The 243,438-nt window shown below is 44.6% G+C and overlaps 4 protein-coding genes and 2 long non-coding RNA genes across 18 annotated transcripts; 3 read left to right on the forward strand and 3 right to left on the reverse strand.

Moving 5' to 3' along the window:
* The first annotated feature begins 16,311 nt into the window (after positions 1-16,311).
* LOC307199369 lies at positions 16,312-25,746 on the forward strand. The gene is made up of 3 exons (XR_013831935.1): positions 16,312-16,376; positions 23,897-24,066; positions 25,589-25,746. It is a non-coding gene; the product is annotated as an uncharacterized lncRNA (long non-coding RNA).
* A 9,938-nt stretch (positions 25,747-35,684) lies between these two features.
* On the reverse strand, positions 35,685-150,430 carry XYLB (xylulokinase). Of its 9 annotated transcripts, none has more exons than XM_079946879.1 (20): positions 150,300-150,430; positions 146,561-146,643; positions 145,973-146,042; positions 140,713-140,793; positions 139,753-139,839; positions 139,241-139,369; positions 136,982-137,047; positions 131,792-131,864; positions 118,640-118,758; positions 118,004-118,085; positions 117,269-117,309; positions 115,577-115,692; positions 114,652-114,767; positions 114,038-114,111; positions 112,135-112,231; positions 59,339-59,397; positions 58,224-58,311; positions 55,723-55,817; positions 49,131-49,253; positions 36,187-36,285 (listed from the first exon to the last, which is right to left on the reverse strand). In XM_079946879.1, exons 1-19 carry the CDS (start codon positions 150,351-150,353, stop codon positions 49,140-49,142), a joined length of 1,644 nt encoding a protein of 547 aa, XP_079803005.1. In that variant the 5' UTR covers positions 150,354-150,430; the 3' UTR covers positions 36,187-36,285; positions 49,131-49,139. The 9 variants fall into 9 exon arrangements, with proteins under 9 accessions (XP_079803007.1, XP_079803004.1, XP_079803010.1 ...); XM_079946882.1 differs by lacking the exon at positions 150,300-150,430 and adding an exon at positions 146,868-146,961 and having other exon boundaries at positions 49,131-49,211; XM_079946880.1 differs by lacking the exon at positions 150,300-150,430 and adding an exon at positions 146,868-146,961 and having other exon boundaries at positions 49,131-49,221.
* Positions 150,431-153,072: 2,642 nt separating this feature from the next.
* On the forward strand, positions 153,073-162,702 carry LOC307199266 (uncharacterized protein C9orf152). Of its 4 annotated transcripts, none has more exons than XM_079947062.1 (3): positions 153,073-153,705; positions 155,820-155,988; positions 160,508-162,702. In XM_079947062.1, exons 2-3 carry the CDS (start codon positions 155,832-155,834, stop codon positions 161,050-161,052), a joined length of 702 nt encoding a protein of 233 aa, XP_079803188.1. In that variant the 5' UTR covers positions 153,073-153,705; positions 155,820-155,831; the 3' UTR covers positions 161,053-162,702. The 4 variants fall into 4 exon arrangements, with proteins under 4 accessions (XP_079803188.1, XP_079803186.1, XP_079803187.1 ...); XM_079947060.1 differs by lacking the exon at positions 153,073-153,705 and adding an exon at positions 154,706-155,707 and having other exon boundaries at positions 155,811-155,988; XM_079947061.1 differs by lacking the exon at positions 153,073-153,705 and adding an exon at positions 154,706-155,707 and having other exon boundaries at positions 155,851-155,988.
* Positions 162,703-168,097: 5,395 nt separating this feature from the next.
* Positions 168,098-188,622, forward strand: NUB1 (negative regulator of ubiquitin like proteins 1). Of its 2 annotated transcripts, XM_079946790.1 has the most exons (16): positions 168,098-168,418; positions 173,353-173,475; positions 173,570-173,737; positions 174,330-174,388; positions 175,254-175,324; positions 175,650-175,844; positions 176,881-176,969; positions 177,101-177,207; positions 178,099-178,285; positions 180,739-180,846; positions 181,061-181,213; positions 181,873-182,019; positions 182,619-182,711; positions 183,598-183,790; positions 186,434-186,475; positions 188,025-188,622. In XM_079946790.1, the coding sequence occupies exons 2-16, from the start codon at positions 173,359-173,361 to the stop codon at positions 188,195-188,197; spliced, it is 1,902 nt and encodes a 633-aa protein (XP_079802916.1). In that variant the 5' UTR covers positions 168,098-168,418; positions 173,353-173,358; the 3' UTR covers positions 188,198-188,622. The 2 variants fall into 2 exon arrangements, with proteins under 2 accessions (XP_079802916.1, XP_079802917.1); XM_079946791.1 differs by lacking the exon at positions 186,434-186,475.
* LOC307199380 lies at positions 178,292-180,732 on the reverse strand. The gene is made up of 3 exons (XR_013831949.1): positions 180,455-180,732; positions 178,867-180,087; positions 178,292-178,621 (listed from the first exon to the last, which is right to left on the reverse strand). It is a non-coding gene; the product is annotated as an uncharacterized lncRNA (long non-coding RNA).
* Positions 188,623-189,121: 499 nt separating the features above from the next.
* WDR86 (WD repeat domain 86) lies at positions 189,122-235,571 on the reverse strand. Its single transcript, XM_079946990.1, has 11 exons — positions 235,529-235,571; positions 234,971-235,041; positions 231,051-231,195; positions 226,313-226,636; positions 221,601-221,742; positions 219,444-219,876; positions 214,622-214,757; positions 199,281-199,384; positions 195,017-197,594; positions 190,118-194,937; positions 189,122-190,010 (listed from the first exon to the last, which is right to left on the reverse strand). Exons 4-9 carry the CDS (start codon positions 226,473-226,475, stop codon positions 197,376-197,378), a joined length of 1,197 nt encoding a protein of 398 aa, XP_079803116.1. The 5' UTR covers positions 226,476-226,636; positions 231,051-231,195; positions 234,971-235,041; positions 235,529-235,571; the 3' UTR covers positions 189,122-190,010; positions 190,118-194,937; positions 195,017-197,375.
* Positions 235,572-243,438: the final 7,867 nt, after the last annotated feature.

The following is a 243,438-nucleotide window of genomic DNA, read 5'->3' on the forward strand; positions in this document are numbered from 1 at the left end:
AGTGGTCAGGGATGATGGGAACTGTAGTCTCAAACATCTGGAGGGCCGAGTTTGAGGACGCCTGCTCTAACCACTACACCACGTAAGTAAGCCTGCCGGATTATGCCAAAGGCCTATCTCCTCCTGCATCCGGTTCTCAGAGAAGCAAACCAGATGCCAGTGAGAATCTGGACACGAGAGCAAGAGTTTCCAGCAACTGGAATTCTGAGGCATGATGACTTTGACAATGGAGATAGCCCTTGATAGCCTTGGAATTATCTAATACTCGCTAGGCCTTGCCTTGTGTTCCGGGCAAGGTCTCCAAGTGCAGAAAGGACCCAGAGGTCTCTGGCCTCCAGAGATTCCCAGAAAACAGCAAGGTCTCAGAAGCTTAACGCTTGACCTCGCTTTCCTTGCCAGGAAAACACCCCACAGTACCTCTCCCTGAAAAGATGGCCCAGCTGCTATTTATTTCCTTTGTTCCTTTGAAATGAATGGGAACCACGGAAAATGGAGAAGCCTGCTCACAGTCTGCAAACAATCCTGTTAGCTGCTTCCCCCTACGTCCTGTCTCTTGGTCACTCTAGAGTGGAATAAAGAGATGGGTAAGGTAGATAGGACGCGGGTGGTGCTGTGGGTTAAACCACAGAGCCTAGGGCTTGCCGATCAGAAGGTTGTGGTTCGAATCCCCGCGACGGGGTGAGCTCCTGTTGCTCGGTTCCAGCTCCTGCCAACCTAGCAGTTCGAAAGCACGTCAAAGTGCAAGTAGATAAATAGGTACCGCTCCGGCAGGAAGGTAAACGGCGTTTCCATGCGCTGCTCTGGTTCGCCAGAAGCAGCTTAGTCATGCTGGCCACATGACCCGGAAGCTGTACACCGGCTCCCTCAGCCAATAAAGCAAGATGAGTGCCACAACCCCAGAGTCGGCCATGACTGGACCTAATGGTCAGGGGTCCCTTTACCTTTACCTTAAGGTAGATAGATAAATTGACAGAAAGCAAGAATAAAATGCATACCCTCCAACGTTTCTCCAGTGAAAATAGGAACGTCCTAAATAATAATAATAATAATAATAATAATAATAATAATAATAATAATTGTATTATTTGTACCCCCACCCATCTGACAGGGTTGCCCCGGCCACTCTGGCTGGCTTCCAATTCAATAAAACTCAATAAAACATTAAGCATTTAAAAAACTTCCCCACAGGGCTGCCTTCAGATGTCTTCTAAAGGTTGTATGGTTATTCATCTCCTTGGCTCAGGGGTCACATAACTCCATCCCCTCCAACATTTCTCCAATGAAACTAGGGAGGTCCTAAGGAAAAGTAGGACGTTCAGGGATCAAATCAGAAACCTTCTGTGAATCCAGGACTGTCCCTGGAAAATAGCGGCACTTGGAGGGTCTGAAAATTCCAATGTTTGTGGTGGGTTTGCTGCGTGTTGCAAGGACCCATGAGGAGGGTGGTGTACTTGTGGGGTCTGTGACGATGGATACATTCGGCACTAGCATATCCTCAATGAAATCTGGAGCACTCAGTGTCAGGAGGAAGGAGATAAATGTTGCCCTCATGGCCACATTACTGTTCCCTGCAGGGCTGAGAGGCAACTGTTCACTTATATGAGACCGAGGCAAGAGATGCACCCTGGGAGACCATTGGCGTTTTGGCTAAACTTGTCCCATACCTTGAGGTGCCACTGAGAATCAAGCTTGTTCCTGTCCGCATAGCTTGTTTCTGGGTCCTCTCCCCACTTACTAAGGAGCATGCCCCACTGAACTTAATGGTACTTACATTGTTGTTGACATGTATAGAGTTGTGCTGTTGGTCACAAAGGTGTGTGATGGAATGCAGAAAGGAAAGGAAAGGAAGGAAGGAAGGAAGGAAGGAAGGAAGGAAGGAAGGAAGGAAGGAAGAGGGAGGACCATAACCCAGTGCTTTGCATTCAGAAGTTCCAGGTTCAATCCCTGGTGTCTCCAGGCAGGGCTGGGAAAAGACCGTGTCTGAAGACGAATGCTGCCAGTCAGTGTTTTCAAAAGGGAGCTAGATAAACTCATACTCTGACTTGGTATATGGCAGCTTCCCATTTTCCCAGATGTACAAATGCTGAAAAAAGGCAGAAGAACTGCAACGTTTAACTTGGTTAATCAGTTTCAAGATTTTCAATCAGCTGAAAAGGTGCTGCAATTAATCAAAAAGCAGATTATTATTATTATTTTTAAAAAGGGATTATTCTTTTTAATACAAATGCTGATGGCAAGCACCAGTCATAGGGTGAAGACCAGGTAATAAATTAAAATACAACAACAACAACAACAACAACAACAACAACAACAACGCCCACTTTCTCTCTCACATATGATGCCTATGACACACGTGCCAACTAAATCCCCACCTTCTTGCAGTGTACCGATCAGACTACTGTAACATGTTATATGTGGGGCTGCTTTTGGAAACTGCAGTCAGATTGCTAACTGGACCCGATATTGCATTTGGGAATTTCATTTGAAGAGTAGGGGTATAAACCAAGCAATGAAATAAATAAGACAAAGGGAGCGAGATTCTTGCTTTTAGAAATATTGTTTTTGCGTGCATATGCAAATTCAATCAATAGCTTAATCGACTAAAACTCATAGGGTTAATCAATCAAAATATTTTTAATCAAGTTGCAGCCGTGATAGATATTAATGCGGCACCCTGACTGCTGTCTCCTTTTCCCATCATCCATTCCTTGCACAGAAGCCATCCATGGCGGCAGACTGGCTCCCCCCTCATATAATTTGCATTGGCACCATCGGGACAGGATTTGGGGAATGGCCCGGGGGCCCCACTCAGCAGAGAAAGCAGGAGGGCTCCCAGAACACATGACCACGTGCCAATCAGCTGAGGGCAGGTCCAGGGGCAATAGTGGGTAGGGCAGATTTGTGATTCTGAACCTTTGCAGAGCAGGCTAAATTCCAGCAAACTAAAATTGGAAATTTTCACACTCTCACACCACATCCCCACATCCAGACAACAAAACAACAACAACAACAACAACAAATTTATACCCCGCCCATCTGGCTGGGCTTCCTCAGCCACTCTGGGAGGCTTCCAAAAAATATTAAAATACTGCAATACAGTGGTACCTCGGGTTACATACGCTTCAGGTTACATACGCTTCAGCTTACAGACTCCGCTAATCCAGAAATAGTACCTCGGGTTAAGAACTTTGCTTCAGGATGAGAACAGAAATTGTGCTCCGGCGGCGCGGCGGCAGCAGGAGGCCCCATTAGCTAAAGTGGTGCTTCAGGTTAAGAACAGTTTCAGCTTAAGAACGGACCTCCATAACGAATTAAGTACTTAACCTGAGGTACCACTGTACATCAAACATTAAATGCTTCCCTAAACAGGGCTGCCTTCAGATCTCTTCTAAAAGTCTAATGGTTGTTTATTTCTTTGGCATCTGATGGAAGGGCGTTCCACAGGGCGAGTGCCACTACCAAGAAGGCCCTCTGCCTGGTTCCCTGTAACTTGGCCTCTCGCAGTGAGGGAACCGCCAGAAGGCCCTCGGCGCTGGACCTCAGCGTCCGGGCAGAATGATGGGGGTGGAGACGCTCCTTCAGGTATACTGGACCAAGGCCGTTTAGGGCTTTAAAGGTCAGCACCAACACTTTGAATTGTGCTCGGAAACGTACTGGGAGCCAATGTAGGTCTTTCAAGACCCGTGTTTTGGGGTCTTGGCGGCCACTCCCAGTCACCAATCTAGCTGCTGCATTCTGGATTAGTTGTAGTTTCCGGGTCATCTTCAAAGGTAGCCCCACGTAGAGCGCATTGCAGTAGTCCAAGCGGGAGATAACCAGACAAAGAGACATTGCCACAGTTCAGAGACACAGACTGTGTATACACCACACATGTAAAGCACATGACTTCCCCCAAAGAATCCTGGGAGCTGTAGTTTGTTAAGGGTGCTGGGAATTGTAGCTCTGCTGGGGGGGGAGGTAAGCTACAGGATTCTTGGAGGGGGGGAAGTCATGTGATTTACATGTTTGCTGTGTATGCAGCCACATCCTAGCTAGCCAAAAGAACTCAAGGAGCAGGCAAGTGTGAAGTGTGGGTTGTAGAGAAGGGGTGTGACTTGTGGAGATTCTTCAGGGCTGCGTAGGCATGGCTGGGACACCAGGCCAGAGGTTCCCCATGCCTGACCTAGAGAGAGGAGCCACAGGAGCCCACTTTAAGTCAATGAAACACATTTCCATCTACAAAAGCCAAGGGGGCTTGCAAGCTAATACAGTCCAGATTAACCAAAAATTACCTAACGGCATCACTGCCAATTTGACAGGATCTCCAGCCTGCCTTGATCCCATCTGCCTAGATCAAGGGTCAGCAAAGTTTTTGTGGCTTGGGCCGGTTCACGGCCCCACAGACGCCGCAGTGGGCCGGAGTGCGCACGCACACACATGCACAAACACTATTTCCGGCACTCCTTCTGACACGGAGGAGGTGTGCACTGCTTCTCATTGGCTGCTGGAGCTTCCAGTTTAGTGTGGCACACGGGAGCTGACTGAGCGGGCAGCGTGGGTCCCCGAGCAGGTGGCGGGGGTCCATGGGCCGGTTAAATGACCCCCATGGGCTGCTTGTGGCCCATGGGCCTTAGGTTGCCGACCCCTGGCCTAGATCCATTTTTCCAGCTTCTCTGTTGACTTTGCTCTGAAATACAGTGGTACCTCGGGTTAAGTACTTAATTTGTTCCGGAGGTCCGTTCTTAACCTGAAACTGTTCTTAACCTGAAGCACCACTTTAGCTAATGGGGCTTCCTGCTGCTGCTGCACCACCGGAGCACGATTTCTGTTCTCATCCTGAAGCAAAGTTCTTAACCTGAGGTAATATTTCTGGGTTAGCGGAGTCTGTAACATGAAGGGTATGTAACCTGAAGCGTATGTAACCCGAGGTGCCACTGTACTAGATTCCTCCATCACCAGCTTCCTGTAGAAAATATAATCCAGTAGCAAACAAGCTCTATCTAACTTGATGAACCAGTCTTGTTGCTTTAAAGGTTACAGATTCCTTTATGGGTGTTTCACATGCTGGAGTCTTATGGAGAAGGGTTAGAATCATAGAATAGAATCATAGAATCATAGAGTTGGAAGAGACCACAAGGGCCATCGAGTCCAACCCCCTGCCAAGCAGGAAACACCATCAGAGCACTCCTGACATCTGGTTGTCAAGCCTCTGCTTAAAGACCTCCAAAGAAGGAGACTCCACCACACTCCTTGGCAGCAAATTCCACTGTCAAACAGCTCTTACTGTCAGGAAGTTCTTCCTAATGTTTAGGTGGAATCTTCTTTCTTGTAGTTTGGATCCATTGCTCCGTGTCCGCTTCTCTGGAGCAGTAGAAAACAACCTTTCTCCCTCCTCTATGTGACATCCTTTTATATATTTGAACATGGCTATCATATCACCCTTTAACCTCCTCTTCTCCAGGCTAAACATGCCCAGCTCCCTTAGCCGTTCCTCATAAGGCATCGTTTCCAGGCCTTTGACCATTTTGGGTCCGGTCAGTCAGCCAGTTACAAATCCACTGAGTGGTAGCATAGTCAAGTCCGCATTTTACCAGCTTCTTTACAAGAATATCATGGGGCACCTTGTCAAATGCCTTGCTGAAATCAAGGTAGGCTACATCCACTGCGTTCCCTTCATCTACCAGACTTGTAATTCTGCCAAAAAACGAGATCAGGTTAGTCTGACATTGTGGTCAGCATCCATCTGTCTCAAGAGACAATGGAGTGCGCCTTTGGGGGTCAAGTCAAACCACTGCATAAGCAACAGCAAAGTGACTTTCCTGGGGCGCAATCCTGGGCAGTGCGTATGGAGGTGCTGGGATGCTCAGATGACAAGACCTCCTGGCCTTGCTGACGTGGTCCAAAGGAAAGGAAAGCAATACATTTGGCACCAGCATGTCTATGGGAATTGCCAGAAGGAGGCGTGCAAGGCGTCATCCAACCACCTTAGGGACTCCACTCTGGATTTGTGTAGGATTTACTCCTTAGGCTTTTGTTCTCCCAAAGATATCCCACAAGGCAGTGGAGGTTTTGGCGAAGGGTGGGATGTAAGTTTTAAAATAATAAGGTAAAGGTAAAGGTACCCCTGACCATTAGGTCCAGTCGCAGACGACTCTGGGGTAGTGCGCTCATCTCACTCTATAGGCCGAGGGAGCTGGCGTTTGTCCGCAGACAGCTTCTGGGTCATGTGGCAAGCATGACAAAGCTGCTTCTGGCGAACCAGAGCAGCACACTATTATGTACTGAGTTGAATAGGATCCAAACTGCAGCAGTCTGATTGGTCCTAGAACAATAGGATCCAAAATGCAGCAGTCCGATTGGTCCTAGAACAATAGGATTCAGAATGCAGCAGTCTGATTGGTCCTAGAACAATGCAGCAGTATGATTGTTTGGCAGGAACCACCCAATCATGCTCAAGATACAAGTGAATCCACAACCTGATTGGCTTACAGTACAACCTGATTGGCTTACAGTACTTCCGGAATTAGCCAGTCATGTGCAGCCCATTGTGTAAATAATGTATATAAAGCAGATGCTTTGAGGGGACTTTCATTCATTCCTCCTCACCACTATGAGCTGAATAAAGAGCATGAAATCACTTTGCGACTCTGAGTATATTTCCACACAGAAACGCCATTTACCTTCCCGCCGGAGTGGTACCTATTTATCTACTTGCACTTTGACGTGCTTTCGAACTGCTAGGTTGGCAGGAGCAGGGACCAAGCAAAGGGAGCTCACCCCGTTGTGGGGATTCAAACCGCCGACCTTCCGATCAGCAAGTCCAAGCGGCACAGTGGTTTAAACCACAGCAACACCCACATCCCTTTTAAATATTTTAAATATTTTAAAATAATACATTCTAGAAAATTGGGCATGGTGACCTCATCCTGCTCCTTGCTCAGCCTACCTTGCAAATGCAGTAAGATATTCCAAGCTCTGGAGATGACTGCAGAGGGATTTGGGTGAGGGTGGGGTTTTTTTGTGCGTTTCCCCCCTTCTGCCTGTTTCATTTGTGTATTTAATTGTTTTCCTTTCTTCTTCCTGTCTTGACTTGTTTGATCTTGTGGTAACAGCTGTTGGAGGCTCCAAAGATACCTGTCAGAGCGTAATTGCTAGTGTATGGTTAATTAGTTGAGCTAATCAGCGATGTTTAATCGGTGTGGGAAAATAAACACACAGTAACCCCGGCCTCTGAGTGGCTGAGCTGAAGCATAGCTGCCAGCAAGCAGGTCAGCCAAAGATTATTCCCAGGACCTGGGAGTCCCTGCGACAGCAGAGAGGGAAAGGAGAGAATTGGTAGACTGTATAGTGCAGACCCTCCAACATGGCACAGGTGTGAACAGGTGAGGTGGCTGTGTTGCACCATCTATGTGCATGGCTTATGCACATAGATCCACATGCAAGTAAGTGTGCGCTGGAATCAAGTTGCATGCCATGACACACAGGGTTGTATTCTCCTAAGACCTACCCAGAGCAGAACCATTGAAATAATAATAAAAAATCTATGTTGTTGTTTTTTAGGATTTTTTAAGATTTTTTATTATTATTTCAGTGGTTCTGCATATGCAAAGGGACTGGACAGGAAGTCAAAGTTGAAGAAAAGCTTTTGGAAGATAAAAGTGGAAAAATATTTACTTTCATTATTATCATTTTGTGTGTCAGTGTGGGTGTGTGGGTGTCTGCACATATGTGTGTTGTTGTATGCAATGTTTGGGAGGAAATAAGACGGTAAATAACAAATAACAAACTACATATCAATGTATGTAATTTTTATTTCTTAATTATATTTAGTGATAGTATGGCTGTATTGTTTTTTGTAACATAAAATCATTCAATAAAAATTATTTTTTTAAAAAAGAAAAGAAATAATAATAAAAAATCTAAGTTATGTCCATTAACTTCAATGGTCAGTCTGTCAGTCAAGTTTATCGTATATAGCCATATTATTATTATTATTATTATTATTATTATTATTATATAATAATATTATGTCGCCTTCTTCTTTAGCAGGGACATAAGGCAGCTTACAGATATCCAAAGGCTGTTACAATACATAAAACATAAAATTTCCAAAATAATGCATGAAATAAAGGAGAAACTTGTTAAGGAAGTCACAGGGCGAACATTAACAGCATATATGCTACCCTCGCAGGGCAACAAAGCATTGGATTGGAAATTATAATACATTATAATTCTTGATATGGCTAGAAAGCAGCTTCTTAGCTGCCGGTGCAAATTTAGCTACCAAATGTGTAATGTACAATTCTTTGCCAGCTGGAAGTTCAATTACCACTTTCTGAGGTGATTGATCTGAATACAGCTGAAGAACAGGTGACAAAAATTTCCCTCTGGGCTTTGAATACATAGGACAGAGCAGCAAATTGTGCGTAATGCCTTCAATGTGATTACTTCAATGGGTTTACTCCGAGTAGGACTAGCATTGAATAACACCCACATGGCAACACACTTTACATGAAACATCTCAAAGCAATTAATAAAGGTGGCTTGCACAAATGAAAACAACACAGTTTGAATACAAAAGGCTAAAAACATGTTAAAGTCAATAGTTTAAAAGTGTTAATAAAACCACAATCGAATCATAGAATTGTAGAGTTGGAAGGGCTCACGAGGGTCATCTAGTCTAACCCCCTGCAATGCAGGAATCTTTTGCCCAATGTGGGTCTCGAACCCACAACCCTGAGATTAAGCGTCTCATGCTCTACCTATGCAGCTATCCCAACTCACCTTAGAATTAAAACAATATAAAAACAGATCTATTAAAATACAGATGGTAAAATGGCTCAGGACCGCCACACCTCAAGGGCCACTTCTATCTATAAGAACCACCTGGACCCTGAGATCATCCTCTGAGGCCTTTCTTTGTGTGCTCCAGAAGGTGGCAACGCAAGAACGGGGCCTTTTCTGTGGTGGCTCCCCTTTTGTGAATGCTCTCCCCTTCATTGTACATCTTTAGTCACCAGGCAAAAACATTCCTTTTCAACCAGGCCTTGGGCTGTTTAACATCCTATACCCTTTAAAATGTGTTTGTGGGAAGGGCTAGCAGGGAGAGGGAGTTATTGTTTTGTTCCTATTTTTATTATGTGTTTTGTTTTGTTTTAATTTGCTTTTTATTAGTTTTCTTACTTGATGTACAAACACAGACAATAAAATAACCAAAATAGTAAAATGACAACAACAAACAAAAGGGGAGGGGGGAGAGAGAGAGAGAGAGAGAGAGAGAGAGAGAGAGAGAGAAAGAAAGAAAGAAAGAAGGAAGGAAGGAAGGACAAAAAACATACATACAACCATAAATGCATAAATTCTTACATACGGACTTATGTCATCCTATTCTTTAATCCCAATTCCTTTTCTTCTCTAATAGGCTTCCGTCCTCCTCAACATGGGTCTATTTTGTCTATTTTTTAAACTGCTCTTTTTATCCTTTCTTCATTTCTACTGTTTTCTGCTTACAATGCTTGCAATCCATGTTGTGTTTTGCGAAAATTAATCAAAGGAAATCCAGGGCAGTATACAAATTTAATTTAATAATAATAATAATAATAATTTGTATACTGCACTTCATCCATAGATCTCAGGGCAGTTCACGGCAGAAAAATACAACATATAAACACAAAATACATAATAAAATCCAGGTTTTAATTTTGCAGCATACAAATTTAAAATAATAATAATAGTAGTAGTAATAATAATAATAATAATAATAATAATAGCACAGCACTATTTAGAAGTCCTTTGCTTAATAGAACAGTCAGTCTCCAAAAGCCTGTGGGAATAAAACAGTCTCCACTTGCCATGGAACAAGGTACAAGTGACCAGATCCCACCGGACACCACCACAGTCTCTGGACAGGCAAAAACGCATCTCCTTCTCAAAGAGAAAAGCAATCCACCCATGTTCCCAGACGTAGGCCAGGGTGGGTATCCTTATTCCATCTCAAGGTCTGCATTCCCCCCTGGGCAGTCCTCTGAGGGCCACATGCCGGTGGTGAGAGGAGCCAAAGTCAAAAGTGGGTGGGGCAACCAAAGTTAACATTGTCTTTGTGTAGCAAGCCAGTTTCTGCACATGCCAACTCCCTGCTCTCTGTCCTCCACCCAGGGGAGCAAGAGGCGTCATCAGAGGTCAAAACACATTATCCAGGTAAAAACATTTGGAGTGCAAAGGAGGACCAGTGAGGGGCATGGAGTGAGGAAAGTGGGGGGGGGGGTTGGAGAGCATTCTGAGGGCCTGGAGGTCTGTATTTGGCCCCTGCGCCAGAGGCTCCTCACCTGTGGCGAAGAAGAAGAAGAAGAAGAAGAAGAAGAAGAAGAAGAAGAAGAAGAAGAGTAGGAGTAGTAGTTTGGACTAAATATCCTGCTTTTCACTCCCCTTAAGGAGTCTCAAAGCAGCTAACATTCTCCTTTCCCTTCCTTCCCCACAACAAACACTCTGTGAGGCGAAGAGCGGGGAAGCAAACCCGGTTCACCAGATTACGAGTCCACCGCTCCTAACCACTATACCATGCTGGCTCTCTGCACTTCACCAACCAACAGACTCTTTCTAGTAATAATAATAATAATAATAATAATAATAATAATAATTTATTTATTTATACCCCGCCCATCTGGTTGGGTTTCCCCAGCCACTCTGTGCAGCTTCCAACAGAATATTAAAATACAATAATCTATTAAACATTAAAAGCTCCCCTAAACAGGGCTGCCTTCAGATGTCTGGTAGCTGTTTTCCTCTTTGACATCTGGTGGGAGGGTGTTCCACAGGGTGGGTGCCACTACCGAGAAGGCCCTCTGCCTGGTTCCCTGTAACTTGGCTACTCGCAACGAGGGAATGGCCAGAAGGCCCTCGGCACTGGACCTAAGTGTCCGGGCAGAACGATGGGGAAGTCTTTGCTTGGTGGAAAGGAACTCTGCACATGCTCAGAGGCAGGAAGATCTAGGGCCAGGTTCCCCACACACTCACACGCACATATGAAACCAAAAGTGGCAGGCCTGGAAAGAACCCTGACGGTAGCAGGAGGAGAAATGAGTTTGTGACAGCTCCCCACCCCCTTTCCCTTCCGCACCACTAGCAAGTCACCAGCAACATGAGATTAATTGCCGTGACAAAACTAACCACGCTGGCATAGACATCTGTCATCCTGGCTGGGGCTGCGGGTCTGAAGCCAGATTGAACGTGACTGAGGGTGTCGTAGGAGGTAAGATTCCTCTGGAGCAGCAGAAGGAAGTGCTATCGTTCCATGCACCTTGCTAAGGGAAGGGAGATCAGGAGGAAAACAAACCTTAGTCAGCTGAGAAATTTTATAAAGCTTCCCTGTTTGGTCTGTCTTGCCACAGACAAGGCAGGAGGTGTTCACACACACATGCGCGTGCATAGGGATGTATATTATTGGGGGGGGTGGAATCTGAACAAAATACACTACCATCTGTCCAATAAATCTGACATAATAAATATGTCATTTTACTTAACTAGTGTTCAAGAGAAATAGACAGAGCTAAAGGAATCAGGAGAGTGTTTGGTTTAAAGTGTGTGTGCACGCGCGCGCACACACACGAACGCACCCTCTCAAGACGGCAAAATTAAAGCAATCAATCAGGGCCTCTCAAAACGTTGACATCACTAGGAATAATATTTTATTGTCAGCTATTGATTGGATCCCGCAGCACCAAATTGCAAACAATGAATTCTGGCATTCTCTAAACAAGAAGCGCCGCCGGAATAACTTATGCTGAAACCTCGCGTGTGCTCTCTGCGCATTTGGCAAGACCGGGGTGGGGAGTTAAACAAAAAACAGTTCTGAAAGTGTTCTGCTTCTCGCTTGCTTTTATGTGGAGCTCCTTGTCAGGAGGTTAGACAAGAGAAACCTTTGCTCTCGATTTCTCCCCATCTTTCTGTTCTTGAGATTGGGCTTTTTTTGTTCAATGGGTTCATTAGGCCACATCCAAAGTATGCATGAGTGGAAAGCCAGTTGGGCAACCAACCTTTCTTCCCTCCCCAAGCAGACCCCTTCGCCACCCAAATCTATGGTCAGAGTGTGTGATGTTCATTCTAAAAGCACAGGCTGTGTTGGACCTGCTCACAGGTCCTTGTATGATTAGTGGAAACAGTTGGTCCTGACAAGTATTAACCACGCTCAACTCCACCCTGATAATTGCCACCTGCCCAGATTTTAACTTGTCTGAATTAATTTTGAGATGTATTGTGCTAGGCAAGGAATGTTGGGAAGGAAAGATTCCATTAACGGTGTCTCCAAAAAAATGTACACATCACTTGGGAAGATAGGCAAACTAATGTCAGTGTACTGGAAGAAGCAAAGATCACTAGTGTTGAAGCAATATTCTTCAACATCAACTTTGTTGGACTGGTCATGTTGTGTGGATGCCTGATGATAATCTTCCAAGGCAACTACTCTATTCTGAATTTAAAAATGAAAAGCGTAATGCTGATGGTCAACAGAAGAGGTTCAAAGACTCTCAAGGCAAATCTTTAAAAATGTAGTATAAACACCAACAACTGGGAAACACTGGCCTGCGAGTGCTCCAACTGGAGAACAGCCTTTACCAAAAGTGTCATGGGCTTTGAAGACACACAAACTCAGGACGAAAGGGAGAAACGTGCTAAGAGGAAGGTATGTTTGGCAAACCCTCACCATGATCAACTCCCACCTGGAAACCTATGTCCCCACCGTGGAAGGACGTGTGGATCCAGAATTGGCCTACACTGTCATTTATGGACTCACTGTTAAAACTGTGTTTATGGAAGACAAGTTTATTTGGCTATGAGGGATTGCCAAAGAAGAAGTAGTAGTAGTTGGGAAGGAAAGTTGTTTTCATTTGATTGGCAAAAGTTGCTTCTCAAGGAAGCTGCTAAGGGTGGCAGTCGTGGAATGTGTGCATTTGGACATGACATCTCTTAAAATTCAGCTCCGAGATGCTGCTGGCGACGAGCATTCCCAGGATAACTGAAAATCAATGGCAGCCCCCAAGAAAAGGGCTCCGAGATGTAATTAGCCAACACACACATTCCTAACCCAAACATCGCTGCGGATGAATGGGAAGCAGCTCCCGGTATCCCTTAGCTACATCTGAACCCCTTTGACCCTAATTCTCCCCTCCTGCCTGTGAATCGATGATCCCAGCCTTGCGAAGGCGACCTTCGCACGTTAATTCTCCAGCTATGAAAGGGTCCCTCTCTGGGCAGCTGATTCTAGGGAGAGAAATTAGTAATTCAAATGGGAACAAAGACTAATCCACCAATTCGAAAGCTCCGGACTGAATTTTCTAACATTTATTTTAACTGAGGAGAGGACGGCACTTGCAGTTGACCATCTTAACAGGTCGATTCGTTATGCAAGACCTCCCCCAAGAAAGGGCCCTGGGGATCATTCAGCGCAGCAGCAGGAAAGGAAGACTCTGGGAAGGCAGAGTGCAAAGGAGAATAGGGCTGGAGAAGAAGAGAAATCTGTCTCTTTTTCCAGCGTGGTACCCAAACTTGATGAAACGCTGCTGGATGGAACAGATGGCTGTGTGGGCAGAGTATATGGCAGGATGTTGTGTGCACATTCTGACTCCAAAGGTTACAGAAGTGCTGCAGGGGGAGGGAAGAAGGAGAGAGATTCACTTCAGCAAATGGACACACAAATAGCAGACACACTTAATACACCAACCAATCTCACAAGACACACTGGAGGCTTTTTAAACAGAGGTTGGGTGGCCATCTGTCAGGGATTTTTTCGTTGTGCTTCCTTGCACTGCAGGGGGTTGGGCTAGATGAACTATTGGGTCCCTTCCAACTTTGCGGTTTGTGATTCAACATTAAATTTAATTTGTATCTTCTTCGCAGGATAACCACAGGAATAGGGGCCATTGTAAAAAATGTTATTCAATTCATATCGCCTTACAATGTATTGTATTGTGGGTTTCCATTCTTTTACTTTTCTCCCCCCCCAAAAAAAAAAATAAAAAAAAAAATATTTGCATAACACTCACAAAAAGTATAAAAATGGGTTTCAGGATATAAAAGTACATCCTGAATAAAAAAGAAAGATAGCAATAAAACCAAATAAAATAAAAGAATCTATTATAACTATTACTAGACACTGTGCTTCTGTTGATGCAGCCTAGAATAGCGTTAGTCTTTTTTGCTGCTGCATCACACTGCTGACTCACGTTAAGTTTGTAGTCCACTAAGCCCCCTACATGTATTTCATCCAAGGAACCTTCACATGTATTGCTGGCAAGCCAGGTGTCCTCAATCTTCAAAGATTCAGCTTCAATGGATGACCCTGAGGTCTAGTGTCATGCGGGGGGGGGGGGGGGACTTTTTCTCTATCTATTCTCTCCATGCCATTCATAATGTGTGAAGCACACATTACTCAATCCTCATTTGTAGTTCTGGTGAACACAAAGGGCCATAAAACATATCATGTTATCAGTACCTAAAACCTTCTCACTGCCTCCTTGTCTTTTTGCCCTCATTTTAACTAGATCTCTGCCTTGTTCCTGCCCTGAAGACCGGATTTTCTGGATGGTCCTGAATTAGCAGTCAGTAATTAAATGGCAACACAACCCAGATAATAGAGAATTTGTAGGCCGGTGGAATGGGCAGTCAAGATGCACAGAACTTAGAAATTTCAGCCCAAGCGGAAATGTATCAGCCATGCTAGGGCAATCTGAAGAGAAGGTTCCTTGGATGAAAGCAAACTCTGGTGGATTGAAGTGCCCTCTGGTGGGGATGGTTTGGAACCTGCCGCATTCAAGCCTTTCCTCGCCCTTGCTTCTCACTGGGTTATGTTTTATTTTAGGGATTCCCCTGCCTTCCATCATCTGTCATGCACAATGTGAGAGAACGGCGGCTCGCAATGCAGGAAAGAGAAGGCAGAGGCGGCGTGAACAAGCTGCTGCCATAACAGTACGTCCTCACCATTGACACTCTTCCAAAATGCGGAGCCCCCTGCGGCGGGGTGCGCTCCCGCTGCTCGGTCCCAGCGCCTGCCAACCTAGCAGTTCGAAAGCACCTCCGGGTGCAAGTAGAAAAATAGGGACCGCTTACCAGCGGGAAGGTAAACGGTGTTTCCGTGTGCGGCTCTGGCTCTGGCTCTGGCTCTGGCCAGAGCAGCGATGTCACGCTGGCCACGTGACCCGGAAGTGTCTCCGGACAGCGCTGGCCCCTGGCCTCTTAAGTGAGATGGGCGCACAACCCCAGAGTCTGTCAAGACTGGCCCGTACGGGCAGGGGTACCTTTACGTTTAATACGACACTAAAAGCTACCCCATAGCACACGGCACAAGTTCACATGAAACTGCTCAGTGAAATCTTGAAGGCCTCAAACTTGCAAATTTGTTTTTATATAATGATAATGATTTATACCCTGTCCATCTGGCTGGGTTTCCCTAGCCACTCTGGGTGGCTCCCAATAGAATATTAAAAAACAGAATAAAACATCAAACATTAAAAACTTCCCTAAACAGGGCTGCCTTCAGATGTCTTCTAAAAGTCAGGTAGTTGTTTATTTCCTTGACATCTGAAGGGAGGGTGTTCCACAGGGCGGGGGCCACTACTGAGAAGGCCCTCTGCCTGGTTCCCTGTAACCTCACTTCTCGCAGGGAGGGAACCGCCAGAAGGCCCTCGGAGCTGGACCTCAGTGTCCGGGCTGAATGATGGGGGTGGAGACGCTCCTTCAGGTATATAGAACCAAGAGGCCATTTAGGGCTTTAAAGGTCAGCAGCAACACCGAGAGGTGCCACACACGCAATGCAAGGAATATGCAGAAATCACACTCTCATCTAAAATATCTCAGGAATATCTGGCCGCACGTCAGATTAAGCCAAACAGCCTTAGAGGTATTGCACATGGGCCAAGCTGAGGCCCACACAGGTCCTAATTTAGCCCACAAGGCTGTTTCCCTCAAGCCACCCCACACCTGATGCCCTATGGCACAATGTGGGGGGGGGTTTGGAGTTCGTACGGAGCCCCCAATTGTCTCACGAACTATTGACCCGTACACCACTAATCCGCTGCCACCAACCAGGTCCTCCCCGGTAAATCACTTAGTCTCAGTCAGGTTCTTAAGTTAACAAAGAAGAGTGTAGTTTATTGCAGACACAAATAAACTTCAACTGCATTCAAAACGTTGTTACTCTTTACCTTCTTAGTCTTATTTTTATCCTGTCTCTAACTCTTCTACCTCCCCTCACACAAGAACCAACTGCACCAACTGTCTCTCTGTTTCCAACTGCCTGCCAACTGCTTTTCCAACTGCCGTTCCAAACCAACCAGCCCACTAAAACCAACCAACTAACCACCAACAACTAACTCAAACCTCGGGCTAAGCCCTTTTATAAACAGGTAGGCTCCGCCTCTGGCTTTTCTATTGGTCCACCTATTAACTCTTTCTCTCCCCCTGTACAGACATTTTCAAACAAACGGGCAAACGCAAGTAAAGACATGGCTGCAAATGAAACACTGGGAGACTCAATGTGTGCTTCGGATGGTTCCTTGGCAAGTGGGGCAGACTGCAAATCCCCACTGGGACCAGCTACGCTCAGGGGATCCTAGCCAGGAACTCCCAGCCTAAGCTGATCCCTGCCAAATGTCTAATAAGCAGCCTTTTGGGGGATAATAAGCCCTAGATAAAGAAGGTTGGTTGCCGAAGAATTGATGCTTTTGAATTATGGTGCTGAAGGAGACTCTTGAGAGTCCCATGGAGTGCAAGAAGATCAAACCTCTCCATTCTTAAGGAAATCAGCCCTGAGTGCTCACTGGAAGGACAGATCCTGAAGCTGAGGCTCCAATACTTTGGCCACCTCATGAGAAGAGAAGACTCCCTGGAAAAGACCCTGATGTTGAGAAAGATGGAGGGCACAAGGAGAAGGAGACGACAGAGGACGAGATGGTTGGACGGTGTTCTCGAAGCTACCAGCATGAGTTTGACCAAACTGCAGGAGGCAGTGGAAGACAGGAGTGCCTGGCGTGCTCTGGTCCATGGGGCCACGAAGAGTCGGACACGACTAAATGACTAAACAACAACAACAGCAACAAGCCCTACAGGAATGGGGCAGCAAGAGCATCTGGAACTTAGGAAACTGCCATAATGCACTAATATTTGTGGCTTGTATAACGTAGGTGTGCAGAAACTTTGGCACTCCCAACATTTTATAAAGGTAATGTGACAGCCACTTGCTTCCTGCACCCAAAGTTTTTTATGGGTCAGCTCTCAAAGATGAAGCACACCCAACAAGGGCCAAAGAGAGCAGCTTCAGGGCACTGTATGTTGTTGTTGTTGTTGTTGTTGTTGTTGTCGTTTAGTCGTTTAGTCGTGTCCAATTCTTCATGGCACGCTTGTCTTCCACTGCCTCCCGCAGTTTGGTCAAGTTCATGCTGGTAGCTTCGAGAACACTATCCAACCATCTCGTCCTCTGTCGTCCCCTTCTCCTTGTGCCCTCCATCTTTCCTAACATCAGGGTCTTCTCCAGGGAGTCTTCTCATGAGGTGGCCAAAGTATTGGAGCCTCAGCTTCACGATCTGTCCTTCCAGTGAGCACTCAGGGCTGATTTCCTTCAGAATGGAGAGGTTTGATCTTCTTGCAGTCCATGGGACTCTCAAGAGTCTCCTCCAGCACCATAATTCAAAAGCATCCATTCTTCGGCGATCAGCCTTCTTTATGGTCCAGCTCTCACTTCCATACATCACTACTGGGAAAACCATAGCTTTAACTATACGGACCTTTGTTGGCAAGGTGATGTCTCTGCTTTGGAAAACTAACTCTCCTTCTCTAAATGCTGCAGTTTCTTCCTGCCATACCCGTTGCCCCATCAGTCACCTAACCTAAGCATTGGCAATTGTATTTTATGATACCGAACACTGCCATGAATTGCAGATTCTGTATGTCTGGAACTAATTGTTAGGAGAGAGGAAGGTTCAGCCAGTGGCATTTAAGTGCAGGACTGAACAGAACGTCCATTGTTCAACCGATGAAGGGCTATGGCTGTGGCGTGAATTTTAAAGGGACTTTGCGATAACTTTTACTCGCTGCGATAAATACATGCACTTGTGATGCAGCCAGACATGGGCGTAGCCAGGATTTTTCTTGGGGAGGGCAGAACTGACATGTCAGTATTTCTATTGTTTTACTTGATCTGGGGGGAGGGCCGCTCCCCGCCCCCGCTGTGCCCATGCAGTCGGATGTTTTCCACCGAACCCACCCCCAAATCATACAGTTAGGACTATCAAAAAGAAATAAGATTGCAAAAGAAAGGGGAAACAACATTATATTATCGCTTCTTGTAATTTTTGTTTTTATTATTATTTAGATTGCTTAGTTGCCCTTCACCGTAAGCTCCCAGGGTGGGTTGCAACAATGGAAAGATGAAATAGTAAAATTACCGTATTTTTCGCTCTATAAGACGCACCAGACCACAAGACGCACCTAGTTTTTGGAGGAGGAAAACAAGAAAAAAAATATTCTGAATCTCAGAAGCCAGAACAGGAAGAAGGATCGCTGTGCGGTGAAAGCAGCAATCCCTCTTGCTGTTCTGGCTTCTGGGATAGCTGCGCAGCCTGCATTCACTCCATAAGACGCGCACACATTTCCCCTTACTTTTTAGGAGGGAAAAAGTGAGTTTATAGAGCAAAAAATACGGTAGTTAAAAGGACACATTAGGAGTGCATCTCGTGCAATTTTAAAATCAGTTAAATAAAATAAGATACCCCAAGAAAGAGAAGGGAAATATCAAATGATCACAACAGCAAGCCCCAGGAAAAGGAAAACCCTCAGGGAGGATGCAGTGGGTAAAGCATGAGACTCAATCTCGGCGTTGTGGATTTGTTCCTGATGTTGGGCGAAAGATTTCTGCACTACAGGGGGTTTGGACTTGATGACCCTCGTGGTCCCTTCCAATTCTACAATTCTATGCTTCTATGAAGACCCCTATATAACAGCAGCAAGGAATCCCTTTCCCCCTAGCGCCCAGCTCCCCAGGGAAAGTGGCTGGGGTCACATGGCCAAAGTGGGTGGAGCCAAAGTCCAAAGTATGTAGGCTTATGACGCCCACCACTAACTCCATTTTTTTTAAGCTGCTAACTACCCATAATGCTTCTCCCTCTAATGGTTCCGCGTTAGAGAAGGCAAAGGGGTCAATTTTAAGCTGTTCAAGAAAGCCACATGAAATCTACTCAGAGTCGAGAGTGGATTTCATGCTCTTTATTCAGCTCATAGTGGTGAGGAGGAATGGAAGTTCCCCCAGAATGTCTGCTTTATATACATTATTTACACAATGGGCCCAACGTGATTGGCTAATTCCGGGATTCTCTTGTAGGCCAATCAGTATGAGGATTCACTTCCACCTGGAGCTGGATTGGGTGGCTCCTGTGGACCAATCAGACTGCTGCATTCCGAATCCTATTGTTCTAGGACCAATCAAACTGCTGCATTTTGGATCCTATTCAACTCAGTACATAACACCACAGCAGGTTCCTTCAAACTTCGAAGACTTTAATTTCCCCATAGTTTTGCTCAGCGGGCAGGACTCTGGCAGCGATTATTAGGCCGAGGGATGTAAAGAGCTGGTCAAACTCTGGGGACTCTGTTAGATGAACATCTGCCCTTCCTGGGAGTTCTCCCAGATCCAGCAGAGCCAAACTCCGCTTCTGTCGGCCAGAGTTTGCATTCTGCCCTATTATTTGGAGCCTGAACCATCTCGCTGGCCAGATTCCAGCTGAAGGTCAGTGAATACTTGCCAGTTCCAGCTTAACATGCTGCAGGCCCATAGCCTGGTTGGAACAGGACAGTATCCTGGCAACTGAGAGCGACAGCAGTTTGCAGAGTTACGTTTGCCAGCCCTGTGTGTCAAGATGGGCACCTCCATACATCTGACCAATCGGATCTTATGAATGTAGGTATTTTAAGGATGCAATGATAAATAGTAAAATATAACATCAGTCGTATACCCAGGACTGGAAACCAGAGCCCCCATTTCCCAAAAGTCACTTTGGAGGGACTCTTTGCCTGAGAGCCCGTGTGGTGTAGTGGTTAGGAGCGGTGGACTCGTAATCTGGTGAACTGGGTTCAATTTCCTGCTCCTCCACATGCAGCTGCTGGGTGACCTTGGGCTAGTCACACTCAGTCTCTCAGCCCCACTCACCTCACAAAGTGTTTGTTGTGGGGGAGGAAGGGAAAGGAGATTGTTAGCCGCTTTGAGACTCCTTCAGGTAGTGATAAAGCGGGATATCAAATCCAAACTCCTCTTCTTCTTCTTCTTCTTCTTCTTCTTCTTCTTCTTCTTCATTGCGAACAGGTATAGTAGATGCAAGGGGACGCGGGTGGCGCTGTGGGTTAAACCACAGAGCCTAGGACTTGCCGATCAGAAGGTCGGCGGTTCGAATCCCCGCGACGGAGTGAGCTCCCGTTGCTCGGTCCCTGCTCCTGCCAACCTAGCAGTTTGAAAGCACGTCAAAGTGCAAGTAGATAAATAGGTACCACTCCGGCGGGAAGGTAAACGGCGTTTCCATGCGCTGCTCTGGTTCGGCAGAAGTGGCTTATTCATGCTGGCCACAGTACCCATAAGCTGTACGCCAGCTCCCTCGCCAGTAAAGCAAGATGAGCGCTGCAACCCCAGAGTTGGTCACAACTGGACCTAATGGTCAGGGGTCCCTTTACCTTTACCTTATAGGTAACCTAACCTAAGTCTAAATTTGTTATTGACCTAACCAGACACACGGTTTGTAAATAACTTTTTATTTTATTTTACAAGCATTTTACAATACCAAATAAATATCCAGATTTAGAGATTTCTCTGCATCTCCAGACTTCCCCCATCTTCCTCCATGGATTTTATTGTCAGCATTTTCAACTGCATATTGTTTCATAATTCCATGTTTTGTATCTATCCATATTGTCCATAGTGATTGTTACAAGTGTTATTAAATACTGCTAATGTTTTCATCTGCTTACAGTGGTCTCCTAAATAAATTATATTCCCCCCCCATTCTTTCTTAAAGTTTTTGTCTTCTTGGTTCCTGAGCTTTCTGGTTTTGCCATTTCGGCACAGTCTTATCAGCTTGGTTTGCCATTCTTCTCTGGTGGGGACCAGATACACGGTTTGTATTGTCAAACTGAATTCTTCAGGTGTGGCTGGATGCGTTTTCTCCAGTCTGTAATTCTTGCAGTTGTTTGTTTGTTTTGTAGAAATAATAATAATAATAATAATAATAATAATAATAATGGCTGTTTTCAGCAGTTCTGGCACTTCTCAGGTGGGTACCATTGCCATTTTAAGAGAATGAGGGAGGTGTTCATGGTGAGTTCAGCCACCTGCTTTTCTAGAAAAATAGCACTAATAATAATAGTAATAATAATAATAATATTTTTTATAGTTTGAACTCACTGTGTGCCCCACCACACCGATTCCTGTTTACCTCCCTCATTATTTACTCCAAACTTCAAATTATCACAGTGCTTTCTGGACATTCTCTGAAGGTGTCACAATAAATTAGGTTGCCTTCTGCTATTGCTGTCCCCAAGCTCTGCACCTGATCAGTCCATGTCAACATATTGGCCTGCTATCTATGAATACCGTGAAGTAAACTGAATAGAGCAAGGAGGGAGGAAAATCCTTTTTAATAGATCTGTATCCCTTGCCAATGGTGATGTCAATATCCTTTTATGTTAACCATTTTGGCAAAAACTCCCATCCGAGAATCCAGGGGAAATGGAAATAAACCAAGCCGGTGCCTTGAAGCATAATTTCTCCACCCCACCTTCCGTTAGAGTTGGGGGAGAAATTCAATTCAGTTTGCATTTAAAGCTGAACCTACCTAATTCACACTTTCCAAAACAATACAAAAACTGAAATGCAACCATCCTTCAAAATTCACAATGCAGTTCTCTAGCCAAGCAATGCGTACATAAACCTATACACCTGGGTTGGGTCCAAGTGTGCATGGAAATGCATTTAATTGTGAAAGTAACATATAGAAATTCATTATTTGCTTTGTGCCAATATGTATACAGTGGTACCTTGGGTTAAGAACTTAATTCGTTCTGGAGGTCCGTTCTTAACCTGAAACTGTTCTTAACCTGAGGTGCCACTTTAGCTAATGGGGCCTACCATTGCTGCCGTGCTGTTGTCGTGCGATTTCTGTTCTCATCCTGAAGCAAAGTTCTTAACCTGAGGCACTATTTCTGGGTTAGCAGAGTCTGTAACGTGAAGCGTCTGTAACCCAAGGTACCACTGTATTCGGCAAAACTGCATTCAGAAGTATGTCTGTTAGGAGAAATTCACACTAAAATGCTGATGAGTTTTAATGAGGCCTCTTTAAAAACAACAACACTCAAACCAATGAAGAAATGCGGAGAACTATGATTGGAAAAATGAGAAACTGCAAGATTCCAAAATTGTTAAGATTTACTAATCCTTACCTCTAGTGCATGCATATTATAGTATGTTGAGTCAAGACTACTGTTTTGTTGAGCCTTTGGTCTGGATTGCATAGACATTGTTTGTGTTTGTGTTTTGTTTTTAAATCTATCCCACCTTTCCAAAAAAAGCCCAGAGTTTCCTTCTCTTTGGTGCTTTGATCATTCTGCTTGTGCTGCTGACTGCACTTAATCCGCTGCTCCAATTTCTGTTGCTTATTTAGTTGTCCCGCTGTTGTGTTCTCCTGTGTATATAATTTTCTCCTTCAGCTGCATTATTTGGGTGTGTTTCACCCAAATCCCCCAGGGCTGCAATAGGAAGGAAAGCCCTTGACTGTGTTCGCAAATGCACCTCTTCTTGTTCTGGCACGGTGCCACTGCGCTGAGGTTCTTAGTGGTCAGGAAACAGGAAAAAGGAGCACTTATTCCTGCTTCCTAAGCACTAAGACCTCGGGTGCAATAGCAGTGCACCTGAAGGAGAAGAGGCAAGTCAAAGGCAAGAGAAAGAGGTGCCTAATATTAGGAGGGCTGGCAGGTCACCTGAAGTGGTTTTTCAGGCCAAACGATTCCATGGGATCGCTAGCCCTGAAGTGAGTCGTGGGCAACTCACCACTGTCAGGAGCAAGGCCCCAATGCCTTCTACATGACCTGCTTCAGGAAGATTTGGGGTATCACAAGGCAGTGTGTTCTACCAAGCCCACATTCCCAGCATGTTTGCACTCCTGCCTCAGCAACGTCTACACTTACTTGGTCCTGTCCACAGAATGGAAGACCCCAAGGATGTGCTCTTCGGAGAGCTGGCTTCAGGCACCAGGCCCATTGGCAGACCAGCTCTGCATTACAAAGATGTCTGTGAGCATGACAAGAAGGCTGGCAACACCGACCCCGCCATGTGGGAATCTCTTGCAGGTGACAGCAGTGCCTGGAGGCAGACAGTCAAACTCTGTATCCACAGCAATGACCAGAAGAGACATGACCACTGGGAGGAGCGGAGAGAGACGAAACCCATCTGCAGCAGCACAACCGGACAGATTGTGGAAGAGACCTACACTATGGAGGATGGCCAAGGCACAGTCTGACCCACTCCTTCGGTAATTCTCACAGAACTCTAGCCCAGTGGCTGCCATTAATTTGATTTTGAATTGATTTTAGAATGAATTGATTTTAGAATGCATTTCAATTAATTGCTTGTGATTTTATGTAAATTGTGTTACTTTTATTGTTGTTAGTCGCTCTGAGCCCGGCTGGGGAGGGCGGGATATAAATAAAAAATTATTATTATTATTATTATTATTATTGTTGTTGTTGTTGTTGTTGTTGTTGTTGTTGTTGTCAAAAGAAGCAGACAATGCAAAGGAGCTCTGCCAGAGATCCTGGGGAGCTGTGGCCAGTCAGAATAAACAATCCTGGACTAGCCTTTTACTTTCTCAACCATGCCCGCCTTCCTCTCTAGGAGACCGAGACGCAAGTGAAAACCTGACTCCTGGGCTTTACCAGTTCTGTTGAAGGGGCAACTGTACCCCGGCCACAATCAAAACTACTCCAGGACTTCAAAGATGGGTGTGACACTGCTCTGGTCTTCAGCTGGTGGGTTGCTGTTCTATAGAAATTGTTGTTCCCAAGGTAAGAAACCTGTGGCTCTGTTTTTAATCCTATTCCTTGTAGTTTTACCATGTCATGGGAAATCCATCTCCATGCCCAGGCTAAATACATACAGATGGCTCAGTTGCTGTGTAGGCATGGATAGGATTACGATGCACTGCAAAATCAGGAAACCAATGAGAAGACTGTATTGAGAGTAATTAGAAACATGTTGTTGTTGTTTAGTCGTTTAGTCGTGTCCGACTCTTCGTGACCCCATGGACCAGAGCACGCCAGGCACTCCTGTCTTCCACTGCTTCCCGCAGTTTGGTCAAGTTCATGCTGGTAGCTTCGAGAACACTGTCCAACCATCTTGTCCTCTGTCGTCCCCTTCTCCTTGTGCCCTCCATCTTTCCCAACAACAGGGTCTTTTCCAGGGAGTCTTCTCTTCTCCTGTGGTGGCCAAAGTACTGGAGCCTCAGCTTCAGGGTCTGTCCTTCTAGTGAGCACTCAGGGCTGATTTCCTTAAGAATGGATAGGTTTGATCTTCTTGCAGTCCATGGGACTCTCAAGAGTCTCCTCCAGCATCAAAAGCATCAATTCTTTGGCAATCAGCCTTCTTTATGGTCCAGCTCTCACTTCCATACATCACTACTGGGAAAACCATAGCTTTAACTATACAGACCTTTGTTGCCAAGGAGATGTCTCTGCTTTTTAAGATAAGAAACATAGTTCATCATTATTAGAAGCAGTGTGAATGTTAGAGTAACGTGTTCCCCTCTCATTTTTGCTTCTTCCTTCATGGGAAGAGAGTAGCCCAGGTTGAGAGAGCTCCTACTTCATGGAAAACCAGTTTCTCATTTGCAACAAATGAGGGTTTGTGCAATCCATAGTTTGCTCTCAAACCTGGATCCCAAACCATATATGAAGGAAGTGGGGTGGGGGAGCCCAGACCTCACCGCTGTTTATTCTTGCAATGATAAACGATGGTTTGCCAAAACATCTGATTGCATTGAATGCCAAAATGTTCTGAAGTCCATGATATAATGGAACCACAGATATTAAAACACATTCATAAAAAACACCAATGGTGCTTATCACACTGACCAACTGAGAGAGCAGTGCACTACAGGAGTGCGTGCCAATTTTGGTTCAGCAAACAGATTTTCGAAGAAAACCCACTCCTTGGGGGCTAATATAATGGAACTGATTCCGTCCTGTGGGCTTTTGCACATGGCTAATAGTAACACGTAGCTTAATCTGCTTGTGTTTGCTGTAGGAAACTCAGTCTAACAAGCTCTGTTTTGTCATATTAAAAATAAACCGATGAAACAATTTGTCAAACCCCTAAGGCAAAATGTTCATGAAGCCACTAAGGATTTCGGAGAACTTCTTTTGATCAAATGACCTTTTACTGGCAATTAATCCTAAAGTAAATAAAATGGTGGTAGAGTTAGAGAGCCCAAGTGATCAGCCAGTGCACAGAGCTTCTTTTTAATTATTATTTTTTGCACAGATCAGGGAACATAACCCATCTGTGACCTTTAAAATGACTCTTAAGCAGATCTTGCCTGTCGTTCCAAATTGTGCGGTCAGCTGGTGATGTGGATGTGATGTTCACAAGGGACCAGGAGCAGACCATCAAAATTGACATCAACCCTCTTAACAGGAATAGCTCCATCTTCATCTTCCAGGAACCTGAGAGGACTAAGTTACGTGCAATGCAAGTTATATTACCAGTTTATGATTCAGCACGCACACACACACACCCCCAAGTTCTCATGAAGCTTCCTCAATATTTGTGCGAATTTATCCCTCTATCACTGGTGGCGCTGTAGGTTAAACCACAGAGCCTAGGACTTGCCGATCAGAAGGTTGGTGGTTCGAATCCCTGCGACGGGGTGAGCTCCCGTTGCTCGGTCCCTGCTCCTGCCAACCTAGCAGTTTGAAAGCACGTCAAAGTGCAAGTAGATAAATAGGTACCGCTCTGGCAGGAAGGTAAATGGCGTTTACGTGCGCTGCTCCAGTTCGCCAGAAGCGGCTTAGTCATGCTGGCCATATGACCCAGAAGCTGTACACAGGCTCCCTTGGCCAGTAAAGGGAGTTGAGCGCCGCAACCCCAGAGTCGGCCACGACTGGACCTAATGGTCAGGGGTCCCTTTACCTTTACCTTATCCCTCTATAGACATTTTGTATGAAACTTTTGCCTAGCATACTCATCTCTGCAAAGCATGCTCCCTAATAGCATGTATTTCTGAATGTTATTTTCAGTAATAAATGCATTTTAATATGCTGTATGAAATGTCAAAGTTTTACATGAATCCCACCCTTATGGTACAATGTATTTCTGTACACGCTTCTTCCTTTTTAATGTAAGTCATTAGTCTCTTAGATCTACGATGCATAAACTGAATTAATACTGATTCATTTATTTATTACATTTGTATATAGCCCTTCATCCACAGGTCTCAGGGCGGTTCACGACATAAAAGTACAAGAACACAAAGTACATAATGAGGTTAATAAATAAAACTAATAATATCCAGTGCTTCTTTTTTTAAAAAAAAAAGAAAAGAAAAATATGAAGTTGTTACAATAAGTACCCACTGCATAACCTTGAGTACCCCTAGAGAAAAGCACTGATCATTTCCCCCATATTGGGAGAAGACAAGAGAAGAGCAGTAATATTTAGCAAAACAGTCTTAATTTGTGCATACGGAATGGGTCTGATGTCAGCTGAGGTTACCTGCTCATTCTCAGTCTTTGAAGTCCTTTGGAGTCACCATTCTCATGGGCCGTCAGGTAGAGATGGAAATATAACTTCTCTTAACATGGATAACCTCTAGTAAATGAGCGAACTCTGTCACGACAAGCCGATTATGGAAACTCGAAAAGAATGGGGCGTGGAGCTATATTTCGCTTGGCTTTTTCAGAATAAAACTGTAATCCAGAGCAGATTTACTTTTTTTTGGGGGGGGGGAGTAAGTTCCAATGAACTCCATGGTGTGATTTGTAAACTTTTTAAAGGATTCAGCTGTCAAAGGGGGAGGCAATGGGGCAGGGAATGAGGGTTGCAAGAAGAAGAATAAAGACCAGAATTTGCTCTACCATGGGGCTGGATTAACAACTGGGTTAAGTATGCTACTGAATAGGGTTAATAGGTTTTTCTATGGCTACTGGGCTTCTGCTGAATGCTTAAAAATAGAGCAATAAGAATCAAGCTACATGTTGCATCATGTACCTGCTTTAAAACACACTGCCCCTTCTCTCTTTTTCCTTTTCTTATTCTGCAAAAAAAATATATAGAAGCAAAAAGATGGTTCTGCACCATCAAGTACAAACTGATCTTCCATCTTCTCCTAACCCTGTAGCCTCAACGTGGCCTCAGTCTGGGTTTAAGGATTGAATGGGAAGTAGGTACCAAGGTGATTGATACAGCTAAAATTAAATATGGCAATAGTTCTACTGATTTCGGAGAGAGAGCGAGAGAGAGAGAGAGAGAGAGACTGAGACTAAACCCTTAGTTCTCCCAGGGGGATCTGTGGCCTTGATCCAGCTGTGCACCTTTTTTGAGCAAAAAGCAGCAATTATGCAAAACTTCTGTTCAGCAGCGAAGGGTCAGCAAAGGAAACTGAATGCAACCTGCAGCCCCATTCCTTTTTCCAGAACAGCTTTTTGATGCTACTAGAGCAAAGTTCTCTTGGTAGCTGGCTCTGGGTACAGTTTCTCACCAAGTTAGGAATATGCATGTGAAGTGGCTCTCACAAGTGTATGGAGCATCAAAATGCTGACCTTTGTCCGTTTACTTGCTTCTGTACTACATTGTATGCAAGGGGGAAGGGGAGGTTCCTGAAATATGCACTGGTTCTCTGTTTGATTAAACCAAATGCTAAACAAGATAAGCTGCTTGAGATCTGTGGTTGAATCTTCCGTCTCTGTAATTTTCTCTTGAGAGGCAGTCACTGTGGGGAGGGAGTTGGGGGTGTATGTGTATGAGAAAAAGAAGAGGGGGAGAATCGGTTTTGGGTGGCAGGGCTTGGGAGGGGAGGTTAACTTCTTACAAAACAGAGATGCCCAAGCTGCCCATTTTCCCCACTGAATAAGGCACACCCACCTACAGTTTAAAAAGAAAATCCTAAAATGCGGCAAATCCAGTTGATGATCTCTAGTGCCTCATGGGGTTTGGTCCCGATGCACACAACTGGGCTGCATTGTGTAATAATGACCCTACCTAAAGCCTACAGAAAATGACGGCGTTGTTCAGAAGTGTGATGGTTAGAAAATGGTTATTAAGTCCTTCCCTTCTGTTGCATTTGCCAGAAGTCTAAAGGGGGCGAATAATACCAACTGCTCATTTAATGTCGTGTGTATCCATGTTTCCTCTTCCCACCCACCCACCCAGCCCTTCTGCCTATCTAGACAAGAGTTCCTTTGACAATCTGAGAGAGTGCTACTCCCTACAGAACTCGCTTAAATTTTTAACAGATGGCCTGTAATAAGTAAATTGAAAAGTGCAAATAAGGTTAAAACAATTTTTCGTTATTGAATATCATTAACTTCAAGGCTGCCCACTTTAAAATGCTAATTAAGCCTCACTTTCCCTTTCGCGGGGTCCTGGTGAAGACAAATGGCTGTGGAGTAAATTAATCTTGTTTGCAAAGGACCGGCCCAGGAGAAAAATCTGATGAATAGATCTTCATCCCCACCCCCCAAGGTTATGCAAAGCATTTTTGAAATTTTCCACAGCGTGCAGCAGCTCCTGCTAATTAATTTCTTTCCCAAAACTATAAAGAGGGTCAACAAGAGCGTTGCAGACTGAGGCACACGGGTTAAACAGCAAAATGAACCCCTCGCCCGCCCCTTGCTCTTGAACGACGTCAGGACCAGGAATTACGTTGCCAGCTAGCGCAATCTAAAGGCACAGTCTCTCTTGGATGGCCTTCAGGAGATTCGCTGTCCAAGGACCAGGCTACGACTTCATTTCAAGAAACCTGGCTCCAGTTCAGGGCTGGTCTCTCTATGGTCACAAAGGAGGGGAAACACTTTGATAAAGGCACCTGGCTGAACTGAAGAAGATCCCCATGTTCATCTAAGGGAGGGGATTTGGGGAACGCCTTTTGGGCTGAGGGCCACATTTCCCTGGTGGAAAGCTCTTGACACCTGCATTTCAATAACGGGCAGGGACAGACACACACATAGTCACAAACCCTCAGGAGAGGGAGATGGGCACCCACAATCATTCATGTGCATTGGAAACAGAGGTGCATTTAATCCTGAGTGACTCCGATCATGTTTAACCTTCCGCATTCTGCATGGACGCTTTTCTTATGAAGTTGGATACGCAACACCTTTGCTGTGTCCCCAGAAGAATGTAAATGATGTTAATACACAGCTGAAGTGGAACCTCTGCATTGCAGCCGTTTAAAACCTTCAAAATGCTGTTGTATTCTGCTAACTTGGTGTGCACACGTGCATGGTTCGCTTTTTGCATATTTGCAAGGTACACCAGTCTGCCTCTCTGCTGAGACATTCCCCGCTCTGCTTGTATTTTCGGGCAGCAGATCCTCTTGGGCTTGCATGCTTTGAACAGCATCAAAGCCTTCCCCCCTCTCAACTGATATCCACTGGGACAGAAGTCCAGGGGTGTTGTGGCCCTTGGTCTGCAAAAGGTTCCCCAGGTCTACTTTATGGTCTGTTGGGAAACTTGCAGCCTCATGTGTCCATGGAGTCCATTTCAAAGCAAGTCACCCCTGGTTGGGTCTGAAAAAAATCTAAGCCAGTAAGAATGTTCACTGGGTCTATAGTGAAAGAGGCACTTTCTGCAAGGATGCTGTATTGATCTGTGTAAACTCAATTATGTTTCTAAAGGAAAGAACTGTAAGCAAAAGGAATGAAGCATCCAGATCTCCTAAGCCAATAGACATTCTCTGGGCCAAACTAGGCAGAAGGTGTGGGAAATCTGTTAATAGGATCCCAATGGTTTGTGTTTGTTTTGTCTTAGCTCAAAGAAGCACCAGGAGGTGGGAGTGTGACTTAGATTGGAGACATGGTTTGGGCAGCAAGAGATTGAATACCTTTGCCATAGGTCATCCCCCCAAGCCAAATCGAATTCCCCACCACTGAATGGTACCTCTATGTTGTGGGATGTAACATCACTGAAGCAGTCAAATACAACATTTCCTGTTTGCCCAGAGTGGATACAAAGGGGAATGTTGCTCCAGCCAGGAGGACTTTCTGTCACACCTGGTCTGGAGCATCCTCCCCCCACATGTGACCAGGTAGATGGGCGTGACCCTGGCAGACCCTATAAAAGACCTGGTCATTGAGCCATCTTCCCTTTTTTCACCTTATCCCATCTTGATGCCTTTTGCTGTGTGCTGGCTCTCAGCCAGCAGCACATGGGATCATCCCTCACAAAGGATGAACTCACACTTTTCTCTGTGACTGCAACTACAAGTTAAAACCTGCCTTCAGGACCATACAGTGAACTGAATGTAAGTAAACCTTATCATTACTTTTAAAAGAAGACCGTTGTGTCATTATTGTTTTTAAGAGGGAACTAAAGGGGATTTAGGGACGCGGGTGGCGCTGTGGGTTAAACCACAGAGCCTAGGACTTGCCAATTAGAAGGTCAGCGGTTCGAATCCCCGCGACGGGGTGAGCTCCCGTTGCTCGGTCCCTGCGCCTGCCAACCTAGCAGTTCGAAAGCACATCAAGTGCAAGTAGATAAATAGGTACTGCTCTGGCAGGAAGGTAAACGGCATTTCCGTGCACTGCTCTGGTTCGCTAGATGACCCGGAAGCTGTACGCCGGCTCCCTCGGCCAATAAAACGAGATGAGCGCTGCAACCCCAGAGTCGGTCACGACTGGATCTAATGGTCAGGGGTCCCTTTACCTTTAAAGGGGATTTACCATGAACAATCTAATCTGGACAAGCCAGACTGGACTGCTTAACTCAAATGGTTCTAACGGATCTATCCACTAGCTTCCTGCTATGTACAAGGGCATGTGCTTTGCTACTAGCTCACTAGCGTGAGTGAGGTAGGATAATATTTAATCAATATGTCCTCTTCTACTATCCACAACATTCCCACAAATGTTAATCAGGAAAAACTCAACGGAGGGAAGGATTACTGCCCCCTCCCTCTTTACCAGGGGCAGCCAGATGTTGGACTCGGTGTACGGCAGCAGTGAAAAAGGTGAATCATTAGGAAAGGGATTGAAAATAAAATTCCCAGCATTATGATCTATGGTGTCAATTGTGCTCGCCTCACCTCAAAAAGGATTCAGAAGAGCTCAAAAAGGTTCAGAAGAGGGCTACCAAATTGATAAAGCAGCTGGAGCAATTCTCCCATGAGGAAAGGTTGCAATTTTCAGGGCTCTTTGGAGGGAAAGTGAGTAAGAGGAGACATGAAAGAGCTGTATAAAATTATGCATGGAGTGAAGAGAGTGGAAAGAAGAAGAGCTTTGTTCCGTCTCTCATAAGACTAGCCAGGTTGATGGGAGTTGCAGTCCAACAGTTCTCAGGTGGTGACAGGCTCCCAACTCATGGACGAGAAACAACTGAAGCACAAAACCACAGCAATATTAATGCCCGAATGCCTGGGAGAATAATGATGGCATCAAAAAGATGACCCTGCTGGTACCCTGGCAACAGCACTCCACAAATCGGGGGCTTGCTTTGAAAAAGCCTGCTCTAGATTTAAGTATAGCGCAGGTGCAGCAAGCAAGAGCCCTCAAGATATTATTGGCTATAATTCCAATTAGTCCCAGCCAGCATATTCAATGGTCAGGGATGCACAACATTGGCTACCTCTGGGTCAGAGGAATCGAACATCGCCTTAGGTTGTCAGTTGCTTAGGTGGAAAGGCAATTGCATAATGCTTATACAGAAAAGAATAGTGCAATGGTACAGGCAATGACGCAGGTGGCGCTGTGGGTTAAAGCCTCAGCGCCTAGGACTTGCCGATCGAAAGGTCAGCGGTTTGAATCCCTGCGGCGGGGTGCGCTCCCGCTGCTCGGTCCCAGCGCCTGCCAACCTAGCAGTTCGAAAGCACCTCCGGGTGCAAGTAGATAAATAGGGACCGCTTACCAGCGGGAAGGTAAACGGCGTTTCCGTGTGCGGCTCTGGCTCGCCAGATGCAGCTTTGTCACGCTGGCCACGTGACCCGGAAGTGTCTTCGGACAGCGCTGGCCCCTGGCCTCTTAAGTGAGATGGGCGCACAACCCCAGAGTCTGTCAAGACTGGCCCGTACGGGCAGGGGTACCTTTACCTTTACAGGCAATGATCCTTATTGTGAGATGTCACAATTGTCCCCAATAGCAGGCTGAATTTCAGATCGCACAGATGAAGCATACAAGAATACATGTTGCTCCTCCACATGATCATACACCAGCCTTTCTCAGCCTGTGGGTCCCCAGATGTTGTTGGACTACAACTCCCATCACTCCTAGCTAGCAAGGCCAGAACTCAGGGATGATGGGAGTTGTAGTCCAACAACATCTGGGGACCCACAGGTTGAGAACCGCTGTAATACACGGAATCTGTAGCAAAGAGGCATAGGCTTTTGAGCCACGGAAGCACAGCTACCTTCTTGAAGGAATCCCACCTGGCCAAGCTGCAGAATGGGGGCTTGCGGGCACAATCTGGGTGTCTAGAAGAGTCCCAACTAAATCAAGGAGCAAAGCATGATTGATGGAACGCCGTGCAGAGACAGAGATCAAAGGGAGTGGGGGTGAAATGCATGCAACCCTCAACGGATGCCCATTGTAAACTGCAGTCATCCTGTGCTACATACAGGCTTAGTAGGGTACCACCTGGCCAGTGAAAAATATACTGTACCCAGATTATGATCAGATGCTTTTTGACATCCTATGCTTATTCCTCCTGTCCACTGCTGGCCTTGAGCCTAACCCTTAAGAGTAATGGCTTGCAGTGGCGTTGCTTTTTAAGCACCTCCTATATTCGCCACACACATCCACAGACATAAGCACACACCAAAAATAGTTAAACTGAAGAGGATTCAGCAGAGATCAAATTAGGTGTTGTTGGATCAATGGTGTCTTTTAAAGCACGAACACTGGGGTCGGTAGCTTCAGTTTGTCAGCACTTTGAAAGCAAATCCCTTCAGAAAGCGCCAACTGGTTTGTTTCCATTTCCATGATAAAAGGGCTTTAGGCAGCAAAGAAAATAATTTTTCATTGTGTCAAGCTTATTGGAGAATCAATAAACGTTTTGCAGATGGATTAGAGGTAGGTCCCAGGGACCATCGTGATGTTAAAGGGAACGGCTGCAGCTGTAGGCTGTCTAAGTCAACGCTTTGTATTCAAGATCCAGAAAACTAGAACTAGGAGAAAGGAGAGGCAAAGCGTGCGACTGAAAGGATGCTAACAGGCAGAAAACGTATTCAAGAACCGCCACGTGAGTTGAAAGCTTTTTCAGAGATCCAAGGGAGAGTCTATTTTCACGAATCCCACCTCCACACAATACTCCAGATACACTTATGTTTTTGTCCAAATTCTCAGAGAGTGGAAGTTTCACATTTTCATAGCAAGGTTGAGAAAAGACTAGGCAGAGGTATAGGAAGGGTGCTGCCAGATGGAGCAGTAGGCAATTCCAGGCTAGAAATATCTCTGGTTTGACTCTTAATAGAAAGAAGCTCCTAATAGGTTAGTAAATGACTCACAGCTCAGTGGCGGAGTACATGCATTGCATGCATAAGTTCCAGGGTCAATTTCTAGGTAATGGGACCCCTGACCATTAGGTCCAGTCGTGACCAACTCTGGGGTTGCGGCACTCATCTCGTTTTATTGGCCGAGGGAGCCGGCGTACAGCTTCCGGGTCCTGTGGCCAGCATGACTAAGCTGCTTCTGGCGAACCAGAGCAGCGCACGGAAACACTGTTTACCTTTCCACTGGAGCAGTACCTATTTATCTACTTGCTTTCGAACTGCTAGGTTGGCAGGAGCTGGGACCAAACAACAGGCGCTCACCCCGTTGCAGGGATTCGAACCGCTGACCTTCTGATCAGCAAGTCCTAGGCTCTGTGGTTTAACCCACAGCACCACCCGCGTCCCATCATCTCTCCCAATATTAGGGGAAATTGCTTGCAAGAATATGTACGTTAGTGGGGAAATTGCATAAAAATATGTGCATATTAGAAGTATGCACAAAAACGCTGGAAAATATCCGTGAGGATTTTTTAAAAATATTCCAAATCTTTAAAAAACAAAACATTTATTCGAAAGTTACAATACATTTTCAATCAATATATCCCCTCCACAGACACCTCTGTGATGATGGTGGTATGGAAATATCCTGTTCTTCTTCCATAAAAGAGAAAAAGGGTGACCAGATCGTGTCAAAGGTAAAGGTACTGATGCAAAAATGTGACAAGCTAGACTTAAGGTTGGAAAAAAACTGGGAGAAACCTGAATTGATATCCCTAGTTAGCTTAGGGCTGTCACATGTCTGAATTTTCCTGGTTTAGGGCAACGCTAAGTTAGCAGGCCATATGAACTGGACACCATGAACTGCCCTGTGCCTCATAGCCCAACACTAATTACCTGCCTCTTCGCATAAGGTTTGTTTGCTTGCTTGTTTCTTTAGGGGATGGAAGATGCCTCACCTGGGTTTCGAGATGATTTCTAAATATTAAAACACGCACACACACATATGCCTCACTTTCCTTTCCTTTTTTTAAGTATTCACAAAGAACGATGAGAAAACCTAGATGCTATGTAAGTCAAAGAGGGGGAAGTCTGTCCATTCCTAGTGCTGGGTTAGATGAACCAATCATTTGGCGGAGTTAAACGTTGCCTTGCCTGATACGGATCTCTTGAAGTAACCCCGCACTCACCCTACCCCAAAACTGTAAGGCGATACATTTGAAAAAATGCTGCATAAGAAAAGTCTGAAGGATCCTTCCTCACTGAAGCATCATATATAAGTTTATGATAGGAAGGCAGAAACCTCTACCATAAAAGCTGTGCAACTATTGCAGTTTATTAGCTTTCCAATGAAACAAGTAAAGCTAAAGGTGTTCTTCCTTGAAAGGAAAGAGAAAGGCCATTTAGCATCAGTCTTTAGGAGAGGGGCAGAATTGGCTCTTAAGTTTTTGTGGGGCAAGTTCATGCCTCACCTCTCTACATTCCTTTGAAGCAGAGACGTCTCAGCTGGGAAACACATGCCAGCGAGGGAATGGTGGAGTGTCCTTTAATCCAGAATGTCCTCTTTCTCCAGAAATAAGCATCCCTTCTGTTATGTACTGAAGTTCTCACCCTGGGCCAGCAGGGGGATACTGTAGATAGTTATGCAAATGAAGGATCGAAAGTGACGTTCAGTGATTGGATAGTTTGTATGCAAATGAAGGATCGAAAGTGACGTTCAGTGATTGGGTAGTTTTAGAAAATGGCAACAGTTACATTGTTCTGGAGCTCTATATAAGCAGGCTGACTGAGCTCCTCAGCTAGTTCTGTTCCAGCTTACAAATAAAGAGCTGCTTTGGAAGAATCACTGTGTCGTCTGCTATGTCTACCCACAACTTAACATCTTCTCCATTCCTGAGCTGGCCTCTAACCTTGGCCCAGCTCCCAAGACTCATATTCTGGTTCCTGCTATGAATTCTGCATCAGAAATAACCAAATATTGCACATGGAACAAATGGTGCAAATAAAATTTATTGTTTGCATTTATTTTGCATATGCAATTCAAATTTTCAAAGAATTTAAGTCATTTCTCCTTTTTTATTTGTGTTGGAAAAGGGGATATAGAATGGAAAGACTACATGAAACTGCGCAGGACTTTACAACCCAGCATTGTAACCCGGGAAACGTCTACCCAGCTTCAAGCTGGTTAATGAGGGTATAGCTAAAATACAGGGTTACTTTAGCCCACAGAATTGAATTCTTTGAAAAGGACATGTGAATACAAAAATCTCCAGTGATCTCTTACAGAAATTACATCAGATTTCCATGTTCTTTTTGGGTAAAAACATGGTAACTAACTGGTAGAGTAAGCCATCAGTTTTCATTTAGCACTGCCCAAATGTTTGTCCGAAGCTACAAACTTTGAAAAAAGTGCAGGTATTCTCAGAGTTCCGGACTTCAGGCTTTCAAGGTGAAGCAGCAGGCTGGCTTTTGTTTTTCCTGTTTAAAGAAGGTTTTAGACTGATTTTTTTGGCTCTCTCATATGATGATCCTTTGGCCTATTCAGTAACTGCAGCTCAAGTTCCTTATATCGTTTAAGCAAAGGCTGGTAAACCTAAAACAAAAGAGAAAGATTACATTTTAAAGGGAGCCATTAAAAATATTTTAGTCTTTTAGCCTCATAACCAAAGAAATCAATCTAGTACAAAAGTCCAGGGCTGTTTATGTGCAACTACTATTCTTTGAGTGACCTGTGCATTCACACATCCAGGCTCTGTGGTAAACGGTAGTGAAACTGAGGTAAACAGTAGCAATGAGAGATTAAATTCTAGGCCTTACTGGCAAATTTAATACGAGCAAATGACCAGGTCCAGATGATATCCACATGAGACTTTCTTAAGCAACTCAAATGCGAAATTGATGAGCTTCTAACAAAAATATGTAACTTGACAGCTGCCATACCTGAGGACTGGAAAGTGGCTAATACAACATCAGTTTTTAGAAGGGGATCCAGGAAATTACAGGCCATTTAGTTTAAAATCTTTTCAAAGGAAAACTGGTAGAAATCATGGTTAAAGAGGAAAAAAAATTGCCAAGCATGTAGAAGAAGTAGTCTTGCAAGGGTTAAGTCTTCTCTACCTTCCCCACCAAAGACTCTTGAGTAAGCTTAGAAATCATGAGAAGGATTTCTTAGCTGCCCCTTTACCATGAGGTCCCTGGGTGGGTTATGGCTGGCAGCTGAGGAAGGAGGCAGAATGTCCTCCATCATCATCTTCAAACAGAAATTCAACAGTGAGAGAAATTTATGTTTTTGCCAGATGATGTTGGAGGACACACCTAACATGTGGGATAAATCAGAGCAGGGAGTCCCTAGGCTCCACTTTACTGCTGCAGAATCTTTTGCAGAACCATCCTAGCAGACGCTGTGTCACAGGAAGAAAACACACAGAGTTCGAACTGCTTTGTGGATGCTCAAAGGAGCTGCTTCACATATGTCCACGACTGAAGCAGTGCCTCTCATTAGCTGCAAAGTCCCCAAGGTGGCCGGTTGCTCAGTGCCTCCGAGTCAATGATACACACAGGAAATGGAAACTAAAACAATAAATAGAGAGCTCCTCCAAAGGAGAGCCAAAAAAATAAAATAAAATATGAGATTTTTAAAACTCCAAAACCCAGTGTAGCTAATATTGCAGGTCTCTTCTCACATCTAGCCTATGTCATTTTTATTCCTGAGAAGATAAAGGGCCGGATTGGGGGGGGGGGGAGAGGACAAAACTACTGCCTGTGAACAATGGGAGGAAAAACAGGAGTTTATCTCTGGATAAACAAAGGGTTTCTCCCAAGCACCACTTTACATGAATGAAACCCACATCACGAGGTCTGAAAACCCTCCTTTCTAATGTTATCACAAGTAGTAAAACAATTCAGTAAGTTGGCAGCTTCAGGGAACAGGCTCTTAAACTGGTGTTTAAGAAGGTAAACCGACGACGAGAAGGGCTTGGAGGCTTCTCCTCCTCTTAATAAGCCAATATAGAAAGAAGCATCTTCTTGTCCTTGATTCTATTAAAAAAAAACAGGCTCAGAACTCTCCAGAGGGAATATATGTCAAAGAAAGGAATAAAGAACATTTATCTAGTATTTAAAGCATACACTTCATTTAATATCGAACTGCCAAGTTCCAGACAGGAAAAAAACCCCCATTGAATAGCACCTGAGCTTTTATCTACTACCATGTGCAGGCCTTAGTCAAGTTACACATATTGTACAGAAAAACTAAGGTCCACTGAAGGTGTGTATACCAGGAGTTCCTTAAGCCAATGAACTGAAAAACTTTATAAAAGACAAGGAATTGTGCATTTTTGGAGGCTCGTGAAACTCGAATAAAAGACAAGTCCATCTTTCAGTTTCATCCACCAGGCTAACTCAGACTCCTTTTCTAGGGGAACCCTTAAAATTCCTCACGGGCTCCTGAGGCGATTATTTTATTTATCTGTTTTAAAGTGTAGCTATTTAGGAGAGCAAGCTGCCCTTTTAAGTGCTTCCACATATATGTATTACAAGGTCTTCTGGGTGAGTAGAGGGGACCTTTTGCAAACACATGAAAAAAGTCCTGAGGGAATTTATCTACTAATTTATTTGACTGTGTCCCTCTGGAAAAGCCAATGAACTTTTTTGTCCCTGCCCTTGGAAATGCTCCCCTGACCTTTCAGACCTTGGAGGGGAGAGTCAGCTTTCTAAACAATCTGATCCTCAAATTCCAGCACTTTCTGGGAAAAGAGGGGGAAACTCCTCAACTAGAGGACTGCTCTCACGTATCTGCCCAGATTGCCTAATTTTGCTGTCTGTTCTGAGGAGAAAAGTGTCTCATTTTCCACAGAAACAAACCTGGAACAACAACTTATTATTATTATTATTATTATTATTATTATTATTATTCATTTCATTTCATTTCTAGACCGCTATATATTTTTTAAGGGGGGGAAACTGACAGCAGTTTACAGCCTACGCTAAAACATCAAACAAAACAATCCAGAATCAAACATTACCGATGAAAGTCAATACAAAGTATATCTTTGCATCATAATTAACAGGGAACAAAAAAAGTTATCTTAAAAAATTTCAAAACAGAACATGACGAAGAAGGTCAAGTACAGAATGCACATTTAAAACAGCATTTTAAGATTCCTCACCAAACATCTCACCCTTTATGTTTCTGAGGGGGGCGAGAACTGACATAGGTAGCCTTGAGATTGACAAGGTTTGAGGAAATCTCCTTGAAGATCAACAACCTGACGTATGTCTATCTGCAATGATAACATATCCATAGCTCCACTCCTTGACCTTAAACCCCTGGAATTTCAGGGCTGGGAAACATGGAGAAAAGATGCACTTTGCAACCTGCAAAAACTTTTGCATCACGGTCCAAGGTAACACAATCTCCCAAAAAACTGATTAGCAAGCAACCTTTTTCTCCAGCTGACAACTTTGTGGGCAAAGCGACCTAACATCAGCCATCACAGCAGAAACACAGGAAACTAGAGACTGATTTAAACTTATTTGGGAAAAGCCTACTGAGCCCTCCAAGCGTTATTATTGAAATGAGAGCTCAGGCTGCAAAATCTGCCTGGCCTTTGCCAAGCAGGCAGAGAAAACTTCAGGTGTGAAAAGGCTGCCTTGAGAAACTGCAGATTCCAACTCTGAAAACTCACAGCGGAAGCAGCCTAAGGTTTCTGCATAAGCCAGAGGATCAAGCACTGGGCTTCCCTTGTAATCTCAGTTCTGAAGGAGGAAAAATATACGATCCCTGTGACCCATGTGTTTGGGGTGAATAATAAAAGTATCAGCTGGGTGTCTGGATTCAAAATGTGGGCTTTAACAGTCTCTCCAGCAGGAGAGAGCCCCCAGTAGCAGAGTCACAAAGTCAAGCAGCACAGGGAAGCGTTAGGAATGCAGGCTGTTAAGCCTTTTACCCCATTTAGTCCGCTTGCAAACAGCATTCCTCTGTTTCTGTTTACCCCTCTTGCAATGAACAGACCACATGTTGGAAACTATATTGTGTATTTTGCACCCAGGAGTAATCTAGCTGTGTTCTCCTTGCTGCTGTATGGGACAATGAATCAGACCCTTGGATTTAGTAAGTAAAGCATTTTAAACAGACCACATACTGTTAAGTACGTTTAAAATGCTTTACTTACTAAATCCAAGGGTCTGATTCATTGTCCCATACAGCAGCAAGGAGAACACAGCTAATTACTCCTGGGTGCAAAATACACAATATAGTTTCCAACATGTGGTCTTAACCTGCAGCAAGTTCAGACGCATCCATCCTGGGTGATCACATGGCGAGAAGAGGGAAGGAACAGGAAGAGAAGGTTTTAAGTGATTTCTCATAAAAGAAGAGGGGGTGTGACCCAGTTGAGTCTAGGAATCAAGCTCTATTGTCTTAACCCCTTCATGCACCAACTAGGACTCATGTTTGACTGCAAGTTCAACTACAAGTTTGCATGGGTAGCCTCCGTCTACCAAGCTGTAATGTCTCAGCTGCAGGCCCTTTGCTATAAAATGGAGACTAACTGGCTGGGCTTTTGTAGGGACAGATGAGATGGATTGTAACGTATTCCATGCATTTAAAAAGGCTATAAAATGGCTCTTTAACAGCTACATTTTAATGATATACTCAGCCGGTTTCTATGGAGATTGTGGTGGTGGCCAGAAAAGGGTGCTTCACTTTAATATCATTCTAGTGTGCATCAGCCACTTACTTCAGGGATAAATCTTAAAATCACAGAAGGATTTCTTGCTAACCACATGACCAGGGCTGAGCACAAGCAATTGGGGAACGTTTGGTGAAAATGTATGTCTGTCATGTCAAAAGTAAGAGTTTCTGAAGCACATAGGCCTGGAGCTCCTTTCTCACCCACCTGGTCCTGCCATTTGTAAAACTGTTGTGGCCAGTTTGAGGCACACTGTGGTTTTAAAAAACAAACAACCCATAACCCAGGTAGCCTGAATTCAACAGCAAGAAAAGCTGCAACCTGTGTAAATTATGCAAATAAAGTATATCCTCATAATTTCACACTGGTGGGGGTGGGCTTTGCTAGTTATGGGGAAAGGAGAGATGTCCATAGTCACTCTGCATAGTTACATTAGAGAGCAGGCAAGAAAGAGATACTCTTCCACCAATTGGGTCAGGGATAGGGGAAACCTTTCATTAGCATGGCATTCCCTTCTGGGGAACCTGCCAAGGGTTGCAGGCCAGTAGAGGGTGGAGTCAGGGGCAAAAGTGAGTGGAGGAACAAATTTTAGCTTTGCACAATAGTAAAGGACCCCTGACCCTTAGGTCTAGTCGTGGACGGGGTTGCGGCGCTCATCTCGCTTTATTGGCCGAGGAAGCCGGCGTTTAGCTTCCGGGTCATGTGGCCAGCATGACTAAGCTGCTTCTGGAGAACCAGAGTTTATATTCTCATTGCTGCCTGGGTGCCCATCAGAGTGAGAACAGTGACTCCAAAGGACTTCAAAGAAACTCCGGCAGCACTGAGGATGAGCTGACATCAGAGTCATCAGGGGTTCACAAATTAGAGCTGCTTTGCTGAATATTACTGCTTTACTCTTGTCTTCTCCCCATATGAGGGATATTATCAGTGCTTTTTTCTGAGGGTACTCAGGGGTACGCAGTACCAGCACATTTTTTCAAGAAGAAAAGCACCGGTTAAAAGTATAGCACTTGCTGTAACAACTTTATGGTGAGTACAGCACCTCTTTTTTCTAGAAGAAAAGCATTGCTGACATCCATCTCTCTTCTCCATTGCAAGGGGCAGTGTCAGAGCTCAGGGACACATTCCCTGTTATCCACAATTAGCAATAGTCCAAAGTTGGAAACAATCCCATTGAAATCTGGTTAAATAAGATTTGGAATGTGGCTCTATCTCACCACAGAAGGGTAATTAAAGGCAGTTCAAGGATAGACACTTTTGGTGAGACTTGGCTTCCTTTCTTTGCCTTTATAAATAGAGACAGAAGGTACTTTTATTCCACCCATAACACAATAATCTCTGTGGAGAGGCTACTTGAACTGATAATACATAAATAAACATAGTGCTTCTGTGCTATGTACTGTGGATGGAACTTAATAAGAATGTACCACTGGACAAGTTGCTGTAGTTATATGCTGCTCTTATTGTTGTTTAGTCATTTAGTCGTGTCCAACTCTTCGTAACCCCATGGACCAGAGCACGCCAGGCACTCCTGTCTTCCACTGCCTCCCGCAGTTTGGTCAAACTCATGCTGGTAGCTTTGAGAACACTGTCCAACAATCTGGTCCTCTGTCGTCCCCTTCTCCTTGTGCCCTCCATCTTTCCCAGCATCAGGGTCTTTTCCAGGGAGTCTTATCTTCTCATGAGGTGGCCAAAGTATTGGAGCCTCAGCTTCAGGATCTGTCCTTCCAGTGAGCACTCAGGGCTGATTTCCTTCAGAATTGATAGGTTTGATCTTCTTGCAGTCCATGGGACTCTCAAGAGTCTCCTCCAGCACCATAATTCAAAAGCATCAATTCTTCGGCGATCAGCCTTCTTTATGGTCCAGCTCTCACTTCCATACATCACTACTGGGAAAACCATAGCTTGAACTATATGGACCTTTGTTGGCAAGGTGATGTCTCTGCTTTTTAAGATGCTGTCTAGGCTGCTCTTATATTTAAATGGAAAACAAGAAAAATGACTGGGTTGTCTCCACCAGTGCCCATTTCTCCACCTGGCTATTATGTGAGTTTCATATGAATTATGGAACAAATAGACATGATAGAAAAGGAATAAGGGATGAGGAGGGAAGAGAACAACCAACAGATTTGTTGGTTGTCCTCTTCCCTCCTCATCACTCTTTCCTTTCCTTTCATGTCTATTTGTTTCGAAGCCATTATGGCAAGAACCCATCCAGTCTAGTTTCTGTACAGCGCTAATGAGCATCTTGGTGTAACTAAACATGCACACCCAAGCAAGGTGGTGGGTTTATTTCCTGTCCTCAAGGATAGAGAAAAGTTTAGAGGTAGACTCATGTGGAACTTGAGCCTCAGAGGATTGAGGGTGCTTGGCAAAAAAGGGGGGGAGGAGGTAAGGGTTGCAAACCTCTGGCCTGAACCAGGAATTACTGCTGCATCCTCATAGCACATCAGCAGCATCTTGTTTTCCTTGAATATATATGTTGGAGCAAGCAAACTACCAAACAAGCACTTATGGCTGTATTAGGGGCATCAATATGTCAGGCAAAAATAGCTCTTTTATTTACTGAAATATCTATAGTCAAGCCTCACTAATTCTCACTTTGATTATCTGCAACCCTGATAAAGCCTGCTTGCTTTGTGCCAACTGAGATTTAATAGCACGGCCCTGTATTGGCTGAAAGCGGCTGTGCTACTGAGATAGCAAGCGCCGTATTCCTTTCCCAGCGTGAAGAATATTATTATTGTTTTTACAAATTAAAAGAGAGAGGGAAAAGAAACCATACTACCTTTATATACAGGCGTGCTCCACAGCATAGTGGTGAAAACATTGCTCTAAATTAAAAGTGTCAAAAGAAACGAACGGCTACATTTAAGGCTACAGTGCTTTTGACTGTTTTATTGGACTTGAATGCTTAACTTGCTAATTTGCAAAATTCCAGCATCTGCTGCAATGGGTCTCCCAGCCATTAGCATGAATAACTGATGTTTGGCTGTTGTTTTATACCCATGTGAACGTGGAGGGAAAATTAAACCGATCCTTCTTTCTTTGTTTCTATTAATTTTCTGTGAAATTCACCTCCTTGGGCCTCTCTGTTACTGTAAAAATGGGATATAAAATAAAGAAACTTTTGCAACCCATCTTGGACTCTTAAAATGCAGCACACTGTCTGAAGAAGAGGCTGTGTAATTTGAAAGCTGGCTTTCCTCCTCCTGGAATCATTCCCATTAAACAATCAAGGCTGGTTAGGGTTGCCAGAATTGCTGCAGCCTGATCTGAAGAAATCTTGGTTGATTAATTTCATGGGTTTTTAACCAATTGACTCCTTATCAATTAAATCTGCATATAAGCTCATGTGGATGAAAGAAATGGCATACTTTGTGTCTACATGAAATCCGCACTTGTTGCAGGGGCACCATCTGAGAAAAGGTATCCCCTCTCATGTGTGGAGAGAAGAAAGAATGCCTCTTTCAAAATGGCGTCAGCTATTGTGATGGCTCCAAAGACAGGAGTGCCTGGCGTGCTCTGGTCCACGGGGTCACAAAGAGTCGGACACGACTAAACGACTAAACAACAACAACAAAATTGTCATGGCTCCAGCCTTGAGCTCAGATGAGGAGGAGTCAGTCAAGGCTGGGGCTGCTGTAGCATCAGGTGAAGAACTGAGCCAGGCTCCTAGGCCTCACAGATGCTGCCCTCAATACAGACTCATCTGCCCAGTGGCACCAGCAGGGTACAAGGCAGGAGCCACAGAAAGGCAAAGATGTGCTCATCTTCATGTTGGGAATCTGACGTGAGATACCCAAACAGCAGAGGTTGCCCCCAGTTCTAGCCACCACATAGGGTCCAAAATAGTTTATCGCCTTAGAAGATTAGGTTTCAGAAATTGTTCCTGATGTTGATCTGTGCATACAGCTTGTAAAGGTAAAGGATCCCTGGACGGTTAAGTCCAGTCAAAGGTGACTATGGGGTATGGGGCTCATCTCGCTTCAGGCCGAGGGAGCCAGTGCTTGTCCACACACAGCTTTCCAGGTCATGTGGCCAGCATGACTAAACTACTTCTGACACAACACAACACTGTGATGGAAAACAGGGCTCACGGAAACACCATTTACTTTCCCGCCACAGCGGTACCTGTTTATCTACTTGCACTGGCTTGCTTTTGAATGGCTAGGTTGGCAGGAGCTGAGACAGAGCAACGGGAGCTCACCCCATTGCGTGGATTCGAACCACCGACCTTCTGATCAGCAAGCCCAAGAGGCTCAGTGATTTAAACCATAGCGCCACCCGCGTCTCTGTACAGCTTGTAGGATTTTGCAGATACAGATATATCCACACACTGAGTATCTCTGTTGCTCCGTTTTCAAGATGTAACACAGACTTTGACTCCCTTCTCAAGATTCACTGACTGACTACTGAGCTGACATGCCTTAATCACTTATATAGTCAGCACTGGGCTGTTACCATAGCAACTGGCTTGGCTGACCTTGCACCTGTGGCTTATCTCATCCATGGGACGATTTGTGCCCATGAAGGAAATTAACCCTTTGCTCCATGTCCAGTTCCTCCAGCACTTCACACCAGTGAATAGGCCCTTTAAGAGCCACAACCTTCAGGCCCAAGGAGGCTCGGGAGCCTGGGAAGAATGGACTGGGGGAAGAGACTCCTAAGTCTCAATTCTTCGCCAGCCCGGTTAGAGCAAATTGCTCTAATCACTTGGAGCTCTCCGTGGTGCTGCAGCCACTGGTCCACTTTAACTCTGTGGGTACCTGATACAGACAGCCACCTGCAGTTTGCAGCAAGTGGAGGAATTCTTGCAGGTCTCGCTAAGGAACACAATGTGTTCTCAGAAAATTGTTCGCATGACGAGTCAGTCATTTCCAATGATTTCTATGGTTGAAATTTCTAATGCGTTCCTGACCATGTAATTTTGACAGGGGGAAACTCTCTGAAATCTTGCAAAAGACAAACAAGGTAGGAAATAAAGAGCCAGTGTGGTGTAGTGGTTAAGAGCGGTAGTCTCGTAATCTGGGGAACCGGATTCGCGTCTCCGCTCCTCCACATGCAGCTGCTGGGTGACCTTGGGCCAGTCACACTTCTGTGAAGTCTCTCAGCCCCACTCACCTCACAGAGTGTTTGTTGTGGGGGAGGAAGGGAAAGGAGAATGTTAGCCGCTTTGAGACTCCTTAAAGGGAGTGAAAGGCGGGATATCAAATCCAAACTCTTCTTCTCTCCACTAGAGGTTCCTCATCATCTTGGGAAAAAGTGACAAGTGGGGAGCCACAGGGTTCTGTCCTGTTCAACATCTTTATAAAAGACTTGGATGAAGAAATTGAGGGGAAGCTCCTTCCTTAGAGGTTTATAAGTAGAGGTTAGATGGTCATTTCTCATGTAGGATTTAGTTGAGATTCCTGCACCACAGGGGGTTACCCTCGGGATCCCTTCCAACTCTACAATTCTATGATTCTATCCCCCCCCCCATTATTTTTGGTAAAATGGCTGCCGTGGACCAGCAAAACACAAAGAAGTAAGGTTTGTTTAAGACTGCTTATTTGTTTACTACACACAGGTCTGGCTCTTTGGATATCTGAATCTGCAGTGCGTATAGCAAGGCTTGGGTACTAATCTCTTGTGTTTTGATAACTGACTTTTCAAACAGCAAGTGTTTGGATAGTGGGACTTGCATGTAAGTACAATAATTAAACTTATTATACTTTACCTTACCTTACTGTTTTATCTTTTTTTGTAAACGGCTTTGAGGTTGTTGTTTTTTACAATCAAGCGATGCATAAATTTTATGAAATAATAAATAAAATTAAGTGGATTATATACAATGTTGCATACCAATTATTTCTTTTTAAGACTCTTGCATGGTTAATTGGAGTTGCTCTGTCAATCGGTCAAAATGTTTTTAATCCAATTAATCTAACCAATCAAACAAACAACGAGATGTTATACCCTAGTTGCCAAGTTTCAACTCACAGAGCCCACTTGTACCTTGACCAGTATCTTGGGTGGTGAGAGAAGTTGCCTGGACAGTTTAATCCCAAATCATTACATCAATTGCAGGAAGCCCAAATCTCATGGTACCTTTAAAGACTTAACAAATGTATCATGGCATAAGCTTTCATGCCCACGAAAGACAAGCAGGGTCTTCTCTGTGTTGGCACCTCTTGTATGGAATGCCTTTCCTTCTGAAGTATGAATGGTCCTGACTTTCTTTCAGCACCAGTTGCTAACTTCTCTTTGCCCTGGGTTTTGCAAGAGTTTAATGTGACGAGACTGTGTGCCTTCTTAAATGGTATGTTTCTCTTAATCTTTATATTTTATCTGATTCTGTTGTGTTATGAACTGGACTTTTATGTTTTTGAGGATTTTAAATGCAATCCACCTTGGGGTTGTTAATCAATGAAAGGTGTGGCTAGAAATACACGAATAAAAATTAATGACAATAAAATCAAAGGTTAATAATCCAAACCCTTACCTACCCGCAGCAGCTGAAAATGTGACGTCTAATTCCTTCACATTTCAGGTAGCTGCATTCTATTGACCTTATTTTGGAAATCTCCTTCTAAGAGATTTCTGGAGTATATAGCCTTAGGCAATTAAATGGATTTATTTTTTGTAATTGATGTCCAAAGGAAATAAAGAACACTCAACGATGCGTTAAAAAGGACCCTTAGGAACATAAATTCCCTCATCGTTACAGCAACAAAATCTAATGCATCACAAGGAGTGATATTTTACAAAAAGTAATTATACAGGCCACCCTGAGAAGCCTGATCTTGCTGCGTGTAGCGATGCACTCAGCAGACTTCTGCATACGTGGCAGCTACCAGTGGGTAAATTAGTTTCACTTGCTACCTGTCCTTAACTGCATCTGAAGCAAGTGGGAGATACATTACAAGTCTCCACTGTGGCTCCCCAGTGCATAGAGGGTGCAGGCAGTTTTCTTCATCAAGCGGTTGGGATCTGAAGGAGGAATAGGAATGGATAGATCTGTGAATTTCAGTTTTTCTCCACTTTCCATTCATGGGGATTTATTAATTTATTGGTTCAGGAAGACAAATTAGGTAGATCTGCACACCAAACGAATATCCCCACCCCCGCACCCCATAATGTGGAAGTAAGCTGTCACTTCATGGAGCAAGATATTAGGAATGGGAGGTTAAGTTGAATGCACATCTGAGTGAAGATGCTGCCTCTACTTTGCTTTCAGTGGGATACACATCCAGGCTCATCTCATAGGGGAAATGTTAGGGTTCAATACCCAATATATCCTGTGGGTTCTTCCTGGATGGCCAATAAGATCCAGACTCCAACTGTACATTAAACAGGATGTTTATTTTGGCATTGCAAGGCCAAGGCAACACAACCTCCAACAGCATGCAGCTGAGGGGTGACACACCAAATATGAAAAAAAGCACATGGAAGCAAAGGGGCAGTTATGCCCATACAGTGGTACCTCAGGTTACATATGTTTCAGGTTACAGACTCCGCTAACCCAGAAATAGTGCTTCAGGTTAAGAACTTTGCTTCAGGGTAAGAACAGAAATCGTGCTCCGGCAGCGTGGTGGCAGCAGGTGGCCCCATTAGCTAAAGTGGTGCTTCAGGTTAAGAACAGTTTCAGGTTAAGTATGGACCTCCGGAACGAATTAAGTACTTAACCCGAGGTACCACTGTATATGCCAGTACTTCCTTCTACTAGCTTCCACTGGTTTAATCACAAGGAACTGTCCTTAACAGTTTTAGCAAAAACTCCTGTACGCATGTCCTTCTGTCCTTCTTTCATGGTTCTCTTAAAAAGCACGACCTTCACATTCCAACCTTCGCTTGCTCAGCCTTGCTATCACACATTTCAGTTTTCAGTTTTATTACTTCTGTGACAATCCAAATGCACATCCCGTCGAAAACAAAGCAGCATGGACAAACCATGATGTCACTTCACAGACATTTGGGTTACGTATGCAGCCCCTGATCCAGCAACTGATGATACCCATGGAAGTTTGGTTCCACGTAAGGGGCTGGATCAGGGCATGGATTTGTGGAGGATGAAAGAGAAGAGCAAACAAAGACACTTTTCCTCTTTTTGCCCTGACCCTCAATGAGATTTCAGCTCCTTGCATTCACTGCAAAAAATAAATAAAGGCCTGCAAAGCAGCAACCAAAAGCAATAAAATCCACAAACCACCATAAGACAAAATAATAATCCATAAGAAATCAATACCAACAGACAGTGATTGTTTTAAAACAGCCAGTCCACCTAGAGCAAAGGTTCTCTCAAGCTATTTGCCCAGTTCTGCGAGTGACCTCAGCAAGGGAATTGACATAGGACTCAGTTATATTACTAAAGAAAAATAATTTTAAATGTGTTATAACACTATGACACCAGATGACGCTGTAGAGTTCCGTTTTTCACCAACGCGATTTCCCATTATGAGGTTTACAACACATTTTCCTGAAACATTTTTTTGATGTGTCTAGAACCTTGGTTCCCAAACAGCTCCGTTGTCGTACATTTCAGTTCCCAAACGCTGAAAACCCAGAAGTAAATGCTTCCGTTTTTCAATGTTTTTCGGAACCCAAACATGCAGCACAGCTTCTGCTGAGTGCAAGAAGCTCTTGCAACCAATGGGAAGCCGCGCCTCGGTTTTTGGACGTTTCAGATTTCAGATTTTGTTCGAGAACTGAGGTACCACTGTATTCACGTGACATTTCACCCAACAAATGGAACCACCCCACATACTGTGAAACCTCATTCAGCTGGTAATAAGCTCATTAGATGGAAGCCTTTCTCCCTCTGATGGCTCCTCCTCCTTGGACATGGCTGAAAGTCCCTCAAGGAAGCAAAACCAACATTTGAAGGAAGCTTCAAATAAAGGTAAATTCACTCAACACGGTTGTGTGCCATACGGTTCTCTTTCCTTAAGTTAAACAAAGGGACAAAGGGGTGTCCCAAATGCACACTGCACAGCTGGGTGGATTGCTTCAGGGATGTATAATCTAGGGCAACCTTTTCCAAACCTGGTATCCCACGTGGTTTAGACTACAATTCCCATCAGTCCCAGCCAGCACAGGGTGATGGGAGTTGTAGTTCAAAACATGCGGAGGAAACTAGCTTGGCCAAGGCTGGTCTAGGGGCTGAAGCGCTGCCAGTCACAGGAGTCAGCGTTACAGCCCTCTGTTCCGTTCTGCACATTTAAAAGGCTGCAAGCACATGCATGTAATTTGGGTACCACATGGTCTCAGCATCAGGCTAGGAGTATACAGTATATAAGAGAGGTGTGCAGCAAGTTGGAGGCTTTGGAAGGTAATCACAAACATTTTGTATTAACAACTTCCATGCATATGCACAAAAACAGCGAGAGGCCTTGAAGCAAGTGTCATGTGCCTTAACATTGTTAGGCCATTTTGCAGGGCATGTGGCTTGTAAAAACACCAGCGCTGTGATTATCTTTCGAGATAATCGTACTCCATTCTTGTGCCTTTTGGCTTAATTAACCAACAAGCCAAGCATCTCCGGTTTTAATAGATTGCTAAACTAGTGCTGCATTTTAATGCCGTAATAATGGATTCTTACTGTCTGTTAGCATATACTTAGTGTTATAAAATCTTCCCAGTTATTTCAGTCATGCCTACTGCTTCGGATTAATCTTCCTTTTCTAAAAGAAATGTTTTCAAATCTTCTCTTCTACCTCTTCTCCTTTTTATTATCAAATGAGGGTTGGGGGAGAAGCCTCAATAGGTTTACTGAAACAAGACACAAAGAACTTGATGGGCTCAGCTGGTCATTCAAATCCACCCTGGATGGATAATGAGCAAAAATTAATTACCATTAGATGGCTCTTTTAACAGCCTATTCATTTGTCCACTGATTTGAAGACAGAATCAGTTGCTCCAGGCCAGCTTTCCAACACCGCAACATCATCATGATAAATGAGAGCATTTGCCAAGCGTCCAGACCGCAAAGACAGACACCTCCATGTTATTAGATGAATCTCCTGTTTTGTTAAAGTCTACATGGCTGGCTTTGTTCGATGTCTAGATTGCCCAATATGGCACCCAGGGGAACCACAGCACCCTCAGCCAAAACCCTTGGCACCCACCAAGGCCCCTGCTCTCTCTCTCTCTCTTTTGGGTTGGTTGGGAGGGGGGTGCCTGTCTTTTTGCAGGGGGTGTACGCTTTTTTGTTGGTTTTTCTTTGCTTTTAGAGGTTAGCTGTTTTGTTTGGAATGGTTGTCTGAGCATTGCTAGTTTTTACTCTGTGAAATGGGTACTTTGTGGTATCCAAAACAGTTTCTTACATTTCCAAATATGCCCACAGGCCCCAAAAGGCTGAAAGCCTCTGTTCCTATGCCAACAATGGTTCCTCAACCTGGCTCCCAGTTTGCTTGGAGCCACAATTCAGTGTACTGGTTTAACCTACTAAGCTCTGAGTCAGCCTTCCCCCACCAGAGGTTGCTAGACTGCAACTCCCATTATCCCTGACTATTGGCCATGCTGCCAAGGCTCATGGGAGTTGAAGTCCAACAATATTTGATGGCCACCAGATTGAGGAATGCTGTTCCAAACTGTATGCAAACCAAGTATTTACCACTTTCTCCTGTGTGAACCTGTTCAACTTCTGCTATCATTTTCTAAGGTATTCCTTTGTTTGGCAATTAAACAGGTGAATACCAGAAAAGAAGACTTTGGGGGGCGGCACCCTGATTTTTCACCACCCAAGAACCAGAAGCCAACTCCAAGGCTAATATTGAGTGAATTGTAGCATAAACACTAAAGCGAAATCTGAGCAACAGGCCTCAAGCCTCAGTTACAAAACAAGAACTGCAGCATAAGCTAGCACTGTAATAAAATAAGTTTAATGAAAAAAGAACTCTCACTTCTCTCTCTCTCTCTACTCTCCCTTGCCTTCTACCATATAATTTTAAATAGAATCTAGATGCTGTAAAAATAATCATAAAATGAAAACACTTGCCCTCTTTACAATCTAAATTATTATTATTATTATTATTATTATTATTATTATTAGCATTCACATTTTTATCCTTCTCTTCAGCCTCTGATTGGGTAGGAAGAGTAGGAAGGAAGCAAGCTCATGCATTAATTCTTAGTTACAGAGATCTAGTAGTGAACAGCAGGGATGGAAAAATTTGGAGAGAAGCCAAAAGTTACTGGTATTTCAACAGAGGCAATGGGAGACCCTGCAGACCATTCTGTCTCTCTCAGACACACACACACACACACACACACACACACACTTAGATGGCTCACTAGATGGACTTGAAACCAGAATCAACTCGAAAACTTCACACATGAGAGCACACTGACACTACCCAAGAATTATTAATCCATTTCCCTTTTGAAAACCCAGAACATAACCAGCCCACACAACCCCACTTGCATTGTTTCCTATTAAGTGGCTCAGTGGAACATGACTTGCAAATGTGTCAGGAGGTACAAGAAGCAAGGTTTTCCGTGCAATGAGGCATGTCGTCGCCGTCTCCAAGAAGGGATACAGGGCAGCGTGCTTCAGTTTCGTTGCACTCACTCCTATTATTAAAATGTAAGTGGGGGGCAACGCAACGGAGCATTCATAAAATTAGTCTTGATATCTACTCATGGGTGTAATTGTTTTCTCTTTCTCTTTTGCTTCAGGATTGTCTAATACCTGTGTTGTCATTTATTTGTTTTTGCTAACGCTGGGGATTTTAAAAAGCAGTCTGTGAGCTGGTTTGGCAAGTGAAAAGAGGCAAGGCAGCTTCACTGGGCGAACAGCACAATGCTAGCCTGCATTTCTTGGAGCAACTTCAGTGCTGAAATAAACCTTGGGTGTATATTTACATTTGATGTATGCAAACGTATGGGTCCACAATGTCTTCAAGACATCACCCATCTATATATTGGCTTTATGTGAAACAACCTGGTGTGAAGAGAGCTTGTCTGTAGTATCGGGTGGTGACTTACCGTACTTTTTGCTCTATAAGACTCAATTTTTCGATCCTAAAAAGTAAGGGGAAATGTGTGTGCGTCTTATGGAGTGAATGCAGGCTGCGCAGCTATCCCAGAAGCCAGAACAGCAAGAGGGATTGCTGCTTTCACTGTGCAGCAATCCCTCTTGCTGTTCTGGCTTCTGAGATTCAGAATTTTTTTTTTCTTGTTTTCCTCCTCCAAAAACTGGTTGCGTCTTGTGGTCTGGTGCATCTTATAGAGCGAAAAATACGGTATACAGTGGTACCTCGGGTTACATACGCTTCAGGTTACATACACTTCAGGTTACAGACTCCGCTAACCCAGAAATAGTGCTTCAGGTTAAGAACTTTGCTTCAGGATGAGAACAGAAATTGTGCTCCGGCAGCGTAGCAGCAGCAGGAGGCCCCATTAGCTAAAGTGGTGCCTCAGGTTAAGAACGGTTTCAGGTTAAGAATGGACCTCCGGAATGAATTAAGTACTTAACCTGAGGTACCACTGTATGTGTGATTGAGGTACCAGACTGGTGTGTGCCAACAGCTGCTAGACAGACACCAAGTACCTAGAGCAGACAACGCAGGCTGCATGCAGGCATGCATCCTGAAAGTGAAGAGTGGGTTCTTTCTAGTTGCTAAGACTATAGGAGTCCAGCAGACCTTGGATAGCAGGCCATGTGATAGGACTGGCAATTTGGGGTTCTGATGCACGGGACAAAGAAGATTGAGCTCTCTGGTGCTGGCACCCCAATGTGAATGGCTTGTCCTCCTCTATAATCATTTGATTTATATGCATCTGTGAATGTGCGTAGGGAGCCACATACTTAATCCCCTGCGAAGGGTTTTGTTTGTGCGCATGCCCATCCATGTGTGTGTGGCTTTTTTAAAACTGTTGCTTGCATTTCTTCACATGGCAAAGATACAAATTTCATACCCTCCAAAAAAAGAAAACGTAGGGTTGTGATCAAGACAACTTCACATGAGGTTAGGCAGGTTGCTTTGCAGCGAATTCCCCAGGAAGACAGCGCTTAACCTCAGGTTGACTTTGAAGTTTATAAAAAGAACCATCACTTAAGTGAAAGCTGCTAAACTCGACAGAATGAAATCAGATGGACAGAGAGAAGCAGCCCTGTTAAAAACAGAACCAAACTGACTCATCAGATTATGAACTTCTCCTGCACTTTTCATGCTAGCGCACTAGATTACTGACAGGCCCTCTGGCTTTTGTGGTTTTGCAGCCATGAAGCTCACACAGGAAGCCATGCTGTCAACAAGCAGAATTGTATAGATTTCTCAAATGGGAAGGGAAGTGTTGGGGGGCCAGGGAGAATGCATTTTTAGTAAGATCTGGTCTGAGGACATCAAGGTCCCCCAAACCCACAGAAAAAAAACAGGAAAAGGAGAAAACTACATGCTATGAGAAAGCATGGGTCTGTACCAAGAATGGCAATTCTGCACCTCTCTGTAATGTATAGTACAGCTTACCCTGTGTCCTGTGCATTTATCTGCCCCCTAAATCCACATTATTGGCTACTTCTGGCAGGGAAGAGCTCAGCATAATGAGCTTAGGACATAGGGAAAGTTGCTCTCTACATTATACAGGGGTGAATCTGCCAGCAGCAAACCCATGTTGGTTTGTTTTCAACGCTTAGTTTCTTACTTAAATTAAGATCTGCCTCTGGGATGGTAAGGCCATGATGTATGTAGGGCAAATTGCTCCATCCCCGCTTCTCTATGGCACAAGTTGTCAATGCCTGGCATTGGTTGCTGCTCAAAAAATGGACATGCTCCGTTTGATACCAGAAATACCTATCTGACTGCAAGGGGATTGGAGGATTGGGCTGTGTTGGAAAACAGAGAGATCACATCAGTTCCAGTGCCTTTCCTCATTCCTTTTAAAGCAAACAATCCCACAAAGAGTCTTTTGGCACTTTAGGATTAACAGATTCAGATTCTGCATGGCAAATGCATGACTCTGTTATTGTGTGTGTTTTACTCACACCCATGTAGTTTATTTGTGACCTGAAAGAGAAAGTGGACTATCTCCTGCAAAACTCACTTACCACACAGGCCACCATGCCAGTGTCTCTTTAAAAGTGTCAAAATGTCTCTTTCTGTGCCGTAAACACATGTTGTGTTTACGGCACAGAAAGGCAGGTCAAGAGGAATGGCTCCAAAGCGTAGGGGCTGCAATCGTGGGAATTTGTCCAGCCATGCTAGGGTTGGATAGCTGGTTCCCATCAGCAGCAAGCTACTCTCTGCCAGTGACTTGTAACATGCTTGGCATAATTACTTTTGTTGTTGTCGCTAATACTTGCTGCTACAGTGCATGTTAAAATTCTCAGGAGGGGGTGGCTAGCCCCCCAAGGGATTAATTTACAGCTCCAAACCCTTGACATCTCTACACTCATGGCTAATCCCATCTAAGACGCCTTCCACCAATGGTAACATGGCGCTGATTTACTAATGCAACACAGCAAGTTGGGCATCCCAACATCAAGGTAGTTCAATGCACAACAGGGAACTACAGAGGCATATGTGGCCATAAAGCTTTACCGTAACAGGAACCCAGTATCCCCGAGAAGTTTATGCAGAATCTTCAGTGAAAATCAGTAGCAGTGGGCAAGTTTAGTTGAAAAAACTGCTTACCCAGTACAACGAACCCTCCCTTCTTCTGAAATGCACAACCACAGGAGACGGTTAGGTTTGAGCTCTACTGAATTCACACAGTCCAACATGCACCCAAATCCTTTGTAATGTGCAGAGGTTCATCTCCATTCAGTTTTATCCAGAAAGAGTTACCGTATTTTTTGCTCTATAAGACTTACTTCCTAAAAAGTAAGGGGAAATGTGTGTGCATCTTATGGAGCGAATGCAGGCTGTGCAGCTATCCCAGAAGCCAGAACAGCAAAAGGGATTGCTGCTTTCACTGCGCAGCGATCCCTTTTGCTGTTCTGGCTTCTGAGATTCAGAATATTTTTTTCCTTGTTTTCCTCCTCCAAAAACTAGGTGCGTCTTGTGGTCTGGTGCGTCTTATAGAGCGAAAAATACGGTGCCTGAAGGTAGAAGTTTGCCATTCATACAATACACTTAAAACTGGTCATTCCCCATCCCAGGGAACTCTGGTGATTCCAAGGCAAACACTCAACCCCGAACATATTCCTTAAACAAAGGAGACTTGAAAATGACTAGCCCAGATTCACCCTATAATACTGATTTGCAGTACATCCAAAAAAAGTGATTCTTCCCGTAATAAGTTCTCTCCCCTCTATAAACATTTTAATTATCGGCCAATCTATTTTTAAAGCAGAAAGAAACAAAAAAGGGGGGAGGGGGGAAGCCAACCAATAAAATTGCCTGAAGCCACCTCACCTGAGCCATGCCAGCTGTCGGAGTAGCAACTAATCTGGGCTCTGGTGCTAATTTCACAACATCAGTCAAGGACACGCTTGTCTCTGCCACGAGTCCTGCAATGAGGATCACAGACCTGATCAATGAGCAGAAACAAGATGAGGGATGTGCCTGGACTCCTTGGCAAATTAATACATTGCATTGATCTTCCTTGGTCAGGTCAGCATTCAGAAGTGAAGGATAAAGGGTAAAGATCTTACATTCCAATGCACTTGGGCCTGGGCAAGCAGGGTCTCGGAGATTGAGTTTATGTCAGTCATTCAATTTGTCCCATAGAGGGCAAAGCTAGCCACAGAGTTGCAAGTTCAACAGTATCAGTAATCATTGAGGAACGCCAATAAAGCAGCAAATAGATGGGAAAATATGGAGAAGTAATAAATTCAAGGACAAAGCATGACTTAAAAAAGGAAGAGTTAGCTACAAAAAGGAAGAAATTTAGGGGCAAGGGGGGGAAAATATTATCTTAGCTTTACCAATATTTTTGCTAGCTTGTCTGTCCACACATACCTGCGCTGGTCTGTTAAAGCAAACACACCCACAAAGAGTCTTTTGGCACTTTAGGATTAACAGATTCAGATTCTTCATGGCAAATTTTTGGGTGCACATTGTAATAGACTTTAAGGCAGTGATGGACAAACTTGGCCCTCCAGTTGTTTTGGGACTACAATTCCCATCATCCCTGACCACTGGTCCTGTTAGCTAGGGATGGTGGGAGTTGTAGTCCCAAAACAGCTGGAGGGCCAAGTTTGGCCACCACTGCTTTAAGGTGTCTCAAGACTCTGTTATTATGTGTGTTTTACTCACACCTATGTAGTTCATTTGTGACCTGAAAGAGAAAGTGGACTATCTCCTGCAAAACTCACTTACCACACAGGACACCACACCACACAGGCTTTGTAAGAATGCTATTATTTACAAAGTGGTCTAGGAACCTTCCTCCTGGGAAGAGTAAACACATCATGTGAACTTGAACAGCACATGAGTGTCTAAGTTGGCTCTCAAAATTTTATACTTATTGTTTATTCAATCTTGGTTCCACCACTATACGGGCAGGACTTCATGTTTCCCTCCTGCATTGACCTCCGCTCCTCCATGTCACAGACTACACTTCCAGCAAGTCATGCACATTTAACAAACTGCACGCTTTTGCCTTGCATCATATTACCTCTTGTGCTTCTAAGACTGGGGCATATTACAGAAGTTGGAGGTTTTGTCAAGTATACTGTAGCGGCTAGTGGGCAGACACAGAGAAAAGAGAAAAACAGAACAACCTGGTGAGCCGCCTACCATCCAGGTCCTCCTGATTCCAACTGAAGTGGCACCTCCCTTACCCAACAGGCTCCATATGACTATTTAGGAACCATCTTGGTAGATGGTTCCTAAATAGAGTAGAGAGGTTCCTAAATAGAGTAGAGAGTAGAGATGGTTCCTAAATAGAGTAGAGAGTAGAGGGGACAAAAGTCCAAACAGCCTTATAAAATGGGGGTATATTTGTTCATGGAGGAGAGGTTTGCCAGTGGCTATTAGCCACATGGCAGTTAATTAGATCTTCTAAATTCAGAGGATGGAATCCAACGTAGCACTAAGTCCCCCATTCCATCAGCACGAGGATTTCCATTTGCTCAGTGGAACTCCCCCCCCAACTAAATCTGTTCTAGGGGTTCCACCAAACCTCTGGCACAGATCTATGGAGAGTGCAGGGCCTGCACAAGCAGAGGTGTGTGAGAGTTCCGCTGTGCAAATCCTTGCACTTGACGGAACAAGGGAACCAGTAAGGTAAAGGGACTCCTGACCATTAGGTTCAGTCGTGGCCGACTATGGGGTTGTGGCACTCATCTCGCTTTATTGGCCAAGGGAGCCAGCGTACAGCTTCCAGGTCATGTGGCCAGCAGGACTAAGCACTTCTGGTGAACCAGAGCAGCGCACGGAAACACCATTTACCTTCCCGCCGGAGCAGTACCTATTTATCTACTTGCGCTTTGACGTGCTTTCGAACTGCTAGGTTGGCAGGAGCAGGGACTGAGCAACGGGAGCTCACCCCGTCGCGGGGATTCGAACCGCCAACCTTCTGATTGGCAAGTCCTAGGCTCTGTGGTTTAACCCACAGCACCACCCGCGTCCCTGCCCAAAGGCAGTAGGTAAGTGAATATCAGTAGCTGGGGGACAATAAGCAGGGAAGGTGCTTTCATGCCCTGCTTGTGGCTCCCCGAGGCATCTAGCTGGCCATTGTTGGAAATAGGATGCTAGACTAGGCAGGAGTTTAGTCTGATCTAACAGAGCTCTTCTCCTATTCCTACACAGCACGTTAAATAGCCTGACTCAAGAGAGCCTTGTGAAAAGAGCAAGTAAGGACATAAATTTAAGCTGAGGATTGGCCTGTGACAAGCATGGGAGGCAGCAACTGCAAACAAAGTTTTTGAATCCTGTTCATGCTGCTTAGAGGAATCTTTAGGTTGACTTACCATGGATTGCTCTGTAAGCAGATCCTAAACAGGCTGAATTAGCAGTGTCAATAGTGTAAACTGGAGCACTGAACACATCAGACAAGACCTGAGAAGCATAAAAAGCATCTGTTACAACCAGACTGTGGGAAAGAGAGACAGTAGGCAGTTTTGTTTCCATTGCCGAGGCTTACAGAGAGGCGTTTGTTTCAAGACAGGACCTTGTACTGATAATCAGGTTTGGATAACTAGACACTGAAGTTCCCGGGCACTGAATCTGGAAGGCCACATGACAAAGGAAGTTTCTGTGGCTTTTTTGAGTGTTGCCTCAAAATAATAAAGCAGGGGTATGGAACCCTGAAGGGATTTCAGCCCTGAAGGCTGCATCCATTCTGGGTAACCTTCCTGGGGCATGTGCCAACCTTCAGTGCTCCTCACATTTCCAATGACCCCCTATGTTTCATTTCTAATAGCAAAAAACAGTCGTGAATCTCTAACATGCAGGTAGTTAATCTCCAGGTTGTGCTCAGACCATTGTTTAAACCAGGGGTGGGCAACCTAAGGCCCAGGGGCCGGATATGGCGCAATTGCCTTCTCAATCCGGCCCACAGATGGTCCGGGAATCAGCGTGTTTTTACATGAGTAGAATGTGTCCTTTTATTTAAAATGCATCTCTGGGTTATTTGTGGGGCCTGCCTGGTGTTTTTACATGAGCAGAATGTGTCCTTTTATTCAAAATGCATCTCTGGGTTATTTGTGGGGCATAGGAATTCGTTCATTCCCCCCCTATATATATATATATAGTCTGGCCCACATGGTCTGAGGGATGGTGGACCAGCCCACGGCTAAAAAAAGGTTGCTGACCCCTGATTTAAACAATATTGATTTTCTGTGAGAGCATTCAATGGGAACATTCCTAGGTCTACAGGCTGACCCAGCCCTGCCTACCTACAACTGTTTCTCTGCTGTTTTGCACTGTTGGCTAAGGGCCAAAACAATCATTCCTCCAATTGCATCTGTGTCTGGACTTGTAAAAAAATAATATTTGTTTGGCCCCAACTTCTGCTTGAGATCAGTCCCCTGCTGGCCCAATAGCTCAAAGGTTTGGTATCCCAAATGCAGTAAGCCCAACTTACTTGTAAAATTGCTTTATTGTGGGATGCCCCTCCAGTAGCCAGGATTCTTGTCGTAGGCACTGCAAACCGAAAAGGAGAAAACAAATTAACGCAAGTATAATGTGTCCCCATTTATACTATGATGAGTGTTTGGTTATGCTAGCCTAAATTGCACAGTTTGGGTTCTGGGATCAGTGATGGAAAGCTGATTCACATAGTCCTTTGATTGCGCAAAGTTGTCCATTCACAGCAGCATGTTATAAAACTGGAACTGGATCGTTTCACAAGAGGGGGTCCACTGCCCTGTTCTGTACATGTCATGGACTGGCTGGATGTAGAGGAGGGGTGGGAACTCCCAAGGGAAGATACCTCAGAGCCCGGGGATTGGAGGAGGAGGGCGATGAGTGTCAGAAGGAGAACCAGGAGCAGACTGAGAGGAGGAGGTATCAATAAAAAGGTCATCTGGAAATATCCTAAGTAATAATAATAATAATAATAATAATAATAATAATAGATTTTATTTATACCCAGCCCTCCCTGGCCAAAACTGAGCTCGGAGCAGATAACATCAAATATATAACATATTACCATAAAATCAAGCAACCAATTAAAATACATCCTGAAATCAAATCAGAATCAAAGTGAACTCTAATCAGATGGCAACCCACAAATTAGGGATGGGAACCTTAAATGCTCACCAGGCCTAACTGTTTATACTGATCTTATATGAGCCTGTGAGAAAAGTTGGGGGGGCACTTTCATGCAAGTTCTTATAAGGAGAGAGGGGCAGCCAGACTGGACCCCGGCCAAAGGCCTGGCGGAACAGCTCCGTCTTGCAGGCCCTGCGGCAAGATGTCAGATCCCGCAGGGCCCTGGTCTCTTGCGACAGAGCGTTCCACCAGGAGTTGGAGGTGTAGAACAGGCTCTCCACATCATTCCGGCTACAGGGTGAATGCCACATTCACCATGGAAAGAACGGTTAACAATACTGTGCAGCCATGGAAATAACTTTATACTGAAGCTATTTTTAAAATGTCTGCCTCAGTCTGAGTTTTCATCATGCAAATGTTAATTGGAAGGTAAGCAGCAAAGTCAATAAAATTCCTGAAAACATCCTTTTACAATGTCCACAAATGAGACATCAATTAAATTTTGGCAAACCCCAGCAATATATTAATGAAATTTGGTCCAGACATGAATCATTAGCAAAGAAGAAGGGAACAATTGATTTATTAATCAAATGTATACCCCGCCTTTCCCTCCAAGGAACTCAAGGAGGTATAGAAACCCATGGCGAGACAAGAGAATCTCCCTGAAACTTTGGTAGGACAAAGAGCTGCCTGCATGGGGTTTCTGAGCCCAGAATGCTTCACTTGGGTGCGGACTTTCACAATGCAGCCAACAGCTCTGCAGAGAGGAGACTTCATTCCACCGATAAATTTAATCAGATCTTCCTCTTTGGAGGATATTCAGCGATGCACAAATTGGGTTTAAAAAGCCATTAAGATCTCTGTCAATGTCAGTAAACAAATAAACCACACAGCTGAGTGATTCCTTGGAGAAAACAAGTTTCAATTATACCTGTGCACAGTGACAGAGCCTGCCAATACTTTCAGAAACATGTCACTGAAAACCAGTGAAAAATAACTGCTAAGACCACTAGGCTTGGAGGGAAAAGGCAAGAAGAAAACACAAACACACAGCCAACAAAAATTCTCAAAGCCTTGTGGTTAGGCTTTTTTATATGCCACAAACAAGGGACTGGCAAGTTGACACCTCAAGAAAACAAATGCACAGTTGTGGGTCTGATTCTCCTTAAGTAAGACAAGGCTAGTCCATCATTTTATTACTGTACATATTTAACAAAAAATAAGTAAACCACTCAAACTGAAGTGGTTTACTAAAAGCAAGGCACCTGAAACAGCCGCATTGCCTTCTTTTTGCAAAAGTGCACCCCACAGTTCTTTGAGATATTTCAAGGAATACTGGGGCATAATCCTCAGAATACATTCTTATTTCATAGGCACCCCAGAAATCATTGCTTTCTCCTCTCAAAAGAAGAAATCAAAGCTGCATGTCCACTTTTTTTTACAGCTTTGATGTGGCAGACATGCAAAAAAGCCAAATGATACTGGGAAATGATCTATGGAGAAGTAAAAAAGATTATAAAGATGACAATTTCCCCCCAAAACAGAGGTCTTCCTCTCTGGAATAACAAACTCCAATATCCCTAAGAAGGCACTTAATCTCTTTTCTGAATGTGACAACAGCAGCAAGAGTAATCTATGCACAAAGGTGGAAAAACCATGAAATCTCAACTAAAGAGGAGTGGCAAAATAAACTGATAGAATATGTGGAGTTGGAGAGTATGACAATAAAAATTAGGGATCAAGAGGAGACACTGCTAAGGGAGGAGTAGAAACCCTTTGTAGAATACTTGAAGAGGTGTAACAGTCAGATAAATTTACAAATAGGACCTGAACTGTGAGCAGCAGTAATTAGGATATTAAGTGGAGTGGAAAAGGGTGGTTAAAGAGGATATGCAGTATAACAAGGAGGAATTGCGAAACCATTGGGGGGAAGTCCAGGTGTATTAGATAGATAAAGGTTACTAAAATTTGTATGTACTGAAATTTTGGGAAATTCTTAAATAAAAGAAGAAGAAGAAATCCAAGCTGGAAAAGATACAAAAAAAAAAAAAAGGCTACAAAAATGATCAAGAAATCAGAGCACTTTCCATACAAAGAAAGACTAGAGCACTGGAAGATTTTAGTTGGGTTCTCCACCACACAAAATTGAAGGGATGCTTAATAGAACCTTATAAAATTATGCTTGGTGTGGAAAGAACTCCTACTCCCTTTCCCAAAATACCAGACCTTAGCTGTTTTCCAATGAAATTGATCAGCTATAGATCCAGAGCAGATAAGTATTTCTTCATGCAATGCATAATTAATTTATGGAATTTGCTACCATGAAATGTGATGGTCAGTAGCATTGGTGTGTCTTGACTGATAGCCACACACATCCTAACCTCGTGAAATTAAGAATATAAGAATTGCCATGCTGGGTCGACCTAAGGTTCATTTAGCCCACTATGCAGTGGGGGATGGGATCGCTCATGGACTTAGCTCCACAGCTATGGACCAGAGTTAGTTCCTAGAAATGAAGTCCAAAGCAAACTCACATAATGCTTTCTTTGGGGGCTCCTATATGAAATCTACAAATCCCAATCCCTGACTCACTCCATTTTTAGATACATTATGTCCAGGGCTTTTTCCCCCAACCAGAATTCACCAAAACTCAGTTGTGGCACCTCTCAGGTGGGCACCATTGCCATTATAAGAGAACTTCAAGGGAGGTGTTCATGATGAGTTCCAGCACCTCTTTTTCTAGAAGAATAGAATTGATTATGTCCCCTTCTGAAAACAGTCTCTGGATCCCCCATAATGTGAGCGCAGAATTCACATAAAATCAACCCAAGGACACCTGACAGTGCTTGTAAAATAGAGTCCTATAAACTTTTTTTTTTTGGGGGGGGGAACAAGCCTTGACTAGAACTTAATACACTCTTCAGGAATGGTCCTGAATCTCCAAGCATGAGCAAGAAGGCAATCAAGTAAGTCAGGTAAGTGTATCAGAGGATAAGCGAAACATCAGAGGGGTAGCCAAACAAAGACTAACACGAAGTCATAAACCAGAAGCCTCACATGGACTTCTTATGCAAAAGCCGGTCAGGATCTCCCAGGAAGCTGGCTAATGTCCCCAGTGGCCAACCAAGCAGCAGCTGGTCAACAAACAAGAGATGGGTCAGGAAAACAAGCAAGGCCCATGGATTCAAATCGGACACTGCCCTGTTGAGATCTTCGGCCAAAGCCTACAAAGTCTACTAGCCCTTGGTACAAGAAAGCAGTTGTAAGCTCGGGGGAGCAAGGGCACATGTAGCAAAAAGCTAAACTCAGAAGCAGACAGAGGAGAAGGTGTGCTACTTGGGGAGAATTGCGTTGTTCTGGCTTTCAAGGATGGCTGGTGCGATACTTGAGACATTACGCTAGCAGATGTCAGAACCAGACAGAGCCACCACGTACTAAGGAAATAATTCTGTACCTATCGGCATTCTCAGCTGCTGACTGTAATAGAATTAAAGGGACAAAATCTTGTCTTGGAACAGCATGTCTCTGTTCCGGGAGGCTTTTATGAAGCCGCTTTGTCATTTTGAGCTAAGGGTCGCAGGCAATGGAGGGGCAGGAAATCTGCAAGCCTCTCTGCTGAAAAAGAGACCTCAAAAATAATGTCAATAGGACTGGAAGGAGTTCAGAAAAGGGCAACCAAGATAATCAAGGGTTTGGGGGAACTCTCCTAGGAGGACCAGGGAACAGGCAAGTAAGCAGAGACATGATAGAAGGTTATGAAATTATGTTTGGGGTGGAGAAAGTGGATAGAGAGGTTTTCTTCCTCGTCTCATGATACCAGAACCTGGGTTCATCCTAAGAATCTGAATGTTGGAAGATCCAGGACGGACAAAAAGAGGTTCCTCACACAGTACACAATAAAACTATGGAACTTACTATCAAAAGATGACCACAGACTTACATGGCTTTAAAAAGGGGTTAGACAAATTATAAGACTATTGATGACTACTAGCCTTGGTGGCTGGGTGATGTCTCTGCTAACCAGATTTCCTGCCCCTCCATTGCCTGCGACCCTTAGCTCAAAATGACAAAGCGGCTTCATAAAAGCCTCCCGGAACAGAGACATGCTGTTCCAAGACAAGATTTTGTCCCTTTAATTCTATTACAGTCAGCAGCTGAGAATGCCGATAGGTACAGAATTTTTCATCCTTGTTGGAAGCCACCCAGAGTGGCTGGGGAAACCCAGCCAGATGGGCGGGGTACAAATAATAAATTATTATTATTATTATTAACCAGAGACATCACCTTGCCAACAAAGGTGTGTATAGTTAAAGCTATGGTTTTCCCAGTAGTGGTGTATGGAAGTGAGAGCTGGACCATAAAGAAGGCTGATCACCGAAGAATTGATGCTTTTGAATTATGGTGCTGGAGGAGACTCTTGAGAGTCCCATGGACTGCAAGAAGATCAAACCTCTCCATTCTGAAGGAAATCAGCCCTGAGTGCTCACTAGAAGGACAGATCGTGAAGCTGAGACTCCAATACTTTGGCCACCTCATGAGAAGAGAAGACTCCCTGGAAAAGACCCTGATGCTGGGAAAGATGGTGGGCACAAGGAGAAGGGGACAGCAGAGGACGAGATGGTTGGATAGTGTTCTCGAAGCTACTAACACGAGTTTGACCAAACTGCGGGAGGCAGTGGAAGACAGGAGTGCCTGGCATGCTCTGGTCCATGGGGTCACGAAGAGTCGGACACGTCTAAACGACTAAACAACAACAGCCTTGGTGGCTAGACTACTACCAGGATCAGAGGGAACATGTCTCTAAACACCTCTAAACATCCAAAGTAGGATCACCTGGTTGATTTCATGTCCTGCTTAGCGGCTTCTCATGGGCATCTGGCTGGTTTTGAAGAGAGCCGTTCTGTTCTCTGAATGGGGCCAGAAGCTTGCTTCTAGCCACTGTCCTCCTAATTTGTCAAGGATGTACAAATCACAGAGCCAAACAGGCTGTGTGCTAAAACGAGCCCCTGGAGATCCAAGATTTGATGAAGGGACACAATCTTAGCACTTTGCACACAACACCAAAAAGCGTATCACAAGCTCTATACTGTTTGTGGTTGAAATCTCAATCTTCCTTTAGCTTGGACCCTGAGATTTCACTGGCCATATTGAGACTGAAAGCTTCAGCAAACAGACAAGCTGATAAGCTGAAGGAATCCTTTAAAGAATTGCTCTATTCCTCTATCAACCTGCTTATGCAGATTGGTAGCTGATGCGCACCTTAACAGGCAAGCAGCAGGTGGTAGCAATCTATTTGCTGGACAAGGTTCTCACAAACAGGATGGTGGTGTTGCCTAGCAACAAGAAGATACTTAAGGCTTGAAATTTAGCTTACAGAAATCTAACAGGCTGAAGGGAAACAAAGCCACAGACTCATAATTATTTATTTCATTTTTAAACCACCCTTCATCCTGTAGGATCCCAGGGTAGCCTGCAACATAATCAGATAAAAATGCATTGTCACAGAACAAGGTTTGAAACAATTAGAAGTCTTCTTACCAAAAGCACATAACAACTGTAAGCAATTTCCATCCTTCTGCAGAGAAAGGAAGGACAGCTGGGCTTCCATAGAGTGTTCCATTGCCCAAAAGCCCAAAGGAGAAAATGCACCTTTCAGTTGATGCTGGAAAACTGACTGCTAAGGGGAAGCCATACGTCCACACAGAAGTGGCCCATGAGCTGGGGTGGAGTCGCCAGCATTGCAACAGCTTTTCTGGGCAGGGCTAAGAAAGCTGAGGCTGAGCAAGTTGTAGTGATGCCAGTATCACATGGACCGCTGCTGGCTGCATTAGAAGGAAATTCCACAATGAGGGTGCCACAGCCAGGAGGGCACTATATTGTGTCACCAGCAAATAAGCTAAGCCCATCAGTGGGCTACAGACAGGGCTTCCCCCTAGAACTCAATGCATGGGCCAGCAGATGGTGAGGAAGTTGCTCCTATAAATACTTGCATCCCAAGCCATCTTTGTACACCAATACCCTACGGGGTTTGTGTGCAATACGCATGCATGTGTGCAACGCAGCCAATAATAATTGGTATATTTTCAGAAATCAAACAGTCTAAACAGCACAAAGCTGTTGGCGAAAGTGCGGCATGTGCTTGATTAAGCTAAAAGCCAATGATCGAAAGACCCTGAAGAAATTAACTCAAGAAGGGCCCAAGGAATCAGGAACTCATCCAGATGAGAAGAAGCTAAAGGTAAAGGACCGCTGACAGTTAAGTCCAGTCGCGAACGACTCTGGGGTTGTGACGCTCATCTTGCTTTACTGCCCGAGGAAGCCGGTGTCTGTCTGCAGACAGTTTTTCTGGGTCATGTGGCCAGCATGACTAAGCCGCTTCTGGCGAAACCAGAGCAGCGCACGGAAACACCATTTACCTTCCCACCGGAACGGTACCTATTTATCTACTTGCACTTGGACATGCTTTGAAACTGCTAGGTTGGCAGGAGCTAAGACTGAGCAACAGGAGCTCACCCCACTGCGGGGATTCGAACCGCCGACCTTCCGATCAGCAAGCCCTAGGCTCTGTGGTTTAGACCACAGCGCCACCCGAGTCCCTAGCATAACGTAACAAGTGAGTGGTGTGTGCGAAGCATCAGAATGTCCCAGTTCAAATCTTGCCTCTGCCATGAACACACAAGTTGGGCTCACGAAAGCTGCATCCTCTCAACCTCAGCTCCCAATCTGCAACCTAAGGACACAACATCCATCAACGGCTACCATTCATAATGGCAGCAGACTATCCCCAGGTTTAGGGATCCTATGTAGGAGTGGCCCATGCATTAGGTGAGGTGAAGCCATTTGCTTCAGGCGGCAGACCCGCTTGGCACCCTTGCCATTGTACTGTTGCCAGCCCTTGCCAACATAGCCCCGTTGCCCTCACTGCTGCGCCCTTGCCGCTGCTGCCTTGTGATGGCAGCACAAATTCAACGGCTTGGGCAGGGAGATGGTGGGGTGGGGTGGTGACCCAGATCTGCAGGGGCATTTTGCCTACATTGGCAAAATGTCTTGGGCCAGTCCTGATCCTATGCCTCTGGATAGCTGTTGCTGGGGGAAAAACAACAGCGACTACTGCCTTCATGTCCTTCTTGCAGACTTCTCCAAGGCAACTGGTTGGCCACTGTGGGAATCAGGATGCTAGATTAGATGGGCCTTTGGCCTGATCTAGTAGGGCTCTTATTATCCATTGTGCAATGGAGCAGTGATAAGGAAGAATGATAAGCAGCACTGTCACTTTTTATCACAGCATGGACAACAATGTCATCTTCTGGGGGAGCTTTGCATACCAAATGAATAAGCTTCTTTCCCCCCCCCCCAAAGAGAAACCCACCAAATAAGCTGTGCAGAGAAAAGAGGCAGCATGCATGGCCAGGGGTTAAACTGTCACCTTTATTTTAGTCCCTTTATTATGAGCAATCAAAGTGTCACAAAACAGCGAGCAAGCTTTTCAGTGCACCAGAACTCCTCATCAGGCTGGATATGAAGAAAAGCTGGAGGGGGCAGACAAAAAATTCTGACTTGGTATTGAAGCCATGGGGTCAAAAAAACCGTTTGCATTGTAACTAGTCTTAGAAAAGGAAGAGTTATGGGGGCATAGCAATGGAGATTGCCATGCAGAATGCCTGCACTTCGCAATTTGCCACCGAACCACTGATTCTTGTTTTCCTAACTCTTGGACAACCTCAAAAGATTGCTGCAAGGATTGTTAAGATAATGGAGTTTTATGAACTCCTGAAATATAAATGTAAATGCTAATATTATGAGTGGCAGCACCAATTTAAACTTTCACTCATGTGAGCTAGATGTGTTGAGTCACCAAATGTTTGTATTACTAATTCAATTTTTTATTACTAGATTACATTGTGTTCACAAATGCAGACATAAGAATGATTTGTATGAGTACAGAAATGGAATGTAAGAACCCACCCAAATCTGTTTCACATAGATCTGGGCTCTCATTGTGTATTTTATGCAGAAACCCATTACTGCTATCAAAGCCAAGAAAGGTTTTACTCCATGTTTGGATTCAGAGACATTTGACCAAACGACACAGAGTGTACACCTGGGAACAACCTGAAATAACCTTGGCTTTAAGCATGTGCTATAAATTCCTGGTTTTAATGGCCACTGAATGTCACCAATCTCTGCTGCACTGTATTAAACAACACCGGGACCATGGGAAAAGTGAATAGCTCTGAAACTGCCCTTGAAGGACACGGGTCTAAATTACTCTCCCCTCCAGAATATTCATATGATCCTACTGAGAACGAATCAGTTATGCAATGACAATGCTAAGTGAAACGACAATGGCAATATTAATCAGAAGAGACACACCTCATTCATTTATTCACTCATTAATCCATTTGTCCATCTAGAGAAAGTCCAACATGTTGATTTCAAACTCTTCTCTTCTTTTTGGACTCTCATTTAAAAGCTCTGCAGTGGGCATACACAATTTGGACACTTGAACAGGGCTAGCTGGTGGTCCAGCACACAAAGGATATCACAGAGATGGAAAAGTCACACAAATGAGAAAACAAAATTATTTAGAAGTTGTGGCACCTTTTGTATAAGGAAAGGCTTAAGTGGTCGGGAGCTTTTCGGTATAGGTGATGAAAAAAAGATAACTAAAGGAGGAGCATGTTAGAGGGTTATAAAATTATGCCTGATGTGGAGAGATTAGATAGATATTTTTGTCCTTCCCAGACCACTACAGCTCAGGTCTCCTAATAAAATTGATTAAAAGTTCAGGACAAAAACACAACACTTCTTCATGTGATGCATAACAACTGCATGGAATTCACAACCATCAAATATGAGGATGACCACTTCCTTAAATGGATTTAAAAGGGGGGTTGTTACACAAAAACTTTTTTTTTGTTCTAATGTTAAAAGCTTTGCTTCTGTCTCAGTGCTGCCTTTTAATTGAAACACTCAGTTCAGATTTTTAAAAAACACAAAAGCTTCCGTCTCTTTCACGTCATTTCTCAAATGCACACAGCCTTCAGGAATCGATGTCACTGGCTGCTCCATTTGGCGGTCTCCTCCTTTCTTCCAAACTGACAATATTCATCCCTCACTGCAAAGTGCCTAGGACTGACAGAGCTTTGCTTCAAGTTCCCTGGCACACACAAAAAGATTTATTTATTTTTTTGCCCGATTGTTCAAAGAGAGGCTGTTCCAAGAGATTAAAAAATGCCCTGCTGGAGTAACTGAGTGAAGCTGAGTTTAAGTTGCAAGGAGTTTCATTCTCAGAAATGAGATTGTGGGCACTGTGCAGAACAACACCATGCTGAACTCCAGAGGAAGCAGCAAGACCAAAAAATGCAGCTTCGTTCCAAATGCAACACCAATGTGGGGCATAAATATATAATCATCATCAACATCAAGCAAACTACTTTGCTCCATACAGATGCTGGACGAGATGTCACAATTAGGCTACTGCATTGTGCTGTACAAGGGCCTGTGCTTGATGACATTGGGAAAGCTTCTGCTGGTGCAAAATGCTGCAGCCAAGTTACTTTTTTTAAAAAATGATATTTATTAGAAGTTTCAAAAATTACAGAGAAAGAAAAAAGAAGAAAACAACAACAACAAAAGAAAATTTTCAAAACATATGTAACAATACTTAAAAGAGGGGGGGAAACATAAAAATCAATACAACAATAACAATAAAAACACAATATTCCATATCTTTATCTTTCATTAACTTGTTTCATCGACCTCCTCACACCTCCCTTTTTGTATTCTAGTTTAGTTATTTATTTCAGCAAATTCTTTCCATCCTTCTTATTTTTTTTTTAAATAGTTTGTCTTAACAGTCTAACCTATTAATTAACTCAACAAATCCTTTCCATCTTTCACTATATTCTGTCATTCAGTTTACCTTGGTTTATTTTAACCTTATCTGCCCAAAAATACCTTAAGACTTAAAACTTAATATTTATTTATACATAATTCCTTATAACGTTTCTGCTAAAGCCAAATATTTTCATTCCAACATTTTTCCTAATACTCATTAATTTTACACTAATTCCCAAAATTAATTTTTAAAAGTTTTCTTCCAATCTTCCTCCAGCGTCTCTTCTTCCTGGTCTCGGGTTATGTCAGTCCTTACTGTCCATTCCATCTAGTCCATCAACCTGGTAATCTTATATCCGAGGCTCTTAAGTCTTTTCCATGTCCCTTCTGCAGGTCTTCTTCTTGTTTGTACTTGCACTTTACCTTGTCTTTTGTAGATCTCTTTCTTAATTTCTTTCCTTTCTCATTGAGGAGTAGGTCTCGGGAATGTTCCAACTCAAAAATATCTCCATCTCTCCTCAGCAGATCGACCCATTCCCCACAGTCCCATTCCCCACAGTCAACAGTGTAGTCCAGAAAATATTTAAAAGCATGTTTCAAAGTCCCTCCAAACTTAAGGGGCCCCACAACTCCAGACCCCCCCTGGCCCACTTCGAATTCAGCCTTCGACAACAATAGCTTATGCTCTTGTAGGGCCTCGGGCCTCTCCATTTGTGTTACTTGAGGTTCAACAGCAGCCTCCTCCATTATCTTCTGCGTTTGCACTTGCTCTATCAAAACAGATTCCTGAGTTGGCTCCTGGATGGTTTCTGTATACATATTCACTGTTTGTCCAAAGTTTCTGACTGCAACAGTCATCAAATCCATCTTCTCATGCATCTGCTCCAACAAAGCGCTTGTCTTGCAAAAAGCAAGCACCAAAACTTCTTCCAAACACATTTTTGTTCAAGGTCACAGTCTGGTCCCGCGATCCTAATCTCTACAGCTGTAAAATCCCCAGAACGACTCCAGCAACAATTTAACAAGCTCCCTCTACAGGAGGCAATTTCTATTTGAATCCATCTTTTAAAAGCAGATCCAACAAAGAAAAATTACTTTCATTTTTTGAATTTTTTGTTTCTTTTAAATGCAAAAGGCAACATTGGAATCAATTTGTTTCTCTTCTTCAACTAACTGTCAAAAGATGTTCCATTCACAGTCAATGAACCACCAAAAATCTCCGTCTCTGACACCCCGTTCCCAGGTTTGAGACGGTGGAAATTTATCTTTCTTTACTCTCTCTCCTGCAGGCTTGAACAATCAAATTTCCCCTCTTTATTCCTGCTTCCAAGAGGGGTTTAGATGATCAAAACAGGAGGAATTAAAAACCTTTATGTGCAACTTTCCGGACTTTGGCTTGCACGATTTTTGCTTCAGACTATTTACAGAAGCGGAAGGCGGACTTCCTGTTTAGAACCTTCCCGCTGAGTGCCAAATTAAAGTGTTTCTTAGCCCAATTTTCCGTTCTACTCACAGGTACTTGTTTAGAGTCCAATTGTCCCCAGGAAAAAAGTCAGCGCAATGGCTGTGCGGCTTCACTCCGTAAAAATAGCGGTCTATTCAAAACACCGCGCCGCTCACCCCACATCGCTTCAGATCCCCGAAAAGGGGGTTTCCTTGCGTGTAGGGAGGGCACTCCTGGTGTCAGCCGAATCCCACGTCCCCAGGCTTCCTCCGCCTGGGATTTTTAAAGGGTCTCCGCCTTCGCCGCGGCGGCAAGACCCAATTTTCACGGAGCGGGTTCCTCTGGATCAGAGGAATTCCGCCATTGCCGATGGTGCTAACCCGGAAGTGCTGCAGCCAAGTTACTGACCAGTGCCACAAAGTGGGATCAGGTTAACACCTATCCCTAAGAACCCGCGCTGGTTGCCTGGTTGCTACTGGGCCAAATGTAAGGTGCTACCTTTTGACTATAAAGTTCTATACAGCCTAGGACCCACCTCTTGCTATCATGATTTTAAAGTGGGGAAAACCTGTGACCATTGAGACTACATCCCATTATCCTCGGCCATTGATCACTCTGCCTGGGACTGATGGAAAATGAAGTCCAGCAAGATTTGGAGGACATAGGTTCCCTTGTTTTAGACATCAGGCCAGTTCTACAGTGGTACCTCGGTCTACGAACAGCCTAGTTCATGAACTATTTGGAATACGAACACTTTAAAACAGGAAGAAGGTGTTCCGGTTAGCGAACTTTTTTTGGAATCTGAACGTATTCCGTTCGGGGGTTTTGAGTGCCACACTTCCGTTGTCCAAGAGTGAAGAAGGGGGTCGTCACGGCGGTTCCCACAGAAGCGAGGGAGGGAAGCTGCTCATCCGCCAGCCAGCTGGTTGGCAGGTGCGCAACTCCCCCCACATGCCACTGCAGGAGGCGCGAGCTCTAGGGAGCATTTTCCGCAGCAGTGAGGGGGTGGATCTGTGTGGATCCCAGTTCAGCTACTGGTTGATTGATTGACTGTGGGACTGCGGAAATAGATAAAAGCCCCCCATCCAAACAATTACTATCATCAGTGCAGGTAAAAAAATTTTTTTTTTATTTTTATCATCCACAATACCGTTTTATTTATTTTACAGTACAGTACATTGATTATTGCTTTCATTTTATGGATCAATGGTCTTGTTAGATAGTAAAATTCATGTTAAATTGCTGATTTAGGGGTTGTTTTTAAAAGTCTGGAACGGATTAATCCATTTTGCATTACTTTCTATGGGAAAGTGCGCCTTGGTTAAGAACACTTTGGGTTAAGAACGGACTTCCGGTTTAAGTTTGTAAACCAAGATACCACTGTATCTTGTTGGCCCAAGATTTTCATAGCAGTTAACATCAACCGCTTTTAGCTGTGTCTTGGTATTGGTACTAGTGGCTCCTCTGTATTATTTTAACCGGCTTTTAGGATTGCAAACATTATTACAATTTATTATTGTGATATTAATCTGAAGACTGTAAGCTGCCTTGAGGGCTATTCTAACGTGAAGTGGGGTATAAATATGGTAATTAAACAAAATTAGATATACTTTAGGCAAGTATCAAGGTACAAGTAATCAAAAGTCTTACATGTAGAAACAGTGATGAAACATAATTAGTGACCAAAAGAAACCCATTGGTCATACTTGGCCACAATGTTTGCCCAGATAAAAGGGAGCTATTTGACTTTGAGAAAATCCACACACTTTGAGAGAACTCTGCGAGAACAATGCTTGGGAGCTGCCAGAGACTATACCGCCCTGAAAGTCCTCACATTGGAGATTTGTGACATGGAAAGCACAGACAAGAGGCTATTCTCAGTTGACCAGAGAGATCACAAGGAGGCACAGGCAAGGGCAGCCTTGAAGGTTATAAAGGGCTTGCTTAGAATTGCCATCAAAATGTCACCTAGAGTGAATTTTAGGATTCTTTCTCAGGAGAACCCTCTAAGGAATTGCTAGGGAAACCAAAAGAGTTCTGCTAAGGAAATAAAAGAAGCAGAGATGGGAAACGGAAGCTTTTTTGCAGTCTCATGAATTCCCAGAAGAAAATATCTTCTGGGGCGACCTTCCTATTCTACTCTAACAAAGCCTGCAGCTTTGCCTGATTAGCAGCATCCTAATTATGCAAAAGGGACGCAGGTGGCGCTGTGGTCTAAACCACAGAGCTTAGGGCTTGCCGATCAGAAGGTCGGCGGTTTGAATCCCCGCGACGAGGTGAGCTCCCGTTGCTCGGTCCCAGCTCCTGCCAACCTAGCAGTTCGAAAGCACGTCAAAGTGCAAGTAGATAAATAGGTACCACTCCGGCGGGAAGGTAAACGGCGTTTCCGTGTGCTGCTCTGGTTCGCCAGAAGTGGCTTAGTCATGCTAACCACATGACCGGAAGCTGTACGCCGGCTCCCTCGGCCAATAAAGCGAGATGAGCGCCGCAACCCCAGAGTTGGTCACGACTGGACCTAATGGTCAGGGGTCCCTTTACCTTTACCTTTTAATTATGCAAAACATGCAAATACAGTTAATCTGTATATTTCCAAGATGTTAACAGAATTCATATTTTCTCTGAGTAACATTTGGAAAGGGGGCAGCAGCAGAGGAAGAGTCAGCAGGGTGCAAAAAAACGTTTGCAGCAAAAGAAAGGCTCCTATCTGAGTGAGTCTCACATTGTTTTGCACTTAGGACAAGAGTTAAGCCAGCACCAAAGCCAGAAATGGTAATTGTGCAAAATGTCACCCTTGCGCGATAAAACTGAAAGCATCCATAGAAGTAACTTTTTCTCCTTTTCCATTCCTCAGGACCAACAAGGATCTTGCACACACAGAGAAGGTGGGGTGGGGATACATTGGGAATTGCAATTGGCCACAACTGCCTTGCACTAGCCCATTTCATGTTTATAGATGTGCATCTCCCATTCACACTTGACAGCTTTCCCTTTGGCAAGCATCAAACTTGCTGTGCAAAGTGTGAATTGGCTGTGTGCAGAACGGGCTGCTCATATGTGAGTCTCTATATATAGAGACACACATGCTATCAATATTCACTATATTCCCAGAAAAAGTATTAAACGTTGGCTCCCAGTGGGAGGGAAAACCCATAGTCTCTCTTCATTAATACTTCAAGAGGCACAGAAGGTTTTGTATGCTGAAAAGGTTAATTATACCATGAATAAAATAAAGTACTTGAATAAACTGTATGTTTTATAGGTAATGGAGGTTGAAGGTGGGTACATTTGTCGAGCACAGAAGAGAAAGCCTGTTAGGTATCAGTAAGTGGTGCCAAGTAGCCAAATGAAGTATTAGCAAGCAAGAAGGGGAGGCTGGGAAGCTATGTATCACTCGAGGAAGTTGGCAGCCATGGCTTCTTCCTGCAACACTGTCACTGACAGGCAGGTAAGAAAACATTGTTTTCTTTTCAGCCCTGCAAAAGCAGTACTGCTTCCATTCCGCTGCAGTTTGTCTTCCAGCAAATATATTATTCGTTTACTATGGCAAAATTGCACAACTGTCGGGTGGGTGTTGGGAGTAGGTCAGCAATAACTCACAAGGTGTCCATGAAGTTAACTATTCAAAGAAGCAGAACCGTTCAGGCCTGGTTAGCACAGCAATTCTTCCCAGTAGCTCTTGCCCCGATGAGGCTATTGTGAGGACTGAAGGTCCCCACCTTCCCACAGCCCCCTAAGTGGCTTTCTCCCCCGGTTCCTTCCAAGCAATCTGAGGCTCCTTCATGTAGCCTGTCTTCTTCACCAGCCTGACCCATTGCTGCCTCTTGGCCCCCATCCTCTTCAGCCTCTGATTCTGTCTGCCACAGACTCTTCCTGCTCACTAAACCCTGTTACCTCTTCAGCTTCTGACACCTCCTCCTCCCAGTCTGCTGCCTCTTCTCCCCTGGCTCTGAGTCTTCTTCACTCCCACCCCTCCTCTGCATCCAACCACCCCATGGTAACCAATTCCATAATTTGTGTAATTAACTATGTAAGTCACGTTGTCGTTACATCCCAAAGTCCAATCATTTCAATGCAAAGGAAACACAATGCCGGTGGGGAGGAAACATAATCAAATATATTGTTTCTGGGCTGAAAGCAAGAACAGAAAATAGGAAATCGTTGTAATAGTGATGGGGATGTGGTCCTAGGAATTTCTAGATTTTCTAATATATTAGATTTTCTAATATATTGGTCCAAACTGCTTGGGCAATATATAGCTAAATGCAGGGAAAACCATTTCTACACCCCCCCCAAGGTGTGGTTCCCTTTGAGATCAGCCGTGAACTAGAATTACAAAACACAGTGAGTTTGGTTCAGTGCTTAAAGATAAGATCATCATCTTTCTCTAACCCAAGGACAGTTGTTCGCCTTTCAGAAAGTATCAGCATTTGTTGCTTTGCAGCCTTGAATTATTCATCAAGCTCAGACACTTTCTTGTCCAATTCACTTTGTCATTTTCCTCTAACTTATTCCCAGCAGCTCTGATGAAAATATAACATAATAACACCTGCTTACAAGAAGCATTCAATTTACTACATGTCTTGATTGAAAAGACATTTCCTGTGGTCCCAGTTAAAATTAGATGCTCTTTTTAAATGGAAGATTCATGTTCTCTCTCTCTCTCTCTCTCTCTCTCTCTCGTGTGTGTGTGTGTGTGTGTGTGTGTGTGTGTTATAAAATGCTGCATTATTTCTCCAAGAAAAAAGTCCTACCACAAGTTTTGTCCTTCACCGAGAAAAAATCAAAACATGGTAACACACCAAGCTAAGCTCCAGCATTTTCCTACCTGGGTATCTGAAGTTAAAGCTTTCTGCTGAGTTGGGATGTGGCTGCTTAAAATGGCCTAATGTTATTCGGTTCTCTAGCAATTTGAGGGAGGCAAATCACAGAGAAAATGTCATTATATGGGCACCTTGTCCATCCATTCCCAGAATCAGAGAATTGTATAACTTATCTTAAAAAGCAGAGACATCACCTTGCCAACAAAAGTCCATATAGTAAAAGCTATGGTTTTCCCAGTAGTGATGTATGGAAGTGAGAGCTGGACCATAAAGAAGGCTGATCGCCGAAGAATTGATGCTTTTGAATTATGGTGCTGGAGGAGACTCTTGAGAGTCCCATGGACTGCAAGAAGATCAAACCTCTACATTCTTAAGGAAATCAGCCCTGAGTGCTCACTGGAAGGACAGCTCCTGAAGCTGAGGCTCCAATACTTTGGCCACCTCATGAGAAGAGAAGACTCCCTGGAAAAGACCCTGATGTTGGGAAAGATGGAAGGCACAAGGAGAAGGGGACGACAGAGGACGAGATGGTTGGACAGTGTTCTCGAAGCTACCAACATGAGTTTGACCAAACTGAGGGAGGCAGTGGAAGACAGGAGTGCCTGGCGTGCTCTGGTCCATGGGGTCACGAAGAGTCGGACACGACTAAACAACAACAACATAACTTATTCACATGAACTGTAGGACTCCACGTTCAAGCCATTTTCGCGAAGAAGGAAGAAGTGATCCGAGATATTTTGGTGCTCAAATCCGGAAATCCAAATGACACACAGCAACAAACACTCTGCACCACCACCATATCAATATTTGACATCTGGAGCTCATGAATATCACCAAAATTCCAAACAGGGGCAACTGACACACTCTCCTTTATGGTAGCTGGCTCCAGAAAGAGGGCCCTCCTCACCCAAGAACACTTCTTAGGTCTGTTATGATGTCACTACTTGTTATTTCCAGGATTGCCTCACAATTTTTGGAGTCAGTAATATCATGGCTATTGCTTATCCCATGTGACTAGGAGGTGCTGTTGGTAAGAAGAGATGGGGCTTATATTATACTGATTTCTCCCTCCCACATGCTTGTGCGCAAATACTGTCACTAAATTTTAAATTAAGTGCAAACTGAAATCCTGATCCAAAACCGCCACTTGTAAATTCATACCTGAACTTGCGCAAAAGGCAACGCTAGAAGTGTAAACACCCCCAGTAATGTCACCAACACCATGCAAATATTTTAAAAACTAAGTTACCCTAACAGAATTGTAATTGCCAACTAGATGCAGCTCTTTGGCTGGCTGGCTGGCTGGCTGGCTGGTGGCATTCTCAGTTCAGTCCTTAGTTGATAAGCCAGTTGCCAATCCTTGGAGTAATCTCACCCCAGGTTTACATTGGTTTAACTGAGATGGGAAAGGGAAGGTGTCATTTGCTTTATTCCCTAGAAGGCAAAATCAGATTACTTGGCATGTGTGCAATGAGGCCAACCTCCGTCGCTGGTACTGCTTACTGGCGCCATGCAAATTCCTTTTAGCTTCCCAGTTTTTCAGGTTAACAACAGACCTGAACCATCCTGTGATCCACTAGGCCACGCGTAGCCCACCAGCCATTATGGTGGCCCAGGAGAGTTTCAATTAAATTCCTGCTTTGTTTGCCTGCCCTGGACTTGCCAAAACTAGGGGATTACTAAGCACCTGGCAGGTGGTTACAGCTCATAACTACCAGCCTGCATTCAGCCAAGCAGATTTCAAGATTCTTTTCTCTCTTCTTCTTCTTTGGCGATCACTTGTAGCCAAGTAAGATTGTCTTCCATAAACACGGTTTTAACAATGAGTCCATAAGTGACTATGGAGGCCAATTCTGGATCCACACGTCCTTCCACAGTGGGGACATTTGTTCCCGGGCGGGAGCTGATCACGCTGTGGATTTGCCAAGTGTGCCTTCCTCTTAGCACATCTCTCCCTTGCATCCTGAGTTTGAGTCTTCAAAGCCCATGACACTTTTGGTAAAGGCTGTTCTCCAATTGGAGCGGTCGCTCTGATTCCTTTCTCTGATGTGATGCGCTCTGATTCTTTTCTCTGATGTGTTACCCACTCCTGCTCCCTCTCTTCCCTCTCACACAATGCCCCATTTAGTCTTAGAAAAACTAACAAAAGTCCTTGTTCATGTCAAATATTTAGTCTTAGTTACTATAAACTATCTTCAGGGAGAACTAACATTTTCTCCCTCTGGCAACCTGTCAGTCACAGGAAATCTGCAAATATACTGTCTGACTCTATTCCAGTCATCGTAAGGAGTAAAACTGGAGCAGCTGATATGGCTCCCATCCGCCCCGCCCCCTGTACCCCCAAAACAAGGCAGTTTTCACAGCTTCTGGCTGGGTTCACTGCTTCACAGCAAGTCTGATCTGATATATTGTGTGTAGCAATGAGTGACATCTTTGCTAATCATCCTATTAAACTTGCCACCTTTTGGAGAGAAGTGGGGGAAGCACACACACAAAATGACTTTTCAAGGACACAGAGACTTCTTGATTTTGTAAACAACTGATTCAGTTCTACAAACTAAAATGTAACACCAAAATCATCTAACAGGTCAACTCTCTCCTTGTTTGCTCCAGATTAAGTACCACTGAATTTTTTTTTTGGGGGGGGGTCCTACTGCCCAGAAAGCACACACAAAATAGCAATCTAAAAGAAGGTACACTAAAAAAAAAGCAATTAAAAAGCAATTCTGCTAATAATGGGATATTGTTACACCTTTCCTTTATTGTGACAAATGGAAAGTGGGAGCGAGGAAGCTACGAAACAAATCAAAGGGAGTCAGACAAGAACGCTGACTGAGTGCATTCTTCATCCAGAGACTAATTAGGCATAATGATAAAACTGTTAAGGAAAAGAACCGGTGCTTTTGTTCCACAAGTTACCATTTAACACAGAGGTTTGATACGCATCTAACTCTTGATGCCTTTTGGTGGCAGCCATTTGAACCACATTCCTCCCCCAACCCCCAAAAACCAAGTGAGTGTGGTTCAGTGGCTGGAGCAGCGAGTGAGTAGCACTTAGCATGCTGTTGCCTTTCAGCCTGCCTTGCAAGGTTGTCATGGGAATAAAAAGGCTACCCTGAGCCTCTTGGAGGAAGAGGGACATGCAATTGTACCAAATAAAGGAAGGCCTGACTGACCGAACCGAGGCTACAACAATAGAGCTGCTCAACCGGAGGAAATCTGAACAGATGAAGGGCGTGTGAGCTGTTTGGCAACACCTCACAAACTCTGCAAGCGCTGCCGAGGCACCGAAGCACTTCGAAACATCGCTGTTGCACAGCTTGTAAGTTGCCCGCTTTGGAGCTGATGGGTTTGCAGAGCTATAAGCTCCTTAAGCTCTTTAGTCTAGATCTAAGCAAACAGCTTGCTGCAGTTACAAGCTTCCCTACCCTTGCAATAACGTTATTAAGCCTCTTAAGCTTACTGTCTCCTCCTGCTTCCACTGGTTAAGTTTTTGTTCGCTGTACAACCACCTAGCACCCTGGACATGCACATGACATTTATATTTTAAAAATCGGCTCCCAATGAGTCTTGAAGAGGGGGAAATCATGAAAATCCAATTCCTCCTACCTGTGAATTTTCATTCTTACAGCTGCACTCGGCAGTAGCTGGAAGAACGGAGGAATCTTCCCCTCCGGCTACTGGAGGGGTAGAAGTGGTGGATCAGGATCTCATTCGGTGCGACAGCATTTAGACTACAAGCGCCTCCAAAATTCAATGCAGCAAAAGGCAGACTGGCATTGTTCTTGGGCCAATGTTCGCACAAGCCCTACAACTGCAGAGGTATGCACTTCGTGTGTAGGATTTAGAGGCATTTTATTTATATATATATATATATATATATACATACTCGATCCTATCAGTCAAGATATCCCATGGGGAGCTGAACCCACAGAAAAGCTTACTCCAAATTTAAGAAAGTGCTTCCTCCCTCTAGCAAGCTCAGGTCCCTCCCAAGAGCAATAACCTTTCCTGCTCGCCCTGTTTCAAGAATCTACTTGGGGAGAATTGTTCTTAAGAACATAAGAACTGCGTCAAAACTGCCTATGCTGGGTCACTCCAAAGTCTAGTCTAGCACTGTGGTCCAACCAGAGAGCTCAGTAGTAGAGGACACACTTTGCATGAAGGAAGTCTCAGGTCCAACCTTGCAATGCAGGAATCGTGCCCACAGCTGTCCCAAACCACCAACCTTCTGGTTAACCTCCTGATGAAATTCCCACCAATGTTTGGAGGGTGTGTGTCCTGCTTTCGTTGCACTATAGCCCCTTTGTACAGCAATAACATGGTAGCTTTGGAGAAGCATCACAGAATATGTTGCAGGATACACCCACAATAATACATCATGCGTTGCCACCTGTTTCAGTATTCTGGGAGTGCCTCCTAACCAGAAGGAGTTGCAAGAGGCAACCTTCTCTAAGGATGGGTTATTCTTATCTGCTGCTCTGTATCTTTTAGTGACTGAATCCTCCAATCACTGAATTTTCTGTGCCTGGCAGAAATAACTTGGAAGGAGCCCAGATCAAAGTAGTGAATCATGCAGAGATGCACATTAGCACTCCTCTTGCAGCACATTGCTGCACTTCCACAAGCAGTTTGGGAGTTATTGCATTAGAGCATGGCACAGAAAGGGAGAACCGTAAAGCAATGAAATTTGCAAACGGCACAAAACTACCCAAAGTGAGAGGGCAAAGAGGTCATAGAATTATCTCGCTGTTGTTCTGATTTAGCTATTCACAGTGACCTTAGTCAGGGCAGAAAAGAAATAGATTCCAAATTCCTAGATACCAACATGACATTTTTAGCTGCTCAGGCAAACAGGATTCTGCCAGCCCTGATCTTGCAAGAGTATTCACTGAGGCATCCATAATGCCGCTCTCAACAAATTCAGCATATGCTCCACTTTTAAGCAGATAATTCACTACTTTCATGAACCAGGAGCTTAATCCTGCCTTCATTTAACAAATCGATGAGAGTTACTCCCTTGTAACTGAGAGCAGGGACAGTCTTAGGAATTCACAACAAGGAAGCCATTCTATGGGAAAGCTCCTGCGATCAATTTGTTTTGAAGTTGTTACCTGGGTTCTGGCAGACAGCAAGTTTTATTTTTATTTTTCAACATGCTCCTTCTCTGAATGGGAATGTGCAAATGTTTCACACGGACACAGAGACTTTCCCCCTCCCATTTTTTGAATAGCGATGGATAACAATATGGTGCAATGTTTTGTAATCTATCACTCATTGGGTGCCACTTAGCAGCAGAATACAAGCAAACATTCACAAGCATCTAAGAACTACTGCCCTTTCTAGCATAATCTATGGTAATGTGAGACAGGCCATTCTAGTTTTGTGAAAAGGAAACAGATATACGGTACTTTTCTCAAATAAGCCACAACAGGGGAGAAGCAAGAGAAGTTTGATTGCAGAACAAGACCTCCAGATCACAAGGAACACTATGGTAGGAAATTTATTCTCCCATGTTGTCTTTACTATAAACTAGTGAAATTGCTTGGGAATTCTAAGAAACAAAATAAGGAGTTTTGAAATCAATGGTTAAAATCAGTGCAGTTTTGAAAGGTTTGGCCAATCATCTCAATTTATAATGATGCCCAACTGTGCATCATTATAGGTGCATATAGCTAAAAACTTGTTCCTTGGTCTCAGGAACCATCATGCAAAACTTGGTTGCAATACCTTAAGATGCACAGAGAACAGACAAAGACACAAGCAATTTAAAAAAAAACATAGTGCGATCAAAGAACTAAGCAAACTGCAGAAAAGGTGAAGAATCCCCTATAGACCTTTGAGAGCTACCATAGCGTGGCACTTAACAGCTCATGTTGAGAACTTGGAAATGCCCTTAGTTCAAATCTGATCTTAGCAACAACCCAAAAAAAACCCTCCCTAGACAAGCCACTATTTCTGGGCCTCAATCCTAGCTATGATATGGAAATTATTATTACTTAATAATAATAATAATAATACCCCACCCATCTTGCTGGGCTTCCCCAGCCACTCTGGGCAGCTCACAGCATATATCAAAACATACTAAAACATCAAACACTAAAAAACTTCCCAATACTGTACAGGGCTGCCTTTAGATGTCTTCTAAAAGTCAGATAGTTGTTTGTTTCTTTGACATCTGAAGGGAGGGTGTTCCACAGGGAGGGCCCCACTACCAAGAAGGCCCTCTGCCTGGTTCCCTGTAACCTCACTTCTCACAGCAAGGGAATCAGCATAAGACCCTCGGAACAGGACCTCAGTGTCTGGGCTGAACGATGGGGGTGGAGATGCTCCTTCAGGTATACTGGGCCGAGGCCATTTGGGCTTTAAAGGTCAGCACCAACACTTTGAATTGTGCTCGGAAATGCACTGGGATAATACTACATGCCTACTTTGCAGGACTGTGATGAAGTTTACAAAGATAATACATGTGAAAAACAGCAAGCTCTTAGGAACAGTGCGATACAAATTACCATCCAAATTCCTAGGACGCAGTTGTGTGGTGACTAGGGTAGTCATTTATGGGCATGGGGAACCTCTAATAGTCCCCCCCCTTGACTTAGAGAGTCTCACAGGGGCAAAGTCAGAGAACCCTTGGCATAACGCAATGTGGCATAAAGATGAAGGCATTCTTCATTTGTCAAAAATAATTAAACATGTCACTGACATTCTGCATAACTCAAAAGCCAGCTGGGAAAAGAGCAGTATGTCTCCAGATCCTTTTGACTGACAAGGTCAGCTCATCCCTCTTTTCTTCAGCTGCTCCTCCATCACAGAGCCTGTTCATTATGCCGTAAATTAATCTGTAAAAATTTGGACAGACTACCTAATGTAATTAGCTCGGCCTGTTCAAACACAGCAGAGTTACACGGGGTGGCAAATCTGAGCAGCTGACTGGTCCGCGGCCAATGAATGACAGAAAGAGGTTAATGTACAACCCTTATTCCAAAAGAAAAGCTGCAAGGAGCTTCGAGACCTTCAAACTCAGAGGTCAGGGAAAATGTCACATCCAGTCATTAAGAGTCTGAGACTGAACGGCACTTATTTCTGCTCCAGGCTGTTGATTCCCATCCTTACCTCCCACAATTGATGAGAGTGTGACATACATACATACGCACACATAAAGAATGTAAACTGCTACACACATAGTGATTCATGCTCATCAGGGATGGGCCAAAACATTTCAGCACAAAACAACTCTCTCCTTTTGTCATAGACTGGCTAGATGCAGCTGGGGAACCCCTAAGGGAGCAGGAGGTGTCGGAAGCTGAGGAGGTAACAGGGTTTAGTGAGGAGGAAGAGGCTGGAACAGAGAGAAGTCCAGAATCAGGAGTAGTAGTGGGAGAGGAGAGAGGCCAAGAGGCTGAGATGAATCAGGCTGGTGAAAAAGCCAGAGGGTCTTCCCCTGCTGCTGCTCCCCTCCGCCTGGTCTCCCAGAACCAGAAGAGGTATGAAGAGGGAGGAGCAGAAACAGGCATGCCATGGCAGAGTCTCAGATTGCTTGGGAAGGAACCGGGGGACGAGGACACTTAGGCAGCTGTGGAATTGTCACCCGGGAATTGTCAAAATGAAGGCGTTGGCTCGGTGTTACGTCTGGTGGCTGAATATGGACGATGCCATCACTGCCTGGGTGTCCACCTGTCAAGCGTGCCAAGAGTCGAGGCCTGCACCACCGGCAAGTAAGGGACACACCTGGGAGACACCAAAGACACCCTGGTCGAGGGTGCACATCGATCTGGCTGGCCCCTTTCACGGCCAGACCTTTATGGTAGTGGTGGACGCCTATTCCAAATGGCTGGAGGTGGCCCTGATGCCCTCCACCACTACCGAGGCCGTCATCCGAGTGCTGCGAGGCCTGTTTGCAACGCATGGGTGTCCTGATGTCCTTGTCTATTTATTTAACTTATTTAAAGGACTATGTTGTTGGACATGTATCACTGTTGGTCTAAGTATGGGAAATGTAACTGATATGCTTTTGTGCCTAATTGAACCATTACACGTAGTGCTGTATATAAGGAAACCATTACGATTGTAACTAACGCCTTATCTCGGTGGGGAGGGGTGTTATGTAGTGAAGTTTCACCCTGGGCCAGCAGGGGGATACTGTATATAGTTTTCACTCAGGTCTGTAGATAGTTTTCACTCAGGTCCACGTCAGTTATTTTAGGCGGGAAACTCTGGGTTGTTGTTGCTACAATGTTGACAGCCGGCTGCCTATAAAAGCAGTCCGGCTGAGCTGTTTGCTGTTCAGTTCTGTCCAGCTTGCAAGTAAAGAGCTGCTCTGGAGAAATTGCTGTGTCGTCTGCTATGTTCGCCCACAACTTAACACAGACCATGTTTCTTCTAATAAAGAGTTAAGTTCCCTTACTCTTCTAATATTGGATAGCTTTAGCATTCTCAGGAACCAAAACTTTTGTGTCTCTTTTAGTAGGAAATGTATACAGTGGTACCTCGGGTTAAGTACTTAATTCGTTCCGGAGGTCTGTACTTAACCTGAAACTGTTCTTAACCTGAAGCACCACTTTAGCTAATGGGGCCGCCCGCTGCTGCCGCACCGCTGGAGCACGATTTCTGTTCTCATCCTGAAGCAAAGTTCTTAACCTGAAGCACTATTTCTGTGTTAGCGGAGTCTGTAACCTGGAACGTATGTAACCTAAAGCATATGTAACCCAAGGTACCACTGTACTTTTCATGTATTCTGCAATCTCCATTTTATTGCTCACCTGCTCCTGTGACCTTTTCACTACCAGAAAAAGGTACGCAATCCACCAGGAGCTGGTAAAAATCCCATTGAAATGAATGGGGAAGGACTGTACTTCAGTCCAACCCTGGTACCTTCCAAGTAGGGCCAGAAAAGATTCTGGCCTAAAACCTTGGAGAGCTGCTACCAGCCAGTGAGATGAAACTGATGACCTGACTTGTATAAGGCCTGGACTGTTTTTGAGGAATCAGATTTATCTCCCACTCTGCTGCCCTTAGGATAGGGTTACCAGATTTTTTCCAATGAATCCGGGGACACTTTTCAACTTCCTACTAAATAGATGGGTTTTGTCAGGGGACTGACTTGTAAATCTGGGGACTGTCCCCAGAAAATGGGGACGTCTGGTAACCTTATCTTAGGATCACTCCCAAAATCTATTGCTCACACCTTGCCTTATGGCAGGGCTGCCTAACAGCTAGGATGCCTGAGATGATAGAAAGGGGTTAAGCAGTGGCAAATTGTGCCTGGAAACTTACTGGAATTCTTCCAGACATCAAACCTGTGATATCTCCCAGTTGCCACCATCAAGGCAGCCAGGAGAAGGATGCTGCAAGATTCAATGGAAACAGACAAAGTGGAAAATACTGCTCACAGCCCATCACGAATCTTATATATCCAACAAGACTGATGGTCATATATAAGCTTTTTCTAAGATAGCCCCAGTTCTGGAAACCAATGTTCCAGTGAACCCCACCTGTGCCCAATCTTTCAAGTCAAGATTGTCACTCTGGATTTGTATCTGTTTTGCCCTATATTCAGATTATATGTGACCTTCTGAATTCTTTATGTCCAAAGCCAGAAATGTTCCATTCTACTTGCTAAAAGGCTTATAAAATATTGAAAACCTCAATCAAGAACACATGGATATTGTGTGTGATAATCTAAGTTTACCTAAATTGGAGACACCATATGTTAACAGAAATTATCCCATGGTTTCTCAGATATTGTCCTCTTTCCAAGGAGGTGAACTGCATGAAATTGAAAGATTTCTAGGAAATTGCTGAACTTAACTGTTACTATTCTCAGAGCATCCATTAGGGCTGTTGGGAAAGATGATTCTCTCAACTTTAGAACCGTGTTTTAATTTAAAGATAGCTTGGTCAACATGGGATTTGTATGTTTCTGCCTCACAGGTCTACAATCAGGAATTTGCTCTCTGGGCTAACAGTTTCCTGCAAACTCCAGCTGTAACTTTAATATGTAACTTGAACATTTATTTACACACTTCAAACTAGAACATAAGCTGGTGTCAGAAACAATCTTCTGAAAACATTAATCAAGTTGATCTGTGCCATCTGAATTTTCTAAGCGAAGCTTCTGATCTGCGCATCAGACTTGAATAAGGACAGAATCCTTATGAACAGACCAACACAAATCAAGGATGCGTACCCTTATTTCTTCCTACGACAAATCAATCAAAGCTTTGGTTAATCAGCCAGTTAAACAAAAGACCCAGTGTTTTTAGTACTTTTTACTGCAGTATTTTTATTCATACCCCTGTAAAAGGAGGAAATGGAGGAAAGGGGAATAATAATAATGGGTTTAGTGAACTGGCAGCAGACATATAAGCAGATAAATGAAAGAAAAGTTAACATTTTTGGGACATTCAAACAGCAACATACAAAAGCTCTATCTGCCTATGTATGGGGAAATCAGGCATGAGTTCACGTGTGTACTTTTGGCATTCAGTCAGGCCCTGGGAAAGATGACCTCAGTCTGGAAGTACACTCCAATATCAACCCATGACCAATTACCAGTTATCTCTCCGACCATCTACAGTGGTACCTCGGGTTACAGACTCCACTAACCCAGAGGTAGTACCTCAGGTTAAGAACTTTACCTCAGGATGAGAACAGAAATTGTGCCGCGGCAGCGCAGAGGCAGCAGGAGGCCCCATTAGCTAAAGTGGTACCTCAGGTTAAGAACGGTTTCAGGTTAAGAACAGACCTCCAGAACTAATTAAGTTTGTAACCAGATGTACCACTGTACTGACAAACTGGCCAAGATAACAAATAATAATAATATTTTTTTATTTATACCCCGCCCTTCCCGGTTTAAAAACTGGGCTCAGGGTGGCTAACAGCAAATATAAAACACTGATTAAAATGTGACTTAAAAACAGCACAAAACAGCATAAAATGCAACATAAAATGCAATAATTATCAATAAAATTCAAAAATTATGGGGTCATGGGGGGGGGGGGAACCAGTCAGTAGACATCAAATGATCACCAGGGCTAACTGGCCAAGTTGGTCCTACTAGGGCCAGCAAGGAGACCAGGGAAGAATTTAAATGTGGGGTCCCAGAAAGGGTTTCTTCATAGAAGAGGAAAGGGGGGAAGGGAATAGAGGATCAGGCTAATTCAAACGGAAGGCCAGGCGGAATAGCTGTGTCTTACAGGCCCTGCGGAAGGTGATCAAGTCCTGCAGGGCCCTAGTCTCCTGGGACAGAGCATTCCACCAGGTCGGAGCCATCACTGAAAAAGCCCTGGCTCTGGTGGATAGTCTGGCTTCCTTAGGGCCCGTGAGTGCAAGTGAAGGAGGTTTGAGAAACTTGATAGCTGGGGAAGAGTTTGGAGAGAATGCAGCATCTCTGGGGCAAGATTGAGGCCATGATGAATGCCCTGGTCCTTCCTCATCTTTCCTTCTTGCCATCACTATGAACTCCTAGACTGACCTTCTAGCCATCGGAGCACTTATTTATCCCTGGTAACGATACCTTTCCCCATGCAGTGTCTGCTAAGGTAGATATATGGGAGCTCTTTCATTTTCCGAACTGTACTCAATAAAGATTGTATTCTTACCTTTACCCTCCCCCCATTTTTTTTTTTTCTTTCCAGCATGCATGAATTTCCAGCATCTGAACTCACCCTCTTTCTCAGAATGTACACAGGGCAGCAAAGAAAACAGTCCCATTAAAACAGGTCTCTCTCTGAGATCATAACGCCACATAGTGTTAAGTCAGCTCACTGACCTAGAAATGCTATGTGCTTCTTATGCGCTGGGAAGCTTTGGAAGGTCAAGAAGGGGAAATGGAAATACAAAATGGACTCCATTAACAGGAGAGCGGGCTGGGGACGGGATGGAAACCTTTTTTGTTGTTGTTGACAGAATAACAAATATTTTGGCACATCATGGTGGAGTAGGTATATGAACTGGTATGCTGAGACAACAACTGGTCTGATACTGTGTCCCTGAGTTGCCAAAGTGTCTTACAAACCCAATCTAGTACAGTGGTACCTCAGGTTACATACGCTTCAGGTTACATACACTTCAGGTTACAGACTCCGCTAATCCAGAAATAGTACCTCGGGTTAAGTACTTTGCTTCAGGATGAGAACAGAAATTGTGTTCCGGCGGCGCAGCGGCAGCAGGAGGCCCCATTAGCTAAAGTGGTGCTTCAGGTTAAGAACAATTTCAGGTTAAGAACGGACCTCCGGAACGAATTAAGTACTTAACCCGAGGTACCACTGTACGCATTTCCTCAGGGCTTCAATTTGCAGCATCACCTGATATCACTATAATCATAATCATAATAATTTTTTATTTATACCCCACACTTCCCGGTTCAGAAAACTGGGCCCAGGGTGGCTAACAACAAATTTAAAACACTTAATTGTAGAAGCAGCATAAAATACAGTATAAAAACATGAATAAAAATAAAATTCAAAGTTCAGAAATCAGTTTGGGGAAAATCCATGTAATAAGCATTAGATAGTCACCAGGGCTAGCTGGCTGAATTAGTCAACTTGGACCAGCGAGGAGGCCAGGGGAGAATTAGCTGTGGAGTCTCAGAGCGGGTAATCTTCATAAAAGGGAGGGGAGGGAAGAGAAGGGAAATAAAAGATCAGGCTGAATTCAAATTAAAGGCCAGGTGGAATAGCTCTGTCTTACAGGCCCGATGGAAGGAGGTTAAATCCTGCAGGGCCCTGGTCTCATGGGACAGAGCATTCCACCAGGTCGGAGCCATCACTGAAAAGGCCCTGGCCCTGGTGGAGGATAATCTGACTCCCTTAGGGCCCGGGACCTCTAAACTATGGTTATTCATGGACCTTAAGGTCCTCTGAGGGGCATACCAGGAGAGGCGGTCAGATGATTGACAGGTGGGTAGCCCTGCCCACCTGCCCAATTTGGCCCACCAGGGATAGGAGATAATGATCCGGCCCATAAGTCAGAGAAGTCTAGAAGCCTGGGACATTCCAATGCTCTACACTGGCTGCTGTAGACACCTGAAGCTTCAGACTCTGCAGGTGCAATAATTTGGGGTTTCCAGACGTTTCAGGATCCAAATGCACACTCGGTACCAAGGATCTAAATGAGAATACAACTGGAGGAGGGAAAGCAAAAGGGCTTATATTGCAACAGTGGTACTTTTCCCCCAGGCAGAGCATTTAAGGTTGGGCTTGGTGAAGAGTCAGAGCATGCATGGCAAAGAGCAGATCAAATCTAATTGGAATTTGTTCCACACCACTGCTCTACAGAATGTCAATAAAAACAATATCCACATTGGATTCCAGGTTCACTTCATTTACATTTCCTAATTTAGAGTTTAACTAATTTAACAATGGTAATGATTTCATTCAAATTAAAGTCCAGGGTAAAATTAAAACAATTTTAAAGGGCTGTTAAAAGATTTCATTAAGGGCTATCTACAGTAATAGAAGATTTCATAATATCTCCGTAAATCTCTCCCTCCCTCTGCAACAAATACTAAGTTCCCCCTATGCAGCCAAGCTTTAGACAAACCTTGTTAGATTTATTGGCATTATTTCATGCAATTAATTAATATATATTAGAGCTGTGAAATAAAAAAAAAAATAGTGCAAAGAGTGGCAGTAAAATAAATTAGGCTGTTTAAAAAAAAACACCATTGCATTCTACTGAGATAATTGCTCTTTTATTCAAATGCTTTCCTGATGGGAGCCATCTAGGAATATTTTGCCCATTAGCTTCCTCCTTTTGCTAAATGCTTGAGGCACAGTGCTTGAGCGCTGGCCTCTTAAGCTGCCCATTGGAGACATTGCAGTGGCAACAGCAAGACATTTAAGACTGGAAACCCAATAGGGCTTGTCATTGTTGCTGCTGGTGCTGCTGTTTCCCTAGCGAGGCTGCTGTGGCTTTATCAGTTTCAGAACAAGCAGAAATGTAGCTAGTGGAGTTTTCCCCACCAATGCATCTGTTAGTGATGACCAAAACACAGAGGAGGACAGGTAGAGATAGGGGAGAAACCTGCCTCAGTTCGCAGGTAAAGGCAAACCTTCCCCCCATCGTTCACTGAGGTCCAGCTCCAAGGGCCTTCTGGCGGTTTCCTCCCTGCAAGAAGTGAGGTTACAGGGAACCAGGCAGAGGGCCTTCTCAGTGGTGGCGCCTGCCATGTGGAATGCCCTCCCATCAGATGTCAAGGAAATAAACAACTATCTGACTTCTAGAAGACATCTGAAGGCAGCCCTGTTTAGAGAAGACAGGGCCATCCTTTAAAAAAAATCACACTTTTCCAAATTTTGCAGTGCGGTTTCTTCAGGCAAGCAATTGATATAAAATGCCTATAACTAAGGTAAAGATATAAAAAGAGCTTTATATCAAGGGAAGCTGCTTGCAAATAGGTGGACAGGCATACCTCGTTTTTCTTATGCTTCACAAATATAGCTCCTTAGGAGGATGTGGGTGCAGCTATTGCCACTCCTCTTCTGGCCAAGGGATTGGAGCTGACTAGAGTTGGAGCCAGGTTTCCCCCCTCCTGCCCCTGAAGCCATGGGGGGCATACTTAATATACAGTAAAGTATAAATGTAACACTGTGGGTTAATCCACACAGCCTAGGGCTTGCCAATCAGAAGGTTGGCGGTTCGAATCCCCGCGACGGGATGAGCTCCCGTTGCTCAGTCCCTACTCCTGCCAACCTAGCAGTTCGAAAGCACGTCAAAGTGCAAGTACAGTGGTACCTCGGGTTAAGTACTTAATTTGTTCCGGAGGCCCGTTCTTAACCTGAAACTGTTCTTAACCTGAAGTGCCACTTTAGCTAATGGGGCGTCCCGCTGCTGCCACGCTACCGGAGCACGATTTCTGTTCTCATCCTGAAGCAAAATTCTTAACCTGAGGTACTATTTCTGGGTTAGCGGAGTCTGTAACCTGAAGCGTATGTAACCCGAGGTACCACTGTAAATAAATGGACAAAAGTACAAAGATTCACAAAATGTTTAGGGGTATGTGTACCCCCACATCCCCCCAGAAAAAAAAAATCTCTGGGTATGGAAATGAAAAGAGACTGAAGGCACATTCTTTCACCTTTGGTGAAAGGATTAAGACTTTCTGGGAAATGATCTACAATGAAATGAAAAAGGTATTTAAATATACTTTTCTGAAGAAACCAGAGGCCTTTCTCCTGGGCACGGTCGGCCAATTGGTTCCAAAGAAGGATAGAACTTTCTTTATGTATGCTACAACAGCAGCAAGAATACTTACTGCAAAGTACTGGAAGACACAAGATCTACCCACCCGGGAAGAATGGCAGATGAAGGTGATGGACTTCATGGAACTGGTGAAAATGACTGGCAGAATCCAAGACCAGGGAGAAGAGTCGGTGGAAAAAGATTGGAAGAAATTTAAAGTTTATTTACAGAAACATTGTAAAATTAAAGAATGTTAGAAGGAGGCTGGAATGAAGTTATGTGGCTTTAGCAGAAATATTATAAAGGATTAAGTAAAAATAGATTGTTAATGGATGAAAGGAGGAAAGGTAAAGTTACATTATATTAAGATAAATTATAGGATAAAAATTGGGAAAGATGGAAAGGATTTGCTGAAATAGCTAACCAAACTATAATACAAAAAAGGGAGGTGCGAGGAGGTCAAGGAAACAAGTAAATGAAAAATAAGTTTTGGGAAGGTTCGTTGTGTTTTTTAATTGTTTCTATTTTTCTGCTTTTCTGTTTTTTATTTTAAAAAAATCTTTTTTTCTATTCTCTTTATTGTGATGTGTTGTTAAGTTTTTGTTTAACTTGGAATTATCTCTTTTTGTAACATTTAAAACTTTAATAAATATTTTTTTAAAAAAAGAAAAAAAGCTCTGGGTAGAGGCATCCAGAATAATGAATTAAGAGTGCAATCCCAATCATGTTTTTTTCCAGAAGGAAGCCCTATTGAATTCAGTGAGATTTGCTCCTTGGTTGTTGGTGTTATGCTTGCAGCCTTCTTTATCTATATAAGATTATTACATACTGCTTTATGGCAAACAATTTCCATAAAAGTGTCATATGTGATAGCACACACCAGCCCCTTGTACAACACACTAATACACCCTAGCACAGAGATTTGGGGGGGGGGCATTTGAAGAAGTGAGTCTTGGGGCTGCTTCATAAGTTGTAACTTAAACACTGGAACCAGTTGCTAAGTATAGAGTATAGTGAGTCATATTTCAGTGAAACAGATGTAAAAAACGTAATTTTATTTGTTTGCAAAACAATTCATATGAATAGCAACTTGGAAGGGGTCCCCGTTCAATTCAATATATTTTGCAGCCATGGCAGCACAAAATTCCCTTGTTGTCTGGTACTTCTCTGTGGAAGCATTTTTGAGTGTAGGCACAATTCAGAAGCAGTGCTGTACATGCGTGTCTCAGCAATTGTTTTAAATTGTTTTTAATATTGCAGTTTAATGCTGCAACCCACCCTGGGACCTTAGGGAAATGGGCGGGTAATAAATTAATAATAATAATATTCATAATACTGCAGCTTGTTCCAAGTATTTATAATGTTGTTTTTTAACTGCTGCTGCTCCTTTGTGTTTTACGAAATCGTTGTTTAATGTTACTGGTTTTGAACATATCTGCATTTGTTAAGGTATTCCAAGTCTCCCATCGCAGCCGCTTTGTGAAGATTTGCCTGAGAACCAAGGATATAAATATGTAAATAACCAAAAAAAAACCCACCACCCAACTTTATTTATTTATATATCCGCAATCCTCTATGCCTCTTTCTGTCAAAACAGCAATAAGCACAAAAAGCAACCCTCAGAGCTGATGAAGCCTTTATCACTCCATCATGGTGAGCTGCCAAAATTATTTCTTCATCCCAGCTATTAAAGGTGTGCGGGAGCCCTGTCCTACAGCTGGGTGAATCTGTCAATTTTGGTTTCTCATTCTTCTGCTCTCAAGCTCTGTTCTTCACATTTGCATTTCATTTTGCTTTTTTTTTTTAAAAAAAAAGGAAAAAAAAAGCCTTTAAGGAACTTCAGCATTTTAGGGTGAATTTCTCCCAATATACATTTCTGCTTAATATACAGACATACCTCAGAGATATTGCAGGTTTGGTTCCATACCACTGCAATGAAACGTATATTGCAATAAAACACGGCGCACAATTTTTGGGGTGTCCCAGAGCATATAAATAAAAGTTAGGTAAAGGTAAAGGGACCCCTGACCGTTAGGTCCATTCGCGGCCGACTCTGGGGTTGTGGCGCTCATCTCGCTTTACTGGCCGAGGGAGCCGGCGTACAGCTTCTGGGTCATGTGGCCAGCATGACTAAGCCGCTTCTGGTGAAACAGAGCAGCGCACGGAAACGCCATTTACCTTCCCGCTGGAGCGGTACCTATTTATCTACAGTGGTACCTCAGGTTACAGACGCTTCAGGTTACAGACTCTGCTAACCCAGAAATAGTACCTCGGGTTGAGAACTTTGCTTCAGGATGAGAACAGAAATCGTGCGGCGGCAGCAGGAGGCCTCATTAGCTAAAGTGGTGCTTCAGGTTAAGAACAATCATCAGGTTAAGAACGGACCTCCAGAACAAATTAAGTTCTTAACCCGAGGTACCACTGTACCCCTAAACATTTTTTTTTAAGAAAAAAACACTGCCTCTACCAATTTATGCCCATCAAGAACGGAAGCTGGAGAGGGCTTGTGAAACATAGATGCCTCTCTTCTTGCAAAGAAATGGCAAGCAGCATCAAACCACGGAAGCGAAATAAGAAAGCTCTGGGCTTCCCTGATGTAGCCAACTGTACTACCTCGGACTCCCCTAGGAGAATCCCAGGGGCATCATCATTGCCTAGAAAGCACATTCCTATCCCTGAACCTTGGTTGACCAGGTAGACAGGAGGGTGAGTTGCAGAAAAGCAGTGTTAACAGCTGCAAGAGGATTTCTGCCTTTTGTTTTGGGAAGTGATCCAGAAAATATCTATGCATCTTTCTGAGTGTGAAGGGGAAAGATCTCTGCATTTTTAATCCGAAGGAGAAAACACTGTTCTATTCCGCGAATATAACAACTGCAGAGTTCGGTTCCATGCATGTTCACTCCTAACAGCCAATTCCAACCTCAGATGTTGGAGTGAACATCGCCAGAGCCCTGTATTAGCATCAACAGGAATAATCACACATTTAGTAACTAGCTTGATAGACTCCATCTGGAGCACAAATGTTCAGAGCCCTTGATAAATTTAATGGAACTATTTAAACTTGAAGTACCCTTTTAATTTGAAAAGATCATTCAAGCGGTTCCAGCCTTTCATTATAATATAATGAATACACAGGCCTAAAAACGAAGTTTAGGCTTTAAAAAAAACACCTATACAAAGTTTGCTTTGGGAGAATAAGTAACGTCGATCTCTCTTGACACAGCTCTGCGTAATTAGCAAAGAGCGTCACTCAGACCTTTGCAAAGCAGCAGTTCCACAACATGTCTGGAAAACAGAGCATACCGCCTGTTCTCTACCTTCAAAACTGCCAACGGCCAGGATTAGGCAAGGAATGTAAGCATCCAAGCTCAAACTTGGACCCAGGAGGAATCCCAGCCCTAGATGATCCATGATGACCCTTGCCAGCAGGACCACTGCAAGGGGCATGAACTGGAACAGCCTTCCTTGGACCTTTTAGACGTTTGTTGGACTCCAACTCCCATCAGCCCCAGCTAACATGGCCAATGGTCAGGGGTGATGGGAGCGGTGGTCCAAACATCTGGAGGGTACCAGGTTGGGGAAGGCTGCGCTGGAGTGCAGGTGTCAGAAGATACTTCCTTGATAACCAGGCAGGGACAGAAGATCAGGCTCCTGTTATTTATACTATGTCCAACAGCCAATCTAGTGGCTACACAGGTAAAGGTAAAGGTAGCCCTGACCGTTAAGTCTAGTTGCGGACGACTCTGGGATTGCGGTGCTAATCTTGCTCTATAGGCCGAGGGAGCCGGCGTCTGTCTACAGACAGCTTCTGGGTCATGTGGCCAGCATGACTAAGCCGCTTCTGGAGAACCAGAGCAGCACACGGAAATGCCGTTTACCTTCCCGCCGGAGCAGTACCTATTTATCTACTTGCGCTTTTTGGCATGCTTTTGAACAGCTAGGTTGGCTGGATTATATGAAAAGCATATGTGATGAACAAATAACATTTGTGGGTTTACAGGAAGCTTTATGAAGAAATATGTATAGAAACATTGTAAAAAAGGGAAGAGGGATTTTAAGATTAAAGACAATGACAAATTTTGAACTTGCAGTATAAAGACGAGAACACGGAGGATTCACGGATGAACTGATGGACGTCAAAAATATGTATTTGTGATTGTATTGAAAATGTATGACTAAAAATTCTTTTTTATTGGAAATTAATAAAAAAAGAATTCAAAAAAAAAAAAGAACAGCTAGGTTGGCAGGAGCTGGGACTGGGCAACAGGAGCTCACCCCGTCGCAGGGGTGACCTTCCGATCAGCAAGCCCTTGGCTCAGTGGTTTACACCACAGCACCACCCGCGTCCCTGTAGTGGCTACATAGTACTAGCTAATTGCAGGGGATGGTATTGTCCACCCCAGCTCCCATCTATGCCTGAAAGGAGCCATGAAGCAGAGTCGCACACAGTCCTAGGAAGCTCGCTAGGTTGTAAGTCCTAGCCTCAGAAAATAAGGCTCCCTGGCAAATCAAGTATATTTATTTATTTCTGTTTTATCCCATCTTCCCTGGGGGAAGTGCACATGGTTTCCCGCACTTTATCCTCACAACAAGCAGGTGAGGTAGGCTAGGGTGAGTCGGTTAAAGGTCCGAGGTCACCCACTCACCAAAGTGGGGATTTGAACCCTGACTCTGTTAAGGCTCCGGGAAAGCTCTGTTAAGGCCCCGGTTGCAGCAAGAGCAGATGAAACAAGGTAGAGTTTTATTCAATCCTAATAGCAAGAGAGGGATGTGGGTGGCACTGTGGTCTAAACAACTGAGCCTAGGGCTTGCCGATCAGAAGGTCGGCGGTTCAAATCCCCGCGACAGGGTGAGCTCCCGTTGTTTGGTCCCAGCTCCTACCAACCTAGCAGTTCGAAAGCACGTCAAATGCAAGCAGATAAAGAGGTACCGCTCTGGCGGGAAGGTAAACGGCGTTTCCGTGCACTGCTCTGGTTCACCAGAAGCGGCTTAGTCATGCTGGCCACATGACCCAGAAGCTGTACGCTGGCTCCCTCGGCCAATAAAGCGAGATGAGCACCGCAACCCCAGAGTCGTCCGCGACTGGACCTAATGGTCAGGGGTACCTTTACCTTTTAATAGCAAGAGACAAACGAAAGCAACAAGCCTTAACAATGGCGTCGCTCCAAACTGGGCTCCTTCTCCCTCCTTCCTAGCAACAGCAACTTCCCTGACGGTGGCCACTCATGGTCAAATGTCTTTGAGTCCTTTGTTGCTGTACTCTTAATGAACGTCGCGTTCTGGGAGAAGGGGGATCAGAAATACTTTCCAGTGACAACGTGTCATCTGGCTGCTCTGTTGCAGTTTCTCCCTCTCTCTTCTTCTAACATTTCCAACTTTTCTGTTTGTCTCTCTCTGAGCTGTGACTTTCGTCAAACCCCTCAAAACCCTGCTGTAAATCAAGGTTGTCTCCCTCATCTCCTGCAGCGTCAAGAGAAGATGGAGGGGTGATCTCCAACATTCCTCCTTCTCCATCTTGCCCTCTTGAGTCTGATCCCTGACAGCTAAGTTCAACATCCTAGCCACTATATCACACTGTTTCCTGTGTAAATACATACCAAGTTTAACAGTAGTTTTTCAGTGTTCAAGGAGGGCATCACATTTCCACATGTTTTATAGTTTTCCTGGCATTTATGAAAAACAGGAGGAGATGCAGAACTAGTGCTCAAACGTGAAATGTAACCAAGATGTTCCAATGTGTGTACCACCAAGTTTAATTCCAGTATCCCAGTATTCAAGGGAGATTTCGCGTTGATACAGCTGAAAGTAGACAAGTGAAACCAAAAGCTTTGCTTCCCTTGGCCAGCAGCAGAATAGCTCCAATTCCTGTTCAAAAAATGCCCCAGTTCCAAAGCAAAGGTTGCTCATTTGTTTACCCCACCTGTAATTAAAATGGATAAGTAAACTAGATACAGAGCGATTCCTTGCGGGAAAGACATTTGATTCGTATAAATAGGATCTACTTAAAAGCTGGCACATCATAATAAATCAGCAGGCAGCAGCATGTATACAGGTTACCTTTCAAAGGAGCAAGCTGATTGGATAGCCACAAACGGGAAGGAGAGGTAACAAGCGAATTAGTGACACTCTCAGCTAAGATTGACAAATGCATTTATCAGTTTATTTGCACCATGCATATACCCTCTAAAAATTGATTTAGTCCTGTCAAACTATCAACTGCAAAACTATTAGAAATCTGCCCCTAGAGCATAGGCATGCTTTTAAAAATTCAATATAATTGCTCCCTTCGAAATTCTCTGGAATTTTTTCTCAGCACAGGTTCTAACTTGCCAAGGAAAACGCATCATTCAGAGCGAGTGGAAGCTGAAATATAAGAACAAGGATGTCCATTGACTTCAGCTTGGCCAGCCCCAGCAGGGGAGGTGAGGCAAGGATTGGTTCTTGACTCGCTCAGAGCAGCAAAGGGGGTGAGGTCAGGGGCGTGTGGAGGGGGGTGCGGAGGGGGTGGCCCACCCCAGGCACCACTCAGGGTGACAAGATGGCCCGCTGCCTCCCCCCTGCTGTAGAGCGGCAAGGGCACACATGCAGTTAGTATGGGCGCCACTTGTGTGGCATCCGTAAGGGCTGTCTCGTGCGCAGTCTGTATGAACGTCACGTGCCGCCGGGTGGTTTGCCCCGCCACTCGGCGTCCCGCCCTGGGTGCCCGAGAGGGTTCCTCTGCCACTGGGTGGGGTTCATCTCTGGAGATAGCTTTCCTTTTTCCCTGGTGGGGCTCACAAAAACCTGAAATTTGCTTACCAAAGGAGGGGTCGCCAGCCTTTTTTGACCAGTGGGCACATTTGAAAATGGGTGCTATCACAAAAATGGCAGGCAAGTTCCATCAGATGCAGCATTGATGGGGGGAAAGCCACGTACACCAATGCTTGCTTAGAAAGAGAAGCTCTTTGCACATCTCCAGTGTAGATGGAAGAGTGGGTGTCCAACCCTGGTATTCAGTGAGCGTTGCTCCAAGTGAACAAGTTTCAACGCCGGAGATGCTGAGCCAGTGCAAAAAGGCACTCAAGAGCAAACATTCTCTCATGTATTATGACTTCTTTTCAGGGGGTATTTACTGGGACCTTTGCAGCTGCCATAGGAGAAACTGATGGGCACACTATTAGGGTTGCCATATGTCCTGAATTTCCCAGACATAGCCAGAATACTGCAGTGGGAAGCAATGTCTGAGTGTATGGCAATATTTTATTTTTTTGTTTTTGAGATTTTGCAAAAGAAAACTCAACAACTTTTGTCTCCAGATTTTCACTTTTATCTAGTACAGTCGTACCTTGGAAGTCAAACAGAATCCATTCCAGAAGTCCGTTCGACTTCCAAAATGTATGGAAACCAAAGTGCGGCTTCCGATTGGCTGCAGGAAGGTCCTGCAGCAAATTGGAAGCCACGGAAGACCCATTGGACATTCAGCTTCCAAAAATAGTTTGCAAACTGGAACAGTCACTTTTTTTGGCATTCGGGAGCCAAAACGTTCGAGACCTAAGCTGTTCAAAAACCAAGGTACGGCTGTAATGAGGGCACCATGAAAGTAATGTCTACATTGACAAATCATGGGTAAAAATATTGGTTCACACAGTCTACTACCAATTTCCCTGTTAATGTTCCAGACACCTGCAAATGTGTCCACCTTCCCCTCCTGAGTCACTTCAGTGATGTGTGCAATAGAAATACTTTTTCCACCCTTTCAGTTTTAATGGAAGCAATCTGGGCATGAGGATCGTGTGGGCCTTCATCCCAAATGCTCCACTCCCCCTAGCAAAAGCAAAGAAGGGCTTTCTAAAAGCACAGTGCCAGTGTAAAATCTAGAGCAAGTAGACGCATCCTGTATGTGTTTCCTCTCACGTGTATTGCGTGTTTGAAAATTCTGGGCTCTCTCTTGGAAGCTAGGCCATGCTGCAGATTTCATACATTATTTCGTGTTATTTAGCGTGCATCTTGCTGGTATCCCATAATAGGTAAGCTCTTCCAGGAATTTCTCTCTAGCAAAAATGAATGGAGGATATGCACAGTCCCCGTTCATTTGAATGGATTAAACATATAAGTGGGCTTCTGACAAAGGAACCCTTTTCACAACATGTAAAATAATTTGTCCATCACTAGGTATGCAATGCGGCCTTTCTAAAATATGATCAAAAGGCAGTCAAAATAGCAACCAAAAGAAAACACAATAAACTCTTTTCTCACCATCAACAAATCCATCTTCTTACCCCTCACTATCCTTGCCAAAAAAAATGGATTGCCAAATTTTGGGTTCTAAACTCCTTGAGGCAGTTGGTTGTCTTTTGTACTTCAGTTATTCTCTAATGCCATGAACATAGAAATAATAAGAATTAATGTTCATATTTTCTGCTTGAGCTCCAGTTCCTTTACATGACCAATAAGAGTTAAAAAATAAATAAATCCCTGGCTGAATTCTTGCATGCAAAAATGTCTCATGCATGTAATCCACTTTTATTGCTCATTAGAGGTGTTAAACATGAATTAAACTGAGTTTGTTGTATCCTTAGGCTAGACTTCACTCTGTAACCTTCTGCATGTTGCACTCTGCTCAGAAAACCGGCAACGTGCAAAAGAACCTTTCTGCAAATCACTGCTATGAAGCCAAACGCTGGCCAGTCCTGAATGGCAGCCATTGTTATCGCCAGACAATGCGGTCAAATGAGTTGGGGCAGTGAAGTCCCACAAGTTCAATGGAACAAATGGATCCACTGCTACTTTCCATAGCTTTTTTTCACCCTATAAGTCTGCAATCCTAATGCCATTCATCCAGGAGTAAGCCCCATTGAACTCAGTGGAAATTCATTCTGAGCAGACATGGTTAGCTTTTTGGTTGGAATGGCAAGGGGGATTTGCTTGCCACTGTGCTCTGCCCCAGATCTCCCTCTGCTGAACCAGTCAGATCAGGCCCTTTATAAGATAATGGCATTAGCTGGCCAGTTAAGTACCACCCTTTACATGTTCAAAAAGGCTGCTCTGTTGCCACAGAGACTAATGAGAGTAGCCCTCCTTCTCACTCCCCGCACCTAGTCAGAAATAACATTGCTTTGTAAAGATGGAGAACAATAGGATAATGTAATGGTTCTAGGGGGTTGCTCGTGAGTAAGCTGGCGCCACACCTGGCTGAGTTACCTGGGTGAACCCTTTCTGTCCGGACAGCCACCCATCCGTGGCTGTCTCAATCGCTGGCAGAGTTGGCGCCACACCTGGCTGAGTTACCTGGGTGAACCCTTTCTGTCCGGACACCCACCCATCCGTGGCTGTCTCAATCGCTGGCAGACTCCGTCAGTGGGCGTTTCTTGAACTTCTTCCAGCAAAGAAGTTCTTTGACGCCCAGTCTCCTCCTACTCTCCCTGCGCGGAAGTCTTCTGCGCAGGGAGCGTGTGGGCAGCGGAGGACCTGTGCTCTCCCCGCTGGTCTCCGGCGAGGAGTCCTGGAGCCTTCTCTCCGATTCCCCCATCTGCCCCCCTCCTCCACTGGTGCTACGCTGATTTCCTTCCCCAGCGGATGGGCTGCCTCCCTCCCTACTGGGACCCTCTCCGGCATCCCTCTGGAGCCTTCCCTCCGCCTCTGGCTCCGATGGCAGTTCCCTGACAGATAAGTGGGGCTGTGTGCAAGAGAGAGAGAGTTTTGACTGGTGCTGGAAGCTGGATACACCGTGGCTTGTCTTGCTCTGTGATGGACCCAAAGCTATGGCTTGGGGATCTCTCTGGAAAGCAAGATCTCTTGGGCTGTTAACACTGTGAGCCCTTCTATCCTATGCTCAGATACAGTGGTACCTCGGGTTACAGATGCTTCAGGTTACAGACACTTCAGGTTACGTAGAAATTGTACCTCGGGTTAAGAACTTTGCTTCAGGATGAGAACAGAAATTGTGTGGCGGTGGTACAGAGGAAGCCCCATTAGCTAAAGTGGTACCTCAGGTTAAGAACAGTTTCAGGTTAAGAACGGACCTCCAGAACGAATTAAGTTCTTAACCCGAGGTACCACTGTATGTGTAAATAAAACTTCATATCCTAGACACCAGTTTCTACTGAGCATCCCTGGAGTCTCTTGGCACCCAGGTTGGGGTACACATTATTTCTGCCTGAACTGTGCAAAGAGTGGGGTTATTGCCCCACTCAATGACCATTGTCATGTTGTTCTTAAAACCTGCTCATTCTGCCAAGAGATGGCTTAAGCACTTGTCTGTGTGTGTTTTCTGAAGAGTTATACCGTATTCTGCATTTCTTTTCTTCCTTTTTAAAATACAGAACAAACTCAAGGCCATGAACAATTTGAATAGGTTTATATATATATATATATATATATATATATATATATATATATATATATATAAATGTAAATTTCCACCTGTGTACCACTTTCCTTTTTGTCTGTTTTCAACACAACAGCAGGTGTCAGACATGATAGCTGGTGTCAAGCTTAAGGAACACAATGAGAACTCGGAGCAAAGAATGGCAAGAGGGAAGCTGGCAACCAGGGCAACATCTCAGCATTGATTGTCTTTGAGAACTGCAAGTCCCTCTGGGCAAAACGAAAAAGAAAAAGCCATCGATTTAATCTGTATGCAATTACAGAGTGGCCTCCTTGCAGAGCTCTTCACCTCATCCAAGGAGGAACAACATTAGTTACGACACAGGTAGCCATAACTCTTCAGCAGTGAACACAACAAAAGGTGACAGAAAGGGGTTTTGACAGGTTGTTGCTCACATTTAAGCACAGCTCTTAAAAATGTGAAACGGGGACCAGAATCAGCTGCACAGGCTGCATCAGCTGCAAAAGAGGCAGCTCTGCAAAGATTTTCATGTGGGCACATAGAAGGCAGAATAATTTTCTGCTGCTCCAGAGGATCAGACTAGATCTAATTTGGGTGATCAGATGCAAAGGAGGATCAGGGCTCCTCCACCTTTAATAGATGTTCAGAAGACAGAATTCCAGCAAGTGTAGTTTGCCATGCAAGCAAGACCGGGGGTGGGGGGTTTCCCTGAGAAAACATCGAATCTGGCAACACATCTTTGTTGTTTAGTCGTTTAGTCGTGTCCGACTCTTCGTGACCCCATGGACCAGAGCACGCCAGGCACTTCTGTCTTCCACTGCCTCCCGCAGTTTAGTCAAACCATGCTGGTAGCTTTGAGAAGACTGTCCAACAATCTGGTCCTCTGTCGTCCCCTTCTCCTTGTGCCCTCCATCTTTCCCAACATCAGGGTCTTTTCCAGGGAGTCTTATCTTCTCATGAGGTGGCCAAAGTATTGGAGCCTCAGTTTCAGGATCTGTCCTTCCAGTGAGCACTCAGGGCTGATTTCCTTAAGGATGGATGCGTTTGATCTTCTTGCAGTCCATGGGACTCTCAAGAGTCTCCTCCAGCACCATAATTCAAAAGCATCAATTCTTTGGCGATCAGCCTTCTTTATGGTCCAGCTCTCACTTCCATACATCACTACTGGGAAAAGGTTGGGTGGAAATCATGGTCTAGATCAGGAGTGAAGAACTTGCCCCTCCCCAACTCTTAAAGAATTCAAAAGTGAAATTGCTAGTATTCTAACATAATTATGTAACTTGTCCCTAAAATCAGCCCCCACATCCAAGGACTAGAAAGTGGCCAATGTAACACCTCTTTTTTTTTTTTTTAAGGAATACAGAGGGAATCCAGAAAATTATGTCTCTTGTGGGAAAACTGGTGGAAAGCATTATTAAACCCAGGAGTACCTAGCATATAGGAATACAAATTTTGCTGAAGCATGATCAGCATGGCTTCTGCAAGGTTAAGTACTATCTCACTTTCAGAGTTCTTTGAGAGTGTCAGAAAGCATCTAGCTAGAGGTGATCCAGTCGAACTGGTTAGGAAACTGGAAGCCAAGAGTAGGAATAAAAGTACAGTTCTTCCAATGCAGGGATGTAGAAAGTGGAGAGCTTCCAAGGGTTGGTTTGGGGATTTGTGCTTTTCAACATATTCACAATGATTTAGGGTTGGGGTGAGTAATAAGGTTACCACAGTTGCTGATGATACCACATTGTTCAGAGTGACTGGAACAAAAAGGGATTGCGTGGAGCTCCAAAAGGATTTCTCCAAACTCAGTGAATGTACAGTAAAATGGCAAATGAAACTCAGTGTAAAAAGGTAAAGGGACCCCTGACCATTAGGTCCAGTCATGGCCGACTCTGGGGTTGCAGCGCTCATCTCGCTTTATTGGCCGAGGGAGCCGGCGTACAGCTTCCGGGTCATGTGGCTAGCATGACTAAGCCGCTTCTGATGAACCAGAGCAGTGCACGGAAACGCCGTTTACCTTCCCGCCAGAGCGGTACCTCTTTATCTGCTTGCATTTGACGTGCTTTTGAACTGCTAGGTTGGTAGGAGCTGGGACCAAACAACGGGAGCTCACCCTGTCGCGGGGATTTGAACCGCCAACCTTCTGATCGGCAAGCCCTAGGCTCAGTTGTTTAGACCACAGTGCCGCTTCTGGCAAACCAGCCACTTCTGGCAAACCAGAGCAGCGCATGGAAATGCCGTTTACCTTCCCGCTGGAGCGGTACCTATTTATCTACTTGCACTTTGACATGCTTTCGAACTGCTAGGTTGGCAGGAGCAGGGACCGAGCAACGGGCGCTCACCCCATCGCGGGGATTCGAACTGCCAACCTTCTGATCGGCGAGTCCTAGGCCCTGTGGTTTAACCCACAGCGCCACCCGCGTCCTCAATGTACATTGAGGCAAAAAAAAATTCCTAATTTCACAGACATACAAATGGATGTCACCACCAGGGAATTAAGGTACTAGCTTTTTACCCGGTTCAGGCTCCCCTGGCTCCCTATTTATGGAAATATGTTTTCTTAACTGCCTGCATAAACCTGGCAGCATAGAAAAGTGTTTGGCATGAGAATATGAGCATGAGAATATGGTCAGAGATTCTCTCTCTCTCCTGAAAGCAAAGGGAAACGTGGTGGTTCAGGGAGAAAAACTGCAGAAAGATTTCAGTTTGGTAGCCACACAGAATCTTCTGTCCTGGATGAGGGATCTGTGTACTCATGGAAACTAAAAAGGGAAAAGGGAAAGGAAGATGATTCTCGATAGTAAGGAAATTCATTTAGAGAACAGCCGGGCGGTAGTTTTACAAAGAAGTCCCTATCAAATCTTGCACTGGAAGCCACTATGATTGCCATTGCTATCAGTTGTGAGTTTTGAAGTGCTGCCAAATCAACAGCCCTAAAGAGTGATAAAGCAGAATCATTATCTATGGCTTGATGCCTCTCAAATGTCAAGAGCCCCCTGACAACTAATCTAGCGGCCCCGACTGCTTACACTTCAGGGTGTTGTTCAAATGTTGGTTCCATGAAACGAGATAAGAAGTCACTGTTGCGTTGTTTCCAGAGAATAAGAACGCAAAATAGACCGAGATGGTATCCACTGTTGAAGCAGCTTCTGTTGACACAGCAAGAGTTTGCAGGCTTTTCTGAATTACAGAGACATTTTTCTCTCATGGACAGTGGAAAGGTAATGAAGTTTCCAACTGCCAGGGCTCCTGACTGGAAGAGGGCCGAACACCAAGACATCAGCCTTGGGAAGGCAAAGCAAGAGAGGCACTATGTAGATGGGTGGATGGACAGGCAGGCGAGAAGCCTGGAAGCAGCTGGTTTAGTCTGTCAGCAGTTTTGCAGAGACTGGTTACTCAGGCTTGAGGAGCCAGGCCAATGTCTACAGACTGAAACTCCTCATGTCACCTGGCAATCCCTGCCTTTGCAAACTGCAGTACCTCCTTCTGGCCACCTACACTGGTGGCGCACAAGTGCAATGTTCACCAATAATAATAATAATAATAATAATAATAATAATAATAATTTATTTATACCCCGCCCATCTGGCTGAGTTTCCCCAGGCACTCTGGGCAGCTCCCAATCAAGTGTTAAAAACAGTACAACGTTAAATATTAAAAACTTCCCTGAACAGGGCTGCCTTCAGATGTCTTTTGAATGTCAGGTAGTTGTTTATCTCTTTGACATCTGATGGGAGGGTGTTCCACAGGGCGGGCGCCACTACCGAGAAGGCCCTCTGTCTGGTTCCCTGTAACCTCACTTCTCGCAATGAGGGAACTGCCAGAAGGCCCTCGGAGCTGGACCTCAGTGTCTGGGCTGAACGATGTGGGTGGAGACGCTCCTTCAGGTATACAGGGCTGAGGCCATTTAGGGCTTTAAAGGTCAGCACCAACACTTTGAATCGTGCTCGGAAACGTACTGGGAGCCAATGCAGATCTCTCAGAACCGGTGTTATGTGGTCCCGGCGGCCTCTCCCAGTCACCAGTCTAGCTGCTGCATTCTGGATTACCAACAGCTCCCTCTTCTGGTATACTGCCAGAGTGGCGCAGAGTGCAAGGCATGGATATGTCTGCCAGAGTCCTCCGCTCAGGCTCCCAGAGCCAGAAACAAGATGGTGCTGGTGATGCCAACCTTCAAATCCTAGTTACCTTTAGATTTAGGTTAAAGACCAAATTTAAAAGGCATATGTGTTAGGTCCTGAGCCATTCTCAGGCTTCACATATTTCTGGTCCAAAGACCAAGCTTCTGTATCCTTGGGTCCATTGCCACTACTGTACTGTCACGCGATATGAAGCCACAGGGCTGATCTCACCATGCGCAGCTTTCACATGGGCTTTGCCTGCATTGTGCAATCATCCATTTTGGTGTCTGGTAGACAACGAAGGCTCTTGGAAATCTCAGCTTTCTTTTCTTTCTTTTTCCCCAAAAACAACAACAATAAAGCAATTATCTGGGCCTTATAGCTTCCGAGATAAGCCTGAAAATATGTGGGCAGCATCTCACGGAAACTGAGAGGTGGGCTGAGCAAAATCGCAGTCAAGAGGTGGGTCTCCTGTAACGTGGGTGTAAAAGCTCCACGACTCTTTGTCGGGACAAATAGAATAAATTATGCAAAACAAGCAAAAGACGACATATTTGCATAAGATATTCAGGATGCAAAATTTTCTCTGCATAGATACTGGGTTGCCTTGGTGAGGTTTTGTTTTTTTTAAAAAAAAGTGAGCTCCCACAATGGATTGAGCTGCGAGAACTTTTGAAAAACTCAAGCACAGAGAAGAGACAGGGCCACAGGCCATATATAGATACCAGTTGCCTAATTGCAAAACTGAGACACTCATTTTGCAAAACGGGAGGTGGGGGGCAATTAGTTTATGTGGGGGAAATGGGAAGTTGGGGGGAATGAACTACAAATTGTTCCCTTTACCACCACAGAGTGTATAAATAATAAAGGGCTGTGTTTGCTTTTTTTCTTTCTTTGTCTTCCTTATTTCTTTTTCTTTTTCTTTTATTCTTTCTTTGCTTCCCACCCCTTAAGTCAACAACCCTTAACAGGATACAGGGCGTTCCTAGAGGGTTTTCCTTGAAATTTGATTAAAACACATACAGAAGAACACAGGAACTGAAAAAACACCATAAGTTCTACATCATGCCAGGAAACCTGCACTAAACTTTTGTCACATAGTCCAACAGGAGTCTTTGTAACAGAAGGGAGGGCTGAGTCAGATAAAATTAATCTAATTGTTAAGATAAAACTGCCATGAGGTGGGATCGACTGCCCTCTCCTGGAGAGAGAGAACAAAATCAGGTTTTTTTTAGATGAGCTTGTGAGAAACTGTGTGCAGTGTTTTTTGGATTCTATTCCTATAGCAATGAGTAATAATATTTAGATTTTAAAACTGCACATGTCTGCTTGGAAGAAAGATACAGCAACCCTTGTCTGTCACCCTGTAATGTATATACTATGTTTTTGTATATTCTGTAAACTGCCCATAGTGGCTGGGGAAACCAAACCAGATGGGCAGGGTATAAACAATAAAAAATATTATTATTATTACCTGAAACAAAACTCCTAAATATTTTTGTTTTTACTTCTTCAAACTTCAGGACTCCCCCCCCCCCAAATCTGTTAATGGCTCCCTCTTCTGCATAGGGGGTGCAATTTTGGCTACATTAAAAATGGCACTAATATTTGAACATCAGAAATAGAAGGAATGCTTCTTGAGCACTAGAGATTAATTATTTCTCCAGTGCTGCTGCTCAAGGCTCAGGCAGTCTCGGTGTTGCAGACTGCCTTCCATCAGCTCTGGCTGGTGGCCTAGCTGCCCCCTCTCAGGGCAGGGATAACCTAACTTCTGCCATCTAGGCTTTGCTAACCTCTAGGTTTGATTACTGCAACACGTTATACAGTGGTACCTCAGGTTAAGAACTTAATTTGTTCTGGAGGTCTGTTCTTAACCTGAAACCTCTTAACCTGAGGTACCACTTTAGCTAATGGGGCCTCCCGCCACCGCCGCGTGATTTCTGTTCTCATCCTGAAGCAAAGTTCTTAACCTGAGGTACTATTTCTGGGTTAGCGGAATCTGTAACCTGAAGTGTCTGTAACCTGAAGCGTCTGTAATCCGAGGTACCACTGTACATAGCGCTGCCTCTGAAGATGGTTCGGAAACTTCAGCTAGTGCAGAATTCGGCAGCCCAGTTGCTCTCCAGGGCAACACCATTTGAGCATATTACCCCGATCCTGTCTCTCCCTGTATGAACCAACCCAGACCCTGCAATCATCATATGAGGCCCTTCTTTGTGTGCCTCCTCCATGAGAAGTCCGGAGGGTGTCAACACAATAAAAGGCCTTTTCTGTGATGGTTCCCCACTTGCTGAATGCTCTCCCTAGGGAGAATCACCTGGTGCCTTTGATACATAGAATGATGTGCCAGACAAAACCATTCCTCGTCTCCCAGGCTTTTGGTAATTAAACAATCTATGGCCTTTTATACTGGAGGTGCGTGTTTATTGTTTTTGTTTGTTGCTATGCTATGTTTACTCCCTGTAAATAAAACTGTTATGTACTGAAGTTCTCACCCTGGGCCAGCAGGGGGATACTGTAGATAGTTTTCACTCAGGTCCACATATGCAAATAAGGGATTGAAAGTGACGTTCAGTGACTGGATAGTTACAGAAAATGGTTACTGTTGCGTTCTAGTGGAGCTCTATATAAGCAGGCTGGCTGAACCCTTCAGTTCAGTTCTGTTCTGGCCTGTGAATAAACAAGAGCTGTTTGAAGAATCGCTGTGTCGTCTGATATGTTCACCCACAACTTAACAAAAACCCTTAAGAATTGGGGTTATAATATACAGTCGCACCTTAGCTCCTGAACGCCTTGGTACTTGGAGCTTCCCGTAGCCAATCAGAAGCCGCGCCTTGGTTTCTGAACGTTTTGGAAGTCAAACTGACTTCCGGAACGGATTCTGTTCGACTTCCGAGGTACGAGTGCACATTGATATCTCAGTTCAGCTGCAAGAATCAAGCATACAGCTAGCACAGCAGCAGAAGGGGCTGCATCACTCACAGGCCTCTATGGCTAGGTCACTTCAGAAAAGCAGAATGAGGAGGGGGGCATCTGCCAGACTGGCTCCACCACCATGCTGACTTCACCACTACCATACCCCGCTCCATCCCAGTGATTCAGCCAGAGGTATATCAGGTGAGCAGCGCAAACCCATCCCACTGCCTGCTGCTGTAGCTACCATTTTTTAGCTTGCGAAGCGTTAGCCTCTATGGATACAATCAACCGAGAATTCTCCCCTAAAACGAATAAGAGCAACACAACATCAGAGCAGTTGCATTCCTGTAGCAGTCCCATTCATTTCCATCAGGCATGCTAAGGAGAACTTCGTGGTGAATTGTGCCCTAAGTCCATTTCAGCAGATGCTGCCACTGAGAACAAAGAAAAGGCCTGAAGAAAGACCACTCCTTTCACTTTTTTTTTGCTATGCATTCACAAAGGAACCGCCAGTGACTGAACACAGATCTAAGGATAAAGCCACAGTAAGAACGAGAATTTAGGAAAATATCAAACACACCAGTTTCACTTTTTAATGCTTGACGTTATACTATGTGATAGCAAGACACAGGCACGCGTAGAGTTTTACAAAAGCCAACATTTCATCTTAATTGCAAGAGACCTGGGCTTCATGCAAATCTATATGCACATTTTGGAGACGACAAACACCAAATTAGCAGATGTTTCCAGACTGGAGAGCAGGCTTGAAAACAAGCTCTCTTTCCAACAGAGCAACCTTGATTGTTTTCACAAAGGTATGATTTCAGGCAAACATGAAACGTGAGGCACAAGCATCACTTAACAGCAGACGTTGCCACAACAGAAACTAGAGCACAGGAACTGAGCCTCTGTTTCCAGGAGTCAAATACTAAATTATAAAGTGCACTTTTCCCCAACTACAGTGTTATGTACTGAGTTGAATAGGATCCAAAATGCAGCAGTCTGATTGGTCCTAGAACAATAGGATCCAGAATGCAGCAGTCTGATTGGTCCGCAGGAGCCACCCAATCCAACTCTGGGAGGAAGTGAATCCGCAACCTGATTGGCCTACAGGAGAATCCCAGAAATAGCCAATCACGTGGGGCCCATGGTGTAAATAATGTATATTAAGCAGACATTTCGGGGGAACTTCCATTCCTCACTACTCTGAGCTGAATAAAGAGCATGAAATCCACACTCGACTCTGAGTATATTTCATACAGATATTAGAAGCAATAACAGCATGGATCGCTTTCCCCTAAAACTGCTTCCCCAGTGGTGCCTGCTGCAATGCCCCCTACTGCTTAAAACATGGATTTCTCTGAAGGTGGAAAGATAGGATTTGAGGGAGGAGGCCTTTAGTCTAACCTTCCCCCCTAGCTTTCCATGTGCAGAGATGCGTAGCACTGGGGAGCATTCATTCATGAACTCCACTCGCACTCGCTACCGGCAGTCTAAACCAATATGGTCCAAGAAGACCCCAGACTTTATTATTATTTTTTCTGCACTTTCAAATCTGCTCAGAAACATAACAGTCGTTTGTTACTTGCCGATCGCCATACAAAGAGTCAATAGAAGACCCAAGAATCAATCAGCTCAGGGCACACAGATACCCTCGCCAGCTTGGCAGCGCAAGAGTGACTCCGACCCCTTCCCTTCTGGCAAGCACACAGCAAGAGCCCCCTGTGGAGTGCTGGGGCCATGTGGCACCATGTGGCACTGGCGAGAGCCAGTGTGGTGTAGTGGTTAAGAGTGGTAGACTCGTAATCTGGTGAACCGGGTTCGATTCCCCGCTCCTTCACATGCAGCTGCTGGGTGACCTTGGGCTAGTCACACTTCTCCAAAGTCTCCCAGCCTCAGTCACCTCACAGAGTGTTTGCTGTGGGGGAGGAAGGGAAAGGAAATTGTTAGCCGCTTTGGGACTCCTTAGGGTAGTGATAAAGTGGGATATCAAATCCAAACTACTCTTTGCCTTTGTCCAAGGGAAGGGAACCAGAGGCTGGCCTCGGGGGACAGGCCAGTGTTGTCCATAGGCGGTGGTGGCGGCAGCTTCCGCGTTTGGTGGCAGCCTTAGAAATTGCCCCAGAACCAGGATCAAAAGGAAGGAGATGCAGAAGCCACTGTTGTTGCTCCTGCTCAACCTCATGACTGGCAGATCTAGCAAGGCCAACAGTGTTGATGGGCCCTTCAAGCGGTGGCGGCAGCCCAAACGGAACCAGCAGTCCAATCAGAACAAGCCAGCGAGCCTGAGCAGCGCCACCAATCCCTACAGCCGCTGCACAGCTGGTGGCATCCTTGCCAAAGTTAGTTGCCGCTGGTAGCAAGGCTGCCCCTGTTGAAGTAACGACTGCTGGAGCTTCTCTGGGGACAGAGTGGTTTGCCACTGCCAAAGCAAGCAGGCTCCTCTGGTGCCATCAGCTCCGGTGGCTTATAGGCTCGGCTCAACCTCAGCCTCCTGTTAGACATCCATGGCTCCCCCTCGCCTCCTCGGAACAATGCCAAAATCAAGGAAATGAAGGCACTCATTCCAGATGGCTCTGGAAGGTTTGAAGAAGCCAAACACGTTTAGACCTCAAGCGCATAGTGATTTCCTACTTTTGGTTCAGCTCCTGCAACAAAGCACCCTTCCTTTCACTGACAAGCCGGGTGTGGCGTTTGCCTCCTAGGATGGGTCATAAGGAAGGGTTAAAATAGTGTGATGTGATTGGCCAGTGAGAATGCAAGGGGGGAATAAAAGTTACGAGTGGGAGGTTTTGAAAGTCAGTTGAGTTGAGTTGAGGTTTGGGAGTTGAAGAAGGAAGAGGGAGGAATAGGAAGTGGGTTGGTAGAGTTGTATTGTGAGAGAGTGAGAGGAATTGTTAGGTGGAGTCAGTTGGAATAATCAGTTTGGAGTTGTTAGGAACTAAGAATAAGAAACTAACAAGAGAAAAATCAACTGAAATCATAAGCTTGTTCCTGCATGGTGGCAGCGGAAAAAGCAATCGCAGTGGCGGCACAGGGTCAATAGAACGTCAAACGTCTGGGGGCCCTGTGTGTGATCGCCACACTTAGCGCAATGCACAAAGAGCCAGAATGTAGCTATCAGTCACCCACAACTTCCAGGGACACCGATGTAATCACACAATATGGCGGGGAAGGCTAAAAGGAAGAAGACCACCCAAACTGCACTTTCAACCGTCTGTAGATCCAAGCGATCCACTTTTTCCATTTCAGCACCCCTTCTCTCAGCCAGGATATTTCATTTCAGATCCAGTGTTTAGAAAAGGGAAAACTCTGAGGAAACTCTCTCTAGCCCACACTCAAACTACTGACCCACAGGGACGCTTCAGCATGGCGGGACTCCTCAGAGTTGGGCTGTTGGGCTCTTTTTGATCCAGATCGGTCTGGGGGGATGCAGGAATGTGCGTCTAACTACTCAAACAGGACTTATCAGCTTAATGCAGCATTCTTTTAGCTCTCCTGTCATGCCATAGACACACTCACGGATTGTATATCCCAGCTTTTCAGCATGAATCCTTTTGGCCATGAACTGCCCTTCAATCAAGGCCCGTATCTCCAATTCCTTGGGAAACGTTGAGACCTGTAAAGATAGAGAAGCAGATTAATATCCATGCGTCCAATGCAGTAAGAGAGGCTACTTTAAAACCATGCACACCAAACGTCCAGTTTATGGTGCGTCAAAGTTGCCTTCGCCTTCCAAGAGTAGTCAGAGCTACTTTGCCTTCCCACAGCATCGTGACAACCCCAATTCAGCTCATAATCTTGTTCTAGCTGGCACATTCCTCAGTCCTGAAATCAAGGCATGATGAAATATTTGCAGCGCAACTGCTAACTTAGTTTCTGTATTTTCTTCATATGAAAAGGACCTTTTGAAGCTTGCTTACAGAACGTTTTTGTTGGAGGGGTGGAGTGCAGAAAGCAGTACCCATTAGGTCCAGTCGTGGCCGATTCTGGGGTTGCGGCGCTCATCTCGCTTTACTGGCCGAGGGAGCCGGCGTACAGCTTCCGGGTCATGTGATCAGCATGACTAAGCCACTTCTGGCGAACCAGCAGCACACGGAAACACCGTTTACCTTCCCGCCAGAGTGGTACCTATTTATCTACTTGCACTTTGACATGCTTTCGAACTGCTAGGTGGGCAGGAGCAGGGACCGAGCAACGGGAGCTCACCCTGTCGTGGGGATTCGAACTGCTGACCTTCCGATCGGCAAGTCCTAGGCTCTGTGGTGTAACCCACAGCGCCACCCACGTCCCGCAGAAAGCAGAGCCACAGATAAATTCACCAGCAGAAATTTGTATACCTGCTGCCTGATTAAAACTATCCCTGCGGTGCTGTCACTTCCCTTCATAACAGTGAAATCCTTTGCATCTCTACCCAGAAGCAAGCTCCACTGAGTTCAGTGGGGCTTACTCCCAGGTAAGTGTGCTTGGGATTGCAGCCTAATTCAGTGAGGTGTGGCATCTTTTTCTCTCTGTCCCATGGACACCGTTTAAATAAGGAAGCTTGTATCACAAATATTGACAAACTCCCCCATGGACTGGCACATTGTTTTGTTTTACTGCACTGATGGCTGCAGACCAAAGTTCACACACTAGGAAGCAAGTGAATGTGGTGGGACTTCCTCCCGAGGATCACTGCTAGAAAACAAGTGTTTAAAGTGCTTTGTAACCCTTATTTATGTTCATGAGAAGCCTGTGAGGTTTGTGGTTACTATCTCTTGTTTTAAAAATGGAAAGCTGTGGTACAGACAAGAGTATCTAGCCCAAAGCCATTGCTATTGAAATCAGGGACTGAGGAGGGATTTGAATCAAAATATCCCAGGGACAAAATATCCCAGGAACACGGGTGGTGCTGTGGTCTAAACCACAGAGCTTAGGGCTTGCCGATCGGAAGGTCAGCAGTTTGAATCCCCGCGACGGGGTGAGCTCCCATTGTTCGGTCCCAGCTCCTGCCCACCTAGCAGTTCGAAAGCACAAAGTGCAAGTAGATAAATAGGTACCGCTCTGGCGGGAAGGTAAACGGCGTTTCCGTGTGCTGCTCTGGTTCACCAGAAGCGGCTTAGTCATGATGGCCACATGACCCAGAAGCTGTCTGCAGACAAATGCTGGCTCCCTCAGCCAATAGAGCGAGATGAGCGTGCAACCCCAGAGTCATCTGCAACTGGACCTAACGGTCAGGGGTACCTTGACCTGGACAAACTTGACGTGCCATACATTCTAGGGAACTGAAAAGCTTGATATCTGTTTTGGTTGGTATTGCCTGGTTATGGATTTTGGAACATGCAAAGTTGTGACACGTGTTGAGGAAGGGGTTGTATGTGAAAGTGTTGCCCAGGCTGTAATTCAATTATGCTTCAAGTAACCTTCAAACAAAGATGTCTCTTACTCTGTCGTTGTGTGTGTTGAATCGGTGAATTCCCACGGTCTCCGGTATAATCTCCATCACATCAAAATAAAAGCCTAAATGGAAAGTTAAAAATATTACCACATTTGTGTTTGGTAACAACAATCTTTAACCTAAATATATATATATATTATGACGACAATAAGCAGCAGAATGATTTACACTTTGTGTTTGGGCATTACATGTTCAAGCCTTTACATACTGCTTCCTCTTTCCCTTCCTTCTTCCCTCTCCCTCCTCCCCTCATGTGGTCTGTTTAAATAGATATTTCTTGGTTTCTGGTAAACCATGGTGTTCCATTACATCTTTACCAGTAAACAATGGCATGCACTTGTCCTGGAAGCCAGAGTTATAAACCAGAGTTTGACTGTGACTTGCAAGGGAAGAATCACTGCCTTTTTCTGGCGGTGATTTCTATGTCTCTTCCAGTGGGCTACTGGTAGTCTGCTGAAGCCAGTGTGTCTTATAGCAGTTAACAGAAGATTGTGTTGCTCTTCTGGTAGATGAGCAGGTCATTGATGCAAAAGAGGCCAGTGGAGCAGATGCTAAATTATCTAATCAAACCTTGATACTTCCCTCTTTTCAAAGACACATACCCACATTTCCATCATTTCCAACAGCCGTAGACACAAGCGCTTTGGAAAATTCCTCCCATGATCCTGAGGCAAGCTCATCTCGAATCTTCTCTCTCATCAAAGAACCATTCTTATAACTAAAGTAAATTATAAAACTAAAGTTATAAAATGCCAGTCGAATCTCGCAACAGATCCGATCAAAATTTGAAAGTTACATCATTGTTTCGTTGGGGGTCTGGAAATCATAGCACAACGCAAGTCTTCTGAAATGGAAATCCATTTCCTATGAAATGAAAATCCTATGGAAAAACCTAAGTCCTGTTGAAGCTGGTAGGACTTACTTTTTGCATGTCTGACCTACAAGTTAAAAGAAGTCTGTCTGAAAAGGCTTGTGGGCTCCTGGAATCAAGAGATGCTGTCAGATCCATAAGATCTAATTGTGTAACCAAAGCTTATTTTAGCTGGGGACACATCTCATAAAAAAGAGATCACTGGACCTACTCCAGTGCTCAAATAGAGTAGACAGGATTACAGTGGTGCCCCGCAAAACGGAAAACCCGCTAGACGAAAGGGTTTTCCGTTTTGGAGGTGCTTCGCAAAACGAATTTCCCTATGGGCTTGCTTCGCAAGACGAAAATGTCTTGCGAGTTCCTGCGGTTTTTTTTTCCTCCCCCCCCCCTTTTTCTAAGCCGCTAAGCCGCTTATCAGCTGATCCGCTAAGCCGCTAAGCCGATAAAAGCCGATAAAAGCCGCTAAGCCGCTAATAGCGCTAATCCACTAAGCCATCAATGGGCTTGCTTCGCAAGATGAAAAAAACCGCTAGACGAAGAGAATCGCGGAACGGATTCTTTTCGTCTTGCGAGGCACCACTGTATAGGAAACAGGCCACTGGCCCAACTCCAAATAAACACAGTAATCATACGTGAAACAATATAAACTTTGTTACCACAGCATGGCCATGTAGGCTTGTGAATCAACTGGACTGCAGAGGATGTGACCTTCCAAAGCAGGTTTTGGCTCTTTAATCCAGAGAAATAATGTATCACTAGTGCCAAGGCTAATCTGTGAGAGGAAATAATTGAGGTGTTAGTGCACAACATGCATGGAAAGCAATGCAGAAATTAAATTAAACCCATTTGTTTGTAGTACTAATTATCTTTGAATTACACATTAAGGCAATTTCATTCTTGAGGTATCAGCTTGGCTTGTCACCTTTGCGTGAAGCATAGAGCAGAAGGAACTGAAAGGAAATCTATGGATTTATTAAGGTAAATTCTCACACATGCATAATCATCACTGAACAACTGTGACATACAGTGATGACTTGCTTGCGTGAAACAGCCGCCACAGAATCCCAAGCCTTCCTAGCACCCGACTTCACTCCAAGCCATACCTTTTAACAAAGCTTGTTTATGCATTCAAGCAGAGAGTCGTTTCACTAGGTTGGTTAATCAACTTTCTTTCTACATCATCTCAATCCATTCCGAAAACCTTCTCAACAGAAATGAAATCTACCTCAGACCAGCAAAGGGTAATCAATGCACACTTCCTATGCTTGTTAGGGCACACAATCCAGTCAAAATTAAACATTTTAAGCACCACTGACCTTAATGGAGAAATATTTAAGGACATGCATAACAGGATTCCAATGCTTTTTAAAATTCAGAGGTAAATCCCACTACGTAAGGATTTACCTCAAGGCCACATAACACCGGTCTTGAAAGACCTACATTGGCTCCCAGTATGTTTCCGAGCACAATTCAAAGTGTTGGTGCTGACCTTTAGAGCCCTAAACAGCCTCGGCCCAGTATACCTGAAGGAGCCTCTCCACCCCCATCGTTCAACCCAGACATTTAGGTCCTGCGCCGAGGGCCTTCTGGTGGTTCCCTCACTGCGAGAAGCAAAGTTACAGGGAACCAGGCAGAGGGCCTTCTCGGTAGTGGCGCCCGCCCTGTGGAATGCCCTCCCATCAGATGTCAAAGAAATTAATAACTGCAATCATACCTCGGGTTGAATGTGCTTCAGGTTGAGCACTTTCGGGTTGCGCTTTGTGGCACGTGCGCTCTGAGCATGTTACTTCTGGGTTTCGCCGCTCGCACATGCGCAGACACTCAAAATGATGTCACGCGCATGTGTGGAAGTGGCAAAATGCGACCTGTGCATGCACAGACGCTCCATCGCGTCTTACATTCCATTCAGGATGCGAACGGGGCTCCGGAACGGATCCCGTTCGTATCCCGAGGTATCACTGTATCCGACTTTTAGAAGACATCTGAAAGCAGTCCTGTTTAGGGAAGCTTTTAATATCTGATGAATTATTGTATTTTTATGTTTTCTGGAAGCCACCCAGAGTGGCTGGGGAAACCCAGCCAGATGGGCGGGTATAAATTATTATTATTATTATTATTATTATTATTATTATTATTACATTCCATGGATGTTACTCCCAAGTAACTATGCTAAGGATTGCAGTCTTATCTTCCACTTAAATCAACAGAACCTGAAGGTGATATTTCAAATGTATTTTCAAAATGTGTCAAACACCAAAATGTATAATGCAGAACTGCTGCTCAAGGCAACTACCCCCTACAGCACTGGATTAACAGTATGAGCATAGCATGAATATGTCAACACTTACTGCAATGTCCCCTTCTCTAAGTCTCATTGCTGCCAGGGATGCTGAAAATGCAAGTAAGAGAATCCTGTGAAATTATGAGATTAGCCTTTGTATCAGATGCTAGGACATCCTCCAAAATAGATACAACTGAAAAGGTAAAGGTAAAGGTAAAGGGACCCCTGACCATTAGGTCCAGTCGTGGCCGACTCTGGGGTTGTGGCGCTCATCTTGCTTTATTGGATGAGGGAGCCGATGTACAGCTTCCGGGTCATGTGGCCAGCATGACTAAGCCGCTTCTGGCGAACCAGAGCACGGAAACGCCGTTTACCTTCCTGCTAGAGCGGTACCTATTTATCTACTTGCACTTTGACGTGCTTTTGAACTGCTAGGTTGGCAGGAGTAGGGACCGAGCAACGGGAGCTCACCCCGTCGTGGGGATTCGAACTGCTGACCTTCTAATCAGCAAGTCCTAGGCTCTGTGGTTTAACCCACAGCGCCACTCGGTTCCCAACTGAAAAGATAGGGGCACCTTAATTCCATCAAAATAAATGGGACTGAAGCTGTTAATTGTGCAACTAAGTCCCATTGTTCTTCCTAAGTCTTAAGTTCACCTTTCTTTTTCTGTATGGCTGCAATCCAGGCACAGAAACCATTGCAGCCTCTGTAGAATAATCATAAGGGACCTAGAAAAAATAGACAAGCGATAGAATCATGGAGAGACTCGGAATTCTACCAAGCGAATGTTGACTTTCTTACCTGGATTGTCTCCAGTAAATGCAATGACTTTACAGCCAGAATTAAACCCAAAGCGCTGGATGTAGTAGGGTGAAACACAACCCTAAAATGGGGGGAAAGAGTACAATATGAAAGGTTTTTGGTTTAAGGGTACCATAACCCTTTTGCATCAAACATGTGGCACTTTAAGAAAAACATCTAGCTTCCTCTACAAAGTCTAAGAGAGCACTTCAAAAGATAAATCCAGCAGCCACTGTCTACTATTTTGTTACAGAAGGACTCAAAATTCTACCAGCATTTTTTTTTAACCTAACATTTTTACAGTACACTCGCAAGTACCTGTGCCTGAAATAATCTGCCACATCAGTTTCAAGCAAGAACAAGTAGCCACTTCAAAGCCGATGGCAGACTCTCTTTCACTATAAAATAGTGTTCACACAATACCTGTAGATCACATAACATATACAGCCAAATTTTGCAGCTATCGATTAATTTCTTAGATCCCTTCCAACAATCTAGGCCCCAGGGATCTTGGGAGGAGGGGGAAGCCACAGTAATTTAAATCAGTTTAAATTTGCAGTCAATTGAAAATACAAATAAGTGTAGGAGACACAGGCGTTAATCCTCCACTGTCATGTTTGTCACAGCAGTACATACCAGTACTTTGCTAGATGGTACAGGATGGCCCAACCTTTTCCCTAATCCAGGTGCACAAGCATCAAGACAGGCCGGACTCCATACTTTCTCATGGATTTGCAGTAAGTTCATGCCAGAACCTGAGAAAGGAAGCAGCTGTTTGTTTTTTTTCCTAGGAGCCAAAAGTGTGGGTGCCACTACTGTGAAGGCTCTGCACCCTGCAGATCTCAGCTGGCTGGACAAGGGGGTGCTCCCCTGGTGATCAAGCAAACAAAACGTAGTTCCCATTCCCCACAGGCTCACAATATATACCAGATAGACAAACTGGGTGGGTGGGGTGTGTGGAGAATTTGATGTGAAAGAAGTCAGCTGGAAGTAGTGCAGCAAGTAAACAGAGGCAAGGGCAGTTCAGAAAGAGATTTGCATCTTGAAGAGAGCATGCCTGCCACCCCAAACCTTCCACAGATTAAACATTTGTTCATTCATAACACATCTATGCTCAGGCAGTGGCGTAGCGTGGGTTGTCAGCACCCGGGGCAAGGCAAGTAATTTGCGCCCCCTAACCCGTGGATTTGCACACCCTAACCCTAACCCCCAGATGTTGCGCCCGGTGTGGCCGGCCCCCCCTGCACCCCCCACGCTACGCCACTGTGCTCAGGCCAATGGTCATGCCCTGAGCACATTGCAATGATTCCCTTTGTAATAGCTTGTCCCACACTTGCTTCTGAAAGAAGAGGGCATTTGAAAACTTAATAAAGGTAAAGGTAAAGGGACCCGTGACCATTAGGTCCAGTCGTGACCGACTCTGGGGTTGCGGCACTCATCTCGCTTTATTGGCCAAGGGAACCGGCTTACAGCTTCTGGGTCATGTGGCCAGCATGACTAAGCCGCTTCTGGCAAACCAGAGCAGCGCGCGAAAACACCGTTTACCTTCCTGCCGGAGCGGTACCTATTTATCTACTTGCACTTTGATGTGCTTTCGAACTGCTAGGTTGGCAGGAGCAAGGACCGAGCAACGCGAGCTCACCCCGTCGTGGGGATTCGAACTGCCGACCTTCTGATTGGCAAGTCCTAGGCTCTGTGGTTTAACCCACAGTGCCACCCTTAATAGCCGACGTTTAAAACACTAAAAAGAATGTTTAAGAACACTCAGTATGAAAACAGGCCTGTGGTTACACTTGGTACAGAGCAGCTGAAACTCAGAAAGTCGCAGCATCGCCCCAGAAAAGGCCATCTCTCGCACCCATCCTTGAAATCTCCCCATGCATCACTGGAGACCTAGGAGGAGCAAGGTCCTTTCTGTGGTGATGCCACAATTCTGGAATGTTCTTTCCCACTGAAATCTGTCAGGCACCCTCTTTTTGTTTCTTTTGCCAGAAACTAAAGACACATATTTAAACAAGCTTTTAATGTGTAACACCTAGTTTTATTGATGCCAGTTTTAATGAGTAACATCTTTTATTCTTGTCGCTGTGAGTTTTTTTAAGTGTTGGTTGTATTGTATGTTCCCTATCATCACTTACAGTAATTATTCATTGCACTGAGATATATATGAATTATTATTATTATTATTATTATTATTATTATCATCCTCATCCTCATCAGGGCATTTAGCAGCGTTCACTATCTAGACATGTTGTGGAGGTAAGGATGTAACTATAGCTGAGCATTCAAACAGCATTTTCAGGTGCATGCATTAACTCAGGGATCTTCTGTAGTATTTTGGCCCTTCTGGCTTGCCATACCAAGAGCCAACTGAGCCAACGTTCAGAAGCTATGCTTTTAGTTTCAGTTCTGCATTACAGGCTACAACCTGGTGTGTGGTTTTCTCCACCACAAACCCTTCTGTATTAAAGATGCTTTTGTTATGCATCTTTTCTGTGAATATTTTTTGCATAATTTCCATGACATTTTACTGTTTACTAAGCATCCACCTTGATTTGTTTGCGCAAAATTTGCACAAAGATTGTTGTACAATGTCACTGTTTGCTGAGCATTCATTCTGATTTGTTTGCAGATATTATATGACATCACCCAGTGACACCGCCATCTCACATTATCCTGTGTGTACTTTCACAGAATCATAGAATTGTAGAGTTGAAAGGCACCCTGAGGGAATGTCAATTAAAGCATGCATGGCAGATGGCCATCCAACCTCTGCTTTAAAACCTCCAAGAATCCACCACCTTTCAAGGGAGTCTATTCCACTGTCAAACAGCTCTCACCCTCAGAAAGTTCTTCATGGTGCTTTTTTAAAGAGCAGGTCTGTCACAAAAGAGCACCAAATTCACTTGATATTGCACAACGTAAATTTGTCAGCTTACGATCAGATCGTATCCACAAAAAGTGACAGTCTGGAAGCAGCCTCAGGAATCAAGATGCGTCCACCACCCACACAGATATGTTGTGTACATGCTAACGAAAAGATGTAAGGCGGCAAGCAAACATTTTCCCAAAAGACAAAACGGGTAGTGGTTTTCCAGCAATTCGGAGTAGAGGCTAGCACAGGCGTACCCAAACTCAGCCGTCCAGATGTTTGGTGACTACAACTCCCATCATCCTTAGCTAACAGGACCAGTGGTCAGAGATGGTGGGAATTGTAGTCCCAAAACAGCACCCTGAGCAGCTCACATCATACATGGCAGAGAAGACTCAAGTGTTCTCTCTTGCTTTTGTGCCTTTTCTCTTCCTGTCTTTTTAAAAAGAGTGCAAATTCACCTCTTGCACTTCTGTCAATGCTCTCTCTTTTCCCTCCCTACTCTGCTTTACTTCCTTTTTCAGCTTCAATTAAGTTGTTATGTACTGAGTTGAATAGGATCCAAACTGCAGCAGTCTGATTGGTCCTAGAACAATAGGATTCAGAATGCAGCAGTCTGATTGGTCCTAGAACAATAGGATCCAAATTGCAGCAGTCTGATTGGTCCTAGAACAATAGGATTCAGAATGCAGCAGTCTGATTGGTCCTAGAACAATGCAGCAGTATGATTAGTTGGCAGGAACCACCCAAGCATGCTCCAGATAGAAGTGAATCCACAACCTGATTGGCTTACAGTAGAATTCCAGAATTAGCCAATCATGTGCAGCCCATTGTGTAAATAATGTATATAAAGCAGATACTTTGAGGGGACTTGCATTCATTCCTCCTCACCACTATGAGCTGAATAAGTAAAGGTAAAGGTACGCCTGCCCGTACGGGCCAGTCTTGACAGACTCTGGGGTTGTGCGCCCATCTCACTTAAGAGGCCAGGGGCCAGCGCTGTCCGGAGACACTTCCGGGTCACGTGGCCAGCGTGACAAAGCTGCATCTGGCAAGCCAGAGCCGCACACGGAAACGCCGTTTACCTTCCCGCTGGTAAGCGGTCCCTATTTATCTACTTGCACCCGGAGGTGCTTTCAAACTGCTAGGTTGGCAGGCGCTGGGACCGAGCAGCGGGAGCGCACCCCGCCGCAGGGATTCGAACCGCCGACCTTTCGATTGGCAAGTCCTAGGCGCTGAGGCTTTAACCCACCGCGCCACCTGCGTCCCTATGAGCTGAATAAAGAGCATGAAATCACTTTGCGACTCTGAGTATATTTCACAAGTTATTCTCTCTCTCCCTCTCTCTCTCTCTCTCTCTTGTCTCACCCAGCTATTGGCAAGCCTTTCCTTTTAGGTGTTTCTTTGTTCTGATCTCTTCCAAGGTGTAGAGGGAAAGCTAGCAGGACTGTGATTCCCTGAGGCTTATTTCCATCCCACTCTCACCCCTTCCTCTCTTTCTCTCCCACTCTCTTTATAAATAGAGAGGCACTAAATCTGCTCTTCTTCTGGGACCCTGCCAGTTCTCCAGTTGCTACTGGAGGAAGAAGACATTGAAGCATGCTGCCAACTGGCATGAGGCTGAACTGGCTCCCTTGCTGCGGACCAGGAAGCAATTAGTGGGCTGGCATCGTTCCATGGGCACTCGCTTTAGTTGAAAACCAGGACTTGAAGAACACACGGATATGAACACTGCTCAGACCAGAGAGGTGCCACAGAGGTACCAGTTATTTCACAGAAGCTATACTCTTGCATTTGAGCCTGTTGTTGTTGTTTAGTCATGTCCAACTCTTTGTGACCCCATGGACCAGAGCACGCCAGGCACTCCTGTCTTCCACTGCCTCCCGCAGTTTGGTCAAACTCATGTTGGTAGCTTCAAGAACACTATCCAACTTCTTTCCCAACATCAGGGTCTTTTCCAAGGAGTCTTCTCTTCCCATGAGGTGGCCAAAGTATTAGAGCCTCAGCTTCAGGATCTGTCCTTCCAGTGAGCACTCAGGGCTGATTTCCTTAAGGATGGATAGGTTTGTTCTTCTTGCAGTCCATGGGACTCTCAAGAGTCTCCTCCAGCACCAGAATTCAAAAGCATCAATTCTTCGGCAATCAGCCTTCTTTATGGTCCAGCTCTCATTTCCATACATCACTACTGGGAAAACCATAGCTTTAACTATACGGACATGAGCCTAGGCCACTCCAGTTTAGTGAAAAACATCCAACATTTAAAATCTGTTATCTAACATCACCTAAAAGATACCAAGTGCAGCACACAGTTTAAAACCAACAAGGCCGGACTTTAGGCTTGCATGATCTTCTTTATGCACTAGTACCCTGATATCCACCAACAGGAACCAAGTACGATACATGGCCTGGGCCTACTCACATCCATCCAGCACTCTGACGCCAAAACTATTCATCTCTCTTGCCTTCTCCTTCAAAACTATTAATGGCCTTGCCTTTTCTTTCTTTAACTCTTTGGGCTTATTTCCAGATCCCATTCTTGAATTTCCAACCCTCAATTCTTTTTCTTTTTTTAAAGGTAAGTTTAAATGGTAACAGAAGGGGAAACATGCAGATAATATTCTATCTATGCAGTTTCAGTTGCTCAGATGGAAGTCAAGTATTCCTGTGTTCTAGCTACTGAATGCAAAAGGGAAGCAACTGGAAAGGTCGTTACATATTGAAAATCAAAATTATTTCACTCATTAGAAAACTTTGTAAACATATTCAACTACTCGTGCTTAGGTTTTGTTGCTCAGTGTACCCTTCCCCCTACAAAATAATTATATGGGTATGAACCAGACACATATTCTGTTCAATTTAGGTTGCTGTTGTTGTTTCCATTTCTATTTGGTGGGGGGGCGGGGTTAATTTTAAAAAAAAAACACTGTAAAGATTTGCCATTTGCATAAAGGCCAAGAATTGACAGATTAATGTATTCAATGAGCAACTGCAGTTTTAAAGCAACATATGGCGATTTTCAGATGAAATCCCTGACTTTTCTGAACCCTGAGAAACATTTAATCAGAACTCTCTTGTGCCACTTTGCAAAAGGGCAAGATAGCTCCAATCTTTAAACTCCATCTGTGCATGATTCTCTAATCTCCTCTGTACAAAGCACATCGTCTAAACCAACGAAACCAGTAAAACCAGTCCACTAATGCTTGCATTGCAGACGTAAGATTATTTATTCAGTATGCCCAGTAATTTAATACATCTCAACAGTGCTTGTAACCCCATGAACTATACAGCTAGCTGGATGGTAAACTAAACCATCAGCCAAAGAAAATTAGGTTCCGTCATCTGGATTGCAAAACTATCTGTAGATCAACTTTCCCAGCCTCTTCATCCAGAATTAATGACTTCTAATAACGACGACCGTCCAGTAAATCATGACCCATTAACACACTTTGGTATGTATTGTCAGTGTTTTCAGCCCAGAGAATGAGAAAGGCGATGCACTCTGTGTTGGGCTACTATTGAGGTTGGTCTGGATGTGGCTACTCCTTTTCTGTGGAACTGTACTTTCCAGAAACAATTGAAGACATTTTTGTTCTTTTCCCGCTAGTGCTAGGTGAAAAGGTGTTCATTTTGTGTTATGTGTAAATCTATACAGCTGCTATTGCAGCTGTTCTTAAGGATGCTTCTGTAAATTGCTTTGGGAGATATAAGTGGAAAGCGATTCACAAATTAAATAGCAACAGCACAGGAGATACCTTTTATTGGACCAATGTTTTTTAATAAGCATTTTATATTGTAAACCGCCTTGTTTTCTTCAGATGAAGCTGGGCAAAGAAATACTAATAGTAATAGTAATAGTAATAGTAATAATAATTACTACTACTACTACAGCTTGCAAAGTGCTATCAGGTTGCAACCTGGAGAGTATATATTTCCATATCCCAATAAAAAAATGAAGCAACTGTGGCTGCTACATCATATTCCCACCCGCATACACATACCCCAGACTTGCAACATATAAGGCCCTACACAGCTCAGCACCAGGTTATTTGGGAGACGACCATATCCTTTAGATCAGGGGTCAGCAACCTTTTTCAGCGTGGGCCGGTCCACCGTCCCTCAGACCATATGGTGGACCGGACTATATTTTGGAAAAAAATAATGAACAAATTCCTATGTCCCGCAAATAACCCAGAGATGCATTTTAAATAAAAGGACACATTCTACTCATGTAAAAACACGCTGATTCCTGGACCGTCCGTGGGCCAGATTGAGAAGACGATTGGGCTGCATCCGGCCCACAGGCCTTAGGTTGCCTACCCTGCTTTAGATACCCAATAGATTGCTGTGGTCTGCAGAAGAGCTTCTCCTGCAAGTGCCAAAAATCTCAGAATTTTACTTTACATCAACTTAGTAAAGGTAAAGGTACCCCTGCCCGTATGGGCCAGTCTTGACAGACTCTGGGGTTGTGCGCCCATCTCACTCAAGAGGCCGGGGGCCAGCGCTGTCCGGAGACACTTCCGGGTCACGTGGCCAGCGTGACATCGCTGCTCTGGTGAGCCAGAGCCGCACACGGAAACGCCGTTTACCTTCCCGCTAGTAAGCGGTCCCTATTTATCTACTTGCACCCGGGGGTGCTTTCGAACTGCTAGGTTGGCAGGCGCTGGGACCAAGCAGCAGGAGCGCACCCTGCCACGGGGATTCGAACCGCCGACCTATCGATCGGCAAGCCCTAGGCGCTGAGGCTTTTACCCACAGTGCCACCCGCGTCCTGCATCAACTTAGAGCAGGGCTTTTAGTGTGGCTGCTCCAGTTCTGTTCAATAACTTTCCTGTCAAGATATGCCTGGCGTCCACTATCTGAACTTTCTGGAAACCACTGAAGACTTTTTTTTTTGTTCTGAAAGGCTTTCCCCCCCAGCTGGGTAAATGGGACTTTGTCATGATGGGAATTTACAGGCAACTGTATAAATTATTATGATTATTATGATTATTATGATTGTCAGTCCTCTTTGATCCCGAGTTGGAGGAACATCCAGGTTGAACTGCATTTAAAAAAATCGAAAGAACTTGAGCACCAGGTTATTTTGCTTACGGAAAGCAATGAGACCACATCTCGGTGGGACTATACCCACGGAGTATGGAAGCTTGCTTGTGCCCATTCAGAAAGGACTGGTGAGGACTTTGCCCACACATTGTTCTGTTTTACAATCTGCTCTTATCTATACAGAGCGATATTGCTTGAGAGAGACAGGAAGATAAAGAAAGAGACATTCATTAAGCAGCAATGTAAAGAACGGTGCTGCCCCATAGATCCACATCAAGTGCATTCAATCACTTACAGTTCTTTGGTCTACTACTCTGAATAGATACAAAACTAGCAATGAATAGCAGCGCGCTCTCTCTCAGGTCGTGGTTCAATGACAAATGCAAAGAAGCAGCAATGCTTAGATGAAAAGTGGGGTCAATACGGAGATGAATAGAGAGGCTCACTAAGTGGTTACAGCAGCTCACTTCAAAGCTCAAAGTGGCCAAGCAACACAACTGACATTTTTAGGGAATATACAAACGTTGGCACAGTATTAACCAGGTACGCAAAAAGATCTTTCCTAAATGCACAAAGAAGTTCAAGGCTGACAAAGAAATCATCCTCATTTGTCCTTTATGCTACAAAGATTGACGCTACACGGCTCTTTTCTCTGGAATTGCCATCCTCTCAAGATTGTTGACTTCCAATGCTTTATGTATCACCCTCCTGGTTTTTTTCCAGCTCAGATCAGATTTCTGGCAATTTTTGTCCTAAAATGCTATTGCAGCTCCAGCCTCTCTAGTGCGAACAGACAAAGCCATGTTAAGGCCCTCATGCCTTTACACCCTTTCCTCTTTGCAGGCTCTGGCCATTTTATTACTTCCTGTTGATACTGGTTGAGGAATTAGTAAGTAACCTTTGAACAATCTTTCTTATGATTGCCCCATGTCAGTTTCTATTCCTGCAGGGGGCGATGGGAGTCTTTAATTACAGTCGTACCTTGGCTTTCGAGCAGCTTAGTTCACAAACAACTCAGACCTCGAATGTCGCTGTTAGGTGTGTGTGGTTGCTCAAGAGCGAACAGGCAAGACCCCCACTGGTCTCTTCAAGGCTTTATTATCGGTGTTGTGTATTGAAGTTCTCACCCTGGCCACCAGGAGTATCATGTATATAGTTTTCACTCAGGTCCACGTCAGTTACTTTAGGCAGGAAACCCTGGGTTGTTGTTGCTACAATGTTGACAGCCGGTTGCCTATAAAAGCAGGCTTTGCTGTTCAGTTCTGTTCCAGCTTACAAATAAAGAGCTGCTTTGAAGAATCGCTGTGTCGTCTGATATGTTCACCCACAACTTAACACTGGCGACGAAGGTGGGATTGATGGACATCATAGCACAGCCAGACGCGGCCACCCTCTGAAATGAGCTGAATCACGGAGCTGAAACACTGAGCGAAATCACGGAGCAGAACCAATTCAGAGCTGACCGTTCTGGCTAGAGCACTGTGCTCCATCCATCGCCTCCACGTCGGCATCGGAACCGTGGCTTCACTCGTGCCTCTACCACCGTTTGCCCCAGCCTCTGAATCATGGGACTCCTACCTCGCTCGGTTCGACTGCTACCTCCAAGCATATGAGCTGACAAGAGGGTCTGTAGAGCAGAGGCAGGGCCTCTTCCTCAGCCTTTGTGGCCCCGAAGTGTTCGTGACGGCCCGAGCATTGGTTGCGCCTCTAGCAGTCCAGGCAGAGCCGTGGGACATGATTCAAGAGAAGCGCCGCAACCACTATGCGCCAAAGCCATCCAAGATTGCTGCCCGCCATGCATTCTACCACCGGAACCAGGCAGAGGGGGAGTCAATTAACAACTACACCACCGCCCTCCGACAAGCTGCAATGCACTGTGAGTTCCGAGACTTAGACGATGCCCTGATGGATCGAATCATCTGTGGGGTCCGGGACATCTGTCTGCAATGGCATCTCCTTGCCAAGCCAGACCTCACGCTGCAGAAAGCCATTGAGGAGGCCGTGGCCTCAGAAGCTGCTGAACTCTCCACCCAGGAAATCCGCAAGGCCAGTAGCCCGTATTTAAAAGACTATGTTCACTGGACAAACTGTACATGTAAAGCTGTATGGTGAATAGGGTCAATTAATATGCTTATGTGCCTTACTGAAACCAATAAGGGTATTGCTGTATGTAATGGAACCACTGTGATTGTAACTAATGCCTTATCTCAGTGGGGAGGGGTGTTATGTATTGAAGTTCTCACCCTGGCTACCAGGAGTATCATGTATATAGTTTTCACTCAGGTCCACGTCAGTTACTTTAGGCGGGAAACCCTGGGTTGTTATTGCTACAATGTTGACAGCCGGTTGCCTATAAAAGCAGGCCGGCTGAGCTGTTTGCTGTTCAGTTTTGTTCCAGCTTACAAATTAAGAGCTGCTTTGAAGAATCGCTATGTCGTCTGATATGTTCACCCACAACTTAACAATCGGTACAAAAACATTCACAGCACAGAACATCTCAATTCCATGTCTTGCTCAGTCACTAGCAGAATCTGGGAGTGGGCAGTCCTTAAACTTTCCCCAGCAGAGTAGTCTTTAGACCCCCATCCTACGTCTCCCCTCTCTGCGAGTAAACCGACTGCGCAGAGATGGCGTGGGCAGAGGGGGACCTGCCTCCCCCCCGCTTTGTTCATGCTTTGTGCTGTGGCTCTCCCTTGCATCATCCGAGCCCTGCACCCCTTCCCCACTGGAGGAGTGGCTTCCCTCCTCTGCAGAGGAAGTGCTGCTTCTCACAATCTTTGGAGGCTCCCTGTAACCCAACTGCCCTTCCACCTCTCGCCTCTGAGCTGATGGCAGTTCCCTGACAGTCGCAAACCTGGAAGTAGGTGTTCCCGTTTGCGAACTTTGCCTCGGAAGCCGACCATCCGGCGCGGCTTGGTTTTCGAACATTTCGGAAGTTGAACGGACTTCCAGAACGCATTATGTTCGAAAACCAATGTAAGACTGTACAGGCTTCATCTTATTATCCCCTCTCCGACAAAAAAATCTCTTCACAATTTGAAAAACAAAGGAAAGAGGAAGAAATTTATCAAGCTGCCTCAAGAAAGCCTCAGTCCAGCTGCTGAGAGGATGAGGAACCTAGGGAAGGAAATTGTTCAGTCTGTTTTCTACAATTTGGCATTCCTGAACCTGCTTAAGATCAAAAACACAACTATCAATCGGATTGCAGACTTCTCCAGATTCTACAGAATCAGTCCCCAAAACTGCATATATTTTACATTTAAAATGCAGATAAAATACATATTTTAGGGGTGGAGGAATTTTGTTGCAAGATGTTTATTTTATTGAAAGAGTGCAAACGAAATGTGTGCAATTTAAATAGTTTTTTGTGTGCTTTCTTTCAGAAAGTGTGCAAAAAATGGAATGGAACCCAGACTTTATGAATGGGTGCAAGCAAGACTAACACAGAATAGACTTAGGATGCTCCATCCATCCTTAGAGAGGCACCAGGCATGGAGGCTGGTCTTCTGCGCCATTGCCCCATTGCTTTGGCTATTGGTAAATGTAAGTATTTTCATTCTGTGTTCTGCTGCTTAAGTGCAAGAAAGCATTTGCAACTTAAATTATTAGAAATAGGCTATTAGCACAGTAGAAAAAGAGCTGCTTTTGGACACGAAGAGCTAGGTCAAATAACTACTCCATGGATTTTATGACTTATGCAAGTCACTATCTATGAAAGTAAGACGTCTCTGTGGTGAGAGTGAAATTTAGGCATCTCCATGGTGCGAGCAGAATGGCTGTTTTCAAAAGTTTTAGTGTTTTATCACTTGTAAAGGGTGATACATCAAATGACACATTTAAATTGTTTAGTCTCAAGTTTCTCACTTAAAAACAAAACCCCACACAGTATAAATGGAAATCATTTGTCATTCCAATATAGTTTTTGGCACATTTAAAAAAATCAATCAACAAAGTGCAAAACATTTTACAGGAAGAGATTTGTGCCTCCTGGAACTGGAACATCATCCTAGATTTGCTTTTCTGACACACACACTTTCTGATGGAGCTTATTGGATTTTTTTTTAAAGGATCTGTTCTACTGGAGGGCTAAACAACTGGACTGAGTATCTTTATAGCCTGTACAACCCAAATATTATAAACCAAGGAGAAATGAAGAAGGGGATCATTATTCGAACAATGTGTTATCTCTGAAGAAAAACATGAGAAAGACCATGCAAAATGCAAGTCGCTGAGGGCCAGTTACATGTTATATCCATATGAAGGCTGCTTCATATGGCTCCATATGGCACAGGTCGCCGTGCCCATTTGTTTGCAGCTGTATGCTACATCGGCAGACGCAATCGTCTGCCAATTTTTTAAGAGTTCAGGAGAACACCAGGGGATGGAACGCTCCCTTCCCTTCAATTACTTTCCACCATTCTCCTCTCTTGTGCAATACCTTGAACCATGGTTAACTATTGTAATGGTCGCAGTGTGAACCATGGTTAATGGTATCCATGATTCACACAGAGCAAACTCTACTTTAGAGGAAGTCTGGCTTGCATTAAACACAGATAACTTTGGTGTCACAGTCACTCTAAGAAGGGAAGTGTGGAGAGGATAGAAAGGAGCAGGGATGGAGAACCTTTATTCTGTGAACTGCCCTGACATCTTATGATGAAGGGCGGTTGTGGCATTTGCCTCCTAGGTGGGTCATAAGGAAAGGGTTAAATGAGTGTGAAGTGATTGGCCAGTGGGAACCCAAGGGAAGGAGTTAGAGTTGTGTGAAAGTCAGCTGAGAGTTGGGAGTTGGAGAAGGAAGAGGGAGGATAAGTCTGTGGGTTGGTTGAGTTGTGTTGTGAGAGAGTGAGAGAAACTGATAGGAGGAGTCAGATAGACAGTTGGGATAATCAGTTAGCAGTTATTAGGAAAGGTATAAGCCGGTATAGGAACTAAGCTTAAGAAACTGACAAGAAAAATTATCTGAAACCATAAACTTGTTCAGGCTTATAAAATAAACTTGCTTATTTGGTTTAATGTTAACAACTGTCTGGACTCTGTGTGTACCCGAGAGAAACGGCTTGGTGGCAGAGGGAAAGCAATCACAGTGGTGGCACAGGGATCAATAGACCATCAAACGTCCGGGGACCCTGTGTGATCTCCACAGCGGTATATAACATCGGCATAGCAACCCCCACTTTTTAAAAGAGATGTTGAGATTTTTTTAGGAAGGGAAGTTTTTAATGTGTGACATTTTAATGTATTTTTAATCTTTGTTGGAAGCTGCCCAGAGTGGCTGGGGAAACTCAGCCAGATGGGTGGGGTACAAATAATAAATTATTATTATTATTATTATTATTATTATTATTATTATTAGGTCACCCAAAGTTGTTGGGCTTTTTGGGGAACAGCACCAAAACTTCCTTAGCTGGCTTAGCCCATGATGCCCTGCACCCCACCTCGTGGTTAAATAATAATAACCTTTGGCTCTCCAGATAATGCTGGACTCTCTTCATTCCCAGCATGGCCAATAGTCAAGGATGATGGGAACTGGAGTCCAACAATATGCAGAAGATCGCACGCTCCCTCCTTCTGATCTAGACAGTCTCCAAGCAAGATAGGCTTTCCCAAGGCTACCCAATTGATGACTGAGCAGGAAGTAAATCCTAGGCTCCCAATTTCAAATCTGATGTTTGATCTGCTTTACCAGAAGCACTATTGCTCTATTCATGCCGTATTTCTGGTATGAAAACTTTTTATGGAAAACTTCTTTCATTCACAAGGAAGTAGGTGAGCCTGCTGGTCCATTTATTCACTCCCAGTGGTCAGGAGAGACCTTTTGACTCAGGTTGAGCACATTAAACGGCCAACAAACAAGGCTAGAAGTCACTTACCATCACTGTAATCAATGGGAGCATAAGCCCCTAGGAAAAGGGAGGCTGCAAAACTGCTGACCAAAGAGATCCTCTGGAAGAGAAAAGGGAAATGAGAAAGTGGACGCAAAATACATTCGTTTTGATTTACAAACAGATCAAGGGCTCATTCCAATTTTTTTTAAAAAAAGCATTTTTAAAGTTCCACTTTCAATGGAAGAGTTAGACAGATACTAAAAAAGTCTTCTTATGGGTGCTGAACTTCGCAAAGAGTGGCTTTGGTCCAAGTATACAAGGGCAATAGGGTTCTGGGAGTCACCTCTGCAGATATACTAGGGGGGCAAAACAACAAAATGCAAGTAGGGTGAAAAATCAGGATTTATCCCCCAAAACATAACAAATTCAGGGAAGGCAGATCAAAGCTCAATAAAGCATACACTTTGCCTGCAGGTGGTCTAAGGCAGTGTTTCCCAACCTTGGGCCTCCAGCTGTTTTTGAACTACAATTCCCATCATCCCTGACCACTGGTCTTGCTAGCTAGGGATGATGGGAGTTGTAGTCCAAAAACAGCTGGAGGCCCAAGGTTGGGAAACACTGGTCTAAGGGGTCAACTCTTGGTATTTCCAGTAAAAGCAAAGAGGTAGTGAGTGGCCCAGGAGACCTCTCTCTGACCAGAAACCTGAAAATGGTGCCAAACTATGCTGAATAGCAGCCTGAGCAAGTATAAGGCAGCTTCTTCATTTCCTTATACAGTGGTACCTTGGGATGCGAACAGGATCCATTCCGGAGCCCCGTTCGCATACTGAACAGAACGTAAGACACGACAGCGCGTCTGCGCAGGTCGCGTTTTGCCGCTTCCGCGCATGCGCGTGACGTCATTTTGACTGTCTGCACATGCGCGAGTGGCGAAACCCAGAAGTAACGCGCTCCGTTACTTCCAGGTCGCCGCGGAGCGCAACCTGAAAGCGCTCAATCTGAAGCGTATTTATCCCGAGGTATGACTGTATACAGTATACCATATAGATTATAGGTAGGCAAACTAAGGCCCAGGGGTCGGATCCAGCCCAATCACCTTCTAAATCTGGCCCGCCCACGGTCCAGAAATCAGCATGTTTTTACATGAGTTGAATGTGTCCTTTTATTTAAAATGCATCTCTGGGTTATTTGTGGGGCCTGCCTGCCTGGTGTTTTTACATGAGTAGAATGTGTGCTTTTATTTAAAATGCATCTCTGGGTTATTTGTGGGGCATAGGAATTTGTTCATATTTATTTCCCCAAAAATATAGTCCAGCCCCCCATAAGGACAGAGGACCAGCCCCCTGCTGAAAAAGTTTGCTGACCCCTGATATAGATACTGAACCCTGTGGGCACAGCTGTAGGCCAAAGGTGGATGCAAAGGCACCAACTTTTCTTCTGCACTTGCAAGGAATCAGTCCTTCAGTTTCGCAGCATCTGCACTTTGGTTTTACTGTTTTCAGCGCCTGCCAAAGCCTCTCCTGCTCCAGCATGCCTGCCCACACATGTAATTGTGACATGTATTTTAATATGCAACTTTATTTTATAATGTATATTTTAAAAACTGATTATTTTGTTTTTTGAGGGGAAACATAGGCTACCTAACTAACATCTGATTTCACTGGTAATTTTAATGAATATTTTATGTAGACTGCTTAGACAGTTTGATGATTAAGCAGCATAAAAAGTCTCCTGTGCATTTATCAACTGTACTTTTCTGCCGTTTGAAGCTTAACAGTTATGGAAATACCCAGGCCTTTAGCCTTTTAAAGCCGGGGGGGTGTTATTATGGCTGTTATTATGATTTCATTATTGATGCTCCGTAAAATGTTTTATATGTTATACACCACCCTGGGATCTTTTGATGAAGGACAGTATATCGATCAAATAAATAACTTGTGAATATCAGGTGAATTCTTAACTTGTTAGGATACACAGTTGGCATCCCTAAGTTTGGGTGCAATCCTTCCAGCACCCAGTAAAAAATAATATAAAAATATTTGTTTGGACAAGCATTTAAAATTGCCGCAAGTTGATTTTATTGACTACATTCATTGCATAATTATTATTTTTTTAAAAAAAAAGTAGGTTATGCTTAAAATTCTACAAGGCAGGCTTAGGCAGTATGTGGACCGAGAACTCCCAGAAGTGCAAGCTGGATTTTGAAGAGGCAAAGGAACCAGAGACCAAATTGCAAACATGTGCTGGATTATGGAGAAAGCTAGAGAGTTCCAGAGAAACATCTACTTCTGCTTCATTGACTATGCAAAAGCATTTGACTGTGTCGACCACAGCAAACTATGGCAAGTCTTAAAGAAATGGGAGTGCCTGATCACCTCATCTGTCTCCTGAGAAATCTCTATGTGGAACAAGAAGCTACAGTTAGAACTGGATATGGAATAACTGATTGGTTCAAAATTGGGAAAGGATTATGACAAGGCTGTATATTGTCTCCCTGCTTATTTAACTTATATGCAGAATTCATCATGCGAAAGGTTGGACTGGATGAATCCCAAGCGTACTTATGGCAGGGGAAGAGGAAGCACAAGGGTTTCGCATCACACATCTTCAAAGGCCCTTTAATGGAAGTTTGGGAGAGGAACAGATTTTTACTAGAACCTAAAGTACCACACTGGCTATCCCCATTGGAGGTTATGAGCGTCAAAAAAGTAAACATGAGAGGTGATTGGATAACTTACGAACAACTGTTAACAAAAGTAGGGGGGACATGGAAACTGAAACCGTATGACCAGGTTAAAGAAAAAGTTTATGATTGGCTACACTATTTCCAAATAAACGAAATGTTTAGACAAGATGTTAAAGAGAGAGGATATGTGGACAAAGAATCTAAATTCCAGACTGAAATAATAAACAATGATTATAAAATTCTTTCTAAAATGTACAATCTGCTATTAGAGTATAACCTGATAGATGAGGAAGTGAAGTCGGTGATGATTCACTGGGCAAGGGACATCGGCCATAACATATACTATGAAGAATGGGAGAAACTCTGGAAAAAAAATCTTAAATTCACAGCTTGCATAACATTAAAAGAGAACCTCATGAAGATGTTCTACCGTTGGTATATAACACCTGCAAAATTAGCAAAAATATACAAAACTTGCAATAAATGCTGGAAATGCAGGGAAAAAGAGGGATCCTTCTTCCACATGTGGTGGGACTGCAGAAAGGTCAAAGGTTTTTGGGAAAGTGTATATAATGAAATGAAGAGTATATTAAGATATAACTTTGGGAAAAAACCGGAGGCTTTTCTGTTAGGACTAGCAGGAAGTGATATAAAGAACAATGACGGTAAATTCTTCCAATATGCAACAACGGCCGCAAGGGTCCTATTGGCTCAAAATTGGAAACAACAGAACATACCGACGCTTGAGGAATGGAGAGCAAAACTACTAGAATACGTGGAGATGGACAGATTGACGGGGAAAATTAGATATTTAAAAGACCAAAGGTTCATTGAGGACTGGGGGAAATTCGTGGAATATCTGGAAAATATAAGTGAGGGTCAGATAACGCTAGTCGGGTTTAAAAAGGCTCTGTGAAAAGGTTGGAATATTGTCTAAAGAGAAAAAGAAGGAAAGAGAAAATATAATGTCAATATAAGCTAGGATTTGTGTGAATTTGTTAAATAAGGGTATGGATGATTCGAGGGGAAGCTGAAGGAAGTCTCAAAGAGAGAAATCTGTGACAATAAGGTGTAAACTGCTTTATTTTTGTTTGTTTGTTATGATTTAAAAAAACAATAAAAATTATGATAGCAAAAAAAAAAAAAAAAATCCCAAGCAGGAATTAAGATTGCCGGAAGAAATACCAACAACCTCAGATATGCTGATGACACAACCTTGATGGCAGAAAGTGAGGTGGAATTAAAGAGCCTTTTAATGAGAGTGAAAGAGGAGAGAACAGAACATGGCCTGAAGCTCAACATCAGGAAAACTAAGATCACGGCTACTGGTCCCATCACCTCCTGGCAAATGGAAGGGGAAGAAATGGAGACAGTAAGAGATTTTACTTTCTTGGGTTCCATGATCACTGCAGATGATGACAGCAGTCATGAAATTAACAGACGCCTGCTCCTTGGGAGAAAAACAATGACAAACCTAGACAGCATCTTAAAAAGCAGAGACATCACCTTGCCAACAAAGGTCCATATAGTTAAAGCTATGCTTTTCCCAGTAGTGATGTATAGAAGTGAGAGCTGGACCATCAAGTCCGAAGAATGGATTGCCGAAGAATTGATGCTTTTGAATTATGGTGCTGGAGGAGACTCTTGAGAGTCCCATGGACTGCAAGAAGATCAAACCTCTCCATTCTTAAGGAAATCAGCCCTGGTTGCTCACTGGAAGGATAGATCCTGAAGCTGAGGCTCCAATACTTTGGCCACCTCATGAGAAGAGAAGACTCCCTGGAAAAGACCCTGATGTTGGGAAAGATGGAGGGCACAAGGAGAAGGGGGTGACAGAGGACGAGATGGCTGGACAGTGTTCTCGAAGCTACAAACATGAGTCTGACCAAACTGCGGGAGGCAGTGGAAGACAGGAGTGCCTGGCATGCTTTGGTCCATGGGGTCACGAAGAGTCGGACACGACTAAACAACTAAACAACAACAAATGCCACCTTTACTCCAAAGAGCTCAAGGTGACATACATGATCTCCCTATTTTATCATCACAACAACCCTGTGAGGTAGCTTAGGTTGCATGATTAGCCCAAGGTCACCAAGTGAGCTTCATAGATGAGTGGGGGTTTGACAGTGGAAGACAGGAATGCCTGGCGTGCTCTGGTCCATGGAGTCACGAAGAGTCGGACATGACTAAACAACTAAACAACAACAACAATGGATTGTACACAACTTTGAATGCGTAAAAAAGAACGAAGCATGGTATAAAAATGTTTTAAGTATATGGATTGGTAGACGGAAAGCCATGCATTGCCCATTTTCAACAAAATGGTTGGGGCTGAAGCCAAAACCACCAGGATGTACATTTCAGCAGCAGCTCTTGCTAAGTATTTTCCCCCCCAAAAAACACCATTTTCCATTTAGTGAGAATTTGTTTGTTTACCTGTTGCCTTATTTATGCTAGTACAATTTGCGCAACTAAGTTCCTCTCCAAAATATCTAGGCAAAACAAAAATCAGCTCCAATTTCCAATAAGTGAATTGAAGATTAGCCCACCTCTGTGTGTGTGTAGACCTCGGGGTTCTGGCTGTAAATCTTCGCTATCTGGTTTCCTGTAAAACGCTGCAAAAGACAGGCCAATGCTTAGGAACACAAACTGTAAATTGAGTCAATAACCATTAACTCGGCATAATGAGTTCAGGACGCTGCACTTTGGGTATTTAATTTGTCTGACGCATGATGGAAGTTGTTTTTCGGTTGCAATAAGCACAAAACAGACTATTATGCATCGGCTCATTATGATAATCTGCTCGCCTTTCGAAAAAGCAGAAGAAAAATTAAAACTGCAGCAAGAGAATTCCTGGCCACAATTTACATTCCAGAAATGATGGCTCAACGGAATGTGTAGTGCTGGTTGGCTAGGAAGATCCAGGAATCGCCTCAAGTTCTTAACTGGTTAAAGTCATTCAGTCTGTACAACTCAGCGAGGAGACCGGTTAGATCCACACTAGCTTCAAATTAAAGTTGCTGAGGATCTTGTTGAAACCAGCTTACCATATTTATCCATGTATAACACGCCCCCTATTTGGGGGGGTCTAGAAACTGAGAAAATGGGGGGAGATTGCGCAGAGTTGTTGAGCTTTTTTGGGGGGGTTACCTAAATACGCTCACCCGCCAGACAAACGCTCCCACCAGACCAACACTTCTGATCGTACACAACGCAGAAACAACCAATCATCAGACCGCTCGCCGCCGACAGCTTAAAATCACCCATCCAATTGCCACGGCAGCAACCAATCAGCTGCAGCCATTGCCACAGCCGCCAATCAGCCACACTGTCGCCACTGACAATCTTCTGCTTGAGGCAGCAAAAAATTATCCGCCCCCCCCTGCACTTTTCGTGTGTAAGACACCCCCAATTTTTTTACATTGTTTCAATGTAAAAAAATCTAGTCTTGTACCACTGTATAAGTGGTTACATACGCTTCAGGTTACAGACTCTGCTAACCCAGAAATAGTACCTTGGGTTAAGAACTTTGCTTCAGGATAAGAACAGAAATCGTGGAGGCGATGGATAGAGCACAGTGGCGCGGCAGCAGCGGGAGGCCCCATTAGCTAAAGTGGTACCTCAGGTTAAGAACAGTTTCAGGTTAAGAATGGACCTCCAGAACAAATTAAGTTCTTAACCCAAGGTACCACTGTACACGGAAAAGTACAGTACAGTGGTACCTCGGCTTACGTATTTAATTCATTCCAGAGGTCTGTTCTTAACCCGAAACCATTCTTAACCTGAGGTGTGCTTTCACTGATGGGGCCTCCCGCTGCCCCCGCCGCTGCGCGATTTCTGTTCTCATCCTAGGGCAAAGTTCTCAACCCAAGGTACTACTTCCGGGTTAGCTGAGTTTGTAACCCGAAGTGTTTGTAACCCGAGGTACCACTGTACTTCTCAACTGGAGGTCTTAACATCAGCATAGAAAACTAGGGAACCTGTGGGGAACCTCCAGCTCATGCACCTTTCTTGACCCCCGCCCCCCCCAAAGAGGTCCAAGATCAGTAGGGGTGGGACTAAGTTGCTTCACGAGCACATTTCAGGAATGCACTAGCAAAGCAGGCCCCTGCAGAGAGCAGGATTGAAGCTTCTGCTCATCGATTGATGAGCAGAGAGTAGATGACGTAAATCATTCTCTCCACCCCGTAGAACAATTCTGACAGGTAGACAGAACTATCCACCTGTCAGTCACCTGCCATCATTGTAGCATCAGATGGCTGTCAGGTGGGGAACTAGGCCCACCTGTCAAAGTTAGCCCAATCTGACTAATGAGGCCTAAATGGTTTTTCACCCCTCAATAGGAGGTATGCATTCCCCTTTAGAGAAGAGGGCGTAATCATGATTTCCCTAACTGTAACTGTTATCTGAATTAGAAAAATATTTCTTTCATTAATTTTTTATCCTGCTATTCCTCCAAGGAGCTCAACGCAACAGTCTCCCCGGCCCATTTTATCCTAACAGCAAAATAATTTAAAGACTTTATTCAGCCAAAGACCATATTCATGGGTGTATGAGCAGGAGAGAAGATACAAGAAGTGGGAAGAATAATAATAATAATAATAATAATAATAATAATAATAATTTATTATTTGTACCCCAGCCACTCTGGGCAGCTTCCACAGAAACCAAAAATACACTAAAATATCACATATTAAAATCTTGTGCCCTTAGCATTTGGCGCACACAAAAATCTCTTGGAACGACTTGTTCTCACTTCCAAGAACAGCCTCAAAAGCCGAACTTTAGTCTCGCTTCTCAGCTCTCACCTCGTAGGCTCGTGAACCAGTGACCTCAGCAAGTTTCTGACCCCCTCCGACAGCTTTTTCCAGAGAGCAGCACTGGGCAGTTGTGCTAGAATCCATCCAAACAGGGCTGTTGCTGACAGAAAAGCAAGACTATCGGGGATGAGAGAAAAAAACAATGTCAGAAAAGTGGTCAGTGCCAAACCAGCAAGCTGGTTTAGGAACAACTGCACATATCTATTTTGCATACCAACGACGTGGGTGGCGCTGTGGGTTAAATCACAGAGCCTAGGACTTGCCGATCAGAAGGTCGGCAGTTCGAATCCCCGAGACGGGATGAGCTCCCGTTGCTTGGTCCCTGCTCCTGCCAACCTAGCAGTTCGAAAGCACGTCAAAGTGCAAGTAGATAAATAGGTACCGCTCTGGCGGGAAGGTAAATGGTGTTTCCATGCGCTGCTCTGGTTTGCCAGAAGCGGCTTAGTCATGCTGTATACCGGTTCCCTTAAACGTCCTTCCAAACTCTTAAGATAAGTTACCTTCAGGGACTGATGCAAAGGAAGATCAGGCGATAGGTTCTGTAAAACAGAGTTTGCACCTTCTTTCCAGTAGACGCTTCCATGTTGCTGTTAAGAGAGCAAAAGCATAAAATAAAAGCAGAGTGGCAAGTTAAGATTCATAGCTAGATTTCCACCAAATTTAAAATACACTTGCATGCTATTAGAACATCAGTAATGGTGCCTTTTGGACACGGGTGGCGCTGTGGGTTAAACCACAGAGCCTAGGACTTGCCGATCAGAAGATCGACGGTTCGAATCCCCGCGACGGGGTGAGCTCCTGTTGCTTGGTCCCTGCTCCTGCCAACCTAGCAGTTCGAAAGCACGTCAAAGTGCAAGTAGATAAATAGGTACCGCTCCTGCGGGAAGGTAAACGGCGTTTCCGTGCGCTGCTCTGGTTCGCCAGAAGCAGCTTAGTCATGCTGGCCACATGACCCGGAAGCTGTACCCCGGCTCCCTCGGCCAATAAAGCGAGATGAGCACGACAACCCCAGTCGGCCACAACTGGACCTAATGGTCAGGGGTCCCTTTACCTTTAATGGTGCCTTTTAAGGATACTAAAATAAGTTTGAAGGCAAGGCCATTTTCTTTATCACAAATCATGCCGGTAACAGAGGCTCACCAATGGCAGGGGAACACTCCTAGATTGCTCCCGTTCTGCCTTCTAAACCTCCTTGCTCAAATTCCAATTCTCCACAGGCCTCAATGGTCAGTGCAAGGGCTCCTGGAATTCCACTTGCAATGGTTCATGGGATTGCTAGGTGCTGTTTTCACACCTTTTTGCCCTTTCTGGGCTGTTTTTGCAATTCTTAAAGTCACTTCTGGGTTTGGTGCGATGCATGTGTGCGAGGTAGCATGTCAATTGGCTGTTGCCTGCGCATGCAACCCAGAATAAAGGTTCTACCACTCTCTCACACACACACCCCTATACTTTTAACTGACCTGCCCAGCTCCAGACAAAGCTTTCACTCCAGAAAAGTTAAATCCAGAAGACTTCATCTTTTCCAAGATCATATCCAGGGCCTAGAAGAAGAAACATGATCAAGACTGACTGCTGCACTCCAGGAAATTATGAATCCCAACAGGCTTCAGAATTAAATAGGTAGATTCCTGTCATCAGTGACAGAGAAGGAAAATGGAAGAATTGGATAATCAGTAGAAGGTCTCTCGAGAAACTGAAATGATTAGCATGCTGAATAAAAGCATTTTTCAGTTGAAGAGAGGGGGGAAACCTTCAAACAAGTTTAGTACACGTGCTAATCTTCAGGGCCAAACTAAACATCACAAATACAACCTTCAGATGAATAAATCTTCATCTATTAATTTCAGTCAATTAACAGTGCAATCTTAACCAGATATACTCAGATGTAAGTTATATTTAATTCAATGGGGCTTACTGCCAGGGAAGTGGGGTTAGGATTCCAGCACAATCTATTAAACTTGAATGCAAAAAACAAACAAGCCAGCAGTTCTGAAGCAAAAAGCACATGTTCTTTGTTTCTAAGGTGATGCATGCTTGCTTTGTAGCAGGCATCATAAGAAGCATCCCTCCGATCTCTCACAGCCAGGAAGCCTCTTCCATAATTGAAAAACTGCAAACTGCAAACACTAAATACTTGAATTAAAAATTGTGCAGAAATAGAGATTTAAGCCTGCTGTCCTTTTTCCAGTTGAAAGGGTTAGAGTAATAAATCAAAAGCCATTGAATAAATTTAATATTTCCATCTTAATTACCATGAATCTGCATGTAACGTTACTGTAATCCAACAATTTATTCTCTTTTGCAAATGCCTTTGGGAGGTGGCAATTTGCAGCAGAGGAAGAGGCATGAAGGGAAATACCACATATGTTTCCCAACCTGACTGTTTCAACTACAATTTCCAACCATCAGCACCTGCCTGGGGTTTTCAGACCAGCATATGCCACGCAGACATAGATCTGGGATTCTTTAGCTGGAAAAGTAGAGTTTCTATGGGAAATGAAGAGTTAAGCACTCCTCCCTTACCAACCTTACACATTTCTTATTTTTTCTCCACATAAAACACCCCAAAATATCATAGAATCGGAAGGAACCATTAGGGCCATGCCATCCAACCCCTTGCAACACAGGAAACTTTTGCCCAGCATGGGGCTTGAAATCACAACCCTAAGATTAAGAGTCTAGTGCTCTACCAACTGAGCTATCCAACCTTGCTCAACTTTGAGGTGACAAATATGCCTTGAATCTTAGGGGAAACGTGCCGCAGAACAATATCATGCCAGCACAACCCTTGAAAGCAGGCACATGCTGGGAAAGTGGCCATACTAACATCTGGGCAGTTCTGCTGTGCAGATTTGCATGGCACATGGCTGACGTTCAACCATCTGCTGGACTAAGCTGAGCGCAGCCAGTGTGAAAACGGCAAAATATATTTGCACCAGCAGAAAGGCAGAGCCTAAAAGAAAATTTATGCATTTCTTTATCAATTTCAGAAAAGTGTATGTTTCACTTGATTAAAATGTTCTTCGTTCACAGATGTCTGTTTCTCAGAAGAACAAGAAAGAACCCTCAACACAAGGTGAGAAACGCTATCATTCTAGTGTGCTTATAGCAGCTGCACACTGTAAACTAAGCAAGCAGCTTCTTGGTTTTTCAGTAGGCCAAGATCTGCGGATGCACCTCTGAGGGGGGGGAATTTCAGGCCCAGGAACTGAAGGACATCTTCCCAGCCTTCTCTAGCCAGCCCTCAAGGCTCTCCCCAGGCCATCCCACCAACACCCCAAGCCACACCTCTCACCTGCTTGTGGTTGGTTGGAAGGTGTGCTTGAACTGTGATTATGCCTCTTGGTTCTCTGGATTGAGAACTGTGTGTGCACATGTGTGTGTAGGAACCTCTGAGTTTTGCATGGCTTATGTTTCGAGGCACTATGCACATCAGCGAAATCACGTATAGTTGAATCCCATTTAAAAAGCCTGCAAACACCCAGTTCCGCCCCTGTTCCACCCTTTGAGTGATGCTTCAGTGAGCTCTTTAAGATGTTTCGAGGTTACTTGTGGGTTTGGTGCGATGCGCGCATACATGGTTGCGCACCTATCGAACACATGTAAATGGCGGGCTGCCTGTATTTCTTTTTCATTACAGTGGTACCTTGGGTTACATATGCTTCAGGTTACATACGCTTCAGGTTACAGACTCCGCTAACCCAGAAATAGTGCTTCAGGTTAAGAACTTTGCTTCAGGATAAGAAGAGAAATTGTGCTCCAGCGGCACGGCGGCAGCGGGAGGCTCCATTAGCTAAAGTGGTGCTTAAGTGGTGCTGTTCAGAACAGTTTCAGGTTAAGAACAGACCTCCAGAACGAACTAAGTACTTAACTCGAGGTACCACTGTATAAGATTTTATTTTTGAGAGGGAGTCCTGGGTGTGATTAATAGGATTTCCTGTTTTACTGAGCCTGCTCCTATGCCTTTGATAGAAGACAAATTGATCAGGAGTAGCCATTCCTGGGACAGTGATGGGAATAGCTTTACCTCAGCTTCTGCATCTTCAGCCCCACCCCTCAATTAGCAAAGTATCATAAATAAAGCAGACAGAATCCAGAGAGGAAAGAAAATCCTGAAAACACTCTGCTGAAACGGAATTAAAACTGTAATTTGAGGAGAAAGTTTTTTTTGTCATTCTTATTTAAGGCCTTGTACGTAACAGGGAGACATTCAACCAAACAGACAGAGGAGAAGGTTCCTTCAGAACTACACAGCCAGTCAGAGTGCATGTTACCTTCATGAACATCATGCCACTCTGCCCAGTTACTAAGCAACATCTCCATTCCCCACCATGGTTAGATGACCCTTAACACTAACAGAGGTAACCCATATGGAATGATGATCCCTGCTGTTACTCAGACGGGAGGCGCTCAAAGCAGACAGATTTGACTAGCAGTTAGAATTATCTGTAGCATCCATACCCTCTGCTAGGTGGCTCCAGTTCACGTGTAAGCCCCCACCCTACCCATGGTTAAGCCATGGTTTGGCTAAGCAGTACATCCAAACTCGGACTCAGACAAACCTCAGTTACAACTCCAGACTAATCACAAGCCATGGTTTGGACATAACAATAAGCCAAACCATGGCTTCACCATGGGTAGCACAGCAGTGGCAGTTTAGTTTCTCCATACTAAGAAGTCCCAAATGGTGCAACCTTTCTTCATCAAGGAGTTGCTCCATCCCCTTGATTGTTTTGGTTGCCCTTTCCTGAGTCTTTTGCAACTCTACAATATACTTTCTGAGGTGAGGCAACCAGAACTGTACACACTACTGTACATTTCACTTGTCAGTTGGCTTTATTTCCAGGAAAAAAATTAATGTATCTAGGGATGGGGTATAAGAGCTAAAACGGCCACTCAAAAACCTCCAATCTTCGACAAACAAGAAAAAAAGCAGAGCCGAACTGGTTACTCTTCAACAAAGAGATAAAAAGCAAGAAAGAGTAATGCAGCTTTCAAGTGGTTAAAGAGTGTAATTATGTCAAAACTCAGCTTAATCCCAAACAACGTTGACATCATTTAGAAATTAATGCATCTGTTATCACAAGCAATGATACAAAATGTGACTACTTAAAGAAATGAAGAAAAAGAAGAAGAAACATGATCCAGGAAACTGCAGCGTCAAAAGGATCCTTAACAGCATTCCAAGTGAAATAGAAAACAAGCAAATTATAAATTGTCTGGCAAATGTAATGGTTTCTTGTGTAAAGTAATTTTAATAATGCTGAGCTAAGAAGCTGAATCATCTAATGACACAGACAGAGCCAAGCGACCAAATTTAGAAACAATGGCAGCTCCTAATTAAGAAGGGAAGGGATTTGCCCTTCCAAGTTACAGTCTCTGTACTAGGTAATCACTTTGCACTCCTGCTACTGAAGGATCTGGAGTGTGTGCAAAAGATTTTGGAAGTAAGCACAGGCCTTGCTCTTCTACCCAATGAGCGGGGCACACCATTACCCATTTGGGTTTCCTTTCCATGAACAACAATCTGTCCCTCACCCGGTCCTGCTGAACTTGTGATCCCCAAGACTGAGCAAAAACCAGCAGCCACTTCTTGTGACCTGATAGAAATGCTTGAGGAGACTGTATTTTGTCGTTCCCGGAAAGCAGCAAAACTAGAAAGTTTATCAAGGTCTACATGGGCTACCATACATGGCTGCTGGGCTGCATCCAGTTTGGTAGGACATCTATGAGGATACCTGAACAGCAACTATGCTTAGCATTAGCCCAGAACCACATGGCAAGCACTTGCAAGAATATGGCAAGTACCGTATTTTTCGCCCTATAGGACACACTTTTTCCCCTCCAAAAATGAAGGGGAAATGTGTGTGCATCCTATGGGGTGAATGCAGGCTTTTGCTGAAGCCCGGAGAGTGAGAGGGGTCGGTGCGCACCGACCCCTCTCACTCTCCAGGCTTCGCGCAGCTCTCCGCAAAGCGCGAGAGCCTGTCACTGGGCTCCCACAGCTTGCGGAGAGGTGCCTGTTCTGGGGGCTGGGGTCAGGGGAAGCTCAGGTTTCCCCCACCCCAGCCCCGCGCCTGGGGGGGGGAAATAATTTTTCCCCCTTTATTTCCCCCCAGAAAAACTAGGTGCACCTTATGGGACGGTGCGTCCTATAGGGCGAAAAAAATACGGTATTTCTAGAAGCAAAAAGCTGTCACAGCAGAAAACCACCTTTACACCACAAGGCCACTGGCTAATACTAGTTTGATTCCCATCTCTAGTATGTACTAGTAGAGATGTAGCAGATCAGCAGAGAACCATCATACTGTAAGATTCAGAAGTGCAGTAAATATATTTCCAAAACCTTTTGAGCCCCATGCAGCGGCTCTTACAATTTACTCAAGACCACCAAATGCACTTCATTGCTGAGTAACAACCTGAACCCGGATATTCTAAGTGAAAAATGAATTATGTCATCCGCAGGACAGAACAGAGTCAACCATAGTTAGAGGTAATTCTAGATCATTGCATCTTCCTTGTTGGCACAGAGATTTTGCTAGGCCTCTATTTACATAAACCTGAGCAAACAGGCAATGTGTCATTTTGAAAAAGGTAATCATATAGGGCAAAAGACAGGAGGGCAAATGGGGAGAAGGGAGAGGATTGGAGCCAATTGCAGGAACCTACCGGCCTTCCTCTCCAGACACCGGCGACATTACTCAAGCATCAAACACTTACCTTCACCCACATTAATACAGGAGAAGTCACGGTCAGTCTGTCACTGTGAACATGGACACCACCTTGAGTGCTGCAGGAAAAACAATGCCTAGGTGAATAAAACTACCGTAATTCATTATTTCACTTTGCATTTCCCCAAATAACACACAAGTACAGTGGTACCTTGGGTTACATACGCTTCAAGTTACAGACTCCGCTAACCCAGAAATAGTGCTTCAGGTTAAGCACTTTGCTTCAGGATGAGAACAGAAATTGTGCTCTGGCAGCGCAGCAGCAGCAGGAGGCCCCATTAGCTAAAGTGGTGCTTCAGGTTAAGAACAGTTTCAGGTTAAGTACGGACCTCCGGAATGAATTAAGTACTTAACCCGAGGTACCACTGTGCTCTCTTGTACACAGCTAGGACAGTTACCCTTAAAAAGAATGCAAAACCAAAACCAAACATAGTGCAGTGTTACTAAAGGAATACTTTTAATCACCACATTCTATGATCCTTGAACAGGATCTGCCCAAGCGCAAGTACTCCAGATGTAGGGAATTTTAATGCCAACGCAGGTGTAGACCAAATTAAGCACAAGTGACGAAACATACCCAAATTCTGGAAGATCTTTGTCAAAATTGACACTGTCCTCATGGATGACTCGCAGTTGTTCATCTACAGCAATTACTTTCAGCTGGAGAAAAGAAAATGTTGCTGCTGATGTCATTTATTTCATTAGGATTTGCTTCCTATGAAGCATCTCAAAGTACTGTATAATAAAAAACATGTATAAAACAATTGTATATAGAAACGGTTAAACAATCATTTATACAAGAAGTAAAAACAATTACATATGCAAAAAAGTAAAAACAATTACATAGATATAAAAACAATTTCAAATGCAATACAGATACCTACAGGTATCTTCCAAATGGTGGCGTGCCTTCTAGAATTAATTATATCCACTGATGTCATTGATTCTAAAATGCATGCCTCCATTTGGAAGAATCAATAATTTCTGGGTGATCAGTCACCTAAAATAGCAAGTAGCTAGTTCATTCTGCACTTCATCCCATCTCCAGAAACTGATGATCCCTGATTAGTGCTCCACTTCCTGGGAGCAAATTAGAGTCTCACTAAGGAAGTACTGAAATTCCCATGATTAGTTCAGAAAAATGCTTCGTGTTTTCCCACAAGTGCCCCTGCCCTTCTTCCTTCACCATTGGCCCCTTCTTTCTTTTCACTATTGCTTTTTACAATCTTGTTTTTGTAGAGATCTTTGCATTCATAAAAACCTCACTTCTACTCATCCCGTCAATTTATTGGAGAGGTGGGATGGAAGGAAAAAGATTGCTTCAGTTCTGACCCTACATCACCTTAGCTCAGCCTTCCCAAAGCTGGTGCCCTCAACGTATTTTGGATTTCAACTCCCATCAAGCTGTTTGTAGTCCAAAACATCTGGAGAGCACCAGGTTGGCAAAGACTGTTTACTTTATGTTACTTAAAACTGCATTTCTGTTCCACTTCTATCTGGAGTGAGACGTTCCATAAAGAAGGTTGATCACCAAAGCATTGATGCTTTTGAATTATTGTGCTGGAGGAGACTCTTGAAAGTCCCATGGACTGCAAGAAGATCAAACATGTCCATTCTGAAGGAAATCAGCCCTGAGTGCTCACTGGAAGGACAGATCCTGAAGCTTTGGCTCCAATACTTTGGCCACTCATGAGAAGAGCAGACTCCCTGGAAAAGACCCTGATGTTGGGAAAGATGGAGGGCACAAGGAGAAGGGGACGACAGAGGACGAGATGGTTGGATAGTGTTCTCGAAGCTAGCAGCATGAGTTTGACCAAACTGCAGGAGGCAGTGGAAGACAGGAGTGTCTGGCGTGCTTTGGTCCATGGGGTCACGAAGAGTTGGACACAACTAAACGACTAAACAACAACAACAACAAATGCCACCTTTACTCCAAAAAGCTCAAGGTGGCATATATGATCTCCCCTATTTTATCATCACAACAACCCTGTGAGGTAGCTTAGGCTGCATGATTAGCCCAAGGTCACCAAGTGAGCTTCATAGATGAGTGGGGGTTTGAACCCTAGTCTCCCAAGTCCTGACGTGGGTGGCGCCGTGGGTTAAACCACAGAGCCTCATGCTGGCCACATGACCCGGAAGCTGGACGGCGGCTCCCTCGGCCAATAAAGCGAGATGAGCGCCGCAACCCCAGAGTCGGTCACGACTGGACCTAATGGTCAGGGGTCCCTTTACCTTTACCTTTACCTCCCAAGTCCTAGTGTATCTAACCACTAAACCATGTTGGTTCTCTGTTGAAAGCATCTTGAATGAATTAGCAATTATTGCTTTGCACCAGCAAGCTGTCCTTATTTCTCACCATTGGGCTCCTGCTGTCTGCACCTACCACCCTTTGAAAGGAACTAAGACCCTTCTTTCTTGTCTGCTATTTATGATCTTTAGAGAGAAAGGAGTGTTTAAATGTTGTTGTTTTTTTTAAGTGTAACGGCAGTGTCCAAACGAAAATGCTATCTAGTTATATGAACTTCTCCCACTTCGTCAGTTTGGTTGGGGCTATAGGAACGTTACAGTATTTTTTTAAACAAAAATCTGCAGGTAATGACTAACTAAACTTCGTAGGTTAACCTTTGATTTCTCATTCAAATATGCTGGAACTCAGGAAGTGCAAGTAGACTTTGCTTCCAGGTACAATTGCTGAAGCCTGTGCTAAGGGGCTGAATTTCTCCAGTTTGCCAAAGGATTTTACCAGAACTGTGAGATGTAGTGCCACATCATAAAAACCAAGGGAGAAGGAAGAAGGTGAATCATTGTAAATTTGAAACTCAACAGTTCTAGAAAGACCTACATTCCACAACTCAGCTGCAAAAAGGCAAAAGGTGAAATCCATTGGCAAGTTTTCCTAAGCAATCCACATTTATGTGCACTGTAGCTCCTATTCATTTAAGAATATTCTAAGAGCCTGGCTGCTGGATCAGGCCAAAGTCCATGGGCATAGCCGGGGGGGGCACCTTTCCCCACCCCAATCCATCAATTCAAAATCAATACAAATCTGAAGTTCTGCCCACCCCCAAACAAAAGCTTGCCCCCCCCCCAAAAAAAAACCTACCCACAAAAAAATCCTGGCTACGCCCATCCTGTTCTCACAGTGGCCAACCTGTTGCTGCAATGGGAAGTCCAAAAGCAACACCTGAGTGCTGCTCTCCCCACCTGATTCCCAGCACTTCAGGAAGAGAACGTGCAAAGCATGAATGTATCAAGCACACGTTTGCAAACATCTCTGTGCCTGGGCTGGCTGTAACTTCCTGCTTCAAGGGTCCACTCAGCCTTGCCTCTATGTAAGGTGTGAAAAGTCCCTCAGATCCAGAATTTAAAGCAAACATGACTTTATTTGATGTTGTTGCGCATACTTGCAGAGGGGCGGTTGCATGCTGGCAAATCTTAACACTCGCCAACACTTAAAATCTTCAGTCATTATTATTATTCCATGCCTTCATCCAAGGATCACAGCGTGGTTTACCATATAAAACCAAAATAAAAAAAATTCCTTCCAGTAGCACCTTAAAGACCAACTAAGTTAGTTCTTGGTATGAGCTTTCGTGCGCATGCACAAACCAGTCATCCTCACATGCTGGTTTGGTTGTAAGCATAGCTGTCAACTTTTCCCTTTTCTTGCGAGGAATCCTATTCGGAATAAGGGAATTGCCCTTTTAAAAAGGGAAACATTGACAGCTATGGTTGTAAGACTGCCTAGGGCAAAACAAAGTGACTAACACTAATACTAATACTAATACTAATACTGCTGCCTGCTTGGCTCTATACCAGGGTTTCCCAAACTTGGACCTCCATCTGCTTTCGGACTACAATTCCCATCATTCCTGACCGCTGGTCCTGCCAGCTAGGCATGATGGGAGTTGTAGTCCAAAAGCCGCTGGAGACCCCCCCGTTTGCGAAACACTGACCTAGAGGCGGGGAACGAACCATCGCCTCTGCCCATCCCATCAGAGAGGCTCCCGGGGCCTTCCTCTGTGCCCGAGGCCTGCGATGACGACAGGAGATTTCCTCAGAGAATGTGCAGAGCGCCTGCTTCCTTTTCCCCCTCCGCCGCCCCCCTCCTGACTCGAACCAGGCCCCCGAGGTGGGGCTGGAGAGGGGACCGAGCGCTGGGCGAGAGGAAACTTTTCCCGCGCCGCCGTCCCTGAGGCGACTCATGAGCGCGAAGCGAGGGAGGGCGGAGGGGGAGGCTCTGCCTTCTCCGCGGCCCAAGCCTCCGGCTCCGCCTCCTCCGCCGCGTCCATTTTTATTTATTTTGCCGCGGGTACCTGCTGGGTGCTGAAGTCCCATCCCAAGTAGCTGGGCTCGGCAGGAGCAGCCATGGAGGCCTGGGGCGAGTGGGCCTCGCCGTCGTCTTCGCTTGGCGGGAGGCAGGCCCGGCGCCCGCTTTTTCGCCTCAGCGCCGCCTCACAGAAACGGCTCGCCCGGCCTCTCTCCTGTGCCCAAGCGCCGGGCCCTGGTAGTTATTAACCCGCCCGCCCTGCGGCCTCTTCGGGGGCGGCGAAGGAGGACCCGCCTCTCGCTCGCCCAGGCCCGGGGGTCGAAGCGGCGTTTTGGTGGCCTCGTTGCCCGGTGTGAGCGGCTGTTTTCCTCAGGTTTCTCGGCACTTCAATCCCCACACTTCTTAATATACAAATCACACAGCAAATAAATGGTGTCGGTCAGGGCACTTAAGAGGAAATTATTATTATTATTATTATTATTATTATTTATACCCCGCCCTCCCCAGCCAAGACCGGGAAATGAGATTAAACTATGGTCTCGTTCAGATTAACAGTAAAACAGTTAGTTTGGAAAGGAAAAGAAAGGGGAAAACGCAAGGTTAAAAACAAAGAGGCTGACCCAAAAAAGGGGGCTGGTGGCTGGCAATGGCTTGGCTGCTGGAGTTCAGATTCAAACGAAGGGATTTCCATCCTCAAAAATAATGGATCTTGGTTGTTGTGTAACCAGCAAAACCTTGGCCTCAGTTTCAATATATCAATATGCTGCCATGCCTCACTCATAATGGCTAATGACGACAAGGATTTTTTTATTTAAAAATTAACAATTTGTGTTTAAAAAGGCAGATGGAAACGAAGCTAGTCATTTCAAAAGAATTTAAGACTTATTTGTTTAAAAAAAGAATTAAATGAACCAACTTTAATTTTTTTTAATGTACAGTAGAATAAATCAAATTACATTGAAAGAGTAAGATTTTCTTACTCGAACAGTGTTCGAAGTATGGTCACACCAAAGATTTTCACAACACCATTATACAGAACTGGCAGTTTTGTTGTAAGCCAAAAATAGCTTATCTCCTGAGTTTAAGCCAATAAAAACTCAGAAATGTGAAGAGTTAGGAGCCCAACATTGTTTATTGCAAAGCAATAGGTTACAGTCGGATCGTTCTGCAAAACTGCAACCATGCCCAGTGGTTCAGGCAGTGGTATTTATAAAGTTTCAAACAAAGTGTTTCAATTTTCACCAATCATACATCATTACCTTATTTCATGTTTAATACACATGTGCAGTAAGCACTGGCAATTTTGCTGATTCAGTGTTGATTCCCACCGTGTTTTGTTACATTGTGTTACTATGCATGTTGAAAACCTGTGTTACATGTAGCCATTTGCACCATGTAGCAATTTATGTTCTAGCTTTCAGCTTTATATTTGTGATTCACATATTGGCTGTATTTCTGCCCCAACTGAGGGCAGCTACTTGCAAAATCATCAGTTTCACAAAGCAACAGGTTACCATAACTTCTCTATTAGAAATGCAGTCAAGGATTTCCAGGGGTCCACATTATCACATTTATTGCGGCCCTTTCAGTCCCTTTCCTAATGATCTCTAGCAAGGACTTCACAGTTGCCTCCTACTGCGTCAACATATTAATTGAGATATTCCCCACAAACTCAAGATCTCTTTCCTGGTCAGTTACCAACAGGCCTAAGCCAGGTTTTGAGGCCCTCTTAGCCATTTTAAAAAAAGACAAATGCATGGAAAGAGAAAAAGGTGCCCCCCACAAAAGAAAATTGAGTTGTTTGTTTCTATAATCAGCTGGTCTACAAGCACATTGGTCATGGTCTAATCTTGTAGCATCATTTCTATTAATATTGGTGAAAGTTTTTAACTCTAATATGAAAAAGGTTATTTGGTATTTGGTAAAAAAGTATTTTACCAAATACCCGCAGATCTAAGGAGAGAGTGTGGGTCATGTTTTGGTTTGATGCACATAAAAACAAGTTGCAAAACTTATTGAATGGCCCCAAATTAACAAGCATCTAAATCTGAGCCACTCTTTGAACCCGAGGCCCAAGCCAAATGGCAGTATGCATGCATGGCATGCAGAAAATAAACAAGAACAGCTTTTCCTCCTAACACTGAGCAGCTGGGCCAGACTGAGAATAGCATAGTGAAAAGGTACCCAACAATGGATGTGTGAAGCCTGCTTGACAATTGTTTTGCTGTAGAAGTATTGCACTAAGTCTTGCAGGGCAGGCAGAAAGCTAACACCCCCAAAGTTTGACCGCAGTGTCCTCCGGCTTAAAGAAAATAACTCAGCAGTTTTCTACTGTGAACATACCTAAAGCTAGCAATAGAGTAACAGTAGATTTAAGTAGGTCTTTTCATTTTGCACGTGAGCGTTATCAAACTCTGCTTGAAAATTAATGTTGACATTGATTAGAAGCTACCAAATAAAAAGTCAGGCCTTTTTGCTTTGCTCTTCAATGGGCCATAATACAGAACAGCAGTTTCATATTCAGTACTTTTTTACTTAAATTCCTGAATTAACACCTAATAAATTATTTTAATTTTATAGACAAAAGTTGACCACCTTTGCTGAACTCAGAGCCAACCCTACTGTTAGGCAGAGTGGAGGTTATTATCCAATCACTGGTGATGAAGTAAGATTCAGCTGGCATACTGCTTGGTTTCTGTAAGTGGAATGAGGGGAGATTTGCCTCAGGCAGCAAAATGTCTTGGGGAAGCCATGGCTGTGCCCTGTTTAAATGTGCCATCCTTTGCTTTCCTGTTCCTAAAGATAGCATAGTCAGGGCTGGGTAACAATGACACACAGGCTGCATATACATTCCCCCCCAAAAAATAATGATGGGCACTGTAGTTTGTTAAGCAATGCTAGGAACTGTAACTCAATAAGTGGTGAGCTACATTGCCCAGAACCTTTGAGGGCGGAAATGTGCTTCAAATGTGTTTTAAAGATATCTGTACACAGTCACAGTCCAAAATAATATTAATATTAACAAAAGCAAGTATTACCCCTATGGAGGTTATCCATAAGGTACATCTCTCTTTTGTACTGTTCACACATTTCAGAACAGGAGTGCATATTGCTGACTCCCATGCACCTTCACAGAGGTTCACATTCAGTAAAGGCACACAGGGATATCAAAGTTTCTGCTGGTTTTGCCTTCTACAATACAAATAGTCTTTAGTGGACAGGGGCACCTTGGAGAGGGAATGAGCAGGACCAGCTGCTGTATTGTTCAAAGAAACAGTTTGGGATGGGGAAAGTGTTCCACTTTAAGGACTATCCAGAAATGTTCCTTCTTCATTTGAATTATTTTATTGCAGCCACTCTGTACATTCAGAAGGACTATTTGGCAGAATCTCCCCTGGACTGTTCCATGTTTTGCACAGTCCTCACAGTGATCTACACTGAAGTTAAGTAGCGTTAAAGAATAAAATGTATTTGTTAAACTGTGAATATACTATTTATGTCGCCAAGATCCAAAAATGAAATGTCAGGCTTAAGGTCAAAACAACCACCTGGAATTACATAATTCTACACAGTGCTTTTTTTCTGGGAGCACTCAAGGATAGGCAGTACCGGCACCCTCCCAAGTGTTAAAAGTGTGCACTTACTGAATAACACAGATGGAGACTCTTTACAGTTCATCAAAATCAGCTTGTAAGATACTACTCAGATTAGACTTCTGATTTTTGCTGCATTCTACAAAAAGTGAAAAGGGCCCAATAGTCCTCCAGTGGCCTCAGGTAGATATCTTCTAGCAGCCTGGCTATGCCCCCACCCTCCTATCTCCTTTGGTATCACTTTCCCCTGGAGGACTTTTTTATTAACTGCTTTCAACCTAGTGTTCATTTTATTGAGCTGCCCCTCCATAGGCATCATCAATTCTTTCTGTGTTTCCATCACTCTGGAGCACATTGATCTGTCAGGACCTCTGAATATATAAACCCTTAAACCAGGCATTCCCAACCTTTGGCCCTCCAGATGTTTTGGACTACAATTCCCATCATCCCTGACCACTGGTCCTGTTAGCTAGGGATCATGGGAGTTGTAGGCCAAAACATCTGGAGGGCCGCAGGTTGGGGATGCCTGCCTTAAACAGTCCAGGATCACAATACCTCAATGAATGCCTCTCCTCATATAGAAACACCCAGACCCTGCAATCCTCATTTGAAGTCCTTCTTTGTGTGTAATATGAGGTTGAATGCAGGTGTAATGCAGGGGTGACTCAATTAATTATGACCAACAAATGAGAAGTAGCTGAACTTCTGCTCACTCTTTATTCCACATAGCTTTTACTAGCCTTACTCAGTGTGGAGGTGGAAATGTAATGACAAAAGTTCCAAAGATGCAGCTGAGTGTTTTGTTCCCATCATTTGTGGGTAACTGTTGAGCTGAACATTTGTTGAGCTGAACATATTTATTTAAAATATCACAACAAAGAAGGGGACACCTAGAAATATGATACATGTATTGAGTTCCGGTTACCGGCTATTTTAAAATATTTATTTTAAAAGTTAAGGGTATGGGAGAAGTGATTAAATGAAAGAGGATCACTTCTCACTAAGGAGGAGTGCACCTGCATATTGTTTTTTTGGGATAACACTCAAGAGATAACAGTGGATTCAATTCATGCACCTAATGTGGAACAATTATTTTTCCTGTGGAACATTTTAAAAAAACCCAACAACAACAAATCTTTGCTAAAGGGGATATAATTACAGGGGAGTTTCATCTAAAGACTTCATTCCATAGCCATACTCAACAGAAGAAGAAAACAGATGAGAGTAGAAAACAGATGGATGCGTCATTCTATGGAATATTGATAGGGTGAAATTGGTACAAATCAGAAATCAATACCCCACAACAGAAATGTACAGTACTTGTGGACAATCGAGAAGCTGCGTATTACAATTTCCAATTCTATGCAACTCTATGTCCTTTACATTTTTTTATCTTAATATCTAGGAATAGCAGATGAATAAAATAATAATAGTTGGGGGGGGGAGCAGCAGCAAAATAGTTATCACAGAGTTTACCACAATAATAATCAAATCTTATAAAATAAATATGGGGAAATTATATATAATCACAGCGAAAGTGACATGCTGTCAACATATAACTGTGCCGCTTTAAAATTAAAATTGCTACATCAACCAGCATCTTTTAGCCTTTTGTGTGCATTTGGCTGTGTTAAATGAGGTTTTGTATTTCACTGTGGGTTTTGGCAAGGCTTCATATGTTTGGACTTAAGTCAACACCGGTTCCAGCTGAACAGTTCCTGTCATTAACTTTGCTTTCAGAGGTTCAGGACACACTGGATATATTTGAAGCAAAGTTGATATTTCAGTTGATTGAAATCAGCAGCTCTGCACCAGGTACTGAAGGGAATCCAAGCAATGCAAGAAACCCATTGCCTGGCTCGTGACTGACTATTTCAGATGTTACCAACACCCTTTGCCTTTTGGCAAGCACAATGAAGGAAATGCTCTGCTTTTGCCTGATTTTGTCTTTCTTATGGGAACAGATGGTGAAGGCTTATAAATATATGGGTGGTATTTTCTTAGTGACTCATCTGTCAAAGCAACAAGCCTCAGACTGTTCCGGGCAGCCAACCAAGATGGACGTAAGCATGCTTGAAGAGCAATACGACTGTCTAAAACAGAAGCAAAAACTGCAGACACACATTATTGTGTTTAAAACAGGTAAGTTTTAGACTTGGCTAAAACTTTAAAAACCAGGGGTCCACAAAAAGCCTTGAAAATGTTCATTGATTTTTACAATTGCACTAAGCTTATGCTCACATTTGAAAAGTTAAGTACAATGTCTTCATAAGAAATAGATCCGAGGTACCTTACAGATTAACAGATGTATTGTGGCATACGCTATACAGTCTGCTAATCTTTAAGGTGCCATAAGACTCTTACTGTGTTTGCTGTAACAGATGGACAGCCCAGTCCTATGCATGTTTACTCAGAAGCAAGCCCCACATTGTTAAATGAGACTTGCTTCCTGGTAAGCTTGCCTAGTTTACAGCCTTATTCATCTACTCCCTATGGGAATTGTTTTCACATTCTTATGCACAGTCATAATAGTTAGCAAAGCCAAACATTAACACTTCTTTCATGTTTGTGGGGGGAAGAATATCTTTTAGATAAATGTGCTCTGTGGTATACTTATTAAATGTAGGTCTTGTCATAGTACAAATTTCAGCTTCAGTCCACAAAAAAAGCCACAGCTGGGTATTATCAGCTAAAATGCTAGAAAATAGTGAGCAAACTTTTATGCTCTCCAGAACTCTTGTTCAGGTAGGATGTTTAACAAAAAAACGACAAAAGAGGAAAAGGGGCAAGGTGGGGGAAGCTGAACATGATGAAAAAGACCCACTCTCGAAACTGGTAAGTAAATTAGTCGGTATTAAGAGCAAAATACATTTCAGGTTGTACCAAGAGTTATTGGGAGAAAGAAACACCAATGGCTGTTCCCCCAGTTTCTTTAAACTATAGAAGGCAGTTGTTACTCTGATATGTCTCTAGTACTGAACATAAGAGATAATCTCACTGATACAGCAGGAGTGACTAACTTCTCTGGATTAGAGCTGTTTTGTATAGAGAATTGTTGTGTTAGTCCCAGAAAGTGAGAAAAGCGATGTAAGTAATTTCTTATGTTTTGTTAAATTAACTGAATCAGGTAAAATAATGGCCAAAAAAAGATGCTGATGTGGAAAAAAGTTTGGTAAGGATAATTTGAAACACAACTTGAGGGTAAACTCTTTTCAGGCTTACCTCCAAAGAAACATGGAAAATGGGATTAAACTTATTTTCGACCAACAGTGTTTGATCCAGTACAAAGTCACTAGGGGTTGTCTTGGGCAAGATAAAGTGACTAACAAATTTAATAAAAATTTAGTTTGCTTGCATGATGTTTCTTAGAACAAAATGTTAATTATAGCGGATAGCATCTACATAAATGCTATCCATTCTTATCTACACAACACACAATACAACAGTATGTAACCATTTTAGGTTGCAATCCAGTGCATATGTTTTTGAGAGTTAGTTCTCTTAATGCAACAGGAACTTCTGAGTAAACATGCGTAGGGAGCATATAATTACTTTAAGAACCTAGCAGCCTGCTAAGATTCACCTTGAAATTTTACTGAATGTTACTGTGAAAGGCAATCATGTGAAAACAGTACACGTAGCTTTGCCACGTCCTAGGTGGTAATATGTAACTAGGAGAAAACATGTTGCTCTGGATTACTGGTTATCAAATAATGTCACCGTGAACCTTCCTAACCAATTTGTTCAGGCCTCCTAGAATATAATGTTGGACAATTCCTTAGCCAAAGGAGAGAACTTCTCTTTGCAGGTCCTTCTACAGTATAATGTAAACATGCAGGTGAAAACCAGTTGCTTGGCAGGGAATGGGAAATGATGAGAAGCTAATCTGTGAGATTTTAGCCTTTCTGAAAGAACTTAACGGGTACAGGAGTGGCAATGGTGGCAACACAGAAAGGTAGGCCTTCATCAGCCACATTACCAACTGACTTGCAGACCACTCCGCTATCTATAGTGCCTTGCCAGGTTGTCGTTACAGTTGCATCAGAAAAGTAGCAAAGTAAGTTTTCAACAGGAGGATAATAGGAGACAATGGAATGCATGGTTTTGCATCGCAATCACCTGGATTATCTAGGAAGGCCTGAATGAACCTATCTGTCAGTTGCAGAAAAAAACAGCTAGTGTGTGGAAGCGCCCTCACGAATGACAAAATTTGGGAATTCCTCTTTATTCGCAGGTATATCAATCCCTCAATGAAGAGCATAAGACATATTAAATCAGTGTACCCATTCATCTTCTCCCTCTTTCTTTCTTTTTTTAAAGCAGGTAATTCACTTTTCCAGCTTCTTCCTATTCCCCAACATGTCCCTATCAGGAAAAAAGGTCAGAAAATCTGTATTTTGATCAGGATTCTCATCAAAGGCAAAGGGGAGGACCTTGCAAAAAAACCAAAACCAAACATTTTGTTGCACTGAGAAGATGGTGCTCCACTCACATTTTTGAAAGTGTAACAATAGCCTACTTGGGTACAATGTGGTTATTGTACGCTGTGGCAGTTCACCACCTTCCAATGGGATGATGCGTTCACTCCCTTTGGAACTGGTCCCAGAAAATAAGATAGGCTTACCAAAATGTTCAGATTTATGTTGGCAAAAGATTGTGAAAGGGTTTTTTTAAAAAAATAAAAAGAAGCACAAACAGAATAATTGATCTGATGCATTTTTATGTGGGAACAATGTTTCTACTTGAGAATTTAGCAATAATAAAAATTTCAAGGTAAATAGTTTTTGTGTATGTGCACCTTTCCTGCTCTTCCCTGTCCACCAAGATGTGAAAGTGGCAAAATTAGTCATAACATAAGATCACTATAAACAGGAGGCAGCAATCTGATGTCTCCTATGGTGGCTGTGAAGGACCTCAATAAATGTACAGTGGTACCTCGGGTTAAGTACTTAATTCATTCTGGAGGTCTGTTCTTAATCTGAAACTGATCTTAACCTGAAGCACCACTTTAGCTAATGGGGTCTCCTGCTGCTGCCACACCGCTGGAGCACAGTTTCTGTTCTCAACCTGAAGCAAAGTTCTTAACCCGAGGTACTATTTCTGGGTTAGCGGAGTCTGTAACCTGAAGCGTATGTAACCTGAAGTGCATGTAACCCGAGATACCAGGATTGAACATGTGTCCTCCCATCTGTTCAGAACAGAGGAGAAGTCTCTCCTTCTAGATGTGGCAGCCATTTTGTGTTATGCCATGTCACTGTGGCAGCCATTTTGTGGCATGCACACTGGACCCCCAAAGTTGGTGAATCCTTCTATAAAACTTACTGTAGTTAAGTGTTTTGCAAAAAAAAATGTTGTTTGTCCAATTAAAATGGCACGGATTTTCTGGACTGTACTCCTTGCCACTACACAAATTTTCTATGGTATCCTTGATAAGTCACCTTGTTTCCATTCACTACTTAAGAGTTCTAGGAGGAAATATGAATACATATTGTTTGACCTAGATGAGGGGTGGGTTCAGCGGTCCAGCAGGCCAGATATCTATCTACCCCCTTATACCATAGGCCACCTTTGAGAAGTGAGGTGAGGGTTTCTGATGGCACGATCACATCAAAGTTGGCTCATGTGAGTGGGATTTGTTTTACCAGGAGGTTCCTTGCAGGAAGTGACACGTGTGGCACTGTGGTATAAACCACTGAGCCTTGGGCTTGCCGATCAGAAGGTTGGTGGATCGAATCCCCATGACAGAGTGAGCTCCCGTTGTTTGGTCCCAGCTCCTGCCAACCTAGCAGTTCGAAAGCACGTCAAAGTGCAAGTAGATAAATAGGTACCACTCCAGCGGGAAGGTAAACGGCATTTCCGTGCACTGCTCAGGTTTCACCACATGACTCAGAAAAACTGTCTGCAGACAAACGTCGGCTACCTCAGCCAGTAAAGCGAGATGACCACCGCAACCCCAGAGTCGTTCGCAACTGGACTTAACTGTCAGGGGTCCTTTACCTTTACCTTCTTGCAGGAAACAGGCTGGTAAAGGAGCATGCAGCAGCTCTATTTGAATGGCAATGTCCATCAATGAGAGGGACTAAAATGGTGGGGGGAAGGACCTCGATCCCTAGGTGTTGGCTCCTGTGTCTATTGATGAGGGCTCTAGTTTTCTACTTACCAGTTGATGAGTAAGAGTCAAATCCTGCTGCTTCAATGGCACACCAGTTCCCCATGGGGAACTGATGGGCACAGCAACACAGAAGTGAATTTCACCCCAGCCATTGGCCGACATCACCCAGTGACTCTGGCTGAATGAGAGGCAGATGTGGTTTGGGGAAATGGCTTTGCAGGCCAGCATTGGCCCACACAAGCAGGAGGTTCTTCACATCTGACCTAAAGAGAAAACTAGCTAGTGGGACCTAACTTGCCCAATCTTGCATTTATTTTCTACATGTGATTCATTTGTGATTAGATTATGGTAAGGCAGCCAATCTTTCTGGGATGTGTTAAGATCGTTTATCAGATTGCAACAACAGATTTTTGTGGTTGCTGATCTGGAGTGAGGGGAAGTCTCTTGCTCCTTTCTACCTATATTTGCAACAGCCCCAAATGTGAACAATCCCATCAAGCTTGTACTACTTTGCCACGTGTAATATGCAAACATATATTTTCTTCACAGGTGAGAATGAGACAGTCCCAGGGGAATCGATGGTCAGCGCTGTTTTAATTAACAAGAAAATGAGGAAAGCAAAAGCATTTAAAGAACGTGCTCCTGTCAAAGAGGTTAGCCTTGAACTGCCCTGCAGTGAAAATATACAAGACAGTTCACCTTGGCGGATACATCTAGAGATTCACCGTCTTGCACATGGAGAACACCAGGAAGTTCCCTTGGGTGCTGTCCAAAAAAGCAATGAACAGGTTAGCGCTGACAGTGAAATACTGTCTCATAAGGAGAGAGTGATGACAAGCGAAGAATTATTAAAAGGAAGTGAACAATCTGCTGGAATACTCAGCGAACAGGAAAATTCGAGCCCTGCTGAAACGACAGACAGTTCTTATTCACATTTGACCTCAGTTACTTCACCAGCTTGGACACACGCTCAAATTTCAGTCTCAAAATTGGCACCGACATCTAGTAAGCTACCCTATTACCCTTTCCCTCAGAAGAAAACTCACAAGATCTCTGAAGCTGCAAGAAGACTTGGATTGTATGTTTCACAGTGAGAGCATCTCATTAAGGAAGGAAGCCAAGTCTTGCTATGCACAGAATACCCTACACAGAAGCAGCTGCATGTTCCTTCTGGTCACATGTGCAACTGTGATCGGATTTCAACACCTGTGGTCACAGGAATTGCTGTGGCTGTAGCCATGTACATCCCAGCTTACACAAGTGTTACCCTGAGTGGGAAAGGAAAAACTGCTCATATATAGGGGTGGGACAGCTCAAGCTATTTTAAACGTTTGGCTAAAATATTCTTTTGCCCCCATCTCCTGTGCCAAAGGGCTTGTTCACATTTGGGTATTCTTAGTTGTTAATCCACTCCCCGCACCTTTTGAATTAGATCAGAGTTGTCCACACATGCACATATTTGAATTTGTATCCAAAGAGCAACTTTGGTCTTCTCAGGGGGTTTTGAATTCATCCTTCTCTGTTCTAAATAAAAGGGACTTTCACTCAACTCACTTCTGTGGAATGAGAGAAATGAAGGCTGTAGCCCAGGAAACAGCAGGACACAATATCTACCAACCTCAGATCTTAGTCTGGAGACTCTGAAATTCTCCTGCCTCTATCAGCCTCCACGATGTATAATGCTAACCCATGATTTGTTTTAAAAAACCAAGACTTTTCCCACAGATGGTCAAACAAACATGGCTTGTTTCTCCAAAGCTTGGTTCATTTTCTAGCTGCTCTTGCCTCGTACCCTTCCATGGGTTCAAATATGACGCCATAGTTAAAGCAAGCCAAGGTTTGTCAGCCAACAACAAAGCACAACAGGAGACTGTGGTTTGCTGGCAAGAAACAAAAGTTAAACCACTGGACAGAGTTCAGGCAATCAAACAATGGTCTCTGCTTATTGGATTCAGTTGGCCCTGCAATGGGGGAGTTAACTGTGAACACTTTCTAATATTTTACCAAATACCTTTGATGTGCTTGTTAAGGAATGATTGTTTAAAACCTATTTTGGACTACTCAGTGTTCAGACTTATTTGAAAATGCATTTTGAAGGTTCATTGTGTAGAAAATCTTTTAGCCCCGCAATGGTTCATAAGTTCACGTGCCTTTACTATAATATAATAATGAAAAAGCAGCAGAACAATAATGAGGATTTGGCTCCTGTTAGAAAAATAATGATTGACTAGCTGCACCTTTGGTTTGATCAGATTGAAGGGTTCTTATTATGTCTTTGTTAATCTGTGATCCCTAGACCATGTAAACAAGCCCACAGTGGTTCTCTAAATGCCCTGCTAATTTTGTTCAGGTGTAGATATAACTATGAAATGCATTTTTATAAAGTGGTGATAGTGATACTATTTCTAGAAATGTCTTATTTTCATGAACTGGAATTCAGTATTAATAAGAATGATTGACATATACTGCTTTGTTAATTCTTTATTGAAACAAATGATTCCCACCCCCCTGCACTTTCTAAAATCTGGAGTTGATCCTCTTTTTTCCTGCCCGTCTCAAGATTAAATATAGTTAATATGTAAATATGTACGTTTCCCATTTCCCCCACATCATTTTCTCAGCTGCATGTCAGAAAGCACATATGCTTTTCCGCATCACTGAAATAAATTAATGACTTGTAATATGATTTTTCAATTCATGGAAATGTTGTTATTTTGTAAGAAATATAAATTGGAAGCACAGTTCTACTTTGCATCCAGACCAGTTGTTTTATTTTCATAATCTGCTCCTGAGAGTCTGTACTGATGTTTCATTTTGAAGGTTTTTTTGGTTTTATGTGTATAAATTAATCTTTGATGTGTGTACACATAGACTGCATTCATATATTACAATAATGCATTGTGACAAGACTTTGGCTTCTCATCCCAGAGGAGGGAGGCAAAGGAGAAAATCCAAGGCATGTTCTCATAACAGCAAACCATAGTTTGAAGTTACATTTGAGTGTGTCCATAGACCATAGTGGATATTTGTATTACTTTAGTAAAAATGCATGATGCATTTTTCTCCCTAGTCACTGCAAACTAGCATGGTGGTGAAAGTTCTAGTATGAACCTTTTTGGCACATTTGTGAGGGCCTTAGGAAGCGGAGATATAAAGACCCACAGTCTTAAGTGGGGTGGAAAAAAATCATTAAAATGTCAAGGATGAAAAGTTACACACAACAAAACGGAAGCCTCCTTCCCTTCTTTCCTCTTATTTTAAAAGCACTTTTTCTTCTTCTGTGACATGTGCAGTACCCCCTCCCATACTTCTTTGGAAACATATCATAACCTGTTGTTCTTCGAGGGGCATTGCTGGGAGGTGGAACCCCACTCCAACCTGCATTGCCTAGGAAAAAACATGACTGAGGTGTGTCACAAAACCTTATACAAAAACATGTTGGTTGTAAGATGCTACAGAATGAAATCCATTTTCCTACACCGAAATCATGTGCTTCTGTGCCAACCACTAAATGCACAAAGGGGGGGGGGGAGTTGACAACTCCATTATATGCAACATACATTTAAAGCACATGTTGTTGTTGTTGTTTAGTCGTTTAGTCGTGTCCGACTCTTCGTGACCCCATGGACCAGAGAACGCCAGGCACTCCTGTCCTCCACTGCCCCCCGCAGCTTGGTCAGACTCATGCTGGTAACCTCGAAAACACTATCCAACCATCTCGTCCTCTGTCGCCCCCTTCTCCTTGTGCCCTCCATCTTTCCCAGCATCAGGGTCTTCTCCAGGGAGTCTTCTCTTCTCATGAGGTGGCCAAAGTACTGGAGCCTCAGCTTCACAATCTGTCCTTCCAGTGAGCACTCAGGGCTGATTTCCTTCAGAATGGAGAGGTTTGATCTTCTTGCAGTCCATGGGACTCTCAAGAGTCTCCTCCAGCACCATAATTCAAAAGCATCAATTCTTCGGCGATCAGCCTTCTTTATGGTCCAGCTCTCACTTCCATACATCACTACTGGGAAAACCATAGCTTTAACTATACGGACCTTTGTTGGCAAGGTGATGTCTCTACTTCTCAAGATGCTGTCTAGGCCTGTCATTGCCCTTCTCCCAAGAAGCAGGCGTCTTTTAATTTCGTGGCTGCTGTCACCATCTGCAGTGATCATGGAGCCCAAGAAAGTAAAATCTCTCACTGCCTCCATTTCTTCCCCTTCTATTTGCCAGGAGGTGATGGGACCAGTAGCCATGATCTTCGTTTTTTTGATGTTGAGCTTCAGACCATATTTTGCACTCTCCTCTTTCACCCTCAATAAAAGGTTCTTTAATTCCTCCTCACTTTCTGCCATCAAGGTTGTGTCATCTGCATATCTGAGGTTGTTGATATTTCTTCCGGCAATCTTAATTCCGGCTAGGGATTCATCCAGCCCAGCCTTTCGCATGATGAATTCTGCATATAAGTTAAATAAGCAGGGAGACAAAATGCAGCCTTGTCGTACTCCTTTCCCAATTTTGAACCAGTCAGTTGTTCCATATCCAGTTCTAACTGTAGCTTCTTGTCCCACATAGAGATTTCTCAGGAGACAGATGAGGTGATCAGGCACTCCCATTTCTTTAAGAACTTGCCATAGTTTGCCATGGTCGACACAGTCAAAGGCTTTTGCATAGTCAATGAAGCAGAAGTAAATGTCTTTCTGGAACTCTCTAGCTTTCTCCATAATCCAGCGCATGTTTGCAATTTGGTCTCTGGTTCCTCTGCCTCTTCTAAATCCAGCTTGCACTTCTGGGAGTTCTCGGTCCACATACTGCTTGAGCCTTCCTTGTAGAATTTTAAGCATAACCTTGCTAGCGTGAGAAATTAGTGCAATTGTGCGATAGTTGGAGCATTCTTTGGCACTGCCCTTCTTTGGGATTGGGATGTAGACTGATCTTCTCCAATCTTCTGGCCACTGCTGAGTTTTCCAAACTTGCTGGCATATTGAGTGTAGCACCTTAACAGCATCATCTTTTAAAATTTTAAATAGTTCAGCTGGAATACCATCACTTCCACTGGCCTTGTTATTTGCAGTGCTTTCTAAGGCCCATTTGACTTCACTCTCCAGGATGTCTGGCTCAAGGTCAGCAACCACACTACCTGGGGTATATGAGACATCCGTTTCTTTCTGGTATAATTCCTCTGTGTATTCTTGCCACCTCTTCTTGATGTCTTCTGCTTCTGTTAGGTCCTTACCACTTTTGTCCTTTATTATGGAAATCTTTGTACGAAATGTTCCTTTCATATCTCCAATTTTCTTGAACAGATCTCTGGTTCTTCCCATTCTATTGCTTTCCTCTATTTCTTTGCATTGCTTGTTTAAGAAGGTCTTCTTGTCTCTCCTTGCTATTCTTTGGAAATCTGCATTCAATTTCCTGTATGTTTCATGATCTCCCTTGCATTTTGCTTGCCTTCTCTCCCCCGCTATTTGTAAGGCCTCATTGGACAGCCACTTTGCTTTCTTGCATTTCCTTTTCATTGGGATGGTTTTCGTTGCTGCCTCCTGTATAATGTTACGAGCCTCCATCCATAGTTCTTCAGGCACTCTGTCCACCAAATCTAAATCCTTAAACCTGTTCCTCACTTCCACTGTGTATTCATAAGGGATTTGACTTAGATTGTATCTTACCGGCCCAGTGGTTTTTCCTACTTTCTTCAGTTTAAGCTTGAATTTTGCTATAAGAAGCTGATGATCTGAGCCACAGTCAGCTCCAGGTCTTGTTTTTGCTGACTGTATAGAGCTTCTCCATCTTTGGCTGCAGAGAATATAATCAATCTGATTTCAATGCTGCCCATCTGGTGATGTCCATGTGTAGAGTCGTCTCTTGTGTTGTTGGAAAAGCGTGTTTGTGATGACCAGCTTGTTCTCTTGACAGAACTCTATTAGCCTTTGCCCTGCTTCGTTTTGATCTCCAAGGCCAAACTTGCCAGTTGTTCCTTTTATCTCTTGACTCCCTACTTTAGCATTCCAATCCCCTATAATGAGAAGAACATCCTTCTTTGGTGTCACTTCTATAAGGTGTTGTAAGTCTTCATAGAACTGGTCAATTTCAGTTTCTTCAGCACCAGTAGTTGGTGCATAAACTTGGATTACTGTGATGTTAAAAGGTCTGCCTTGGATTCGTATCGAGATCATTCTATCATTTTTGAGATTGCATCCCAGTACAGCTTTTGCCACTCTTTTGTTGACTATGAGGGCCACTCCATTTCTTTTACGGGTTTCTTGCCCACAGTAGTAGATATGATGGTCATCCGAACTGAATTCACCCATTCCCGTCCATTTTAGTTCACTGATGCCCAGGATGTCAATATTTATTCTTGCCATCTCATTTTTGACCACCTCCAACTTACCCATGTTCATGGTTCTTACATTCCAGGTTCCTATGCAATATTTTTCTTTACAGCATTGGACTTTCCTTTCGCTTCCAGGCATATCCGCAACTGAGCGTCCTTTCGGCTTTGGCCCAGCCGCTTCATCAGCTCTGGATCTACTTGTACTTGCCCTCCGCTCTTCCCCAGTAGCATGTTGGACGCCTTCCGACCTGAGGGGCTCATCTTCCAGCGTCATAACTCTTATATGCCTGTTGTCTTTGTCCATGGAGTTTTCTTGGCAGGGATACTGGAGTGGCTTGCCGGTTCCTCCTCCAGGTGGATCACGTTTGGTCAAAACTCTCCACTATGACCTGTTCATCTTGGGTGCCCTGCTCGGCATAGTTCATAGCTTCTCTGAGTTCTTCAAGCCCCTTCGCCACGGCAAGGCAGTGATCCATGAAGGGGTTAAAGCACATGGCTTCTCCCAAATAATCCTGGGAACTGTAGTTTACCCCTCAAGCATCTTTAGCAAACTACGATTTGCAGGATTCTTGGGGTGGGGGAGCCATATGTTTAAAATGCACAGTACAGATGTTACCCAAAAGACTGTTGTCAAAGTCAGTCCTACATTGTGATTTCTAAATAAAGTAGTTAGTCCAGTGGCGTAGCGTGGGGGGTGCAGGGGGGGCCGACCGCACCGGGCGCAACATCTGGGGGTTAGGGTTAGGGGGCGCAAATCCACGGGTTAGGGGGCGCAAATCCATGGGTTAGGGGGCGCAAATTACTTGCCTTGCCCCAGGTGCTGACAACCCACGCTACGCCACTGAGTTAGTCAACACCCTTTTTAATCAACATTTTGCAAAACATGGAGCAAACTTTTGAATCCACAGACCAGAATAGATTGTTTGTGACATTTTTGCTGGTCATAATTAAGGTGGTTTTTGGTTTTTTTTACTGTTGATTTGTGTTTTTCCTATGTGCTAACATACCTTCCTTTGCTTTTTCATACTATCTACACACACACAGAGAGAGAGAGAGAGAGAGAGAGAGATTTTCACAAATCTAGGCCAGGTTTCCCACTCTCCTCCTTGCCAGTTCTGCCAGCTTTGGCTATCCACCCACACCTAGGACAAAAAGGGCTCAAAACCTAACAGCACAATCCTATAGGTGCCTCGCTCTCCCAATCGTGTTTACTGTACTTAATATTGTGTGCTCACATGGGGCCTGCAGCCTAAAATGTGCTCCTTAAAAGTTTCTGCTACGGAAGCAGTAGGTAAGCACCATGACTGCAATTTTTTATTTTTTTAAAAAAAGGAGCCTTTCAAAAATGTGGCCCCTCCATGAGGATCTGGGAAGCCATCAACCAAAGAACGGGGCCTTTTCTGCAATGGCTCCGTTGTGGAATTCCCTCTCCAGGGAAGCTAGCCTGGTGCCTTCCCCTTCTCCCTCACCTTTCGCCAATTCAATCTATGGACTTTGAAATGTGTGTTCCAGGCAGGGAGTGGTATTGTTTTTATTTTGTTACTCTGTGTGCTTTTACGTTGTAAGCTTTTTTATGTTATTTTTTATGTTACTTTTCATGTTATTTGTGTGCTTTTATGTCGTAAGCCGCCCCTGTGGTCCTCGGACGAACGGGCGGCAAAACAATATCCCAACTCCGTGAGGAGGACCCTCGCGCCGTTGCCGTTAGGTTTAAACGAGCGCGTGAGGCGACTCGCACACCTGGCTGAGGCAACGGTTGGCTCCTCCCCCGCGTGACGTAGGCCGGCGGCGCGTGCGAAAGAAGGCGGCGAGCCTTTCGACGCCACAAACGAAAGAAGAACTAAAATGGCGGCGGTGGCAGCGGCTGCGTCTCGGGAGCGCCGTTCCCGGTCACATGACCGCCCGATCTGGGAGGGGGAGCCGGGAGTCTTTTCTCTTTCATTTCCGACGGGCTCCCACACGTAGGAAACCCGGCAGCGCCTGTTCCTTGTCAGAACCTGGGTCTGGCGGCGGGTGGGTCGCCGAGGGGCGGCCGGGAGGCGGAGACGCGTCTCCACCCAGCGCGCGCCGCTCTGGACGCGCCCGCCTCCTCCTCCTCCGCCACCACTGGAAGCGGAGCGGGGCGGAGAGAGGAAAGCGCTCAGGTGAGTGACGGCCAGCGGCGCCCCATAAGCAGCCGGGGGGGGGAGGAGGAGAAAAGGGGTCAGAGCCCCCTCACACTGTTCTCAACAAAGCCCCTCTGGCCTGGAGGAAGGAGAGGGTGGCAAAAGGCTACTTCAACAGTCACCTTAACCATAAATATTGACAACAGCGCCCTACAAATGCTCTCTGCGTAGGGGGCAGGGTATGCTCAAAACGTCATCATAAAGGATTTTAATCTGCATTTTGACAGCATACTCCCCCAAAGTGGCTAACCTATAAAGGTATACAATGCAGTCTGAAAATCTAAAATGCCCATTTCATAAACTGACATGGTGAATTGCCTTGAGATCTTTTGATGAAGGGCAATACAGTGGTATGGGACGCAGGTGGCGCTGTGGGTTAAAGCCTCAGCGCCTAGGACTTGCCGATCGAAAGGTCGGCGGTTCGAATCCCTGCGGCGGGGTGCGCTCACGCTGCTCGGTCCCAGCGCCTGCCAACCTAGCAGTTCAAAAGCACCTCCGGGTGCAAGTAGATAAATAGGGATCGCTTACCAGCGGGAAGGTAAACGGCGTTTCCGTGTGCGGCTCTGGCTCGCCAGAGCAGCGATGTCACGCTGGCCACGTGACCCGGAAGTGTCTCCGGACAGCGCTGGCCCCGGCCTCTTAAGTGCGATGGGCGCACAACCCCAGAGTCTGTCAAGACTGGCCCGTATGGGCAGGGGTACCTTTACCTTTACCTTTAATACAGTGGTACCTCGGGTTAAGTACTTAATTCGTTCTGGAGGTCCGTGCTTAACCTGAAACTTTTCTTAACCTGAAGCACCACTTTTGCTAATGGGGTCTCCTGCTGCCTCCGCGGCACAATTTCTGTTCTTATCCTGAAGCAAAGTTCTTAACCTGAAGCATTATTTCTTGGTTAGCGGACTGTGTAACCCGAAGCGTATGTAACCCGAGGTGCCACTGTATATATTCTAATATATATAAAAAATAACTTTTAAAAATGCATGCACACACCCCCCACACACTGTGTCCCCGGGGTGGGGAATCTGGCTTGACCTGTCTGTGCCTCATCTCTGGGGAAGCACTTCATTTCCTCCTTCACCCCCCAAGTTAAATTGGTTTGTTGCGGGCTTGTGGCATTGATGTGCTGCCAAAAGCATCCATTCAAGGTGGCTCAGGGTTAAAAGCACTGGACACCCACACATCCAAACACATATCATTAAACCAGTAGGGTCATTACAGGTGGGCACCTGACTGAGCATTCATTCTGAGGTGGTTGTGGGGAGCTCATGTGGCGTTGTCCCCTGCAGTTGCTTATAACCGCACTTTCCAGCACGTCACCCCTCTCACTTTTCCATACTGCAAAAAGTCAGATTTTTAGAAGCAGGTTTGTGGCACGTGAGCTTGAAATGTGTTTTGGTTGCGGAACCTGAATTTATTTGCTGCGTAGGCATCTGAATCCCACCCTTTCCTTATATCGCCTCCAAGGAAGAATTTAAGCAAAATAAATAGAATAAAACACTTTTGCAGTCAAATAGGAATATCGGTTGGGGCAGGGGGCTGCAGAATTTAAAAATTGCCATGAAATAAAACAGCATCATGGCAAGAGCCAGTGGGGTGTAGTGGTTAAGAGCGGTGGACTCGTAATCTGGTGAACCAGGTTCGCTTCCCCGCTCCTCCACATGCAACTGCTGGGTGACCTTGGGCTAGTCACACTTCTCTGAAGTCTCTCAGCCTCACTCACCTCACAGAGTGTTTGTTGTGGGGGAGGAAGAAGGGAAAGGAGAATGTTAGCCGCTTTGAGACTCTTGCGGGTAGTGATAAAGCGGGATATCAAATCCAAACTCCTCCTCTTCTTCAATGTACTGTATAAAACTTGGGAAAATGAAACTGTTTTCACCCCATGCCTAAAAGATGATAGTGTATGCACTGGGCAAATTGCCAACTTGCAACATTTCTCTTTAGTTTCCTTGTGCCTGTGTCTTTTAATAGGAACCTGACTCATGAAAATGATGCCACTGAAGCTTTCCCTGCTGCTTAGCTCCATATACACAGTTAATTCATTTTTAGTTCAATGGTGTAGCTTTTCTCCAGAATTGTGGTTATTTGAGATCTGCAGATGACAGGTGGTATACGAATTTAATAAGTAATAATAGGCATTTGAAACCCCTCCTCTCTAGGGGATCATTGACACCTTTTCTTCTCCACATGCAGCCACCCACAACATCACTGGACAAATGTGGCTATACCAACAGCCAACATTGCTGCGACTTGTCTACACCTGTTTTCAAATGGGCACACTGCAGGGCAATCAATCTGCAATAAGTTTGTAATTTCAGAATGAATTCTGTTTCTCAAGAAGTGTTTTTCAGGGGCAAAAAACATACAATAAATCTAGTTTGTGTTTGGATTACATAGCGGGGGTAGTACTTTTTCTCCATTGACTCTAATATAAAATGTTTGCACATAGCCCTAAGTCACTGTTTAAAGGCCAAGGGAGAGGGCCAAAATGGTAACCCTATATCACATGTGGGGCAAAACCCCGTGCCATCAGCCAGTCCTTAGCCTGCCTTAGCTGGTTGAAATACAATATCCTGTGCTATAGGCCTGCTCATTTCTGGTAGACTCCTTTAAACAGCCATGTGACAGATTAAAAGCCAAAGGCAGCAGCCTCCCTGAAGTTTAAGTCTTCCCAGTTGGATCTCTGCATATCACACAGCTATTAAAAATGCAAGAGGGAACTGGCAACTTGGTGGGATGAGCAGAGGGGTTAGATCAGTTGCTAATTGATGTGCGTTTCTTGTAATGTTCTCAGCAAAAATATATAATTCAGTGCACCTCCCTCACTGGTTTTATTACAGAGGCACTGTCTTTAAAGTTTGCTCATAAATTTACAGCATGTGTCTGAGAAGTAGAAGTTTCACACAATAAAACATTAATAGAAATGTTTCCTCATGGAGTCTCCTTCCCTTTCAGTGTCAATGGCAGTGCAATCAATGCATATGAACCAAACACTAGAAATGAAAGCAAAACTAATGAATCAATTTTACTGCCTCACCCCAAGTGGCAGATGGCAGCATTTTAAGATCTTTGCCAGATCTTTTATCAGCCATAAATGAGTCTCTTGACTCTTGAAGAGGCTCTGCATGTAGATTTCTTTCACACAATGTTCTCAGTTTCAGTCTTTTCGTTTATCCTGCTCCTTAATATTCCCCCCCCCCATCCCGCTTTCTGTTTTTCTCATCCGGCTCAAACAGAAATGGCAATGCCAGTCAAGACAACCACATATTTGGTTGATTGTGTAGAAGGAATCAAAAGTTAAGCCCCTGACCTTCTGCTTATCCATATGGTGACAGAAAGAGAAAGTCCATGAAGAAATCAGGAGTTTCTTTTCTCTGGCTTCCTCCTTTCATCACAACTTCAAAAATATCAGCATGTTGGCAGGATTTTTTGGCTCAGTCTGTAAAATCTGGCAGCAGCACTGGCTGTGCTGGGATCATTGGCAGATACTAAAGTGTGGAAGGCATGGTAGAGATGGAAAAGAGAAGTAGCAACAGCTGAAGTCCTCAGACCACTTCCTCTATAGAGTTGTGAATCTTGCAAGATTAAAAGAGGTTTAAAGATTGCAGCATTTGAAATTTCTGTTTTGCTCTTTTTGGTGCCAACTTTTAATTTGGCCCCTGTCTCACAGCCTCTGGCGGCAGCTTGATCTGCAGACATTTGCAGGTGGTCATGTTTTTCTTCCTGCTATCAATAGCTTCCAAATGCTGATTTCTGCAAATCAAGCTGCTGTTTAAGGCTCAAGAGCAGCCCAAGCAAGCTTATCTGGTCAGCTGGCATCCAGTGCCAATCCAGTTTCGTTAGAACTTCTCCAAGGCTTTACATAGTCAGCTGCATTAAATCCTGCTAAGATTTTAGTTTGATTAGATTTCAGAGCTGATACAACATTTTATCCTGGGTAAAGATGTGAAGCTGTGTTGGAGCATTGATTCAGCATCCATCTCCATGAATCTTAAATTTCCAGTCAAATACATTAGTTCTTTCTGTGATTGCAGGCATAAGATTTCAACCTGTCAATGGCTTTTTATAACAATTGGTTTACAAGAAGAGGACAGCTATATGGAGCAAATAAAAACATGTAAAATCATTAACAAACATCAGTTCCAAGTTTATTGGCTGCTTGCTACTCAGCGCCAGCTGAATGCTTTTGTTTGTTGCTTGTTTGTATAATGTACTTTGCAACTTCCATTTCATCATGAATAATATGGGGGGGGGGGCGGGGGGAGAGCCAAGCATGATACCCTGAACTTGAAGGAAAGGTATATAAAAATAAAAAATAAAATAAATAACTAGATTAAAAACAGTTTCATAACTGGTGCAATTTCTTTTCTACACCTGCACTAAAAGAAACAGTTCCACTTCTCTGCCTCCCCCCACCCTTTAGCAGTCTGTCATTAACTGCCATGTGGGGAGGATCCTGGTGTATTGTTAAATGTTAATAATGTTTCTTGTGCTTTACAAATACATAAGAGAGTGCAGTTTGTAAGCTGCTTTGTATTGTAACCTGAAAGGCAGGATATAAACAATTGTAACAAAGCCATAATATATTGGAAACTGTTTTGCACGAAGTCAGACAATGGTCCATCAATCTCAATGTTATTGATTCCGACTAGCAGTAGCTTTCCAAGGTTCCAGGCAGGTCTTTCTCACTGGAGATGCTAGGGGTTGAACCTAGGATTTACTGTATGCAAAGCATGTCCTTTTCTACCAAGCCATTCCTGTACTTCATCAGTTTCAGCACCATGTAAACAAACTGGTTTCTTTTTGGAATAAGAGGAAGTAGAATATGCATTTTGATGCAGCCTACCTACAAGATTACGATGCCCATTTCAGCAACTAGTGCACATAGGATTGAGCGTTTTAATTTTGTTTCCCAGGTAAGGATGGCACAGAACAAATACCTCGCAGCAAAACTGAAAAACTATTTGCGAGAAGACAAAATTCAGCTATGGAAACCCCCATATACAAACAGCTACCAGGAGGCGGGTGAGGAGCTGAAGGCAAGTAGTCTGTGGCAGGCATATTGTTGCTGCTTTTTACTTTGTGCAAGTTTACTGCTTTCATTTCTTAACAGATCCATTTTTATCATCCTAGGCTCTCGCACTGCAATATTCAGCCAGGCTAAATTGTAATGACAATGAAATAGAGGCCCTCCTGGAAGAGATCCGCTCCAAAGCAGTCGAGCGAGGAACAAAAAATGAAGCTTATAAGATGACAGGAGTTGCGACGCTTGAAGTAGCCTTGCCTACAAGGATGGGTAAAGTAAGCAATTGTTTAATGTTCTCAAAAGAAGCATATATATTACGTTCAGGAATTGTTGTGGATGTGTAATGAATGGAAACATTTCATGTATACAGAACAGGCAGATAAGCTGCCTGAAATGGGTCTTCTCCTTGGCTTATGTAGGGGGTGATGCAGCAAGGAGCCACTCGATTGGATAGCTCAGTTGGTTAGAGCACGGTGCAGATCACGCCAAGGTCTCAGGTTCGATCCCCATATGGAATAGTTGCATATTCCTGTATTGCAGGGGGCTGGAGTAGATGATTCTCAGAATAATTTCCAACTGCACAATTCTAATATTCAGTGATAGGACTTCTTTCGTTTTACCTTAAGTCTTCATCGCATGGAACTTCACGGTTGGAAATTATAAAGCTTTGAGTGTCTTGCTTGGTCCTCCAGTGCTTTTAAAAAGCAATTTACAGATGTGACATTGGGGTCAAATAGCCCTAACATAAACCATTGTTTAGAATAAAAACTCTCAATTCTGGAAAGAAATTTGGATTTGTTGAATTTTGTAAGTCTCCTTGGAAGGAACCACACAGTTTGCTTTAACTTGGCACTTATATCTCTGCAGGCAAGAAAAAATGTGCTGGAGACAAAATTGGTCATCACAGGCAAGGAGCTCAGATCTCAGTAAGTAATTACCTTTTTGAGGTTTTCCTCCCTGCCCCCCTTTTATATAGTTCTTTTTATACCATATAATCTGGGTCTGGTGTATTCGTATTTGACATTTAACTTAGTACAGTGGTGCCCCGCAAGACGAATGCCTCGCAAGACGAAAAACTCGCTAGACGAAAGAGTTTTCCGTCTTTTGAGGTGCTTCGCAAGACGAATTTCCCTATGGGCTTGCTTCGCAAGACGAAACGTCTTGCGAGTTTTTCCCCATTTTTCTAAGCTGCTAAACCACTAATAGCGCTAAGCCGCTAATAGCCGTGCTTCGCAAGACAAAAAAACCGCAAGACGAAGAGACTCGCGGAATGAATTAATTTCGTCTTGCGAGGCACCACTGTAATGTCTCCTAAATTGAACACAGTAATGGCGCATTTGGCATATTTTGCAAATATTTGTATCAAAAGGTGCAGGTGGATTTTGTGCATATTTTTTCAAAAGTAAGTCTGTGAATTCATTGGGATTTACTTGTGGGGTTATAGCCCTGTGTGATTATCAGTTGAAACAAGAACGGGACTGACGAAGCCTTTTGCTTCTGTGTGGTTCTTGGTCTATAGCAGTGGTTCTCAAACTCCACCCATCCCCATGGACCACTTGAAAACTGCTAAGGGTCTTGGTGGACCACTTAATGTTTTTTTCTGCCTATTGTAGCAAAAGTCAACTTCCTGTCTGTGTAGTAAAAATGTGTGGGGGAAAACCTCATTATTCAGAAAATATATATATATTTCAGTATCCCCCCCCCCCAGAAAAACAAGTTAGAAGTAAACAAAAAAGACTAATACCCTGTTAAAACTGAATAGCATTTAATATCTATTGCTCTGCTTCACAGAATAGCACAAGCATATGGATTGGAAGAAAATTGCATCAAAATAATTATAAATAAGAAGCAGCTTGACCTGGGTATGTATCTTATCATTTCAAATATGGTGACCATTTTGTGTGCATATGATTGACATGCAGCCGCCAACACACACACTGCTTTTGGCCCCAGAAGACGGCAGAGGGTGGAGCAGGCTTACGTGTGACTGCTGACATGCACACTGACCGGGAACGCAACTCTCGTGCAAATGGGGAGTTGGCTGTATTTACTATAAAGTGTTGTACAGTATTTTAATTGAAGTTGGTGCCTCTTTTTTTGTTTCTTTTAAGCCATACGTTTAAAAAACTTTTAATCCCATATTCCTCCAGCTGACTTGGATGCATTAAACTTCCCTCCATTTTACAGGAAAGACTCTAGAAGAGCAAGGTGTGACGCACAATGTCAAGGTCATGGTGCTTGAGCTGAAACTGTCGGAAGAAGAAACCAGGAAGAAAGTCCGCAGTGAGGAAATGCAACAGGAGGAAGAGGCCGTGAAGAAGAAAGAAATGAACAAAAGGATGCAAAGGACAAAAAAGGGCTTAGAAATACTTGCAGAGCGAGGTAAGGAGCTCTTGTAAATCCCATCATTAGCAGTACAGATTAAAATTCCATTTAAAGAAGAATAATGAAATGGAAAGGGCATTGTCCTGCTTTGCAAATAGTGTGAAGATGCATGTCGTTCTTAAAGAGAGTCACAGCTGGTTTTTCTCTCGCAGTGTAAGCCCAGATCTGCTTTTCCCTCAACAGACATACCAGCAACTGCAGTCCTGGAACACCCATCAGCCTTGCCCTTCCTTCATGCTTCAGGCAGTTTGTGGGTGTTTTGTTCGCTTACAGCAGAGAAGAGGGACCTTTTGGGCCAGAAGGCCAAAGCGTTATATCCCACCCCATGGGTCACCCACTCCTAACTTTGACAGGTGCTCCACAAGGATACCACGTTTCTTTGGTCATGGTTCTAAAATCCAGAATGGTCCATGCAACTGAATGGTTGTATGTGTGTTATTCCAGCTAGGAGTTTGTCACTGTCATGGGTGTGAGACACCTGGTTTGCATGTAATGCTGAATAATAATAATAATAAATTTATTATTTATACCCCGTCTATCTGGCTGGGTTTCCCCAGCCACTTTGGGCACCTCCCAATAGAATATTAAAAACACAACAAATGCATCAAACATTAAAAACCTCTTTAAACAGGGCTGCCTTCAGATGTTTTCTAAAAGTCAGGTAGTTATTTATTTCCCTGACATCTGATGGGAGGACGTTCCACAGGGCAGGAAAAAGACCTCAATTTCTTTTGGACAGAGTTGTGTATTATTAAGAACCTCATTCAGGAACCACAAAATTCCTACTTTAAAAAAAAAATAAAGATGCAACACAATAATCAATTATTTCTCATAGCAATTGATTTATCCAAAAACTAATACAGACAGATGTGTTGTATACAGAATGAGAACAATCCAGTGAAGCAGGAATTGTATTTTACAGATGCAATATTGAGAAACAGTGTCTTGGTCTATACATTACTGGAATTTAAAGGACCCAGAGCTAATCCTGCAAAGACACATATTTCCTCATTTTCTGTCTGATCTGTTTCAGAGGATTCCATGGATTCCGATAGAGCACCTTACCTGGACATAGCAAACCAAACCGGAAGAACGATCAAGATTCCTCCACAAGCAAAAAAAGTGAGTGTATGCTGTGAATAAGTTGTTCATTCTGTTCTGTTCGTTTCCCCGAAGAACAGGAAAGGTTGCTTTTAATTGCAGTTTGCACTAAGGTTTAGTGTTAGTAAAATGCTTTCCCCTCCACCCCACAGGCTCTTTTCTTAGCCATGGGCTATCATGAAAAGGGCAGAGCATTGCTGAAGAAAAAAGAATATGCTATGGCGCTGCCGTTCCTGTTGGATGCAGATAAACATTTCTGGTAAGAACCTCTTGGTACTTTTAAAAGAAGTTTGGATATGGTTCTTTACAGAGCAATCCCATAACGTTCTTTTAAAAAGAACTGGCAGTGTATCGCTGCTATAACCAGAACATGCCCCACATGGGAAAGAAAGGAGGACATGTCAGAAATCTTTTAAAAATAAGCAAAAACTCCAGCCACATTTCCACTGCCCTTAGTAGCAACACCACCCCTGTTCACAAATCCCATCTATATGTAGCCCACCCTGGGACTGCATTATTAAGGGTGTGCTTTGAATGCCTATAAATAAACCCAGTCTCATTTTGGTTCTTACTTTGCCGTCTTTCTCATAGTGGTGGCCATGTATCTAGCATTTCTGTGCTGATACAGTGGTGTGTTCTCTGATTCCTATTGCCCAGGGGTGCAGAACCAGTCATCCAGGAATTGCATGCTGGCAGTAGGAGGGGCCAAAAAAAGTAGGGGTGCAGCCATACCCTCATACCCTCAAAAATTCTTTTTCATGCCAAATTGCTTTGTGGGGGTAATCTTCACGGAGACTGCTTCTGGGAGGGTTAACCCTTCCCTCCCTAGCTGCACTGTTAAGAAAAATTCCCACAGCAATTGGGCTTGAAAACTGCCCTCTATGAGCACCAGTAGAAGGCCTATGCGAGGTGGGGTGCATTGCTGCTAAGATAGGAAGGCCCCTGCTGGCTGCTACCACCTTTCCTACAGCCCCTAGTCCAATGGAGTTTCAGTCAAGAACAGTACCTTTAACCACTGTGTTACACTAATCCACCAGACTTTTAAGGAAAATAATGTGTATTTTGCAGCACAGCACATTTTGTGTTCATGTAAATTCTCCTAGTGGCTGAGGCTCTTTGGATTACCAATCGTTTTCTTGTTGTTTTTCAGTGAATGTGGTTCAGACCTCCTGAACACTGTTGATAATTATGCAGTGTTGCAGCTGGACATTGTCTGGTGCTACTTCCACTTGGGTCAGCTGGATTGCCTTGATGATGCTGAGAAAAAGCTCCTTGCAGCTCATGATTGTTTCAGGAAGTGTTACGGAGAGAACCACGAAAGACTGGTCACTATAAAAGTAGGCTAAAGAGGATGGTGTGTGGTTGTGGTAGGGTTTAATTCACTCGCCCTTGTTATAGAAAAATGTGTTTTGGAAATATGAACTGTCCCACTAGAGCTGGTTGCCTTTGGTACTCAGGACTTGCTTCTTGCTTTTCCCAAGGAAGGAGTGTGTTCTTGAGAACTAAAGGCATGAATACAAAATCTCAGAAAGGAAGCGCATTCACAAAAGATGCATTGAATCCAGGACTGATTCTGTAAGATCACCTGTCATGTGTCTTCCTTCCAAATGCTGTTCTTCTGACACTGCATTTTTTGCACATCATGGAACACAGAAGTAACTCTGAGAATTGAACTTACCATATTTTTTGCTGTATAGGACACACTTTTTCCCCTCCAAAAATGAAGGGGAAATGTGTGTGCGTCCTATGGAGCGAATGCAGGCTTTCGCTGAAGCCTGGAGAGCGAGAGGGGTCAGTGCGCACCGACCCCTCTCACTCTCCAGGCTTCAGGAAGCTATCCGCAAGCCTTTTCTTTATTTCCCCCCCTAAAATCTAGGTGCGCCCTATGGTCCGGTGCGCCCTATAGAGCGAAAAATACGGTAAACTTCTGCAATGGCTAAGGCAGTGGTCAGGGATAGTGGAAATTGTAGCAACTCAGGAGGGTTGCATGTTCTCAATCCTTGGAAAATTCAAGCAGAAAACCCAGTTGCATTGTTAACACTCTTGCTAAGGAAACTGTCGTGTGGATGTCTGTGGGCCCCTCTCAAAGAGCAACAGTCCTAGGGCCTCTGTTTTACCAATCTGGTTAGAAAGCCTGAAAGGACTGTATAAACTATACTGAGTGAAGATTGCGGACTAATGAAATTCTGTTGTTGCATACAAATGGCCTCATGTTCTGTAGCTCCTTTCATACTCTCCAGTTATCTGTCCCTTGAGGTTCCGTATCTTGAATTTGCACAACAAGCAAAGAAAAGGAATAATCCTCCAACTCAGAGCAGTCATTCAGCCCTACTATTCCAATTAATGTTAACAAAAGTAATGAAATCTGATCCCTGTGTAATCCGGTGGGAAGGTGCTTCTAAATATTAAGCGAAACACAGAAGCGTTTTGCAGGAGCATTCCGGCTGTGCCCATTGAAGTGAAAGGGAGCTGAGCAAGCACCAGGCAGCTCTTGCACAGTTACCATTTGTTTTGGTGGGGCTTGTCCAGCCTGGTGGTTTTTCACAAAGCAGCATTACAGATCCAAAATAAACTAGGCCCTAAGGCTGGGTTCCCAACACAGCATCCATCAGCACCACAGTGCCATCATACACATCAGTCTCATTAAGGACCCATTCCCCTCCTAATTTCTAAATTGAGGGGTGTGGGGTTTGTTTTGCTTTTGAGTGGAGCTGCTTGTTTGAACAGGTACCTGTTTTTTATGGAGGGGGTCTTGCTTTCTTGTCTGTGTTTTATCTGGTCTTTTGCAAGGTGTAGGTGTCTGAGCAGGTGCCTGAGCATCGCCAGTTTTTCTTCTGTGAAATAGGTATTTTGTGGTGGGTGCCCATGACAGTTTTTGAGATTCCCAGATGTCCCTAGGCCCAAAAGGTTGGGCATATTTTCTCCCTATTCAAAGCCTTTTGGGTGGCTAACTCACATACAGCAAATGAGGGAGAAAACAAACAAAAAAAATGTATAGGTGCTTCTTATTGTTAGGAATCTCTTCATTATTTATTGATTGAATTTCACATTAAGCCTTTTCTAGATTATTGGTTTCATATCTGGTTTTCAGGTTTCAGTGTCTTATTTGACATTACAGGTTATTTACCTGTATTCAAGCCTGATCTTTGAAGGGACGCGGGTGGCGCTGTGGGTTAAACCACAGAGCCTAGGACTTGCCGATCAGAAGATCGGCAGTTCGAATCCCTGTGACAGGGTGAGCTCCCGTTGCTCGGTCCCTGCTCCTGCCCACCTAGCAGTTCGAAAGCACATCAAAGTGCAAGTAGATAAATAGGTACCGCTCTGGCGGGAAGGTAAACGGCATTTCCGTGTGCTGCTCTGGTTCGCCAGAAGCGGCTTAGTCATGCTGGCCACATGACCCGGAAGCTGTACGCCGGCTCCCTCAGCCAATAAAGCGAGATGAGTGCCGCAACCCCAGAGTCGGTCACAACTGGACCTAATGGTCAGGGGTCCCTTTACCTTTAAGCCTGATCTTTAACCAGTCCATTTCATGGGGTTCTTTGTAGAGAACTGAAGTGTTCTTGTTTCAGTTTCCCAAATTTCAAGAGATAAAGCGCAGTGTCAAATTTGTATGTTGTTCCATATACAAACAATTTTTTGTACCTTGTGGTTGTGGGGTCCTATTTTTCTCGCATGCATTTTTTGTAAACTTACATGATTTTCAGTAAATAAACAGAAGGCCCATAAACTATGTTTTTTGTTAAATTTTACTTTTAAGTTTACCCATTTATAAACGCTTGCTTTTCTTTAGGGAAGCTCTGGGAGAGAGAAGGCTTTGTTTCTAAGGCTGTACTTGCTTCAAGGAATAAGCCATTATCATAATGGCAGAGAGAGGGAGGCTGGTGAAAATCTTCAAAGGGTAAGTTTCTATGTTTAGTGTCGGGCTTAATAATCCCTCCCTAAGCCTGTGCAGTTGCCTGGAAGGAGGCCCTTTGAACACAGTTGTGAAGCATCAGATTCCCAGTGTTATTTTTCCCAAATAGCCTGTAAGCAGAAAAATGGTTTTCTTCATATTTTATTCATTCCCTTGAGCGGAAGTGTATTTTTCCTTTCCCCCTTCTTTTTCTACGCAGGCACATGACTTGTTTAAAGAGTTGTGCATCGATCCTGACAAGATAAATAGCTTATTACTACTGGGATTCTCTGCTCAGGAAGCTCGCCTGGGTCTCCGAGCTTGCGATGGGAATGTGGACCACGCTGCCAGCCACATTTCCAACAGGAGAGAGGTACAGTGCCAGGGTGGTACCATAAGGGTCTGTTTTATATTACTGTGGTGCAGCAAGTGGGGAAACATGAGGAAAAGCTAGATACCACCAGCATTATGTGTGTGTGTGTGTGTGTGTGTGTGTGTGTGTGTGTGTTGCTGCATGACACACAAAAAACCACTGAAGAAACCTCAGAGAGGTTTCCGCATAATGACCGAATGTGTGGATCCCATCATTAAAGAGGCAGAGGTGTCCTCACTTACATGTTGCTTTTCCCATTTAAAAAGGTCATGAGTCAAATTTCTAAACAGCTTCTGAATTTAATGAACAATGGGAACATCCTTGGGTAGAAACCTCTGAGAGAGGTGAAAAAAGAAATTTGTCCAAAGTCTGTGCTGCATGAACCCTTTCTGATGGTAGACTTTCTGTGCATTCCCTGTATCACTTCCTTGAGAATTATTGTACCAAGTGGTTTGATGACTGCCAATTTCATCAGGTCCACTGTAAGGACGCCAGTAAGAAACAGTTGTAATGAGAAGAAATGCATCTGAGTCAAAGGATAAATCTTAACAACACAGAAAATATCCACCATGAGTGTGTGTGGGTATGTAGCTTGCTTATATAATAAATGGCTTTCTCTCTCCACCCCTGCCCGCCCCCCCAAACCAACACTTGTACAGGAAAAAGCTCAAATAAGAAGAGAGGAGAGAGCTAAAAGAAGAAAGCGATTGGAGGACATTAACTCCTTGAAGAGTATGGGCTATTCAGAGCGAACTGCTAGAGAAGCTCTTCATAATGCAAAAGGAGACCTTGAACTAGCGGTTAAGGTAAATGCTTTTCCAAACTTTTATTAAACTGCAAAAGAAAAATCCCACATTCAGTTGAAGTACATAAAAAGAAATTCTGTTGGCTTTATAGTTTCTCTGGCCTTCTTCACTTTTACGGACCCTAACATTAAATCCCAACCTGGCGAATCAGGTTTCACTGTGCACTGATATGTAGAGTCTTGAACGTGTTCATTGGACCTGGACAACACTCTTGATTCTATGAGTTTCTTACCAAGCCTCCCTGTGCCTGGATCTGCAAAATGAAACAAATGGATTTCAGCCACAAACAAGTTCACTGTGCAAATAAGGAAGAGGGGGTGTCAAGCTCCATTTGATGATCCAATGCCTGTTGTTTTCCCCCTAGAAAATGGAAAGGGTGGCCATTAAAGCAAGAAATAATGGCTGTCTTTGTGGCTACTCTTCAGGAATCCTACACTGAGGGTGGTCAGTGGCACCCAAAAGGAGATGGAGGATAGTCTGGGATGCATATAGTATCCCACCCCACCCTCCAATTTTTGGGGGGACATCTAACTTTTGTGTGAACTGGGGAGGCATAAATTTGCTCAGTATATATACTCACTGTTTGTTGTCTGCTGTAGATTATGCTTGAAAACCCTCACCTACTCCTGTCAGATGATGACGATCCAGTGCCCAGGAACCAGTTTCAAGTTCCTCAGGAAAGTATTGATCAAGTAAGTCCAGAGAATCAGCTTACATTTAAGAAAAAATAAATCCAGTGACTTTTAGGGTTATCAGGCCTTGTTCTCCCTCTAAGGTCCAGTTACAGTTTATTGCAAGTTACTGTTTACTTCAGCAAAGCCAATTAGTAGACCCTAGGTATATTTGCAATCCGTGGTACATTTCCCCCAAACCCATACCTCTTACATCGTGGAACAAGAACTGAGAGCGTGGAGTTTGTATATGGGACGTGCACTTCAAACTCCCATTCAGCCATGCAGTGGTAGCCTTAGGCAATTGTTCTCTCTTGGTGGAACCCAAATGAAAGTCATTCTTAGAGTGAGATTTATTGAAATCAGTGAGGCTTAAGTTAGTCATGACTTGGGTCTAAATCTGGCTGCGCGCTGTCTTTTTGTGTTACCATAACCTAGCTTATCATGGGACGCGGGTGGCGCTGTGGGTTAAACCACAGAGCCTAGGACTTGCCAATCAGAAGGTCGGCGATTCAAATCCCCACGACGGAGTAAGCTCCCGTTGCTCGGTCCCTGCTCCTGCCAACCTAGCAGTTCGAAAGCACGTCAAAGTGCAAGTAGATAAATAGGTACCACTCTGGCGGGAAAGTAAACGGCTTTTCCATGTGCTGCTCTGGTTCGCCAGAAGCGGCTTAGTCATGCTGGCCACATGACCTAGAAGCTGTACACCGGCTCCCTCAGCCAATAAAACGAGATGAGCGCCACAACCCCAGAGTCAGTCACGACTACACCTAATGGTGAAGGGGCCCTTTACCTTTACCCTAGCTTATCAAGCTTTTTTTGACATGAAAATGCTATGTTGCTCTCCTTGGAGGAAGGGTCCAATGGCTGGTGACGTGTATATCTTCCTTGTCCTTTTCTTGCCTAGTTGGTGTATATGGGCTTTACTCCTGAAGCAGCGGAGCAAGCTCTGAAAGTGTTTAAAGGCAACATTCAGCTGGCTGTGCAAACCCTTGCTCATTATGGGGGATCTCTCCCTGCTGAATTACAGACCCCTTCAGATAGCATCACTCCCTCAGATGAATCCAGTTCGTCAAAAGACTCTCCTACGGACTCTGCAGGTAAAAGGGCTTGCTCCAGGGTGGGTGGGTGAGATACTCTGGGGGTGACGAAACCAGGAGAGAAGAGGGATTTATGTCGCATACATAGTGCCGGTTGAGACAAGGAAGATGGAGCACAGAAATACTGGGAAATTTCCTTGTCCATGGGCAGCTTCACACGTGTTTGGACTGCAGCAGCAAGGAGAATGTTAAGTCAGACACTGCACTATAAAGTCAAGGCGATTCACACATTCAGCTGTGAGTTCTTATCACATGATGCATGTGGGAACTGTTCCCCATTTCTCAAGAACATGGGTTCAAGACTCACATTGGCAAAATATTGCAGGGGGGCAGACTAGATGATCCTCATGGTCCCTTTGAACTCTACAATTCTGTGACTTGCAAATAAGATAAGATATATCCAGTAAAAAAACAACAACCTAACCTCAGCTACATTTAATTGCTGCAATTACTCTGACAGCATTATTTACTTTTTATTTATTTATTACTTTATTTTAATTTTTTTATTTATTAATACCCCACCTTTCCACCAGAACCAAGTCTTAAGGATGCTTACAAAAATTAAAACAAGCACAGATTCAACACAGAAGGCTAAAACAAATAAAAGATGAGTTTAAAAGTAATTAAAACAATGTTTAAAAAATCCTAAATATAAATATTAAAAACTCTAAAAACAGCACAGCACTATTAAATATTGACAATATTTCCTGATGGGAAATTTGTTGTTCTAAGCATCACTAACGCTGCCCATCATTTCTTAGGCTTCTAAGACACTGCATCATCCTGACCTGTCTGTACATTCATAATGGCTAATAGTTTTGTCATAAGCATTATGTGCACAATTTTTCTGCACTATACATTGGTAAATGGTAATTATTGAATATGTTACATGGTCATAAGCAACCAATCATTTATTTATTTATTCATTCATTCATTCCCCATAAATCATCTTTCTATTTTCATTGTTATCAGGAGAGATACTAAAAGTGGTGAGTTACAGATAGGTAGCCGTGTTGGTCTGCCATAGTCAAAACAAAATAAAAAAATTCCTTCCAGTAGCACCTTAAAGACCAACTAAGTTAGTTCTTGGTATCTGAAGAAGTGTGCATGCACACGAAAGCTCATACCAGGAACTAACTTAGTTGGTCTTTAAGGTGCTACTGGAAGGAATTTTTTTATTTTGTTTTAAAAGTGGTGAGTTAGTTGCAGACAGTTTGAGAGATACCAAGCATGTTTTTTTATATAAAAGAATAAGCAAGTACTCTGATGTGCTCGCTGAACTTCTTTGAGCAGGTTCCAAATTTGAAAGTCTTGAAACTGCAGTGGTGGGTGGGTTTGTATAGTTTCCTGAGCTTCAGTGCATGTCATAAATCATGAATATATTGCAATGGCAGGTCCTTCTGGCCCCTTCCTAGGTCATAAAGTCTGAGACTTCTTTTGCCACCTTAATATCTTTATAGAAGATCACTGAAGTTATTGGAGATGACTCTGATGCCCACTTGTTCCCTAACAACATCCTTCTACTACTTAGGCTGTGTATAGATAGATGTTTTTTCATGTGTATATATAGACTAGGAACATCCCATTCTTTCAGGTGGATTGCTAGTCTTAGCTATCCAGTATCATAGCAGATATCCCGACTGGACTCCCACCATTGACACAGAGCACTTAATATGGCTATGCATTAATGTTAATTACCATTGCTGTCTGGCGATGCCATCCCCTTGTCCCACCATCTCCATTACGAAACCTCAGCTTTGATGCCGGGGATTTTGGTAGGTACAAACGAAGTAGTTTATAATTGCTTGAATCAAGTTCATCTTTTCTTTCTTGGGTAAGTTACAAAAGAAAGAAAAACTGAGACAAGACGTGCATTTTTAGCATTGTCCTGTCCAGCAGAGTTATGTTTTTAATTTTGACCGCTCTAGTATTTGCTGTTTCACCTTGAATATGAGGGTATTATTTTCGACCATTTGTTTTTTCTGTCATTTGAAAAAGTGCCCCAGATATCTCCCTATGTTTGGCTTTCCACTTAGCTTCACATTGGTGGGCAATTTCCACTTCAGTTGTGTCTCTGTTTACTCAGACTTGTCAAAACTCATATGCTGCCAGATCTCAAAAAAAGATCATTTAACTGTGACAAGGTTAAGGCTCTTGGGGGGAAGGGGAGAACCCAGGCTTTGCAACCATGTGTCTTCCACCCTAAGTCATCCTCTGGACTTTAGGGTACAACATTGATCAATACATCAGATATCAAAGATGACAGGGGAGCCTTGTTTTATGCCTCTCTGAAGATAGACAGTCCTTGATTGCTGCCCATTGCCCAGAATGCCACCTGTAAAATGAATCTATCCAAATTCTTATCCCATACGTTTAAAGTTTATCTAAAGCGCCTCTTAAAATATTACATCTCCTTTCTGCATCTTCTGTGCATTCATTAATGGAGAAATGGACACAATTGGTTATACCACTTACTACACCTTTTCTTTTTGTTCATGGGGGAGCAGGCTGCTTGTGTAAAAATTAGATCAAATTCCTCCCTTAAGAAAAGAGAACCGTCATTTTTAATGGGTTGTTCAACCCACTTATATTCAAGCTCATCCATTTGAAATTACTCATTTTTTATTTTTTGTCTAAAAAAAGAGAAAAGGAAAAAGAGAAAAGAAGGAAGAGGAAAAACTCAAGGTAATAACGGCCTTCCTATTATCACTAATTGCTTGTCGGAATGAGATGAAACATAATTAAACGCAAAGATGACACTCTAAAATTCCCCACTGTATCTTCAGGGCAGCACTGCCTTCACAATCTTCTTTATTTCTTATATCCTCTGTTGTCATGTCATTTAAAGCTACACTTTCAACCTCCACTGAGCTTATATATATGTTATATACCCTCTGCCTCTTGCACTGAGTGATAGTCAGCTTTCTTTAATAATTACCATTAATTTAAAGGGAAACCCCAATCTGTATATTCACTTTTCTTTACTTAATGGTGGTTTAAAAAAATGTAATTTCCTCCTTTTCAAGTATAAACCTGAATAAACTAAAACTTCCAATCATTCTACCATCAATTTAGGGATTTTGTATAGTGCATTTCCTCTAAATCTTTCCTCTGCCCGTTCTATAATTTTACTAAGAGGTTTTGAGGCATGTTGGTTTTTCTAAAATGTTTATTTAAGATCCTATGGTTGAAATCCTATGCCCATTTTCCTAGAAGTAAGCCCCTCTGAACACAGTGGGCCTTTGAGTAAGCATGTACAGGTTTGTGTTGTAAAAGCTTTAACAATCTTTGCTTTGGTCTTAATACTTGAAATTATACATGCAGTGATCAGTTCCTTTAGACTGCAATCCCATACACACTCACTTTGGAGTAAGTCCTACTCTGATTTAATTCTGAATAGACATATATAGGATTACGCTTTTACATAAAGAACTAGCTCAGCTCCATCTCCTTCCTTCAGTCTTCTTACTCTGATGATACCCTGTTCTTATGCTTCTGTTGTCTATAACCTCTGAGGGATCTGAGAAATTATCTGCTGTCTCTTCTTGTTCATTAAACCTTTTGCTTGTATGTGAAAGGCTCTTACAAACTTGTTTGTACTTGTCACAATTTCCTAGATTCCTTTTTGTATTTTAACCACTTTCTGTCCTTATACTGAATTTGATTTATGCTTGAATGCTCTAAATCTAAAGAGCTTACTTTCAAACGTTTGCTTCTGCTTCATGCATGGATTTTATAATGGGTTGCATGTAGCCAATGCTGCCTCTACTCCAAGAAGGGCCATTGAAATTAATGGATGTAACTAACTACTAAATGATATTTTTCTTTAAATATTAGCTCTTTATCCATAAAAAAGTCTTGCACAGTGATGACTTGAATAGCTTCCAGGGTCAAGTCACTAGCATCTTGGGGTGCCCCCCCCCTTTGTTCTGTTAATGTTCACAGTACCGTTGTCAGTAACTAGTTACGGGTCTGGACGTTATGGAAATCATCCCTGCTTCTCATCCCCCACTGATAACGTGCTTGATAGAATCTGGAAAAGGTTTAAGTCTGAACAGTACATCTCAAGTATTGACCAGATTAGATGAGAGATTCCTATAAAGCCTTGTACCAAATCAAATTGTTGATGCAAAGTACTGTTGCAGAAGAACCAACATTATGGTGAGGGGCCTTTTGAGAGTTGAGAATTAGAAACTTTTCCACCGTGAGTGCTACATGCCCGTCTTCTTTGCAGGTACTTCTGGGGCTTCAACTGATGAAGACATGGAAGTAGATGCTGTCAATGAAATATTGGAGGACATCCCAGAGCACGAAGATGATTATCTGGACCTAACTCTGGAAGAGGAAGAGCTTGTCATCAATGAATACCTCTCTTACATACAGCACCTGCAAACACAGTCCCAGTAGGCAAATTCTGAAAGACTCCAGTATCACTTACATGAACCAGCGTTTGGGGGGCTTAGATCCAGGGGGGAAATTAGTTGCATGTAAGTCGCAGTGAAGTCAGTGGGTCATGACTAATAATTTTAAGTGTAATGTACTTAGTCTAGATTAGGACCGTGGACTTCTAATACTTAGATTGCAAATATGTCTGACCCTCTTTTTGCCAAATGCCTTAAGTTAAGTCAGTTGCATATTTTTTAAAAACAAACACTGGCATGAGTAAAACCTGTAGTACTATTAATCTAGAGTGACACTGGAGAGGAATACATTTAATTGTAGAACAAAAATATTTGCAGAAGAAATATTTTTATAGAGAGCTTCATTATATTATATTGGTGTGAAATTCATCTATTTAATTAGTAGAGCAAATAAAATCAGTTCTGCATACATTCACAAAACCCAGATTTCTTTTAAAACCGCAGATGATCTGACTGTGACAGCACATACATAGTATCCACTGTGACTAGCTCTGATATCTTCTGGTCGCAGAAATAGAGACCTAAGTGTATAGATTTTGTCCGTTCTTATAGATCTTTTTCTGGGCATCCTGTATTCTAGAGCCAGCTGTAAATCTATGGTGCATGGACTTTAAAGACCTGCTTTTTTTCAATAATGCAGTAACAACCAATAAAAAACCCCACGCATCCATCACATTTATTGCAGTTTTCCCATAAAGCTGAGGACTGCCCATTTGGAAGTGGTAGGCACTGAAGTTAATTATCTTTAAAGGAAGAGGCTCTTGGGCAATGTCCCACGTTGCTTTTCCCTGCTGATGCTTTTCCCTGGAAAAGTGGTGCAAGTGTGCATATTCATACTATACAAATAGCCAGACATGTGCTTGAACTTCAGTTGCAGTACATCAGTTTAAGAGACTGTTTCAAGGGGGTCCAATTGCAGCCATTTTGTAATCTCTTCCCCTTGTCGTCAAAATGCAAATGAAAGAAATACTGCAAGCAGAGCTTTTAGAAATGGGCTGGTGGGTTCTCCTGAGCTGCCATGCTTAACCCTGTTCAAGAAGGAAATTGTGTGGCCTCGCTTACACTAAACCAAACCATGCCTTAGCAAAAAGGAGCAAGCATGCCAGGCACTCAGAGCGAATATCATGGTCACTAGGCCGTGGTTCGGTTTAGCGCTGTGAGTGAACCTAGACTTGAGGTGTGTCTCCCTGAAACAAACCACTAGTGGTGAATCTAAAACAAACCACAAACTTGGATTCACACACAACACCAAGCCCAAACCATGCCTTAGCTCTGGGTAATATGGCAGGAACAGGACAAGGGGAGGAGTGAAAGGGCTGTGATTTTTGCTCTGGGTACCAGCACACATGCTCATTTTTGCCAAGCCATAATTTGGCTTAGTGTTACGCACAGCCTGTGACATGGTCTTTAGTCTAGGCTGTGCTTGTCCAGTAGTTCCAAAATTTAAGGTTTCTTTCCTTAAAAATAGAAGTGTGTTAAAAGTACAAAGGCAAGCGCCATGCTGTATTAAACCAGTTAAACCATCCAGTTCAGTACTGGAATCATGCCATCATTGGCTCCGTGGGATCTCATGCAAAGAAACACCTTTTCCAGTTTTTGCAGTATCCCGTAACTGCTAAATTTGTGTCTTCAGTAAATCATCCTGCACTGTGCTCACTGCTGATTAGCAAACCTTGGAAAATTAACTTGCAAACTGCAGCCATAGAGAGCCTGTAGGTGGTTTTGATCTGGACAGGGTTGGCAATGTGGTATGATTCTTCCTTGTACTGCTGGCTTACAAATCACTCCCCTCCTTTATCCTTCCAATCAAATTGGATTGAGTGGTGATGTCACCTGACTTTTTTTTTTTTAGCGTTTGCTGAATTCATCCTGGATACAACACACCAGGCCAAGTTGGTGGTGTGACTGTGGACCTCACCTTAAGCCCCTCTTGATAACCAGACAGGGAACTCCTGGTTTTAGTGGTGATGTGGACACAATCTCATGTGCATTTATGTATACACCAGTTTTTGCAGCTATAAACAAGGGGAATAAAGAATTGTTGGTAAAAACATGGCAGACACTATTTTTTAACCTGCCTAGCAGTCCTAGTTCTGAAGGCAGCCTCCAATGTATTTAAAATGCAACAAAATAGGCAAAAGAAACTAGTAAGAGGCAAATATGTATACAAGTTTTTTCCACAGATGTTCCAGCTGCTACTCTGCTTCTGAATCCCTGGACCACAAAAAATCTCAGAGTAAATTGCCCTGCAATGTTAGTCACTGCCTCCTTAAGTCTCCTGCAGTTTGGTCTCCTAGGGGCAGATTCAAGAGGCACCAGGAGAGCAAACGTGTTTATATAGCAATAAAGCTTCATGATCTTAACTGGCACCCACATTTTAAGTATTAATGAAGAACTACAATTATTGCCTCTGATCTAGTAACTTCTGTTTTTATGATGTGATGGTTCTTGCACCCAAACCTTTCCTCCTGTGACACAGGATAAAAACCTTGGTCCTTGAAGAGACCTTCCCAAACTGAAAAATAAGTTGCTGTCTCGCCACTAGAGGTCAGCCGGGATTCATTCAGTATTTTAACTAATATGAGACAGAAATGCAGGGTTCCTGTTCTGGAGATAATGCTCCTTAAGGCTGCGCTGGACTTAACTTGCTGCCATTAAAATGGCTTGGTCAGGACAGGGGCAGGCAGCCAGGTCACGGAGCATCATTCTCCCCTCAAGGCACACCCCAAAAGCCACAAACCAAGTCTGCTGGTCATCATCAGAAGGCGATCTTGAACCTGGATGTATTGTGTGCACATTAGGCACCTTACTTCACTTTTCCAAGGGACAGGACTAGAAAATGGTTTTGTTTTTCTGAAATGTGTGGATGCACTTTGGGTGGCAACTTTATGATTGAACACAGTCATTTGGGTGAGGACAAGTACCAGGCACATGAGATTTGCTTCTCAGATAAGGGGGGATGTAGCAGCTCCTCCTACCAGTGTCATTGTCCTGACACCTAACTAGCACTTTCTGATGGGAAGACAATGTGCTGGTTATCTGTTATGCTTTCAGCCATACAGACAGAATAAAGAGTATCTGCACTTGCTTGGAGACTAAATTCATTTTATGAATTCTTGAAAGGCCTAGCCATAGTGGTGGAGAGGAAGTGGGGCTCCTGACACTTTTTCTGTAGCCTTTTTGGTGTTTGGTTTCTTAACTGTGTTTTAAATACAGTGGTACCTCGGGTTAAGAACTTAATTCGTTCTGGAGGTCCATTCTTAACCTGAAACTGTTCTTAACCTGAAGCACCACTTTAGCTAATAGCTGCCGCTGCGCCACCGCTGCACGATTTCTGTTCTCATCCTGAAGCAAAGTTCTTAACCCGATGTAATATTTCTGGGTTAGTGGAGTCTGTAAACTGAAGCGTATTCAACCCGAGGTACCACTGTACAGGCTGTGAACTGTGCTTGCTTGCTTGCTGTGTCTGTTGTAAAGACACTTCTTGCTTTTTACAGCTTGTTTTTAATTGTGTTATATTGGTGTGTGTGTGTGTGTGTGTGTGTATGTGTGTGTGTGTGTGTGTGTGTGTGTATATTTATATTAGTCGTATCTCCGTTTACGTAATCTTCTGGTTATGTAAACTTCGGGATGCACTCGCGGCAAACCTGGAAGTATTTTACCAGGTTTTGCTACGCATGTGCAGAAGCAGTCCTCATGTTGCGGAAACCTCGGGATCTGACCCAACCTCCGGAATGGATCCCATCTGCAACCGGAGGTACCACTGTATATATAAATTTGTCAACTGCCCCGGGAATATTTACTGATGGTTGGCTAGAGAAATAACAATTTCAATGGTCGTGATTTACCCAGGCTTGCAAGCCTGTTAATATGAGCAGAAAACTGAGGGTAAGTTGTAGTTTGAGAGACAAAGAGACGTGTGCCACCCTGTGACATCTTCCCCCAAGAAGTACAAGTCCCCAAGTTCCTTTGTTCTTGTTGACACTTCCTATGCATAGGCAGCAGGAGCCAGCAAGGCTTGGCCTCTTGACTGGCAGCATGAGGAAGAGACAAACAGTAATTGAAGGCGGTGAGACCTCAGGGACAGTGGAAGCCGGTGCCCCAAACATGTGAGTTAAAGCTTTGGCCTCCTGGCTCCAGAGCACCTAAAAAGATTTGTCATCCATGCCATACATTTAAAGCGCTCATATCTCACTGTTAACAGCCATGGTCTCCCAGATAATCCTGGGATGTGTAGTTTGTTAAGGGTGCTGAGAGTAATGAGCTGCCACAGAGCTACAATTCTCAGCACCCTTTATACAAACTACAGTTCCCAGCGCACTTTGCAGGAAGCCATAACTGTTGAAATTAAGGAACAGGAAATTGTCTAAATGGCTTTTGTCATGCATGTTTATACCATTGAAACACCATCCTGAGCAAATCAAGCATCTAGAAGTGTAAGCAAGTTTAAACAAAGCTAACGTGTGGATGTTGATTGATGGGGAAAATTTTAAAATAAATAATAAGAATACAGGGCTAGTTCAATTACACTATACCATAGGGTATTGTAAGTAAGGGTATGGGCAAGAAGCAATTCCAGAAGGCCCAGGAGAAGCAGATGGCAGTGGTGAGGAGAGGGGATTACTAGGAATGAGATCAGGAGATGTTGGGGAGCTGCCATGTTTGCAGGCAAGCAGTCAAGGCACATGCAGGCTCTTTGGTCAGTGGGGCTCAGCACCCACCTGGGCAAATGTGCCAAACTGAAGCAGCCTGGATTCAACCTGGGAACATGAGCCCTTCAGGGGGCCTCTGTCATTTGAGGATGATGATAACATGGATAGAATACTGCCCTACTTCACAAAAGAGTTTATGTGGAGAAGGTCCATAGCACCTCCAGCTAGTGCTGGGAGTGCTCCTTTCCTGAAACCCTGGAGAGCTGCTGCCAGTCAGTGTAGACAGTAGTGAGTTAGATGGACCGCCGGTCTGACTCATGTAAGGCAGCTTCCTGTCTTCCACTGAAACGTTAATGGGGAGACGCCTCGCAAGCGGCTTCTTTTCGTAAGGAAGCCTTCCATTAGCACCTACCACGTGCCATTTGGCTTTCCTTTTTAAAAATAAGTTTTAAAAATTTGTAGAGTTGTCACATTTATGAGTACTATGAGAGCTAATTAGTGTAGAAGCCATTAGCCCTTGGTCTTTTACTTGGAACGCTGAAAGCACCCCAAAAGCTGCCACTCCAGCTGGAGAGAATTGTGCAAGTATTTGCAGTTTGCACAGCAAGAGTAATTGGCAAAAGCGTGAGAATGTTGTAATCTGCTCAGGAACAGGAAGGCAAATAAAAGATGCATTCATCCACCCCAAACGAGCAGGCAGAAGAATTGGCTGGAAGCCTCAAAAGCCGTCCCGTCCCCCCGCCAACTCTCTGACACTGTAGGACTGGTACTATTGAAGTCAATTGAACTACTCCACAGTCTCCCTTGCCGCCCCTTTTTCTCCTGTGCCCAGTTAACTCTGCTGCTCATCCTTGCTCAAACCCTATCAAGATTGCAACCTAATAATAATAATAATAAGTAATCCAGTCATTTAAAAATAAAATATTGGCCCATGCCCTCCCCTCCAGGAAGCTATCAGCTGCAAGGGAGCTCTTGTGCAACTTATACCAAATGCCCGCCTTCTTCTCATTTAGGGATATTTAGCCTCTTGGTTTTTTCCCCATATATGAATTACACTTCTGAATGAATGAACTTTATTACGGTCACAGACCAGCATAAGAAAAAAAATTCATATACCAGTATGTATTTTTTGAACTTTTGCCAACCTCTGGGATTTCCCTTTAGCATGATGCTACCTCCATTCTTGGCTTCCTCTGTTTTGCCTCCATTTCCCTCAGCACTGCCCACCTGAGTTGTTATTAGAGGAAATGGCTGTTTCATTAAAGGCAAACTGAAAGCAAGGTTTGTCACCTGCTTTGGCATTGTATGATTTATTATTATTATTATTGAAACGAAAAGCTGCTGGAGGGAACCAGATTAGGACTATGGGGTGGGAATGGTAGCAGTGGGGACACCAATTGGGATCACTGTAGGGGCAATGGGTGAATGCACAACCTGCTTTGGTCAGCTAGCAATTGGCTTTTTTTAATTCAGTCTAGTGAAGAGAGAGGATTATAGATAAAGTATACACACACTTCAGATTTATATAGCGCTTGCACCGTTCAAAGCATTTCACTGCATACACTATTTGCAGTAATCCTTACACCAGACCTGTAAAGTAAGCCAGTGTTGTTATTGCAGATGAGGAGACTGAGGTTGAACTAACAGGGCCAGGTAGTGTATTTGTGGCTGAGAGCTGTGAACCAGCAGCCTCACAGCTCATTCTCTCAAGTCACTACACCAGGAATGAGCTTTGGGAGGAAAGCAGTGATTCCTGCTGACCCACCCACCAGCAGTGCCTTCTTGAGTTGGCTTTCTAGCAATATAACTTGCTGTTTAGAGGTATAGGATCAGCCTTGTGGGCCAAATTTGACAGAAGATGGGACTGCTCTTCTGCCAACCACCTCACCTCACAATGACATCAGGTGCAAGGTGCTTGGAAGTCCCCAAGTTGGGTTTCAAAGCACCTTGCAAGTCGTTGCTAAAAGGAAGGATTTCCCCCTCTGCTTTTGCAGGGATTTCCATGCAAACCCTTTCCTGAAACATTAAAGGGTTTGGCTGGAATGCTGCCAAACTGAGCAGGATTTAACCCCCACTATCAGCTGAGCTGGGGTTAAATCCTGCTCAACTTGGCTGTCCGCCACAATGCCAAACTGAACAGGTTTTAACCCTACACAGTTGATGAGCAGGGTTGTTAATTCCTGCTGCTTTGGCTGCATGTGTTTGTTCCCTGCTGGTAACAGGCGCATGCAGCCAATGCAGGATTTAAGTCCATCGGATGATATAATGAGTGATGTCAGCTGATGGGAAGGTGTGCATGGTTAGAGGAAAATGGTCTTATAGGCCAACTTGGATGCCCTGGTGGGCTAAGATTAGCCCACAGGCCAGAGGTTCCCAGTCCCTGGGATAGAGGAATTATAAATTATTTTAACCGCAGATACAGCCAGTACTTACAAAATTGCTGCCTGCCTTTTCTCCCCTATGCCAGTTATATTTCTTGTGTTAAACTTTTGTTTGATGCCAATGCTTTGGAATATGGAAGCCTTTCTCCTGCTGTCATTAAAATCAGTCCAAAAGGGAAAAAATGAACACATTTAGTGTTATCTCTATGACAGTTTTTATTACCCCCCCCCTTTTGTCACAGGCACTGGCTCGGTATGCTACACAACAAAGAAAGCCACACACAAGTGATTAAAGTACTTGTTTCAGTTAAACACTGCTACAACAAAATCCACAACATCATAGTTACATATTTATGGCTCAGTGGTTATCTAAACAAACATCAAAGGGAGAAAACCAGGGTAGGAGATTGCTTCCCCAGGTGGAGAAACTCAGCTGCACAAGCAACAGAGATCTTCCAAAGCCTCATGCTAGACTCTACTTCCTTTGTCTTTCATGAACAGAAAAGAAGCTCACACAGCTTCCACTCCACATATGTCCCATCTCAAGGACAGGTTCCAAGTCACTCTGCTGGGCCCATATTCCACACATTCACACACACATCTTTGCTGCAAGGGTTCCTCTCCAGTGAAGGACAGGAAATTTATCTCCCTGCTCCTTCTGCCACCAAGGAACCTACACACCTTTACTTCTGAAAGAGCTTACGTCAGACCCTCATTCCATCACCAGTCCCCATGGAGATTATCACAAGTATCTCCTACCCACTTACAAAAAACACTCCATATTTTACCCTGATAGAAAGCAGACCGATTTGCTCCAGCCGTATCCTCGTGAAGACAAGCCCAACCATTTTCCAGTTCCCAATAGTTGCCAGAAACCTCTCGCCCTGAAACCCAGTTTTGCTTTTAAGAGCCTTTTGCTTTCAACAGAAGTTTGAAAAACAAATCAGTAAGTGAGGTTTTTTGTGGCCTGGAGCTGAATATGCTCATCTGTAGATCAAACTCTTGTTTAAGGGCCACCTGGAGAGGCCAGTGCAAAAGCTCACAACCCACCACAATGGCAATTTCTGCACATCACACTAAACTAAGCCATGGCCTAGTGCAGATGTGGAAATGTGCTGGCTCCCCAAGTGGAAAGGCAGCTGTGCAAAGTGCTGATTGGTGGGTGGCTGTGATCCCACCTTGGATGCAATATGCTTTGCATACGCATCATGCTCTATGGGGAGCGGGGGGGGGGGGAGGTTGTAAAAGTGCCACATCATTCATGAACTTATCCATCCATTTAGCATGATTCATTTGCAAATATTTGCAAAACTGCTCTGAGGAGAACGAGGGATTACAGACATCAGTAATCAGTGCTCTGCTTAGCTGGCTCTGCTGCAAAACCCAGAGAAGCAGTTTCCCCTGGTGTTAAATTATGGAATGGGAATATGTTGTTAACAAGGCATTAAGTACACATCCAATGCACGGCAACTGCTTTTTCCTGCATGTACCATTAAATACCTTTCCAGGTCTGGGCACAAAGCAAATGGGGGGGGGGGAGTTACCATATACCTCTGTTCTGTGACACGCCACCTAAACATGACATCAGGCTCCCTAACCTATGACTGACCTGTTAAAGCTCTGGCTTCCACCCCTGAGTCTTCCTTGCCCCCTCTTTCTGAGCGGCTCCTAGTTGTACTGGCTCTGTGGGCCCAGTTGCTTAGAAATCTGCACCTGCAGCGTGCAGGATGAGACATCTCTGTAGGCAACAAATGGTGTGTGATGCAGTAGGCCAACAAAACGGGCATTTCTATATGTTCACGAGAATAGATACATCATCATGAAATAGGTATCTGTCATAGTTCACTTCCCTGCTGCTTTTTTGTTGCCATTTCATCAGGCCAGGATCGTGCCCACACAGCTTGTGACCCACCTTGCTGAACGCAGCCCACCCAGGATACAAGGCTGTGGCCAGCCAGATGCTTGATTATGGCAGGTGGGCAGAAATGCCAGGACATGGAATTTGAGCCCCTGATAGGCCTGCTCAGTATAATGAGCTACAGGCTGCATTTGGCTTGGTAAGTCAGTTGGCTCAGGCGTTCCCTTCTGTAGTTGACTGGGTGCTTCCTGTCCTCTCGCACCAGCCCAGCCATCACACGAGCTCCACGGCCTCCTGCTCCCCCCTGTTTTCCTGGTGCACCATGCAGCCCACTTTGTTGTTGAAGAGCCGAGACAGGCTTCCCTTCTGAGAACGCCTGCCCTGGATCGACCTCTCCTTCCAGCGCCTCTTGCTCCGCTTGCTGACCTGCCGTATGTCCCAGATCCTTAGCGTGCCGTCGTGGGAGGCCGTGTACAGTAATTCGTTGTGAATCTGGAACAAAAGTGCCGTATTTTAAAAGGACAGCTTAACCATAGTCACAACACAGCACACAGAAGCAAAGAGGCAGCTTCTCTGTTCCTTTTTTTGTACAACCCATTTGTGGAGTGGGGTTTTCTCCCTTCCTTCGAGTCCAATCCCAGAGTGGGGCATGGGTTGCGATTCGGTGCTTCTGCACATGCGCGACCCCCGAAACTCAGAAGTAACCCATTCCGGTACTTCTGGGTTTTGGCGTGTCTGTAACCCGAGGTATGACTGTATGGTGGTTCAGTTTGCGGCCCAAGGGCCATATGTGGCCCTCAATGCCATTTTTGATTAGCCCTCGGCAAAACTTGACACACACCCCAACCTTCACACTGCCTCCCCAAATATGCTTTTCAGGGGAGTTGTAGATCAGCAACATCTGGAGCACCAAAGGTTCCCCACATCTGTGATACGTGACAGGTAAAAAGACACCCACAGTTTTGTCAGAGGCAGGACCTGTTCATGTGCAACCAAAGGGAGCACACAAAGAAAACGGGAAGTACTCCTTTATTTCCCCTCACCCTGCCTCCAGCATCATGAGAAGAAGAAAGTGTGGCAAGCACAGAAGGAACAAAGTCTGGCAGAGGAGGTCTGCTAATGCCTACCACTCAGAAGCAGACACAACACCCAGCCAGAGTCAGTGTGTGAACCCAGCTTCAAACTGTTAGTGGCAGGAGATGCAATTCTAATTTTATTTATACTTAAAAACCTAAGTAATTTTTAACGAAGTGTTTCAAATGTAACGAAACCTAAAGAGGCATCATTAGCTTGACCTCCTGGCTCCCACTTCCTGCGGGCACCATCCAAAAAACAAAGGGCTCTTGACTCACCCCACTCCATGCAGCACAAAAGAGCAATAGAGTGTTGTTTTTTCCAGGGAGCTGCTCACTGCCATGTGCCTATCTTGGCTCACGAATGTGAGTGCATAACAGAAGAGCACAGCCAATGCCTCTCTCGCTGCTCACTCTGACTGAAGCTTTTGGCCTTCATCTCAGGCATGTTGGGTGCATAATTATGAGAGGACTCAGCTAAAGAGTCCACTTTTGTTTACTGGGGAGGAATGGGTGAAAGAGCTTTTTTGCATGTGCCTTAGCTCACTGAGAGCCTGCAGACTGGGGTTATAGCAAGCAGCCAGGTATGAAGTCTACGGGGGCTGGCTTGAATCCCCAGGTTGCCTAAGCAACATTTGGTTGGATATTGTGAATTAACTTAGGATCCAGTCACCATGGATGGGTCTGGAACTTATTTTAAAGCTGTCTAAGCAAATCAACTTCACAGGGTGACCCTATGAGCAAGGAAACAACCCCCCCCCCCCAGTAGAGCCTTTTTCTTAAGAATTGTCCACATCCATCATTGCACAACAATTGATGAATTTAGGTAACAATGTCAGTCCATTATTCCATCTGGCTGAGCCTTGTCTGACCAGCAGGAAGGGGCTCTTCAATGCTCTTTTCTAGCCTACCTGGAGATGCTAAGGATTGAACCTGAGGCCTTCAGCATCCAAAGCATGTGTTATAAAAGTGAGCTATGGCCCAGCCTGCCATTAATAGCTAACAGAAGGAACCCTTAAGCGGTTGTAAAGGAAGTGACACCAAACCATTCCTGACACACAGAGCTACAGCCAAGTGTTGTGCAGCTGCTCTTTGTGAGGCTCACCTGGATGCAGTTAATAACCAGCTTGTGACCTCGGAACACTCTTTGCAGGATGCCGGTCTTGGTATTAAAAGCTCGGGCACAGGCATCACCACTTCCTGTAAACACTGGAATGAAAACAAGGATGGGGGACATTCTCAGAATAACCTTTTTTTATTATTTGTTTGCTATTAAAATGTTTGTTTTCTCCTATTTTCAACCCAAAGGGTCAGCTTGGCAGGCAACAAAGCGAAGAGTCAAACTACACAAGGAAAGTGTCATTGAATTCATCAGAGCTTACTCCCTGATAAGTGGGTTCAGGGTTGTAGCCTAAAGCAAGTCTTATAAGGGGAAGGGGTAGAACAGAGAAAGTAAATGTGCCAACCCTTTGGGCATTATTTTCAGCTAATTCCCATTTTTTGATAGCTAATTCTAATTTGATAATCCACCCTGAGGCTGAATATAGCACTCAATAAAATAATAATATATGTCAGGGGAGTCGTAATGTATTTTTTCGCATTTTATCCTCACAACAAACTTGCAAGGTAGGCTGGAATGGGCACTTTCCCCAATTTTCTCAGTGAAATTCACAAGGAGGGGAACTGAACCCAACTATCTTATATATTTTGGCACTCCTCAGCTTTACTTTTTTTTAAAAAAAATATAAGCATTCACCAAATACCAAAGATGGAAACAACTGGCACATGCAAAAAAAAGCCTTAAAATTTATGACATCAATAAGAATTTATGACATCAATTATAAATTAAATCAAAGCTAAACACCCTATATAGCCATGTAATTTCCTTTTCGATCAGTTAGGCACGAAGACCAAATATACCACAGGATGTAACACAAACAATGAATCACTTAACAAGCAGAATGAGATTTTCTTTTCTTTAATTAATTGTTTGAACAACAGAGCAAGTCATTTTTAATCTTAGTGTCTTCTAAAAAGGGGCATTTCTATTTGGAATGTGTTAAATATTCTTTTTCATTCAATTAATATGGTTGTGAGGAAGGTGCAGGGGAGGTTGTATTTCCTGAGAATGCTCAGAGGATTGAATCTATCTCAGCACCTACTTCTGTCCTATTATCATAGTACCATTGAGAGTGTCTTAACCTATAGTATATTATCGTGGTATGGGAGCAGCTCTGGAATGGATAAAAAAGCCTTACAGAGAATAATTAAAATTGCCCAGAATGTTATTGGGCTCCAACTACCAACCCTGGATGAGATCTTCACGTCTCGCAGCTTGAAGAAGTCACACAATATCCTGAGAGATCCCACCCATCCTGCTCACAACCTCTTTGAACTGTTGCCTTCGGGCAGAAGATATAGGACAATGAAAACACGAACCACACGCCTTCTGAATAGTTTCTATCCAAGAGCTCTGATTGCACTAAACAATGATCTCAGGGCCAGTTGTAAGAAATAGCAAGCAGTGAGTAGTAAGGAATGAGATAGGTTTTAGGTTATGCTATGCTTCTAATAGGTTGTGTTATATTTTGGATTATGTATGTTTTAATAGATTATGTCTGAATAGGATGAGAGTGTTGGAGATACGTGCAAATGTGTATGTGAATCCGGTCTTGGGTGTTTGATTTTCGTTGTTGTGTATACTGTGTATATACGGACAATGACAATAAATTTATCTAATCTAATCTAATCTAATCTAATCTAACCCAGGGCATTTTTTACTTTGAAAAGGTATCCTGCTATAGAGACCCATAATCACAGGGTTCATGTGATAAACATAATCAAACAAAGGTTGCACTTACAATCCAGACATTCTATAAAGCAAGAAAAGGCTTCCAAAGGGTCCAGAATGGTGCCATGCCTGTCAAATTTAGAGTCCTCTCTTTAAGGTAATTCTTTGCCCTTTACCACCCACAGAGGTAATAGCTCCTCCCAGCACTCACGTGGTATCTTTCTCCTCCCATCTAGCAATGAATTCTTATTAATGGGTCTAGGTGGCAAACAGTTCTGGGTTGCAAAGAGCGGCACAGCCTCTGTTAGGTGTATTGGGAAGGGAAGGGCATTAGGAGTGAATTACACACGACGTCCAATTCATCCTTAAGCTCCTGTTTTCCTGCAGGTTAGATTGCTGGTATCTCCAGACTCCTGCCTGAAACCCTGGAGAGTTGCTGCCACTCTCTGCAAACAATACTGAGCTAGTTACAGGTAGGTAACCGTGTTGGTCTGCCGTAGTCGAAACAAAATAAAAAAAAATTCCTTCCAGTAGCACCTTAGAGACCAACTATGTTATTGGTATGAGCTTTCGTGTGCATTTGCTCGGGCTCAGAATAAGGGAGCTCCTGACTGGCTATGGTGTTAAGATGACAAGACATGAAAGAATGCATTACTAAAGCATTACTAAAGCCAGCAACTTTTGTGCAGCTCAGGCTGCAAGGGGTAGACTTCTAGCTTTAGTTGCCAAGGATGCTTTCTGGTATGATTGCTTCAGGTAGGCAAACATCCTCTCTACCCTTTCAATTCTAGCATGTCCAGGCTAAGAGGGAAGGAAACCTGTTGATGCAGAATGGGCATCAAAACACAACTGTTTTCAGCACAAATCATGCCACTTCAGCTGTATGCTTGCTGCACATCCAATATGCAACTGGGGTTGTGTCAGCGTGAATAAAGTCTGAAAGGGGTATCAGATTGGGTATATGTAGAAAAAAGGCATGCAAAGCCAGTAACGCCCTCTGAGAACATTTATTACTTTACATCCAATTACTACATTGTTGGGTGGTTTTTTTTTAACAGAGATCAGGAGAACAGTCCAAGTTTGCCAACTGCCAGGATGATTTTGTGCCATCTGGAAGCATTTATTCCTTAAACGCAAAGGCCTTGGTCTGCTGCTACAGAAGGGGAGAGGATGACTATCTCTGAATGAACAACTGACTGTTCTGCTTTTCTACCAAGGCCAAGGGTGCGCAGGGGGCAAAAAATAAAGAAAGACCCAGCTCAGAATACCTATGCACTTATAGCCCAAAATTACCTTAAAGTACCCTCAACGTTCAACTGAACGTGGGAGGGGGGGAGCATAATATAATTTGCAGTGTGGCTATGCAGCTTAATCTTTTGGGCTAGCAAGGTAGGGTACTGCCTGTTATTCTAAAGCAGCAATGCTGCAGCAAGCAAAGGCTCCAGCAGCCAAGTCAGCTGCTTGTGGCTGGAAAGCCAAACAGGATGTGTGTGACTGTTGCCATGGAAACAAAGGGGCAGTCCATTCTGTACTGAGCACCGGATGTTAGCTCAGTGTGTGTGTCATATGACCTGTACAGGATGTACATGGGTGGAGTTTGGAGTTTCTCTCTGTTTGTTGATGAGAGCAGACATGTTTTCTCTATATGACTGCTGAAGACAGGAATAAAACATGTAGATACATTTCTGTCTGAGTCTGATTCCCCTCCCTGGGGATATGCTGGAGAGCAGGGAGGAGGAGAAGCAGTTTGGTGTGTTTTTCTCACAGCCTGAGGAAAATCGCCGGAACGGACCTCGTGTGTTTTTCCTTCGGGAGTCGCCGGAGGGAGGTCGAACGAATTCAGCCGGTGCCTGGAGAGATAGGCACATACCTCTGACCGAGCCTGAATTCTGACATTGGTAGCAGTTGATGGTTGCTACGATCCATGGGAGTCTGCATCAAGGAGACTGTATTCATCCCTCTCCAAGAAGCCTGAGATGGATGCTGATTCTCTGCAGCAAGAAGCTGACCAGAAGAAGCTGAAAGCCAAGCTACGGAGCCCAGGTATGAGATTTTCGGGCTTAAGAGTGTGAATGCAGATGGATTAATTCTCTGCTTCATGGGAGCAATGTTTGGGAAAAACAGCTCCGAGAGAGAAGAGTCTGCATTCCAAACATTCCTGTGGTTTTTCCTGTCCAAGGAAAGGAATGTGGTTGCTTAGCAACGCAGATAAGGGCTGGAAGTCAGGCTATGCCCAGAGTGGCACAAACAAGTCGTGTTTTGACTAGGCCTTTACACAGGAACTGTTGGAAAGGGACTTTCCAAGCGGCTAGTGTTATTGCTGCCAGGTGCACAGAGTGTAAACAAGCCAGCTATTGGATTTTAGAGGCTTGTGTTTGAGAGTCAATGCAAGGACTCAAAATGGATGTCAAGAAGGGAAGCCTGCCTTCTCCACCCCTCTTGACCAGTGACAATTATGCATCTTGGTCTATTAAGATGAAGGCTTTGCTGCAGAATCAGAGACTGTTTAGGGTGATTGAGAACCCCATCCCTGCAGCACCAACGCCTGTTTGGGAGTCACAGGATATGAAGGCCAGAACTGCTATAATTCTGTGCGTGTCAGACTCTCAGCTTGTTCATATACAAGATTTAGAGCACGCGAAAGATGTTTGGGACACGCTGAGAAGGACACATCAGAGAGATGCAGGTTCTTCAGCGTTGCTGTATTTTGAAAAGCTGACTAACCTGAGGCTTGCGCCTGATGGAGATGTTCAAGCGCACCTGACGGAAATGAAATTTCTGCGTCAGCAGATGGTGGAACGCAATTTCCGTCTGCAGGAGGAAGTGTTTTGCTTCATGGTGATCAACAGCCTGAATCGGACTTACAAAACGGTTGCCAGTCAGCTGGGGTCTCTCCCAGCGCAAGATCTAACGTCGGACAGGGTCTTTGCCGTGATTCTGAACGAACATGACAGACTTGCCGCCCTGGAAGTCAAGGACAGGGGGAGGGAAGAACGGAGTTCAGACACCCCCACTGCTGTAGCTACTGGAGGAGACGCTGTAGCTTTGAACGTTGTCCGATGCCACAATTGTGGACAGACTGGGCATCTTCAGCGGTACTGCAGGAAGCCACGTCAGAACAAAGGAGCCAAGGGAAGCTCCACGAAGTCTGAGGCGTCAGGCAGAAGTCATGCCAAGTCACAGGCGAAGCCTGCAAAGGCTTTGATGTCCCTAAAAGCCACACCACAAGTGGGGAATTCCTTCATTTTAGACACGGGAGCGACGGTTCACATGACCCATCGCAGGGATTTGTTTTCGTCGTTTAAGAAGCAAAGCTTCGTTGTACAACAAGCCAACGGTCAAGAGCTGGAAGCCACCGGAATTGGGACTGTGTATCTTAAAAGTCTGAACTTGACTATAAACAATGTTTATTTGGTTCCAGAGTTGAAGTACAATCTGCTCAGCGTTTCGCAGATTGCCAAGAAGGGACTAAAACTGTCCTATGATGATCAACACTGCGAGATCTACAAAGATGGAGAGTTGTATCTTTCTGCCGAAGAGAAAGATGGACTGTATTTGTTGACTTTTGATCAAAGTGATTACATGGAATGTAATTCTTGTGATTCTAACATGATTTCTTTTGCAGGTGTAGCCAAGAAGAACGCCAAGCAGGTCACCTCGAGGGTCGACAAGGCATTTAAGCGGGTGTATGCTGATGTGATTGGTCCTTTAGCACCATCTAGAGGCAATGCAAAGTATTACCTAATATGTGTTGATTCTTTCACAGGTTTTGTCTGGATTTATCTTTTGGAGAGACCGAAAGAAGCCTTAGAAAGGTTTAAAGAGTTTTGTGATAAGGTTAAAAATATGCATGATGCTGACATAGATTGTCTTTGCACAGATGAGAAGCCAATTTTTCTCTTACAGGATTTCCAGAGGTTCCTGAAGAAGAAAGGGATAAGACACAAAATTGCAGCTTCCGAAGAAGCTTGGAAGAAATGTGTCTGTGTTAGGGTGAACAAAGAATTGCAAAAGGGAATGCATGCGCAATTGCTTAGTTCACATCTGCCACATGAGTACTGGGCTGAGTCACTAATGTCATATTGTTACACGTGGTTGAGAAAGTTTTCAAAAGAGTTGGGAAGTTCTCCTTTTGAGAAACTGTTCCATAGAAAACCTTCTGTTGCCCATTTCAAGGTTTTTGGGTCTCATGTGAGGACAGAAGCTCCAGGTGGAGTAAAGAATGCCAGAGGCATTTTTGTGGGTTATGAAAAGGGTCTCTACAGAGTAATTTTGTCTGAATCTGGTAAGGTGATTCTCACAAAATTTCTAGAGAGTGCTCCTGAACAGGAGAGAGTGATTGTTCACACATTTCCCACAGGTGATGATGATGATTCTGAAGATGATGATGATGAGTTTGATCTTATTGAGTTCAGTAGTACTGATGATGACAGCGATAGCTCAGACAGCTCAGTTGTCACAGTCATTGAGAAGAAATCTCACACAATGACTAGACCCTCAGAAGAGGAGGATGAACCACTGATTAAGCTTAGTACTGGTTCTTCAGAGAGTTCAGAGGCTGAACCAGAAAGCAAGGGAGAGCAGCACCTCTTACGTAGGTCTGAGAGAGCAACGAAGGGTGTACCACCCAAGAGGTATTCAAAAGAGTTTGCCAACCAAGCTATTGCATGTGTTGCTGTTGTAAACGACCAAGGTCGAATTGAAGCTGTGTCTGAGTCAGAGACAAAGGCACAACAGAGAGTTGCTAACCAAGGTAATGCAGAAGCACTCATTCCTTGGAAGTCACACAACCAGAGAGGTACATTGGTAAAACCAGTGGCGGGTAGTTCCAAGGGTGGAACTGAAACAACAGGGGAGTGTTATATGTATAACAACTGTTTGTTTTCTTCTCTGGATGACGCTTTGCTCGCTGCACGCATTGATACTTTAGGGGGAGTATGTTATTCTAAAGCAGCAATGCTGCAGCAAGCAAAGGCTCCAGCAGCCAAGTCAGCTGCTTGTGGCTGGAAAGCCAAACAGGATGTGTGTGACTGTTGCCATGGAAACAAAGGGGCAGTCCATTCTGTACTGAGCACCGGATGTTAGCTCAGTGTGTGTGTCATATGACCTGTACAGGATGTACATGGGTGGAGTTTGGAGTTTCTCTCTGTTTGTTGATGAGAGCAGACATGTTTTCTCTATATGACTGCTGAAGACAGGAATAAAACATGTAGATACACTTCTGTCTGAGTCTGATTCCCCTCCCTGGGGATATGCTGGAGAGCAGGGAGGAGGAGAAGCAGTTTGGTGTTGTCAGGGGTTCAGGGAGAGAGGCGCAGAGGAGGGAGGAGACCGAGAGTGAGGGAGAAGGATTCCAGCCTGACGAGGAAGAGGACGACAATGACCCGAGATGGTCCATGAGTCCGTCCAGTGAATCGGAGGATTCCCAAAAGGGAGCCCCCCTGGTCAAGCCAAGGGGAGCCCAAGGGGGAAGCAGTCAGGAGCAGGGGAACGTAGGGGGAACCGCCAGTGGGAGTTGGAGATCGAGACCGGCTTCTCCACCGGAACGGAGTGAAGAGGGTGGAGTTACCAGTGTGTCGGGAGGAACAGAACAAGGAGCAGAGGGGGGAAGGAGATCAGGGCAAGACGTCCTGCCGGAAGAGGCGGAAAGCAGTACCGGGAGCAGTGTGGCTGTTGAAAGGAAGGTCAGGAGCAACGTACGCGCGCCAAGTTCAAATGTGGAGGCGCGCGGAAGTGGGGAGAGCTCTGGGGAGGAGCCTGGTGCTAAAGCACGAAGGAGGGGGCAGCAGGCAGGAGAAGACTCAGCCTCTGGGGAGTCCCGGAAAGAGGGAACACAGGGGGGCAGGAAGACCCTGCGGAAAAGGAAGGAGAGGAAGAGGTGGAGCAGCACAAGCCTCTTAAATTGGTGCAGGGGAGGGACGGATTCAGAGGGGACTTCTAACATCTAAGGGTAACAGATGCGGAGCCACGGACTTTGGATGTAATGACGACAATGATCTTCAATAAAACCTTTTGTATATAACTTGGACTGGACTTTGGTCTCTTGTGAGCTGGGACCCAGGGTGGCTCTGACAGTAAGTCCCCTCCAAAGAACGCAAAAATTTTTTTTTGCAAAGCTCACGAACGGTGACAGCCATGAGTGCGGAGGAGCAGTTGACAGCTCTGCGAACTACAGTTTCCGAACTCACTGCTGCAGTCCTTGCGTCTCAGAAGAAGCATGACGAAATGGAGAAGCGCTGCCAGGACCTGCAAACCAGGTGGGAACGTGCAAGCAGGGAAGGGTTCCCAGGGTCCAGATCAGAAGGGATTGGACTTGGACGGAGGGGGGGCAGACTAGTCACCCACTTCGATGGGAACCTGAAGCACTACCCCAGTTTCAGAGCAGACGTTTTGTATGCATTGCACTTGCTTCGTCATGACTTTAAAGATGAGGAGGAGAAAGTGGGGTTTATTGTTTCTCACTTGCATGGGCCGGCCAGAGACTGGTTGCGCAATTTGTGGCGTGAAGATGGCCCTGCCCGCCGCGATGCAGATGAATTCATTAAAGCAATGGATGCCTGCTTCCAGTCAACTGTAGATGTGGATCTTGCACGCAGGGAAATTTTTGGATTGCGGCAAGGCAAAGCCACTGTGCGTCAGTACCATTCCAGATTTTTTGCTTTACTGACTGCGTTAAGCTGGGAGAAGGATGGTGCACCTGTGAGGGATTTGTTCTGGGAGGGGCTCAGCGGTCCCATTAAGGATGAACTTGCCAGGGGAGACAGACCCCAGACCCTGGAGGAGCTTGTGCAGAGGGCTTTGGCGATTGGGATAAGGCACGAGGGACGTCCTTGGCACACTGAGGAAGAACGTCAGGTGCGTCCACCAGCGAGGACGTCTTCTTTCATCCCCAGGGAGTTCAGTCAGTCACATCCTTCGCCACTGGGAAGGCAGGGGGAGGAGCCCATGGAACTTGGTGGTGCTAAGGCTCAAGCAACAGCCAGAGCCCCAGCTTCCGGTGCAGTAAAGGCACAGCCTCCTAGAGGGACCAGGAAGTGTTACATTTGCGACAGTGCACAGCACATGGCGAAAGAGTGTCCCCAGAGGCTGCAGAAACACACTGCAGCTTTAGCAACTGTTGCAGCAGAAATGATGCAAGCAGAGCAACCTCAGGGAAACGACAGTGCCTGGCTGGAAGCAGAGCTGCTGGGGCTCAGCCAGGCGAATCTGTAGAGCAGTCCCCAGCGCTTTTGCAACGCACAGACCCTTTACCACCCAAGCCAGCGGTGCAGCTCACTGCAACACTTCAGTTGCAGAATGGAACCACCCTGGAAGTCCCCATCACGATTGATTCTGGGAGCAACGCAGATTTTGTGGGGACGCACTTTGTCAAGCAGCATCGCATAGCGCTTCTGCCAGCGACAACACCTCTGAACGTAGTCACGGTGGATGGCAGGAAATTGCTAGGAGGACAAGTTGTGCAACAGACGCCTCCCATGGTGATGAGGATTGGAAATCATCGAGAAGTCATCAGCTTCAATGTCACCCGCCTTTCAGACACGCCTATAGTATTAGGCATGAGTTGGCTGGAGAGACACAGTCCTGCTGTAGCGTGGTACCAACGGCAGATCACCTTTTGCTCATCGTACTGTGCTCAACATTGCATCCAGTCCAGCCAGGAGGAGGGAGCTGAGCAGCAGTTGCAACTTGGCATGGTGCAGGCAGTACCCCGCAAGTACGAGGGGTTCCTGGAGGTTTTCTGCGAGAAGGAAGCTGACCAGTTGCCGCCCCACAGGCCTTATGATTGTGCCATCGACCTGGTGCCAGGGGCGCAGTTGCCGACTGCAAAGCTGTATTCCATGTCTGAGGACGAGATGCAAGAACTCAGGGAGTTCATAGAGCACAATTTGAAGCGCGGATTCATCCGAGAATCGAAAGCGGTGGGGGGCAGTCCTGTTTTCTTTGTAAAGAAGAAGGACACGCCCCAAAAAAGACTCATTGTGGACTATCGATTCATAAACAGTAAGACCAAACCCAAGGCCTTCCCCATGCCCAAGATAGATGATCTCCTGGCAACCGTAAGGAAGGGGAAGATCTTCACCAAATTGGATCTGCGTGGAGCGTATAACCTCATACGCATCCGGGAGGGCGATGAGTGGAAGACGGCCATGTTCACGCCTCTGGGCACGTACGAATACAGAGTGATGCCATTTGGTCTCCAAAATGGATCTCACGTCTTTCAAGCATTTATGCATCACGTGCTAGCGGGACTTCTCTACAAGAAATGCGTGTGTTTCCTCGACGACATCCTGATCTTTTCGGAAACGGAGGAGGCCCATGAGAAGGACGTAAAGGAAGTCCTGCAGAGACTACGGGAGAACAAGCTCTACGCCAAGTTAGAGAAGTGCCAGTTTGATGTGACGGACGTGGATTTCCTAGGCTACAAGCTGTCCGACAAGGGGCTGGCCATGGACAGCGCCAAGGTCCGCGCGGTGTTGGACTGGAAGAGCCCTCGCAATCGGAAGGAAGTCCAAAGATTCATCGGCTTCGCCAACTTCTACCGCAAATTCATCAGAGGTTTTGCAAAGGAGACGGCAGCGATCACGGACACTCTCAGTTCCAAGAAAAAGAGGTTCGTGTGGACGGAACAGGCGGAGCGCTCTTTTCAGAAGCTTAAAAGCCTTTTCGCCTCCGAGGAGCAGCTGCTGCACGTGAATCCAGGCAAGCCCATACGAGTAGAGACCGACGCGTCAGACAGAGCGGTTGGAGCCGTACTCCTGCAAGAAGATCCACATGGAAACTGGAGACCCGGTGCCTTTTACTCCAGAAAGCTCAGCAAAGCGGAGCAAAACTACACCATATGGGACAGGGAGCTGTTAGCCATTCACGCAGCGTTCAAAGCGTGGCGACATTTCCTCATTGGAGCCAAGCACACAGTGCAGGTCCGCACGGATCACAAGAATTTAGAGTATTGGCGCACGGCGAAACTCCAGAGCCAAAGACACATGCGCTGGGCAGAGTTCTTCGCGGATTTCGACTTCAGGATAGAGTACGTCCCAGGGGACTCCAACGTTATAGCCGATGCGCTCTCCAGGAAACCGCAATATCTTGAGGAAGCGGCGCCAATAGCAGCCAGGCACATTTTTGCACCGCAGGCGTGGGCGTGCGCTGCCATCGCTGTCGACCTGGACGCAGTGCGACGCGCGTTGCAGGTAGATCAGTTTGCACAATCCAAAATAGAGGAGCTGCGTAGGGGTTCGCTGAGAGACGATGAGTTCCAGTTACGCGACGGACTGTTAACTCACAAGGGTGCCCTCTACGTGCCGAGCGACGAGCTCCGAGCAAAGGTTCTGCAGCAGTTGCACGACGCTCCCAGTGCGGGCCATTTCGGCAGGGAGAAGACAATAGAACTGGTGGCCAGGGACTTTTGGTGGCCCCAGATGCGAGGAGAAGTAGCGGAGTACGTCGCCAGATGTGACACTTGTCAGAGGTCCAAGCCAGTACACCAGAAGCCGGCGGGCTTGCTGGAACCACTGGAAACACCACAGCAACCGTGGGAGAGGGTGGCGCTGGACTTCGTCACTGACCTGCCCAGTTCCAGAGGCAAGACGGCGGTACTGGTGGTGGTGGACTTGTTCACCAAGATGGCGCACTTCATTCCCTGCGCGAAGGTGGCGACGGCGGAACAGACCGCCAAGCTCTTCATCGACCACGTGTTCCGGGCGCATGGGCTGCCGCGGGCCATCCTGTCCGACAGGGGGCGCCAGTTTATTTCCAATTTTTGGCAGAAGCTCCTAGGTATCCTGCGCGTCCAGATCAACCTAGCGTCGGCAAGACATCCACAAACCAACGGCCAGGCCGAGAGGGTCAACGCGATCATGCAGCAGTACCTGAGATGTTATGCAAATCAGCGACCCACAGCTTGGGTGGACTACCTACCGATGGCGGAGTTTGCCTACAACAACACGAAGCATGCGTCGACGGGGGTGACGCCGTTCTTCGCGAACAATGGACGTCATCCCAGGACCTTCCCGGGGTTCGTAGCACCAAGAGAGGGGGAGCCGCAAGAGGCCGACCAGTTCGCTGCAGAACTACAAGAGGTGCACGAGGAGCTGCGGAGACATTTGGAGCTAGCCAAACAAGCATATAAGGTGCAGGCAGACAAAGGCAGAAGAGTGGGAGAGGACATCCAGGTGGGGGACTGGGTGTGGTTAGCGGCCCAGGCGATGCCAACCAAGTCGTTGGCCAAGAAGAAGCTAGGGCACAGGCAGCTAGGACCATACCAGGTGGAGGCTAAGATCAACCCCGTGGCTTTTCGACTGGCCCTCCCCGAAGGTTCCAGAGTCCACCCGGTTTTTCATAGGTCGGTGCTCACTCCCTACAAGGCCCCGCACAGGTTTCAGGAGTCTGAAACAGTACCGCAGCCACGCACAGAGTCACCTAGGAGGGAGGGATCGCCTAGGGTCGAACCACTCAACGAGGTCACAGAGATCCTGGACTCGAGATGGGGGGAAGAGGGAATAGAATACTTTCTAGTCAGAGAGGGTGCACCAGTCAGTGCCAGTGGGTGGGTGCCGGACTACGCTTTAGACGAACCTCTTTTAAAGGACGAGTTCCATGCCCTTTTCCCACATAGACCCATGCCAGCCGAGTACTTCGATGACTGGCTCTTTACCCCCACATGTTCAGGCAGCACTTTCCACGGCTTTTCTTCAGCCGAGGAAAGAACGCCGAACTCAAACTCGCCCAGGGGATCGTGTTCGGGGGTGGACACAGAGCCCTCTTATTGGTGGGATGAGCAACCAGAGGAAGCCTGGCGCAAGAAATGGCTGAAGGGGCCTTGGTCGGCAGCACCAGACGAAGTAGCAATGGAAGAGGGAACTGCGAACATTTTGGGTGAAGAACCCGAATTCGAACACACGTACACCGAGCTGCCAGCAGAGGTCATGGACGTAGCCGAACTGTATCCTGCATCTACCTCCGAGGAGCTGCAGTTCCCACAACCCGCACCCGATGGGGAGGAGGGGGGAAGGGGGGGCTTCGAGGGGGGGATGGATGTCAGGGGTTCAGGGAGAGAGGCGCAGAGGAGGGAGGAGACCGAGAGTGAGGGAGAAGGATTCCAGCCTGACGAGGAAGAGGACGACAATGACCCGAGATGGTCCATGAGTCCGTCCAGTGAATCGGAGGATTCCCAAAAGGGAGCCCCCCTGGTCAAGCCAAGGGGAGCCCAAGGGGGAAGCAGTCAGGAGCAGGGGAACGTAGGGGGAACCGCCAGTGGGAGTTGGAGATCGAGACCGGCTTCTCCACCGGAACGGAGTGAAGAGGGTGGAGTTACCAGTGTGTCGGGAGGAACAGAACAAGGAGCAGAGGGGGGAAGGAGATCAGGGCAAGACGTCCTGCCGGAAGAGGCGGAAAGCAGTACCGGGAGCAGTGTGGCTGTTGAAAGGAAGGTCAGGAGCAACGTACGCGCGCCAAGTTCAAATGTGGAGGCGCGCGGAAGTGGGGAGAGCTCTGGGGAGGAGCCTGGTGCTAAAGCACGAAGGAGGGGGCAGCAGGCAGGAGAAGACTCAGCCTCTGGGGAGTCCCGGAAAGAGGGAACACAGGGGGGCAGGAAGACCCTGCGGAAAAGGAAGGAGAGGAAGAGGTGGAGCAGCACAAGCCTCTTAAATTGGTGCAGGGGAGGGACGGATTCAGAGGGGACTTCTAACATCTAAGGGTAACAGATGCGGAGCCACGGACTTTGGATGTAATGACGACAATGATCTTCAATAAAACCTTTTGTATATAACTTGGACTGGACTTTGGTCTCTTGTGAGCTGGGACCCAGGGTGGCTCTGACAGGTGTGTTTTTCTCACAGCCTGAGGAAAATCGCCGGAACGGACCTCGTGTGTTTTTCCTTCGGGAGTCGCCGGAGGGAGGTCGAACGAATTCAGCCGGTGCCTGGAGAGATAGGCACATACCTCTGACCGAGCCTGAATTCTGACAGGGGAAGAGCCCCAATTTAATATTTGGCTTTTAACTGCTAGCAGCTAATGCCAAGGGCATAATCTGCCAGGCACACCTCTGATGAAAGCCCCATTGGAATGAAGCCACCTGGACCATGGGCAGTGGGAGCATGAGGAGGAAGTTAGCTGCTAGTGTAATTGCTTGCCGCCGCAACCCAATATGCTCATTACCTACCATGCAGCTGAAAGGGATTCCAGCCTTCAAGTTACAGAGTCCCCTCTCTGAAGGCCAGAACTCTGGGCTACATGGATCCATTCCAGGGAGTTCATGCCAAACCCTACATGCTTCTACGACAGGGTAGGGAGTCCTTTTAGCCTGACATGCCAGATCCTTATCTCCCCACACCCCCATGGAAATATGACAGCTGGCTCGGCTGACCCATCTGTCAATCATCTGATGTCATCATGGCATCAGGCTACTGATATCTGGGTGGTCCTGCCTACCTGTCAAAGTTGACGGGGCGGGGGGGGTGCTTTGCCAGTGTGTTCCCTTCACCTAATGAGCAACCTCATCAGGTGATGAGAAAAGGGGTTATATCCTGCTACTTTGTGTGCACAGCCCCAGCCCTGTGGGGAACAGGGGGTGCAGCCAATGGAAAATTTTATTTTTGCTTTGTATTTATGTACTTAAGCCTAGATTGGTTTTTTCTTTGTAATGTTGAGTTTATTGTGTGTTTCTTAAACTACTGATTTTCGTTATTTTGAATTTACTGACATGTTCTATATTTTGTATATTTGTACTTTTAATGCTTTGAATGTTTGCTGTAAGCCACTTTGGGCACAGCTTGTTGTGGAAAAGTGACATATAAGTAAACTCAATCAAAACTGAACCCTGTCCTTGTATATCAGCTGACATCACTCACCCATCAGCGTGTCATCAGCTGGGCATGGTTTGGGTGAAATTGCTTTGTAAGCCAAACTGGACTCTCTAGCAGGCCAGGATTGGCCCACAGGCTGTAAATTCCTCACTCATGTTCTAGGAGGTCTTTGGTTTTTCTGTGGTATAGTTTTTCTACAAATGCCTGGAAAACTGGTTTAACCAGAGACCATAGCAAGCCACCAAAATGAGATTTAAAACAATAACCACCGCTAAGTTTTTGAAAAGATGTCACTCATTCACAATCTACATCCTTAACAGGATACTTCATTGATACTCATCTGCTTTCACTTCTTGCAACATCTGACAGTCATATTTTTATTGTTTGCAGCCAATTTACTTATTATTTACTTTCAACTATTTATATACCACTTAATCACCAGAGTTGCTAAGCGGTGCCATTACAAGCTCTGCAACATACACAAAAGCAATTTCACAGGCCTGGTCTAAAAATATAAGTGTGTCTTCAACTCTAGCAAAGTGTGCCAGGTGAGCAAAATGGCATCAGGGATGAGAGGAAAGAAAATTCAAAATCTGAAACAAGATGTGTGACACCCTTTTTATAAGGAGCTAAAACTTCATTTCTGCCTAGGTCTGTGTTGTTGGCTTACTTAACAAAAGAAGGAGCACAGTATGGGGATGCTTTTCTCCTTCATACCCTCAGGACTTGGATAGTTGTGGCAAAATTCTGCTATAAGGAGAATACACAGGAGGTGGGCGTTCCTGGACTAACATATCTGTTGCCAGTGGACAAGATGAGAAAAGGCAATTGGGAGGGTTTGTTGGAACTTACATATTCCAGCATGGTATTTCAAAGTGCAGACGCTGTGCTTGTGAGCCTTGAATGTCCGGACTCGCTCCCCGGTATCGGCCAACCAGCATTTCACCGTCCTGTCTGCACTCCCTGAATACAAGCGCCGATTCACAAGCTAAGAGGGGAAAGAGAGGAAAGATCACTTTCGCGAGGGAGCATTGTTCGGAGTCATCATCATTTTCAGCGCTACCTTCCCCCTGCAAAAAGAAAAACGATGACACAATTCAATGATATGATTGCAATGTAGAAAGCAGCACAGCTTTTGGAGCTCTAACACAGACCTCTGATCTTATGTTCTACACGCAGCCAGGGCTCCCAGTGGGCCTCCAAATGGCTTTGAGATGTCAAAGAGGAACAGATGAAATAGCTCTCACTCTGCTAGTATAATTAGGAGCAGATCCTTTAAAGCTAGTGAAGCTCCATCCCTTTGCATATATCTGTAAATAAACCACGTATCATGAAGACCCCACAGTCTCCGCTGTGCCTCATTCCCAAAAGGAAACACAAGTCCTGGGTGAGCACCTAGAACTCCTGGAATATCTCACCATTCAGAGACTGGGGTGGCATGCAACAATAGAGTATTAAAAACAGTTTAAAACAAGTGACACTCACAAGAAAGGAAGGTGTTGTGTGTGTGTGTGTGTGTCAGATGGCAAAGGCCAGGGTAAAGAGTTGCATTTCAGCATAATGAATATGCTAGATGCACTTCTGTGGGGAAGGAATTCAATAACTTCCTGAACTTCTTAGAGCAGTAGACCTACTTAGAGGGCCACCTCTGCTGAGCTTAACATCCAATAGTCTGTAGGAGAGGTAATGACTGCACAGTGGTACCTCGGAAGTCAAATGGAATCCATTTTGGAAGGTGCAGCTTTTGATTGGCTGCAAGAAGCTCCTGCAACCAACTGAAGCCATGTTGGACATGCAGGTTCCAAAGAACGTTTGCAAACTGTAACACTCACTTCCGGTTTTGTGGCATTCGGGAGCCAAAACGTTTGAGTCGCAAGGCATTCGTCAACCAAGGTATGACTGTATTTGTTTCTCAGAAAACGGAGGTACAAAGAATCCCTTGTATATGTTTCTAATTTAAAAGGCAGTGGATTAGAATGACTAACACAATGACTTGGCTAACATAGACTGGAGGTGGCAATTCAATTCAGGATTATAAACAAGCTAATCTATATGTATTTAGTTAATAGCAAGCAGTTTTTTAAAATGTAGGGTGAGATACAAAACTCTGGGCTCATCTACACTTAACATTTCGCCCTGTGCTTTCTAGGCAGAGGTCCATGTTTTAAAGTGTGGTGTCAGAGCACCTCCCCCCCCCCCCCCCCCGCTTTCCTCAGTAAAAACTGCTTTTTAACGCTGAATCTGAACAAGCAACAATTCAGATTTTCTGCAGATTGACATTTTCTCCAATGCAGAAGTAAAAAAGTGGGTTTTCATTGGGAAAAGCACCAGGCCAAACAAAAAAGTGCTCCAACACATGGCTTTAAAGAGCAGAAATTTTCCTAGAAATGGGGCACAAAAGGAAGTCTGGATGAGCCCTCTGAGAAGCTGCACACTCCATTACCAAAGCCAATGTCTCCTACCAATTCATATTTTCAGCTATTTTCCTCTACAGAAAACATACATAGGCAAGAAACCCACAAAACAGCAAACTCTCTTGTTCAGAAAACTTCGGTTTGGTGCAGGTTCCCCCTCCCCCTCCTCCTGAAGGAATGCTTGCTTCCAGAAGAGATCCATTATTTTAAATAAAAGAAACATTTCATGCAACCTCCCACAACAGTCATTTGGCTAATGGAATGGAAAAACAACTGCAGCCGTTGGACTTAAGGTATCCTATATCGTGAGGCACATACCAAGTGTGTTACAGGAAAGCCTATACATGATTTTTGCTTCATTTATGTCAAGATAAAATAAAGTGGCCAATCTCTGCGAAACGTGCTTTTAATTTCTTTCATTAGAGAGACAGGCATGCCTTTCATCGACAAGAGCAGAGATTAATTTCCCATGTTTAGCAAGGGAAGGGGGAAGCGGGAAAGAGCCCTTTCCACCATAGGTTTCTTCCAAACTTATCCAAACCCCAACAATGCCTGGTTTTTTAAAAATAAAATAGCTGGGGAGACACAAATCCCAATTATAATCTGCCTGTGGCTTGAAGAAGCAGCAAACGGCTTTGTTGCTGTGTTTTTCTTGGCTGGCATTGGAAAAGCCTTTGTTCACTCTGGCTAATTTCCCAACAGAGCGGCTGTTGGAGAAAAGCACAGCAGATCACGGAAAACAAGGAGTACAACTGCGCTCGTACCTCTTAGGGAATGTCTGCAGAGTGGCAACTGCCTGAGCTCCTAAAAGACAGATGCTCTAGCCTTCTGTGGCATTCGCAGGCTGCATCGTGAAGCTGGCTAGGCAGGTCCCTCACAATCACTTCTGCTGTGTGGACAGCTAGAGAAGCAGACAGAATGGAGGCGTCCGTCCTCTACACCAGGGATGGGAAGCATCTCTGGCCCTCCGGAGCTTCCTGGGCTCCCACTCCATTCAGCCCCAGCCAGCATGCTCAGTGGTCAGGGATGATGGGAGGTGCACTACAACATCTGGAGGGCCAGAGGTTCCGCAGCCCTGCTTTACACCAGCAGAGCTTGCAACCCTTTGTTCAATGGCACTTGCAGTATCTTCATAGCCCAAAGAAAGGGGGAACTTGGTGAAAACTCATTTGACAAATTTCTCAGGTTGTGTTGTCAATACTACACGAGATGGCTTTCATCCCATTTCACTTGCTTCATGCCGTCCCATAAAACATGGAGGAAGAGCTTTAGCCATTTAATTTCCAGCAGGCCAATTCTCCTCTCACTCATCCCTGGCCATGTTCACATCAACATGTTTCATGGAATCACAGATAACACTGTCCACACATGAGTGACTCAACCCTGGAAAGCTTAAATTGACACCTACTCATTTCCACTACTGGACAGGCGTTCGCAAAAACAACATGTAAAAGACAAGATTATCTATCTCTACCTTGTAGTTATCCCCCTGCATGGAGCAAGTAACAGCTGCTTCTGGATCAATGCCTTGCTAAACCATCCATTCAAAGTGCCCTGTGTTAAACGCAGTCATACAGTCAGGTACAGTCCTCATGCTTATTCGTTTTTATAACTTTCTTCCAATGAGATCACGACGTCAGTTAACCTCTGCAACAATCCTGTGAGGTAGGTGTCGGAAGCTTTTGGGCAGTACACCCAAGACAGCTTCTCAACACTATGACCTGATGAGACACAGCTGAACATGTGGATTCATTCCACTAAATGGCAAAACACTGCTGACATGAGGTAACTGGGTTCTGTCCTTAGCATTTGTTTTGTGACAACTCAACATGAAGAAAACACCCATTCATGCTGCAGTCACTGAGTGGTGATGGACATGTGTTTGTGAGCCAGCTTGGCAACTTTCTCGAGGCTGTTCAGTGAGCGTCATTGCTGAGCAGGATTTCAACCTGCATTCTCTATGCCCAAGGCCAGCATTACTCACTCTACTAGTCTACAAATCATAACATTGAAGAGACCTTTGTGGTGGATAGAACATGCTTACAGTGATAATTTATCTCCCGCTCCAACTTTCTGTGGGTCCCTTCCCTTGCAATTATACAAATATATTTTTCACAGGGTTGCATGGCTTTTCACAGCTCCCCACATGGAACCATGCCTGCACAGCTGCCTTTTTCAATGGTTACCGCACCACAAATGTCATGGGTCAGTGACAGAGTAGCTGCTTTGCATGCAGAAGGTCTCAGGTTCAATATCCGGTATCTCCAGAGAAGGCCAGGAGAGAATGCTGTCTGAATTTCTGGAGAGCCACTACTTGCCAGTGTATACTGACCTAGATGGACCAAGGGTCTGACTCAGTATAAGGATACTTCCTATGTTCTTCCTAGAATTAGTCTCTCTCTCTCGCTCTGTCTCACACACACACACACACACACACACACACACACACACACACTGTACATAGCTCTTGCCTCAATGCAAGGAAAATAAAATCCCAGAGTAGTTGACAGAATGCTCCGCATGTATGCAGCTGTTCAAGGCTATTTCTGTATCTTTCTGACCAAAGAAATCTAGAAGAGAGTTGCTCAGAAGTTCCTTCTGACCACAGTTCTCAGGGATGTGCTCCATCCCAATCAGATGCAGAAGACTATCCTACTTCTTTTCTTTGTCATGGAGTTCTTCAGTTCATTTCCTTTGTGGACACACTCTGACAAGCATACGATACTGGGATAAGTTAACAGCCGCTACTTGGGCCATTCCTTACATTAGTTCCATTACTATAGAAGTCTTTTATCACACTGGCTTCCTCTGCTGTTTTCTCTTCCCAACAAATGCTACCCTAGTTGGTTGCCCAGTTGCTCCAAACAGCAACTCTGGCCTTAGTGAATGGCTACATTCGCACATAATGCTAAGCCTTAACCATGGCTTGTACATGAGTCACCTTGCATACATTCAAAGAAGCCATGGTTCATTCTCTGAAGCTTGGTTCATTTTCCAGCTGCTCTTGCCTCATGCCTGTAGTTTGGCATGCATTTGGGGTGCTGTGGTCAAACAAACCAAGGTTAAGCAAGACACCTGGATTCCAATGTGCCACCAAACAATCTATGGTGTGTTAGCCAACTACAAAACACATCTGATTGTACCCAGAAACTGTGGTTAGTCTGCTGGGCTGGGTTCAGACATTCAAACAAAGGACACTTTGGTTAAACAAACCATGGTTTAGTGTTATGTACAAACCAGGCCAATATCAAGTCACTTACCTCTAGGCAAATGACAGATCCTTGATGCTCTTTGAACACTCTCAGCTGCTCGCCAGTCACGATGTTCCAAGTCCGAATGGTGTAATCAGTGCTGCCTGAAAAAAGCTCCCTGTTTGGAGCATCAAGTATAAGACATAAGACGGCCCCAGTGTGTCCCAGCAGGGTTTGGTGGCAGCGCCCACTGGACACCCACCAGACCTTGACAGTGCAGTCTGTGCTCCCTGTCACCAAGAAACCCCTGCTCAATTTCTCCTCCTCCAACTCTTCCTCTTCTGAATCCTCAAGGACATCCTTGGAGGAGTAAAGAGCCAACGTCAGAACACAGTTCCGGTGGCCTCGAAACTCCTGGATTGGCTTCTCCTTATCCACACTCCAGCACCGTGCTGTCCTGTCATAGGAGCCACTGAAGAGATAATCCTTGAAAACCAGAATCCTGTTAGGGGTGGGGGGAATAAGCCACATGTCAAAAGAGTTTGAAGTTTCCCCCCAGCTCCTTCTGCCTGCCCTTATAATGTTTGTGCTTTAGACTCTCAGCATGTAATCCTATACATCTCTACTGAAAAGTAAGTCCCACAGAATTAAATGGGGCTTACAATCAGGTAACGCGACGTGGGTGGCGCTGTGGATTAAACCACAGAGCCTAGGGCTTGCCGATCAGAAGGTCGGTGGTTTGAATCCCCATGACGGGATGAGCTCCCATTGCTCAGTCCCTGCTCCTGCCAACCTAGCAGTTCGAAAGCATGTCAAAGTGCAAGTAGATAAATAGGTACAGCTCTGGCGGGAAGGTAAACGGCGTTTCCGTGTGCTGCTCTGGTTCGCCAGAAGCAGCTTAGTCATGCTGGCCACATGACCCGGAAGCTGTACGCCGGCTCCCTCGGCCAATAAAGCAAGATGAGCGCCGCAACCCCAGAGTCGGTCCCAACTGGACCTAATGGTCAGGGGTCCCTTTACCTTTTACAATCAGGTAAATAAGATTGCAATCTTAATAATCCTTGTAGCTTTTCCCCCTCGGTTTTATTAGGTGTATGCAGAAGTAAACATAGTACCCCACATGAATATATATTTTATTCCCCAAATTTGCATACTGCTTAATCACAGTCGTCTCTAAGGGGTGTACAGAGGATCCAGTAGAATAAAACTAAAAATGAGTTAAAACATTACAGTAATGTCATAATTCAGTTGTGAAGCCTGCTGGAATAAAAATACTGTGCTAGTTCCTTGAATTCCCAGCTACTTTTCCAGAAACTTATTTATATCTAGATTAACTGAAATGGTGTCAGATTAAATTCTGGGGCAGCTGAATTCTCAACTTTATCCACTAATAGCCATGGTTGCATGCCAGCCATAGTTTCCTAGATGGTGGCTGTTTCTAAACAAATTGTGGTGCAGCCATGTACTGTAAGTGCTTGGCCACGTGGACAGGTGAACTTTATCACAGCCCTAGATTTCCCCAAGTGCAATAAAACTGAACACTGCAGATGACCAACCCTAAAGACGGTATAGTAGCCCTAAGGGTGGTCCTCTGTATTCCAGGCTAGGTTGCCAATTTAGTATCTAGAAATTCCATTTGCAAAAAGAAGAAGTACATTTGGCAGCTGACACACACAAAAAAGGATCCCTTTCTTGCTTGCACACAGAATGCACGTTTAGCATAACAAATCATGGTCTGGCTTTAAGCTTCTCTGGGGGGTAATTAACAGCAGGGCAAAATTCCAAATCTTTAAACAAAGCTTTAGCTGTATCCCCCCTTTCTTTCTTTTTTACTACTAAGACGTATGCTTAACACAATGCTTTTTAATCTCTTTATCAGGTGCAGCTGTTGCCAATTTCATTCCCAGCAGAGGATTCGGTTCAGTTCCTCCTTGTTCTGCTGTCCGTCTCTCTTGCCCAGGCTGTGGCTGCGTCAGCATTCTTGCTGGAATAACTAATTGCATATGGCCAAGAGCATGTGTAGCAGAAATTTAGGCAATCCATTTGTGCAATACAGCACAGGGAGGAAAAGACTGGTTTTGAACAGAATCAGAAGTAAGGATGGGGGACCTGAGGAGGTTAGCTGAGGAGCTAACTAGCATCAGATTACAGGTTGTGACAAGCAGAGAACGCAGGGTGAGGGGAGAAATCTAGGCAGCTCTAAATAAAAGACTCTGTGGTACCTACCTGTTGACAATCGATGTGTGCCCTCGGTAAACTGCCAGGCACTGGCCTGTCATCACGTCCCACTTTCGAATTGTGTGATCCGCACTACATGTAAAAGCAGCTTCATTTTCTAAGTGGCAAAATGTGATGTAGCTTTCATGTCCTGGGGGGAAAATATACAGAACTAAAAAGGATCAGTACAAATTTACCAAAAGCTACAAAAGGTGATTTTTGTAACAGGAACTTGTGGCTGTCCAGATGTTGTTGGATTTCAGCTCCCATCAACCCCAGGGCAGCATGGCCAGTGTCCAGGGATGATTGCAGTCCTGCAATCTCTGGAGGATGACAGGCTTCACTGCCCTGGTCTTGTAACAGGAAGCTTTGCATCACACTCTTAAATCGATTACAGTGGTACCTCGGGTTACATATGTTTCAGGTTACATACGCTCCAGGTTACAGACTCCACTAACCCAGAAATAGTACCTCGGGTTAAGAACTTTGCTTCAGGATGAGAACAGAAACTGTGCTCCGGCGGCGCAGCAGCAGCGGGAGGCCCCATTGGCTAAAGTGGTGCTTCGGGTTAAGAACGGACCTCCAGAACGAATTAAGTACTTAACCCGAGGTACCACTGTACTGTGGCAGATCTGAAAGAGCCTTTGTACTGGTCTTATGCTAGTCTGTCAGGACTTCCCTCAAAGGATTCCTGGGAGGTGTGATTGTTAGTGCCTTGAATTCTCTACAGATCTGCAACCACTTGAAGAACTACAATACCCTGGATTGCCAGGAAAGGGAGAGATGTCTGCTAAACCTGTTTTGAATCTGTGATATAAATATGTCCTTATGCAGGGTCCCCCCCTGCAAGAACAATTGCTGTCCTTTTAAAACATGCTTTCTACTATCTCATACAAACCACAGCTCTATGCCTCAAAATTCACACTCCAGTTTTATAAAATAAATAATAAATGTTGGAAATGTAAGGAAAAAGTACCTTACTTTTTACCATATGTGGTGGGAATGTAAGAAAGTGAAGGACTTCTGGGAAATGATTTATAATGAGATTTTTAAAATGTTGAAATATACATTAAAAAAAACAGAAGCCCTTTTACTTGGTATTGTAGGCACAGAGGTTCATAAGCATGATAAAAAATTGTTTTTATATGTGACAACTGCAGCAAGAATACTATTAGCCCAACGATGGAAGCAGGAAGAACTACCAACAAAAGAAGAGTGGCAGATGAAAATGATGGATTATTCTGAGTTGGTGAAATTAACTGGGAAAATTCAGAACCAGCAAGACCAGACTTTCCTGAAGGACTGGAAGAAATTCACGATATATTTGAAAGACAATTGTAATCAACTGACATCACTTGTAGGGTTACAAGAAGTTTTGTAAGGAGAACCTTATGAATTATTGCAAAAGAGGACTAAGGAGTTTATTTAGGATTTGGATTTTATAGCAATAACTATAATAATAAAATGCAAAATTAGAAAGGAAGTTAGAAAACCATCGGTCCATTAAGATGATGGAAGTCCTAGGCAGTGATAGCCAAAGGTCTGTTATGTTGTTCAAGATGGGATGTTATGTTTGGAAAACGTGTAAAAAACAATATATATTTTTAAAAAAAATTACACTCTAGCAATCCAGTGGTGCTGTTAGGTAATTTTTAAACTCTGGACTCAATGGTTATGGGGTCTGGGGTCCCTGCCTCTCTGCTCATTTTCCTGAGTGCAGAGCCCTACCTAGATGGGCTGGCATCACGTGATGTCTTGCTCTGTTAGCACTGACCCCCATTGTCCTGTGTTTTTCACACTGAGAGCAATGGGACCTGTTCCCAAGTCAGTTGCACATAAGGATTTCAGCAAGAGAATGGGTAGGAATTAAACCTCCCCCTATTCACATTCTCCGCATGCGTGGGAAGGATGCAATCTATATGAAAGATGACTAACAATTTATACTTTTGAAATTCAAGCTTCTTCTGACTCAAGAATGTTTTTGCTGTTTCGAATATGGTTTTTCTTTTTTTTAAGTCCACCAAGTTCTTAGTTTAATAGGCACTTCCTTCTACCTACATGGTCAGCTTCCATGTTCTTTAATCATTTTGAGGTCAATCTATGGACATTGTATAAAAAGTGGCATTTCTCATTCTGAAGATGAAAACAAATTTAAGAGCAGACAATCAAGCTGTTTACATGAGCCTTTAGTGATTATTCAGTTGCAAAAGAAACAAACAAAAACTAAGTGAATACCTAGAATTGGCTAAACTGACAGACTCAATAAGAAATCATTCAAAGGAGAGAATGGGATGTTTTTTATAAAATATATGAAAAATGGAGGTTCCCAGACCATCACTTGGCTTAGCATAGATTTAAATCCCACTGACAACCAGAATGTTTCTCCACAGACTTACCAACTGAATACAGAAATTTAGAAAAGGGAATTATCAAGTAACATTCATGGGTAGCAGGAAGTCATGTTAGGAATCAAGGAGTCAAGCCAGAAGTTGCAAAAAGACGGTTTGCACTCTCTACGAAGAATTGTATTTGAAAATGCTTGGTTTTGAGGCGCTTTTTTTTCATTTCTTTTTTCTTTTTCATTGCTGATATGCTTTTTCTTTTTTTCTTTTTTCTTCTTTTTCTTTTAATATTCTGATTATTTGATGTGTGTATGTATGTATATGAAAAAAAAAATTAATTTTTTAAAAATGCTTTTAAATAAATAAATTTAAAAGGAAAAAACCTGCATCGAAACTCACAAAAACAACTCCAGGAAAAGATTTGTTTAAAGACATTCTAAGTCAGAGTTTTCAATGTTTTTGAGCCCACGGCTCCCTTGACCAACTACATTATTTCTGCAGCACTTCTGTGGGCCTCTGGAACCTAGTTATGTCACCCCTGCAGAGCTAGCAGCCCCTCACTCCTTTTCGAGCACCCTCCCTTGTGGAGTGTTCCCTCAGCCTCCTTTCTTCTCCCCTCTCCTTGGGAGTCCTCCAGGCAGCCACTTTTGCTGTCCCTGGCCTCTGAGCTGCCCCCCCCCCCGCCCCAAAGAGAGGTGCCTCCTCACACTGCCCCACTGGCAGAGACGGTTCCCGCCCCCCCCCCCCACTCATTCATCCTGAGTTGCCCATATTGTATACAGTGGTACCTCGGGTTACAGATGCTTCAGGTTACCGACTCTGCTAACCCAGAAATAGTACCTCGGGTTAAGAACTTTGCTTCAGGATGAGAACGGAAATCATGCTCCAGCGGCGCAGCGGTGCGGGAGGTCCCATTAGCTAAAGTGGTACCTCAGGTTAAGAACAGTTTCAGGTTAAGAACGGACCTCCGGAATGAATTAAGTTCTTAACCTGAGGTACCACTGTATTTGGGATGGGTTTTAATTTATGCAAGCCGTTTGGGGAGCCAATGTCTTGGGTAGCATAAAATAAAATGGCTTCTCCAGAGTCAGTCTTGAATGAAAAGGTTTTTAAGCAAAGGTTGGATGGCAAAATGTCATCTTGCATGAACTAGTGGATTCCTGCATCACAGGGTTTGAACTACAGGACCCTCCAACTCTATGATTCTATGAAATTGCCTCACAACAATTTATATGTGTGTGTTGTATGTGTGTGTCTTAAATATATCATCATTCTGCCTTCTCCCATGAAGAAAAAGGTTTCCCATCCTCATTTGAAGGCATCCTCCAAGAATTCCAGCATGGAAGGATCTCAGCAAGTCTGACTAAGCAGACAGACACACTGCAGCTTGCCAGGTCTGTTATGGGCTACCACAACCACATAGACATTAATATCACTTAACCAGAATTTGGGAGGGGCTGTGTGATGGACAGACCATTAGGGTCATCCTCCAGAAGACCCTCAGCCAATCATGGCAGGGAAGAGAAACGGCTAATCAGGAGAGAGAGTGAGGATAGTAGAGGGAGAATTTGACAGTTTAACTGCCAAATGGAGTCTGGCTAGGGAAGTTGCTTAGGGGTTTGTCAGGCAGGGTAAATCTGTTTAATTTTGTCCTGTGAAAGAAATGGACCCAGAAAGGGTCTTTTACAGAAAGAGTTAGCCATTCTAGGAGGAAAGAGATGTATTAGAAATAGCTCTGTTGTGGGGAATTATAAGTAAAGTTATTGCTCAAACCTGAAACAGCATTTCTGATGGAAAAAATACTGTCCCTTTAACCGTAAAACTGCTTTATCCTTCATTAAGCACTTGTTAGTAAAAATACAGTTTCCACTTCCATCATGCCTCAGCTTTAATTTATACCTAGTTTGGGAAATAAGTTGTCACAGGAACACCAATATTAAAAATCTTTGCTGCTGATTTATTTTGTACAAGTGCCCTGCCACAGATAGAGAATCCCTGAATTTTCTTTTTTATATATATTAATTTTATTAGTTTTCCAAATTTTAACAAATCAATCCAAATTATTTAAATTTAATACAATTTTTAAAAAGTAATTAGGTTTCCCGCTCCTGTTACAAACATATGTCCATTGCTTCCTGATGTTGCTGCTTCATTCTTCTTTATACACCTCATCTATTGATTTTAATCCATTTACATAGCTAGCCTTTTATTTTTCCTTGCAATCAGCAAAAATCCCTGAATTCTCAGTTGTCATAGACAGGGACTGACCAAGGTTAAATCACCTCAGATGCGGTCATTTTGCCCCGCTCCCATCTTCACTGAGGGAGTTTGCCACAGGGTGCACCCCAGAATCAGAGGCTAAGGGAAGGTTTACCCTACCTTGAAAATGGGCCCTGCACTGGCTGTCCGCAGTGCTCCAGAGCCGTGCAGTGCCATCTTCACTACCTGTCAGGAGCCACTGGCCGTCTGGGCTGAGGCTCAGCCAGTTGATGCCTCCCTGGTGATCAGTGCAAACTTTCAGTGCTGAACTACTGCTCCCCATCTTGCGAGTTCCACAACAAGGCAGGAGCCGGGGTGGAGAGTCTCATAGGGTCCGAGCCAAACAAGGATCAGGAGTTAGGCCTTAAAACATCAGGCTGCATCAAGCCAACTCCAAGGATCATCTTTGGTGCAAAAACAAACAGCAGGGGGATGTTGCTGTCTCTACAAAAAGTGGAAAAAATGTATTAATAATGATAAGAACAACAACAACATAATAACAAATGATACTAGATGGCTCAGGCACACAGCCATTATAGCCAGAAGCTTGACCATTAAGCTGGCAAACCCCTGCGCCTCTCCCATGAGTAAACCCATTATATTAAACATTTCATTGTTTATTGTAACATGAGAATAACTCTGGAAAATAAACCCTGAAAAAATATCTGGAAACTTCACCTGGTTAAAAACATGGCCAGACTTTTGACTAAAGGCCACTGGAGTGACCCTGTTTTTCCACATGTAAGCTTTCAGCTGAAACAGAATAGAACACTACATTTCTATGATTCTACTACAGTTATTCCCAAATTGTATGCCAGAGCATTCTGGTATGACTCGGATGAACTACTTACTGCGCCTAAAGGAGGCTTGTCTGAGGCTCTGGGTGTGCCTTCTTTGAGAACAGGTAATTCTGCTGATCAGGTGTGATTGAATGATCCGATCATGCAATCATATCAGATGCAGACAAACAACATAATTGCTTCCCCTTCCCTGCTGTCTGTGATTTTCACTGCTCTGGGCATGTCTCTTCTCAGATGCAAAAGGAGAGGAGACTTTGCTACCAGTGTTCCTTAGCAATCTGGAGTCTGGGAAGCTGCCCTGCCAAGTTTAGGCAAACTTATATTGAATGATGCACCTACATCACATGCCAGACCTTGGAGAATGGAGGGCTATAGTTATGGCTAAGAGTTCAAGCAACAAACTCTGTAGTTTATTCCATATGTTTTTCCTCCCTCACCGCAAATAGTGGTTGCTACTCACAAGTATCCAAAAGATAAAGGGAAGACAAATTATTTTGACGCTAGCTGCTGTCATTTTAATAAAAGCCACGGCTGTTGTGCCAAAGGTTGTGCCAAAGAAAATCAAATTCTGTGACCAGAATAGACATTGCAAATATTATGCATATCCTTAGTTTGCATACACTTATCCTGCTTCAAAAATCCAGGTTTTCAAAATGCTTGGAATTCTTTGGCAAAGGTTAAAGGATACTGAGAATATGTGGGCTGGGCGGGGGGCACAGAGCTGCCTCAGATTAGTAAATTCCTTTGTGGAAACACACATACAAAACCATTTCTGCAATAAATCTCAGTGGGAGGGCAGCAGGGGTGGCAGTTATTTATCCCAGCAAGTGCCCCCCCAATGCCTTGATCCCAGGAGAAAATAGTCTCTAGATACCATGGGGTTTGTCTTTAATCTGCACAAGGCTGCCTGGGCTAGTATCTCCAAGCCAAAGGGAAGCCTGTCATAGCAAACTCTGCCTACACAAATTGTGTAAGCCAAACACAGCCCACCAGCAAAATCTATCACAGCCCATCAAGAACTCAATACACTTCCTAGTTTTCTTCCTGCCTGGGACTGGCAAAGATAAAACAGTAAATTGTGAAGCACCTGGCAGCCCTATTCCAGCAGCCAGAAGAAGTGGCAAAAGGAAAGCATACAGATAAGGCTCCATCCATCTTTCCATTCCATCATATGGCAGTAATGGGAGGGGCTGTAGCATGCAGAAGGTCCCTGGTTCAATGCTCAGCATCTCCAGATAAGGATAGGAGAGACTCATGTCTGAAACCCTAGAGAGCTGCTGCCAGTCAGTGCAGACAATACTGATCAAGATAGGCCAATGGTCTGGCTCCGTATAAGGCAGCTTCCTGGGCCCTGTGTTCCTGACCATAGGGTACTGCTCCTATTATCTTGAATGCAGCCTGGTTCAGTATCAAAACTGGCCACAGGGTGAAGCTTGGCACATTCCTCCTCAAGCCACATTTATTTACTTTCTTACAGTATTTATATGCTGTCTTTCATTTAAAAATAACCCACAATGCAATTTACAGTAAAGAAGTAAAGAAGGAGAGGCTAACATGTGGCCCTCCGAATGCTGGTGGACTCCCAACGCTCAAGGCCAATGGCCAGGGATAATGAGAGTTGTAGTCAAACATTGTCCGGAGGGACAGAGTTTAGCCGCTCCTGCTGTAAATTATATTTGAAGCCTTGATTCTTGCACCCACTCTAGGAACAGAGACGTAATATACGTGCAGCTATGAGGAGGGTTTTCCTAGTGGTGCAGCAATAATTGCACAGTCCCTTCCAGCTATACAATTCTATGATTCTATGTGCAACATCAGGGACGCAGGTGGCGCTGTGGGTTAAAGCCTCAGCGCCTAGGGCTTGCCGATCGAAAGGTCGGCGGTTCGAATCCCTGCGGCGGGGTGCGCTCCCGCTGCTCGGTCCCAGCGCCTGCCAACCTAGCAGTTCGAAAGCACCTCCGGGTGCAAGTAGATAAATAGGGACCGCTTACCAGCGGGAAGGTAAACGGCGTTTCCGTGTGCGGCTCTGGCTCTGGCTCTGGCCAGAGCAGCGATGTCACGCTGGCCACGTGACCCGGAAGTGTCTCCGGACAGCGCTGGCCCCTGGCCTCTTAAGTGAGATGGGCGCACAACCCCAGAGTCTGTCAAGACTGGCCCGTACGGGCAGGGGTACCTTTACCTTTACCTTTATGTGCAACATCAACACTGCCTTTCAGCCTTCCTCGTGTGCTATTTATGTGTTGGTTAGAGCATGGTGCTGATAACGTCAAGGTCGCAGGTTTGATCCCTGTATGGGGCAACTGCATATTCTTGCATTGCAGACGGTTGGAGCAGGATGATTCTCAGGGTCCCATCATCCCTGATAGACCACACTAGCTATGGATAATGGACTCCAACATCTGCAGGCCCACAAGTGCCCCGATCCCTGCCCTACATAAAGGCCTTTAATTTTTAAAATCAAAATTATTTCAAAATTGAGCCCACACCCAAGGTGGTGCAGATATTTTATATTCCATCTCACGTACCCCCTAAACCTCAATTTAATGCCACAATCCTATACATGTTTTCTCAATAGGCAAACCCATTAAATTGAGTGGAGCTTATTCCTAACTCTTAAAGAGTACAGGATTGTAGCCTAAGCCTCAGGTGTGAAAGCGCCTTTCTAGTTTCCAAGTCCACACTCACAGGGAAAGGGGTTGGCCAGGGGAGAAGCAACCCGAAAAAGCTCTTCCTTGTGGAATCGCTTCCCCCTTTGACCGCAGGATATTAACCTTCCTAAATGGATGGGGTGTGTGTGGAGAAATGGACCCCTTCGAGGGCGGGAAAACTCCGGGAGCAGCCAAGACCCCTTTCGCCTGCCTCGCCCAGGAAGGGAGACAGCCAACTCCTCCCCATAACCATGTCTGCGCTGCTTCCCTCACGCCACTGCCTCCTCACCCCCCATGTCTGGGTGGGCTGAGGCTTCCCTCGCCTCCTCTAAAAAGACACACACACACCCCCCCGGACTTCCCTCACGGCCCCTCTTTAAACAAAAAGAGAAGCCTCGGGGCTCTGTCTGTAACCCTCGCCCACAGGATACGGAGCAGATCCTGCCCGCTCCCCTCCCCCTCTGAAGAAAAAGGGGGGCGCGCGCGTACACACACACACACACACACACACACACACACAACTAGCAACGCCCCCGACCCAAATCCGCAGCGCCCACCCCCCACGTCTCTCCTGTTTCCTTTGCCTGCAGTCCTCCTCTCCGCTTTGTTTCCTGTCCCCCCCCCTCACGCAGCCCCCTTCCTCAAAGCATTCTTGCTTTCTCAAAAGTTTCCCTCAGGACCCCCCAAGGCTCCCCTATAACTCCAACTGTTTCCCTCGCCACCGCCACACACGCGAATTTATGTATTTCTTTTTCCTATCCTGAGGACAGAAAGAAGAAAAGAAACCCCCTCCTCGTGTGTAAAAAAAAAACCAAAAGTCAGCACACCGCTCTCCTCTCCAGGGTCACACATCTCCCCACGACTCGACGGCGTTTGGGTTTTTTATTGGGCTGCCGCTTCCCTCAGCGAACCTCTTCTTTTCTCCCCCCCTTGGGTGCCACAGGTTGGGTGCCTTCCCAAGACCCCCTCAGTGGGTCCTTTTTTGTAGGAATGAGGAGGGGTTTCTGAACCAGATTGGTGAGGCTGGTCGTAATATCATGAGGGAGCAAAATACAAGGGTGCGAATTAGCCCCACACGGTGACCCCCATGACCCGAGCTGCGCCTGCCTTCTTCCCTCAGAAAGAGCCCCCACAGCAATCCGTGTGAAATGTCCCCAGAGAGAAGCATCCATCCCAACTGTGCAAGTTTCCCACCCGCAGGGAGTCACATCTCTCTCGCGCCTCTGTCCATTTCTCCACAAAGCTACATCATAATTCATTTTCTAAGCAATAAGGCAAATCAAGTCTGCACACCCCCCAGCTCTCCCACACAGCACCATTCCCATGTTTCCGCCTAGCAATCTCGCAGATTTTCAAACAAATATAATTATTATTACATGTAGACACAGCACACAAGAGTTGCTCGCTTACTTCAGTTCAAATCCCCATCCCAAGGGGAAATCCTCTTGCTCATGATCTCTGGTGTCGTTGGAGAGAAGCCAAATCAGCAAACACGCACACCTCCTTTCACCTTCAGAGAAGCTTCATCCAAAAATGTTATCTTTTTACACACAAACTACGGCCAGGCGAACAAGCAAAAAAACAAAATTAAAAGGATCAGGCTTCTTCACATTGTTCCAGGGGGGTGGAAGGAAAAATCCTAGAGGACACAAACTCCAGAGAGCAAACCAATCTAGTAACCGCAAAACTCATTTCCAGGCAGATCTCATTTCCTTCCATGATAAGGGGAAAGAAAAAGAAAAAGAAAAAGAAAAAGAGAAAGAGAGAGAGAAAGAAAGAAAGAAAGAAAGAAAGGAAGGAAGAAAGGAAGAAAGAAAGAAAGAAAAGGGGGTGACAGATTGCTGGGTTAATGGAGCCAAATAGTTTTGCCTGGACTCTCAGGCAGTTCCTAAATCCTAACTTTCTCCAGTGGCTTTTTGCATTGTAATAAGAAGGGGCCTATGTAGATTCTGAGTCCGAGTTTAGCATAATTCATTGGGGCGTCTGTTGCAGCACTGCAGAGAGAGAAAAACGGTTTTTAAAAGTCTTCCTGTTTAGAGAGGCTAGCTGCCTTTTGTCTCCTGTTCTTACCCCCTTCAGTTGTGTGTGAAGAAGGCTCATCTGAACTGCTTGCCAAGATCCCTGCAGGACTCCGAAACCTCTCTCTCTTTCTCTCTCCTTTTACCCAGTTCTCCCCCAAAACTTTTCCCCTGTTTCTTAGATTAATACAGTTGTGCAGAGCATAACTTGTCCGTCTTTTCACGCTCTGCGGGGGATCAAATACCACCCCTCAGATTTCTACAAGGTCCTAAAGAAAGCTGAATTAAATAGCAGAAACTACTAGGATCTGTAGCAGAAAAGAGTGCTGCAAGACTCTTCGCTGTTTTTACTAGGATTTAAACAACAGATTCTTGGAAATGCATAATGCCTTGCGGTATATAAGTGATATGGAAAGTTTTGTATCTCAAGGTGCTAAAGGAACACACACAATATGGAATTCCTAGGAAGGCAAGACGTGAGGGCAATGGGGAGTGTGAGGATGAGCAAGATAAGCTTTGGCCGGATCAGAACTTGGGCTTTATCAGATATGTCAGTCTAGCTCAGTGTTGCCAATCAAAGGATTGGCAGCCACTCTGCAGGGTTGCACTGCACTGCAGTTTTCTTGGGGGTGTATGGGGTGTTAGGAGAGAGGTAGTACCTCTGGTGGGGGTCATGTCGTGCTCCTTCTGGGGTAGACTATCCACCTTTGGTCCCCGCCCTGCACTCAGCTCTCACCTGTGGCTCCTAGAAGCTGTTAGCATGCGGCATTGCCCGCACTCCAGGAATGGCTTTGACTGGCTGGCTAAACCAGGTGAAGGTAGCTAATGGATCTCAAACCCTCAGTGAGTTAGGGGCTTCCTCTACATGTGAAGACAGGCTCAGGCGGATTAACCGAACAAGACCAATGGTGGGTCCATTGGTTAATAAGGTGGTTTCTGCATGAGCTGTAGAGGGAAGTGAGGGGCAGATGGGGCTCCTAGATGGGGAGGTAGCCCATCTGGGAGGAGGAAGACTCTGATCCTAAACCTCCGCTGCTTTGTGGGATATCTTCAGAAGAAAAGGCTAAGGAGTAAACCCTGCACAAATCTGGAATGGAGTCCCTAAAAAGGTTGGGTGGCACCTTGAACGCTTCCTTCCGGCAATTCCTGTAGCCAAGCTGGTGCCAAACATATTGCTCTGCTTTCCTTTGGACCACATCAGCCAGGCCAAGAGGGGTGGTTTTTTTTGTTATCTGGGCAGCCCAGGAGGTCCATACACACTGTACAGACTTGTACCCCCGGGGAGGTCACTTGGGTGCTGCTAATGCAGCTGTTTGACTTCACCCCTGGAGGCACACTCCATTGTCTCTCAAGAGAGATGGATGCCAACAACTCAGTTTTCTCAGTCCTACCTGATGGTTCTGGGAATTAAACCTAGGAGAACTATTTGCGTACAAGGTGATTTTTCATACAGAGAAAAAGTAAGAGGTGACATACACAGAGGTGTATAAAATTATGTATGGTTCAGAGAAAGTGTATAATAAAATGGGTTTATCCCTCTCTCATAATACTAGAACTCAGGAACATCCAAAGAAGCAGAATGTTGGAAGATTCAGGACAGAAAAAAGAAAGTACAGTGGTACCTCGGGTTACAAACACCTTGGGTTACAAACACCTTGGGTTACAGACTCCAGTAACCCAGAAGTTGTACCGCGGGTTAAGAACTTTGCCCCAGGATGAGAACAGAAATCATGCACCGGTGGTGCAGCGGCAGCGGGAAGCCCCATTAGCTAAAGTGGTGCTTCAGGTTAAGAATGGTTTCAGGTTAAGAACAGACCTCCGGAACGAATTAAGTTCGTAACCAGTAGTACCAATGTAGTTAATTCATCCACTGCATAGTTAAAGAGGCAGTTATGACTACTGACTTTAAGGACTTTAAAAGAGGATTAGTCTAGATCAGGAGTAAGCAAACTAAGGCCCATGGACCACAAGCGGCCCACGGGAGTCGTTTAACCGGCCCACGAGCTGCCCCCAAACCGTGCCGCTCGCTCGGCAAGTCCCCGTGCATTGTGCTAAACCTGCACGGCGTGGGGACTCACTTCTGTGGCACTGAAAATTGCGTCTGTGCAGACGCAGATGCCGGAAATTGGGTGTACTCACGCACACGCGCAATCCGGCCCACAGAGGGCTATCCACTGGAGTGAACCGGCCCAGGCGAGGTGATGGAAACTGTAGTCCAAAATATCTGGAGGGTCAAAGGTTGAGGATGCCTGTCTTATGTTCTTATGTCTGTCATGTTATTGCAGGGGAAGCCCAATTCACAGACACAAATCCTCACTTGATGTTGCAAGAATCAAGTGAGGAAATTATGCGTGAATCGACCCATACATTCCACACTAGGTGGGTGGACTAGGCTGGTTAATGGGACAAGTGGGCTGCTCTGAGCAGAGCTTGCTGAAGAATATACCAGTGGCCTCTTCTTCTTGCTTTATTTTGCAGGAGCCACTGAGAGGCTGGAGGGCCAGGAGGACAAGGCAGCCAAATTAGTCCCAGCTGTGCCTCATTCCAGGTCAGAAAGTCAGGAACACATATCCAAGCAGCGAGTCTGAATAACCGTGTCATGCAGTGGCTCATAGGTCCATGCCATAAATCAGCCCTGCAAATAAAATGTATGCCTTAGTGCAGTTAGCTGTGCATTAATCTGTAGCACCAATCTGATATAGCTGGCTGTCTACCCTAATTACTCACTTTAAAGGCTGGATATTGCTATTTCAGCCATCGATATAATAAAACGGGTTTGCTCCCATTTCACCAAATAGTAGGAAGTTTCAGGGGCAGCTCTGTAAAGGATCGGTTTCCTTGTGAGAGAACAGTCTCCATTATCTTTTTATGTAATGTTATATTTACAAAAATAGGAAATGAACATGAAGAAGCAGGCAACAGCCAAGACCAGTACTGCTGGGTTTTAACCCATGTTGGTTTCCCTAAAATCAAATAACATGTCATTTGAAACCCTCCCACACCTACAAGGCTCTTTAGCATTTAGCTGGGGGAAAACAAAATGCGATTCACTAGCCTCTCTCCAACTGTTTCTGTCAAATTCCCACCAAAACAACTAGAGTGTGTTCAGTAGCAGGCTGCCACCAGCCATCAAAAGCCATCAGTGCTAATTTAAGGAAGCACCTTTCAGCCAACAGTGCTCACTGAAGAAAGATCTTTTAGCTATTGAATTACAAGAGTCTAGAGAAATTTTTATCCTCTCACTTGACAGCTATAACAACAGTATTAAGAGTAGTTCCCTTGCATCTGAAGTTTTGACTGAACAAACATTACCTCTGGCTAATCTGGATTCTTTTTCATTTGGTGAATAAGCATTTAGACTCCCACGCAAGCTTCAATTGCAGCTGGAACAAAATAAAAGAGGTAAAAAAAATGGCATTTGATCCTGCCTTGTTTTGCTTTCAAGAGGCAAAAGGTTTTGGACAAAACCACTATTTATGTTTACAAACAAAATAAACAACCTTATTAAGTTTTAAATGGAGAGAGGATAAAACTACTTCTGATTCCTGTTTTGTGGGGCCAAATCCAAGATGATTAGGAGTGCTATGGTCTTCTGCAGACAATAAAGGATCTTTTGTTTTTTCTAGGAAGTGGAGCCAGCAATGTTTTAAAGGCCTAAGCAGTCAGTCTCAAGCCCCTTCTTAAGCTGATCATAAACAATGAAGTGCCCAGCCATTGGAATTAACTTTCCTAGAGGATTAGCCCCCTGCACAGTGCAAGTCTATCCCATGTGATAAAAGCAAGAGGAGGTCAGTATCCAGAAGCAGAGTCTCCAAGTTGCTCAGACTAGTGAGAAATCCTGACTGGGAAGCCATCAGAGTATCATCTCACCTGCTCTGGTCTCCTGCTGTTAAGAAGTTTTGTTACACGTGAATGTCTGAACCTTCGTGCGTGTCTACCCTGCCTAAGGACCCAGCAGAGACACCCACCTGGGAAATGAGACCAGTTGCTTGGAAACAGAAGGTGCATTGCTTAAATGTGTGTGGTAAAATGGTAAAACCAGCACTTTGAATTGGGCCCGGAAACTATTGGCAGCCAGTACAGTTGGTCCAGAATCAGCGTAACATGTTCTGTGTTGGCTGCTGAGGAAGAAAGAGCCCTTTCTCTATGACCAGCATGGACATGCAGAAGGGTAGCAGAGAAGGGATGGGTGGGTGATTCTTTCTCTCCTCAACCAGTCCACTTGGTAGAAGCAGTGGCATAGCATTGGTTGCTGGCGTCCAGGGCGGGTGGTATGTGTCGGTCAGAGGGTGTCAGCCCAGCTAATGCTGCCAGAGTGACCCCACCCCCACCGGAGCAAAGCAGAGCTGCAATGAGCTGCCTGGCTGGCCAGTGTGGCCCTTAGCAGGTGGAAAAGAGCACTAGGCCGGGCCATGCTGGGGGCACCCGCGTGGGGGCGCCTGCTTCGCGCCCGCTTAAAAATTGTGCGCCTGGAGCCACAAGCCGCTGGCATCCCACACGCTATGTCCCTGGGTAGAAATGTTTTTCCTAGCCAGTTAAGAGGTTATAAATACCTGCATTTCTATGCAGGCTTCAGATGACAACCAACACGGAAATTCAAGCTTCTAGCCTCATGGCATGCACACACACACACACACACTTGCAGGCTTCTAGCTTTTGTGGACTTACTTGATCAATGCATTGAATGTGTTAGAAAACCCATTATGGACTCCTGGACACCACCGTTCCTCTTCTATTGTCGTACTTATTGCAAAAACGGAAAGTTGTCTCAATACACAAATCTTCCTCCCTGGATTTTGGATAATACATTGGGTACCTCTAATTATAAAGTACCCTTTTCAGCGGTGCATACATGCCTGCTGGTACAGCTGTTTTAGGAAAGGGTTACCGCCTGCAGCCAGCTCCAGTCAAGTCAGCCATTTCCCAGGGATATTGTTGCATTGTTGGAATTTGAAAAACAACACACACTCGTTGTAATCATCTAACCTGTTCCCTACTTTGGTGGAAGCTCTTGCTTCATATGCAGTGAACTGGCCTCCTGCCCAGCCTTGTCTATCTCTAACAATACATTCCTGAGGGGCTAAATCTAAGCACAAGCCAAAGGATATAAGTGTAAAAGTATATAAACAGGTCTTGGTCAACATCGCTCTTGTTTACACCAGAGATAAATGAGGAAATGGGACCCAAATTGTGAAATTGAAAACAAAATAAAGGAGCAAATAAATGAAATCTACCAGTGGCTGTTTCACATTTCAAAAAGGAATCCTCCTTTTTAGTTTGCAAGATTTGTTTGCAAACTAGCAACTGAAATGGAATGAAGATTGTTGTAATTATTTTTTCAAAGTAGGAAGAGTCTTATAAATAACTGCAGGTTTTGTTGTTGTTGTTGAAAAAAAATCACATAGGGACAAAAAGAAAGATGACTGATAAGTTGGAAGATGAAGGTGAGCAAATATCATTTCACATACCGTACTTAGAACTTGGTTGCAGCTTGGTTGCATGCTGAGTGGTGACCAGGTCCAGGGGTACAGCACTTGCCCAAGCCTGGATAAGACAATCCACCTGTCTCATCCAAGGTAGGTCTGGAGGGTTGAGCCACATAGACAGGATCCCCACCCCCAGTAATTGTTTTGTTGTCATTTTTCCTACATACTGGAACAAGACATCCCATTTAATCCAACAGTGTTGCAGAATCAAAATATACATAAACTCAATGCTGGAGACCATTGTAGGAATAACAATTCCCATAAAGTAATGGACAGGATGTTTCAGTAGTGGCCATCCATTTGCGGGATGGTACCATCATGGTCCATTTTTAGGTGCCGGGCTAATACTTCTTATTGACCCAGGATTTTGGTGGTTAAGTTAGCTGCTTCTGTGGGGTAGGGCTTGTACTTACGGCATTGTTGGATGAGCATTTTAAGGAATTCTGTATTGCACATTGATTTGTAATTTGGCATTTAATTAAGTTTACCTGCTTGCATTATACCTTGTTAAGATCCTTTGATTGAGGGAGGGTAGGTGGGTGTCTGACAAACACAGAAGGCTGCTTGGAAGGATGAAGAAGAAAAAGTGAAATGTTTTGCTGAAGTGAGAAATAATCGTTCCCTTCTCCTGCGCAAAAGACTGCAGTTAGCTGATTCATAAGCATCTGTTTCCATTCATTCCAGACTGCGTGCTCTGATACTGCTGGATTCCTTTCCAGCGCTGACTAGGGGGCCAAGGAGCGGTTTTGCTGCTAAACATAGCATATATACCCAAGATGACATGGTCTGAATATGGATGGATGCGGGAAGGAGCCTTTTATGAACTTCCTTTAACTCATCTGGTTTTGCAGACAGTCCTCCGACTCAACTTACACAGTGTAATCAGCGGTTTTGCTCTGACGAATGGAATGTGCATCCATACTCTGTCTTGCTCCAAGTGAAACAGGAGAGTCACTGCTGTTTCTGACCGAGCAGACAGAGCCCCCGTTCCAGTCATTCTTAAACCTTGGAGCGGTCCCCACTTCCTTTCTCTTCCTTCATGATCAACAGTATCCCAGGGGTCACCAGCCTGATACCCGGGGGCCCACCGAGGCCTTGTGCCTATAGGGTGCCCTCTCCCGGCTGAAATCAGGCTGGATAGAAGCCCCATCTAAGCTAGCTTGTTCTTCTTACTTACAGTAGTGGTTGCTGTCCCATCAACAGCAGGGAAGCCAGATTCCATTGCCATTCCAATTACCTTTTGTATAGTATTTTTTGCTCTATAGGACGCACCAGATGATAATATGCACCTAGTTTGGGGGGGGGGGGAGGAAACAAGAAAAAAAAAATCTGATTCCCAGAAGCCAGAACAGCAAGAGGGATCTGGCTTCTGGGATAGCCTCTTGCTGTTCTGGCTTCTGGGATAGCCGCTGAAGCCTCTCCTGGGCAGCAGGAAGAAGGCTACCCCTGCCCGGAAGAGGCTTCACGCGGGTAAGCTGCCCTCTGTAGCTTCCCCCATCTCCTGCAAGAACTGTGCGCTCTTTAAAGGGAGCACGGTTCTTGGGGGCTTTTCTGGGATGTGGGGGAAGGGACAGAGTCGTGCGCTCTGTCCCTTCCCCCCACTTCCCGCAAGAGCCGCGCGAGGCCTCCGCAGGACAGCAGGGAGCCTTCGTCCCGCTGCCCTACGGAGGCTTCACGGGGGCTATCCAAAAGCCAGAATAGCTAGAGGGAGCGCTGCACAGTGCTCCAGCTCGCTGTTTTGGCTTCTGGCTTAGCTGCGCAGCCTGCATTCGCTCCATAAGACGCACACACATTTCCCCTTACTTTTTAGGAGGGGAAAAGTGCGTCTTATAGAGTGAAAAATACAGTATGTCATGGGATTGCTCCATCTTGCCCTTCACCTAGGGCAAAGAAATGAGTTGGGCCAGTTCCGGAAATACTGCTTGTGGTACAATGCTGTTGCCTTGCTCTCCCCTCATCACACATGGCCTGACACGTGAGCCTGTACAAGCAGCGGCTAAGTTCACACGTAGCAAAAACCTGGAACAACTTACTGTGCCTGGGTGCGAATGAGCAGCATGCTGGTGCACTTTGCTCCTCCCAGGACATAAGCCAGGTAAACGACCCCAGGGAGGCTGTGCTCACATTACTGCTTTAAAATGCAGCTGCGTCATTATATCTCTCAATTCGGATTGAAGAGGATTCAGGCTGGGCTAGGGGAACACATCGAAACACAGTCTTTGGACTCAGCTACACTGGCAAAGAAAAAACAGTTTATATGCGTTGTTTATGCGTTCTTAACACTGTGACACCAGATGGCGCTGTGGAGTTCTATTTTTGCCAACCCGATTTCTCATACAAAGTTCGCAATGCGTTTAAACCGAAACACTTCTTTGATGTGTCTAGATCCAGCCTCTCTTAAGAAACAACCAAGTAGACACAGGATTGATACGGGTTGTATGTTACGTTGTGTGTCTACTGCTTCCCAAGCCAGCAGTGAGAGTGCACTTGGTGCAAAGTAAACAACAGTGTAAACAAAGCCAAAGATTTAACTTCTCGTTCTATTGCTCATGGTCTGCTGTTCCCTAACAAGCCCCCGTCACTAGCCATCCTTAAGCTGTGATTCGTTGTTGGCTTACAGATCGTGGCTTCTGACGCGACAAGAAGTTGGTTATCCTGGCCGGTTATCCTGCTAATGGCAGGGGAGGAGCAAAGTGGGAGACGTGGTAAAAGCACTGTAAGAAATTGGGTAAACCAGTCATCAACGTGGATTCTGTGATGGAGGTGAGTGATGTGTCAAATTTTGTTTACCTTTTTTTAAAGACGGGTGGATAGAACCAGAGGTGGAGGAAGGGGGGTGCGGTAGGTGCTGGCTGCCCCGGGTGTCATCACTGAGGGGGAGAGGTGACAAAAAGACAAAAAATATGAGTTTAAATTTTTTTAAAAAGATTAAATATTGGGCTCATGATATTTTTTAGTTCAGTCAACAAACGCAACAAAATGTTTGCGTTTAATGAGGGTGGATTTCTGTATTGGGGTGGGGTAGGGGGGTTATGTTATGTTGTAAATAACATTTCTAATAAAAAATGAAAAAACGAAAATGAAATGTGGCTGGCACTGGGTGCAACACTGCAGGGGCTGGCACTTACCACGGGGTCTGCAGTGTGCCCAAGCCACGCGTCTCTCCTGGGAGTGTCGTGGTGGCTTGGGCGCCTGCAGGCTCGGCGCTGCCTGAAACGGCAGCGTGGATTTTGCACCTACTCACTGCCTCTCCCTCAGCCACCCTACAGATGAAGGGGAGGCTGTGAAGAGGCTCCACGCAGCGCGCCCCACCTCCATGAGTGGCTTGCCCCCTGCTGCACCGGGCACCTGAGCGGCTAGCTGTGCCGCTGGATAGAACTGGGTGGATGCGCTGAGACAGGCACATGTTGTGCTGAATGAACAGAGAGGTGTGCAAGGTGATTCACTGCAAGTACACAATGGCGTGTGAACCGCCCCATCTTTAGTACAAGTCCCACGAGATTCCAAGAGACATTATAGAATGTGCCAGCTTGCCAATGGCTAACTGTAACCATTAAATGCTGTGAAAGTGACTCAGTGGGTTTGGGGGGGAGGCCATCATTGCTAGGGCTGGGAAGGATGGAAAGCAGTTAAGGTGCCTTTCAAATTCCACTGGTACCCCCAAAGTATCTGTGAAAACCTCAGGGTTTCTTTCTGTAAACCCAGAAATAACATTTCTGCCACATTTCACCCACCTTTGGGAGCTATAAAGCACTAAGCCAAAGTACAGCCTGAGGTTTTCCATTCCATTATATGATTATTAATTGCGGTGGGGAGGAATAAAGGCATGAAAGTTTGCAGAGCACCCCTCTTCTACCCAGAGTTGAGAACAAATGGAATTATAAAGCTCACAGCAGGAGCACCAAATTGCCTCTGGAGACCTGGGTTCAGTTTGCACGTCAATCAAAAAGAGACACACATGAATTTGAACAAGCCATTTTACGGTCCTGCTCATATGGTCAGCAGCCTTGTTGCCATTTTCTCAGGAAGCAGAAGAACCACTTTACACAGCAGGGTGCTGGGAAATGCCATGCTGCGGTCTGTTAACATTTCCTGTGGGAAGTCTCCAGGCCAAGTCACAGTTTAGAGCAAAAAGAAGATGGCCCTGCCATGTTTCCACAGGGGACAAGCGCACTTACACACAAACACACACACACACACACACCTGAAGTATGGGCATGAACATGTTGCAAACCGGTTGCAAAGAATCTTTATCAACCTGAAGGCCCTGCTTCTGAACTTCTTGTTTCTTGGACAGGTGGGAAGTGTGAACCAGTATGTGGCAGTGGGTGGGTTTGAAAGATTAGACAAATTCATTGAGAATAAGGCTATCACAGACCCTCCAAGTGTCCTTATTTTCCAGGGACAGTCTTGGATTTACAGAAGCCATCCTGGTTTCAGATTTGATCCTGAAATGCCCCACTTGTCCTTAGGATGTCCCTATTTTCCTCAGAGAAATGTTGGAGGTAACAGAGTTATGCGACCCCTGAGCCAAGGAGATAAGAAACTATACAACCTTTAGAAGACATCTAAATGCAGCCCTCTATGGGGAATTGTTTATTGTTTAAAGTTTTATTATGTTTTGAAATATGTTGGAAGCTGCCCAGAGTGGCTGGGGCAAACCAAGTTAGATGGGCGGCGTATAATGTTGTTGTTGTTGTTGTTGTTGTTGTTGATGATGATGATGATGATATTGGAATAAAGGTAAAGGTAAAGGAACCCCTGACCATTAGGTCCTGTCATGACCGACTCTGGGGTTGTGGTGCTCATCTCGCTTTATTGGTCGAGGGAGCCGGCGTACAGCTTCCGGGTCATGTGGCCAGCATGACTAAGCCGCTTCTGGCAAACCAGAGCAGCGCACGGAAATGCCGTTTACCTTCCCGCCGGAGCGGTACCTATTTATCTATTTGCCCTTTGACGTGCTTTCGAACTGCTAGGTTAGCAGGAGCTGGGACTGAGCAACGGGAGCTCACCACATTGAGGGGATTCGAACCGCCGACCTTCTGATCGGCAAGTCCTAGGCTCTGTGGTTTAACCCACAGCACCACCTGCATCCCAGATATTGGAATGGGAAGTCCCTATTTTCACTGGAGAAATGCTGGAGGCTATGCTATGAATGTCCACAAGCAACAATGCTTTCACTGTTGGAATCAACATACCTCAAAAACAGCTGCTGGGGATCACAACTGGGGAGAGTGTTGTTGTGTTTAGGTGCCGCTTTTGGGCTTCCCATAGGCATTCGGTTGTCCCCTGTAAGAATAGGATCCTGGGCTAGCTAGATATTTGGTCTAATCCCAGCAGGGCTCTTGTGTAAAGAGACAATGTCACTTTCAGGAGAGAGGGAAAAAACACCAAACAAAAACAAAGCATTTTACACTTTGAGTTGATGCACACAGGACCCCTAAAGCAAAAAGAAAGCTCATTGAGTTCTCCTCTGATTACTATTATTACAGGTTCAGATGATCCCATTGTTTTTGTTTCGTCCCGCTGGCCAAGATAACCACGTCCCACTGTGCAAGTCTCAGCACATTCTGCTCCCTGCTTAGTTACATTTCGGAGAAATTGCGATGCTGGAAACTCCAGTCACACGGTCAAACCATTTCAAGTGTTGCAGTATAAACAGGACCAGACTAGGTTACGACAGGCTTCTAAAAGAGTTCTGTTTTTTGCTTTCACCTTTCTGAAATTAGAACATAAGGAATATGGATGTGCGGGTTTGCCTTTAGAACATGTTTGTACCCTGGATGGCAAGCAAAATTATTCCTGAAGGAAGCTGGGGGCTCAGGAAGCAAGGTGGAAAAGAGAGCTCTGTGTTGCGCAGCTGGCAATGGCTTTAGGAACCAGCACTATAGTCATTAGGGACGCAGGTGGCACTGTGGGTTAAACCACAGAGCCTAGGGCTTGCCGATCAGAAGGTCAGTGGTTCGAATCCCTGCAACGGGATGAGCTGCCGTAACTCGGTCCCAGCTCATGCCAACCTAGCAGTTCGAAAGCACGCCAAAGGACAAGTAGATAAATAGGTACCGCTCCGGCGGGAAGGTAAACGGCGTTTCCGTGTGCTGCTCTGGTTCGCCAGAAGCGGCTTAGCCATGCTGGCCACATGACCTGGAAGCTGTACACCAGCTCCCTCGGCTAATAAAGCGAGATGGGCACGGCAACCCCAGAGTCGGTCACGAATGGACCTAATGGTCAGGGTTCCCTTTACCTTTATCTTTACTACAGTCATTGTGAGGCTTCTTTCTATGTGGCGCCTCT

The sequence above is a fragment of the Podarcis cretensis genome (assembly GCF_951804945.1).
Source record: "Podarcis cretensis genome assembly, chromosome: 12".
Lineage (NCBI taxonomy): Eukaryota > Metazoa > Chordata > Lepidosauria > Squamata > Lacertidae > Podarcis > Podarcis cretensis.

Excerpts from the sequence above, each read along its gene's own strand:
- XYLB (XM_079946876.1), bottom strand. The coding sequence starts at position 146,948 with ATGGAGGCATGCATTTTAGAATCAATGACATCAGTGGATATAATTAAT. Across the intron at positions 115,693-117,268 it reads TTAGAGAAGGGGACATTGCA|ATTAGCCTTGGCACTAGTGA; the intron begins GTAAGTGTTGAC and ends TTCCTCTCACAG. Across the intron at positions 112,232-114,037 it reads TCAACACACACAACGACAGA|GTCTCAACGTTTCCCAAGGA; the intron begins GTAAGAGACATC and ends CTATCTTTACAG.
- LOC307199266 (XM_079947059.1), top strand. The coding sequence starts at position 155,760 with ATGAAGGAAATGCTCTGCTTTTGCCTGATTTTGTCTTTCTTATGGGAA. Across the intron at positions 155,989-160,507 it reads CATTATTGTGTTTAAAACAG|GTGAGAATGAGACAGTCCCA; the intron begins GTAAGTTTTAGA and ends TTTTCTTCACAG.
- NUB1 (XM_079946790.1), top strand. The coding sequence starts at position 173,359 with ATGGCACAGAACAAATACCTCGCAGCAAAACTGAAAAACTATTTGCGA. Across the intron at positions 173,476-173,569 it reads AGGCGGGTGAGGAGCTGAAG|GCTCTCGCACTGCAATATTC; the intron begins GCAAGTAGTCTG and ends TTATCATCCTAG. Across the intron at positions 174,389-175,253 it reads GGCAAGGAGCTCAGATCTCA|AATAGCACAAGCATATGGAT; the intron begins GTAAGTAATTAC and ends TCTGCTTCACAG.
- WDR86 (XM_079946990.1), bottom strand. The coding sequence starts at position 226,475 with ATGGGGAGCAGTAGTTCAGCACTGAAAGTTTGCACTGATCACCAGGGA. Across the intron at positions 221,743-226,312 it reads GTGCAGGGCCCATTTTCAAG|GACATGAAAGCTACATCACA; the intron begins GTAGGGTAAACC and ends TTTTCCCCCCAG. Across the intron at positions 197,595-199,280 it reads TGGTTATTAACTGCATCCAG|ATTCACAACGAATTACTGTA; the intron begins GTGAGCCTCACA and ends CTTTTGTTCCAG.